The 231818-nt window shown below is 46.2% G+C and overlaps 2 protein-coding genes and 1 long non-coding RNA gene across 12 annotated transcripts; 1 reads left to right on the top strand and 2 right to left on the bottom strand.

Annotated features, from left to right (window-relative positions):
* Positions 1 to 4669: 4669 nt before the first annotated feature.
* LOC126547351 (obg-like ATPase 1) lies at positions 4670 to 7293 on the bottom strand. Its single transcript, XM_050195329.3, has 2 exons — positions 6265 to 7293; positions 4670 to 5158 (listed from the first exon to the last, which is right to left on the bottom strand). Exons 1-2 carry the CDS (start codon positions 7120 to 7122, stop codon positions 4823 to 4825), a joined length of 1194 nt encoding a protein of 397 aa, XP_050051286.1. The 5' UTR covers positions 7123 to 7293; the 3' UTR covers positions 4670 to 4822.
* Positions 7294 to 8443: 1150 nt separating this feature from the next.
* LOC126547350 (serine/threonine-protein phosphatase 4 regulatory subunit 1-like) lies at positions 8444 to 219307 on the top strand. Of its 9 annotated transcripts, none has more exons than XM_055062682.2 (23): positions 8444 to 8525; positions 89154 to 89198; positions 97680 to 97866; positions 124159 to 124265; positions 126135 to 126277; positions 128500 to 128560; positions 129691 to 129776; positions 137363 to 137467; positions 142787 to 142852; positions 143057 to 143212; positions 163237 to 163518; positions 169286 to 169495; positions 175326 to 175748; positions 176052 to 176239; positions 176389 to 176528; positions 177946 to 178055; positions 186472 to 186657; positions 187148 to 187410; positions 193805 to 193925; positions 201784 to 201890; positions 207363 to 207523; positions 211538 to 211650; positions 213058 to 219307. In XM_055062682.2, the coding sequence occupies exons 1-23, from the start codon at positions 8459 to 8461 to the stop codon at positions 213070 to 213072; spliced, it is 3342 nt and encodes a 1113-aa protein (XP_054918657.2). In that variant the 5' UTR covers positions 8444 to 8458; the 3' UTR covers positions 213073 to 219307. The 9 variants fall into 9 exon arrangements, with proteins under 9 accessions (XP_054918657.2, XP_054918661.2, XP_054918659.2 ...); XM_055062686.2 differs by lacking the exon at positions 8444 to 8525 and adding an exon at positions 55103 to 55280; XM_055062687.2 differs by lacking the exon at positions 8444 to 8525 and adding an exon at positions 78703 to 78805.
* LOC126547357 (uncharacterized) lies at positions 58195 to 86822 on the bottom strand. 2 transcript variants are annotated; one of them, XR_008608968.2, is made up of 4 exons: positions 86537 to 86822; positions 63574 to 63763; positions 60795 to 60829; positions 58195 to 59638 (listed from the first exon to the last, which is right to left on the bottom strand). It is a non-coding gene; the product is annotated as an uncharacterized lncRNA (long non-coding RNA). The 2 variants fall into 2 exon arrangements; XR_008608967.2 differs by having other exon boundaries at positions 58195 to 58321; positions 86537 to 86818.
* Positions 219308 to 231818: the final 12511 nt, after the last annotated feature.

The raw sequence follows: 231818 nt of genomic DNA, 5'->3' as shown, positions 1-231818 counted from the left end.
GGCTGATGATGATGATGACTTAGACATCTAAAGTTTAAATTTAATTTATGAGATAAGTATTTCAGGATTATTTTAAAATCGACTGCTCCTTGACCAGTCCCCCAAAGCGGGTAAGTGCCATTGCTTGGGAACAATAAAAAAAGGTATAAAGACATTGGACACAGAGTCAAATTTTCTGGCAATATTTCCTTAGAATGTCTATGAGCACTTAAAGAAGGAAACTCTGCCATTATACCGCTGGAAGAAATGATCCAACTTTTTCTGGCGCACATGAAGCACGAATTTCTTTGCATGAGGTACGAGCTGGCCTCTCAAAGGGAGAAAACCCAGCAGCAGGCAGATCCACTGGTTTATAAGTGGTGGAAAACAAACCCGCATATTTGAAACACTGTAATAGTATTTCATGCTATTTTCTACAACTTTTGTTGAAGCACTCAGCACTGAAAATGGGCATGTTTCCATGCAGCACTTCTGTGAAACAGTCCATGTGGCATTGCTTTTTGCCATGACTGCAGGGGTGCCATCTCCAATTAAAAAGACTAACTGACATTACATCTGAATTGCTTCCACAGCACACGTGCAGTATGAACTTACACACGTTGGCTTACCAGTTGGCTTGACTTAATGCTGCTAGAAGTTAGGCTAAACAGTGCAACGACTTGGGCAGAATGGTATAAGTAAAACCAAGACATTATAAAGAGAACACTCATAAATAGGAGAGTTCACAGGTATTTTGAAGAGGCACTTCAAAACTTGCATAATGCTACTTTCCCATAGACTAACATATGTAACTAATACAGTTCCCACTCAGAATAACTACTATTGCAGGGCAAGTCAATGTTTTCTTTTTTTAGCAGTGTCAAATTCACAGAGTTTGTTGCATTAAAGAAAAGCAGAAATGCATTTCATATGCTTGGCAGACAGCTATTGTGTGCTCGGTATTTCAGTACGCGGGGGGAAATGTCTTCTCACTTGATTCAATTCGTTGTGGTATCAAGGTACTTTGCTTGCAGGTGTAAAGTTTCTATACTTTTAGTCTTTGTTACATTGTTTATGGTTTAAAACAACACAAATATTACAGCATCAACAAGCTGCAAATCTCACCCTTCACAGTGAATAGCTGTTAATGTTACGTTGCATAGCTTCCTGGAATGTGTAGAAATAGCTATGTGCACAATGAGAAAAATCTCGCACTGGCCAGGAACCAAACCTGGATCTGCTAGCTGGAAGACGAGCAATGCTACACTGAAGTTAATCCAACAGCTTGTGAAGCGCCACACAAATTGGTATGGCTAGCTACAGCTGTGAAATACATGTTATTTGCTACAAATTAAAACATACACAAAAGGAAGACACAAAGACGACAACACGGGTGACACCTGTGCCGTCCTCTATGTGTATTCCTTTTGTGTGCGTTTTAATTTGTGGCAAAAAAAAAAAACACATCTTTCAGCAAGCACCAACTAGGCCAACAAACAGTTCTGTTGAAACTGTCATCTGGTGAGACACACTGCTCCACTTCGCCTACCTTGGAGGTGTACAACTGCGTGGTTGTGAGCCATGCTGCGCAATAAACAGCTGGGCAGAAAGGCGTTCAAGGGGCAGGTAGCTATCATTACAATTTTAGTGATGGCTTTTAGAACTTAACCCCTTAACTGCCATGCTGAAAAAAGTTATTAAAAGCAAATTCTTTTAGATCTGCATATTTAGTGCAAATTTGTCATAAAAGATATGATGCAAGGAATGCTTGTTGCATTTTTACTGGTCTTGTTGGAAAAAAAATAGAAACGTCATTGTGTATTATTTATTTGTCAAAATTGCAAGAAACTGCACACACACACATGTGCAAAAATTGTAGCAAGCTCACAATGAGTTAACTCGTCATCGCCACCAGAGGATGCTCATTGTGATAAGTAGCCTCGTCATCTGCAGTTAATGGGTTAAGGGATTGGAAACAAGCAAAGGCACAAAAGAAAAAGCCTGAAAAGAAGCCATTCGTTCAGATGTGCAGTTTGCTGGAAGTTTGTGCAGAACTGCAATTTTTTGTCTAAAATGAATAAGTACAGAAACACATACAAGCAAAAGGTCATGCTGAGCCCCCAGCGTTTCCCTAACACATCAAAAAAAGGAGTATCTCTTGTGGTGCCATGAAGTTCAGCTCCTCAGTGAAATGGTGGGAATTCCATTATGATATTCCACACACACTTCTGTTAGAGAAAAGAAATTGCAACCTCCAAAACTAGGCCAGCTACACGGTGAAATATGGACATACATGTTCTTGTCCATTCCCACCACAATTAAGCAGAGGATTGACACCTCTTAGCTTTTAATATGCTTTTCTGTCACTGCCACATGAGTATGGTATGTTAAAAAAAATTTTGAAAAGTGCCTATTCAAGAACTCAATCAAATAGTGTTGTGTACAATGTGTACAATCTGCTTTCAAAATTTTTCAAATATTTGCACACCCCTATGCAAAGTGAGCTGTGTCTTTTGCAGTAAACCTATCATAAAATTCAACATTTAATTATGTTTTATTTGGTATACTGTTTCTGCAATAACTACACTCGTTTAAGAACAAGATGAGAGGAAACCGAGGGCCCGATTTTTATGAGTCGTATTATAAGAAGCCTACAAAGATGCCAAGGATAACATAGAGGAAATTATTTGTGCTTATTGATTGAATTAAAGGAAGAATAAATTCAAGACAAAGTGGTGGTGCTGGCTAACACTCCCCAGTTTTAGTTCTAGTAGATAGACATAAATACCCCAGAAAGTGCATGGGAAAACGGCGCCGAAGTAGCTCAATTGGTAAGAGCATTGCACGCGCAATGCGAAGATGTGGGTTCACGCCCCACCTGTGGGCAGTTGCATCTTCATCCGCTTTCATTTCCATTAATTTATCATTTCTTTAATTCAATTAACAACTACAAGTAATTTCCCCTATGCTGTCCTTGGTGTCTTTATTTGTTGGCTTCTCATGATACACTCATTTATGCGCTTCTGGGCGATCTGGTATATATAAAAAATCCGAGTGAATTATTTTAAGTGAGGTATAAGCTTTACATAAACCTGAATCAGTAAAACATGAGATGCTGAGAATGCAATACTTGTAAATCAGTCAGTGGGTCAATGCTTTTTAGGTTCTGGTATTGGTTCATCACCAATACTGTCCCAACTATCGTGTACCAAGTTCTTAAAAATGGCATTATTCTACACAAATAAGACAAAGTGCATTTGTTGAGTGTCTTGTTGACAAACTGCGAACAATTATTGAGTTGCTGACATCAAATTAGTTAAATATAAATAGCAAACTTTTTAATTGCTTAAATTGTCAAAGTGTCCATTGGGTGTTGTAGAGAATCGTGAGAAACGTCAAAACAAGGTGTTTCCAGCAAGGTACACATGGCATGTTTACCTTTTCTGGCAGAGACAAATCCTGTGAAACATTAAAAACCACATGTGACTGCACATCTGCGCACACGGGATAGCAGTCCAATCAAACAGTCTCAGTGGGAGGGCAAGCTGTTCATCTCAGGCTCACCACTTGGGGCCATGCATTTCCTTGGCATTATGCAATTGGCGGGAGCTGTTGGTGAGTCGCGGAAAGGATGTGCATGCTGTTATCATTGCAACTCAGCTCAGTAACAGATGAACAGGTTGCTTCCCAACTGAGACGGTTTGATGGTGCAGCTACCCTGTGCACATGGTTGCAGTCACATGATATTTTCTTATTTTGCGGGCTTTCTCTCTTCGCTAGAAAAAGTAAACATGCCATGTGTACTTTGCTAAAAATACCTTCTTTTGACATCGCTTACGGTTCTCTATAGCCCCCTAATTGGCACATTGATGATTGCAACAACAAATTAATAAGTCGGCTAATTAATTTCAATTAACTAATTGGAAGTTGGTGACCCAAAACTTACTGTCAGTTTCTGAACAAAACTCTAAAGAACATACACTTGGTTTTATTTGTGCAGAATAATCAGCCTCTTTAAAACTTAATGCATGGTGGCTGAGATGCCCTGTGGAAATCCTCTAGTTACATAGGCTGCATTCTCAGTCTATCACTTCCAGGGACACTTTCACTTATTGTGTCATATGCAGCAAGCATTCTCATTGGTGTGATGAATATTCTTTCAATTGGCTAATCGAATGAATGCACACTGGAAGTGATGTCCCCGAAACTGATTGACCGAATATGACCTGATGGCATCAACAGTTTCATTTCTTTCCTATTCTATGCTGAAAGTTTCATATAATTCATTGAAACTAAAATTTGCAATATGAACTAGAAGGGTGCATGAGTAGAAACATTGGCCTGCAAATTATTTGTCGGGTCTTTTTGTTTTTTGCAAACTGTAGGCTGTTTGCGTAAATATGGAAAATTAGGTTGATGTAAAGATGAAGTTATTTACAGTAAGATTCTAATCAATACATTGTCAATATGTCTCTTTTCACCAAGGACCTTTTACCAAGCCCTTGTAGCTTTTCAAGAGAGAGCCCTTGCAAAATATGGGCCAGTTATCTTGTACCGAAGTATCAAGAAAAATTTCATAAGGCTCATGCATTTGCAAGTAATGTCTGAAAGGTTCTTTCAACAATGATGCGTAGTACAGGTATTTTGTGTGTAGCAAGTAATTAAACAAAAGGAACACCAAAACACATCGTTTGCCTTTATGAGGTTTTTCACTTTACTTGAGACCTCATTCAAAACTTGCAAAAACATGCAATTTGTGAAACTCCATAAGGCATACATGCTTGGCAGAAACATGAATGAACCTGTGAACAAAGTGTCAATCTCTGACAGTGAGCAGTCAGCGTTACTTTTTCTTGGCTTGCAACCCTGCACCTGCATTAAACTTAAAGAAGATGATATCACCATCTTCCACAACGTAATTGCGGCCTTGTTGTCGGTACTTGCCAGAGGCTTTAACAGCTGCCTCTGAGCCTTCCTCTTTGAAGTCATCAAACTTCATCACCTCAGCCATGATGAAGCCTTTTTCGAAGTCTGTGTGGATTTTCCCAGCAGCCTGCGGTGCTTTAGTGTGCTTCTGGATTGTCCACGCTTTGACTTCATCTTTTCCAGCCGTGAAGAAGTACATCAACTGCAAAGCCTTGTATCCAGTCACAATTATCTTGTCTAGAACTGAAGTCACCTATGTAAAAGAAAAAAAAAAAAAAGTCACACCGTTATTTCACCAGTGCCTAAGGAATGATATAAACATGACACCAGCATCATTCCATGTACCATGCAAAAAGATCGTTTCCAGAACTATCAAAGGCTCAATTTTCTGTATTGATTTTAAAGATAAGAATTGATGCATGCATTTTTGTTTTTCTTTCAAAGAACTGTGTTGAGTAAAATTAAGCATACAAATGCTAACAGTGTAAGAGTAGGTAGAGTATGCTGGAATACTTTCATAATCCATATTAGGAACCTTAATTATTAGACCAATATGAACCTTAATTATTAGACCAATATCACTGCAAACTACATGCTCTAATTGTTCCAAATGAAACAAGTAGTTGCTTTGTATAAAGTGTCAGCACAATCTAGCCAGCAGATCAGCTGGGTGAGCCATTTGCTGACTGAGCAATGCATTCCACTAGAAATGATCAGCTTATAAGTGATCATATTGCTCATATAATGGTATGTTACTTAAAAAGGCCCCTAGAATTTACCATACTGTTGCAACTAATTTCAAATGCAGCGTTGTGCATGACAATGTCAATGCACTTGACACCAGAAGCAGCCTTTGTAATTTTTTTTATTACTGATATTTATTACTGATTGCAGATGAACTGTCAGAGTCTGACTGTATTGCTCGATGCACAAATCAAATAGTGAAAAGGGCTTCCCGCAATAGTGCATACAAAAATAAATCATGTGAGATTAGTGACATATTAGAAATGAACATCTGCTTTCGTGAGACACGAGGATAGGTGCTAGTGCCTATCAAAAAATATGTGCATTGGGAAAGTCCCCAAGGTTTCACGAGCACCCCTTCAATGGCCGGCGTTTTTCAAAGTTTCGAGCAAATATGCAACAGCTTCAAACTAGTTGCTGGAAGCTTTCACAGCACAACTGCTCAAGCTTCCACAGAAATTTCTATTTAAGGGGCACATATTCAAGTTGTCTGCTTGCGAACACAGTACACTCTATCCTGAGATAATCCTAGCTGTATAGTTATGAAAAATTATGGGCGCCTACAAAAGGCACTGACTCCAGTGTGGTATCTCTCTGCACGTGCATGGCGCTTACCTTGTGCTCCTCCTCGTAGGCTTTCTTTTGCTCGGCGTCCATTTCGATCAGCTTGTGCTCGAAAGCGCCGCTAAATGGAATCACAGCGGCGCCTGAATCATTCTTGTCGACCCATTCTTTGATCTTAGGCAGCCACTTGTTCTTTTTGCGTATGAAGTCCTTTTCGGCCAGATTTACCAGGTAGATCATGGGCTTGGCAGTGATGAAGAGGTGCTTGTTGAGCACTTCAATCTCGTTCACATTCCAGTCGCAAAACCGCAGATGCTTCTTTTCATCGCACAGAATTCCCCGGATCTTTACCAGGATGTCATACTCGGGCTTCATTTTCTTATCGGCACCTCGTAGCACAGTGCGTTCCATTTTGTCAATGATGGCGAACAAGTATTCCTCATCTTTCTTCCGAAGTTCCTCATTAATAATGTCAATGTCGCGGACAGGGTTGACGTCGCCTTCAACGTGCGTCACGTCTTCGTCTTCGAAAGTGCGACACAAGTGGAAGAGCGCGTCACAGGCTCGAATATGGGACAGAAATGCGTTTCCGAGACCCTGACCATCGCTGGCACCTTTCACAAGCCCCGCGATGTCAACCACGTTGAGGAATGCCGGTACCTTGCTCACCGGCTTGAAGTACTCGCAGAGGTAATCGAAACGACTATCGGGGACAGCAACCCTACTCTCGTTAGGGTCGATCGTACAGAAGGGAAAGTTTTCGGCGGGCACCTGGTTGGCTGTCAACACGTTGAAGAAGGTGGACTTACCCACGTTGGGCAGACCGACAATGCCCACTTTGAGGTTCGTGCCTACGCGACCGATCAGCACTGGTCGCTCTGTCTCGTCTTCCTTTTTCTTCGGCGGCATGTTCAAATAAAGAGACCGGCGTATTGAGAGGTTCGCCCGACAACGTGCTTGGTTTCAGGTAGCAGGCAGCGATGACGATTAATGACAACGTTTTGGGACTGACTTCTTCGACGCCGCCACGTTTAGCGCATTGCCTCCACTCCAGCCATTCATCCAGTGTTCAGAAGGTTGAGAAGATGCGCGAAGCGAGATACAAGCAGCAGGCATGGTAGCCGGTATCCCTAGTGGCAGAAACGCACAACTGGTGCCTCTTTAATTTACACCTCTGAAACTGTTAAATTTGACTAGTACTTTCTGAAGTATTTGTTCCTTTTGCCAAGCATGATAAAACAAGAAATAATGTCAAGACGGCTACTAGATGGCGTCTGGAGTCCGGGCTGAATCTCGACGCTTCCAAACGTTGGATTGGTACGGTTCGTTAGCGTTATCTATGTAGTCCCGAGTGATTATTATCCATGTGGTCCCGAGTGATTAATCAACGGTTTCGATATTCTGGTTTCTAGTGGATGGCAGGCGATAGCAATGCGTCAATTTTGAATAGATGTCCATTTATCAGTCATACCGCCGTTAGGCCTTTAGCAGACGACGCTTGGCGTAGAAAAAGCGGGATTTCGAAAGCCTGTCGCGAGTGCTAATACTGGACGCTGAATTCGGAAATTAATAGGTAGAGCACGAAGCGTTTGAACAAGCTAGCTCTTTGAAGTCGCATCCTTCCCACACCGACTGCGTGCCTCATGCATCCAAACCACCCATTGTGCGGCACAATCTTCGCATTCCGAAATGATCCCGCCCGTACATGATAACAGGATTTTTATTTTTGTACGCGCCTTGAACGACAGTGTTTACAGCGCTATGTCGAGGTAAGATCGTACTGCTGGGTCCCCTAACTCTTCGGCCTTCCCGAAAAAAAAAAAAAAAACCCAACTGATAGCCATTCATAGTTGCTGGCTAAAGAAGCAGACTTGGGGCGCGTTGAGTGAGCGTCAGAGAATGAGTGGATCTCATGTGCGCAGACAACTTCGCGTAATAGCGTGTAAGCCAACGACCATAGCTTCCCTCATAGGGCCATCGCAGAGTTAAATGTTTGTTCTACTTGACCAGCGCTGTAGCTGAACTCAGTGTGAATGCCGCCTTACATTGCGTGACGCGCCGTAGGCCGGTTGATATCTGGAAGCGTGCTATCGAAGCTAGTAAAACAAGCGCATACAAGTTGAAGGGACCAGAAGACGAGAAAAACACTCGTGCAGAAAACACGCGATTCACGAGGTCTGACGCGTGAGGGAAGAAGAGGGGCCGACATTTTCATCGGTTGTCGGGAATACCACCTCCAGGAGAGATGCATTTTGACAGTAGCACAAGTGCGTCTCCAAGACCCTTCGTAGTCGTCGCATCGCCGGGTGGAGGTGAGTAACCGGCTTTACCGTGTGGCTGTATTCATTTGAGGGTGCGGACGCCTCGCGTCGTCGACTTACCTTGTGCGACTGGTTGCCGCAGCTCTGTACTGCCACGAAACGGTGTCTAGTGGGTCCGCGTGGTAAACAATCCTGTCATTAGGGTTTCAGCTGGAAATGTTAGAACGCTCAATAATTCATTGTGCATGTCACTGGCGACCGAAGCAATCATCATCATCAGCCTATTTTATGTCTACTGCAGGACGAAGGCCACTCCTTGCGATCTCCAATTACCCCTGTCCTGCGCCAACCGATTTCAACCATAGCGCCCACGAAATCCCCTATTTCATCGCCCCACCTAGCCTTCTGCCGCCCTCGACTACGCTTCCCTTCTCTTGGCATCTATTCTGTAACCCTAATGGTCCATTGGTTATCTAACCTACGGATTACATGACCTGCCCAGCTACATTTCTTTCTCTTAATGTCAATTAGAATATCGGCTATACCCGTTGCTCTCTGGTCCAAACCGCTCTCTTTCTGTCTCTTAACGTTATGCCTAGCATTCTTCGTTCCATCGCTCTTTGCGCGGTCCTTAAAGGGCCCCTCACCAGGTCTGGCCACCTTGAGCTGACAAGCGCAGAGCATACAATGCGCGCTAACGATAGTGTTTGCAAAGAATACATCGCTACACGCCGCGGAAAGGTCTGAAATTTCAATCCGAACGCCATTTTCCCTTTTCCTCGCGGCCACCGCGCCATAGAATAAGACCGCGCTCCAAGCAGGACGGTGACGTCGCTCGTGGTGACACGTGACTTCGAGAATTATTCAAGGCAACATATGTTACTTGTGTGATCCGTTGCTTGTATTGACGAATTGAAGGTTAGAGAAATAATAAAACACACAAACAGAATATCTGCGTTTTTTTTTAACTTCGCACCGAAGCAAGAGAGATGGACTTCCGCTTCATCTGCTTGTCCCCACGGTCGTGCAGTCACGTGCGCACAGTGGCGTAGCTAGGTCGTCTGGCTCCCGGGGCCCATAGGTCTTCTGTCACCCCCCCCCCCCCCCCCGCCCCGGGTGTAGTCGAGGAAGGCGAGGATATCGACAATTTCCTGGTGTCTCCAGACGTATATGATGTGCATACCGTACAGGACCTGTGCAGGTCCTGTATGGAAGAACGCAGGGAAGTAATTTCGCTTGAGGAGGCTAGATGGGGCGAGTGGAGAGAGAGTCTCGCTATGCAGTGGAGTTCGCCTCCTGAAATCATGGGTTCACGGCACTGAAATGTTTCTATCTCAGCTATTATAATGAGCCGATTTGAAATATTTTTGCCGCAGAACGCTCCCTAGATGACATGTAACAACTTCCAGCGTATAACCAAAATTTGCTATGGGGCCTGGTGAAGGGCCCTTTAACTTGTTCTCAAGTTTCTTTGTCAGTCTCCAAGTTTCTGCCCCATATGTCAGCACCGGTAAATTGCACTGATTGTACACCTTCCTTTTCAATGATAATGGTAAGCTTCCAGTCAAAAGCTGACAATGTCTGCTGTATGCGATCCAACCCATTTTTATTCTTCTGTAAATTTTCTTCTCATGATCAGGGTTCCCTGTGAGTAATTGACCTAGGTAAACGTACTCGTTCACAGATTCTAGAGGCTGACTGGCGATCCTGAACGCTTGCTCCCTTGCCCGGCCATTCATCATTATCTTCGTCTTCTACATATTAATCTTCAACCCCACTCTTACACTTTGTTAAGGTCCTCAATCATTTGTTGTAACTCGTCTGCGTTGTTGCTGAATAGAACAATGTCATCAGCAAACCGAAGGTTGCGAGATATTCGCCGTCGATCCTTACTCCTAAGCCTTCCCAGTTTAATAGCTTGAATACTTCCAAGCACGCAGTGAATAACATTGGAGAGATTGTGTCTCCCTGTCTGACCCCTTTCTTTATAGGTGTCTTCCTACTTTGCTTGTGGAGAATTAAGGTACCATGATTCGATTCTATAGCGTCTCCACTTTTGTGTATTAGTATAATGTTGGCATTCTTCCAGTTCTCTGGGACTCTTGAAGTCTTTGCAACCTGTTCATTACTGTGTCGAATGGAGGTATCGTGGCTCCTCTGGGTACTGTACAGGTCAGTATAAAATTATTCTGCTGCTTTTACTATATCTTCTAGATTCCTGATGATATTACCCTGCTTATCTTTCAGTGCATACATCTTGGTTTGTCCTATGCCAAGTTTCCTTCTCACTGATTTCAGGCTGCGTCCATTTTTTACGGTTTCCTCAGTCTTTCTCACATTATAATTTCGAATATCGCTTATTTTATCCTTGTTGATCAGTTTTGTCAGTTCCGCAAATACTATCTTATCTCTTGAGTTGGACACTTTCATTCTTTGTTGTTTCTTTATTAGGTCCTTTGTTACTTGGGAGAGCTTGCCTACTGGTTGACTTGGTGCCTTACCTCCCACTTCAATTGGTGCCTCTGAAGCCAGCCTAGTTACGGTTTCATTCATTACCTCCATGTCATCTTCATCTCTCTGTTCTAAGGCTGCATATTTGTTTGCAAGTAGCAGCCTGAATTGGTATGCTTTCACCTTTACTGCGTCTAGTTGGCCTGTTTCTTCCTGACCAACTTTACCCTTTCTCTCTTCAAGTTGAGGTGAATCCTAGACCTCACTAACCTATGATCACTGCACTTTACCCTACCTAACACTTCTACATCCTGCACTATGCTGGGATCGGAAGAAAGTATGAAATCAATTTAATTTCTTGTTTTACCATTAGGGCTTTTCCGAGTCCACTTTCTGTTGCTACGCTTCTTGAAAAAGGTGTTCGTTATTCTTAGTTTATTCCTTTCTGCGAATTCTACCAGCATCTCTCCTATAGCGCTCCTAGAATCGACACCGTAGTTGCCAATTGCTTTTTTTCCACTTTTGCATTGAAATCGCCCATTACTGCAGTATACTGAGTTTGCACTTTTCTCATCGCTAATTCAAGATCTTCATAAAATTAATCTACTTCGTCATCATCATGACTGGATGTTGGAGCGTAGGCTTGTACTACCTTTAATCTATACCTCTTATTAAGTTTGGTTACGACTACTGCTACCTTTTCATAAATGCTGTAGAATTCGTCAATGTTGCCCGCTATGTCCTTATAGATCAGGAATCCTACTTCGTATTGCTTCTTATCTGGCAGACCTCTATAGCAGATGACATATGCTCGTTAGTCATCACTGTATAAGATTCACCAGTTCTGCTAATCTCACTAAGGCCAATGATATCCCAAACAATGCCTAATAGTTCTTCAAAGAGTCCTGCTAAGGTAGCCTCACTCGACAGAGTTCGGGTGTTAAAGGTTGCCAGGGTCAGTTTCCATTGGCGACCTGTCCGAGTTCAGAGATTCTTAGCACCCTCTGCTGCGTTACAGGTCTGACCGCCGCCCTGGTCAGGTGCTCCGCAGCTGCTGGGGACTGAGGGAATGAGTGCTTCAAATTGCTGTTGCATCAACACTCTGCTAGGTGTCCTTGTTGTGGATTTTAGCCTCGCAGCGATCATGCACCTCTCTTATCGCATACCAATCTACAGAGGGAAAATAAGGTGCAAAACGTTGCAGCAATTGACACAGAAGACCATATATGTTTGCCGTGGCTTGCAACCAACAGTAATCAAGTAACAAATAACCAGCCGTGCATGGTGGCCAAATGGCTATGGTGCTGTGCTGGTGAGCATGAGCGCGCGAACTTGATTTCCGGCTGTTAGAGACTCTAGCGGCTGCGATGGCCGCATCCTGACGGGGGCGCAATGCAAGAACGCTCGCGTACCGTACTTTCTTTGGAAGCGCACGTCAAAAAATCTAAGTTGGTCGACGACAATCTGGAGCCACTATAGGGGTGCTTTAACATGCATCCCAAGTGGCTCCAGGTTGGGGGCTAACGTTGCCCCCGTGTTGCCCTTTGGGACGTTGCGCCCAGGTAACCAATGCTATTAACAGGTCGCTGTGTGCAGAAGTCGGTTCCATTCGACACAGCGATTTTCGCGAAGACGCATGGCGAAGTGGTTTTGGCACGTAAAACCCCATAATTTAATTTTAACGCATGGTGAGTGCAAAGTAAGGAAACTATTGTCCCTCATTTGCCGCAGTGCGGTGGCGTGACGTCGGATTGGATAGCTCAGCTGCTGGCGTACGAGCAGGGTGGAAGTCTGCGTGCGGTTTCAGTAACCGGAAGCCGGCCTAGTGGACCGCAGTGGTTGTGGCATATGGTTGTGGTGCCAAAGGGCGCCAGTGGCGGCGGGACAACTGCCCTCCTGTGTGCGTGTCGTCGAAAGCGAGCCACTTTCCTACTTTTATAGGCAGCTGCCCAAAGCTTCTGGAGATAGCCCGCAAGCCCCGGTCAGATGACGCCACTTCGGAAACCAGGCAGTAGCGTCTATCTCTCTCCAGGTATTATTTTTTCTTTTAACTTCAGCAGAGCATCAGAGCGCCCTGACGTTTCGGTGACGATCGGCGATCGGCGTGTCTCGGTGGTTTCGCCGCTTGTCGTTTGCTTCTTTGCTTGAGCCTCTTTGTTTCGGGCACGTGTGATTGACGCTGGCTGTCTCGTCACATCTGTTGTCTCCGCGAGACGGGCGGCCGGGTCACGCCTGTTTGCACATTCGGGTTGTTGTACGTGGGCAAAGAAACAATGCGTCACGCATCATTGCATGCTGGCATGCATGCTCGTTCTCGCCGGGAGTTGGTTGATAAACCGCACGCGGGCGCTGCCCGTGCAGCTGCCGCCCCTCCCCCGCGGCGGCCACTTGAGCGAGCCGCGGGATTCAATCATTGGCAGTGTCTCGTGTGTCCGTTGCGCGATGGACGCACATGCGCTCATCCGGGCGCCGTCGAGAGCCGTCCATGAATGACGGCGGCTTTCTATCTGTGAATGTGGTCGCGCCGACAGCTTGACCGTCTCTACTCACTGACATCAGCTGCTCGACACTACCACTTCATTAGCATAACTCCTACCTGAAAAAAAAAAAAAAGAAACTATATGACTGGTATTTATACCAATTGTCAGCTTCACCCAGTTGTCGCTTCCAGGTCTTTTTTTTTTCTTCCCCCTTTGGTCGTATCTGGGTTCTCTCCATATTTTTCGGACAACCTGAAATAGCTATGCGAATTCCAGAAGCCCTGTGGATCACGTGTACACCTACATTAGGAAAACAAAAGTAAAAAAAATTGACTCGCCATCCCGGCTCGGCGAAAGTGGATGTCCAACGAAGCTATTGAAAACCACCACTACAACTACTGAGGAGGGTTGCAATGCTTTAGAATAATGGTTGCAATGGTAATTTTAACATCACGCCACCGCTGGTCGTACTGTCGTTTCTCCCTTTGCCGCTCCTCGTATTCACGCTGCTCCTCTGGAGTCATAACTATGCGTTGCCTACCCAAAGCGGTGCTGCAACAACAATGAAATCAGTTGCTAGTCTGGTTCTTTTATGTACGAAAGGCTAGTGACGTCACTCTCCAAGTCGCAAGCTGCCGTCGCCGCGACAGCTTGCGCAACAGTAATCTTTACCGTATGCGGGGAGCGCTGCCTGCTTCGCATTATTAAGGAGTGCCTTATCGTCAATTATGTGGTTCGGATGCTTGTTTTGTGCTTGTTCTTTATTGAGAAGCACACATACTTTCTAAATGGTGAAGCTCTAGAAACTGCAGAATCAATTAAATATCTAGGTGTTCATCTTTCTCCGACTTTGTCTTGGCACAATTATGTGAGTTGTATTGTTTCTGCTGCATGCAAATATTTTGGCTTCATTCGTCGTACGCTTCGTCAGGCTAATAGTGATACCAAGCTTCTTTCATATGCCACCGTCCTTCGTTCAAAGCTTGAGTATGCCTCATTTATATGGAACCCGCACCATACGCATCTTATTACCAAATTAGAATCTTTTTAGAACAAGGCAGCGCGATTTATTACAGGTAACTATTCAGAGCATTCAAGCATCACCAAAATAAACATGACCTAGGACCCATCCCATTGCACACTAGAAGAAATATATCTCGGTTAACTTTCTTCCATCAGCTTTTTCATCACCCAAATATCTTCTCTCAGGCACACATCTTACCAGCCAAAAGGAAATTCCCACGAATTGATCACGAATTTAAGGTCGAACAACCATTTGCACGTACTAAACTATTGCAGCTTTCATGTCTGCACTTAGCCATTTCGGAATGGAATCATCTCCCAAGTAATATTGCCGAAATAACTGACCATATTATATTCAAACAAGCACTTAATGAAATATTCGGAAATTAGAAACATTAACATTTCTTCCTGCATTTCTTCAGATGTCAGAGGATGTAAGATTATTGTTTGTATAATGTAAGAATTATTGGCGTATGATGTTGTCGAATGAGAAGTGATGTAAAGGTTGCATGGCATGTACGACTTCATATAAGGATATTCGATTTACATGCACGTTGCCTTATACCTTTGTATATCAATTGTTATTCTCCCTCCCCCCCCCCCCCCCTATGTAATGCCCAAGCTGGGCCTTTAGAGTAAATAAATGAAAAAAAAAGAAAAAAAAAGAACTAATGCTGTTGTGTGTGTTGTATGCGTGATTCCAAAGAATGTATGAACCTCCGCCGCGGGTCGACCCGGTATTTTACTACCTCCGGGATCGGCCCACATATTGCCAACGAGAGGCTAGTAGCTTCGCTGTAAAAATTTCTTCTTCGGAAATGGTTAGCTAATAAAGAGAATGAGATACTATTTCGTTGTGCTTAATATTCAGTGCATGCACTATATGAATATCTGCTGTGGCTCAGCCACCCTTGCCACGGCAAGTGGCCTCCAACAAGAGTGACCTCTCGGAGGTACCTGCCTAAAGGCCACAATCATGCCAAAAAAGAGGAAGTGACAGTGGCATTACTCTTTTCCCTGTACTTTCCATTAACAAAAAGTGGCTGATATGACCGTACGGTGTTGCGCTTTAGTTAGTTTAGTTCCTTTTGATAGTTGTAATTATACATTGTAGCAAATTATTTTCTACTAGCTGTAACTCGTACAAATCGGTGAGGCTGCCCTCGTCTAGAAAATTTTATCGTTTCTAGTGAGCTCAACGAACCTGCTCAAAGGACGCTGGACTAAGCTGCAACGATGGCCTGTACTGCTAGCTGCGGGTTATTATTATTTTTTTAATTACCGTACTTGTTATTCCTTCTTGCCCACACCGTGTACGATCCCGGCCGCGGCGGCCGCATTTCAATGGAGGCGAAATGCATAAACGCCCGTGTACTTAGATTTTGGTGCACGTTAAGGAATCCTAGGTTGTCAAATTCATCCGGAGCCTCCCACTGCGGCATGCATCACAATCAGATCGTGGTTTTGGCACGTAAAGCCCTAGAATATCAATTTTAAAGTGAAACTTCCATCAGTAAGCTTACGTAGGACCCAAGTCCTACGTAAGCTTACTTACACTTACGCATTTCCTGGTCTCGTTGCTCCACCTAATCCTCTGCCGTCCTCAACTGCGCTTCCTTTCCCCAGGTAGAATTCCTGTTACCTAATCTACGTATTCCATGACCTACCCAACTCCACTTCTTCCTCTTCAAAAGCGCCACTTTTGGCAGACACAAGCGAAAGAACACAGGACATGTACTGACTGCCAACTGATTTTATTACACATGAACAACAGCTTATTATACTCCGCCACGTCACTCCTGCAAGGAGTGACGTGGCGGGGTATGAGGCAGGAGTCACTCCGTCACTTCTGCCTTGCTGTAGGTACTAGACCTGCCGTGCTGCGAATGATTGTGCGCGGCTGACGCTTGTGGGGCCCGCGTGCCGTATCTAATTGTTGGTAATCATTGATGGGTGCAATGTTAAAGGCCGAGCAAGGATGGCTGCTAACTTCATGCGCGCTGTCCTCCTTCCTGGGCTGTCTTTCCGCGCCCCCTAGTGTTGCAGATCGTGTAGTCTCAGTTCCGGCGAAACTGCAGCGTTTTTTTTTAAACTGTGAGTCCGAGTATAAGTGCTGCTTCGCATGACTGCTATTGATTCTGATTTCGAGTTAACTCCTATTTCGCCTCATTTCAGTTACTGAGTGGATTAGATATATTAATGACTTCTGCTTGCTAGTGGCTATGTTTAATTCCTTCCCTCATAAATGATGTATATTATTAGAAGAGTTCTTTTTTTTCATGAGTTGTTAGCGTTGCCTAGTGTAAAGAGAAGCAATATTCAGACATATCATTCGCGTGCATTTCGTATGCCGTTCATAAAAGACTTTGCCGAAGGGGTCACTGAACAGCCTGCAGTTTTTTCGTCAAGGTCAAGAAAGCACGCAAAGCAATTTGAAGCTAGGTGAACATGCAGCAACATATTCATCCTCTAGGCATAAGCTACCCATGCCATTAGAAGTAATTATTAGTTGGCTACCTCCTTCTCTTTAAAACATTGAATAAACTTTGTATAGCGTACAAACTTAAATATGCACACATGGTCTAGAGCGCTGCAATACGATAGCGTACGATCAGTCACGTAGTTTTATTTCATATTTCGCCGGCTTTCTTTAAATGCCGAAAATCGGCACGCAACATGTATGTTCGCATAATAATTTGGATCGCTCGTTTCTGAACCTCCTCTACAACGCAACGAAACACCCTTGGTCCTAAAGTGAATACTAAAATTTTGCATGATTGATCTTAGTGAATTAACTTTAAGCGGAATATAAGGAATACTCTAAGGAGCGCCACATGACGGCAAACCATACGCCATTGGTTTCACTCAGCTGCGGCTAACCAAAAATCCTTGTTTCAAGTTACGTGAAACGCCCTGTAATTTCCCCTATGTTGTCCTTGGTGTCAGTGTTTGTTGGCTTCTTGTGATATGGCTAATAAAAATCGGGCCCCTTGGTTCACCCGCTTTCTTCTCGTTTATTACATAACGAGGGTCTCGAATCCGGCAACATTGATGCCTTCAGGTAGCATGTGTGGGTTTATTGACATAGTTGCCTTCACTCAAAAAAGATCACGTGACGCCTGCGGCAGAAAGGATGTTCACATCCGCCGCCAAGGTCTGCGAGTGGTGGCGCTGGCTAACACTGCCAGGGTTCTACTAGGAAACATAGATACCCAAGAAAAGTGGATAGGGAAACGGCGCCGCGGTAGCTCAATTGGTAGAGCATCGCACGCGAAATGTAAAGTTTGTGGGATCGTTCCCCAACTGCGGCAAGGTGTTTTTCCTTCCACTTTCGTTTCCATTAATTTATCGTTCCTTTATTTCAGTTATTAAGCACAAGTAATTTCCCCTATGTTGTCCTTAGTGTCAGTGTTTGTTGGCTTCTTATGATATGACTAATAAAAACCGGGCCCCTCGGTTAACCCCCTTTTCTTCTCGTTTATTACCCTATAGATAGGAGGGTTGGCTATGTTCCGCAATAACGTCATTAAAGGGCAACTCCAGCGATTCTGCGAGGTTCAGGGATCTTCAACAAAATGACTGCGATGTGTTCTCTCTGCGTTGTGATCATCTGTTCCAAACGGTACGACTGAAAGCTATTTATCTTTATTTAAAATGAATTTTATAGATTCTTATTCATGCTCCCGACTCGTGCACGCGAATGTCTGATTTTTTTTTTTTTTTTTACTGACTGCCCTGAGAGGAAACCGAGGGGTCCACTTTCGTTTCCATTTATTTAAAATTTCTTTAATTCACTTAATAACCACAAATAATTTCCCCTATGCTGTCCTTGGTGTCATTGTTAGCTTCTTGTGTTATGATTAAGATATATTATCTTTTTCCTTTTCTATACCCTTTCTAGAGCACGCATGTTCCCTGTGCTGACTGAGGTCAGGTGTGGCCCTGATATTCTATACAAGATTACCTTTGCAACTATTTTATTTAATATGAATTTTAAGCTAATTGTTCTAGCATATAAAGTAATACCTCGACGGCTTCTTTTTTAATAGACTGAGTGTTTAAATGCTGGGAAGAAGGTCTGCACGATTCGGTATATGCGAATTTCGCACAAGTTGGGGATAGACGGGGGAGCGCACTGCTGGCGAGGTAAGACAACAACGGCACCGCGGAGTGGCGCTGCCGCGCCGGCGTGAGAGCGCCGCATGCGGGGCAAAATTTCGACCAGCGGGTGTCTCCGGTCTCTCCTTCACACCGCCTCCGGTTGGCTGCTGCACTGCGCGTGTTTGCGCGTGTGCGGACGTTTCATTCGAAGGACACGCGCACGATGTGCACGCTTCGATCAGCCTTTAAGATCTGTGCGGTTGACGACTATTTTCGTGGCTGCAGTGTGGCGAAAGGGCGGCGTCTGCTTAGCCACGTAGGTGACGCGGAGCAGTTAATCGGAAACGACATCGTATGTGCGACCGGAAAAATCGTCGGCACATACGATGCGTGTTGGCTGAAGTCATTTCTGCAGTTTCCCACAAAATGATTGCTACAAATCCGTCTTGTCTCTGTTGGCGACCACGGACTTCCATAGGCACTGTGCGGAAATATGCAAAATATACGACATACGTACACAATATACGACATACGACATATACGGCATACGTACACAACTTCAACTAGTACGTCCCCTACATATAGAACGGAGGCAGCAGCGGAAATAGCTTGGCAATCTTTTAACAGTCAGTGTTCAAGAGACGTAAGTTGAAAGCATTAGTAATCATTTCTGCTTCAGCAATGCCGGCGCGACCAACACTGGTTAACGCGATCGATCGGTGCAGTGGTGATGCAGGAATGAGCTCCGGTCATGTTCAATGCATCGTGCACATATTCATTTTCTCTGCACGCGTGAACTCGGGCCACTGCTAGCGCATGCAACAGAAGTTGTTTCCATTCTTGGGCAGCGCACACACAAACGAACTCCGAGAAAGAAGACAGAACAAGCGCTGGTCTAACAACTGAAAGTATTTATTAGAAGAAAAGGATTAAATACCCAGTAATCATGAAATTCATGTGAATTACATGTAAAAATCATCATACGCTTACGAGCGATCAATGAACGAGATCGCTTCGTTTGCCAGTTGTTTTCTTACTTTGTTCGGCGCACCGCAATGATCCATGCCTGTCGTCTGCCTTTTTCGTACCATTTTCTTGGGAATCGGTAGGATTTCACTGGTGGTGTCAACCCTTTCGTGTTTACATTGCTGTTATGGCAGTTAACAACACAATAGTAATTTCCAGTCTTCCGAAGAGACGCCATCGCAAACAAGAGGCGTTTCGCGCACAGCGCGAACCACAGAAGCGCTGGCGCGAGGGAAGCGGTGGAAACCATAGAGTTACTATACTAACTCTATGGTGGAAACCCGTCGGAGGCGAAATCGTTCCGCCAGGGGAGAAACGAGCGCTTGCGTCTAGGATGAAACTTGGCGTGCGGACGTCCGCCGATTTTTGTGCAGTCGCTGTGCTCTCTCGGATACGGTGGAGCATGCTCGGACCGTTCGCCATGTGTTGGAAAGACATGCATTTCATTGTAAAAACTAAGGCGCGATCGAATTGCAACGCTTCAGATTACGTTGCTATTATTCCAAGTCTCCGGGTACATTTGAAGTCGCCGTGAGGCATAGCAAGGGACGCAATACTCACGAGTACAGTAACCCGTCGTCTTTTATCAGAACCACTCTAATTCTATCGTCTCCTTCGGCTCTCTACCTGATAATATCTTGCAACGCCCTTCTCACTTTATCGTCGCTTGAGATTTTTATGTCTTCTCTATGTGACATCTGTTGTGGATGCTGTACAGTCCATTATAGAACCCGTGCGTCTGCTAAATTTATAACGTCGTTTAATATATATAAATGATATTGCCCTATTTAATACTGACTGCAAATGCCGAATCTCCTTACTGATTTAATGTTTCTTCCTCTCTTTTCTGCAGCATACTCAGTCTTTCCTGTGTTGGAGTTTGTAATATCACTTGTTTTCAGTGTTTTGGTCAATTTCGATGATGGAGCAATTTAGATGTGCTGTCTACGGTTCGAAGCTAATGCTATGTCGCACATTTATTGTTACAGCTGAATTTCTCGATAAATATGCAGGGAAAATATCTGTGCTCTGTCTGTGCATTTCTCTCTCTCTCTCTTCATCTTTTAACGCACGTGTTCGTCTACGTAAACGTCGCTAAGGTGTGTGTGTGGGGGGGGGGGGGGGGGTGATTCTTGTGAGGAAAGAAAGAGAAAAGTACCTCGCTGTAATTGGGTACCATAAGATTTAAGGCGGTTTTTACGTCGGCATTGTACCGTAATGCTTCGAGCGCCTCGAAGCTATAGCGTGGCTGCTACAGCAAAAGTCAAATCGAGTGGTGTTTCGTCAGATCGACGGTGTACACGTGAGTGAACGAAGCAGCACATAGTTTGGCTGTTGCTTCAGAGCCTTCAAACTTGTGCAAGGTCGGGCGGTGCACCTTGCTGAATGCAAATTTTGCAGGAATTCCTCGACCGGTTACTCGCGGAGTTGTCCGTAACGTTTTCAGAGTTTTTAGAGGATGCAGCCTTGTGAACTTGTGGTCTGGCCGTCTCGGTTTGTTTATTCCTTTGTATGTTGCGCTACACCAGTTTTAGAATGCAATACCAACTCGCCCAACCCTCAACCCTGGTATGTCTGCCGGTCCGCCAACGTATCGAGCCGATTCTCCCTCGGCCCATGTGATGCGTTATCGCACAGCGCTTGAAACTCGTGAACAACGCATAGGTAGCACCAAATTTATTTAGTTCAACTGTCGCCGATCTGTGGCTTTTCTCGGCTTCACTTCTGTTGTTATTGAAATGAACGGCATTCATTTGAGCCGTGTTTGTGTCTGTAGTTTACCCGTGTGACATTGTATTTCAGTCGCATGTCATTCCACGAGGAAACTACACTAAACTGCATAGCATAAAGCCGCGAGTATTTAACATTTGCTGTGTATGCAGCAGCTTAAGCGCTAGCGTGCGCACTATCCAGTATATGTTTGGTTCTGACAATGGGTATGCATGAACTGCGCAGTCGATCTGTTCTGTTCTCTTTAAAGCAATTCTTCACAATTAGTTTTTGTTGACTGTTTCGTCATCACTAAATTGGTATAACAAATTTATACGCGTTTCTTTATGCAACGACGTCTCTAAATAGGATTTAGGTGTATATCTGCCACACAACAATAATCGTCATCTGCTTTGCTTGCGTTTCCTTTCTTGAAAATGCCGCGCCCGCTACTTTCCTGCCTGGAATGCTATGTCATGCTGATAACCCGCATGCCGTTCGTTATACTGGGAAGTACCGGGCTCGCCGCGTTAACGAAAGGAAATGCGGACGAGACAGATGACGATTATTGTTGTGTGGCAAAAGGGTGTAATTTTGTTTAAGAGTGTACCTCGTGTTGCAGATTTTCTTTTATTCCAGCTTTTGTTTCGTTGTTAGCGCCCTAAACAACGCTTTAATTTTGCTATGATCCGCTGACTGCATGCTCGCTGGAAATTGGAGGAGCGTCAAGTCGCGGTGATCCCGCTGTGTTTTTGCACCTGTTCAAACGCGTGTTTCTCTTCTAACAAATGCTCTATAGCGCTTCCTTAACTTGGTGGCTATAGCTCGCCCTGAACCAAATCTCAACATAGGGCGCAGGCGAACCGCTACAGCATTTTTTTTCAAAATGTTCAAAGTCATTGCGACAGACACAAGAGCTGTCCGATCCGGGCCTAGTGGCGGTTCGAGGGTGTGTGAAAGTTGCTCAGATATCTTTCAAAACCACAAGTTTAGGCTGTTTCACATGCTGCGACTGCAACGACGAAAATCGGTGCTGTCGCACGCGTCGCAATGCGATTTTTTGAGGGCTCATTTCACATGATTGCGATTTCAACAATGCGACTGGTGCGACGCCCAGGGTTGCTTACTGCCAGGCTTCGTGGCACACGCTGCATAATTCTTTTATTGTAGTGAATAAAACGTTTACACTATAATATTATTGACTGCTCTTGATTAGAAGCAAATAATATGTACGTTTACTAATTTAAAAACGTTAGTTAAGATTTGTCTTGGGGTGCGCGACGGCGGTTTCTGTAGTTCAGTGCGACATCGCGCACGTAAACAGCTGTTCGCAGGCGGTTCAGCGCTGTGTGTTGTCTTATCTATATTCTATGACCGTTTCGTTCTGCCTGCGCTACAACAATCTACAAGATGACCTATCGACAAGTTCATGTAGCTACCCTCACCGTATATGCAGTATTCGGAATTCGGCTGCCACGAAGTTGTCGTGTGAGCCCAACAAGATCCTCGTGCTACCCGTGCTCGGCGTCAGCTTCTGGAGAAATGATGCGTGTATATTGGCCGTCATTGCGCATATGTGGTGCCTGCTCCTAGCCATATTCTTATGCCAAACGCAACAAGAAGCACCAACCTGAACGAAGCCTCAAACGATCTGTGTGATTACGACGTGGAATGAAAATCGTGTTGTGAAATTCAACCTTAGCGCTAGCCTGGTTCGTCCATCGCCGTGCCCTCTCTAAATATTTCTAAAGGCGCAAAAGCCGACGCATCAAATGTTTCGAGCAGTTACCGTCACTTTTGTAGAAACCTGTACGTTGTAACATAGCATTCTAAAAGACACGCTTCTCGTCCACTTTGTTGTCCCGTGTCTCGCGCTGGTAGTATACTCGGAACTTCTAACAAGAAGACCATATCAATACGCGCTATTCGTAATGCAGGATCGTAGGCCCACGGCAGGCGCATTTGCCGTAGAATTTTTCAGCTTTCTGCTCAGCCTCGCACGCCTCTCACGGTTAGCCTGTTTTGTGGAAATAAATATTATTATTATATTATTAATGTTATTAGATATTATAGTTTCTTCACTGTAATATATAGCAATCATCCAGATTTCTTAAGCTAGTCATGCATTTAACCTGTATTAGATCAACATTGTTACGACATGCTTATGGGAGTCATTTCAAACTAGATTGCTCAGCCAGAGAAAGTACAAATGCAAGCCTCAATGGTTATTCCAATTTGGTATTCCTAAACAGATTATATTGGCAGAATTTTATGCCTGCTTGCATTTCCTGCAATTCAATGTTCAGAGCTGGAAAAACTGATTCCTTTTCTAGCTGTCGAAAGGCTGCTTCAATGTCGATAGCAAGCTATAATTATTCATTTCGAAAGTGTGAAGCAATGACTATATGTCTAAGCTTATCAATGCGTTTTTGTTCCACGCACAAAATGAATGCATGACGTGCTTATGTACTTATTTATTTATATACCTCGCAGGCTGCAAAGTTGGAGTATTATGCAAGGGGGAATAAAAAAGTTGTTACAAAAGGAAGAAGGGCACAACATTAAGAAAAAAACCAGCAAAAGAAGCAGTACCAATACATTGCACCAACTAGCCCAACGTGTTTTACTGGCACAACATTATACCATACTTAACAAACAATAACAGAAAAAGTTACTGCCCATGCACCCTGTAGAGACGGTGAACCAGCAAAGCTGAAATGTGCAGCCCCGGTGTTTATCACCGGGTTAATTCCAATGGTTTATTCAAGTCTTTCTATATTATTGGTTATGTCTGCGTTTCTTAATGAGGTTATGCACATGTTTGGTTTGGGTTTATCACATTCTTTATTTGGAATGCCACACATTGCACTTTGCAATATCACCATCATAGAAAGTGCAATGGAGTGGTTCATTGTGTTAATCCAGCGGGTCCACCAAAGTCTTTCTGAATTATGTTACGCACTTGTGTTTTGTAATGCGTTAATCATAATGTTTATGACTCAGTTATGCACTGTAGTTACGAAGTGACACACTGGGGCTGCACATTTCATTTAATTAAATACAGGGACACATTTTCGAACCTATTGGGAAGTCGGAGAGACTGCTGCACGCGCGCTCTGCTGCTAGAGAGAAACGACGTCACTATCTGTCTAGCCAATGGCCCACCACACCTTTGCTGTGATAATAATGACATCATGATCTTGTCTTAACCCCATCCCCCTCTGTGTCCCTTCCCTGCAATAATATGTAGATATAATGTATGTTTGAAATGCATAAGCATTTCTATGTCTACCCAACAAGAAATGTCTCCATCCATCATGCAAGACGAATGCAATGGCTCATACCCCTACACTAGGGTTTTCGGGATCGGACCATGAGTGTTTCGCCTAGGCATATACAGCTTCACTGTAAAAAGAATGAACGCCTTTCTGCTAGAGACCAAGACAATCATGAGGTGTATTAACAAATGAAAGTTTATTGAACATGCCGAGTAAATGCTGTTCGACAAGCAATAAATCGAATTTACACAAAAAGCAGAAGCAAGATCTGATGTGTGTCCATACAGATCCCAACAGGAAACGCATCCATCTCTGAAAGTGTAACAGCGGCCATGCTGAGACAAGATTCTCCCAGTGTATTTGCATCTACAGCATCCATAATTTCTCTAGGCAGCCGATCTCCACAGAATGCTAGCTTCTTCCTCTACAATGCACTCTCCACATCTGAGCTTGCATTGTAGAGGAAGAAGCTAGCATTCTGTGCAGATCGGCTGCCTAGAGAAATTACGGAAGCTGTAAATCTAAAAATGCTGGGTTAATCTTGTCAGCACGGCCTCTGTTAGAAATGGATGCATTTCCTGTTAGGAAACGCACATGAATTTTTGCTTCTCCTTCTTGTGTATGTTCAGTCTATTGCTTGTTAGCGAGCATTTACTCGGTGTGTACATTAAACTTTTGGTTGTTAGATCATCTCGGTTTTCTTGTTTGTCCTATGTGTTCTCTGGTGCCATTTGCAGCCAGGCTATTCATTTTTTTTTTTTTAGACTGCAACAAGTCACTTTAATGGCCCTCATGATACCTTATAAAATCTTTTATTTGGCCAATGTAGCCAGAATGTACAGTGTGAAGCAGTAAGAACAGGGTATGCTAACTTCTAATTAAAAGGTTTATTGTGAAAATGCAGTGATCTATAAAGGTTACCACAAAGTAGTACAGCAATAAAACCTGATAGACTAGTGCTTGATGAAACCAAACATAAAAGTGGGAAAAGGAGAAAATACATATAGATATACAAGTCCAGGGGAAAAAAACATTGTGATCACCAAGTGTGCATGGGGCTACCCTCCAGGAAACTCATTTTTTTCCCAATGGCATGGAACTGGAAGAATGTGCTTGCATATGCAAGCTGTCAGTCTGTCTATTGGAATAACAACAGTGTTTCTTGAAAGGTGCCGGCATGCAGGATTGGCAATTGTAATGATTTTTTCCTGCACTTGGAATATTTCTCTATTTTCTTTCTGTAGCATATTTATTTATGTTTGGCTGTATCAAGCACCAATTTTTATCTATCCTTCAAAGATGTCTTTCTTTTTCTGGGGAAAACTCGGGGAAGGCAGGAGATGGAAATTCAAGAGGATGAGCAACATGAGAACAAGGTGAAAGTAGGAGCCAACATTTCCACACGTGGACCTTGAAGAAGACAAGTCCACTTGTCGAAACGTTATATGGGGTTTAAGTTTATGTAGTGTCATACTACTGTTACACTGCTATTGCCAGATCAGTGTACTATATGTGCCTTATGTTTGCTTGCATCTTCATGATTAGCAACCTCCTCTGTGTGTTTGGCAGTTGCATACAGTCTCCTGGCCTAATTGTTTGCCCCCATATTCCACGGTATGGGCCTGTTATGTTTCAAGTTCAGGTACTTCCGAGGTTGTGTCTCTGAAGGGAGGGGTAGTCGTCTTTGCATCTCATATGCTAGCTGGCATAGTATCTTGGGACGAGGTTCTGAGCTCTTGAGACAAAGAATTTGTGCTGCAGGCTGCAACTCTACTCTGTCTAGGTGCTTGTTCGTTAGCTCTTTCTCATAGAGGTCTTCAAGCATGGTACAGTTGGAAAGACCTGTTATTACTACCCGATGCCTGTATTCGATGAGTTGTCTTTTTTGTGTGCTGCTAGTAATGCATACCGTACCACACCTTGGACACAAGCACAGCATCTGCGATTTTCTATAGTATCCACTCGTCCACCCCCATTATTTCGAGATTATTCTTTTCACCAGGTGAGGAAGTTGCGCCCAGGCATTGCATAATTGTTTCACCCACGTGCTGGCTCTGCCGTCATGGGCTTACACTAGCTGAGGATTTGTGGATGTTGACTTGCGGGCATATTTGTCCAGCTATGTGGATCACAATGTGCAATCTGGGGTAGTTCTTGATTCTAGTCTTTCTTTTTTTTCCAACGTCGATATGAGCTGACTTATCAGAAAGCGAGAGGCCAGACTGGCCAAGAAAGTCTGCAGTGTTGTTGAGGGCTTGTTGCATCATTCTTGATTTCTGTATAAGATAGCTTTCCCACAGACTGTAATACACCATAGGCTGTAGTGTTTCTTGTAGTATGCCTGTGTTGTTGGTGTGTGTGGGCCTAATGTACCTCCAACTCTCATCTGGAATTTTCTGTCTTTCAGAAAGTTACCGTTTAAGTGTTCTACCAGAAATGTTTTTGCTCATCGTTCCTCTTATTAGAGCAGCATGAGCTACTGCTGTTAAAAGCCTCTTCACTCTCTTCATTCTTTCATAAGCGGTATTACACAATGTCCTGCAATAAAGTTTCTGCTGCTTATGGCCCACTCATATCTGCCAGAAGGGACAACTCTTGAAAAAGGTTTTTTTTTGTGCTATGTGTGCGACGTAGTATGAGCATTCATGCCTTGACATTTATACATCTGTAGAACCAGCTTCCTGACAGAGTACTTTCTATACCTGATCATGCTTATTTGTGCAGTGCTGTTGAACAATACATATGGATGCAATGAATATTTACACACTCGAATTATCACGAAAGATGGTTGTTTTACAATTCTGCCCTTTGCTTTCTATTGGTGTTAGATTTTGCGTAAGCATGCCCCCCTATGCAATAGCATTTTGAAGTGTAAGGGTTCAATAAAAGGTGAACTAAACCTAAGTGCAAGAGCTTTTTTTCTCACCTACGACTCCCATCGAAATGCGACTTCCATGGCTGGCAAATCAACCCCTCGCCTTGTGTTAGCAGCAGATTGCTATAGCCACAGTGGCAGGTGAACAAATTGAAGAACAATATTTCTGTCTATAATTTTTTTTCTTCCCTATATGTAAGTAAAGTTTGGAATAAGTTTGTCACTGCAAAAAAAGCCCAGTTTGTGGTCTTTTATTGAATAAACAACATATTGTGTATAGTTGAAATGCAGAAATTTGTTCTAAAATCCTCGGGTGATGTATGTTCTTGCAAGTAGCATGGTATTTCATTACTTCTAAAGATAGTAATCGCAGCGGATATCGTTATATGGGTTTACACACTAATATATGTGATCACAAACTTATTAGAAACTTACTAGAAACATGTAAGGCATGAATGTTTCTGCACACTTGATCAGCTGTGAACATGCAAGAACTGCTTGTACTGGCTGACTTCACTGCACAGTTTTGATTTACTTTTCTTCAGCGCGTCGTTTTATAGTGGTTTATCCCCACAGGAACAGGCCGTTTGCCTGCTTTTCGCATTGTTGCACGAGTTCTACATAATTGTGCAGGAGGGTACGTCGTCACTTTGCCACTATAGCAAGCAATTTAATTAATCTACTAGCTGTACAGTTAATTACCTTGCAGAGCAAGTGTTCATACAGATGCAGTAAGGATACAAAGTCCGCAACATAGTCTATGTTTATTGGTTTCTGTGCAAGAAAAAAAAATTCTCCAGAGAAGAGGTGCAACTTAACGTGCATGTAATATTTTATTCAAGCCACGGATTTAATGCTATCGTAGCAAATTCATTACGATAGCCTACACTTTTGCTCTGTCAAATTTAATAAGAGGCAAGATAAGCTTTCAAGATGCATCGGGAAATTCATGCTTGAAAACCGACAAGAAAATGCAACTGAACGGTACTGCGTTCAGCGCAACGTTGAAACTTCGGGTACTTTGCTGTCTTGTCATTTGCCCTTGCCGAGGTTGAAATAATTCAAGCTGCTCCGTAAGCGCGATTTTACAAAAGAACATTGTGACGACCTCGTCGTCTGCTGGGGATCGAACACCTCCTAGCACTGACAACTCTCAAAGGCGTACGAAGCAAACGTGAAAATGCACTTCATTTGCTGTGTAGCGTGTCAACAAACGCATAGCAATCGGAGAATGCAATCTGCGGTACAAGTTTTTTTATTCTCCCTTCGCGTACGTACCGAATTCGACGATCCACGTCTCCGCGCATTGCACTTGTCGTACGAGACGCCATTTTCCAAAACAAACCGGCGAAATAGCTCCGTTGACAGCTCTCCGCGCAATTTCGACGGAAAATCGCAGCGATCGGTGCGACGGTGCGACTGTGCGACCAACCGGTTGGTCGCAGCCGAAAATCGGGGGGTCGGCACTGCGACTGCGATTTTCATCGCAAACGACGGAAATCGCACTTCCGGTGCGACGAAAATCGCATCATGTGAAACAGGCTTTTCACAAATACACGATGTATGTGGGACTGGCGACTGCTCCAGTCTCGTTTGCAGTGGCTTTACAACTTCTGACAAAGGTTGCACTTGCAGAGTGTCCCAGCTAACGTTAGCCAAGCTGGTACAATCTATGATTATGATATTTACGGTAGTCTGTCACCAGCCCTCTTCCGCTATTAGGATAATCTTGGCGTACTAATTACCCGGCTAATTAGAGAAGTTTAAATATGAGAGTTTTTAATTTAATCTTGATTTAGGTTCGCCACAGAAGGACAATTCGTGCATTCCAGCTTTGGGACACTGTTGGGACAAAGTGTACACTAATGCCTCATGTTTATTTTAATTATGTCGTGGCTGGCACGTAAAAACCCCATAATTTAATTTATTTAGTACTGGATTCGGAAGCACATGAACGAACTGTAGTGAATAACAAGTACAAAGAGGAATAACCTTCTGACTTCAATGGGAAAAAAAAAAAAAAAGAAGTACTCACCATCCCGGCCCTGCGAAAGTGGATGTCCAGCGAAGCTCTTGAAAACCACCACTACAATTGCTGAGGAAGGTATGCAATGCTTTATGGGTTTAGAGTAATCGTAGTAATGCTATTTTAGAGTAATGGGAGTATTGGCAATTTTGATGCGTACTGCAGCACCGCCCATAGCGGTGCTGGAACAACATTGAAATCAGTTGCTAGGCTGGCTATTTTACGAGGCTGGCTATTTTCTCGTATATACGAAAGGTTAGGGCCGTCACTCCCCACATCGCAAGCTGCCGTCGCCGCGGCAGGTTGCCCAACAATCTTTACCGGGAAACGTATACGCGGGGAGCTCTACGTGCTTTGCATTGTTATCAGGAGCGCCTTATCAATTATGTGGTGCAGATGCTTGTTTTGAGCTTGTTCTTTATTGAAACGTGCGCTGGTCTCTATGTTCTATGCGTGATTCCAAAGAATGTATGCACTGTTCGCTTCACTTTGCTGAGTGCTTATGTAGCCTCTACCTTACCGAGGGTATGAGCCATTCCATTTGTTTTTGTTTTTTTTTTTTTTTTGCTTGCTTATGGGGGTATGAACCATTGATGGGTCACTGCTTGTAGCCTCTGCCTTACGGGGGGTATGATCCACCGCTCTGCCCTGCACTGCCACCGGGATCGGCCCAACCATTGTTTTCTGTCAATGTTACGCCACGAAAAAATCCCGGGATGCGAAATCCCGGAACTTCGCTGTAAAAAAAAAAAAAATGTAGTGCCGCTTCTAAATGGTCCAGGAAGAGGCTTCGACGTTCACTGTGATGTATTGCCGACGGAAAACTTTCCTTAATCCGGACCACTGACATAGGACTGAATGGTTAAACGTGTGGTATTGTTGCGATTGTATCCTTTTATATTTCATCAACAAGGTTTTGTAACCTTTGTAATGGTGTTCAAATAGTGATATTTTCCAGTCGAATACGAATATTCGAGAAAAATAGCCACCGAATATCAAATATTTTCTCATTTCCAAAGCACCATAAGTACGAAGCTTGCGCGGAGTCCGTTTGGTAAAAAGGGGGAAAAAAGTAAATCAGGTCTATATGATAAAAGGGATTTAAATTATCGTGGGTGCCACGGCGACGACTGTAATGAAACAAGGGAACAGGATGTGGGCACACACAGTGTTGCTTTCGCTGAAGGAGAGAAGTGTCATGCTGTATATATTCAGCACCGCACATTGTTTTGACGGGATGCAGACATGATGAGGTCGGCCAGGTAATAAATCGGAACAAACTTGTATGTTGATTCATAGGAAAATTCTGCTCTGATGGGGCAGTCCGCCTTTTTTATGTGTCCTATATTTTCGGAAAAGTAGGAAAAAACAAAAGTACCAATGTGTGGGCGTAGGGCGAGTAGGTTCTCTTTCATCTTTAGTTCAGCAATATTGCAGAGAACATGCAAACTGAACTTTAGAGCTTTCCGTGCATCCTATAGCCTTGTCATTGGCGTTGGCATATTTGCGTATGTGGCAGCAGTTCGCATTCAGAATTCCCGTGAAGACATCCGGAATAGCACATACAAGCTTTTCCGCAGCGAGCAATGCCAGACTTGTCTAGCTATAGACAGACGCTATCTTACACACAGCACAGTTCTCTGAGGAGGAGCTTGCCTGCACAGTTTTGAACAAGTAGCGCATTGGTTGGTTCAATCGCTGGGCCGTGTTAATTTTTTTCAGCTCGATTGCGTTCGACTCGCCAGAAATAGCCCTGACGCTCCAATATTCGGAACACAAGGAACAAAAAAAAAAAAAGCGTTTTGGAGGAATAGCCTGAATCGCTTGACTGCGCATGTCTGCCATCTTTGCCAAGTCCAAAGCAGAGGGTTCTCCCTGTTTCCCGACACAGTCGCATGTGACTCCATTCGCCAATCCACAGCGTTTCTGTTCAGTTATTTTTCTCTTAACTGCGTCCACTCGATTTACGCTTGCGTTTTCTTTTTCCTCGGCCCCTTATCGCTTTTCCTGCGCACCTTCAGTTAGAAGCGTGGCCGCCCGAGTTTCGACAGCTCGCATGTGGCCTGACTGCGAGAATACGCGTCCAAGTGGCCGCTTTCTGTAATGAACCAATCTCCATTAAATGGAAACAATGTTACCCGCACCTGCCTGTCTCTGCTTCGGCTCAATTCTCGTCGTTCTGCGTTCGGTGTGCACCTGAATATCGAGTACAGACGCTTCACGAACGGCCGATCGTTAATTGACCGCTGCCTGTCGCCTTCCGAGTGAAAATCTCGAAGAAAAACTTGGCAACTCGTGGCCGAGAATCAATCTGCAGCGATTGCAGCGATTTCGATCAGCAGATGTCGAAACGCGAACAGCTGAGCGACGTAGCCTTCGGTGAGTATACGGGGTGATCATTTTTATGTTTTACGAAATTAAAAAAAAAAGGCCACTTCCAGATAACACAATTCTAGTCCTTCAGCTCAATTATACAGAGAGACGGACATTACGTAATTGCACGAGAAATCAAAACGCATGTTTAACGAATTAACAACAAATCACTCATTGAATTCGTAATTAATTAATTTACGGCACATATGACAATTTACAAATTGTAGCCGGTGAGTTTGCAAGGCGTATCCACTTGGAATGAACTTTCATAATGACGCCAGTTTGGAGATATATATAGTTCCGTTCATAGCCACCAGCACTTACGCCTGATACGAAAATTCAATTGTCTCTGCTATATATATATATATATATATATATATACACATATGTGTGTGATAGTTTTTGTTTTTAATACCTTGTGTTTTTGCGACTAAGTGCCTCATATCAAAAAAAAAAAAAAATTGGGGATTCGAGACATAGCGGATTAAAAAACATACATTTAACCTTTTGTTGCATGGTGTCCACTACATTGGTCAAATTTTGGCTACTTTTGTAGCAAGTTTATTGCTTTCGACGAGCTTGTGTGCGTAGTGTCAACTTCAGGGAACAGAAGTTTTCTATAGGTGCCCTAGAAGGCGCCACCAACCACCGTTTTCCCCCAACTCGGCTTCCAAGATGGTGTCCTGTTTTTTCCGACAGGAAAGTCACATTCGTCCCCACGCTTTTATTTGTAGCTATCGTGTCATTGCGGTTTGGAACATATAATTACATTTAAGGGATAGAAAAGGCCTTCGGAGGCAAATGCTGCAAATATTGTGGCTGAGTGAAGTTCTTTCTTAGGAAGACATTTTCTAAAATCAAAAGTGAACATTTGGCACATATCTGCCTGGCTGGGGACAACTGAATTAAAAAGAAGGAATAGTCCAACCTCCTTCGCTTTAATTTTCTAAAATGTCCACTGCAGTGGACACCACGCGTGAGAGGAACAACAACACGTGCCCATTTTCTGCGCAGTGTAGTCCTCGCTCCTCCCACTTTTAATTGGATTGATTTTTTTTAATATTTGCCTCATATTTTTATGTAACAACACTTTGTTCATTTTGCTGTCGAGTGAGCTAATAGGAAGAAACAATTGAATGTTTTAGCAGCCGCTCCTGCTGCAACAAAACAAAGACCACCTGTCAAAGCAAGTTTAGTTTCCGGCGACGGGGGTTATGACAAATTCAGGCATTTTTCCCGCCCAAAATATTGTACAGAACAAATATGTAAAATGTCGGTTACCAAGTGCAAAAGTGACATAATTGCGCGAATTGAGAGCTATCAGGGGCGTAGCCAGAACGTGGGAGGGGCACACCGGGCACGTGCCCCCTCCCCCCTTCCGAATTTCTTGCGTATACCAGGATAGGTGGCATAAAGTGGCGTGTCCACAACACTCGCCTGCCCAGCCACCCCATCCCTGGTCAGGTGCATGCACCCTCCTCACAATATAAACTCCTGGCTACGCCACTGTGCACATTACCGGCGAAAGTGGCCGTTTCTTTCGCATTCCATAACGCATGGTAACGTGCGTCGCATTGAAACATTTGTATTCAAGCCTCACGTTTGTTAATGTGGTGCCAGAAACTTCGCCTGTTGGAGCAAACTTGATGCGCACGTTGTCCACTGTAGTGGACATTCTGTATCTTGTGAAATAAAAATTTGTAAGCAGAAAAAAAACAATTTTCCAGGCTTTTCTTCTAAATGCACATTGATAGAAAACTACGAGTAACGTACCACGCTTTGTATGTGTAATTTTTCTTCATGCAACAAAGGGTTAAAAAGGACGCTGCAAAGTAAATCCGTCGCGATGGCCCCAATGCTATATGACGTTCTGCTGCTAAGCACGAGGTCGCGCATTCGGTTCCCGATGCGCAGCCGGGGCACGAAGGGACGAGGACATGTTTCCGTCGTGTTACCGGCTCTGGTTCGCCATCGACAGTGCAGTATATCAACATGCCCAAATCGCCACCTTGGTAAACCATATTCGATTCCCGGCCGCGACGGACGCATTTCGGTGTGGGCTAAACGCAAGAACGCTCGTGTATACTTACACGCACGTTAGGTGGCTGAAATTAATCCGGAACCCTCCACTATGGGGTCTCTCGTAGGCCCCAGTGTATACTTGGGACGCTAAACTGCACGAATTAATCAAGCAATGAATTAAAACGTTCCCGAGCCCCCACCAAAATGCTGCCACCGCGGCCGGGATCTGGTCCCGCGACCTCGTGCTTAGCAGCGCAACACCATAGCCGCTGGGCCACCGCAGCGGGTACGGTGTACCGATAATTAAGTGCACTAAAAAGCCAGCGGCAGCCAGTTTGTGCAGAACTATTTGCTATCAGCATGTTACTTTGGGAGGTTATCCGGGTGTGTTTTAATAAACAAATAAACCCACAGCTTTTTAAAAAATACAATTAGGGATATCGAAATATTGAAATTTGCGAACATAATCGAATGCAAAACTTGGGAAATAATTGGCTTCGAGTATCGCTTACCTAATAAATTTTGTGTCGAGAAACCAAGGACCGAATGAAGGAAGAAAAAAGAAAGCAACTGCTGATTAGGATTGCTTGGTTCACACGTGGAGGTGCTAGCCAAGTGAGTAGCTCACTTGCGTGTAGGTCGTGAAATGGGAGACACTTAAAAATGATTGCGGTTTCTGTGGCCCAGTAAAAATGAATACAATGGAACTCAGTATAACTGCGTACAGCCCGATGTAGCCATAAAATTCCGTTGAACTCGCCTCGGTGTAGCTTCGCGGCTATAGATATGTCGTCGCGCATGCTGAGCTCGAAGTCGCGCTTTCGATCCTGGCCGCGGCGGCCGCATTTCGTTGGGTGTGCATGCAATGCCGCGAAACGCTCATGTAATTAGGTTTAGGTGCATGTTAAAGAACCTCGGGTGGTCAAAATTAATCCCAAGTCCCCCTCTTCGGCGTACCTCATAATCATATCGTGGTTATGGCAATTCCTCCACTTTGCGGGATTCCGCAGAACTGATTTGCCCGATGGCCAAGTGCTTCTAGTTGAGTTAACAGCAAACTGTATAGGCTTTTGGATTTTCCACGCTGCAGCTGTCACTTGTATCGATGCTTTCTTCGTGCAGGCTCTCGGGACTACACCCGACATTAGTCCAGAACGAATGTTCGAATGTATCGGACATGAAATTCTCGAATTGAAGAAAACAGCAGGCGTTGTTCGATTCGAAACCTCTGATGTGTGCACAGCCGTACGCGTGAATGCAGTCTGTAAAACCGTTTCTCGCTACCGCGTGCCCTCTCCAGAACTATACAAGAGACGCAGGGGCGTAGCCAGGGGGGGGGGGGGGGGGGGCTTATGGGGCTTCAGCCCCCCCCGAAATTTTTTCGTGCTGTCCATTCACCGCCGACCAAAGCAAGCCCCGGTGCCGGAAATCATTCTGGAGTTTGTCTAGAACGTCTTTTTCACGCTAAAAAAGCCATTTCACCGCGAAAATTGCCAACTCGGGCTGGATTTCGCGGCAACGCCCATGCACCGGGAGTCGCATAACGCTAGCAGCCCCTTCCGAGCACAAAATTTCAAGGACTTTTTGATGGCGAACGGGCTGGCGCGGCATCTCGCGGAGGCCGCGAAATCTACACTCTATCATGGAATCTACGGAGCGCGTGGATGTTAATTCCGAAACTTTATGGGTATAAAGTTCTCATAAACTTTTGATGTGAAAGGTGCATTGATATTTCAAAACATATGCTTTAGATTTTCAATTGCGGAACATTCTAAGTTTAATGTTCCCATAAATATTTGACGCCAAAGGTGCATTAACTTTTCCAAAGTAACGCATCGGGCCATACAACGAGACAAGCCAAATCAACACACTATCCGACAAGTTGTACAAAGCCCGCAGCGAGGCCCGATGGGACGAAGCGTTGTGGTGGTTCATTCCTGCCGTCATGTCACATAAAAAAATATCCACATATTTTTCACCTGCGCCAAAGCATCCAGTGAAGACACTAAAGCCAGCCAAGGTAACTACGTTCTTATTTATTTTTTCTACTTTGACTTTTAATCGCCAGGACACATTGATCCCCTTCAATTTTTTTGTTCTCGCTCCCCTGCCCGCGGGCTGCGAGAGCCAGCCAGAGCGCATGCGTTTTTCTCGTGTTGCCCCGACCACCGCGCGGCGCACTTCGGTGCACGTTCGGTTTTCTCTGGCCGAGTGCATTTTCGTCTGGCAGTTTTAGACGCTTTCTGGCTAGCAGACGAGAAAAAGAAACAATGGTCGCTCGCCGCCATCACTGTGGGGACGACGGATTGCACCGCGTTCGCTTGAGCGCAACCTCTCCAGAATGTCTTGCCTCGCCGGTGTAGGATACCGAGCAGTATGCGCATGGTTCTTGGTGGACCAAGCGTCTCGTGTTTTCTTCGATATTCCTTTAATAGCCACATTAGTTGCCCAAAGTAGGCATTCGATTGCGACCAACATACTTTCCTTTGCGTTTTTTTTTTTTCATTATGGTGCCCCCGCCCCACAAAAGGAAAAAAAAAAAAAAAGAAACGTTGAGGCGCAGCGAATTGTCGCGTGGTGAACGTTCTATTTTGTTACTTATTTTGCGAAAAGTAATGGGCCATGGGACGCTTCAGCTGCGGATACTCTTATTATATTATTGCAATAGCAATTATATGGAGACTCTAGGCGCATTCCAGCCGTCGCCGTCGCCCTCATGTTCCGCATAAATTCTAAGGGCGATAACATCGTGACCGTGCACCGCATGCTGTATGTGCGAGTGAAAGCATGTGGGGGGTGAGGGGGAATGGGTGAGCCGACGATGGTGGCTCAGTCTTGCGTGCGCAAGGGAGAAAAGTGAGGAGCAAGCGCGCCGCCTTCCGTCGCGCCCGATACATCGGGGGCAGTGGATGGAATGGGGGCGGGATCTAGGATTCTGTGAATCTGTGATTGCGTAACATGTTTATTTGCCTTGTTTGACCCATTATATAGCGTGACTCTTTCTTAGATACGTAGATTTATTGGAGACTTATACGTATGTTTTGTGTATACGTGCAGTGAACTATGTTTCCAGTGGCACTTTTTTGCCCGTTATCAAGATGTGTCTTCGCATTTGTATATTCCATTGTATCTTCGCATTTCTAATGTACGAGGGCAATCAAATGAAAGTGAGTCTACCCACCCCGCGCAATTATGGTTCTGTTCATTATCTGCAAGGCTTGCGCGTAGCACACATGCATCTGTGATTTACAAAAGTGACACGCAGGTTTGAGGATAAATGTTATTTAACGCTCTCATACACTGGGATGAACATGGTTGCGTGACGTAATGGACGCTCCAGAAGTGGAGCAGCGTAGTGCCGTGAGGTTTTTGACAGCTGAAGGTGTTTCCGAAAAAGAAATTAAGTCACCGTATGGCTGCCGTGTACGTCGAACATTGCATTTCATTGGCCACTGTGAAGCGTTAGAACAAACGGTTCAAAGAAGGACGTGAAAGTTGCAAAGACGATCCCAGACCGGGCCAAAGCCATCGTGCAATCACACCTAACAAAATTGCAAAGGTTGATGAGCTGATGACACAAGAACGGAGGATAAGCATCGATGAACTGCCAGAGCGTATGAACATCGCTCACGGTTCGGTTCACCGTCACCGTTCACGCCGTAATTCATGAACATCTCGGCTATCGGCTCTTGTATGCGCAATGCATGCCCAAGATTTTGGACCACCGCCAGAATACGGAGATGTTCGGCGCTGCCTTCACTCATCTGATCCGGTATGACAATAAGGGTGACGATTTCTTGTCTGCAATTGTGATCGGAGACGAACCATCATGCCACTACTACGAGCCTGAATCACGACAGCAAATCTTATAATGGAAACATTTGAATTCACCACCTCCAAAGAAAGCAAAGGCCGTCATTTCCGCCGGACAGGTATTGTTGACTTTTATTTTTCGATTGTCAGGGGCCATTACTGATAGAATTTGCTAAATCTTGAGAGACTATCAATTGTTTCCGATATTGCTAAACGCCGGATCGGCTGCGTGTCGCAATCAAGAACAAACTACGTGACAAATTGACGAATGGGGTCATCTTGTTCCACGACAATGCCCGTCCCTACGTCGCTGATGTGGTTAATACAAAACTGGCAAAGTTCAATCGGGCAACGCTGCAACATCCGCCAGACAGCTCAGAGCTGTCGCCTTGCGACTTTCCCATTTTTGGGCAACCGAAAAAAACAGCTCAAGGGAACCAGATTCGTCTCGGACGATGAGGTGAATATCAGTTGCAGACGTTTTGAAGCAGCAACCCAAGCAACTCTAGGAGACGGGAATTACGCGACTCGTTTGTCAATGGGACAAATGTCTGAATGCAAATGAAGGCTACTTTTAAACAAAGTACCCCCATTTTTCATATATTTGCACTGGCTCACTTTCATTTGACTCACCCTCGTATATTCTGCAATACTCCTGCTTTTTATACGTGCTCTCTGTTGCGACTATAATTTCGGTGCAATTACTCACGATACGCGACCGGTGACAGCTGCTCCTGTGTAATACATTGGAACAAATGGCAGCGTCATCGAGATTTTTCACTGGCCGTTGCATATGTACAAGAATGTAAACAAGGATCTTGAATGACAAAGTTTCATGAACATATTTGTCCTCAACTTGTTCATTTCATGGCCTTTACATTTTTCATATCAGCGGCATGGAATGCTTTGGTGGTTTCGAACTGATGTAGTTCTAAAGTTCGTGTGATATTTTCTTTACTTATTAAATAGACGAAAAACATGGAAGCATTGACACCAGTTATGTTGGGCACAATTTTAGGCACATACGAGTATAATATTTTATGAAAAGAATACATATTTTACTTGTATTGACAGTGCGTAGCGTTCAAGAATTCGTTTGCAGCATCTTTGGCAATGATAATGCAGTTATTATTCATGTATTTGATCCATAGGCAAATTGTTTAAGAGGAAGCTTTAGCTCGGGCCGAACTCCGACGTGGCCTATTCAGATACATGTAAAACGTAGAAACGCTTTTCTGAGATAACTCCTGAATCGCTTTTAATGAAATTTGTCGCATTTCAGAGAGCAAGTTAAATTCTAGTGTTTGTTGGAAGCGGAATTTCGATTTAGGGCCTGAACATTGTTTAAAATATTTTGAAAAATTCGAAACTTCGAAAAAAATAGAAACACCAAGTTTACAAATTATTAGCTCTGCATCAAGAACAGATATCCCGCTTCTGTAAACAGCATCCATTGCACCATTCAAAGCGGACAAATTCGATATGTCTATTTGTATCTTACGTGAATTGGTTATGTTATGTACAAGGGTTCTGCAAAAGCCGTATTTCCATAAGACTTCATTTTTTTAGACTCATGTGTAACATATCAACTTTGCCCGCTGTAGATGTCCTGTTATGTGCAAATCACAGAATTGTGATATCAATTTTCATTGCTGATATACAGAGTTGTAAACTGCATTGTTTCGTTTCCTGAAAATTTTCGATTTTGCCACTTTTCAATAAAATATTGACTACCTAAATCGAAAATTCGAAACAAACAGTCACTAGAATTTAAGTTTTTCTTTTAAATGCAACAAACCTCATCAAATTTGGTGCAGTGGTTGCCGAGAAAAACCAATTCTCCTTCTACATGTATTTAGATGTATTTAGATAAGAGCATCCGACCTAATGTTACCTCTTAGGAGGAGGCCGAGCTGCAACGTTAGCCCCCCCCCCCCGAACGAAATTTCTGGCTACGCCACTGAAGAGACGCACCAAGCCTTGAGGATACGTGGACGGATGCGCCGCGACTTCCCGCGCAGCCATGTGCGATCGAAGTGGCGGCCCTCGCGGAGCAGCACCGCGCGAGCCGTCGGAAGCGCCTTCCGAGCGCGCACGAGGCATGTGCTCAGAGCGCTTCGACGAGCCCCCTTTGTTTGGCTTCCGCGTTCCTTCGCATCTCGCATTCTTTTCTACCCGTTTCGGCTCCGTTGCTTCTTTTTGTTCGTCGGCGGCAATGTCTTCGAACGAGGCCGTGTCGCAATTGTGCGCGAAAGGGATGGCCTGCTGCTGCTGTCCAGCGGCGCCGTGACGCGCCTTTTTATGTCTGTGATTCTGACCAGCTTACTACGTATATACGGGGTGTTTCAGCGACGAATGTCTCCAATCATGGGGAGGGGGAGACATAATGACTGGCCAAGATTCACGGCAGTGGCGAACATCAGAAATTGTGCGATAATCGCCAGTATGGTTCTTTAATTACAGTTTACTAATGAAACGTTAATGAGTGACTTTAGCAAAGGCGTAGTTGCGACATTAAGAGCCGTCACCGCTGAAGGCACATTGATACACTTAGTGGGATTCCCTAGACGAGCATGATCGTCGCTCTTCGAAACAATCCGTCCTCAAAAAATCAGCGACGAAATATATATCTTCGGTGTTGCGCATACTTTTTCTCCCGCAGTGCTCGAAGGTTGCTTTGTTAGAAAACGGCGCGTGGAACGGCAGTGTATTTCAGCGCAAGTTTCGGGATGGATATCTTGAACTTGGTGCTTTATAGACTCGCAATTCCTGCTAGGTAGACATGCTTTGTGCACTGGCCCGCTTCAAATCCGCAATTTCAACCGCGCGCTAACATTATTTATTAAATAGCTTATTAGTCAAATTGTTAGTGAAAGAGCATAGTGGGAATCGTCGCATAGTTTCTGAATGTCCGCTTCTCCTGGGGACTTTGGCCATCAAGTATAATAATTTTGTCTCTAATCTGTACCTCTAATAATTGGAGGCACGTCACTGAAACACCCGTAGTATTGTTGTGTAACCGCAACAAACGGCGCGCACGCCTCCGTTTCTGTTCGATAGCGCGTAAGCATAGGCGTATGCAAACCGTCGCAAGAACATTTTGCACCATGGCTTGCACTACGGTGTTTCTTCTTTTTGTTTTGTTTTCTTTTTTTTAGCCGTTCGCATATTCAACAGCACCGAAGGCGTCGCTTAGACGTGGGCGCCTCGAACCATATGTTAGACGTCGCTTAGGCGCCGGCACATTTTAGTAGGAAGTTGGCGAGAGTTTATTAACGCTTTCTGGTCCGAATTTTGTACTTGGCGTCACGAATGTATATTTCGTACCTCTCAACAAAAAAAAAAAAAAAAGAAAGAAAGAAAATAAGGAAAAACAAAAGTCCCGGTGTAGTTCTTTTTTATGTAATAGCCAACTCCCGTTAATTAGACCGTTGCGGGACCGCAAGATTTGGTCGAATTATCCGAAAGGTCGAATTAACGAACGCCAGCAAACTGAACGAATTCATTCGTCGTTCGGTGTTAGCATCGCAAGCATGCTTTTCTTCACGCCGTACGTATTTCTCGCCCATCTATTTCCTGCTGAGGAGGCCTTTCTAAATATCCTAAAGAATCTATTTCTTGATCTCGATAGAAAACTATGTGTATAATTGCCACGTGACGTCATGCTGATCAGAAAAGCGGCTGCCGAATATGGTGGCGTATCACGATACGAAACAAGCGGCAACGGATGGCTTCACGGGCGTAAGGAGCGTCGCGGTCACGAAAAGACAGATGTAAAACAGCTTCACGCGGTAAAGATAGCTGTCTGCTGACGTTCTTGTATTTTCAAGCTATTAGTAACCGCTGCGCCCATCAGGAGGCGCCGATGGGCGTCGAATTAACCGAAGAGGCATGCTTTTGCGTTCGAACTAATCGAGTTTTCTTCCCCCGGCAATGTATGGTTTCTCGTCGGGACTCGCCTGCACCACATATATCTGCGACCGCATTCGTTCCTCCTGCCCCTCCGTGCACCGTTTCTGACGCCACTGTGATTCAACTTTTGGCAATGAGCGTACTTTTCATTACGCACTTCAAAAAAGGAACATTAGTCTCTTTTCAGCACGGAAGTATATGTATAGTCATATCATAAGAAGCCAACGAGCACTGATACCAAGGACAACACAGGGGAAATTACTTGTGCTTAATAAATGAAATAAAGAACGATAAATTAATGGAAATGAAAGTGGATGAAAAATTAACTTGCCGCAGGTGGGAAACGATCCCACAACCTCGCACGTGGTTGTGGGATCGTTTCCCGCCTGCGGCAAGTTAATTTTTCATCCACTTTCATTTCCATTAATTTATCGTTCTTTATTTCATTTATTAAGCACAAGTAATTTCCCCTGTACCCGCCGTGGTTGCTCAGTGCTGGGCTGCTGAGCACGAGGTCGCGGGATCGAATCCAAGCCACGGCGGCCGCATTTCGATGGGGGCGAAATGCGAAAACACCCGTGTGCTTAGATTTAGGTGCACGTTAAGGAACCCCAGGTGGTCAAAATTTCCGGAGTCCTCCACTACGGCGTGCCTCATAATCAGAAAGTGATTTTGGCACGTAAAACCTCATAATTTAATTATTTTTCCCCTGTGTTGTCCTCGGTATCAGTGCTTGTTGGCTTCTTATGATATGACTAATAAAAAATGAAACCCTCGGTTAACCCCCTTTCTTCTCGTTTATATATATATATATATATATATATATATATATATATATAGTGCCAGTCCCATGATATATCAGCAGGAGCGATGCATGCGCCGGTCGGGCGCACGAGGTGGCGGTATAAATATATCCAGCGAAATGCAAAAAAAAAAAAAAAGGAAGAGGACGAACTGTGTAGCAAAATTACAGCGTACTGCAAACAACCCCACATGGCCAAAGTTAATTTAGAGCCCTCTATTTCGGCGTTCCCCAGTTGCATGTTCCAGACTGCAGAAATTGTTTCGGGACGTTAAACCCCATGTATGAAGTGTAAACTCCATGTAAGCGATTTTGGTCATCTACTCTGCTTAACAAACGGCGCGATTAGTTAACGGCGGTGTCGAATTTTCCACTGCAATTTGCCCGTGAGATCAGACCCTACTGCCGACAGTTGGGCCACGATCTCTTCTATACGTCCATGTCTGAAATGACGCGATTTCTTGGACCGAGCGGCCGTATATTATACATCGCAGCCAGAACACCGCGCCTTGCACAACTTATCACGGAGTCTTCTCAATTGAAAGCACTTTGGCGACTTCGATAATACGTACAACCAACAACACATAGGTCGTGGCGGTACAACCCACGGGAACAGTGACAGCGTCTTATTGCGTCTCGAGATCCAGCGCTGCAGCAGCGATGAAAATGCCAAACAAACCGAGCAGCGCCTACCAAGAAGACTTGCTCCACCGCAGCACGCGTACATGGCCAGCTGGCGTCCCATTGGATAGTGGCTCGAGGTGCTTCCGGGCGGTCCGTGCTACGAGCGAGAAATTCTAGATGTCCAGAACCGAGCGGGGGGACCGAGCGACGCAAAAGAGTGAGCTGAGTCGCGCGACGGCCCGTTTCGCCGCTCGAAGCCGTCGCTCGTCACTGTAGCGCACAATATCGCTTACTATGGGTTTGGGCTTTAGTTGAGATCTTTAACCCCATGCTTCTTTCTTCTTCTCTTTTCTTTCCTTTCTTTCTTTCTTCTTTAGTTTGTGGGGAGGGGGTTGCGCGACTCACTTATCACCCTGGAATCGTATATTTCCTGTTCAAGTAAAACTCTTGCTTGGGCTAGTTGGTTGATGCTTGAATGAGTAAAGGCAAGTCGCAAAAGACCAGGACTGAAGAAGGACACAAGCGACAGGACCGGCGGCAGTCCTGTCTTTTGTGTCCTTCTTCAGTCCTTCTTCTCTTTTCTTTCCTTTTTTTCTTTCTTTTTTAGTTTGGGGGAGGGGGTTGCGCGACTCACTTAATCACCCTGGAATCGTATATTTCCTGTTCAAGTAAAACTCTTACTTGGGCTAGTTGGTTGATGCTTGAATGAGTAAAGGCAAGTCGCAAAAGACCAGGACTGAAGAAGGACACAAGCGACAGGACCGGCGGCAGTCCTGTCTTTTGTGTCCTTCTTCAGTCCTTCTTCTCTTTTCTTTCCTTTTTTCTTTCTTTTTTAGTTTGGGGGAGGGGGTTGCGCGACTCACTTAATCACCCTGGAATCGTATATTTCCTGTTCAAGTAAAACTCTTGCTTGGGCTAGTTGGTTGATGCTTGAATGAGTAAAGGCAAGGCGCAAAAGACCAGGACTGAAGAAGGACACAAGCGACAGGACCGGCGGCAGTCCTGTCTTTTGTGTCCTTCTTCAGTCCTTCTTCTCTTTTCTTTCCTTTTTTTCTTTCTTTTTTAGTTTGGGGGAGGGGGTTGCGCGACTCACTTAATCACCCTGGAATCGTATATTTCCTGTTCAAGTAAAACTCTTGCTTGGGCTAGTTGGTTGCTGCTTGAATGAGTAAAGGCAAGGCGCAAAAGACCAGGACTGAAGAAGGACACAAGCGACAGGACCGGCGGCGGTCCTGTCGTTTGTGTCCTTCTTCAGTCCTGGTCTTTTGCGCCTTGCCATTCCTCATTTCCTGTTCGCTTGCTTACTTTCGACTTGAACACTTATATAGGGTACATATCCGCCTGTAATGAGTAGTTATTATCCATGTTACCTAGAGCCACTGAACGCTCGCTTTAATAGCAGGCACGCTTTTCGTGATGCAGCATGTGTACACAAAATATAGTTCCACTTCAGATGATGCAACATCTGATTGATTCTGTTTGGCAACTTCAGGGGGCGCCGGCTTCCTGTCGCATGTTGTACGTAAACAGATCTAAGTGTTCCCTCTAATTAAGTTTCGGTTTATTTTCATCCTTATAACATTATTTTTTTTTTCTTTTAATATGAGGCCACGCTCCCGCACTGATGGTGGAATATAAGACGTCACGTGGATTACTCGTCGCAAATGTGCTGCTTGTAGAGAGGTCTCCTTCGTGCTCATGCTCAGAGCGTCCAGGGAGTCGCCGTTGGCTCTAGCAGTCAAGGGACAGCCATGATTGACACAATATAAAGCTAAAAGGTGATGCTATGCATTACACGATGCCGCTTGCGCCCCGTCGGCTTCTTTTCCACCAGGTCAAGTGCGTGCACCGCTTTACGCTGGGTATCTCCTACGTACGGTATACGGAAGCCCACGCCTATGCTCCTCGTACAAGATGATTCGCAAAAGCACTCTTCGCGACTTCGAAAAAAAATGACGCCCCGTCGAAAGCGTTAAGAAGACACGTTGCGATTGAGCGCGCGCGAGACGGCAGAGTCGAGTGATGGAAACGCTTAGTGAGAACTTTCCGACGAGGCGACGACACAGCCCCGAAGTGCACGATGTTAAGGGGCAAAAACGAAAACGAAAAGCGCTTTCTGAATTCCCCCGTTGTCAATGAATAATTTAGGTTCTTGTGCAGCGGGACCTGTGCTTTGGGGCGCCTGCGCGCATTTTGGCCGGCGTCCGATGCCGTGAATGGCCTGGTCGCGCGCAAGCGGTCCTGGCTGCTTGACGCAGCACGTGTAATGCTCTGCCTTCGGGAGGCTATGCCAGGAAGGAGCGGTATAGAACGCGACGACGTGGTGCAACCACTACCTGCGTTTCTTTTTTTCATATTTCTTTTTAAACGCGCACCGATAAAAGCTTATCCTGACGAACGCTGCAAAGGCGCATTGTGGCGCTCTTTTGTTTCTGGGCTCTTCGCGGTTCCTGTCGCTTAAAATAGGCGGAGCTCTGCCCGGAGCGCCCTGACATGGCGCTTGTTTTGCCTTTCGTGCCGTTGTGCGGGCGCTGGCTGCTCTTATTAAAGAAAAAAAAAATAGAGGCCGGGGGGGGGGGGGGGGTCTGGCCGCCAGCCATTGCAATATGGGCTCGCAGACGGTCACGTGTGCGCCCCACGCGCGCGCCCAATGTCCAGGCCCGGCGGCGCGGTGACGCCATGCGGCCTCCAAGTGACGCCGCCGTTCTGGCGGCTGTCCAGGAAGAGGTGCGCGTGGTGCGGCTGTAGCCGGCGCTTCGCTGCTGCTGCTGCTGCTGCTGGTAGCGGTGGTGGTGGTGCCAGGGCGGGACCCTTCTTCGCTCTTGTTTCGCCGCTAGTTGACAGTCGGGCGGGGCTTCTGCCCCTTTGTCTTAGCCGCTGCGCTCACCTGGTTGGCTGCTCAGTTTTTTTTTCTTTGCCTCCCGGTATCCGAACGAGAACTGTTGCCGCCGTGCTGGGAGGACGGCTTGCCCGCATGGCGTCCGCGCGCCCATCCTGTGACGCTTCGGCAGGCCAACTCCTCCTCTGTCCGGGAAAGTCACGAATGTTAGCGCTTCGCTGTTTCGAAAACCATCGCGAGCGCCCGTGGCGCCCGACGCCCACAACGATGACGAAGCTCGTCACGCCGCGCGGAGCCATGGCTGTGACGTGCCGCGGCTTCAGCAGAGACGCCTTCCCTGGTGCCATTCACCGCGTGTTTCTTGCGCTCCCCCGAAATTGCTGTATCTCGCGCATACCGTCGACGCCGCCACTAGTATACCACCACGTATCGTGAAAGCAGCTGGCAGTGCTAAAAACAGACGGCGTGCAACTTTAAACGGCACTTCTCCGGTAATTGTGACCTTCCACTACTGTGAAAGTTATTTTGTGCCGGCGTTTGTGCACGACGCATTATTGTGTGAAGAATACGCCCAATACGTGTTTTCACCGCTGAAATAATAGGTGGTTACGTTAGCTGACTCGATTAGAACTATGCGTGGAAATAATAATAATAATAATAATAATAATAATAATAATAATAATAATAATAATAATAATAATAATAATAATGATGAAAGAAGACGTCTGGGTCTCAGATTCGCGATAAACTCACGCAGGTGTGCTTTGTGATTAACCGCCGGTGTGTATATCGCCATCTTGTGTCAATGTTGTCTAGTATGAGCGGCCCGCGCGGTATCGTCACGATGCGTTCTTTTTTGAAAGATATGTTTACCTGCGCGGCCGTGATTGCGCTGAAGGAATATCACAACCCGGCAATGGAATATCACTCCCCTCATCTGTAGTGATATGCTTCCTTTAAAAATTTTCTTGCAGATCTCTATTGTTTAAAGATTGCTGATAATGTCGGTCTTCTCGACCTGTTTATTTCCTCTTGGCACAGATATTCTTTCTTCGCCAATTTTGCGTTGCCTTCCCTGATTCATTTTGTTTTCTTTCAATCGCATTGTGCCCACTCCAGGACAGCTTATCCCACGGTATGACCAACCACTAAGTCCACAAGCCAGTGTCCCCGACCAAGTGATAATCTCTTGTCGTAATCAGCTGAAGACTACAGAGGTCGCATATATGGCAGCACCTCGAACTTCTGCTTCTTCACCAGTTTGCCGACCGTCCCTGGCTTGCGCGGGTTTAGGTACTGCGATGTTGAAAGAGGACGCATTTCGTTCATCTCTCACCGCTTATTTATTACAGTGCGAAGCCTTGGTGTGAACGCCGCAACGTAGGTCGTTGGGAGTGTGTTAATCTGTCTCACGAAAGTGGAGGCATTGCCCTGTCTCTTGTAAATATGAGGTCTCGTTCCCTTCCCTTTACACAAGAGCGAACTCGACAACAACGATGGCTTTTTGGTATGATATTCAGCATTGACGCGGCGTGTCCCTTGTAGTCAGGGTTCGTACACCTCCTTGAGTTCCTTCAGGACCCTTGAGTGCGGAAAAAAAGTTTCGCGGGCCCTTAGAACTCCTTGAAAATAAACGTGCTCCTTAATTTCCTTGAAAACTGGAGTCGGGGGCGACTTCTAAACACTCGAAGTAACAAACTCCACATCGGAGGTATACCGAGTCTAACGGGAAAGGATCCTATATATTCTTTTTTTGCGAGTTTCGCATAGCAGCTTGCAGTCTAGCATGTCTACAGCCAGTGGCGGCATACTTGTTTAAATCGCCATTGCCATCGTGGTGCTAGACGAAGCCAGATCAAGCGACCAAGAGGTACCACCATTTTTGTTGTTTAGCTAGTTGGTTTACACTACAGCCATCATGGCGCCAATTGGCGTCATGGCGCCTGGGCTCTACAAATGTCTGGATGAAAGTAAGTTTCAGGCTGGCTTCAACGTGACGAGTATCTTTGAGTGAAGCCAGACGCCACTAAAACCGAGCAAAGTGTGTGACGTGACACAAGGCGATTGACATCGTTACATTGGGAAAGTCGACTTTGAAAAGCCACATGAAGACCTTGAAGCGTGTGTCCAATTATGTGGCTGCTTAGATATAAAGAATTGAAGCTAAAGAGGAGATTTTAATATTTTTTTCGTTTATCTGTATGACTGAAGTTTCTTTCATCCTCCTTGAATTTCGGCCTTCAACAACCTGGAAATTTAATTGTCCTTGAATTTTGTGTCCAATGTACGAGCCCTGCTTAGAGTTTGTGCGGAAATAATGACGTCCTTCGAACGTATCCGGCATGCTGCGGCTTAAGCAAGACTGCCTTATTAATGAACCTGCCTGTGACAGTAAATTACGGTATATTTAGGGACTGTGTCAAGTGAAAAGTGGGGATTTCATTATGCCCCTCGCTGTTGGGCTAATGCTAATCAACTTTCAAGGAGCCGCGGCCATACGTGCACTATGGCTGTAGTGCGTATCTGGTTGAAAAGTATCATCATCATCATCATCATCATCAGCCTGGTTACGCCCACTGCAGGGCAAAGGCCTCTCCCATACTTCTCCAACAACCCCGGTCATGTACTAATTGCGGCCATGCCGTCCCTGCAAACTTCTTAATCTCATCCGCCCACCTAACTTTCTGCCGCCCCCTGCTACGCTTCCCTTCCCTTGGGATCCAGTCCGTAACCCTTAATGACCATCGGTTATCTTCCCTCCTCATTACATGTCCTGCCCATGCCCATTTCTTTTTCTTGATTTCAACTAAGATGTCATTAACTCGCGTTTGTTCCCTCACCCAATCTGCTCTTTTCTTATCCCTTAACGTTACACCTATCATTCTTCTTTCCATAGCTCGTTGCGTCGTCCTCAATTTGAGTAGAACCCTTTTCGTAAGCCTCCAGGTTTCTGCCCCGTAGGTGAGTACTGGTAAGACACAGCTATTATACACTTTCCTCTTGAGGGATAATGGCAACCTGCTGTTCATGATCTGAGAATGCCTGCCAAACGCACCCCAGCCCATTCTTATTCTTCTGATTATTTCCGTCTCATGATCCGGATCCGCCGTGACTACCTGCCCTAAGTAGATGTATTCCCTTACGACTTCCAGTGCCTCGCTGCCTATTGTAAATTGCTGTTCTCTTCCGAGACTGTTAAACATTACTTTAGTTTTCTGCAGATTAATTTTTAGACCCACTCTTCTGCTTTGCCTCTCCAGGTCAGTGAGCATGCATTGCAATTGGTCCCCTGAGTTACTAAGCAAGGCAATATCATCAGCGAATCGCAGGTTACTAAGGTATTCTCCATTAATTTTTATCCCCAATTCTTCCCAATCCAGGTCTCTGAATACCTCCTGTAAACACGCTGTGAATAGCATTGGAGAGATCGTATCTCCCTGCCTGACGCCTTTCTTTATTGGGATTTTGTTGCTTTCTTTATGGAGGACTACGGTGGCTGTGGAGCCGCTATAGATATTTTTCAGTATTTCTACATACGGCTCGTCTACACCCTGATTCCTTAATGCCTCCATGACTGCTGAGGTTTCGACAGAATCAAACGCTTTCTTATAATCAATGAAAGCTATATATAAGGGTTGGTTATATTCCGCACATTTCTCTATCACCTGATTGATAGTGTGAATATGATCTATTGTTGAGTAGCCTTTACGGAATCCTGCCTGGTCCTTTGCTTGACAGAAGTCTAAGGTGTTCCTGATTCTATTTGCGATTACCTTAGTAAATATTTTGTAGGCAACGGACAGTAAGCTGATCGGTCTATAATTTTTCAAGTCTTTGGCGTCCCCTTTCTTATGGATTAGGATTATGTTAGCGTTCTTCCAAGATTCCGGTACGCTCGACGTCATGAGGCATTGCGTATACAGGGTGGCCAGTTTCTCTAGAACAATCTGCCCACCATCCTTCAACAAATCTGCTGTTACCTGATCCTCCCCAGCTGCCTTCCCCCTTTGCATTTCTCCCAAGGCTTTCTTTACTTCTTCCGGCGTTACCTTTGGGACTTCGAATTCCTCTAGACTATTTTCTCTTCCATTATCGTCGTGGGTGCCACTGGTACTGTATAAAGTATGGCCCTTATGAAACGTATACCAGCAGGAGCACATGCCGCTACTGCTTTCAGCCTTTTTGACATTGTGTTGTCGCTCCAGGGTCAAATTCTTTTACTTGCAGCATCTAGTAAAACTAAGTACAAACTCAGCGGGTCGGCGTGGCATCACAATCAGACCGCGTGCCGTGGCGAGCAAGGACAAGCGCGTGTTGCGGAGAGAGTGGTGACGTCACGTTAAGCTGTGCACGCCAAAGGAACTTTGCGGTCTGTGAGCTTCGTTACTTTTCTGCAAGTGTCATGGCATCGCGTATAGATAGCTTTAAAATGGGGAGTGTCACGGGGTATTTGAGAAAACTTTTTAATGAATGTCATTAATCTTGCTCAATATATATCAGCATTGATTGGATTATTTATTTCTACGTTATTTCAAAGGTCCCTCACACACACACACACACACACACACACACACACACACACACACACACACACACACACACACACACACACACACACACACACACACACACATATATATATATATATATATATATATATATATATATATATATATATATGGTGCCCCAGCTAACTTTAGCCAGAGTTTAAAATATGCGAATGCCATGTAGCTGGACAGAACCAAGGTAATGTTGTTTGCCGTCGCTTGGATATATTCATTTTTTTTCCTTCCGCCTAATTAGATAATAAGTCGTAATTAATAAAAGTATCAAATGTTATAATTAGATGAAAAGTTTCACTGATAAAATTGTAGAGCGGCGACATGAAAAACTCCCGACACAGCTTTCTGCTGCTCAATACGTGCTACATAAAAGTGTTTTTCCGAGCGTGAAAGAAGCCCGCAAATGCACGCAAAATTGCCGCTCGACTGGCCGCTCGAGGCACTTTGCGTGTAATAAATCCCATGAGCTAGACAGAAGCCTGGACCAGACACGCGATTACGAATTGCGACTAACTAATATACAGTGGCCACAAATCGCGGTACGTAACACGATACTTAAAAATGAAATCACGGCAGCAAGGTATAGCAAGAGCGGCATTCTCTCGCTCTCTCTCTGTGCGTGTATTTTCTGCCTAAGTATCTGGCGACTTCCTACCGCAAGGCGCCATCGCATCCATCGATCGCAGTTGAGGCGATTGAAGTAGAGCCTTCCAAGTTTTTTGTCTCCATTAGATTTTCTGGTCCAAGCGAAGCACCTGAGTCTTTTTTCACTGCGAAGCGCGCAAGTAACATTACGGCGGTCGGTTATGCAATCGTGCCACGCATGGTGGTGGATCAAGAGATAGGAGGGGCTGGCGGCCCGGCGTAACCCACCCATTACACATAACCGCTACCCTCTCACCCGCCTTTCCGCGTCTCTACCAGCCTACACTCAGCTCGTTCCATCCGTCTGCGACCACGGTTGCGCGAAGAGTTACGAGGTACTCGGTAGTACTGCTAGCGATATCGGTCTCATAACGGTAGAGGAACAGCAGAAAAAAAAATGCAAGAAAGAAAAGAAAACTAGGGGGGGGGGGCGGGGGAGGTATATCTTGTTAAACTGTGAGTTTTGTGTAGCCGCAGTGAAGCCGATGCTCGCTCTATTTTCAATAAAACACGAACAGTATACACTTAGCTGTTCTGATTTCTACATAAGATAAAGTCCTCAGAGAGACTGGGCTCGTATTACTGAGCTTCCCGGTGCGTTTCGGAGGAGTGTTTCCAATTGTACTTAGAGTGAGCACTAATACAAAATATTTTCCGCGCCTTCATTTCCTTTACTGTTATTTTTTGGGTTGATTAAATTGCTGCCGAATCTGTGACCGCAGTATGGTCCATGAATTCCTCGCGGGAAATCTTTATCTAGGAGCAAAGTGTGTGACCGGGCTTGTCGGGTATACTTGGTCGGCAGTTGGGTTATAGGAGTCGCGGTCCTCGTGAGTCGCCCAGGGAGCATATATATGCAAGCGCTGTTTTACAAAACTTGCACGAAGGCTCCCTGTCGTTTTGGGCTTAATGAAATTCTGGAGTTTCGCTTCCCGGACGAACTCCATGAGGCTGCCCTCGTTCCGGCGGCCGCGTTTGGAGTAAAGCGACACACTGAAGGAGTGTGGTCTTTGTTTCATGGGCAGGCGGGAGCGAATAGCTTGACGTTCTGAAGAAGCGCAGAGTGAATGAGGAAAGAATTGCCGATGTGGTGGCGCGACAGGCGCGTGCCCAGTTTTGTTGGCGAAGCAGTCGCAGTGTGGCCTGCAGCCATGGCTTCACTGGGCTGACGGATGCGTGCGTCAGCGTTTTGTGGTAGCCACGTGACCAACACCTCCGATTTCCGTGATGTAACGAGGAAGCCTGCCTAGCACGTACACCACGAAGCCGGGGCCCACCCTCGACTTGGTGCCCCTTTTCGAGTGGTCGCACTAAAACATGATATATTTAGTGATTTGCCACGCGTTCGATGAATTGAGGCCCCGTGTTATGACTACAGACTCGGCAGTTATATAATAAAAGAAGAAGGCGCTAAATTTTTGCCAGCATCTCGTAAAACTATTGCACTCACAGGCAGGTATGCTTTTTGTCCAACGAAATTAGTCTACACGGTGTTTTGAATTCACCATCAGATTGTGAATACGGCACACCTCCTTCATTCGTTTGTTTGGAGATCAAGTTTATTGCAGTGACTTTTTCACCTGTACGAAAGCGGTGGTGTAAAAACTGTTCCGTATTTCCGCGAAACTTTTGCCCCTCCTTTGCTACTCATTTGCATAACGGACTCTGGTTTCCAATGCTGGCACGTCTTTTGACATATGACTTGGTCTAGCTGTGTTGCAGATCAAGTCCGCACATAGGCAGAAAAGATCGAGCGCTCAGTGACGAGTTTAGTGAAAAGCACAATTGAGCACCAACCGCAGTATCCCCCTTCCCCACACCCCTTTGATGCTTTTCTGGATCCGCCCTCGGCCACACGTGACACACTTTTCATTATACAGACTTGTAAGTCACGCTCATGTGTTTGGACTGAATATAAAACGCAGGAAAATTAACTGACATCATCGCCGCTGCATCACTGCATAGCCAGAGCCGCGATGAAACCTAATCGTTTCAAGAAAACAAAATAAATGCAGTAACGCATTTAACGAAGGATTCACCACGCGGTGGTTTCTGAATGTGGAAGCGTGTGATACTCCTTAACGGTCTCGCTAGCGAATGCTCTAGCGCTGCGTACCGTGGCACCCACAATTTGATATAAGTAGCATACTTGCCGCGCTTTCGTTGAAGCGCTTTCCCCTCGAGAACAACTTCTCACGCAGCACCTTATCAGTCTGCGTGCATGATACGAAATCAGCGGCGAGACGATTGGTATTTAAGCACGAAGCATAAAAGCATATAACTTTGGATTTTCCCAAGGGAACCAAAGTGACTGCAAATCACTCAGCTCATGCAGTGCTGTCGTTGTCAGCTACTAAAGTTATGCGGCGAAATGAGCGAAAAAGTATGCCCATTTTTCGAGTGCATCTTGCCGGCAAAATATCGCCTCTCTTTTTTCAATACAGTATCTCGACTATTTGCGCATTCGTCCACTGTAAACACCTACTCAACCATTGATATCCTTCCCGCCCACTCGCGACAGTGTAAATGACACTTGGAAACCTTTTCTTTCTTCTCGTTGGTGATAATTTGCTTCCACGAGTTACGACTTCCTTTGTTGCCTATAGAGAGTTTTCAGTGAGCAAAACGCATTATCTTTAACATGCAGTCATGTGTTTAGCTGTTCTGCGTGCAGAATCTATCAACCTTTCGGTGTACACCTTTCACACGTGCTCTTTATCGTCCCGTGGCGTGCCGTGTTCCGCGAGCGCAGTATTTCGGAGACCGCGCTGTCCGGCGGCACTATTTCCCGCCTTTTTTGACGGCCCCTGCTCGTCGTCGGTGCTGCCCCCGCGCCCGACTCGAGAATGCGCGCTCTCTGGTCGGACCGCGCGGGGCGCCGTTCCCTCCTCTTAACAGTATTTCGGCTGTAAACACCCAACAGATAGAAAAGAAGGTGAACGCTCTTCTCTCCGCCCTTGGGCACTCGGGGGCCCTCACGGCTTTCCCCGCTCTTTCTCGGAACGAGCCCTCCCGCCATGTTTGCGCCGCGCGGCTTCTGCTGTTGTGTGCTCTCGCCGACTATCGCTCCTTCCTGTATTATTTCTTTCTTTTTCACTTCCTTTTACTCTGGCACGCTACTTCTTTTCCTTTCTCGCTTGTTGGACACCCCGTCAGATATTTTCAATTCAGAAAAATTCCTCTTTTTCGTTCGTGCGCGCCGCTTGTTCGTTATCGAATGCCTCGCTGGTGGGATATATTTCTCATTAGAGCCCCGCCATACGCGATAATGTTGACTCCGTGTTCGTTGTCGTACTGCGAATTTTAGCTGTTCGCACGGCAATGCCGCGCATTATTTTTTTCCGGTCAGCGAGCTCTACGCCGCTGGCAGAAGCCCTCAGACGTGTGAGGGTGCGCACTACCCGCTTGGCGACACGAATCGAGCAACGCGTGTTCCGTATTTGTGGACCACGACTCCCTTGTCTAGTCTCGCGCGCTGCTCGGCCACCCCCTCGCTGTGCGGCTAGACCCGTCCGAAGTTCGCAGAACTGTTGAAGGCGCGTACCATGGCACGCACACATGCCGGGCGCGGCAGCCCGGAAGAGAGAAAGAAGGACGGGGCCTCGTACTGTATCTCCTCCGCCACTGCAGGCAGTCCCTGTTTCTGTGCTCCTTTCGCCAAAAGTGTCCCCGTCCTTTCCCGCTCGCAGGAAGCCATATTTCTTTTTTGCTCAGTTAATGCCCCAGTCCGTGCGCTCCTGGCGTTCCTGGAAGCGAAGGGAAGAGGGGCTCTGGAGGGGAGGGCGCGCGTGTGGCATTTTGGGAAGGGAGGGACGCGCGCGCCTGTTTCGATTTCGCGCGGTCCCCGCGCACGCTGCCGGGGGTCCTCTGCAGCCGGTGCCTGTGTGTCCCCACGAGCCTGCTGAGCGGCTTCGCCACGCTGCGTTTGTTTTCTTTTCCCCTGCACCACCGCGTAGAGCTTGCAGGCAAGTGCGGCCAGCCGAGAGGCGGGGGGGGGGGGGGGGTGGGGGGGTGGAGAGACTGCGGGGATGCGTGCCCTTGACCGACGCCGGGCTGGAGCCGCCGACCAGGTGGGGACCACGAACACTCCGTGCTTGCACCCCGTTTTGCCAGAGTGGCCTCGAACATCTCGGCGGTGCATGACCGGCGCGCGCGTTGGTGGATGTCATGTGCCGCCGTGCTCTTTGAACGTCGTGGGTTGCCGCAAGCAGCATGGCATCAACGCGCTCTGCGTTGCTCCTCAGGTGGGGATTGTGCTTGAATGTTGTGCATTATGTCCTGGCGACGCATTCCCTCCTAACCGCTCGCGGCGTCAACGCTTCATTGCCTGCCGCTGGCGATCAGTCTGCATAGCAGCGGCTTCCTGCTTCTATACATAGCGGCATGGTTTTACGGCTCCTTGATTAGTGTTCCTTTTTTATTTTACATCGTGCTCAATGTCGTAAACTTCAACTGCCTAGTTGAGAGTTTCAGAATAGGCCTTCTGTTCCCTTATATTGCCGCTTAGGCCGTATAAGAAATAACGCGCACGCTTCTGTTAAAGGGACAAAAAAAAAAAAAAAATGAGAGGGAGAAAGATTATCGTTTGTTGCGCTGATAAGCATATATATAATGCATTGTCGGCTGACGCGAGTAGCCAAGACGTGGATTATGGCGGATTGATTTCTTGTTTGCTTTTGCAGTCGTTAAGTGTTGATGTTGTGTGCTCTATGTACGACGCACCATGTTTCATGGCCAACCGCGCGCTATATTTGCTTGCCAGATGACAAGTTATGCCACTAAAACTAACATTGGATCATGATAGTATTTTATTTAACTTTGTGAAACCCGCCGCCATTCAACCGAAGTGTTTACAAACGGCGCGGAAAACTTTTGCGGCACACGTCGCAGTGTTTGTGAGGCTGTATACATTTTATTTATTGGGCAATATCCTTTAAACTTTACGTCGTGCCGCCCTTCTTTTACATTTCGTGCCGCCGCCAGAAGAGAGTATTGTTGGCGTACGGAGCAACTTTCGTCTCAACGCGAACGAGTGCACAAGACGGTTATGAAAAGTTCTCAGGGCGCGTTAGATGCAATGACTGCGTTTAATCTGGGTAAATCTCTGACATTCTGTTTCAACATAACATATGCCATCTGGTGATACCTCTTATATGTGTCGTTTTGCGCGGGGTATTGAGCTAGTTTTTTGTTGTTTCTTCCTCGTACAGGAGCCTACTATGTGCACGTCGTAAAGGTCCCGAATGCGTAGTAATGCCTTTGTCGAACACAACCCAGTCTGCTACTGTGCTCAAAATAAATATGTTCGCCGTTATGTTCTTTATATTTTCCATGGAATACACATGCTATGCAAAAATGGCTCTCATACTGATTTCGCGAATACCGAGAGCGTAGTGCGCGCCGATGGATGCGCCACTGGTGGCGGCCTCGCGCAGAACACTCGGGGAGGGAGCCAGCCGCGCGCCGTAGTTTGCTGCGTCGCTGATCGTGATTCTCTGTCTTATTCACGTTCTCAGAGCAAAATAAGCAACACCCTTCGCATGTGTGGGGTGGCCAAAGCTTCAAGGAATGTCGAAGAAGAATTGTTGCGCGGTGGGGGGCTCAAATACCGGCGATACAGTTGTAATCATTCCCCGCAAAGCCTCACCAGCGGGAGCAACGGTAGCAATGGATCGCCGCCGTTCGGCGGGAAATTTCTTGTTCTCATCCTTTCCTTTGTCGTGCCGGTGTTTTTTCCACTCGATCATATTTAGACGGGTAAGCGACGAAGTTCGTCTGCAGTGTACCATGCGGTTTAAAGGCATTTCGCTAAAGTTCTGAATACCGTTTGCTGCTTCTACTGTTTTCAGCTTCTTTACCTCGTTGCGCTAGCTAGGCAGCATGACTGCACGAGCGCATTGTCTTGTATGTTAAAAGCTACTGGAGCTTTCAAGAACTGAAATTGTTGGTTTTATGCGGCCCGGTAAATCCTCGCACCGACGGAGGCGAAATGTTAAAAAAAAGAGAAAAGAAAAACGCTCGTGTGTTTTGATTTGTGTGCACGTCAAAGAAACCCAGGTGGTCAAAATTAATCCGGAGTCTCCCATTACGGCGTGCCTCGTAATCGGAGCGTGGTTTTAGCAAACTCCAGAATTCTATTTTTTTAATCGTTTTCCACGAAATATGCAAAAGCGAAAACGTCATTCGTTGCTCTTTTTGCTGATGCTGTTCTGCTGGTGACGTTATGTTTAACACGCAAACGCTTAAGCCTTTGTGGCGTGCACGCACTAAACGATTGTTGTGGTTCTGGACATGGCGGAGCTTTTCGACGGCGTCGTGTATGCGGCGTCTGAACGTACACGCTGACGGCACTCCATTGGACCGCGTGAAGTCGCGCGCCAAATTGTGCGGCGCGAACGATTCCAGCTCATATGGTTTGCATAGAGGAACTTTTTACTTGTGTTGCTCGTTCATGCAGGATATCGCTTTTCGAGCGTTTTCATTTGTTCCATTGTATCCAATCTGCTGCTGTTAATCTCTTTTTTTTTTCTTTTTCGTAGAACCAACGTGAAATAAATCTTGCAATGTTTTAGGCGGTCGTCCTTATAAGCGACATCTCATTTTGTGCTGTGTGTTTAAGAATAGATTAGAATAGGTTCTGCTTAGGTGTTGCCTTTATGAGTAGGCCATACTAAACGTTGCCATAATTACTTGACATTATTGATACAGCCTACCATATTCCCATCATGTTGGTCTCAAAGTATTACATTAACGATGGTCGCCGGGCTCTATGCGGTAGACATTTAGCTCATTTAGTTTCTAAAAAAATGTAAAGGAAACTGAGTCTTACAATTAAACTTCTTGCAGGTTAGATATGGCGCTGTAGGTCACTATGTTCAGACTGTATTCATAGCTGATATGAACGGCGAGTTAACCCCTGGTAAAAAGGTGAAAAAACTTGTAGCTTAGACAGCATGTTCTTTTCCATATATGCACACTTCCATTTCTCTCCTCTTAGTGGCAGCGACCACGTGTTTCAATGCTGTTGACAATATATGTGGCTTCCTCTAAACCTTTTCGATTTGTTTTGCCCACAGAAAGCATGTTCACTGGCTTGGATGATGCCTTCGCGTTGGGAATATGATTGGAGCATTAAATAAGAAAAAAAGAAAGGTCAGCTTGAATTCATTGTTCTTTTTATTGACTCAAGTGCAGAAAATCACAACCTGGTGTCATTCTGGGAATTCATTCAAAGTGGACACGCCTTGCAAACTCACCGGTTACATTTCGTGAACTGCAATGTGTGCTGTAAAGTAATTAAGAAGTTAATTAGTGAACGTTCGTTAATTGTTTGAATATGTGTTTCCATTTCTCGTGCTAGTAATGTCCGCCTCTTCGAATAATCCAGCTCAAGGACACGAATTTATGCTATCTGCCACAGACGATTTTTTACAAATTTCATAAGACTTAAAGATGGTCAGCCTGCATACAAAAAGGCCCAAGCAGACTCTGACTTCCTTGCGTGCTCAGTACCAACGGGCGTTATTTGATGGCGCGCTCAAGCCGCTTGCGTCCAGTTTCTGAAACTCGCTTTAGGTGCTCAACTTTCTACTGCGAACTGATGCAGCACGTAGTTCCAACAGAATAATTTGAATTTCAATATAGAATACCGGGCCATGAAGAATTCCGCCGACGGTATCCGACAATTTTCACCAATCTCGAGCAAACAACTGGTATTTTTTTAATTATTATTTTACGTGCAGTATGGTCTCAGTATTCGGGTGCTATTTTGGCGTTCCACACATTCATACCTTCCATACTGGTTAACAAAATTTCAACACTGAAGTGAAATATGTCGGCGACGATGTGACCCCTTATTATTGCGTTACCGCAGTAGCATATTCACGTCATAATTTGTGTGTCTGTAGATTTATTCTAATCATACATACATACTTACATACATACATACAGACATACGTACGTAGTTACATAGCTGACCTAGGTTGTTATGCGATTATGTTTCAATAGGATATTGTTGTTTTTGCACATTTCTGATCCCACTAAGCAGTAGTTTGAATAATGTGCGAAAGTACGAGGGACGCTCTGAAAGTAAGTTTCGTCTTTTGTTTTCACACGGAAACTTTATTGCCCCCCCCCCCCCCAAAAAAAAAAAAGAAGATACACCATGGCGTCATGAACTATACACGTTGCACTATTTTTCCACATAGACGCCACCGACATTGAGACATTTGTCGTAGCGTGCAGTCAATTTGAAGAAACCACTCTGGTAAAGCTCGGTGTCCTGCAATGCAAGGCCTGAGATTTGACCTCTTCACAATACGCGATCTGTAGGCGTTCGTGGATGGCGGACACGCTAGTCCCACGTGCCCATTCATACCGGACAACAGCACGCACTTGCATGGGAGGCCTCGTTGTCAGCACACGTATGTCTGTCATCGTGATTTGTACTCGAATAACCTCGAGCACGCCGGTCTGCTGCTACTCTCTCTACTTCGGAGCTGTGCGCATGCGTCATTCCTCCTCTGCTGACGTTCCTTGCGTCGTTGAACCAGCAACGAGCGTGGATTCTTATGGCCATTGTCTGTTTGACCTAGTGTACAATCTCCTCGTTCATAAAAAAAAAAAAAGAAAGACGAAATACTTTCGGAACGTCTCTCGTAGTTTAGTACGAAAAGTATGATTTCTTCTTTTGACACATAAAATGCACCATTCACCTCGACTCACCGTGAAATTATAGGATGCGCAGCTACAAGAAACTGCTCGAAATATGCAGTTTTCTTTTTTAAATGAAAAAAAAAAAAATAGACTGCCGTAAGGTCCAATTTTATTTCTTGATCTAGGTAACTCGAAGAGGCGGACATTATTTTCGCCAGAAATCGAAATGTATGTATAATTGACTAATAACAATCTTTTTTAACCGATTACTTCCTTTAGGGCACATGTTGCAATTTGCTAATTGGAGACGGCGAGTTCGCAAGGTACATGCAATTAGAAGGAATTCTGAGGCAAAATGGCAAGCGTGTATATACACGCACACGCAGGGCCAGCACTGGTCTTATGTGTGTACGTGTATCTTTGTCCTCGTCTTTTCGCGCTCTTCAAACGTTCCTTGATATCTGATCGGCATCAAATCGTCAATCGCAACAAGAAGTGATTACTTCAATTGATTAACTTTTATCATACCAGCTGCATATCTACTGTGATTTCTCACGCAGTTACTGTCCGCCTCCTCGAGGAAACTACTTCGGGCATTAAAACTGCGTTATCTGCCACAAGCGATGTTTACAATTTTGTTGAGATTAAAGAAAGACCTGGTAACCAGGGTGCTCCTCTTTTAATCGTGTTTTGAACAGATTGTTTCAAAATTGCATGAGGCATAAACTGCATCTGGAGCTGTTCGGGTGGATTACCTGAAGAGGGGAGCATTACGTGGACGACATATCGTGACGTAGATTTAGCTTACTCACTTATAAACTTTCCAACTATGTGCATTTTAGGGCACATGTTACAATTACGAAACTAAAGCGGGGTAGTAGTGGATGCATGTCTGCCTTAAACTAGCAACACTTTCGACATATCCATCTTCAAAACTTCTTGAAAAAACGTGTTCCAGTTAAGATCACCCGAACGGCTAGAAAGACGCCTTTGGGAAAAATTAACGGAAACGTCCATGTATTATAATGTAGCACGTCCTGAGCACGGTATATCTGGAAACGGGTGCTAGTATTAAGATTGCTGCTATGTAAACGTCAGCTCACCAGTTCTCCGCTTCAGTTCCGCAGTTACATGTGCCCTAAAATAAATAAAAGCAAATCAATTAGTGAATCTTTTAATGTTCTATAGCTGGACATTGCGACTTGTCGTGTAGGTAATTTTCGACTCTACTACGTGGCAGTTTGGGCGAGTTGTTATGTCATGACTTTTTTAGGCTTGTAGCGCAGCTCAGAACGAGCAAAAAAGGAAAGTGGAATGGGTATGAAAAGGAACGGAGAACATGGTGAGCGCCTCACCCTGTTTGTTCTCCGTTCCTGTTCATTACCCCTTCCACCTTCCTTTTTTTTTTGCTCGTTCTGAGCTGCGCTACCAGCCTAAAAAAAAAAAAAAAAAACTCCGACTCTACTAGAAGTACACCCGAAAAGGCGGAACAATTTTGTCTGTCACAGGCTACTAAAATTCAATTGTAAATTAAAAAAAAAAATAAATAAATAAGAAAAATAATAAAAGCAGGTGGTATATGTAACAAGCAGCCACAGCTAAATCTGAACAGGAGCATGCACTCGCTAAAACCTTATCCGATGGCATTGAGCACCCAACAGTTGTGCGAGCTGCATTTAAACGAGTGCCTGCGTGATATTTTCGACTTGATTTTGGGTTAAATGGCGCTCGAGACGCTCTAAACCATAGAAAATGTCACTGAAAAGCGTGAGAGCGCGCTAAATGACTTGCTAAATAAATATCTGTTACTGCGAACGCGTTTCGGTACCAAGGTGGCCAACGCGACTGGCCTCCGTTTCTGCGATCGCCGCCACACGCGAGCGCAGCGCAAGCAAACGCGCGCGGCACGACGTCGCGACAACGTCGCCAAGTCCGGCATTTCGAAACGCACTCGCTGAGCGCCGTCCTTTTACTTCTGTGTGTCAGTAGTGCTTTAATTCATGCAAACTTCAAGTGATCGATTCGGTATGAAGCTCCCTCTCGCGCATTCATTGTAGCAAATTTGAATTGATTTCCCTTTTGTGCGACGTAAACACTACAGACGTGGTGCAGGTATGCGATGACTCTACAGTGTTCTTTACTTTCTAAATTAATAAAATGTAGTGGCATTGTTATTCACAATACGCTTGCAAAATGTACCCCTAGTATATTCCAATATCTTTTGGAGTAAATCAAATATCGACGTATGCATCACTCACTGACATTCACAGCAGACCACGCACATACACACCCGAGATGTGTCCTGCATGAATCGTGATCGATTGATGTTACTTACCGAAATAACTGCTATCTAGCATATATGTACAGGACAGCTTTCCATTGGATGTTTCGTGCAAGTTTGGCTACTTGCTATTGAATGTCCACACATTTCACGAATAGCCCGACTAAATAAATGTGCATACGTGCCGGGTGGCCGGCAGGATGTCCTGGCCCACCATCTATGGTGGATGCTCCTAACAAAAGCATCCAGTCGACATCGTAATTCTGCTGGTGTGGCGGGGGGGCGGCGAGCACGTCCAAGGACACTGCGCGGTGATATACCTTGTGCTCACGACGATGAACGGAGGCAGGGGAAACAGTTTAAAATTGCGGGTCAGGTGTTAAGGAGTGTCATCGTGCGGAGGGAATACAGCCGTGCCGGCTCAGTGAATAACATCAGGACGCCACGGTGTTGCAGTTTCTGCTCGTTCACTTCACAATGCACACGGCATTTTGTGCTCCGCGCGCCGACAGCTAAGGAACCTTTCGTTCCACACATGAACAAGCAAAGCGCGCATGCAAAGACTATTCGTGTTCCGACGGAAGTCTCACGGTGTCGCAGGCATGCAAACGGGATGGTTGGGCCTCTTGCTATGTGTCAGAGCAGGTAGTTAATGTAAGGATTTTCTTATATTCATTTCGTGTCGTCCATCGTTTACGGCCCTCGTGATACTGTAAGTAACGAGCCGTTCGACACTGACGAAGGGCGAAAAGAATTGGAATAGAATCGTTACATTATCCCGGCCCTGGACTCGCGAAATAAAAACAAAGGTGTAACTCATCCTATTGCGAACTCCGTATTTGTAAACTCGCGCGCAAATTATCGGCACGGCCAAGCACTAGAAAGCGGGCAAAGTTGGTTCATGGAGAGCCTCCGGCTTAGGGTCGCTGTCTTTGCCCGCCGTCGATCTCCGGTGTCTCGCTTTGTACAGGCTTCTTACTTTGACCTCGTACAGAAGCCTGTGCGACGGGGCTCGTTAATCCGAACGCGGGAATGCCATATCACGTTTTGTTGCCGTAGTACTGGCCCCGAACTTTGTAACCGCCGAGCTCTTCATTGCTGACGGCGGTCAAGGCCTGTGGGTCGTGTGCAGTGTAGCAGCTCCGCGGCCTGAGCGGGTCGCTCTCTCGAGGGCACCCCCCCTGCAGCAGCCATCTTTGCGCCGCCGTCTCTTCTTGGGGGCTGCGCTGGCGGCGGGGGTGGCCGTCGCCCCGCGGATGCCATCTGTCTATGGCACCCCTCCGGGGGCGACCCCCGCGGCGACCCCCGGCTTCTCCTCCGTCACCCTCACCCTCCAACTCCCGCAAACTGCGCGGCAGCAGAGCCCGGCCGCTTCCGCGCCTCTTTGGATTGCCAATCGGCTCATCGGCGAGGGCCAGGCGGGACGCGGTGGCCGCTTCCGGCTTCGCTTGACGCGTCCACATCCGGCCACGCCGCTCCTCCCGCGCCGCGCGCTTTTGCAGCCCTTCCCCCGTAGAGTCCCGCCACACGTCTCTCGTGCGACGCAGCCGCTGGTAGCCACCCCCCCCCCCCCTCCCCACAACCACACTCCCACTGCTCACCCTGCGTAAAGTAACGAGTTGCGACACCCTTTCCAGGTTTTCGTATATTCGCAGTGCAGGCACCGCCATGTCGCTCACCGCCGCTTTCGCATAGTTTATTTCGCACAAGTACTCGGGGCATCGGCGCTGGCACAGTTCTTCGTAGGGGCACCCGACGCCATGGTTCCGTCGGAGGACAGCCACGATACAACTGGAAAGCAAATGAAAACACATTACAATAACAATTTGGGGGTTATGTCTTGATTCACGCAAACGATTTCTTTGGAAGACATGTGCTAGTTCGCTTGCTGTGGTTGGTGATCAGCAAAGCTCGAAGTTTGTGAACACATCTTTCGCAGGCAGTGAAGTGTTTTGACGCGACGCTTACATAAAAGCTCAAATTCCGAGAACTGGTACTTGAAAATTCCTCAGCCGACGCACAGTTGGGCGCTATTAGGGTGCAGGCAACGAGTGTACCACTGCACCTTCAGCGCTTGAAAGCAACTGTGTCGAACATTGCAAAAGTATCTGCCTGTCTAACGAGCGATATGCAGACAAGAGCAGAGCACATAATTCCTGGTAGGATACTGTCAGAACCGATGGATTACACAACAAAGATTAGGATGCCCTAAGAACGTTCTACCATTATTGCCTCAAATTGATGATTCATGGCAGAAGCGTGAGTGAATCACATAGCGAGGGAGTCGGTGGTATAACCAGCATTTTATTTCTGGGGATGGGAGATTAGGGAGATGGGAGGAGTGTTCTAGCACGTTATCTACATGCAATACAAACTAAATGTAGACCCTGCCACCTCTCCCCATACATCCGCAGAAAAAAAAAAAAAAAATCTTAGGGCCGTTTCACTTCGACAGCGATGGACAAAGCTTCATGAGTGACTGGATCGACAGGTATGCACAGGCGCTCCGAGAGGAAGGACATACGAGAGCTGTTGTCGGTGCCGCCGCTACACCAGGCTAGTGTTTCGCCTTGCCGCTCACTCGTCGCGCCACCACGATCGCTTTCCCGGTGCGTCTCGCTCGCAAGCGGATGACGGCGGTGGCTATGCGACTCGGTATTTCAGGCCGCACAAAGCCCGCCTGTCGCGCAACGACCGACGCGGCCGCTTCCCATGATGGTCGAGCACGGTGTTGGTGCCGTTTCGCCCGCCACGGTTGGAGACCTGGCGCTCATAATTTGTACGCAAGCGATTCGCGTTATATCGCTGTTATGTTTGATTGATGTGGAGTGTGAAACAGTGTTGGCGTGTTTCCCTTTGCTTATGAGAGAAAGAGGGAAAATAGTCACTGGCGCGGCCGTGAGACTGGTTCATGCAGGGCCAGCTGCAGCGTCCTGGAGCACGCGCCGTAGTCGTTGCGCTCAGCCGTTCTTGCATTCCAGCACAATGATGCGATCGCGGCGGTACACTGAGCTACATTCATATGCCATGTTTCTGGAATATTTGTTTTTTATTTCCTCCTATTCACCACGCTTCATTGGCACAGCGCAACTTGATGAAATGTTGATGATGATGAATAGCCACGTGTTGTGTATATATATATATATATATATATATATATATATATATATATATATATATATAAGAGAGAGAGAGAGAGAGAGAGAGCGTCTAACAGCACATCTGCAGCATTCGATAGCTTCGTAACGTCTAATCCACTACATCACTGTCACTTCTGTACATGCATGTGCCGCGACTCACTCGGTATGCCAAAAGCATGTAGGCGGAGGCTGGTCGATATGAGTACGCTCATGCTCCGGCCACAACTGTTCATGTTTTTTTGGTCTGCACGCAATTATAAAAATAACTTTTTTTTCTGTAAGTATACGCTTTTGTTAAAACAAGCAATTCCCAGTAGTGGTTCAGAAAGTTTGATGCTGGAAATTCTCCCTTTCTCTCTCTCTGGTGTGTGTGTTCTTTTTCAGAAAGATAGCTAGAACATAGGCAAAATAAGAACAAGAGCTTGGTGGCGCTATCCATTGAATGATATTCGCCTCCGACTACTAGCCAGCAGCCCTGTAGCTGTTCTATTGTTCGGTACACCACATTTGAAGTCTCAAGTTCTCGGAGACAATCGTTACGTTCATTGACTGTCCTGGTGTATCGCTAATTTGGTCTTCACTGCATGTCCTGACTTTCCCTGTACAATATTTGTGCAGGCCGACTGCAGTTCACCGCCTGTATAGGCGCTCAGCTGTATGTTACATTAGGCGGTGCTATACCGTTTCTCTGTGCAACGCGCCCACACACATTTTTCTCTCATTCTCTCTGATCTCGTGTTCTCGCGCTGACACGGACTTGCACCCTTTGAAAGCCGCCGCTGCCAAGTGAGACGCAACAGGAGCCATATACACTAGATGGCAGAGTGACGTAGAACGTGCTTTTACCGTGAGCTGGCCTTCAGCAAATCCGCGCAGCGCTCGTATGGCCTGCTTAGACCAGTCACGGGTCGTATGTCGCAGCATGGAAATCCCGAGTCGCACCTGATAACTGCTATAACGTCGTAGCTCCTGCCCCACGGCTTTGCACTTCGCAAGCTGAACTATTCTGGCTGCGTGTGTTACCCTCGAGCGCTCGCCCTTGTTACCGCCAGTGTTGGCGTTGGGAATCCGATGGATGGTTGGATTTCGTGAGTATCCCCTTTGGAAAAGCGTGGTGGCTATAGTTTTATTTATTTTTTTTTGTCTTCCCGCTTCACTTATTCTCTGCCTCTCTCTTTTATTATGTTCGTACTAACAAATCATGGAATCTTGTAAAGTATCTTGTTACCGTAAATAGTATATGTTCCTTTCATTCTGCGTGTTCCCTGCATTTACGCCTCCAATGCTCCAGCCGTATTTTACGGTCTTTTATTCCCTATCATCGCAGATTCATCAACCGTTCTCCTCTATTATCCTTAAAGCGCATGGTCGCGAGCAAGGTAACTACGTCTTCATTCACCTATGAATGGATACTGCGATATCCTATCAAAATATGCTGAATTGTTTCTGCGTTATTTCCACACACACGCTACACACACTCGTCGCCGACAAATTTCCTGGAGTATGCTTTATCTTTTTTTTCATTCTTTGCTGTGCCACTGTGCACGCCGTTAGCGTAATACGTGCTTCCTAGTTCCCATGCCTCCGTAGCGTTTGCATTATTTTCTCCATTGCCGTTCAACGTTTTTATTTTCTTCTTTTTTCCCTTTCTGTACAAGTAACTAAATACCCTAGCAGTCAATCTATTTTCGTTGATATTCATCAGTCGGCTTTTGAAGCACATTTTTCTGAGCCTCCCGGACGACCACCCCACGTCTCCCTATAGCATGTGCTATTAGGGGCCACTATTCGCAATAGCCTATAGTAACTCAGAAATTTTTTCCCCATTACTAAATAATTCAGTTTAATTACCCAACTTTTTAATTATTGGCTGAGGACCCCAAGTATGATAGGCAGATTTTGTAGAGCGCCTTCAGAAACCACCGATCGACTTGTTTTCTTTACGATACGTCTCACGTAGTCCTTCTTTCTGGGTTGCAAAGAAAGCCCGCGATATACGAAAAAAACCACGTGACTGAGCATTTGCACAGTGGTATTGTGCTGCTCTCAAGCGTGCGTTCGGTGAACAAGGTCGGCTACATCGTGACTGGCGACGAGGAAGCGGCAGGGCGTTCTTTATCTCACCGGCAGCGCTCGGCCATCAGCATGCATTCTCGCCGCCATTCGACGGGAGCCGACCTTGTTCACCGAACGAACGCTTGAGAGCAGCACGATACCACTGCGCAAGCGCCCCATCACGTGGCTTTTTTTTTTTTTTTTTTTCATATTTCGCGGGCGTTCTTTGCAACCCGGAAAAAAGGACTCTACGTGAGACGTATCGTAAAGGAAACAACTCGATCGGTGGTTTCTGAAGGTGCTCTACAAATCTGCGTATCATACTGGGGGTCCCCAGCCAATAATGAAAAAGTTGGGTAATTAAACTTAAATAATTAGTTATGGGGAGAACCAAAAAAGTCTGAGTTACTATAGGCTATTGCGAATAGTCTGCGCTCGGTTCAATTTTGCTTCCGACGCGCCTTTCATTTTTAAATTCTTGGCTCAACTTGTGTGGGACACCCTGTATATCATACGGCGTCTTATTATTGCTCGTTATGTTTCACATAGTCCTATTTCTTAACTTTTCTTTCAATAAGGCTCCACAATGTTTTCTTCTTTGTTTACCGCTTCTACGCATTAACATCGTACAAAATGTCATAGGATAGCATTCTTTGGTACAACGTATCATACTTTCGAACGAATTGCATTCATATCAATGTTTCAAAGTTTGAAGCTCAGCTTGCTGCAGAAAAATCCGTATCCAGCATCTGACCTTCTCAGTGTTTCTTCGTACCTTCGCTCGTGCGTCTCGCTTTTGATTGGCAGCATCATACGCGCGCTGCTTCAAATAATCGGGCGGCCGCATGACAGCGAACAGCTGCACATGTTACATGGAGGTAACGAATTAAGGGACGCTTTTCAGCCGTCTTTTGTTTTTTTGCCCCGCATCCTGTGCGTATCTGGACACGTGGTATACCTGCGCATAGGAAAGCTGCGCTGGCACCTTCGCTGCGCTCTCGTTATAGATCGCCGCCTTGCGATGTGTTTCAGAATTAGGCACTACGGCGCTCGAACAGTTCCCGATTCCTAGCAATATGTAATGTATGTATATCTTGTTGCGAAGTTTACTAAAGGTTAACCGCTCTGAATTACATCTGCACAGATCCAAGTGAGTGGCTTCAGTTTCGCACAGGAAAGTAAGTGCTCCCTTTTTGTTACGGGAGTTTGGTAAAGTTTTATTTCGCTACCCATCAGTGTATCTTGAGGAGGTGTCCAGTAGCTGTGGGCATCTTGTGCTAACGCCAACTTCGGGATATCCGTCCCCAAAGTGTGCGATACACTATAGTGTTACACGTAACGCTTGTTACTTTCTCCAAAAGCCTTCGTCACGCGCTAGGCGACGGCGCACTGTCAGACGGCGGCACATCTTACGGACGGATGTGGTGGAGCTGACGATAAACGCCACGGATTGACACTCAGTAAATGTACACTCCTTCAGCACCGAACTACAACACCTAATTCCTAACTTGCAGCATCTTTAAACATACAGACCTGAAAGTTACGAATGAAAAGCTTTTGTAAATTATGTCTTTATCAGCCCCGACGCCGGCCCTTCGTCATGAATAATGAAATTTAAAAATATGGCCATCTTACATATGGTCTGCACTGGTCTACCGCAAATTCGTTCATCTATAGGCTAAAACAGCTGCCATGTTCTGTCTCGTGAAACTCATTCCTGCTATTCCACGCCGCGTTAGCAGGGTGCGCGCGCTGCCGGCTGCGCACCCTCACGTACAGAGGTGGTTCGAGCGGCGCTCGATCCGCCTATACGCCATCGCAGTATCGGCCGGTCTTCAGTGGTACATAAGGGAAAAAAATAGAATAGAGCGAAATGAATGCTTACATTACGTATACGGTATAACGACTGTGGTAAATAAAACGAGAAGTCCCCAATAAATTGCTGTATAGTGTTCTTGTGTATCCTTTAAAATTATGGGGTATTACGTGCCAAAACCACTTTCTGATTATGAGGCACGCCGTAGTGGAGGACTCCGAAAATTTCGACCACCTGGGGATCTTTAACGTGCTCCTAAATCTAAGTACACGGGTGTTTTCGCATTTCGCCTCCATCCAAATGCGGCCATGGCCGGGATTCGATCCCGCGACCTCGTGCTCAGCGGCCCACACCATAGCCACTGAGCAACCACGGGGGGTTGTTCTTGCGTATGCTAACCCTGTAGGGGTCACTACTGTTAGATCGCTGCAGCCGAAAAAGCCAGCTGGTGAAAATATGTTAAACTCGTAGTTGTACGCACAGAATATTGGCTTTACCGTTCCAGTGTTTCGTCATTAAAACCCGAGCATTGGATGCTCCGTCTCCCGCGCTTACTTTCTCGTAGACGAGTTTCTTGCCCGTTACTTATGCTCGACGTTGATTTCCTTCCCCCACCCACCACACATTTGTTTTCTTAAAAACGGTATACCCGAATCTGTGAGAAATTAGCACATCGCAATAAGTGTGCTAATTTCCCCACAGCATCGCGTGCAGATTAATATAGAACAGAGAAATGTTTAAATCGTAATGAGAAGTGAAATGGTCTGTGTTACGTACACCATCTACTGCACCCTCCAGCTTTGATTTTTAACCGAGGCTTGAGTCAGTCGCTCAGGCATCGCCGCTGCCCGCGCTCCACTTAAAGCGCGCCATCGCTCTGCCTTAAACAAAATGGTCTGTACGTGCTCCTTCTAGCGTGGTTTGCTTAGACACGGAAAACCATTTCAGTCTACTGGACTTATTTCCCCGAATCGGGGGGTTTGCGTAATGCGCTTATTGTGAATGTCTAATCGCTTGGCGACGGTCAAGTGGATACCTGGCGTGTATAGTCTGGTCCCTTGCTTTCACTTCAAGTACTCCAGTCATCCATAATTCACCTTAGTTCCCTGTGGCCGCCAGAAAGGTCGAACGTGGTGCACGGGAAGGATGTGGCGCACGCGCGAAAGAGAAAACTCGCCGGCGATGCTTGCTTGGCTCGGAGGCCCAGGGCTGCGTCTCTTGGGGGAACGCGAGTGCATTTTCGTCCGCTGCGGTTTGAGAGCCTCCGGCAGGGCACGAATTCTGCACGGTCGCGGCTTTGCACTGCGCGCGCCATGGAACCTCGTTGCCGCGTGTGACACTGCGGACTCGATTCCGTATATCGCGCGCGCAGTAATCAGGTCTTGCAAACACGGTATCCGCGCACAAAGTTATGGCTTTATGCGCCAAGCGGTAACGCTCGTGCACTTAGCAGAACAAGCTGGAATTGAATAATCATACGGTTGCACTGCTGGGACCCCTGAAATCGTCAGCACGATGACGGACGAACCATGTGTTTACTAGAAATAGCGGCGCTTTGGCCCGGTCGGAGTAAAGGGTGTTGGGGAAGACAAGGGGGTCGAGTCAGAGGAATGCTGCTTGGTAATGCTTCCAAGGCCAACTGAGCTTGGTGTTATGGTTAGAGGGCAATTGAGGATATACGCATGGCATAAGACTGGTAAGGAATATATGGACCTAACCGGTCACCCGAGTTTATTTAACTGCCTACAAATACCTAATCGCTTTGAGGGCATCGAGGGGCTACCCGACGAATATAATCTCGCTTGGGACGTCGTTCATGTTTCAGTTTGGTCTGCTAGCTGTGCTTCTGCTGAACGCGAGGTTGCGGGTCGAAGCTATTCTAGAGTCCTGCACCGTGACCTTTTTCACAGCCGTTTTCTTTGGTGGATAGAGTAAGAGAAAAAAAGGTTGCGAACTATACAGGTGTCGCTGATGTTGATTATGAGAGTGAAGAGCGCGAAAGAACAGGGAACGTGTTCTCGACGTCCCTAGTTCTTTTAGCGGTGCTTAGTTTCAATTATTAACAGAAGCGGACAGGATGACCTTACTATTTCCTTATTTCATAGAAGAAAAGCTGACGGTTACGAAACGCATTGCAATATGTCAATTTCATTCGATTGTCTGACTGTTAGCTCCAGAGAAAAACTACCGCGGTTCTTTATGACGATGCAAAATGTAATGTACCCTATCGTGAACGATAGAGAACGTATCCGTCAGGCGACTTATCGCGCACGTGGAAGCGAGGCTCCCGCCTTTCTACATGTCTCGGGAACTAGATAGTCTGAGCGAGCTCAGCGCAAGCTGCTATGCGCATATGTAATGACAGCTTGGCCTGAAATATGCACTTCATTGCAAGCGACGCTACTGACGCAAGCCAGACTTCGAGAAGTGAACAAGCGCGTGCCCATGTTTTGTTTCTTTAAATTTTTTTCTGGCTTGCGCCCGTGTCTGAGGAAAACAACACATCAACTACTTGCATGACAAGTTCTTATATATAGATCAGCATCGCTTTTCAGGTTATTGGTGCTTAGACTGCTCCATTGATGCTGTGCTGGCGTCCCAAGAACTGCGGCGATTTGATTGCTGCGGTACCGCGTAAGGACAGTCGAGTGGCGGGTGATGATCATCCGATACAAACGTATAAGTTCAAAGGAGTAGCGTGTGGTGTACCTTGTACAGAGTGCTCTTTCCATGCGCTCAAGTAGAGCCGCTGCTCCGCATGATAAGGGCGGCCTGAACGGGGCAGGTTGGATTTGGCGCATACATACGTGCTTCAAATGGTCAGTCAGTGCGCTTGTCAGAATCACACGAAAAGGGTCCCAAAGGAGAGCGACACACGAGAGTGCGCTACATTCTTGTGTCGTCCTTTTCGTGTAGGCATTGTTTGTGGTGTGTGCGAGAGAGAAATTATGACGCGCTCTACACTGCGTGGCTTCAACGCCCAAGTCAAACGGCTGTCGATCCTTGCCGCGCCGCCACACCGGCCGCGTTGAGTCTTTGCGCAACACCGAGTTCGGAATGGGCAAGCTGCTCCCGGTCGCTGACGTCGCAGCTGTTGTGGCGTAGATGCACCGCGCTTTCACCGAATCGCTCTACTTCCTCCGATTCAAAGTTTTCGCTTTCTTCCCTCAACCAACAATGCGGAACTGCGCCTCTGCGAGGAGGTCACCCATTGTGCAGCATAGTCATCGGCACGGCGACCTTGGATGTGTGCGGAGGATCTTTTGCCTCGGAGACACTGGCAGCGAATTGTTCACGAGAGGGTTGTAGTCGTTAAGTGCAATGATTGGTTGTTCATTCCGCTTAAAAATGAAGGACAGGAAAGTGAGGAAATTACATGCTGACCGCACTGCTACTGTCGAGCTACATCTGCGGACACATGAACGGCGGTCAGCAGTGGGGGGTAAGGGGAAAAAAAGAGAGGGTAGAATAGGAGTTCCTAAAACTTTGTGCCAATCGTCGCCACATTACGCCTACCGTCAAGACGCACTTTTTTGCTTTAACCTTGTCTGCTGTGAACGAGGCCTTGTTTAGAAAATACAAAAAAAAAAAAAAACACATCGGTGGCGGTTGCTATAAGCGTGTTTAGAGATTTTCACTAGAGGGCCAAACTTTCTGTGACTATATATAGACGAATATTTGCGATTTCCAAAATAGACCTCTTCCGTGCAGCGGCGGAACCAGGTCTGGTTAGAAATCAAGGCTTATTTCAGCTGTTGCCACCATGGGCTACTGCAGGTCTCTTTTCGCGTTTTACCGCCCTCCCCCCCCCCCCCCCCCCTCCTTGGTCTAGTCATTGTTTCATATTTTACTACACACGCGAACTTGTTCGCCCATGTTGTGGCTTCCCGCCAACCTTATTGATGCATTTTGTGTTTCCCGCTGCATCTTCAAGTGTCTTTATAATGCAGATTACATGATAAGTTATTAAAGCTGAGGAAATTCCAACCAAAATTTCTTGGAACCCGACGTTTCGGATCCGGCACAGATCCTTTCTTCATGTGTGAGTCGTTCATGGCGCATCGACAGTAAAGCCCCTTTACTCGACAGACGTGCTGCGACCTCACGCAGAATTTGGAAATAGTAGAGAGTTTTAGGTTAAGGGACGCAAGTGGCTTGCGTACGTAAGAACTAGGGGCCATGGAACTGCGCATGCGCAGACTCCTACGTCTGGGTCTTCGCAGTACCGTCGCCCCTAGTTCTTGCGTCCCCTAACCTAAAACTCCAGTATATACACTGGCGAGAGTTCCCGAAGGGCGGTTGATGCTTCCGGTCGTTTTGCGGATGTGCTACGGCTCGAAAAAGAGCGCCTTTAGTAATGCTTTGCGTGTGCTCTCTCCATGGTGCACGGTGTTCACACAGGAAAGATATGTGGAGGCGCGGATGTGAAAGCCCGTGCTTGTCCAAACCGTGGTATACCTCAGTCCAGTACTCGCTATTCGGACAAGCTCGGATTTGGTGACACCGCCTTGAATATCGCCCAGCCACACGTTCCGACTACATGTAGGCGCCAGTCTTGTTTTCACAACACGAGTAGATTTGACGTGTGGTTTGGCATAAGGGCGTGCGCCATGCCGCTCCCAGCCTGCAATTCAGCAGCACAGTATGGTAGCTAGAAAAAGTGTGTGTGTACATTTATATATATATATATATATATATATATATATATATATATATATATATATATATATATATATATATATATATATATATATATATATATATAACTGCAGCTATTTTCATGTTCGCTTGTAGGATCCTAAAGGCGGCTGTAATTCGACCGTACGTGCTGACGGGACGGCAAAACGCCCCAAAGTTGCAGCACCCACTTGCATATTCTCCTCTGGGCTGTGGGCGCGTGCACCAGAGTTCGGCACGGCTGTTCTGCACACACACGCGCGCAACGCTCTGGATGGCTCGTTTTCTTTCTTTCTTTTGTTTTGAGTCCTAGACGAGTCACTGTCTGCCTTTGCGCCAGTCCTAAAACAGCGCTGGCAGGTCTATTTCAGCTGAAGTCTGAGTCACGTCGTCAAGTCTGCCGTCCTTGACGACTTGTGCCTCCAGTCAGACTCGAAACTGTTCACTTGTTCCACGCTGTGCTGTAGCACTCGACCGTCTCGCAGAAGCGCTCTTGGACTGACTTCAACATCACTCATGGCCCACTCATCGCAATGACAGTCGAAATATGCGTCCTCGCGCACGTCAAAAAAGTGTATACGGCGGCGGTATGTCGCTACTGCCTTCAGTGCTTTTATAGACTATAAGCGACTTCCCGAAGTGCAATGCGAAGTGGTTAATTGTGACGTATTTCATTATAAAATATTGATGTTATAGAAACTATGGTAATTAAATGCGCGTATTTCCAAGCGTTCACATGCTTCCCAATTGAGGCACATATCAAAGAGTCGCAGTCTACAGACAAAAACAGACACAAGGCGCGGGGGCTTGGGAGGTGGGGTCAGGCCCTCCGCCGCCCCACTGGCATCAGGCCTTGTCCTTTTGTTGTTGCTGAGAGGAATTTATCTTTCAAATTTGCTTTACGGTTCCAAACTATTGTCAGACTTCTAACCGTTCTTTAAAGCGACACTAAAGCAAAACAATATATCAGTTTAGACTGATAAAGCATTGTTTCAGAGCTTTGCAGGCGGTCATTTCAAAATAATAGTCTGAATATTAGATGAGGAAATGAAGGTTGAAGTATCAGTATTTGAATTTCGCGCCGAAACCCCGACACTGGTACGTCAGGGATTCCAAAGTATGTTTTCGTATTTGGGCCGCCTTGGCTCAGTAAAGGTTCCCCAAACTTGCGATGTTTAACATTTGGTTCCTTTAGAATACAACGCAGTGAGTCTGTACCGCTAAATAAATAAATAGGCCCTAAAAGACGCTCTCAATATCCATGACGTCACAACGACCTGGTGCGGGAACATCAATGAGGCGTCGCCACCTGTATTTCGCTTTTGCGCTTTTTCTTGCTTACTAAACGTCTTATCGTGGTAAGATTGGTGTTTTGGTGTTGTAGAAGGGTAATTTAATGACGCAGAAGAAATCATTCTTGTTTTTAGTGTTCCTTTAACACTACTTCGTGACATCCGCCTGCAGGTTGTGCCATGGCACAGTGCACACGTCGACTATGCCATCTCTCTCTCTCTCTATATATATATATATACATATATATGTATATCCCTCTTTATGTGTGCGTAGTGTCGCCTTCCTTAGATTCCACAACTGACACATCTTATGCATTCCCCCTCTTTTGCAGCCGTGCGCGAGATTTCGCAACAGTTCGCGGCTCTGACCCTGTTGCGCGAATACCAGCTGTTTCCCGTGGCGTGTCTGTGCGTTTTGATCCCGTACATGCCTCGTTTGTACAGAAACACACGAGGCGCTCAGGCTCTGAAGCTGGTCGACGGGCAAGCTGGCACACAGTGGTGACTCCCCACACGCCTCCTCGACACGCCACAGCTTTGGCCGGATAGCTCAGAAATCCACAAAAGGAATGCCAACGCAAAGCAAGATCAATACGCCCTATTGACTCTTTTCGTGTGCGTTTACCGCAACCAAGTAATGTAGTCAGGGCCCTGATGACGTAACAACGAGTGAACGTCTATGTTTTCTTCCTTGTGCGATTTTAAAAGTTCACCTCCATTTTTAACACCATATGTAAGACCAAGTCGCGTCCACCTAATCAGTATTTTTTTCTGTGTCCATTTATCGAAACATTGTAGTCGCATGCTCTTAGAAGTACTTTTTCATTCTGTATGTGCTGGATGGTCAAACCTATTTATTGCTCATTCATTCGTGGTCACATTCCCGTATGGTGTTTTGGCCTACACTGCTTCTCTAAAAAGTTGTTATACCGTATTTTGGATGCATGAAGCGTTGAGGCACGGAACATCTTCAGTTACACAGCAGTTGTCAGCGTAATACATATGGCGAACCAGATATTAAAAAGAGAACAAGAAACTGAGCGTTAATCTCTAGGAATATATTCACCTACAAGAAACAACAACAATAAAAGAAGAAAAAAACTGAATACTTTATTGTGGGCACAACGGGTACAGTTCAGATTTACAACTGGCAGTGTGAACAAGGCTGTGTTTCACTTATCACATCCCTTAAACGTTTGGCGCTGGCTGGAAGCTAATCATTTCGTCAGAGTGGCATAATTCGGGCTCTCATTGATCATGCAGTTTATAAACTCTCCAACCAAAAGATATTGAATTTCTGAAAATAAATCCCGACGTCTCGGTGCCAACTTGGCTCCTTCCCTCAAGGTATGACGGATGGTGGTAGCTCTGTAGATCTTGTTTATATAGGGAAGGTAATGGTTCACGTAGGCTGGTAAATTAGTCTTCGAAATGGAAATTCTCTTCAGGGTATTGTTATACTTCGGGTGTACGTGCGTGAATCTTTTCCAGCTAGCCAAACTCACTGTTACGATCCAAAGTGCGGCACTCGTATCGCGCTTCCAACGATAATGCGACCGCGAGACGATTACGCTCTCGCGTTATCGTTTGCACTGCGCACGCGCAGAGTGACACTTATAGAAATTTTGTGTTCGCACATGCCGCGGTTTTGTCGAGCTGGCCGCCCGATCTTTTTCTACAGCGACCATGTGATCACGACCAGCCAAAGGCTACACTGCATCGCCAATGAAACTATATATATGTATGTATGTGTGTGTGTATGAAGAACTCCGGGAGGTTAACCGAGGGGCCCGGTTTTTATTAGTCATATCATGAGAAACCAACAAACAGAGACACTAAGGAAAACGTAGGGGAAATTACTTGTACTAATTAAATTAAAGAAATGATAAATTAATAACAATGAAAGCAGGTGAAAAGACAACTTGCCGCAGGTGGGGAACGATCCCACGTCTTTGCATTACGCGTGCGATGCTCTAACGTAGCTCCATTGGTCAGAGCATCGCACGCGTAATGCGGAGACGTGGGATGGTTCCCCACCTGCGGCAAGTTGTTTTTTCACCTGCTTTCATTGCTATTAATTTAGCATTTCTTCAATTCAATTAGTAAGTACAAGTAATTTCCCCTGTGTTTTCCTTGGTATCTCTGTTGGCTTCTCATGATGTGATTTATATACATACATACATCTATTTCCCCCAAACGTCTACGAAAAATTGCCCCGTCGGCTCGACCACACCGGGTGTGCAATCTGTGGATGCATCGCGACCACACATCTCTCCGATGATATATATATATATATATATATATATATATATATATATATATATATATATATATATATATATATATATATATATATATATATATATATATATATGTTGTAGCGATGAAGAGGCATGGGCTCTCAGCACGCCGCTCGTGCTGAGAGTCCGCGCACCACTGTATCGCGTGTCAACTCGTGACGCCGAATATTTCCTGACGCAAACCGGGAAATCCCATGAGCGCGAACGAGGAAGCGACAAAAACGTATGTAGCGAGGACCAACTCAATCGAAAACGCTTTGCCTCAGGGTTCCTTTATATATATATATATATATATATATATATATCTATGCGTGTGTGTGAAAAAAATTAAAAACCCTGCATGTATAACAACAGGGTCACTGAGCTATTGTCAATAAATACATATTTTTTCTTTCTCGGCAAGCACGTGAATCAACAGCAATATCACTCCGGTTTACAAGGCGCCAGCCGTGCAAGTCATTGCGTCAATCGAAGCATTTCGCTCTTAGGGAAAATTAAACGCAGTTAAAGAGCTTCGCGAAAGCGAGGTTTAGCTTGTCCGGTAAGCGGGTAAACGCAGGCGTACGCCCCTTTTGGTGTAAACGTGAGCGGCCTGCATGGTGCAGTCATCTGGTGGCGCAAAGCTCAAACGGACAAAAACAGCTAACGTTGCAGTAACCAAGCGTATTTTACTTTGCTGCTGGTGTAAATTTTTGCCAGCAACACGATTACGCCAGTGCTTGCCCACGGGTAAAATACTTGTTGCAATTAAGACCTTGTTGCTGGTTACATTCGACTAAAATTAGCGGCAGCATTTACGAGCGGTTGCAGGTCAGTACATGTCCGTGCAGACTGGGCATAATACACAGGGACTTCTTGCTGCGCGCCTGGTCGCAAAAGTTTTCCGACAACATGGCCTGCGCATTGTGCTGCGAACGCAAACGCATGTGCGACTACCAAAATATACTCCTAAATTCCAGGCTGAGCGAACTTGCCTCTTTTGCAACGTCCACGCTCTGAGAAACTTTTTGCGGTCGGATATTACATCTATTCACGTATCCATTCGCCACGAAGCTGGAACATGACGCTGTTAGCGCATGTATCCTATCTACGGCAACACCCTGATCTTTGCAGGAGGCAACCGAGTGCCATATTTACGCGCCTAGTGAGTTGCTGAACCATTTGACCACCGCATACAAGCAAAAATGCAGGAAAGAGCTTCGCTTACATGGATTGGCGCTGGCAGCCACCGTGCTCGAGTCGTCTTGTCTTCATGTCGCGTGACCGTCATCTGTGCGAGCTACACGTGTCATTTAGAAGAGGCGCCCGGAACGGCCCGCCCTTTCCCTCCGAGGCCAATCGCGCGTGACCTTGGAAAGGCCCCTCTCTTGCCTGCCCGACTCTCTCCCCTTTCCTCCGTTTCCCGTGAGGGGATATATAATCTTCGGGTGAACGCTCCCGAGACCCTTTCACGACCCTGCTATTTGGACTGGCCGGTGAACATGTTGCTGCCCAGGTCACGAAATTTTGCCTCTTTATTTCGAACGACGTTCGGCTACTCCCGCAAAAGAGAGGTGAGCTTTTCCTTTTAACCGAGATATATTTACAGTGTAATTTTCTCGCCTTAGCTGGACTCTTCATATCGTGCGTATACCGCAGAGTCGCGTGGCGCGCTTGGTCATTCATCCTTTGCTTAGCGTGCATGGTGCGAGGAGCACGCTGTTATACTTCATTTGATGTCACGAATGGTACTGTTGCCTCGCGTCACATTGAACTGCAAGTGCTCTGTTGACAAGGTACTCAGAGAAATAGTAGTTCAGCACTTGGCCGTCGCTTGCGGTTCGGTCTTCTTTCTGCGCGAACTGGCGCACGTGGCGCTGAACGAGGAGCACACTCACCCTTTGCTGTAGGTGAATGAATGAATGAAAGCCCGGCAGCGCTTCGCAGGCAGAACCGAGAGCACGTGTTTGGTGCGCCCGAAATTCTTGACTGCACGTTGTCAATTCTTTAAAGTACGTATATTTGTCCTATAGGCTCTTCTCGCCTGTCATATGCGCGTGCTTGCGCACGCGTAACTGTTTTTTACTTCGTTCGAATCTTCTTTTTTTAATATAGTCCGCATACGTAGAGATGTTGCACACAGTGTAATGGCTGTGTGTTGGCTAGTCGCGCACGATACCGGCCTGAAAAGTGCTTAATGTTGGCTAAGCATGGCCTACGAACAAAGGTCGGTTGGTACTGCTGTATTTGTCAACTAATACAATATGGTCTTCGAAAAGAATTCGCGAGCACTAAGTTTTCCGACAAGGACAGTGTTCCAGGAAGAAACATCACGCACCGAGCGAATTGGTGGCGTGACCAATTACTAGCTGGCGATTCACGATAATTAGGCCGTATGCTTTACCTGCTCGTTCTCGACTAAAGCCTAATTAAATCCACTGCTAGGGAAAAGGCCTATCCAAGAAGAATCCGATTATCCCTGGCCTCTATTAAACGAGCATGCCTTGTGCCCCCCCCCCGAATTTCTTAATCACTCGACTTAATTCTCTTTCGACTACGTTACCCTTCCCTTGGTATCCGTTCTGTCTGTCCAATCGACCACCAGAAGCCTGTTAAGCGCACTATATATCCGCCGCACGCCTTTCTTTTACATATCAACCAAAGTACCTCTCATTTGATTCAGGGTATAATCCATACTGCTGTCTCTATTTGTTAATATTATTACCGTATTCCTTATCGTCGCTAATTCCGCCGCCTTTGCTTTCTTTCAAGTTTGTTCGCATCCGGCTTTAGGCTCCGTAGGTTAGTATGGACATAATTGTAGCGATACGTGGCTGTCATTCTGCAGGATTTCAGGACATCAACAAACTGATGCCCCAGGAAATGCGAAATAATCCTCAACGCATTCATATGCTCCCGATGATTACATTCATGGTCTGCGCTCCAACTCCCAACTGGGCTAAATAAACAGGCTCGTTCACAGCTTCTAGACACTGACTGTATACCCTAAAGGCGTTCTTTGTTCGGCAGAATGTTTTTTTTTTTTTTTTCTACGCCGTATTTCCGAAGTCTACCTCAAACCATGCCGGTTAAAGTAACAGGGCAATGTCACGTGCAAATGGCAGGTTTCTCGCGTATTCTGAATGTTTTGCCTAATTTTGTCAGCTCTTCTATGCGAATGAATGACTACACTAAGACGCACAGGTAAGTGCGTGTGCCACCCATTTACCGCTTTTTTTGCCTTTTATCCTCGTAAATGGGTTGTGTAACTATCTGCTCACTCTGGTTTCGACGCGCCTGCACGGCATCCATGGGCCGAGTAGCGCGCACCCTCTCCCCCGTTCACCGGACGGAGGGAGCATGGCTCTTGGGGCACGCAGCTGCATGATGACTGCGCAGCCCAGAGGAGCCATCATCACGGCTGAGCGGTTCTCTCCTCCCTGCATGGACGGCACCGTATGTGCTTCAGCGGCTCGTGTATCCGAACGCAGCTCTGGCGCATGTTTACCGACCTCGCGGGTTGATAGCGGCGCTCGTGGAGCACTTGTTTTTTTGGCTGCGCGGTGCATTCACAGGGGAGCGTCCCTTCTTCCCACGGGGACCAGACACATCGCCTGCGGTTGCGATATCGCCGGGCTCTCCTCCGTTTTTTCCAAGCGGTATCTGCTCGAGGCGGTCGCCAAATTCTAGACCGATAAAATATGTGAGTAAACATGAGACCCCTTGTACACTGCCTTCAATCCCTGGTACATCGCCTTCAGCCAGTGGGCTTCGGCGTTGCGCTTGAGGTCGCGGGTTCGCTTTCGGCCGCATTTAGATGGGGGCGAAATGCAAAAATGCTTGCTCGTGTACTTAGATTTAAGTGCGCCTTAACGATCGCCAGGTGGCCAAAATAATTCCTGAGTCGCCGACTACGACATACCTCATACTCAGACTGTGCTTTTGCCACGCGAAAACCCGGAATTTAGTCCTCTTAAAGATTGATTCGAATCCGACTGCGTAAAATATTGGAAGTGGCTAATCTGCTGACGGTCGGGCCGGACAGTTATACCGCCTAGATTGTAGCTTGTGTGACGCGGCCCAGTGAGATCATTTAGCTTGTGAAAATAAAAACACTGACGAATGGAGGCCTCGAGAGAGCACCTGAGATTATAATAGAGCGCCGAATCTCCAGGGCATCCAAGGGGCGGCAGCAGGGTGGATCAAAGTTTGAACCAGGGCTGTCAGTGGGTTCGGGTCGCCGAGGCCGGAGCGTGCCGGGGAGTGTTCGCATGCAAAAGCGGCTGCTCTCCGCGATGCAGCCGATCTGATCCAACCCCGGCACGCGGAGGCCTCGGTGAGACCGCAACCCACAAACGGGTTCCAGCTTTTGTGCCCCGTTAATAAAATTAAATTCTGCGTTTCTCACGAGCCGAAAGCACGATCTGACTATGAGGCACGCCGTAGTGCTGGACTTCGGATTAATTTCGACCACCTGGGGTTCTTTAAGGTGCACCCAATGCACGGTACACAGTCGTTTTTGCATTTCACCCCCATCTATATGCGGCGGCCGGAGTTCGATCTCGAGCCTATAGCAGCGCTACGCCACAGCCGCTAAGCCACCACGGCGGGTAATTTGCGTCCTGGAGGCGCCGCCAAAGTATACGAAATAATGTCACATTGTTTACACTTAGCTGTCAGAATCCGCGCGCGGAAGCCTAGGAGATTTTTGCGAAGATGTAAGATGGTTCCAGCCGGTGAAAAAACTCGAGCGCGAGTAGAAGGAAGGAGACGGAACAAAACTGGACTTGCAACTAAGTTTTTTTAACTTGACAACAATCCCGCGCGTTGCTGCTGCGCAGCGAGAACATAAAAATATAAAAACTGAAAAATGAGCGTTTTTCACCTGCTTGAACCATATTGACCTTACGTGCACCAATTCGCCCAGCAAACCAGCCTACTTCTGCGAAGTGCCTGCGCAATTTCTTTCGAATGATTCTGCCGGCAGAATAACCACACCCTAAAGTATTTATCACAGAAGTCAGAGGCACGCAGAAATGTAATTTAACCATATTCATTCCGTCAGTTGTCGAGAAAAGTCAGTGAATTGATCCAGACTGTTGTGTCGTCACAGAGGGCGAAATGCACTCGTGATGAGCACGCATTTAGAAGACCGCGCCAGCTGACATGAAGATCTTGGATGAAACGTCAGCATGATAACCCACCACACAAGCTTTGTTGATCTCTGCGTTGAGACGGACAAAAAAGGGCTTTATCATAACAAACGTGAAGAGATGGCCATACTTTGTCCACGTATTGCGTGGCCATGCTGCTTTTCGCAACTAACCGCGGTATAGTTAAATGAAAAAGTGTGTTTTTCACGTCCGTAACGTGAGCTGCCATTGGGTCTCGAGAGGATATATCTGGCTTTCGCTCTTGCACAATATGCCTATCCACCGCTCTCGACCGAACCGTCCTGGTGATAGGCGTAGCGCCCCTGGGGGACTCCACTGACTATGCACGGAAAGGAATTGAATCGGCATACATTATTCTGGTGAGACGTCTGACCCGCCAATGGCCACGACCAGACGACACGCTGCTTTACTTTCAGACACATTTTGGGCACCAGTCGTGTTTCGACACCTCCTAAATAATACTGGAAGCCTGCGTGCTTTGAGCCGTCATGTCACGCGGGAAAGGATGTATACATTTGAATCGGGGACGTCGCTTAGCGTGGCCCTGTTTTTATCAAGGTATACAGCTTTCAGTGGGAGCGCGTCGGCGTTCCTCATGATCTCGTATTCCGATGTGCAGACCTCGGGTGCTGGCGTTGCTGTTCTGACGGTTCGAATGGGTGCGCAATGAGGTGCAGTCCGAAGGCGATCACGTGGCTTCTTTCTCAAGCAGCGACCGGCATGAACCATATTACCGACGCATTTTTGGCCCCTCACATTTTGCTCCGGGTGGTTGTCATTGAATGCGGCGACCACGTGCATGCGCCATTACGCCGCCGTTCTTACAGCGCTAGTGCACGAGCGGGGAGCAAGTATATTGAAAAGCAACGTCGTATCCAATTCGCTACAGATCGTTCGCAGCTATAGCCTGCCCGGTAAGTTTGCGACGGCGTCAGACGAATGGTCGCGAACGCCGGACCGTAGAGTTTCGTACAATAATTACTAGAGAGAACTCTCGCGCTAGTGTCTACGGGACCTGTAATGGGGCGGTTCAGCCAGCATGGGAATTGTGGGAAGCACATGGATTTGCCTAAAACGTCGTCCTTCTGGCTTCACACACCTTCGTAAACTCGTCATTTTCAACAAAGTAATGCGTAATAATTAAACATTCGAACTGTCCGACGGCAGGGTTCGAACACAGAGCCTCTAGCACAGAGGCCGGATATTGAAACAATTACGCCACAGACACATGCATCGACACGCGACATAAAATGCCCTTGTGAACTTATCGTGGACAAGCCAGTGCCTTGAAACGGTTGGTGCGTTTCGATGTGGCCACCTCGACAAAGCTGAACCGTTGCAATTAGTAGCAGTTGTGCGTGTTCGCAGCGTCTTCTGCAGTTCGAAGAGTATGAATTGCTCTGAAATTTACGACAATGAAGGCATATAAAGGGTAATAAACAAAGCCATAACAACGAAGATAAGACAAATCCACGCACTTCCCATCATTTACATGATGGCTTAACGATTTCAGCGCCCATAGATAGAGTTTGCTACAAAAATTACTATAGGGAACTCTGGCGCTAGTGGCTACGGGAGCTGCAATGAGAACGGTTGTCCCAGCATGGGAATTACGGCAAGTACATGGATTTGCCTAAACTTCGTCCATTGTAAACTAAACGCGTCATTTTCAAGAATCTACTGCGTAATAAAGAATTAAATAAACATAATTAAGATTGTCCGATGGCAAGATTTGAACCCAGGAACTCTAGCACAGAAGCCTGATACTGAAACCATTAAGCCACGGACGCATGTATCGGCAAGCGAATGAAAGGCCCTTATGAATTTATCGCAGGCGTGCCAGTGCCTTGAGATGCTTGGCGCGTTTCGATTTGGCCACCTGGACGAGCTCAATCTTTGCAATTAATATCAGTTGTGCGTGTTCGCGGCGTCTTCTGCATTTCGAAGAATATAGCCTACTCTGCAATTTACGACAATAAGGTTTATATAGAGTAATGTAGAAAGCCACAAGAACGTCTGAATCCACAAGCACGAAGATCAGACAAATCAATGTACTTCCCATCATTCCCATGGTGGTACAACGACTGCAGCGCCAGAGTTCCCTCTAGCATAGTTTCATACAAGAATTACTAGAGGGAACTCGGGCGCTAGTGTCTATGGGAGTTTCCTAAGGAGCGCTGTGCCGTCATGGGAATGTGTGCCTGTAAGGCTTGTGTTGGCTGGTGTTGTAAGAGGCTTCGTCTAAAACGTAGGTATGGCTACACAAATAACGCACTCTTAAAGTAACATCTTCATAAAATGTTTCCATTCACGCATATGATATCTTTACTGGTCTTTATTTCTGGTCTTTACTCACCTTCAATGCATAACCGAGCGAAGAAAAGCAAGAACAGACGACAAACTGTTCCAAACCGAGCGTGAATCTTGTCGTCTGTCCTCCAACTTTAGCGGCCCGCTGATACTTTTTACGTATCATGTAATTGTACATGCAATAACAAGTTCTTATAGTTAAACAAAACATGTGTTTGTGCAATAATAAAGCTAAAACAGCTTTTTACGTGCTGTTTTAATAGAAAATGAATCATTGTGACAGACGGGACGGTGCTTGCCAGGCGCGTCTTCAAGGTGTCCTGGCTCTCCGACAACGATGCCAATTAGAAGTCACAATATACCGACATTCCCATGCATACCACAGCACAGCAGCGCCAGATTTCCCTCGGCAATATGGTGAGAAACTCTATGGGAGCTGCGTCGAGCCAGCAAGGAAATTATGGGAAGTACATGGATTTGCCTAAACTTCGTACTTTTGGCTTCAAACGACTTCGTGACTTTGTAAACTCGTCATTTTCAACAATACTGCGTAATAAATATTTGAATAAACATTATTAAAATTCACCAATGTCAGGATTCTAACACAGGACCTCTAGCACAGAAGCCTAATATTGCAACCATTACGCCACGGACGCATGCATCGACAAGCGATTCGAAACGCCCTTATGAATTTATCGCGCGCATGGCAGTGCCTTGAGACGCTTGGCGCGTTTCGATTTTGCCACCTCGACAAGCTCAATCGCCGCAATTAGTAGCGATTGTGCGTGTTTGCAGCGTCTTCTGCACTTCGAAGAGTATATATTGCTCTAAAATTTCTGGTCTTTTTTTGAGTTTAGCGAGAGCTGTTAACCGCTCTCGGTTCTAACATAAAGCGTAATAAACGAATCTACAAGAACGTCTGCATCCACAAGCACAAAGAGCAGACAAATCCATGTACTTCCCATCATTCCCATGGTGTGTCACAACCATAGAGTTTCCTACAAAATTTTTGTAGGAAACTCTATGGTCACAACCTCCTTGGTGGGTCAACGACCGCAGTGCCAGAGTTCCCTCTAGTATTGTAGGAAACTCTATGCGCCTGACGGTGCTGACATGGACAGAGGAAAAAAATAGCGCTAGAAAGGCGTGACACAGTACTTGTGTAAAGATGCCCTAGCAGATTACCTTTCGCACCGTAGGTTCCTCCGAGAAAGTTTTGAATCTTATTTCTTCGTACATCTGTTCATTAAGCTCACTTGTCACTTCCCCGTCCTTGCGTAATGCTCTGACAAACATTTGAAATACATACGCACATACATACATAAACACTTTCTTTTGCTTAGCTTAATCTAATGTTTTCGGATATTTTCACTGCATTGTATTGAAAAACGCCATCCTTCAAGCTTTGCGAAGTTAAAATGGAACGAAAAAAAAAAGAAGTGATCAGGGCACCCACTCACGTGTAGTTATTCGAAAGTATGATGTCTTTCGCTACGTTGCCAGCTACTCTGTACCCCAATACTCAACGTCTGGAAATGAATTACATTGGTGAGCAGATAGGTTAGCAGAAACTCACGAGTACACTTTTGTGTGCGTGCGCGCATTTCACTCCCATCCGATAACACTTTCGTTGACAGGATTGTTATTTATTTTTATTTTTTTTTGGTAGCATTGCGAGACGTGCCAATAATGTGGAGAGCTGTCTCATTGATGACACTGTGACGAGGCCAGTTTCCAGCCTCCGAGCATCGTTAAGTACGTCAAAGGAAGTCTGAAAATACTAGCGAGGAGGAGGAAAGCATAAGTAAGCCGGCGTCTTACCATTGCGAAAATGTGGCACACGCTGCGGTGAGGTTATGTTTACCCCCGGTCTCGGACGTCGACGAAAGATCTGCACCTTTTTTGCTACTCGCCGGGCGAAAGTTTTCTGGAAATTTTGGGGGTCTCCGCCCCAGCGGCGCGCGTCTTGCCCGCACGCGCGCGCGCGCGCGCGCGGAGGAGGCAGAAGAGGAGGGCGAGAGCACTGTACAAAGCAGCCCCCCGTCACACCGCCGTGCTCCCAGCCCCGATGGCCGGCGAACGCACAGATTGGTGATGGCTAGTGACGTCACATTTCCCTCCTCCAATGAAAGAACCGGAAGGAACTTTGTCAGCGAGAGCGTGCGCTGATGCGCGCGGAGGCTGCAGAGGAGTGCTAAGGCGCGAGGTCGCGCTGAGGCCAATGAGGGTCGTCGCTCGGAATTTCTCCTCGCCAGTCTTTCCCGAGCTCTGTTGCCCACCCTCGCGTCCTCGTGGAGAGCTCGCAAGAACATGGCGGGTGAGCATGGTGTTGTGTACGGCGCCGCCGCGATTGTCCCTTGCAATGGCGCGGCACGGCGACTACGGCTGCTCTAAACGCGAGCCGTTTTACAGGAATGCCGGACGACGGTGATGGCCTCGTGCCGGATCAGAGTGAGTACGTAGACGATTTGGATCGTAGCTTCCGATCCGTCATTAGCGTCCTCGCCTCGATCAAGTGCGGTATTTATGGGCGACTGACTGCCCTGCCTGGCTAAGCCTACTGCTAAGCGCAGTTAGGCCTAGCGGCCTGTCCCTTCAAAGGGCCGCCCGCGGTGGGCGCTATGGCGCTCCAGCGACTTTTCGTTGCTGGTTCGTGTCCCAAGTCTTGGCCCCACTTACCGTGCTGCAGTTCCTCCGCATGTATATGCCTTGTCGCAGTGTACTTTTCTTGTTTGCGCGTGCTCCCCTGTCGCACTGCCTGCAATTCGGTGTTGACAACCCCGGAGGTCAATAAACACTACTCGCTCTCCGCTCTTTGGCCGTAGGCGTGTTTACGACATTTTTGTTAGCATTTCTCAAAATTTGACGTTGCTACTTGCTGAAATGAGCGTGCACATTCTCGTTTGGGTGTGCAGTTTTCTTGGCGCCGATGACGCCTTTGGCAGCGTGACGCGGTTGACTGGTAATGTCGCGTGGGGCCGCATTTTTGGCAATCGCATTTGCTTGTTTTTGCGTTTAGCCGCCCTAACATGCTGGGATATTCCTTGTCGTAGGCTTCAACATCCGCTTTTAAGTTTCATTTTCCGGAAGCCATCCTGTGCTTTGTTCAAATTTTGTCCTTGTGGGCGGCTACGGTGACTTCAGATTTTAAATTGCACTATGTAATAGCCGACTGCCCGTCAGTTGCCGGGCAGTCGGCCGTGTGATAGCCGCGACATAAACTTGATTGCCCTTCTTTCTCATGAGCAAGTGAAAAAAAGAAACGTAGTTCTTGGTGCAGGATAAGCTTCCTCTGGCCCTTCATTACCGTCGCACGTTCTGATACTTTTGTATGTTTTTACGTTCCTTGTAGCTTCTATGTGCCCTTTACTTCTGGAGCGCACGCTATGCTGAAACAAATGTTCGCGTTTTAACAGTTGCTGCTGGTCTGTTCGTTTGACGTAGGCACAAACTGAGTTCGAGTGAGTGTGGCACGCACGGAGCGTGCGACGTGCTTGTCTTGATTGACGCGAGCGCCTTTCCATTGTCCCGGTAACGCCAACGGCGAGGACGCCGCTCGGGCTCGCCCATTGGGGTGGAGAGAGCAACCAGCCGAGAACGCTCACGCTGCTTGGGCGTTCACTGCAGCAGGCGTTTCCCTAGGCGCGCACTTCGCCGGCCTTTTGAGTGTAGCGAGAGCTCTCAACCGCTCTCGGTTCTAACCCTAACGCAGCTTGGCTCCCCTGTTAGTGGCTGGTAGCGCCCAGTCCAATCATGGGAGCGTGTGCATGGCGTCGAAATTGCGTGTGCCATGCTGCAAGATTCCTTCCCGACAGAGCACATTCGCATAATTCGTTTGCAGTGCCTGCGCGTTGCGGCTCGTGTCTTTATTACTTGCCACTTCCGCTCCAAGTGTGTTGCGTAATTGGGTTAGCGCCTAGCATCCTACGGTCTTCGTTGCGGTCAAACGCGTGGACAGTCCACGGCTAGCAGTTTTGCCCAGCTCCTTATCAGATCACGACGACGGCAGGTGTGTTGCGTGATTTTGCGACGCCATGCCGGGGAGGAGGTTTTACACGTGGGGCTGACGTCCAGGCCAGGCTACTGGGTTGCTGCAGTTGCTCTGTAGCTGTGGCAGCAGTCGCTTTCTCCGTCTAACCCGTGCGGTCGGGGCAATGCGACTGCTTGTCGGCTGGCAACTGTGGAGAGGTAACAGCTCTAGTGAGGTGCCTAAATATATTCCAGAAAATAAAGTACTCTACATGTGTTTAAGATTGTGGTACCAGTGAAGTAGGTGCATTACATATGAACAGGTGCTCAAAGTGTGCCTGAACCAACTATAATTTCTCCCAGTTTAGCTTTGACAGCTTTGTATTGACGAAACATTTAGGCTTGGCTGTACTGGGATAACCCCACATGTGCATATTTTGAAGTATTTTTACTTTTTTTTTTGTTCCAGGGCCCCCATTGGGTGAAGCAGACTCCCTGAATACAGAGAACGAAGGTGGGCATGGTTTGACATTAATTGGGCTCAAGCAGCCTTCAGTCCCGATTCTTGTGTGCTGTGATTATCTACCTCGTTCATTACATTAAGTGGCAGCATATATGAAGTCAAATGATTATGAACACTCTTGCTCTTTCCACAAGCTAGTGGAATGAGAAAGACCTTTTTTTTTTTTGCCAAGCCTGATGTAAACAGATCTTAGTAGATTTATTTTCCAGCGAATTTAAGTATGACAGAATTAGTAAAGTGGATAAAGCAGCATCACAGTCTGCGCCCATGTACTCTGCTGTGCCCTTCATGTAATGAATGGATAAAACAAACTGTCATCACTTTTTGTGCCCAGAAAATTCTTGATATTGGTAATGACTGGTACAAGACGAATTAAAACTTGTCATTGTAGTTTGTGATCGGGCTTATTCTCTCTGCTATACTTTGTTGCACAGGGTTTGTACATTTCCTTGAGAACCCTTGAATTTTGAAATTCAAGGGCCCTTAAGTCTCCTTCAACATAAATGTGTTTTTTGAAGAAACGGATTGGGGGCAAATTTTGAACATTCAAAGTAACAATCTGTATAAGGGCAATGCCATAGACATTGTCTGTAGGGAAACAATATTAGGTATTTTATTTTGAGTGTGTCGCTAAAAGACTGCAATGTGGCATTGCCACAGCCGCCAATCACAGGCCTGTTTAATTGCCATTGTGGAGCTAGAGACAAAGCATGATAACGCAACCAAGCCGTGCCAGTATTTTGTTTTGGTGGCAGGTTCATCCCAGAGCCATTGTGGCTTTCTAGAGCCCCAGGCTCTAGAAAAGCCTGGAGGAAAGTAATTTTCAGCCATTTGGCTTACATTAAATGAATATATTTGGCTGAATTTGGGTACTATACTAACGCATCGTGCCAAAAGGGGATTGACATCTTTATAGCGGGAATGGAAACTTTTAAGAACACCTCGAATTTTGGTAGTCGGCAGCTTTGAAATGTAATGTGCTTTGACAATGTGCCGGCGCATCATAACTGCATTCTCTACTGATGTTTTAGATGTGCAGGCAGAGTACTAAATACTTCTTTAGCATTGGTACATTTCAGTCATTGCCCATTCAGTTTTGGTAAATGAAATTGCTGAAATGTTTGATTGTTCATTTTGCAGTGAATAATCAGTCAATGCGTGGCCAGTCAAGTTGCACTGGCCAGGCAAGTGTGAGAGCGTCAATGAAAGTATGATGCCTCTTAGAGTGAAGGCTGCAAAACAATATTGATGTTGCTCACTGTGGTGAGCATATGAACAGCAGAAGTGCAGCTTTAAACTAGTAATGCAGATTAATAACTAATATGGGAGCTCTTAAAAAAAGAACAAGCTTCATTTGGTTGTCAGATTTGCAATTTGAGAAGTTTCCTGCAAAATGATCTGATATTTTTGCTATGTCTGAAGTAGGCAGATTGGAAACGGAGTTTTTGAGGAATTTCATGAGACTATCTAAGTGCAAGCTTTTCATTCCCTCATTTTCTTGCTCCTTTCTTGAACCAGTTAATTTTCATAAGTCTGTTTTGGCAGTGGTTGGCCATAATTTTGTGAGACTGGTTACTTGCAGTTCAGTTTTCATTTGTTAACCTCACTATGCCTGCTGGTTAATCTTTGGGTCAGGAATTCATTGTACATGGCTAATGCATTTTAGTGTTCTCTATGTGGCTGCAATAGACTTACTCTGGTATTGTGCAAGCAGTCATAATGATCAGAGCTCTCATCTTGTATCCCTGGAAGTGCCGTAACAGCTGAAGGACATAATGTGTCATGCCAATTAAGACAATTACGGGATGCACACCTAGCAGTCTCTTGAAAATTACTGTATAAATGTAACAATCCGTAAAGGTGCAAGAGCATGACCTTGCCAATAGTGTTACTGTATTGCAGGATCCTTGTGCAATTTTTTTTTTTTTTTGAAAGTAGGTAGTGCGGTTCGATAAGTAGTGTGAATCTTGCATGAGCTTGCCTTATGCTGTTAGGCGACAAGTTTGCAATATGCTGCAGTTTTCATAGATTTTTATAAGCAGTGGCGGAGGCACTGCACCGAACCATTTGAGTTGGGCCAGTTTGTTCCAAATAATGACTTTCAAAACAGGTAGCTGGTTTTATAGATGCACACGTGTCTTCAGAGGCAACCACATAGCTGTAGTGATTTGGTGGCTAGCATTAAGCCTACAAATTCAATCAAAATTAATCCTCACCTGCTTCTTTAGAAACAGCACTAGAAAAATGTTCGCTTGACCAATGCTTTGACTTGGCTGCCAGGCAATGAACACAAGTTATTCAGTTATATTATGATTAGGTTTCTGCAATTTTAGTTTAATTTGGACCAAAATTAGAAAGTTTGTATTGCAGTTTATTCTGCAAGAAATGCAGCTTATCACTTTGCAAAGAAATTCAAGATTTTTCATGCAATTTGTAACATTCTTGTTTTAGTTTTGCTCATACTTCGTTGTTTTTCATTTACTCAATATTTACAGCTCTAGCCAGCAGTATTTCTCACAAATTCTGTTTATTGTAATGTATACATGCAAGTTGCAATCTGTGGATGCCTGTTGGACTCATTCTGGTTTGTGGTACAAAATATCGAGAACACCCTTGTTTAAATGTTGCACGTGAAAAGCCAGAATAACCAGTGCTGTGCATGAAGACAGGCCAGTCTCCAGAAATCTGGAGGCACGATTTATTAGACAGCATATGGTTGACATTCTGAGCTTTCTTGCCAGCAAGGTGTATTGCCATCTCCCAGTGCTAAATGCCAAAAACTGCTCATACGTGTCAAACGTTGCTGTCAAAACTTTGTCTTCATGTTTAGCTTCAAAATCCGAGCGCAGCACCAGAATGTGTCACTGCTGTATTGCAATTCGTGAGGAATGGTTCATGGCATGGCTCCACTTTTTTGCAACACAGCAAAGTGCTCTCGGAAGTTGTAATGACTTCACAGTGCATTTTTATCTGCAATGTCAAGCGTGCAGTCGATGTCCGTGCAAAGGTTGTTGTAGATCTGCATTTCATTGCCGTAGCAGTGCCCACATGTGCCCAGTAAAGAGAGGGTGAACATTATGCAAAAAGTATATTTTTAGGATTTTTAGTGAACCTGAGCTTGATGTGCACTCAAAGTAACTCAAGGCAACCGATGCTCACACAGGCAAGTGCCACTGTCCAGTTGCCACACGTTCATATATGGGACGTAAAGCCTGACAAACGTGAGGAGAAAGCTTTCGAGGATGTTTTGGAACCGGCTCACCCTTGGCCGCTGCAGCATTTTGCTTGCACCAGGAGTTTGAGCCTGATGGACAAAGAGTGTGATTAGCCACATCATCGTTTGATGTAATGTGATATGTGGCCATCACTGCATTTTGAGTGGCATCTACTTCTCCTTTGTGGGTCTTCAGAGCCCATCCATAGTATGAGGTTAACTCATATGACTCTCATGTCCAGGGCCTCTGTGTTTTGCCACCAAGTTGCGCAAAGTCTTACCCATGCGCTTTTAGACGTGATTCACGCAGTCCTCTTTTTCAATTGGGATATACCTGTACACTTCATCACCTTGTAAAGCGAGATAACTGCGGCTGTCCACATTGCAAAGCACCATTGTATACCGCAGATTGTGCCGCTCCAATGATCTCCTGAAAAGGATGAGGGCAACTTCCACCTCCATCTCCCCAGCTTTCTTATTAGTGTTCTTCTGACACTTGTGGCCATTCTTCCAGGCTCCATAGGCCCCGACTCGCACCCAGCACAGAAATTGCTGAATACAACAAAGTCGAGCACAAGACTCCAATATGGGACGTATGACCGCGGGTCATCCATGACCCGTTATACGTTTTCGTGTGAAGAGCCCGACGGCTGATGCCCATCAATGAGAAAACGTCATTGACCGCAGTCTGTCGGTTCCCCGTTGCCTGCATTGCACGCATCGCCAAACTTCCACAGCAAAGGGTTTCATTCGTTCAGCACTGTGAACGTGCGGCGAGCTCCACACCGACGCAATCTCTCCACAGTTTGCGCACATAAAACACAGCTTCACAGCGAGTCCGTATTCCCGCTCGTCTCGGATGATTTCTAAGGCACCATTGCAGATGTTGCAGTTCGCAAACGTTAATAAAGTGTTCACAGCACTCAAATCCACAATCGTAAACGTAGTCCCATCAAGGGGGCGAAGTGCATCGTCGGTACTGTCACCCACCAACTTGCGTTTCCTCTCCGTTGCTGGAGTGGAAGACAACTCCGATAGTTTGGCTTCGGCTTCCTCCTCCTCCTCTAGCTAGCTTGGAGGGTTGCTGGTAGATCGTATCTTGCCGTACGCGAGCGCCAATTGCGCCAATTATTTACTATTTTGCGCAACGTTTTGACATGCACACTTCGAAGGTCACTTTATTAGTTATTTCATGTCCGAAGCAAATTTTAGCCGACTTTTTGTGCTGCTTTCAACGGCAAATAAATAAAAATGGGGCTATGGGAACGGCGAGAAACTTTCTGGCAGGGCCCGCCCCGACGGCAGCGCAAAACTCGTGACAGCGTTTTCAGTTTACATTCCTTGCTCGATGTTGCGAGGTGCTAAGTTTTTCGGTTGACTGCGCATACGCTTACTTTAAGATTGATTTTAAATGTTCTAAGCTATATTCGCCGTTGATATTTTGCAGACGATGTGCGTGTGCCCACACAAATCGATCTCTCACATTAACTCGACTTGGAATTTTTGTGTCGGTACTCTTTTAAAACTTGCTATGCAGGTCCAATTGGAAGTGTTTCAATACATTCAACAAATGGACAAAATTTCACTAATGCACTTTGTTACATATTGCAATTTACGAATTGTAGCCGGTGAGTTTCCAAATCCACTTGAAGTGAATCTCCTGGATAAGACCAGTTTCGAGGTTTCCCAAAGTATGGGATGAAATACGTGGGTCTTCCAGTTACATTTGGGCTTCAATGCACAAAAGAGCATTTTGTTAAAGTTGGACGTTGCATCTTTACGGGGAATTTGAAGGCGAATATTTCCAAACTGGCGTGATTCTGGAAATTCATTCCAAGTGGATACGATATGCCTTGCAAACTTAAAGCTACAGTTGGTAAATTGGAATGTGTACCAAAATTTTTTTTACCAAGCCACTTCATAAGTTTCAGCAAAAATTGGAAATTCTTGCTCATCTGCTGCAAAGTGTACTAGACAGCTTCCACCCACATGTAGGGGTCATAGAAAAATAAGTTGTTTGCATATCATTTTCTTGCCAACATTGGCCAATATAGTGAACCATGCATATGTGTTAGGAGCCAGAAGTGATGTGGTATTATGGCGGGAATGCTTACATTTTGTGCACTAATAAAATGAGTGTAGAAGAGTTACAAAATTTCATTCATACTGACAACACGGCTTATCCTTGTTACAATTGTTAGGTTCACCATAATTTCTTGCATGTTCGGCTTTTGTATGTTCGGCTGTGCGCTGGGATCAGATCGTGGCAGTGATATTAAACAGAAAATTTAATTTAAAGGGCATGAAAGTGTCGATGGAGGGACTACAGCTGGATCAAGCCCTAGTATACAGGCCTCTCAAGAAGCTGGATATGTAGCTACAGATGCGCCACTGCACCTAACATTTGCAGTGTGGACAGGTTTCACCGCCATTGTCCATGAAATTTGCAATTCTTGGAAGTTAACCCGAATGTTTTGAATCTAGTCTATTGCACAATTTGTTCCATAAAATTTTCTTGTAACATAGTCTTTTGTGCTTACTGACCGCATGCTGAAAGGTACATTTGGATGGGTTCTGAATATGCGACCATTCACTTCAGTGTGGCGGTGTAATTGTTAGAGCGAGGCTTTCTTTAAATACTCCTTTGGGACTTTCCTGACTGTTTAGCTGAATAGCTCATGCTTGGGAAAACATTGAATTACGTGTTTGATAGTGAAGATTGCACAGCAGCCCAAGCACATGCACTTGCCCATTTTTTAAACGCTAAACACACAGGAATGAGGTGGGCAAATTTATAGCATTTCATTAAATGCTTCACGAAAACTTGGCTTCACACAGATTCAAAGGTGGGCATTGGTTCTGCATAATCTTTTTTAACAGTGCTGTCAAGGTAGCTGATATTTAGCAAGTCTGAGCTTTGGCTGCTTTCCATGTTTTGTAGTGGGAGGTAAAGGAATTGGAACCACTATTTTGCTTAACTCCAGTGCAGTTTTGTTGTGTGTAGGTATAACTGTTTTACTGTACCAGCAGTTCTCAAGTTGTTACATTCATGTTTGTTTGAAGGTCACATGAGCATTATAATAGCATGTTAGTGTTAAAAAATAATAGTGGTATTTTGTGCCTGCATTGTTCTGGAATTTCATAGCTTTGTGGACATTTTCAGTAATTCCACTCCCTATCAGTGATTTGGCAGTCTTTATTGTGAAAACGTGTCATCCCAAACAATCCACTTTGCATCCTTCAGGTTTGTGGTGCTTTTCAGCAGTTCATCCTTCTGCAGTGTCTAGGTGATGCACATTTTTAGCAAGGTATCTCCGTTGTGAAGATTATCTGTTTGTTTGCTACAGAGCTGTTAGTGCTTTCTGATGCCAAATGACATGTATCCTGTACTAAAGAATAAAAATAACATAGGCCTGGCTATTCGACATTCGTACATGGCTTGCAAGGTCTACACAGGCACACACCAGTTATTTTTTAACATAGTTCAGTTATGTATTTGCCTAGCACGTCTTGAATATAGTCTTGTACTCCATAGTATGATTCAGTGGGCACAACTGATGGGTGTTGTGTGGCCCTTATTGTGCACTTCAGCTGTCGTGCTTCTTCAATCGTGCTATGATGCAGTCATGTACAAACCTTGCTTTGTGAAACTGGTTGATGTTGGTGCCACATTTGCATAATGTGGTGATACTGGCATAATTCATTGGCTTGGTCTTGATTTTTTGCCAAATGGAGCATTATCGAGTTGGTAGATGGAGTGCCATTTACCCAGACAAATGCTGAGTGGTCTTGTAAAATGAAGTCTGGTATTGACATGGTAGACACTTAACACTTTCAGTCCCTGAACCATGTTCAGTGCAGTGCTTCTTTGGAGCAGTTAGTATAATAGCATATTATAAGGGTGCTCTGTACAAGCTTTGCATGCAGTATCTGTTGTGGTAAGTCTCCTCAACTAGGCTGCACTTTGTGTTACTTCTAGTGTAGCACTATTGCTGTCTTTTCAACAGTGCAGTGTGTGCCGTGTGCACTAGCTTCGATTTGTTGCTGCAGAGACCAGGTAAACATGAGTTTACACAATTGCTCCAATTGGTTCAGGAGTGCAGTTGCAGTGTAAGCTCTGTCACTGGTGCCACTGCCGTGCTTACTGATTCGTGACATGAAAATGGCAATATGTTGAACTTTTTTAATTACAATGGCCCGTCTAGTTTATTGGAGGAGCCCAGCATGTGTCAGTGCCTTGAAGGTTGTCTGGGCAGGTTTGCAAAGGGCAACATTTATTTGGGCAGTGTTCCTGAATATACTGCCTTTCCTGATGAGCAAGTTGCTTTGGCCAATACTTCATTGCCATCATACTGCTGCCATATAGATTCGCGACAACAAAATCGCTGCCCAAGCACTCTGTACAGATGAACCAGTGAAGCTGAAACATACGGCCCTGGTGTTTGTCACTGGGTTAATCCCGATGGTTCCTTAAATGACGGCTTGGTAGGCTTGCAATGCCCATTGCAAAGTGCGAAACACCAATTCTTTTTTATTTGTGATTGCAAGCTGCTTGTCTATTGCATTTACACTTCATATGCTCTAGTATGCTGCGATAAGCACTATAGCATGCTGCAGTGAAATAGGCTGAGCTTGTGACTGCCCTTGATCAACATTGAAATATTATGATATGGGGTACAGCGAGCAAAAGCAGTGCCTCTACATATTCATGCTTTACAGGGCTCTGTGCACAATTCTTTCTTTGCTTTGTGATAGTTCACAGTACTTTTGTGCTAGTGAAATGGGTGGTTGCAAGTCTCACATTATGGCGTGCCTCATTATTGAATAATGATTTTGGCACATAAAATCCGACTTATTAGTAAAATTTATCTGAATGGAACTGTAGTGCAAGGCACTCTTCCATGTGTTCATTTTCTGGCATCTTTGCAATCATCCTAATAGAAAAATCATCCACCTGACAATTTTCCTTTTCCCAAATCTTCTTGCACCTTGCGGACTTCTGCATATCTAATTTTCCACTTCCTAATTAATATTGATTATGATAGAGCGCCACTGTCTACCTGTAGCTGGTGAAAGTTTCAAATAATGCAGTTAGACTAGACTGTTCACATCACTGGACAGTGCTCATTTGTTTGTCCTGCCTTGGGAAAGGCATGCTCGGGAATTTCCAGTGTAAATGATTTTCATGCTCAAGCTTTAATATCTCCAAGCTACAAATTATGGCCTGTTGAAATGTTCTGCACATTGATAATTTTCAGAGCTCAGCCGCTGGAGTCACTTCTCCCTTGCCATGTTGGCAGCAGAGCAAGAAGCGGCTTCTGCCGAACAACGTGGAGAGGACTGTGAAGACGACGATGACTCTTCTGCCCGGCGTCTCGAGCTTGAAGAGCCAGACCCAGTTACAAAGCTTGAGCGCTACGCTTACAGTGATATCGTCTTCAATCGGTGAGTGCTTCTAGCTGTAAAGGCACTAATTGTATGAGTAACCAAAATCTTTAAGCAGCCCTCGTGCCAATTTTTATGCTAATGTTGGGAAGTGGTGTACTAAATCGTTCCCGAGGGAAAACAAGATTGGCTGTTTACTTTTCATAGCAGTTCATGTTGGGCCGTGGCACTTGCGCCATAAAACCCCATTTATCATCGTCGCTTCATGTTGGAATTTAAAAGCCACCACCACTTCATAGATGCTTGTTTTCAGGTGTAGTTAGGTGTTCTCTTGTCTCCAAGTTTGATAAGTCACTCAAGCACAACTTTTTAAATTCTAGAACAGGGAAGCACTGCAATGAAAACTATTAAACTTGGGGGGAATAATTCTCTTGGCTGAACTGTTTTTGCTAAATTTGTTTATAATTTAAATGCACTGCATTGAATTCATTCCCATTTCCTGGATTTCTGGCATAGGTGCAGGAAATACAGAATTTTCCAGTAGTATTATGGATTCCAGTATGTGTATATGAAGGTACTGGGTGTAAAGCAACAAATATTTAGTACTTCGCCTGCTAGAGAGCAGTTGCTTGAGAACAGTTAAGCTGTACACTAATGTTGCAAGAAAATTAAACTTTCGGCTGTGTCACCAGTGTGTATGCTTTTGTATTCAGTGGTTGTACAATAGAATCTTGGTGATCAGAAATTTCTTAAATAATATTCCTGCTTATATGTAACATCTAAATTGGTTGGTATTGTATTTGCTAATGCAGAAATCGAAACTGACATTTTCACATCTTTCTGTAAATGGAAGCACGAAGGTATTGCAACATCTGATCAAGTTGACTGCGGCAAATTTCATGCATGGATTTACTATACGTTCATCTATCTGCTGCAGTGGCAATATAACGATGGTCGAAGTATTGACTGACCAGGTAGCATGCAGCATATGTTTATGCAGCAACACGAATGACGAGCTTTTGAATGCACTTAGCATTCTTAGGTTGCTTCACACTTTCACTGATCTTGAATGAGCTTCTTTGATACTAACTTGGGTGATTGGATGTGTGTCAGTAGGTGTGTGCCACTGTTCAGTGAATCTCTTTGCCGCCAACTTGGGTAAGTAGGCATGTGCCACTGGGTATGTGCTGCTCTACAATGACAAAAAAGATTGTTAAATTTATTCAATGCTCGTCGAAATCGGAACCTGCGCCACGCGCGGGTTTTATGGTGGCCCCTGCTAAAAGGAGCAGCATGTGCAGTGAGAAGTGCGAGAGGATCCCAGCTGCGTATATGTTTCAGCATTGGCATTGCAGTATGTCCCTACCGTGACCTACTGAACTCCAGACTTGCACAGATGTCCCTTGCACGCTATGTCCCGCTATGGACAGAATGTATAGACAGAGTGGGCGCTAGTTCTAACCTGTTCGCTGTCGTCTGCATCCGTGATCTGTTGCAATGCTTATGCTGCCATTTCAGCAAGCACGAAGCATTTGTATTGGTGGTGACTATATATATGCAAATGTTTTGCATTTGTATAGTGAGGTAAAAGGAGGAGGAGCGATGAAAGATGAATGAGTACAGATGGCAGCTGCAAAGCTAGACACCAATACTTTCTCTTTCCTAGCCTCCGTAGGTGGCTGAAAAAGTTGTTATAAGAGGTTCCTAGGATAAACTAGCTTTTTTGAGCTGATTACAGATAGCCTAATGTCAGATCGCATTAGGATTTACTGCTCTGTGCTGTAAGGAAAGTCAGAGGATTGGGTAAGTTTGCACAAGTATTCTTGCGCCCGATGTGTGCAAAAAATTGATAGTCTGTTTCCAGGGAAGGTGAGCATTTTATACTGTTTGATGTCTAGGTGAGTTGACACCTTGCAGAAGCGACCCCAGTGATTTAAAACGTCTGGCACTGCAGTCATTGTCAGATCTTTCCAAACTGCAAAACTAGCTTTTCTGTGTGGTAAGGTGGCAGCATAACGGTGGTGCTAAAGATAAGTACACAGTGAAACTCGCAGGCACCTTCTAAAGGTTAAAATGAATGGTGGTCATTCTGTCGAACGTTACGGTGGTTTGTAAAGTTCACTTCTGCGCTTTTTAGTTTTTTTAGTTTGTTACTGCATGAGAAAGGCAATACGAGTGGCTATTTAACGCCATTATGGAGAGCAGCGGACTACATGCACACACTTTTCATGTTCGGGCAGTCAACTTTTGGAGCCAAGTGACCGATCAAAGCCTTGCGACATCACTGTGACTGTGTTTGCAAAAATTGCATGCAACCAGTTCGATACGGCACAACAGCCGCCACTCTAATTAAAATATCACCACAGTCAACCTTAGGTTAGAAGACAGAACAGGTCGTCCATAGGTTAGAAGACTGAACAGGTCGTAAAACCAGTGGCCAACGGTTGAACGAGAGTGGGCGCAAGTGGCTCTTGTAGAAGCCGGATATCTGTGGTCTGGAGTTCCAGTAGGTCTTGGTCTCTACTTTGCTTGAGTGCTGATTGTATGAATGTAGATATCCGGCCAGATTTTTTCTTTTGTGACACTTGGAGGGTAGGTAGAAAGGGACTTATTTTCTGGTAAATATGTTATTTTGAATTTTTGGTTATTCGGACATTAAGGCGATCCCATCTAATTACGAATTTTTGGTCGGCGACTTACTAGTTCCAGAATTGTGAATGCTGGGCCAGATCACCTTGTAATTTCCTGCTTTCGAAAAAAAAAAAACTAGCTGCTTTGTTCACTTATTGATGCTTAGCATTTGTGACAAAAAGCATTAAAAAGGGTTTATGACATAGTGCTGCGCCCGTTCACGTTTTTTCAGTGAACGAAACTCCCTTGAGTAGCAAAGTAGTTCTCTGGTCCTTTGAAGTTCATATTAATGAGATTCTGCAGCACGCAATAGCAGTCATGCTCATTAATTGTAATGTATGCTCACGCGATGGCTCAGATTTTAATTTTATGGCTGTATTTAAATCAGCACCGAATCAAGTGGTGCGCTGATCATATGTTACTAACTGTCTGCATCCATTATCGTCAAATGCCGGTGTCATTCAAGTCCGTGCAGGCATGAATCTGCGGCAACCAACTGCAGCGATCGTTCGCGTGTAGGCATCCTCGTGGTTTTCTTGTTATCGCAGCCTGAGGTAGACGTTTTCTTCGGGCTCATTATCGCGACGTAGGTCTGAGGGCTGCTATCGGCGCCTTCGTGCGCGGCTTCCGTGATAAGTGGCATGGCGTAGCAGCGCAGTGTATCCGGTCGCCCGCCTTTCTTGAGCGCTTTCCTTCCGTACCCCTAACGACTGACTGCCTCGGACCAACTTCCCCCGATTTGATCGTTGCGGTGGGGATCCTATTGCGGTACTTCAAAAATTGCTTTTCAAGGTCAGGCGGTGGCGGCATTGCTCATTCAAGATAGATTTTTTTAATCTTTTGAATGAGCAGTGCCTCCATCGTGACGTGTTCTGCATCAACCTCTTGCGACCACCACGTGGAGGGTGATCCGGCTTGTTTTCCATCACCATCGTCGCTTCTCCAAAGCGGGGCATCGGGACCTGGGTGCTGTTTCTTCACACTTACGAACTGCTGTAACTAAGCATTGGCACAGTGGAATGTTGAGTGCACTTCTCGTAAAATGACATCAATAGTCAGCAATACGCGCCTTTTTTCTGCTAGACTATGTATCCGTTTATGGTACCTTTTTTTTGTGTGGAACCACTATTCAAGGCTGTTTATGTCGAAAGAAATTACCAGGACAATTCTTTTTCGGGGGCCAATAAAATAATGGCTTGCTGGTGCTCTTCGTGATAAAGCTGCAGATGGCGCGTCGGTCGATTGCGCTTGGGGGGGAGGGGTTGACTGCTACTGTTGAATGGAGCGTAAGTCGATTTTCAGTGTCTTCAGCTGTTAACTTTGTAGTGAGAAAGTAAGCATGCGGTTGTGTGTGTAATGCAGAAGTGTAGAACCGCACGCATTTAGCACTTGCGCCATGTTAGCGAGCGCCTCAAGGACTTGGAAAGCCTCGACAGCGGCAGGAATTCGATAGCGAAATCTAGGCGATAGGCGAGCAGTGAGCGCGGCACATGAGACATGGTTGAGGCATGTCGCGCTCAGCCGTGGCCCTTCAGATAGGCCAATGCAGCGGCTGTCGGTTCGAGGCCCAAACCTCTGTTGGGTTGGGCGAGGCTGGAGTAGAGCGCTTATCGGGTCGCTGATTTGTGCGTCACGCTGCGTGCGGCGGCCACTGAATGGGCTGTGGAGAGGGGCTGCGTTTTACTTTCCCCGGTGGCGCGCGCGCGCGGCTCGGATGGGGGCGCCGGCGGATGGTGCCTCCTCTCCTCCGCGTGGATTGGTCGGAGGGAGTGGGTCCGCTTTCTGGCGCCGCCGGCGCTCCATCCTCCGGGCGCGTCTCCATTGCCGCGCTGCCATGACTAACCGGGACGCGGCCTTCGTGTACGCGCTTCCGCTCCCCGACCGGGCGCGGCTGGGTTCGACCACCCGGGCGGCGGCGCGATGGCGTCGCCAGCGGGCGGCGACGACACCGAGGCGGCCATGTACAGCGTCCTCGTGGCTCTCGCCTTCTGGCTGCTCCTGCTGTTGTGGCTGCTGTCGCAGGGCGACGCCTGGGCTGCTTTCGGCAGCGAGGGGCCGTGCGTGGGATAGCCACGATGAGCGCACCGACACCCACGTTGGCCGCGTGGCACCCGGCTCGGTCTTTGGATACCGACTCCAGCTCTGGCCACGATCGTGCATAGCGCGTGACGCCCCCGCTAGGGGCACCACGGGCTATGGCTCCTAGCTGCACGCCTTCGGCGGGCTCTCATGGGGTGAGTTATCTTTCGCGCCGCCGTTCAGGGCGGCCTTCTTAGAATCTTGTCTGCCGCAGAGAGCGCCCTCTGGTCTGAGTGCGTGTGGCGCCTTCCTGCCGCACTCCGCACTGAGGGTGATGCTCTGCGCTGTAACACGCGAGTTCTCTTTATCCGCTCAGTTCGTCATTTAGCGCGTGTGACTGCCCTGCACTATGCGGTCTTCGAGCCTAGTCGGAATGGTGGAGCTGATCAATTTCTAAAATGCAGTTTGCGCCACGTTCTTCAGAGCGCGGGTGTTTCAAATACGCGTCATAGTTGCGAAGCGTGTGGCGAACATGGCGCGCGCGCGAGGGGGAGTACTGTTATCTTAGAGCAGAGCGTGCAGGCGGCCGCGTGGGAGTCGCGTGAATAAATGAAGGCGCGCGGAGACGGCCGCTGTGGTCGGCCGCTAACTGGACTGCTTCCTGCCTCCGGCTGCGTGCGTGTTCTCGGGGAGGAGGGTATTGATTAAATTCCACCCGCTACGTTTCTTTCTCCTTACCGAGAGTACTCTGCCCGCCGAGCGACATCTGGAGGTGAACAAACTCTAGCTATGCGTCGTTCCGTCCCCACGGGCGGTCGCGTAGGTGAGGCCGCGTGGGCTACTTCCTTGCCTCCCTCTCCGCACCAGCCATCTGGTACCCTCATGTTTCCTAGTGAATTCATAGCGGCCGCCTCCGGTTCCAAGGTCTCCGCCTCGCGTGTCGAGACTCGAAAACTGCGTCGGGTGCGCTCGTAGCCAAGGCATTGGCATCGCTATATCGTTTCCCTCCACACTGAATTTTGTTCAGGTGCTCGGTAGTACCTTGGCCATCTGCTCTGGTAGTGCATATGCGCTGCTCAAGGGTTAGCGCCAATCTCATCGTTTTACTGGGCGTGGAAAATGCGGATTAGGGTAGTCTACTTCGGTTTGTTGCAGTTATACGCTCCGAAATATGCAGTCCTCAGATTTGGTCATAGTCGAGCCCAGCTTGACACGCACATGCCGTGGTCACTGACAACACGTGGTGCCTGTGTGGCTTGTGGGTTACGTCTCACTAACCCTTGCTTGAGCTAACGGTATCGAAGCTAACCTCCAGCATTGACAAATACTTCGAAAAAAGCGATCGGATGGTGTTGGCTGTGTGCAGCCAGCTATAGTACTTAAATGTATTTTCCTGTTTCTCAATGTATGGATTTGTTGCGCGTATTTCACAAGTATTTAGGGAGATCACCCGTATTTTGAATCGAAGACCAGCTTGCCAAAGTTTCCAATAAGACGCCCTAATGAAGGATGGCTCCAGCCAGTATAAAATGTTCAGCTGTGGCCATGACAGCCGAGCATGTCACAAAGGTCTTCCGCCGTCCGCCTAGCAGAATTGCCATGTTCTCTTAAAGGCAGTCGTGTGTTGCCGCGTATTAACATTGTGCACGCAGGTCTTGGTGCGTGGTGCATGGATGTCGGCTGCACGTCTAGGGAAGAGCGCCCTGGTGAGAGCCTCGAGATGGTGTTGATTGATCGCTATGTTTACTCTCCGCGCTGTCGAAGAGGCGAGGGGGAGCAGGAAGGGTGACTGGGCGAGGGCCGGTGTCATCGACCGCCAGAATGGGCGCATGGCCGCGGACCCCGTGACGCATGCGCTGTTGGGAGCGTCACGTGATGTGCGGGGATGCCCGGCCTGACCTTGCGGGCCCGGTTCTCTGCATCGCGAGGCTCACTATCTTTCCCGCCTTTCTATCGGTTTGCCGCGCGGCGCCCCTCCCCGATTTTTTGGCGCCAAAACTCCATGGTAAAGACCCGCGGGAATCCGCTGTGGCGAGCGTGCCTCAGTGCTCGTGTTCCGACACTGCGTTGTCAAATGGAACTTGGCAGCGAGTTCAGCGTAGGCAAGGAGCGAACTTTGCGACGTATCACGAGAGGAGGCTCGTTTGAGCCTTGCGATGGGTCTTCAGATCAAGTCGGGCGTCGATGCACGTGGGCTAGCATAAGATGGCGGCGTTTCGCGGAACGGTCTGCCCCGCGCGTGGTCAGCAGCCGGACTGGGCGAGGAGTGGCAGCCTTACTGGCTCACTTACCCGCGGCACATTCCTGGCGTTCTCAATGACCCGGGACCGGATTTTGCGTTCCTCGGGCGCCGCGCTCTTGCGGGATGACCTCCGTCGGCGCGCTTTGTGAGGGGCTTCTTCGCCGCGCCGTCTCTTCTCTCACGCACCGCCTGGGGTCGCCGCGCGCCTGCCACATCATGCATATTTCGAGCTTTTTCCCGCCGGATTTCTTTGGCTGCAGTGTTCTGCTTTTCCTCCCGTATCGATGCCCGTTTCGCAGCTTGAGATCTAGAAAGTTGGAAGAAACCAACGCCGAGTATTTTTTCACGTTCAGGACATTTAACTCGTTTTGTCCTGAATTCTGTGTTTCCTCCAGCAAAACAAGACTACTCGAACATACGATATGCATTACTGGCTATATGCATGCATACTGTGCGCCGGTTCGCCTATTATCCCGCAAGGGGCCCAAAGGTTCTGTCGTGCTGGATTGGTATCACCGTTGTAAGGTCGTGGGCAAGGTTAAATGCAGTGCCCTGGCGGCACCTTGGAGTGGCCAGTTAAGCGCACACTTAGCATGTGACAGCCCTCCTCAGTCCGCCTTGCAACTTCCGTCTTGCCTTTAGCTTCCCTCAGGCTAATCTCGACAAAGAATCTGCTTTGATGCCAAAGGTGCTACGTGTAATCACTGGATGGTTTGAGTTCAATATTTTGCCTGTCGCGTCGGCGTGCTGTCTATAGTAGTGTCAGACATGCGTGTTAAATAAAGCTCGTTTTTAGGTTTTCGCAGATCCAAGTTCCTCTTAAAATGTTCCATTCCTCTGTCGCTTCGTTATACCGGTTGACGCATTCAGCTGCGGGGCATAATCTGGCTCTGGTCGTTTCCCATCGATGCTTGGCGACTCCGCTCGCCAGCGGAGGCAGCAAGTGGCGGGACGGCTGCTTTGGTCGTTGGTGTTGTCTGTCTTTCGTCAAGCCATGCGGCGCTACGACATCTCCGTTTTCGTATGTGGCGCCGCCGCCATCCCCACATGACGAACGTTTCCGGTGGCCACCCCTCTCTTCTGGTTGCTGCTTGAGCTCGACCAGCCCCAGCAGAGATGGATGCCGCCCCTCGACTGGAATGCCGCCTGTTTGTTTTCTTTTCCTTCAGAGCAGCCCCGTGGCTGAATTGGCTGCTGTAGAAAGGAGGGGGTCTTCCCCTGCCGCGCTTCAAGTCCCCTCCTAGCCTGCTCCTGTCCTCGCGTACGCTGCTTGCTTGTATCTAGACCAGAGGGCGCTGTCGGCTGGCTGGCTCGCCCCTCCGAGATCGCCGCGTGGCCAGCCGCACCCACTTTAGTTGCCTACGCGGTGCCAAGATGTGAGCAGCTTCACGCGTCCTTTGTCGCCGTACTCTGAGCGACTGTCTAGGACAGCAGCCCTTGGTTTTGAAGACCGTGAGAGGGTTTACATTAGGACATTGCAGCTTGTTCCTTATATTGCTGTCCATGGAATGCCGGAACAATGGCTATCAGGACTGTGTGACGCACTTGAAACGCGTGTTTTGCCTGATTATTCGTGTTTAAGGAGAGAAGTGACTATATTTTTGCTCCTGTTGCCTTTATGCCAGCAGCTAAGCAGCAAGTAGTCGGCCATTGTAATTCCGTGCACTGAAGTCAAAAGGTGGTGCCGCCAGTGCTGCTGCCTACATAAGGGTAATAACAGGTGCGGACAATTAGCAACTTTTTGTCTGCTCACAGGAGACAACTGCGGCTTTAGCACTCCTATAGTTCCTGCCTTTGTGAAATAGTATTCCGGGATCATTATTGTTTAGGGGCGTGCGAATATTTTTGAAACTTCAGAACGAATCCGAATCGAATAGTCACTATTCGCAAATTCGAATGTTTTCGAATATACCTGTCGAAGTGCCTTTGGTGTTGTGGTGCTAAGCCCGAGGGCGCGGGGTAAAATCACGACTGCGGCGGCTGCATTTCGGGTGTTCAAATGCAAGGACACCTGTGTACCGTGCATTGAGTGCCCGTTGAAAGTACCCTGAAACGATTTTGTACAAACGTACTGAGTCATTAGGGTATGACCTTCTGATCATTGACGCATCTAAGTGCTTCACGTAAAGCGTGTTATTATAAGGTTTTAAAAGTGTACATCGCTAGCGATCGCAGCAAGCCCCTCGGTTGAGTTTTCAGCCGCCCCTGACCAGGTGACGCGAGGTGACCATATGACGCCAGTAGGTCGAGCTATCTGATTGGCTGACCAGGGCGCGTCATCGATTTTTGGAACTTTATGGTCAACAAATGTTCATAATACTAGAAATGTCAATTTGTTTCTAAAAAAAAGAAAGTAACTGAAAAAGAAAGCGCAAGGACAATTTATCACTTCACTCAGGACTTCAGGCGCACTAAGTGTCGTCTGCTTGTGTTACAACGTGCGCCGTGTTGACGAGAGCCCCGCGGTCAGTGTTGGTCTCGATCTTTCTTTTCGCGAGCAGCATGGTTCGCCCCCCTGTTACGTTGAGGGCTGCAAACGTAGCGACTGGCAATATGTACAGCTGCGACATTGTGTCCCTCCACAAGGCAGCAGACGAGTGGATGCAGCGCGTCGGGCTATCGGTATCCGATCGGCGCCAGGATTTACGCGTTTTCGGCCGTCATTTTACGCCGGAGGATTACTACCACAATAGTGCTTAGCGTGTCCGGTATTCGGGTAAGCGCAAGCTCACTAGGCCTGCTCGTTTCACGGGATGAGCGGAGGCAGGAGCGTAATCGTGAACAGGTTCTTTTTCGAAATGTTTAAAATGTTTTACACTTGGTGAGAGCAGTATTGGCTTTGTTTGGCTAGTTACGCTCTGCGCCACCAGGTGGCTGGACTGCGCAGACCGATCAGGCCGCTCAAAGTACGTCTACGCTAAAGCTCCATCACAGCAATAGTAGTATGGAGGGGCTTTAGTTTACGCCTCCACCCATCTGTCAAAACGCCCAGCTCGTCTGGGGTTACTGGAATTCTGGACATGCCCGCCGCTGCGACAGAGTGCTCGCAACGCACGCTGCTTCGATCGCTCTCGCTTGGGTTCGACAGGCAGGCGGAGAGGTTGTAGAGGCTTCGCGCGCTGGTTGCAAGACAACCGGAAGTAGACAACACGACGTCCCATCATGACGCGCAGAGCCAGTGAAGGCGGAGCTGAGCCCCGGTCACTCGGCGAACGAGTTGAGAAAATGCAATTCTATGGAGGAGGGTAAATTGTAATCGTCCGTAGCATCTCTTAATGAGATTGGGGCGCGAATTATTTGCTGTAGGTGTACCCTACGCGTCTACAAAATTTGTCCGAACCGTTTCAGGGATCCTTGTCAAAATTAATCCGCACTCCCCACTAACGCCTGCCTCACAACCATGTCGTGGTTCTGGCGTGTGATGCCGAGTGGTGCCGTCTGAATTGACCATGCCAACTACAGAAAGCGCTTTCTTTCATCGCTGCAGTCTCACGCACATAACCGTTTTATACCCTTGTTACACGGGCACCCGCAAACTCCTTTTAACTCCGTCGTCTTTATCCCGAGGGAGATGCACTCTGTGTCACACGGTCGCCCTTCCGCTGAGTTAGTTTAATTGAGCTTTTGGTCAAGGGAGATCAGCGGCTGAAGGGAGTACTCTCGTGCCCATACTTCTTGCTGCAAAACTGAGAACTTAATTATTGTTTGTAATAAAATTAATGTTGCGTGTGTTGAGAATGTTTCTATTGAATTAAATGAAAGTTCAAGCACAATTCAGCAACTGTTCTGCTTGCTGCTGCACAGTGCTCTCAAAACTAGGCCGCTTGGCGCAATAGTTTTCTCTTTGAGGGCATGTACACGAACCTACAGAATCGTGTCTAGTCTGCTTGTCTGGCTGGAATATGCCTGTGGAGTTAATGTAAACGCTACCTGCTCGGACTGAACAAGCGCCAAGTTGGGCTGTCAATCTTTTGACCCAGCTCACGACCCGTTTGCAGCGAGCATTTGCCCGCTCCGAGACTAGCGCGGGAACGCTGGGACGTCAAGATATATGCGCGGGCAGCGGAAATAGTATCAGGCCAAGGCAATAGTGCAACCGTATCGTAGCGATAGGAACCATGGAATAGAGCTGTTTCAGATGGCAGCGGGAACCTCAAGCCAAGTTCGAACGCTTTGATGTCTCGGCTCGACGCTGTGTGCCGTCGTTGTCCATACCCGTCAGAAGCGAGTTCATGTAAACGCGGTCACGTCGGGCTCGGTCAGCTCGATTCCCAACTCGACCCGCTCGCGTCGGGATCATGTAAACGTAGCCTTTGGCGTGCTAGTCATGCAGTGGTCCCTCATGACTGACACCGGCACAGTCGACAAATAAAAGGAAAGCCCACGAGGTCATCGTACACGAAATGTTGCGTTTTGAGTATAGTTCGCAGCAGTTCGTGTAGCAGAACGCAGAGCCTACTCGCTACGCTATGGTGGCTAGCCATGTCGCAGAGGAAAACACACAGCTCAGGGTGGCTAGCGCCGCTGTCAGCACTGCTATGCTTAGCGAGCGTATTTCGATTCTTAATGAGGTGTCTTTCGCATCAAATGTGTTAAATAATATTCTAATGGAAGGATCGTTGATTATAATAGCAACGAGCGTAATTAGAAGTGACATTGCTGTACTTGTACAAAAACCAAACCGCTGAATGCGCCTCTGGCGGCTACTTTAAAGACTCGTTATTGGCCGTGTGACAACTTCCTTGAGATCGAACTTCCTTAGGAAGTCTCGCGCTCCCTTAACCTCAAGGAATTCGTGGGTGCCCGTGTGACACGGGTTTTAGTGTGTTACACCGGTGCTAACGGGCTCGCAAGACGGCCTCTTAAAACTTCATTCTGATAATGCATTATCACGCACGCTGAGAAGAATCCTGCTTAATTGTTTATAATGCTCGATTTGAGGATTTGGTAAAGCTTGCTTCATAATGCTTAGTGTAATGAACTTTCTAATGTAGTGGATACTGGTATGCCACCTGTCTTTTATTGATGAAACATACTTATTTCAAAGCATTCGATATTTGATTCGCTTTTGACAGTATTAGAAAAATACTCCGTTACACCTGAAGAATCCCCACTTTCGCGGCTCGAACATTTGACAATTTCGAATAGTAAATTCTGGAATCGAAGTGCAGAGAAACTTCGATTCATATTCAAAATTGCGCTCACCCCTAGTTTTGGGAGTTATTTTTAAACATGACGTGATTGCTTCACTTGATATCTCGCATGAGGCATTGAGATCCTTCTGTATGTTCGTTGACTGAACGGCTGTCGGTGGCGTTCCGAGTACGGCGGCACTTAAGGACGATAAGCTTTGCTTGGATTTTGCCGCTGATCTGCCTTGCTGAGGCGTCTTGTGTAGCGCAGTTGCATGTCTGCTTACAGATTTGACGTAGTGCGGTGGTAGCAAGTTCTATGCGGAGTGTTACACTAGGCGCTATTTTGGCACCATGTGCTGTTTCGAGGTTTCCCGCTTTGACGGCCTCTCGGGACGCGTCAGGCGGCATTCTTGGACGCATGCAGGCGGAGCGTGATTCGTGCTCACGCACGTGCTCTGCTTGGCAGCTTGTAAAAGTGCTAGCGGAGCGTAGCATTTGTTGCAGTATAAATATTCGCAGAATCACTAGCGGGTTTGGTTGCAAATCACATTTGTGCCTATGAGCCATGTCGTTTCACCCTGGGAGGGCCGGTCCCCAACGACGACCGTTTATTACTGGTTCTCGCTTTTAACCTTTTTACTTAGTTTGCACATTCCATAAAGTATTGCTAGAGAGAACTGAGCGCATAACGTTCATTTATAAGGCGTGTAGTTCTCGCGAAAACGCGAATGACATTGCTGACGGCGTTCGCAACTGAGCGAGATAGTTTCACTGCTGTAAATCTCTTCTCCCTTGTTTCCCGTTCGACGTTCAGGTAGGCTGTGCATCTCCGGAATAAACGGGTCAGCATAACTCGTACAGACCCGCGAGCGAATGCGACTGGCAGCCGTCGGGAACGGTGATGTACTAATGCTGGCACCGCGCTGTGTCGCCGCTTCCCGCTTACTTTGTGCGCACCGTACCAAGAGTGATGGATTTCAAATCAATATCGAGTGACCTGAACTATAGAAGTAGTTGGCTTCGTCTGAACTGCAGCTATCTTAATCTGCACGAGCTAAGACAAATACACAGCCAAGCGTACGCAGGCAAATGTGCGTGGTGTGACATCAGTTCAAACGTCATTTGCACGGCTTGGGAGGGTCTAAATTAGTGTATTTCAACATAAGAAGCTTGTCTCAACCGATTTCGAGCGCTAAGGTGCTGCGGCTATCGCCTTGTCCGTTCGCTCAGCGGCCGATGGAACGATAGTCGGCAGGCTGAATTTGTGTGCGCCGTCGGCACGAAATCCCGTCAGGGCCGTCAAACTAAGTCTCGCGGTCGTAGGTTGCGTCGTTGTCGGCCTAGCATGAATAAATAGTCGCACAGTCAGTGTTGGCCCAATGCTACTGCGCCATAAACGAGTATGTGAAGTCAGGCATGCGCTGCTGCCACCAGCAAAAGAGGGCCGATGGTGTAGGCGTTCGTCAGCAACGTAAGGTTTAGTGCTGTTCACGGTGTAAACCGAAGGCCATGCCGCAAACAGTTTTAAACGTGGAGCTGCAGCCGTACGTTGAGCACGTTTTCGGCACCGCACTGTCCTGTTGGAATGCAGTATACGGCGTTTGCAGCAGTTTGCGTCTGTGCGCATCACGAATCGCTCAAACCCTTCCATGTCCCCGATATCGAGCAGCGCGCGCGGTCCTTTCCAAAACCTTCCGCTACTATTCGACTAGAGCAGGGCGCCTGCGTTGTGCAAGGCGTACTGTATGCTCTCTTCGGGATGCCGGCATAGAGAGATTCAACAAGAGCGGACACTCCCATAGAGCCCAGCGGCCGAATTGACTGTAGCGCACCAAGCGGATGGGATTAACTCCTTCCGGATTCGGGCGCGCGCGTTATGAACGCGCTACTGCCTCCCCCCCCCCCCCCCCCGTCCTTTTTTTTATTCTGTTGCTCAATCGCACGTGGTATTTGTGCGGAATCGTTTATTTAATTAAAATGATTGCGACCGATCATTACAAGCCTCCATCGAATCTGTGCCACGCGCAATTTCAGACGCGAGACGCCTTGCGAAATGAGGAAATATTTATTTCTCTATAAATGCTCGTTCCGGCCTTTTTGTGCGTTCATCCAATGTTGTGGCACCAGGTAAGTAGCAGTAGTTCCCGTACGAAGCTCCACCGGACGGCATCAGCTGAAAAAATTGCAGGCATGTCATTTTAGGATTTAATCCTTATAGAATACTGCGTGTAGAGGGGCACGCAGTATTCGAAAGTGGTGAATGGCCGACATTACAAACAAAAGCAGTTCGATTATACATACATGGCGTCGAAAATACCCTACTCATTCCAAACGGTACTATAAATTTTGAAGAAAACATATGATTTCCAAGCATTCCCCCCAATCCCGGGCAATATTTCCTGCACTGCGCGTTTAGCGACTGCGCGTTTCCAAAGCAGCTTGGCATCAGTCGACGCGATAGTACGCTACGTATACACAGGTGGCCACAACACGGGCTCTCAGCCAGACCATGCTAGACGCTCACAGAATGCCTTCTACTCGCACTCAAGAGAAATACGCGGGTGCAACGCCTGTTTTCAGTAGTTCAAAACACAGAATTTTCGAGTTCTCGGTTTTTGAGCTCCTCGGCGTTTACACCCTTAGGGGGCTTATCTTGTCCCCAAACAATAATCTTCATCTGCCTTGCTTGCGTTTCCTCTCTTGAAAACTCGGCGCTCGCTACATTCCTGTCGAGAATGCTTTCTCAAGCTGATAACGCGCAAGCCGTTCGTGACTAGGAAGTGCCGGTATCGCAGCATTAAAGAAAGGAAATGCGGGCAAGACAGATTATTGTTGCGTGGCAAGATACAACCCAAATGGGGTAATTTTGGTTGAGTGTTGGCAGTTGCTCGTCGCGTCTTCGACAAGCGTGAGTACCGAAATGTTGCGGGGCCATAGAAGGCGTCACAAACTTGTCTCACTAAGATTCAGTACACGCCAAACTGTCACCGGCCGGCTTGATTTTTTTTTTGCTAACTGCGTCGCAACCCCAGGCGCGGCGAGCGTGCCTCAAAAGTATCCCAAAATATAACGAAATTAGTTACAATAGGTTCCGGTTAGAAAAAGCGCCAAAACTTTTCCCAGTAAGATTCAGTACACGCGAAACTGCATCACATGGCCGGGGTGCTTTTCACTAACTTCGTCGCAAAGCCGGGTGCGGCGAGCGTGCCCCAAAACTACCGAAATACGTTATAATGTTTGGGCTCATAGAAAGCGTCGCAAACATGACCCAATACAGGCCATTAACTCGCCAGGACGGCCAAGATGTTTTTCGCTGCGTCACAAGTTTCGGTTCCGTGCTGTAAAAGCTAAAATGACTTGAAGTTCGTCGCAGACTGTCAAACAAAATTTCTCACCTTGCCGTAGTCCAATAGTGCAGAGGTGCCGTGTCGAAGTACAGAAGGAACGCAATACGCAACAAACGCTACATCCAAAAGAGACGGATCGCTGAACAGGGAACTTCACATGCCCCAGCGACCTCGCTGGCTTCGGTGGCCTGTCTGGCGCATGACCCATGCACCTGACGCGCCGTTAGCTTGTTGCTAGGTGACGCAAATATGTCGCAAAGTAAAAGTTCATTTATACGCAAACCTTTTGTTTTAGCGGGAAAGAATAAAAAAAATAAACGTCTGCAAGTTCATTTCACATTCTTTTTTTTTTCCAGATGCTTGCGTCAACTAACGGATGGGCTTAACAGTAGCCGTGACGTGTTTCCTCTTGCCAGTTTTCACCGAGTGTCCCCTCTTGTTGAATTTTTCTTTATGACGCCGGTTGGAAAACGCGAGGAATCGTAGGCAGGGTGTGCTTCCAGCCGGTGATTCGTCTCATTCCCGACGGTTAAACGCGAGGTGTACCGGCTCTTGACTGACGCGGCAAATATTTGACCGTAGTTCGCCACACTGCTGCTTCTGATTAGTATCTTGAATATGTTCACGGTAGCGCGCTTAAGACAGGACAAAAGAAGACACAGGGACGCACACAGCGCTAACTTCCAACAGTTGTAGGAAGTTAGCGCTGTGTGTGTCACTGTGCGTCTTCTCTGTTGGCCTGTCTTTTAATCGCGCTACCGTAAACATTCAAGATGCGTTACCAACAAGCCCACATTGCAACCCTCTGCTTAGTAGCCTTTATTCTTAGTAAAAGGTGGCGCATGATTTTCGATGTGTACTCATTTGCTGGAAGTTTACTGCTATACCTGTGAAGATGCCAAACCGCGGCGATTACCACGAAAAGATATCAGTGACAAGTTAGCTTTAAAGGCAACTCCGGCGATATTTTTATCGTGTCAAAATGTAATATTTAGGTTCCCGAGACGACCCCCCCCCCCTCCCCGGCACTTGTCTGATAGTAGAATGGTTCCGCAAATTCGGAAATTATTTGAGATAAGCAAGAAGTGCAAAAACTAAACCTAAACCTGGTCAAGCTGCCTGCCGAGCGAACCCCTTCGTGTGCAGTCATGGGTGTCCCCAGCGGGGAAGGCGCGCAAGGCATGCCGGTCTCGCCCGCAGGGCCAACGAAACCAGCGAAGAGCAGGCGCTCAGCTGATTCGTGACCGCGCTGGACCTTCGGGTGATAACGTCAGCGGCACCAGCTCTTTGGATCTGTCAAATATTGAGTTATGATACGAATCGCCGTTCGCATTCGACCCGCCACCGCGAGAGCCAGCGCCCTTGCGCTACATATCGCTGCAATAAGAAGACCAAGGGTAGCCCTAAACACGGATTTTATCCGTGCTGCTTGCTATTTTAGGTGTTTTAATTTAACCCTTCTCAGGGAAGCGCTTCGCATGCTCACTGTAAGATGCGAAGCACGACTTTCCGCATTTGTATCCCGCCAGAACGCCGCTGACAGTCCGAAACATCGACCGGTGCATTTGTTTACATCGGCAGGTAGAGTGACCTGTCGATACTTCTCCGTGTCGTCGCTTCTCGCTTTTTGGGTGTGCGCTGTACGAACTGAGGAATGGTTTATTTCATATTCGCATGGTCAAAACTACAGAAGCTGTCTTCATCCTGATGGTTTAATTAGCTTCAGGTCAGTCGCTCAGGTCTGCCAGCAGTAGACGCATGAACTACGCGACTAACATATAGGCTTAACCTCGGCGAACGCAATCGGAAGTGTACTCCGGGTGTTCAAAAGAATGAGCGCCCGTTCTGTCCATGTGTGTCTTCCTTGTGTTGGCATTCCTTAGCGCTTGTTATAATGTCCAAGTTCCGTTATCACAAACTAGCCCAAGCTTCTGCGTTGAGTACTAAAGAAAGCGAGCACAAGAGCACGAAGAGCCCACAATGGAGCCCACAACGCGTGTTCGCGGCTTGCGTCCCATAACTTAACTCTCTATTATGCTGCTGCTTCTAGGCGGCCGTGTTGTCAGAGCGGTTTTCCTGCAACATACTTTAGACATTGTGAGTACTTAATGGCAGTAAATTACGAACGGTAGCACTGCCTTTCTCATATAAAAAGAAACATGATAATATAGGTTGCCGTACGCGTAAATCTGCGTTGAAACTTACGGACGCATTGGTGGTGTTGCATCAATCTCATGGATTGATGCAACGTCCCTTGTGCAAAATGTGGGAGGCAGCGTTGTGCCACGCCTCGCTGTTATCGCTGTCATTGGCCGCCTATTTGTTCGCCACCTCGCAATTTACTGTCGTGATTGGCAGTCGCTCACCTATTGCGATTGCTTTTAGTTTTAGTGTCGCGAAATATAGCCGAATACGGTCACCCAGCTGTATTGACAATCCTGTTTCTAGTCGCCAACTTCTGCAAAATACGCATCTAGTGTATTTGATGACATGTGTAACGTTCTCGTGCGTTTGTTAATCTGTTGGCTTCCTTCGCATATGCGAGCTGTAAGCGGCCCATTGACGAGCGCGTTTTCTGGAGATGTGTTGTAGAGCGTTTATGCGAGAAAGATGCGCAGTGGCGTTTTGCCGGTCCGCTGACATAGCGCTGAAGCGCTCTTGCCTTCGTGGTAAAGGGAAGGCAGGAGGGGGAGGGTGTATAAACTGCCGACGCGCCCCCTTCTGCGCCCTTGGCGCCCCGCGCTCCCCCTCGTGATCTGCTCGTGGCTGGCGGCAGAGGACGGTCGAAGGTCATCGACCTTCTCTTGCCCCCGTGCGCTTTCTCTCTCGCTGCATTGTCCGGTCTTCTGGCTATATCCTGCTTTCTTCCTTTTGCGAGGCCTCCTCTCCCGGCGGTTCATTCTGGGGAAAGTGTCACGTGACCGGCACTCGCATAGTGTAGTAGGCGGAGGCAGCGAGGCGGCGGCGGGAGGCGCTTGTTTTTCTGGCTTGCGGTGGCGCTTTCACCACAGGGCCAAGTTTGCTCTCCATAAGGCTAGCCTTTACAATTTTACTGCGCTACCAAGTTACTGCATTGGGCGTCTCAAATATTTTTGTACTGGTTGAGACTCGTTGTCCCTTTCAAAGCTAAATATGATTCGACCGAGCAGTGAAAACTGGATATTGCTGCTGGTCACTGGCTTCATTTGGGTCCTACCCAGGTCACCAAGGCTGGCCATCTTGTACAGCAAATGGGTGGGGGGACTGTGGCTTTGTAAGCTTGACATTTCGCCGTAGCACATTTAGTGATGGTCAACTTCATTCATCGCTGCCAAGCCCAAGCCTCCCTCGTATTGAACTTACAAAACAAAATCCAGTTTGTCTCGTAGTGCTAACTTCTGCTACATTTTTGTTTTGTTTTGTGGATCTTGAGGGATACAGCTGCTCTTTAGGAAATTTCATTTGCTAGTGACATTGAAGGTAGTGACATCCTAATTGCACATAAGACTTCAGAGTTTAAATGAAGGCAGCAAAATGTGCGCGGAAGTATATGGAAATGATTTTAATGTTCTAGTTGTTAGCTTCCAAGAAACAGTGAATTGTACTTGCACAGTGCTTTTAAAGTACCCCTAGATGGCAGGAAAATCCAGGATGAAGTATCAGCATGCCAACTCAGTAGCCAACTGAGTATCAGTATCAGCATGCCAACTCAACCATGTTTGGGCAATGAAAAGCGGCTTTTACCATAACCATGGAGACAAGGTTACCTTCTCCATGTACGTGGAAATGCTTCCTCGATCATCTAACCAAGGTATTTTAAGCAAAAATTGTGGCTACTTAATTTCGTTACATACCATACATAGAATAGACTTCAAATGTGAATAAGGCCTCGAGCTGTCTTCAGGTCTTGGGAGGATAAATGCTTTGCTCACAATTTCACTCATGTGGTGATACATAATAAACGTGTTCATGCAAAAGATCTCTATTTCACTGACCGGTGGTTACTCTCGCACAGTAGTTGTGACCTGTCGTACCGTATTTACTCGCATAATGATCGCACTTGCGTCATGATCGCACCCCTGAATTGTCGTCAAAATTCGATTTTTTCTTCCCCATGTAATAATCGCACCCTGAACTTGTCGCAGCGATATCGCGTGTGCCAAATCTAGCTAATAATGATCGCGCTTACCATCTGTCGAATGCTACACGAACGATTCTTGAAGGCATACCAAGCAGTCTGCATGTACCCAACATTCTTAAGCAGATGCCCCATTTCATTCCTTTCATCACTTTTCCGCACTTGCATGAAAAAAAAGCTACAACCAAACTTGCCTCGGCTTTATTATTTGTAGGCTTCATAATGGTTTTGGTCAACAACAACATAAGGGCGCCTTTCGATTCTTCCCGTCTGCATTCATGGGCACACAACAAATCGCGAGCGGCAATGATAGTGGCCATGTTCACACTGACACATTAGAGTGTGCCTTATTTATACGCCGACGCTTGAAACATGGCTAAGATATTAGCCCACCCTCAGCGGAAGCGTGCCGTATTAGGATAGCAGTGAAGAGAAATGCCGCAGTTTCCACAGCATGCCCACCATGTGTTTCTATGTCACTTGCAGCTAAGCACGCCCATCTGTTTCTGTCCCCTCAAAGTGAACATGGCTATGTTATTGTTGCAAACTTGCCGATATTAATGATATTATTATTACTGATACGGAAGAAACTGTTTCAATGCGCGTAATGTAATCGCAAGAAGAAAAATAGTGTTCGGCTTGCTCCGCCGGCCGCCATTTTTGTTTTGGTGTCCCGCACTGACAGCAGCAGCTGCCTGCTTGTCACCCCTCAACAAATGCGGGATGAAAAAATTAAATCTTCCTTTTCGTGGGAAATTTAACCAGCGTAATGGTCGCGCCCCTGAATTTGCGTCAGTTTTTGAGAAAAGTGCGATCATTATGCAAGTAAAAACAGTATTTCGCAATCACACTTGCTCTTGACTACCTTCCTCCACAGGAATCTTGAGAAGGGGGCTAAACGAGGGGCCTGATTTTTATTGGTCATATCATAAGAAGCCAACAAACACTGACACTAAGGACAGACAACACAGGTGAAATTACTTGTGCTTAAAAAATGAAATAAAGAAGCGATAAATTAATGGAAATGAAAGTGGATGAAAAACACCCTTGCCGCAGGTGGGGAACGATCCGACAACCTTCGCATTTCGCGTGCGTTGCTCTACCAATTGAGCTACCGCAGCGCCGTTTCCTAATCCACTTTCTTGGGTATTTGTTTCCTAGTAGAACCCTGGCAGTGTTAGCCAGTGCCACCATTCACAGACCTTGGCGGCAGATGTGGAACATCCTTTCTGCCGCAGGCGTCATGAGAACATGATCTTTTTGGGTGAAGGCAACCGCTCAATAAACCCACGCATGCTACCCGAAGGCATCAATGTTGCCGGATTCGAGACCCTCATTATGTAATAAACAAGACAAAAGAGGGTTAACCGAGGGGCCTGGTTAGGAATCTCCACTTTTCATTGCTAAAATAGTTTTAAGATGGGTTGTCGCAATGTAATAATTTCACCTGTTCAATGCACTTTTTATGGCATATTTGATTGGTCATTTGAGAGCTTCTATGGCAGCACTATGAGGGTTGTGCAAAACGGCAAATAAGCTTTACTGTGAGCATAAGTGAGCTCCAGCAGCAATGAATAAGCAAGAATTGCCACCTACTGTACCCTCTTATTCTCGTGTTACAACTTCAAAAACTTGTAAGTTCAGCATTTTGAAGGTGGTCCCAAATCACCAGTTTAATATGTCAATAAAGATTTGGACCATTTAATTACAAAACCTCACAGTTTTAGTGCAACTTCTGTACAAACTACTTGTGTGCAAACTGCATCACACTTTCAAGATCCATATGATGTGCAATGGTGGAACAGCTGCGCTAGTTGTGCCAAACTGCTTCGAGAGGAAATCTTTGCGCCATATAATCACATCCTATTTGAAAACATGATGTGAAAATTCTTGCCTGCTTCTGTTTGCCTCTGTTTACTTTACTATTGCTATTTTATTGCGAAAGCAATACTGCTCGCACTTTCGGCCCATCGGTGGTCGTGGCGCCTCCTTACACAGCTGTGCGTCACGTGACCATGTGACGTCACGCCAGACCGAGAGACGGGGCCCCAGCTCGCGGCATAGATGCTGGAGGCGAAGCCTTGTGCGCCACTGCTGCGGCGCTACCAAGAGAGGGCACTTGCTGGTGGGACGTCACGCCAGACCGAGAGACGGGGCCCCAGCTCGGGGCATCGATGGTGGAGGCGAAGCCTTGCGCGCTGCTGCTGCGGCGCTACCGAGAGAGTGCGCTCGCTGGTGTGACGTCACCCTAGGAGGATAAATGGGGCTACAGCTCGGCTCCTCGCAGTGGTCGGCGCGCTGCCTTGCGCTATGTCGGATGATGTATAGCCATAAGTTTAACAAAGGGCGACCATGTCCACACCATCAGCCGAACCAAGGCGCAGCCAAGGGTATTGCTTTCGCAATCTTCCAGGCTAAACCAAGCTAAGCCTTCAGCCAATGTTTTTTATACTTGTTAATGCTTATTTAAAGGGTTTTTGTACTTTTTCTTCTGTATATATCCTGCTGATCACTGATTGTGACAATGTTTGACAGTGACCTACGTTGTTGTGTTCGATGTCCCCCCCCCTCAGCGGTCTTTAATAAAGGACGAATAAATGATGATGATGATCCTGTGCCAAAACAGCATTTTAGTGGACAACTGTGCCGAGCCTGTGCCAAAGCATGTATAAGAGTGAAACACTTTTTCTGTTGGCACTTCACAGCTAGCAAAACTGAAGTCAAAACCAACAGTACCCTGTCATCATAGAAGGAAGCAGAAGCCTTTCCATAAAGTGTCTCACTATGTAGCGCGAAACTCTATGCGCCCATTGGAGTCTGTTTCGTCATTCGCGAATTTTTCTGATGGACATACAATGTAGTGCCGCTGTACAGTCTTGCTGGTACTTTATTTTGGCGTTCATAGAACCAGCCCACGTGGTACTGCAGAGTTTGCCAAAGGAGGGTGTCACGTTTTAGGATTAACAGTCAGCAGTTTAGGTGTTTGTTTATGGGTGATAGTGGGGCTTTGCAAAAGAGCCACTGCGATCAGAATCGCATGTGGTGTGTAGTTAATAGTATTAGTGAGTGAGGTTGAATGTGGTACATCGCGAGGGCCGGCACCCCGGTGGGTGTTGCAATGTTCATTGGCGCAAAGCTTTTGCCCTAGAGCTTGGCTTGCTGCGCTATTCCGGTGAAATGGTGTCGCTGACATAAACGCAAAACCCTATTTGCTTCTGGCACATGCATAGTGGCGCTGACCATTGATATTTTCCTCGGCTGCAAAGCCCTTATGGCCCCTATTCGAGAACTCCCTAATATGCATGGCATGACATTAGTATATTGCATGCTGTCATGTTTAGTGCAGGCATGCATGCTCTGTCGGTCTTGCAGTGAGCCTTTCCGCACAAGCCATGACTGTTGCACTGTGTTGCATCCTGGGTTAATAAACGTGCGTTTGTTCACAATCTGTCTGTGGTGCCTTCTCTGCGCCGTATCGACGAACCTGCCGTAACACTCTTCGCGTTGCGTTGTGGAGGAGTGTTGATCCTTTCCTGATCACGCTTGCAGAGTAAGCCTTGTGTGAACCAGTCTCCACAGCATAAACCATGTCAGATAAATTTGCATGCTATATGGTAAGCACACTTCTGTTGGGTCCTGTGCCAAAAATACTTGCTGCTGCACCAAATACTTTTTTCCTGCGCCAGGACCTGTGCTGAAAGGTGAAATGGTTGTTCCAACACTGGATATGCTTACAGAACCATACCGGGTGTTTCAGCAAACACTCACAATTTTTTAAACGTTGCCTGTGGCAGGTAGCACAATTCCAATTATGAACTGGTCTACTCGAAAAGGCGAACATTACTTGCACAAAAAATTGAAATGCATAATCAACTTAACAAGAAGTCTGTAATTAAGTTTTGAACTAATTACCTTATGGCCCGGCCCATATTGCAGTTCAAATTCTAGCTGCGGGTTTGCAAAGCAGATCCACTTGGAACAAATTCTCAGGATGACACCAGTTCCAATATAATAATTCCTGAACTTTGTACTGGAATGCCAATGCATTTTTCCACAATGTTAGGAAGAGTTGCGCGTATGAAAGGACACACAGGAAAACAAGGTAGACAGAAAGAGTGCCCAGTGAGCAGTTCTCCAGTTACTTCACAAAATGTCGTTTTATGCATTCAAGCCCAAAATTTCACTTTTTTGTGCAAGTAGTGTCTGTCCGCTGCTTCGAGTAGACCACCTCTTGAACAAGAATTCTGGTATCTGCCATAGGCAGCTGTTTAAGCATTTTTGAAAGTGTTCCCTGGAACACCGTGTATTTACCAATGGGTGACCTGCTTCTGTATTTGGTTGAGGTTGTCGCCTGTTTTGCTCTGCGGTAGCTGATGTACGGTACTATTGCTGTACTGCCATATTTAATTTGTGGGTCCTTTTTATATGCTCCTGGAGAGCCTTTCCGGTCTTCACTTCAGTAATGATCAAACAGCAGAGGTAATATATTCTTGCGATAGCCTTTATTTTAAATATATTATTGGCATCGAATGAATCCCAAATCGCAGTGTGTGTAGCTGAAGTTAGTTTGTGCCGTCAGCTAGTCATTGTTTGAGAGAGCTGCGCATATGCAATTTGGCTGCTGGAAGCAGGATGCCAGGGATATATCTGTTCTCCCCCCCCTTTTTTTTTCATGCTCATTCTCTCCTGCTGAAACGCCACATTATGCTGTAATTTTACTAGTCAATATGTTAGTCCAAGTATGTTTGAAATTGTTTATATATTAAGATACTTCTATTTCATCATGCATCCATCAAGAAGTCAGCCTGACTTCCTAACACTTATGTACCAGCGTCGCACGATGGGCATTAGTGCTTTCTCTTCAGTTAATTTTTCTAACATCAGCTAGGTTCTGGTGTTGCATCTCTGGCCTTTCCGTTTGCTTTACTCTCACTCACAGCTCCATTTTTCTCCCTCTGTATTGCACCTCGTGCCTCTAGGTTTATAAGGTTCCATCGTTCCTAGCATGCTTGCATATTCAGCTGGAAGATGTTGTCATTCCTGTATGGGGTTAAGGAAATGTACAACGTAGCAACAGTAATATCGAGTAGGACTTGTAATAGTACTAGTGTTGATGACAAACCAATACTTTGCCTATGCACCAGCCAGTTCTGTATGTGTGGTTTCATGATGTCAAGATGGAGGCTGAAGTTTTGCCTTTCAACAGCGAAATTTTTGATTGCGTTGCCTTAGAAGCACACATGCTCCTGGTGGAGTGTTCTTCCAGCGGTTGTTTTGCCAGTGCTAGAAAGTTCCCATACATCCTTTACCTTTCTCATAGCCCTTGGCTAATTTATACCGATAAGTCAGGAAAATTATAACTATCGGATCTCGTGTTCGTTTTTGTGGGAATGTGTATGTGCACTTATTGCTTGTATATAATATGGGAATTGTGGTGGCTCTGTGTTGTGTGAAAGGTTTTAAACAAGCAGTTCTATTGCAGACAAGGTATTTAATAAACAGCGAATAAAACAGATTATGTTCTCTGTATTCTTTGTTATAACAGCTTTCTTTTGCTGTTTTGTAGCAATGCAGCATAAGCTTCCTGACTGATAAACTGTTTGTTGCCATTTACAAATAATTTACTTAGACTTAATGGTTTAGCATAGAATACTGATGTAGCAATGTGATGTATATTACCATAAGTGAAGATGTGGCTTTGTCTTGGGAACTGCATTTGTCTTGCAATCGTCATAGGAAGGCACAAAGTGATGTAGTACATAGAAGGAACCTAAACTGAATGCTTAGGTTGTTAGTTCATGCATTTATAAACATAAATTCAGCTCTTATTTTATATTGTCTTTGTGTTAGGGTTTTGTTCCACATTCATCTAAGAGGTGTGAAAGATATTTCAGTATCTGGCTTGAATCCCCATAAGCATTATCTCTCCAGGCACTTGGCTTAAGCACTAAGCAGCTTGAGGTGGGATACAGGATATGAAAGTGCATGCATTTTCCGGTTGGCTTTGATGCCGGCCATAGCCATTTGGAAATTGCCGCATCATTGAACGTGTCAAAATTTTGTTTTTGGAGTAACAAGATAACTGCTGGCTATAAATAACGAACTCTTAATTTGCGAGAAATTGCGAGTTGTCAAGTGCCATCCAGACAGTTTCTTCAGCATGTGGTGGCCATTGCTAGTCAAAAGCCTGGAGAGCGATTGATGACCACTGCCACACAGATTTTATGTGGCAAATTCTGGCTTTCTGTGCATGAGAATATTGGCAATCAACATTAGCACTAGGTACGTTAGCACTAGGTCTGAATTTTCGCGGTGATGTCGTTCTCAATGCGGCATTCCAGTTTCCAATATTTCAACCTGCTGCATTGGGGTGTGTGTGTGCGTGTGTGTGTTTGTGTGGACCTCACTGAGAAAGATACTAATAGCCACACTGAAAACTTGCCAAAGGGTGCTATTGTGGAAGCACTGGCCAACATAGACAAGCATTATCTGATCCAAGCATACAGCTGTTTTAGAAGCTGAATTCAATCAAGGCCAAAGGTGATTCTATTAAACAGTATTAAAGAGAGATAGAAGTAATAGCGAGAAATTTGAAACAAATTTATTTAGTCTACAATATTTTTTCTATTTGAAATGGTCATTGTTTTCAAATTATTATGTACCTTATACTCGAGGTGCTATTTATTCTGAGGTTCCATCAAAAGCGTCATGGTCAGTTCTTGCAGAACTGATATGCCATGATGCAAGAAAATAGTTTTACTTGTATTATTGGTGAAAAAGTTTCAGCAGGGTGTATGCCATTGTGAGTATGAAGTCTTGCGTCCAGCTTAAGAGTTATCATTGCTATTGTTCCCTATGCAGACAGCTTGTGGCCCGGAATATTGTGGACACCTTGCGTGTTTCCCTTGATTCTCAAGATGCTGTCAGTGCAGTTCTGTCAGCCCTTTCCTCCATCTCTATGGACTGTGGTAAGCCAAATTTTGAAGCATTGATTGAGTCTAGGTTTTCCTCAAGCTTGTCTACTCTTTAACACATCATGCATGATGAAATAATTTTTGTTTAGCTATGTTAATGACTGCAAAATATACTTTCATCTGATGTAATCGGGAGGTGAGTTGCTCGTACTGTTGCTGGCTGATTTTTTCAGACTCTGGGTTTTTCTGATCTGCGTGATTATTTGGAATTCTCCGTGACATTGTCACTTGCTCTATAAAGCTGATGTATAACAGTGACTGAAATTTTGGATGCTGCACCTAGTCTGAATCAATTTTTCGGACTGTTCCACGCATGCGTGCCCGCAGTGTCACAAGCAATGCGACCAAGAACAAAGTTCCGGTTATTCAGGCTATAGTCACTTTGCCGAGGCGATTCTTTGGCTTTCTAAGCTCACTACGGTTCCTTTGAAATGTTTCATGGGTGATTATGGTGTGATCAGGTGCTGGCTTGATCAGGTGCTGGCTTGATCAGGTGCTGGCTTGATCAGGTTATTCACCTAGTAAAGAAAGATGAGCAGCGTGCTGCTTTACAATCTAAAGGAGCATAATGTTGCTAATAACTTAAGTTGTAAATAATTGGCATTGTAGAGTTCTCAAACTTGAGTTCTGAAATATACATTTAAGACACCATTATTTCCTCTGCAGCTGTGCAGTCGCGGATTATGAACTACACAAAAATCACTAATGCTAGTTAATAAAATATCAAAGTAACTGCCAATTCATATTCTAAGTGTTTCAGACTGATGCCGTGCTTTGTCTTCTTCTGGTGCTGTATAAAATATAAGTAGCAGGTAGCAATGCTTCATGGCAGCTCTGGAGCAGTAAGCATGAACACACAGAGAAGTAGCAAATCTGCTTAGCTGCAGCCTATTTGGCAAGGAAACATGCATGCACAGTTTTGGCAGGACTAAATTGGTTCCTGCTCATTGGAGGCACTGAACAATGAACTTGCTTGGTAAGCCAGGAAGATAAGAAAAAAAGAAATGCACACACCCCTGTGATGTCAGTTATTGAGTGTTTGCTGGCACTGTTTAATTGTTCATGATTAAGCAAGGGTCACATTTGCAGTTTAAAGGTACCGTACTCAAGGTAAAAGGTTTGATAACCTTTATGCAAAAATGGCCCAAATGCACAGGAACAATTTGAAATGTGAACCATCACTGTTTGAAATGGAGAAAAAGTGATCCTTGTCCTTCGTTCTGTCCTCTATAACCAACATTTCCTGACCAAATAAGTAGAGATGGTCTCTTTCACTTTTTGTAGTGTCCCTTTAAGCACAGGTGTGGCTTCGAAGGAAAACCAGTAAAGCCTAAAGTTTTTTACATTTCATTTTCAACAAGGCTGATGGTACCATTGGATGGAGGTTGCGCGATGGTGTTGTCTTGCTATGCTGTGTTGGTTTGGGTCCTGCCACTTCACATTTGGTTCTAACCAATGCGATGGGGCTGGCAGGTAATAATCTTTTCATAATTCTCTCATGTCTCGACCAAACTTGAGGAATAAGCAGGCAGAAACAACTGGGTCAAATTTCAACAGCTGAGTACTCAAATTTTTCACTAAGTTGCAGTAGTGGCAGCAAATGTAATAACATACAGTACGACTGTTAGAATATGTGCACTGGTTTAAAGACATTCTTACCAGTTGCTATTGAAATGTGTGTTTAAATAAAACTGCTGTCTAGTTTTGAGTATCTGGTTGTGCAGGTGTTGAGTTCAGTAATGATCACTGGTTCTGCAAATGTGTTTATATATTTCCTTGCTTTGTATTCATGTGCGTAATGTTAAGTTCAAGGGGTACTGGTTAGTTGCTGTATTAGTGAGGAACTTCGATTTCATGTTTCAGAACCAAGTGTACGGACAGAACTGGTGGAACAGCTTCCCAACATTGCCAGTTTTTGTGCCAGTGAAGGTGGACTGCTGGAAAATGTTGTTAAAGAGCATGTGGTTTCAATCTTGGTGCAGTACCTTACAGATGTTGCCAACCAGGTAATTATGAGCTCTCCTTTGTGTAGTACTTGCTGCGATTCCAAAATGGGCTGTCAGTAATTGGACCTAAATAAAGGAAAGCATGAAGTAACATTAATTCAGCACAGTGGCAATTGACAAGCCATCTATGTACCTCGTGAAAATGAGGGGTTGGTCGCGTGGTATCACTATGCATGGGTTGGTGCAGTAGCTGAAGCTGCCTCTTGATAGTTGTGTGTACAGCTTTAGATGGTGGGATGGGAAGGGAGAGTAGGGTGCTGCGTGTTCATAAAGAAGTGGCAGCCAATCTTCTATAGTAGGTGTAGGTGTCAGCCACAAGTTCAGAGGACAACAGGGGACTAAGATTAATCTGTGTGGAACGTGGAGGAGCATAGTGAAAGAGGAAAGAATGGTTTATACAATGTGCGTTGAGCTTTCGGCAATAGTCATTGTGTGGCTTGCAATTACTGGACTAGGCTGACCAGCGTGTGCGACAATGGTTTGTGGTCACTCCCTGAAGATTTTTCTGATGTAGAGAGAACTCGTAAACAAGCCCAACAATTTGCACGCATTTTAAAATGTGCAATATAAAGGATTGAATTGGTGATCCTTTGGTTCTTCAAGGAATACTGGCACAACACTAGTTACGAAGGTCGACAGTTCTGATTTAAAAAAAAAAAATTGTCAGTACCTCATTTTTGAGCTATGTGTTTGTTTCGTGTGTTTCAATTCAATGAGCAGCCAGGACTATATTTAAAATCGTTGCTACCAGACTACTGTCAAATTCCAATGTCAGTCTGAGTGTGTGACTGGCTACAGTGCAGAGCGACGCCTCCAAATTTGCAATTAGAACACAAGCCCTGCCTACCTCCTTAGCAAGGAGGCGCTCATGTACACTGCAACTGGATGTACAGCTACCCAGCGTCCCTTGCGTGCCTGTTTGTCTGCATCTCCCACCGCCAGGCGGCGGCTTCTCCATAATGGATTGTGCAGCACGCACAAACAGCAGTACAAGTGCCAACGAACAATGTATGATGCATTTCCTGAAAGGCAGGGTACTAGGAGATGTACAAATAGAGTATGCAGTAAATAAAAAAATACATATTGCTTACTTATGCGTTTTGGCTTTGCACATTCAGTTGTCAGCATCTGTGAGGAAAAGGGCACTCTCGAAGATAGCATGTCAAGGGACAGTTAAAAACTATGAAGTACGAAAAGCCTAGTGAAATGCACAAATGGCCGGGAAAGACTGATATGCCCACAGGTGAACAGAAGATTAATCTAATGGGACACATATGGTGATAGCACTGTTAGTCACAATGTTAAGTGACTGGATTCTTGAGAGCTGCAGGACACAGTCGGAACTTGATCGTCGGTATGAAGTGAAACCATCCTCTCTAGCAGAAAGCGCTGCTGGCATGGTGTGGACACAGCTCTGCAGTATAGGCATGTGGAGAGTGCAGACTCGTTAGTCAAAGCTGTTCTTTCCAGTTGCTTATCGCCCGGTTCAGCCACTGTAATTACACTGTGGTTGTTTACTTGCTGTCAACTTTTCGTGGCTATGAAGCTAAAGCTACAGGGGTGGAGCTTCTTTGAATTACTATTCATATGCCATGTAATCTGCGTGAGCTTGGCAGCAGTTCCGGTTTCTCTGACCTCGCACAGCTCCTTTGAATGGTTCACGTCAAGTTAATCATCTCTGCCTTCACTAAAGTAATGTTTATACGCATCCAATATGTACCGAACCCGGCACCACTGCCTACTGGGGCAGTTGCTCTACTAATTAAGCTACTAACCAGTAGTCTACTTGTCATAAGTTGTCATTAATCTCCTGTTGCGATCTGCTAGCCGGTTAGGCTTGTTTGGTGGAGTTACTGCTTTGGTTACTAGTTGTGCAGCTTCCTGCAATTTTGGGTAGGCAGCAATTTTTTTCCTTTCAGAAAGTTCAGCGAACTTGGTGGATTTCCGCCTTATTTGCTTAGAACTGAAAGAACAGTTACAAGATTGTTTTCTTAATGGAAGCAGCCAATATTTCATGAAATTGTTTCAGTGTTCATGATATCGCAGTGACACGGTGCTGCAGTTTGGTCAAGGAATTCGAAAATGGAAACAGCCTTCATTCTTTGCTAGTTGGACTTTCCTTTTCACCAGTCTAAATTGATTTAGTATTGCTTTTTAGTGTCCCTCTCTAATTTTTTTTTAGGTTTTCCAGTTGACTTTATGTTGGCTTGTTCCTGTTCCAGGTCAGAAAAAGGACACAAGTGTCCCTGTTGTTCATTTTAGAACGAGGATTGATAGATCGCAGTAAGTGTTGCCATACCCAGCATTACTTTGATTCTCTGCAAATGCTGCCAGCAGCACTCGCACCTTGTATTTTTGGTTCGTAAGAGGGTTTGACTGCCATTCCCCAAACCATTGGCTTGTATGACTTGCCGAGTCAAAAGCTCCACTGGCGAGGAAACGTGCAAGGATAAAAAAATTCTCCCAAACTGAGTTTCCTCTATTTGGCCACTTTATTTTCTAATACTGCACAACAGTGGCCATTTGTATTTTTTGCATGAGTTCAGGTAATGCAAGTTGTAGCATTAGTTCACCTATGGTGCAACAGAACCAAGTGTGGAAGTGCAGTTTACAGTTGAAGCCAGTAACTTTATGCATTTAGCATTGTTTTTGGAGCATGTGCAATGAATATAGTTCGAATTGCCAGCCTGAGATCGGAACCTTGCATATTAGTCTAAACATAAAGTCATTCTTTTCCAGATTTTGCTCTTAATAGCGTGGCTAGATTGGGACCATGGGACCCAACTGGGTAGTGCTTTAGTAGGGACACAGTGGTTACTGCAGGTGTCTTGCTGGCTGGCTGGCATATGCAACATGTGAGAAGGCTGTGCATTTGGAAGTTCACACTGGTGTGCTGCTTTCAGAATCTCTTCAGAACAAAAGCCCAATTTTCAAGCTAACATGGGCTGACCTGCTGTTACATTGGAATAAAAGGAATTGGTATTTGCGTTAGTAATCAACTCTGCAGCACCTTAAACTACATATCCCCATTACGTTATGCTACACTAGTTGTCAAAAGTGTGGAACGTAGCCAGGGTACAGCATTTTCATACCTGCATGTTGTCTAGTACAAGCTTAAAGCATACTTCTTAACCGTCTTACTATAGTCAGTGATAAAAATAAGGCTGCTTCTTTGCAAAGGCATTGCACTGTCCAAGCAGAAGCTTTGTTTGAGCTAGTTAAATAGCAAGTCGTACTTAAGGAAGTCAAGTGCAACATGCAGTGAACAAAGAATACATGACGGGACAGGCACCATCATGACGAGGGGGTGGCATTTTTGTTGTACCTGTACTGCATCTTTTTTCTGCATTGATTTCCTGATGCATTGCACTGTATATTTTACTGACCTGAGGTTTCACTGCTCATCTTCTCAGAGCAGCTAGAAGAACAGATATGCAGTCTGGTTGTGCATCTCACCGAAAGTGAAAACATGGATGACTATCGCATGGAAGCAGTGACAGTAAGCATTTTATATTCACTTTTTGAAAACAATTTGCAGTGCATTGCACAATTGTTGTCGGCATGTCTAATGCTTCTGGTGAAGCCGACCAGCCAAACCACATATCTACAAAAATACTTCAATGGAGTTTATTGATGCAGGTTAGTTTGTCAGCAGGTTATTACTAATAGCTTGTAGAATAATGTAGGTGAAAATATGCTGAAGGGCTTTGTGCGTTGCTAATATAAATGCATGTTATTTGCCAATAACTTGCGATGTAACTAATAAAGCCAGTGATCTAGGTTTCCTTGTTTACTGTATTTTTTGCTCGTGTACTTAATGCAGGGGCCCTGAAACACTTCACAATGTTTGTGTTCTTTATTATGCAGGAGAGAACACCCTCGCAAATCTCCATTTGACTAAGCCAAACCTACCCTTGATTGTACTTGTCATTTTTCTTCTTGTCATTCCTAATGCACTTAAAGTTGCAGCAGTTTGTCTACGCTCGTTACAACGGACCAGCATACAAGATGCTTTAGGATATAACTGACCATATTTCTGCCTTAGTTTGTTCTACCTATTTTATTAATGCAACAAAGTTCGCTTTTAACAGACCGCGCTACTACGGACTATCTGCTACAGCAGACAAAATTGGCGGTAATTTGTTTTTTCAAAATCGCGCATATAAAACGTACTTTTGCCATGTTGAGACGGGCTGACAACGGACAAAAGCCGACAATTGCCGCTCCTTATAGCGCGCATGAAGGACGAAGGCGGAGTGGAAGAAACGCGCAGTGTTCTTTCGCATGCGTGAGGTGAGAGAGGGGGTTCAACTTGGGCGGATGCTGCTTATGGTGCGGCCGCTGTATCTTCGTATGTGCTGTGCTTTTGATGTTTAGTTTGTGTAGAAGCGAGAGACAGCATGAAGGTCAGTTTGCTCGCTGTTGCTGCTGCACAGGCTTAATTTACTATCGAGATTGAAGCTTTGCCTACTGCGAAACTGCGACTTCCTTTGTTTGTTTGTTTTTTACTTTGGACGTTCGTCACTCACTCTTTGGAATAATAGTTAGACATGGCGATCAATTTCTGAAGTGAGGAGTTTCGGATATTACGAACTTCGGATAAAACGGACTTTTTTTGGCTTATCAGGGTCCATTGTAACGAGTCGACTGTAACTTGGGGTGTGCTTGCTTAGATCGCTTCCTCTGCCATGGGTTGGCTGTCTAGCGTTCTTTGCATGCACATTGGTAAGAAATGGACAATTACTATTTCTAAATAGCCACAGATAATCGCTAGCTGCGTTTAAACAAGATTGCAGAATCTTGATACATCCATTTGCCACATCTGAAAAATGTTGTAGGGCCTTGTAATATTTATTGCCTTAGTCTTTATGAAATATGTTTGCATTGCACTTGCAAATCATTCCATGTGTTCTCCCAGTAGCACTGTTTCTGCAGTCTTCTTTCACTTCACGTTCGTTGCCAAGTTAGTATGCACTTAGTAGTAATATCTGTGACTCAAAGATCGCGAATATTAATTTGAATTTCTGCATTGGAATCTCGTTAATTCGAACCCACTTAATTCGAACTATTGGTTTATTTGAATTGACACTGGGGTCCTTTCAAAATTGTGTATATTTCGATGTGTGATAATGCCTGGTTAGTTGAATGTGGAAGCGTTGCCGACGAATAACTCGAAGGTAACACTCATCAGTAGTGCAGAAACTTGTCCGATGGTGCTTCCTTCCCAGCAATGCGGCCGCGCCTCTCCTACTATTACCATTGCCAGTATACTGGGTTTTGGGACAAATAACTTGCATCAGGAATGTTACAAATGTGAAAGTAAAGTTGGGGTGTGGGTTATATGCGAATTTTGACTTGAGGTGCGGCTTCACGGCAGCGAGAATTTTGCTTAGAAGTATGGCTTCATGGCAGCGTGCACTGCGCTGCTGCAGTCACATTCCTGGAACATGTCACTGACGTGTTACCCCAGTGAACAGGCGCTGCCTAACGTTCCATGAGCTTCACTGAATTAGCTGCCTTTAATTCAAACTCCATTTAATTATAACATTCTCAGGGCCCTCCGAATTCGAATTATTCAGGTTCGATTGTACTTAAGGAACGTTGAAGAATAGTAAGTGAACATGGATGGGTAAACTATGCTGACACAGAAAACTCCATTTACCGTGTGTGGAGACTTAGTACAGTAAAACCTTGTTAATTTGACATTTGTTAAAAAAAATGGGATAATTCGGAGTCGACCTCTGGTCCCGGCAGGTGCATACATTATTTATTACAATAAAGCTCGTTAATTCGGACAACTCAATTCGGTCACCTTGCGGAGCTTGGCGAGATTGGAGCGGTGGAAATGTGCAACGCAAGATGGCAGGAATGCCATTAGCATCCAACTGAAATGAAGTGGTAGTCCACGTTTTAAGTTTTACTTTACTGTTACTGAAGTTTTACTGAATAAGCCTAAAGGGACTCGCAAAAGCAGATGATAGTGCATTACCACCTCTTGACGTCAACAATTTTTTTATAGCATCTGGTAGGTACTTCAAAATTACACTGCATTCTTAAGGAGCTAGCAACTCACTCTAGTGAGTTGCACATAGTGGAAACATGCAAAAATACTTGCAAAGTCATGACCTGATGCTTTCGTGAAGGGCACTGCGGTCAGGGTGCCAGGTTTAAAAAAGGAGAAACTTGGGGTTTTATTTTCATTGGTTTTCCAAGAAAATTGGGGAGACTATGTAGCAGTCTTACCTTGAGTTAACAAAACCTAATTTTGAAATTTTCTATTTAAGGGGGTGCTTCCGACTTTGCAACACCTCAAAACATTTCAATGACATGTTTTGGAAAGATATGGGAATGCTGGATGATGGGTTTAGGTGACGGACACCGCTGATGTAAAGTTAGCCACTTTCATGAAGGAACACAATACATGCTTAATGGGTTTATGGTCTACGATAAGTGCATATGGTGCTGTTCTTTTGCGGCCCATTAAAAAGCAATTTCTAGCACCATTGCATCCTCAAACAGCATGTGGCTTAACACTTTATTGCACCTTATAATTAGTATTACATTATTTCATGTTATTAGCAATTGCATATTAATACTGAAGCTTAAAAAAGTATTTTCTGTGGGGAATTTGTTTCCATATTTTCCTACAACTCCTACATTCTACTAAGCAACAGTGATCAGAGCTCATAATACATTTTCTAAACACAATTTTGGCTCTCATGATCATTGTTCAGAATTTATGCTTTTTGTTAAGGGTTCGGTATGTCAGTTGCATGCATTGTGGTGCTGTTTTGATATTTGCGACATTGCGTTTTAATACTTTTGACAATGGATGGCAGCTTCTTGTTTTATGTGGTATACAAGTTCGATGCCTTATTCCCGGCATTTGCATTATGTACTGAGCTGATTAGTAGTTCCTTAGAATAGAGTTCACTTCTGTATTCAGAGGAAATAGCTGAAGTACCCTCTTTGAACAGCAAGTTTTAGCCTTAGTGCTTCAACTGTACTTGTATGTGACGTCCAGAATTTTTTCTGGTTTCTCTTTTTACGTTTGGACTGATATGTTTTACCTATGGTTGTGCATGCATGAGTACTGTTAACATATCCGTTAATGACCTGCCACTGTTACCTGCAGTTTGTACAGCGTGGAAGATGCAAGTTTTTCAGTTTTCTGTACTGGAACTATTGAAATGTGAGCTTGTTCTAGCTTTCCTCACCAGCTTTACTTTAAGTAAGCAGCGAGAACCAGCATTGTAGTGCTTAGCCCCCGTGCCTTTGGGGGTTGCAGTGTTGATTCCCTGAAAGACATGGGTAGTGAGATGAGTTCGATAGCATTGCCATCTCACTACCTTGTCTTTGTTGGAAATAGCACATGCAGTGTCAGCGGTACCGTCGGCGATTGCACCACAAAGTGCCAGAAGACGCCAATGCTTTTCTGTGCAGCCGTCAAAGGGGCTGTGAAATGTCTCTAATGTCTAAGCATATCACAGCCACCTTTGATGAGCTGTGCATGAATTTGTTTTCATCGAGACTTCAGGAAACCGGCCACACAAATTTTTTAAGCCATGTAAATTATGTAAGAGGGTGTTTTCACAGTGGGACATCAAATCTACAACAGTGCTGCTTGCTTTGGCATACTGCAAGTCTGGCAAGGTTGCCAATGCTTAGCAGGACTGTTGTGCATGCATGCTGCTCCTTATTTCATAGTTTGTGGACAAATTTTATTTCTTCTGTGTATCTTATTGCAATTTCGTGCGCGATATGACAGTGACATGGGATGCATTGGCTGTTGCATTATTCATTGTCCGGATATGCCTCGAGTGACTAACAAAGGAAACTGTAGCTGGCCGAATGTGTGCTTCCTGTATATCATTGCATCTTTGTTTCCTGTGGTAGAGCATATCTCCTTGGCAGGTGCAGTTCGGATCATTTCATTTGGTTATTGCTATTCCCAAGATACACTGCAGTAGGTTAGTGGCTCTAGTGTTGTGTTACTACGCTCAATGTCACTGGTTTGATCTTGGCCTGATCTTTAGGTGAAATGCAAAAGCTTGTTAGATTTAGATCCACGTTAAAGAACCACAGCTGATCAAAATGAACCCAGTCCCCCCACCTCCCCCACTACAGCATGCCTCAAGGTCATATCGTGGCGTTGGCACGTAAAAGTGCTGCGCCAGCATTTGAAGGCCATATAAACTGTTCCTGGTTTCATGGATTGGATGCATCCTTGAAGTGTCAGAACAGTTCAGTGCCCCAGGACATGCTAAAAACTCCCTGTGAGTGTGTTAGGGTTGAGGGGTTTTGACTGTGGTGAACATCCGTTCGGGGCCCCCCAAATCTGCTTGGATTCAGCAACAGGTGCTAAGGTGACTGGTACAACTGACTATAGCTAGCAAATGGGGAGTTCATGAGAGCCATTTGCTGAAGCAAGTGCACCACCATATTTTTTGGCCACCTGCACGTCTCGTTGCTTTTGTTTGAATGCGGTTTCACCAGCTAGTGGCTAACTAGGGCGATAAGTCATTGTCACGTAGTTACTTCAAATAGTTTCCACTTCATAGTAGCATCTAAATGGCTATTCGCATTTAGCTGTTTGAGGTAGCTTAGCTTGTCAATTATGTGCGAGTTCCTGTAGGGCATGCAAAAGTGAATTGTTGGTGGTGGCATTCTTGGGAGATTACACAGGTATAGTAACTTGGGTGGTAGTATGTAAGGAAGCTGCTGCACAAAGCAGCAGAAGCAACAAACGCTGGCAGCAAATACAGATGTCTCAATCCAGTTGCCAGGAGGAGTATACTATGCTTTTTGTAGCACATAGCTGATTGGAGTCGTAAGTAGAGTTCTTTGCAGCACCTCAATATTATTGCCAATGTCAATAGTGTTTGGCATAGTCTGCATTCACTTTGTTAAGGGGTTAGCACATGCTGTAGAGTGCACCTTCCTGACCTCGCATATGCACTCTATTGCAAGTGGAATATGATTGTGCAGCCTTTGTGAATGGCTAGCTAGAGCAGCAGATAATGCATGGTGCAACTCCTGTGGCACACGATACTGACAATTTCTGGATAGTTGGGGCTGAAGGATCTGTTACTGTGTTGCTGAATTCCTATGGTAGATTTGGAACGCTTCCGGTAGTACTTTTTCTGCTCCTTGCCGAGCAAGTCTATTTCATTGGCAGATTTAGAGTGCCTTTTGTATCTTTCATTGGCGGATTGGAAGCAGCTCCGCCACTAGATCCACTCGACGGAGCAGCGTTCTCTACTGCACAAAAATTGGCAGTTGACCGGAAGTCACTTGAAGTCGGGCCACCCACAGCCAACGTACTGCTATGCACGCGTTTCAGTGAATGCGAATCGCGGTCTCTCGGAAGAAATGAGTGATGGTTCGTGCCCTCAACTTGCACTTTTACTGCTTTGCGGAAAGCGATTGTTCATCTAGCTCAAGTGTCAAATCGACCAGCTGGGACTCGAGCGACAAAAAGCTTTGAGAGCTAGTGTATTGAAGCACGCTTTTGACATGTTACGGCCACCATCCAAGAGACTGAAAGTGACGCGTTTAATTCGACGTCGTTCGCCAGTATGTGGATTAAGAGGTAACAATGGCTCCTTTTCAGAAGTTTGCATTTTAACAGCCTTTGCAGTTAATGAAATGCAGGTCTGAAGGCACCTAAGGCTGTTTCGATGTGTTGTCGTCGAACTGATCGCGGGCTTCGCTGAGTCTCCGATGTTTCAGACACACAATCATGGCAGACAAAAGCAGTCTTGCAAGCGGTGCGACTTCTATTGGAGCTCGGGAGGCTAAAAAGAAATGCAAAACTTCTAAACATAATGTACGTGCGATTTCAGACCAACACCGAAAAACGCGAGGAGTGCTGCTTTTAGAAGTGTGCTTGTGCCCCCTGCAAATTGCTCTGGCTGGAGTGCCTGGGTTTCAATTGCAGATTTTGTTCTGTTGCTCTCCGCTGTAGCGGAGTGCTCCAGTGCAGTTCGTCGACCACTCCGGATCATCATTGGGATTCATTGCGAAACGAGGGGCTAGGAGGGCTCGGGGTCCACTTTGGCTATATTCTGCCACCTTCATATCAAAGGCAGTCAATTTGTGTGGTCTTAATTTTTATGAGCACACTGTTTTGCTTGGCTAGAAGTTGTGATGGTATAATTTGTGCAAGTTAGGTTATTGTAACCCAAAAATTTATTGTGCTTGCAAGCACAGTACACAGCTGCTTTATTTGCAGCTGCGCAGCATTGCATACACCAGTACAATGGGTGAAGCCAAGCTTGTAGTGACAGCTTTGTTCTTTTTGGTCAGGCTTGCTATTGTACTTGTGAAATACTCCATTGGATGTAGTGTAGTTATCACAGCATATGTTCTGTAAGGGTTCTTTTTCCTAAAGTGGCAGTTTGTGACACAATGTTACAGGTCCATCGTCTTGCTGTACATTAATCTTATGTTCAGTAGTTTAGTCCCTTAGTCATTTTTTTTTTCTATGCCGCTTCAAGTTATGTCTTCAGGCATTTTTAAATTTTACTATATCCATAGTACTAAAGTGACTTCCTGCCATGTATGAGGTTATATTGCATTTCGTGTGGTCATTCTTTCATAACATCTTCTTTTGGATTTTGTTGCGTTCTGTGTTGTGTTTTACAGAATCCCACTACAGTCATCCATGAATGCTGCTATGGCCTGGGCATCAAACTGGCTGTGGTTTGTCATTTGTTTGAATCATATCACAGCCACCTTTGATGACCCTGGCCTAGTACAATTCTTCTGGAAGCCCATCTGAGACTACATAGTCTGCATGGCCTTTGGACTATTGCTTGCTGCACTTGTTCGTCAAAGTGGTTGTGATGTGTTGCTGCTGTTTCATATCACAGCCAGCTTTGATGAGCAGTTGGCATGCTTGGTTCTACTAGTGCTCATCAAGCTGCTCAAGGAGAGTTCCTTCATAAGCTTTAGCTGTAGCTGTTAGTAGCCTCAATATTTTTAAAAGTATGCTTTGGTTATACTACAAAATGTACTTTCTTTTTTTGGCGGTCAGAGGGAAAATTGTGTGCCTGTTTGACATCATTTGTTTCTAACTTCCAGTTGATGACAAAAATGGCACCCTATATTGGAAAAGAAACAACTGCTGCATTGTTTCTCCCACGTTTTGTCAGTCTATGTCAAGACTCTTCCTTCCACATACGAAAGGCAAGTGCTGTGCTATGAATATTGATTGTTGTCCTATGAATAGAGCAATTTTACGTTTAAGAAATCTTTTTTCTGGAGGAGAGGGGCACTTTTGAGTGATAAAAAAAAAGTGTAACCCTTTTGATACGTTCCTCGCTGTTGCGTTTTCCTGGCTGCTACATTATTTTCGCAGTTCTGACCTAAATTTCATTGACTTATGTATTCCCAGTTGATTTGTTGCTGTTCTGTTAGGTTCCCGTATCTTGCACTGCGTTTGAATGTAGCAGTCACATAAGTTTAGCATTACAGAGGGAGGGGAATTTGTTGTTGCATGTTGCAAGAAGCGACCTAAGTTGCACAAGAATCTGGAGAAAATGTGCACACATTAGCGAATCATCTGAAAAATTGTGCATCGATAAAAACGGACTGGGAACCACGCACACTGGACCAAATCTGAGCGTAGGGGTACATCTATTTTGGAGTTTTTAAGGGTCTTATTTGCATTGCATAATTGCCGTTTCACTTAGGATTCGTGGCAATAGAGCTGTGTTACGTGATATAAGAGAGAACACTCGGCACTACTTGCGGTGCTCAAATTTATTGCACGTCCTTTGCAGTTAGTATTCACAAAGAGTTTAATCACTGTCACCTGGCTAGTGACAGTTCTTGCAACGGACAGGCATGTCCACTTAACTGATCGTGGGCACACATCCACACATGCAGTGACTGAATTCCCGGCACACACGACACTGACTTCCACTCTATTGACTTCTGCTGACGATGCTCCTCGACGGCTGCAGCAGGTGCACGAAGCAGGGCCACTTTCTTGATGTTATCGCTAGGTTGGGGGATCATCTCATGGGCTGACTGAATGGACATGGTGCTTTAGTCTAAAGGTTGTGCTGGGAATCTCGGTGCTTAGAGTTCGCCCACGCCCGGTAGCAGAAAATATCCACCTCGCGGACGTGTACTTGGAGTGGCACAACTCGTACATTTGCTACCTATATTACACATGGCTCGCTGCACCATTGCTTTTGTATGTTACGAGACAGTAGATGAGTGCTTTTTAATCACACTTCGTGCACTCTACCTAGGGTGTAGCAGGTGTGTGCTGTGTCGTGATGCATGTCGTCGCTTATGACAGCTTTGTTGTCATAAGTTACATACAGCAACATAAGCGAAGCAACACAAGCGTAAGCAATTACACACAGCTTTAAAGGGGCCCTGAACCACTTTTTATCGAAGTGGAGAAAGACATTTGAAGTGAAGATAGGAGGCTATTTCAGAACCACTTTGCCGCAAAAAGTTTAGCAGAAGTGGAGTTATCGGCAATCAAACACCGCCTCAGCTATGCTCCCCTTCCTCCTCATATGCTTTGTACTGCGAAGGCTACGGCGGAGACGTCATTGTGGCGTGCAGTTAAAATCTCTGATTTGGTGCCTATGCCGCACTAAACGTAAGCCAAACGCGGCTGTCCTCGGAGAGCCGCAGTGCGCTTAGCCACTGGACTCGTGGCGGCACTTCGTGGCGGCACTTCGCGGCGGCCGCGTTGTAGCCGATCGCAGGGACCAATAGCAGCCGTATATTGGAGTGTGCTTTATGACGAAATAAACCACACAGAAAAGAGTGAGGAGCATGGGGTTTTTGAAACGAGAGCGTTTGAGAAAAAGGTGACTTCATGCTCCGCTTGAGAGCTCCACGGACCGCGTAAAACAGCAGAACTTCGCTGAGATGTTCACAGCAGCGTATGCTACCCGTGGGCTATGTTATTTCACCAAGCCCGAGGGGTGGTTCAGGGCCCCTTTAAGCAACGCACAGCAAAGCATTGTGTTGCTTGCCATTGAGACACAAATGAAAATGCAGATTGGTTTCTTCTGCCAATGGTATGATTGTTTCATTTCAGAGGACAGTCCAGTTTTCCACAAAATCGAAACGTAGAGCAATGCTTCCGCACTGCTCGCACTTCTTTGCCTCATGAATAGCCGAGCGCTTGAGTGCAGCATATATATTCGTGAGGAATCCATTAGGTCACCTATTTGCTAAGCTCTTTCACATAAAGGGTTGGAGATGTCTTCTTGATCAAGTGGCTGCTTTCCTAAACAGCAAGTGTGACCTCGTCCTTGTTGACCATTCCCAGACTGGCCAAAGTGAGGTTGGCACTCCATGAGCAGTGCTCGCATTCACTTAACATATAATCTATGGTTGGGGTGCCTTCCAATGCCTTCCACTGCAATGCCTTCCAGTGAGATTTCCATGCCTCTTACGTTCTCAAGTGTGGAGATACAAAGGTTGGCATTGGTGCAATAAATGCAAACTCAAACCTCTTGTGGTGCAAGCAGCACCCATTTTGGACGCAGGCTGTAAAACTTTGACAGTGCGATGGTGTTTTCGAGGTTAGATGCTTTGAACATCTGGAGTGTCTCGCGGATAGAACAGGTCGTAAAAGGCTTTGAGACGTAATCTCTCTGGCCGTTTTTGATGACTGACACTTCCTTTTTGGGCTCTGCTGAGGGCATTCAAGTTTGTCCTTGGTGAAGTAGTCTAGTCCAGCTTGTACATCTGATGGGCTTTAACCTTGGCGTTGTGTACAGATAAAAATCTCGCTGTATTCCATGCTTCTCGTGCCGATTTCGGGCCTTTCTCGGCATGCACATTGTGACAGCTGGAATTGCCTCTTGAACGCATTTGTTTTGAGCTTCTGATGGCACGATGGTTAAGAGACGGAGGCGCTCTTGATAGCAACCCTGAAGCCTCGTATGCTTGCTTCAATATATTTAACGAGCCAGTGCATGCACAACATTTTGTCACATGATTCAGGTGTAGTGACATCTCCGTATGCAGCATATCTTCGTCACCAGGACGCCTTCAATCTCGGCCCATCTTCTTTCTGTTAGATCGTTTGAAGCAACAATATTCCATTCACAAATGCAGCATTGGTGAAACGGAAGAAAGGTGGATGTACCTGTTGTTGTCAATCGCTTCTTGAAGGGATGTCTTGTCTGTTTCATTGCAGGTATTACTAGATGTAGACGGGATTTCCTTGGGGCGTGTAAAGCAGTGCAGGCAGACACTGTCGGTCTTTCGAATATCCTCGACCTCTGGCAGAAGCTTCTGTAGGGAGGCAACATCCAAAACTTTTAGGCAAGGAAATCTTGTGTGTGTAAATTATCTGCACCGAATGCTCGGACCGAGCTATGATCCACATGCATTGCGTGTAGTGAACAGCTAGACAGTCAAAACGTTTATAGTGAACAGCATTGTACTTACTGTCACTTTTGCTGTGCCGCTGTCGTGGCTGAGCCTCTAGAATGTCTCGCAGTTTCATATTTTATGAACAAGGCAGTCTAAAACTATTCACTGTGAAAACGTGTGAGCCATGGTCATTATCGAAGGACAATGTTCGTCTAGTGCCACTTGTGACCTCTGCTGTTCTCAGTGTGGGAAAGCGCTTTACCAAGGTGCTGACAAAACGTAAATTAGGCAGCTTTGGCAGCCTTTGGCTTAGTCATGCCGCACTGCACTTTTTTTGACAGATGAAACTCAGAGTGAAGGTCCAGGTAAGATAAGATGTTATCTGTGAGCGATGCAGGAAAACATGCGATTACGGGAAATGAAATAAATGGCTCGCACTTATGGTGTCTAGCAATAATGCTGACATGCAAATAATGGAGGCGCAAATGCAATGCCCACAGAGGTTGTAGGCTGCCAACTTGGTACGCATTAGCATTAGCACGCATTAGCATGGTACGCGTGCGATGCTCTACATGTGATGCGAAGACGTGGGATCATTCCCCACCTGCGGCAAGTTTTTAATTCCCTTTTATTACCATTAATTTATCATTTCTTGGCAAGTACAAATGATTTCTCCTATGTTGTTTTTGGTGTCTTTGTTTGTTGGCTTATTATATGATTAATAAAAATCGGGCCCCTCGGCTAACCCCCTTCCTTCTCATTAAGGTATATTTTGGGTTAGGTTTGTAAAACCAGAGTGGCATGTAGGAGAGAAGCTGTGTGAGGTGCCACTAAGACACGAAACAGCTTCAAGATTTTAGTTCTGAAATATTTGGTGTTAAAATTCTTAGTACTGAAATAAGTTGGCGATTTCGTTTATGTGAAGAATATGATGAGGTTTGTGCGAAATATTTCACTGTACTGTAGCAGATTTTTCGGACTGCAAAAATTTGTATGATAGATATTCCGGATTTCATCAATGCACAGTCAGGGTTCCCATAGAACTAATGAATTTTCGCGACTGATTTTTCGGACTCATTGAGGCCCCAAAGTTCGATTTTCTGCACTGAATCGCTCATTCCGAGCCACACGACCCAATCTTGGAGGCCACCATGTTGGATTTTCTGCTTGCCTGGCCAGGTTTGCTGTCTTCCAGTGGCCCACTCTATGGCCTCCAAGATTGGGAGGCGCATGCTATCAATAGAGCGCATGCCATAGAGCTTCACACAATAATTACTAGAGGGAACTCTGGCTCTGCGATCATTCAGCCACCATGGGAATGATGGGAAGTACATGGATTTGTCCGATCTTCGTGCTTGTTGACTCAGGCGTTCTTGTGGCTTTGTTTATAATGCTTTATCCATCTTCAGTGTCCTAAATTTCAAAGCAATCTATACTTCTCTAAGTGCAGAACACTCTGTGAACACACACGCAGAATTGGTAATAATTGGAACGGCTCAACCTGTCAACATGGCCAAATCGAAATCTGCCAAGTGTCTCGACATACTGGCTTGCCAGCAAGAAATTCATAAGGGTGTTCTATGCTGCTTGTCGAAGCGTGTGTCCGTGGCATAGTCTGGCTTCTGTGCTAGAGGTTCTTTTTTTGGATCCTCCTGTCGGACAATTCTTATGTTTGTTTATTTATGCATTACTTTGTTGAAAATGAGTTTACAAAGTCTCTAAACCGTTTGAAGCCAGAAGGATTAAGTTTAGGCAAATTGTGTACTTCCCATAATTCCCATGCTGGCTGAACCGCCTCGATTGCAGCTCCTGCAGACACTAACTAGTGCCAGAAATCTCCACCAAGGGAAATCGCCAATGCAGCGACGCTCTTGTCGACTGTATATGGAGGCGTCACTCTTGCGCAAATCCCAGCAAATTTGATCGCCTTCAGGCGTAGTACGAGGCATGGCATTATTACAAAATTTTTAAAGCTATTCTAAGCCTAATTTCTTTCTTGGGTGAACAAGTTTTTCAAATTGTTTGGTTTTTAACACTATTTTTGCTTACTGTGAGGTCTGGAACATAAGTCTGCTTCTGTAACTAGGAAAATGATGGCTGATCACATAAATTTTCTTTGATGCTTAAATTATGTTCTTTGCCTTTCAGGTGTGTGCTGCGAACTTCGGAGACTTTTGCAGCATTGTGGGGCAGGAGTGTACAGAAGACAACCTTGTGAGTGGTGTTTTTCTTTTGTAACATCTGATTGGTCTAGTTAGTGTTACAGTAAATTTGTTACATACTTGTTCCACATATTTTTGACGTGTATTTGAATCACCTATTTGGGCATTTTGTGAGATAGGTGTGCAGCGCATCAATTGCATTTTGTAGCGTTGTGTGTAGATTTGACCTTTTCCCTTTGCCTGCACATGTGGGCAGAATGTGTTTCAGATGTTATGTGAAGACTGCGTCTGGGGGGTGCGCAAGGCCTGTGCTGAGGTTTTTATGCCAGTCTCTTGTGTCTGCTCCCTGGCTACACGTCGTAATAGCCTGGCACCACTTTTTCTTAGCCTGCTGGACGACCAGTCACGATGGGTCAGTAATTATTTTTCACGTTCAGGTGTTGTTTTTAAAAACTGACAACTGATGCTTGGTTATGAAATGTAGATTCCAGAATTTGCAGTTTGTTCTTCCATTTCGTTTGGTGCTACAATGCTCTGCTGATGAGCAAGTAGTGTTAGGCTCGATTTCTAGCTATGATGTCAGTGTTCTGGAGAAGTTTCAATGCAAAAAGTGCTTGTCTGCTTAGATTTAGGTGCTTGTTTAAGATTGCTGACTGTGAAAATGTGGGATGTATAGTGGTATCACTTATGGTGTGCAGATTAATTGCAGGATTGCTGTCATGTCTGGCACTATATTTTTAAAGCTCTGCTCAAACCTGCATAAAGACCAATAGTATAACCAAACATCCAAAGGCATTGTTCATTGTGGTCCTAAAACGTTTGAAAACTCTTGAATGTAAAACTGCCAATATCAAAGCATTTAACCTGATGGGAGTGTCACCTCTGAAAAAACCCAGTAATGGAAAGTTTAAAGGCCTTAAGTTTCACTGAGGGTTTAAATATCCTTGAATTCTGCTTTCAGCTAACCTTAATGGATTTTGTTTTCGTATCTGGCAGCAAGGGTTCTGCAAATCAATAGTCAAGCCATCCTAATTCAATTATGCTCTTAGTGATTTGAAGCTGCCTTTCTTGTGGTGGCCGGTCATGGCTTGTGTGAATAAGCCTTCACCAGTATTTTTGTTCTATGTGCAATAAAAAGTTTGCTGTTAGGCATCATGTTGCTTTATTCTTGAAATGCTTTGTCAGGGCCTTGCAAGTCTGTAGTATGTGGAAATTTCTCCTTAAACGCCATGAACTCTGCCGTTGTACTCAGAAATTTGGTGTATGGTGTTCAAATGTGCCTTTTATTCGGTGTTCATTAGTTTGTGAAAGCAAGCTTTCTTCTAGTACAAGAAAAGCAAGTGATAAGCCCTAGTGACTGCTGAAAATACATTGTTATTGCAATACTATAGGTACATTTTAAAGTAGGAAGTTTTATTCCGACTTTGTACTAGTCATTAGGATGTTACTATATGTGAATATATATGATTGTAAAAAATTAATTCAAGCAATCGGTTTTTAGAAGATCAATAATGTTATTGCAAATAGTATGCCACTGATTATAATTAAGCCTTTATAACTGCTCCAAATGAGAGTGGCTTTATTTAGCCTGTATTGATTGAGGCTTACCATTATAGCTATGAAGCTGTTCTCTTGATCAGATGCTGATGCAGCCAACACAAACAAGAATAGGTCCATTTCAATATTAGAATCGGTTTACAGTTAGATGTTCAACGTACTTTGCACAAACGTTGAAAAGTATTCTGGTTGTTTTAAGATATGCAGAGGGGTGTAGTGCTGTGTGCATTAGCTGTGGGCACCCTTGTACAGTCGGACTTCAATATATCGAACAGTGCGGTGATAGCGAAATAGTTCAACAAGTCAGAATTCTATATATAAAATCACGTAAAGAATGTGTAAAATACTTGTACATATCAATCAATGAACCAATTGTGGCACAGTAAATACTCACTTGAAGCTTCACACAAAGTATGTATTTGTTTGGCTGAAAGTACTGCAGCAGTGTAGCCTGTTTTTTATTGGAAGCTACGTGCTTAACCATGGTGTCCTCAACAGTCTAAACAATCCACAAGCGATAGGCCGGTGCCTTCTGTTGTGCCGCAGTAGTGGCCTAGAAGGGCCAATGCAGCTACAGCCTCAGTTGAAGTCGGGAGCGCGGCAACATTGGATCTTGTGCGTCCTCTTTTTCCTCACTGCCTTTCGTATCTCCGTTACATTTCGCTGTAAGCAGGCGAAGCCCATAGGGCGAATCAGGATGGACAAGCAAGGTAGAAAGGTTTCAGGTGAGCAATATGAGTCAGCTGCATTCTGCTTGATGGCCAACCATTGCACAGGAGGCGAGTTACTACGAAAGTTCGCTCAGGCATGCCACCATTACAAATGTGCCTGAATATTGTGAAGAGAGCTTTTGACACAATCCGAGCTTGCGTTTCGATATCCAAAGAAGAACCAAGTCACCTTTTTCGAACAATAGTTGTTTGTGACTGTCATTGTATCGCTTTTTCAAGTGACTTTGCGAGGCCAGAGTACGAAGACGAGCTAGTTGATGGCCTTCTTCAGCGAGACAGAAGGTCTTCGACACACAATCGTCATTGTGCAGAATAATACGTAAGGTGTCCAGAAGGCTTTGCTGTAACCTTGCATACAGGACATGAAATGGGCTATAGTTAGTGGTTTCGTGTTTTGCCGTGTTGTATGTGCAAGTGATAAGGGGAGCACATCGTCTGTTATTGTGACGTACATGGTCAGTGTTGGGCATATCGCCATTGGTCTGTGGATGATATGGCGTGGAATGACAGAACTGTGAAGTGCACGAACGAAGTAACTCTTCAACGGGTCATCAGCAGTGAACTGGCGACCACGGTGTATAACACACGTTGGGTCATGATAAAGTACCACGGAATGCAGCAGGAAGACCGCCACGTGAGCAGCAGCAGTGGAATAGGGTATGGGTGCAGTTTCTGCGTATCGTGCAAGATTGTCCACGCGGCAGTTATTCAACGGTTCCTATTCGATAACGGAAACAGACCCAAAAGGTCAATGCCGACTTGCTTGAATGGCGTACTGGGCGTTGTCAGTGGCTGAAGGGGACCTGGGACAGCGAAGGTTGGTCACTTGTGACGTTGGCATGTTTCACAACTAGCAACGTAGCGCTTAGTTTTGTACATGTTGGGTCAGTAAAAGTGCTCCTGTGTGCAGTGTAGCATTCGTTCGAAGGAATAGCTGGATGTCGCATCATCATGCATAGCGTGCAGAACATCGGACCAGAGACTCTCTGGGAGAACTAGCAGAAAACGTGTTCCATGCCTGGAGTAATTAGTTTTGTAGAGCACCTTATCATGAACAGTAAAGCGACTGCTGCCTTGAGAAATACGGGCAGCGACAAAGCGGATCGAGGGTAAGATGATTGCATTGTTTAGGGTGTCTACCAACCGAGAAAACCAGGGAATTCTGAGGGATTTTGAATAGTCTGGAAATACTCAGGGAAAATTGAGGCAATTTTTCCTTCTATCGGGGAAAATTGGCTGTCATTTTATTGGAAGGGAGTAAAAGTTGCCCTTATGCTGGCTCGAGTAAAAGAGGAATCGTAACGAATTGTTTTTGACGCCGTGTCGTCGACTGGAGGAGTTGCCAGTGTATAGTCAACGACCCATTTTCTGGATGCCCAATTTTTGGGGCATGTCCGATAATGCGGATGGCTTTGCAGCACCGTGTACCCCATAGTCAGTGTATCTGAACGTCTGAAGTTTCAGATGCAAGAACCCTTCACCGTCCGATTTTCCGGGCTTTTTGCCGCAACCACAGGTTCGAAACGACCACACACACATCGTCTATTAACTCTTTCGGGACCGCCCAAAAGAAGGCAATTCTGATGCATGCTTGAAAATATTTTTTTATTCAATGAAATTTTTGCACTACCTTGTTGAAACATGCATCAAAATGAAGCTAAGTGATTGGACATTTATTGTAGAAAAATTGAAATGACTAAATAGTATACATAACAGAAATACAAATATCAAAATGCAAATTTTTTCTTCAAGTAAACGAAAAAAAGTTCGAAATTTTTGCATATCAAAGTAAAAAGAGCACTAAAAAAATTCCAGAATATACAAAATGTGCTACGATACCTCTATGCAAAAAAACTGCAGGCTTATGTACATTTTTTTGTGTGCGATTTCTCGCACCACTGTTCACCATTCACTTCTGTGCACCCTCTCTGTGCCAGTCAAGGAAGCAGTTCCGCGAAGCATTGAAGCACAAATGTGCGTTGCAGTCACTGCAGAAAACAGTAGTCTTGACCTCATTTTTTGTTTGTTGATAGCAAAGTTTACAATTTTTGCATCTCTCCACTTTTTATGGCTTGTGAAGTGGAGGCTTTGCAGGTGGTGGTGGAGAAGCACGAGTTTGCTTGGCTCCTTCAAGATGAAGCTGTTGCACCAGTTCCTCTCTGAAAGCTAAATGGTCAAAGGAAGCATTTCTGGCCAGCTCAGCGACTTCTGGATGTAATTTGCGATATTCTTGGAATAGTATGAAACTATTCACGCATGCTATGTCGATGCAGTGGAAGAAGTCTTCCACCAGCGGACACTGCGCATCAGTACATTGTAGTAGCCAATCATCTGGTCTGATTTGTCCACTCCAAGCATTCCAGAATTGTAATCGTGAATTAGCAAAGTCTTCGGGATAGAAATTTGGGTCCAGGTACTTCCACTTCTTTGTCTTCTTTTTGCGGTGACTGTCTCGTTCGCTGTGTGAATCGTGCTCATCATGTTTAGTACGCGTCGGTCTTTCCATTGAAGATAGAGAATTTCTTGGTCGCGCAACCATCTACCGTATAGTGCGGAATATAGGTCGAGGTTTTTCCAAAAAATATTACTAAAAGGTCACCCCTCAACTTGTATACCGGCCCTTGGCACAACATAAATAGTAGTCTGGCAACATGTAGGAGTGCAGACCTTTCGGCATCCGCATCGTTATCGCCCCCGTTGTGTCCGACGCCGAAAGAGGCTTTCCCGCGGGATGTTGTCGTTCGCGTGAATGAAAAGGGCTATATGGACGAGGCCCTCATGCTCAATTGGATTAAGACCGTCTATAATCAGCGACCCGGCATACATCTGCGGTGTCCGAGCATGCTCGTCTTGGATGCCTTTCGCGGGCACTTGACAGCAGGTGTGAAGCAGGCACTCCGCAACGGGAGGATGGAACTCGCCGTCATTCCGGGAGGCATGACCTCAACACTTAAGCCGCTGGACGTCGTGCTCAACAAGCCCTTTAAGGGGGGACGCGGGGATCAGATCGCGAAAATCGCAAAAAAGATCGATTTTTGGCAACGACGCGTTTCGGTATCTGCAATGCCTAATCTACATTGTATCAATATGGTTTGACTGAAAACGCACTAAAAGTGCCCGAAAAAAATTAATTTATCAGTGCGTAGGGCGAGAAAACAGCTTTAAATCGCGTAAAATCACCGCAGTTCGCGGAGCCCTAACTCGTCTTTCCCGCCACCGAACGCCGCCATCTTGGTATCGTTCGAACGCTCGAAGTTTCGCCATTCCGTTTCCGAATTTTTCGGTCATCGCCATCTTGTAACAAACGCACAAACACAAAAGAAGCGCGGGTCTGCTAAAGGCGGTCACACGGGCCCTGCGATGAAAGCGGGCCTCCGATTGGTTGCCGTACTGAAAGGCGTCTCGCCATTGGTTGCTGCTGCAGCAGCGGGCAAGCTGGCAACCACAGCGGACGGCAGTTGTCTGCTTTGAAAACCACGCCGGCGTCATTCTTCGCTTGACACTCGCAGAATTCGGATTTATGAAAGCTCCCAGGTCAGTGATGGATCGTCGCTCGTTCGAAAAGAACTTTTAAATGAAGCATGCCTTCGGAAAACGGAAGCGCAAGCCTCCTACGGCGAGAAAAAGACGGCGGCCAGCGGGGGAAGCGGAGAACCCGACTGAACACGCGGATAACGTGCCGCGTTATCTTGCACCGTGCTATTCCAGCAGCGAAGCCGACAATCGCCCTGTGACATCGATAATGATAACTAAGCCACCGGAAGACGTGCCAATGGAGGCTCTCGCACCTGTGCGTACGGCCGCGCGACTCGGCAACCGAGATCGCGTTGTTGGAGGCGACGCGGGTCGAAGGTCTCCATCGCCGGCAGAGACGGTGTGCGTTTCCGATGCATCGTGCGACAGGGACACGCAGCCTGCGAGTGAGCCCCGACCGTCGACGAGCTGCATACTGTATGGTGACTCAAGGCTCACCAGACGAATCGTCGCACGATTCAGACGCACCTCGAGCCGCGTTTTGTGTCAGCGGTGACTGCAGAAGCGCAGGCATGCAGCGTTCGCGACTCCCTTCGCGCAGTGTCAGCGACTGAGCGGAAGCAGCAATGCCAAGAACAAATTTAGGCCCCTTGTGACTGCGAGATCATTATTATGCCTGTTTCCGCGATGAACTCTTTGATCGCTAAAGCTCTGTGCCCAAGATGCCAACAGCGTTCTGTGGGTGTACACTACGATACCAGGCTCGGCCTGGCAGTGAAAATGGTGGTCATGCACTACTCCAAACGGCGCAAGAAAAAGGATAAAGAACGCCTGAAGAAGGCATCCAAAGCCCACCAAATAAAGAGGCAAAGGTGTAAGAAGATGCCTGACAGCAATGATTCAAAATATTACAGCCCTGATGCTTTTTAATAAATTTGCAGTGCTTTTAAAACTTTGCAAACTTTGCAGCCAGTTTTCTCAATTGCATTTTTTTTGTCAATCACCTCGCTTGTGGAAAGCGTAGCACAACAATGGCTAGACCGATTTTGGTCCAGTTTGTTTTGCTGTGATCCACAAGCTGTTCTGTACTTAAAGACAGTCTTGAAATGTGTATTTATCTTTCCATTATTTAATTATTTCGCAATTACTACATGGCTCCATGCAGTGAAGCACAGTCATGTGCATGTTATGTTGAGCAAAAAATTATTAGCGCAATAAAAAAAAAAAATCGAACACTGTCTTGATGTAGATTAGACATCTGGGCAAACATGCAAAGCATTTCCAGCTCCCTATCATGTTTCGTTACTGTGCCAGGCTTTCCACAAGCAAGGAACTTATAAATTCTTATAAAACAAAAACTAATTAAGATATCCTAATGAAATTTTAGAATTGTCTCTTTATTGCAATGTGCAGTGTGTGTGCCAAATTTCAGCCCTTTCTGTCAAGAAACAAAAAAGTTAATTCTGATCCCCTCCTCCCCCCTTAAAGACCGTGTCTGTGAACAATATAATCAGTAAATGGCCGGCGACAACCCGACGACCCCAACCGGCCGGCTGCGCAGGCCGCCTCTCGCCACTGTGGCCACATGGTGTCGCAGGCTTGGCGCTCGCTGCCAGATGATATGGTGGTGTGGGCATTCAAGAAGTGTTGCATTAGCAACTCCTTGGACGGCACCGAGGATGACATGTTGTGGGACGCAGCCAGCGAAAAGCAGTCGTCTTCGGACGAGGGTTCAGACAGCTCATACGAATGAGCAGGTGACGAGTCTGGCGGCACCACTAAATAAAACAGTTTTGTGCCTTATAATTTTTATGTTGACTTCTTTGCCTCAATATAAGGGGGGTCGACCTATATTCCGCCTCGACCTATATTCCACATTATACGGTAATTTCACCTCGTTGAGCTTTCTTTTCCCAGCGCGTCTTTCAATTCAGCAGGGAATCCCCAGCGGTCTTTTCGCGTAGTCCCGCAAACCAATGTTTTCTGATCGAGGAGGTGACTGAACAGGTGTGTGGAGGTGTAAAAATTATCATAAAAATTTTGTAGCCCTGATCAAAGTGTTCTCCACACAGCTGGCAAACATCGAAAGCCAACCCGTGGGGCCCTGGCTGCTCGCGCTTGCCTGTGTTGTATACAGCAAACTGCACTGTATACCCGGTGACCGGGTCTGCAAGAACCCACAGCTTATAGCCCCACTTAGTCACTTTATCCTGGATGTACTGCCGAATCCCTGATCTCGCTTTTGACTTCACCATGCACTCATCCACAGAGAGGTCTTGATGAGGCTGAAATAGCTTTGCCGACACTTTGTTCATGTGCTGCAGAAGCCACCACACGAAGCGAAGCTTTCCTTTTGACAGCTGGGTTACATCGTCCAAGTCGGCGACATGTAACATGATGCCGCGGCATAATTCGTGGTGGCAGCAGACCACTATAGATGCTTCCCACATTCCAGTACAGCTTGATTAGTGGTGCTTTCAAGATGCCCATGTAGATTATGAGGCCAACGAACTTTCTCATTTCACTTGCGACGTCTTCCCAAGACCCATCGAGACGGGCAGGAGTGGGCTTCTCCAAGATCTTCGTGTAAGCATATTTATTGGTGTTTTCGCAAACAGTTTGGATAACTTCGGCCGAAAAAAAAAGGAAAACGAAGTCCAGGGCGGTCGGGAATCTTTGTGGTGCTTTGGAGTGCCACACCCACATCTTCGGTCAGATGCACACCACGTTCCCGCTTGGGAGAAAACTGAATACGCTTCTGCCGCAGGGGCAGGACATCGTTACGTAGGTTGTGGAAACCCTACCAAACACAGAAAAATAATGAGAACATATACTATAATGATAACATATAATAATAACATATAGCGTAAATACTCAAGAGTGAGCGGAAAGCGAAACTAAATACTCTCCTTCGGACACTAGTTGACGGTCCAGGTGATCGCAACGCTGGATCACTCTCTGAACTGAAATCGGAGCTTGAGAATTCGCCTTCGGACTCATTGTATCATTGTATCGGAAAAATCCGCAGTCGAAGCAGCTGAATCGCCCGACAGATGCTTTTTTCTTCGAGCGGCCTGACTCGACGTCGACACCATGCTTCTCAATCTCGACTGCCGCCGCGCCCCAGATTAAAATCTCCTACATCGCCGCCTGCCGCGAGAGAGGCAAATTGCACAAAAACGAAAACTAGAGATGTGAAACGACCCCACTAGATGGCGACATGTGTTCCACCGTGAAAATCTCGCGTTTGAGAGCACGCGCAATTTGACCGTGCATTTTTGCACGATATCCGAACCGTGGTCTCGAAAGAGTTAAATATCAGCGGCGAATGTCGCTTAGAACATATTTAAAATGAATTTTAAAGTACGTGCGTGCAGCCAACCGCAAAACAGAGCACCTCGTGACATTGACATCAAGCGGGATTGTAAATAGCCAAGGAAACGCTACGTCATGTGGCTACGTCACAAATTTTTGTTGGCTGCCCTACGGCTTGCGTCTGCTCTTCTCTGTTGCTTGTTCTAGCTGTTGTATGTGTAGTGGGACGCTCTCCGTGTCGCTGCAACTGCAGTTTTTGTCGTGTTCATTGGGACATTTCTCACACTATCAGCTCGACTGCGCTGCCACAACGTTCAACGCTGATTCATTGTCTTACCATTGATCGTGGCTGATGCGAGGGTTTTGTTGAGGTTTGTCCTCACCATCGCCGGCCGCAATATCTGAGTCGCTAAGGGATTGGCCACGTCTAAAGCGCGAGACACATGGTGAGATTTTCCGCGCGATCTGTTGTACGGCGCGTCGTGCGCGACTTGCCGCATGCAACGATTCGGCGATTCGGCACACAGGCTACGAATGAGCGAGGGGCGGGTAGCTCCGCCCAGAACCGGCGCCCCTTGCGTGGAAGTTCGGAATGCTGCTTAACTTCGAACAGAAAGTGAAAGCAACTGTATTTGCACAGCTATCTTGTTTGAAACAAACGATGACAATATAAACACGTCTATGCGAGCACTGTAGACGTGTTTCCGCAAGGCCGCGTTAGCAGTATCGGATCCGTTGACAGCCGCCGATGGCCAGGAGCCGGCAGGTCTAGCTCGCTGGGCCATCGAATCCAACAGCGGTTGCGCTTGTGACACGATCGCTTGCAGCTCGTATAACGAAGCATCTATGTTAGTCGGCACAATGTGTACACAGTTATGTCGCGCTTAAATTGCAGCACATTTGATTTCATTGGCGCCGACCGAAGTGAACGAGCATGCCAGGCGAGCTTGCGATCGCTGGGAGACGATGTAGGCCTAGCTCGCCGGTCTATCTGGGGCCGAGGGTCCTCGCGATGCGTCCGCAGCTTGTAATAAAGCGCCTAAATTCGTAAGCATAATCAATGCCTGAACATTTGTTTCTCTTAAGTGAAAACACTGTTAGTTTTCCCGATGCCGTTTGTAGCGATGAGTAAACACGCCAGCCAGGCGAGCCGCTTGGTATACAGACGTTTGCTGGCGCGTCTGCGCTTACCGCGTTCGAGTAGAAATCATGGCAACGATTTAGTATTTCGCACAACGTTTTATAACTTGCACTCTTTCGAGGTCACTTTATTCTATAAGTTATTTCGTGTCGAAAATAAATTGTAGCCGATTTATGTGCCGCCGTCAGCGGCAAAAGAGGCCCGCGTTTCGACCTGGGAGAGAAAAACGGACATAATCAGAGCGGTGAGGCGCCCTCTCGCCGGCCCCGCCTCGTCGGGTCTACCATGTGGCCATAACGTTCGCGTTACCGGCGCTGTCATTGGCTGCGGTCGTCCGACCGATGCGGCGGTCGCACGACAATATTCAGCAAGTCGGTCGCGCACGCTGGCTGCGCGTCAAAGCATACGTCATAGCTTTTTGTGAACACGTGACCACTTTGTTTACATTCCCGTTTCTCCAGTCTTGTTGCTCTCTGGAACCGAAACTTCGACTGGTCGCTACAAAAAAGACTGGAAATAATTACCTGTCGCGCTCTGAAGTGAATGAGGTTTCGTGCCGTGATTACTGGGTCATTAACTACTTATTACAGCAGAAAAAACTACGTGGATTTTTTTGTGTCAGTACTCCTTTAATCAAAGCCAACACAGCCGTTTTAATTATCTCGCTGCCTCGAACTGGCGCCCTCGCACGCAGATCCGCTGGCAGCTCTAGACACCACTGCGGTGACGCGAGGCCTAGCTGCTTCGACGTTCGTTATTAAGGTGAAGAATTCGCCGCTGTCAGCAACGGCACCGACTCCGCCTCTGTCTTCGAAGTTTAGAAAGCACGACGCATTGCATAATGCCGGCTCCTGAAAGGTAGCTTTGCCACAGCACAGCAGTGTTACAGACTGGAGCATACATGAAGTAATTCAGTGAAGCCTAAGTGCGGGAAGGGGCAATCATCATGGGACACAGTACATATTCCCTAATTAAACACGCGTGCACCTACTCTCCTGTTGCAGTATGAGCACTGATATGCCTAATAATTGTACTGGTGGGCCTTCAGAGGTTTTTCGGACGTGGCTGTGGGGATTTGAGCTCTCGAGGGCACAAAAGACGTGCATTCATCTTTATCGGACATTCTCGTGGCCCCTAGGGAGTCCGAAACATCGGACGTTCACTGTGTAATTGACCGAGAGGATGCTTCAAATGGTTCGTGGGGCGAACGCTCGGCACAACGAGGGCGTGAACAGAAAGGATCGTCGCATTGAGGAATCATGTGGTAAGGAACTGTGCTGGCTCTTCTGTGAAGGAGCTTGAGCTCAAAAAGCAAAGTGTTGGCTGACGCTGAGATGCAGGCGACGCGACCCTCATTCACAACACTGAGGCATTTTGCACAGACTGAGAGTATGTCAGCATTGAGCAATGAACGGTAAAGGAAGCATGCTGCCTACTTCTCTGAAGGAGCTTGCGCTCAAAAAAGTGTTGGCTGACGCCGAGATGCAGGTATCCCTCATCCAAACCAAAGTACTCTTTAAGTGAAACTCGACACTGAGGCGTTCTGCGCAGGCTGAGTATGTCAGGCAGGACAGTTGAGGTTGACTTACCAGCTGTTGCGAGAGAATCTCACTTGTGGCAAAGTGCAGTCCTAATACCAAGGAGCTTGCTATCAGTTGATAGAAATAGCTCATAGCTCATTTTTAAAAAATATTTGCTTCTGTATACATCTTTTTATTCGTATTTGACATTGTTCGACTCTATTTTCAATGGGCTTTACCATTTTTTATCGAAGATATCTTATTCGCTGTATATTTTATTAACCCCTCCCTTCAGTTTTCTATATTTAATAAAATAAACACTACTCCTTACTATTCAAACTGGATTAAGTCATTTAAAAAAAAAATTTTAAGATGCTTACTAGAGAGGGACAGCATCGGACGTCCTGTCTTGACAAACAATTTTGTGTCACTCGGGGGAAACCTGGAAAACTTGGGGAATTCGAAAATGTCAACCTGGTAGACACCCCGATGGTTCCTACGGAAAGTCTGCTGCGTCGGGGAATGTACAAGTAACAGCAGTGAGACAGTCTAGTCGCTGCATCGCAGTTGGTAGTCGAGAGAGGAATCAAGAGGCAGTCTGCGTCAGCGTGACGACGACCGCTCTTGTACGACACCACAAAGTTGTATTCCTAAAGGCACAGTGCTCAACGGGCAAAATGTCCAGAAGGATAAGCCCAGGGTATCTACCAACCGGGAAAAGCGTGAATTCTTAAGGATTTTGAATAATCTGAAAATACTCTGGAAAAACTCCAGTAATTCGTGCTTCCATCAGGGAAAATTAGCTCACTTTATTGAAAGGGAACAAGTCTCCCTAATGCCGGCTCGAGTAAAAAAGAGGAATTGTAACGAATTGTCTTTGACGCCGTGCCGTCTGCTGGAGGAGTTGCCAGTGTACAGTCAGCGGCTGGTCTTCCGGGCTCCCGATTTTTTGGGACGTGCCCAATAATGCGGACTGCTTCGTGGCACGAACACGTTCTCCTAGAGTTGAATGTATAAGAATGTCTGAAATTTCGGATACAAGAACCCTTAGCAGTCAGATTTTCCTAACTTTTCGCCGCGACTGCAGGTCCGGAATGGCATTAAAGCCACCACTGCCACCATTTTGATTATCTTGCCACCTGATTACCGTAGCCACTACTGTGGCAGCGCGTGGCCTAGCTGCTTTGACGTTCGCTGTTAAGCTTCTCACCATTCGGTGCTATTGTTTTCATTGAAAGAATTTGCCACTGTCAGCAATGGGACCAACTGCGCCTTTGTAAGCCTCGTAATTGGCTTCTAAGCTCGGGAAGCACGGCACTTTGTATAATGCCAGTTCCCAAAAGTCGGCTTCACCTCAGTACAGCAATGTTGCATACTCAAGCTTAAGCGTGGGAATGGACAATTGTCACTGGACACAGTACGTATTTCCTAATTATACACATGTGCACCCGCCATCTCCCGTCGCAGTACGAGCACCGGGTGTGCCTGGGAGGATTTGAGCCCTTGAGGGCAATAAGATGCATTCATATTTTTTCGGACGTTTTCGCGGCCCCTAGGGAGTCCAAAAAATCGGACGACTGTACAACTGACCTAGAGGATGTTTCAAATGGTCCATGGGGCAAATGCGTGGCAAAACGAGGATGAGAACAGAAAGGACTGTTGCATTGAGGAATGATCTGGAAAGGAACTGTGCCGTGTCTTCTTTGAAGGAGCTTCAGCTCAAAAAGCGAAGTGTTGGCTGATGCTGAGATGTAGGTGACCTTCATCGAAATCGAAATAAACTCTTTAGAGCAGTGAAACGTAACACTGAGGCATTGTGCGCAGGCGGAGAGTATGTCAGGGCAGTTGAGGTTGACTTTGCAGCTACTGAGAGGATCTAACTTGTGATAAAGTTCGTGCCTAATACCAATGAGCTTGCTATCAGTTGATAGAAAGTTATTTATAGAAAGATATTTTATTCACAGTGCATTTTACAAGCCCCTCCCTTCAGTTTTCTGTTTTGAATAATATATTCGCTACTCCTTACTATTCAAACTGGATCAGTCTTTATTTTTTAACTTGCTTACGAGAAAGTGATAGCATTCGCCGGCATGGTGTCAGCCTGTCTTGACATACTTTTGTGTCACCCGAGGAATTGTGTTCAGATTTACTCAGACGGCTGGCAAATCTGAACACCATGTAGTACTGTGTCCATAAATCTCAAAGGTGGCAAGAACATTGCAAAGGCCAAAAGGCATAACATTACATTTGAATAGGCCATCTGGAGTCACAAAAGCAGGCTTGTTGCCAAAGTCCACAGGTATGTACCAATATTCCGATTGCAGGTCAAGTGTTGAGAAATAAGCAGTGTGTAAGCAATCAATGACGTTGATTAGCAGTAGTGGCTAGACACCCTTTTTTGTCACTGCATTTAGATGTCTGTAGTACAGGCAGAATCTCCATGAGCCATTTTATTTTCGGACTAAAATTACTGGGGCTGCCCATAGGCTACACGACTGCTGAGCCGGTATCTATTCTGTGGCGAGTACCGGTTGATGGTAAATGAATTGGTGCATCCTTATGTGTGAAGTCAAAGTCGAATGCAGCAACATGCCTGGGAAGGACCTGTACCAATGCTTGCCGTTCCGATGTACAGAAAGCCTTGCTAATCATACTGAGCATTAGCTCTTCAGAATAGTGATTATCGCAAGGAGAGCAAGCTGTAGTGAGGTCCGCAGCTTGTGCTGCTATTGAGCTGCATGAGGTTTCATCGAAGAGATAGATTTTCATACATCGAGGAAGGACAACTGGCATAGCGGGACAGTTCAGCGCCCACGTTGTGGCAACTCCTTTCGTCATGCACATGACAGAGCAGGGCACAGGTTTATCTTTTTCAGCATAGTTTGTGCTGAGAAGGTCAACACAAACGAGTCTCTTATCAAGAACACTTGAGTGTGTCCCTGTCTTTGCCATGCAGGCTTTGTTTGGGAAGTGCTGATAAAAGTACCTTGTTTAACGATATTGCGTCACTACCACAGTCCACGAAAGGGCTGCATTGTTCAGGAAAATAGATACCAAGAATTGCATCATACAAACAAGAACAAGGAATTCCGACAAACACTTTCCCAGCCAACAAAACACTAGCAGCGCACACTAATACGCTGTCCGGTGACCTTGCCTCCATGCGGCCGCGGATGCTAGTTTCCTGGCGATGGTGAGGAAGAACGGTGCCGAGGGGACATAAAGTGACGGGGACGGTTAGTTGGTGGTGTCAAACTCTGCTCAGATGCTGGTAAATTGCTGCATCTGGTCTCGTGCGAGAAATGGAAATATGAAGTACGGGTTTCGGGTAGCGAGAACATTGGTGGTGTCCTTCATGACTGATGGCCTTGGCCACAATACAGAACTATATGTCCTGTGGAACCTCAGTTGTAGCACATGGGAGGCTCTCTGTTAACAGCATATTCCTCGAAACGAATGCTAGGCCGCTGTGGGTGGCGGGGAAGTTCATTGTCATGCGGGTAATGTCTCTGCTGTTCACTGAACTATGTTGTATCGGTCGTAAGTCGCGTCGTGGCTGTAGGGTTGGTGCTGTCCTTGTCACGGCCTGACATCATAAGTCATAGGGTCTTTTAGGTAAAAATGGTGTTCTTGTTGTGGCCTGGTGTCATAAGTAGGGCTTCTCTGGTAGACGTGGCTGTGGTCGAGGCGAGAGTTCATAATCCTCAATGCCCCTTGCCGCAGGATACGAGGACAAGGATGCAGTGTTTGGCTTGAGGTCTAGTGGAACGCGGGGGTTGTGAGTACTTGGTGCTTGCACGTGCAGGCTGAGATCTTCCCGGACTATTTGTCGGATTGTTGATGCAAGATAGGGGACTCGTTGCTATCGATGCTTGCAACTGGCATCACATTGGCTAGCCTGCCAAACTTTGGCATGATGTGCCTTGTCTTATGTTGAATTCCAATGGCGGAGTCGGAGCACTCGACTCTGGCGCAGAGCAACGCCTCCAGATCCGCGAATGGAACACAACCTGCGCCGCCGGAGCAAGGCGGAAGCGGAAGTTCTATCACCGAGTTACCCAGGATACCTTGCGTGTTGTCATTTCCTTCCGCTGTTTGCTCCCAGCACCGCCGCACCGGTCACTTGTCTCTTCAGCACCGTTCACCTGTTGTTTTTTTTAAAGTGCGGAATGGATATCTCGCCAAGCGTGCAGCAGCTTTAGCTTCCTCGCGAGTCGTGACCGGTGGCGCCTCCTAGCAGACAAACGTGGTAAAGGAAATACGTCACGCAGAGTTCCGGTCCACTCCGCCGATTTTGGCGGAGCAGCTTTTTCTGCTCCACGGAGTGACTCCCGCTCTGAATCCCCTCCGACTCTCTCATTGGAACACCTTACTCCCGCCCTCACTCTGCCATTGGAACAAACTTGCTCCGAAACGAGCAGAAAAACTTGCGCCGACTCCGCCATTGGAATTCAACATTAAGTTCGAAAATGCGACAGTGCCGAATACGGTCGGCGACGGAAGCCAGGGTGGCAAGTTTCGCGTGGCACTTGTGCATGTTGCAGTAGCGCCTGTTCTGCCTTTTTGTTTATGTCGTGGAGTTGCCAAATTGCTCTTCGATTCAGGAAACAAGTCCTGACCCAAGTTATCAACGTTTACTTCTGATTGTCGAACCACACTAAGGCAGTATTCGTTGCAAAGATTGTTGGGGGCGCCCACCCATTGATAATGAATCAGCTATTCTTCTATGTCTTCGTCCGATTTTCTGGCGAAGGGACATGCGTCTCTCAATTATTGAACGGAACTGGTCAGCGCAGCAGTTGGAAGGGACCATTGTTCATCTGCGTCGTAAGACATGTTCAACTGCATTAGACTAGGGGGAAGTCCAGCAAGGCGATGGCTTCGTCGAAGAACTTGTGGTTCAACCTCCATCTTCGGGTGTCGAATACCCAGCATGTTCCACCACAACTGTTACGAAGGGTTGTGACGAAATGATTTTATTCACAGGAGATAGACGATGATGGTAGCATAGTACGGCCTCCGAAGCTCTACGTTCTCTTCGTCCTTTCTTCTTCCTCTCCGCCTTTCGTATCTCCATTACAATATCATACCTGCCAACTCTTCTGAATTTTCCCTAAAATCTACAAATTTCGAGCAGTCTTACGATTTTATGAATCTTGCTTGAAATTTTGCGGAAAACATTTTATTTGTGAAAAAAAAAAACGGTTAAAATGGAGTACAACTACACCGTGGTACCTTGCGCGGCCACGAGAGGGCAATACCTATATGTAGTATCGTCAGCAGTTGCAAGGTTGTAGTGACATATCCAAAGCTCGATAGTGCCAATAGCGCCTCTAGTGCCTCCGCAAACCTACTGCCATGCTGTTGCCTTCGTTCGCTTGCAGGTTTGGACTTCAGTCAGCTTCAGTCACTGCAGTGTTCGCCTCGCCTCGGCTTTCGTGTGACTGGCTGCTGAGTCGGACGCAGTGTGACTCCGGCCTGTAGTGGCTTCGCAGTGCAGTGGCGGGCTCGAAGGCCCAACAGTACTTCCAGATGTTTTTGAAATCGTACACGGCAGAATTTCCGAGCTTCGTGCCGTCGAAGAAAGGGGAGAAGCTTGGATTTTGCACCACGTGTGCCTGTGATGTGAACATCTCGCATGGCGAAAAGTCTGACATCAGTCTACATCACTTCGAAAAAACATCAGGGATACATGCGAGCCGCGGATAGCCAGCCAAGCCTAGCAAGTTTTATATGCAGCAAGAACGAGCTCGGTGTGATTCATGCAGAATGCCTCTTCACGGCTCTTTTAGTTGAACACAACATCCAGCTGAGTGTCGGCGATCATGTCGGACCGCTTTTCCGGAAGATGTTCCCCAAGTGCGAAGAAGCGAAATGCTACGCCTGTGGACGAACAAGGACGTCGTGAATTGTTCGGCAAATGGCTGCCAACGTGCTCCTTTCCAAAGGCTCCGTTGCTGGGTTCCCTAAAACACCCAAGTATTTTCGATCGCTGTGGATGGCAGTAACAATAGGGATACGCAGCTTTAGCCTGTTGTTACGACATGCAGTGAAACCTCGTTAAACCTTAGTCGGCCGGAGCTCAGAAAAAGTACATACTAAACGGTAGAACTGTTTAACCGAAATAGCATGAGATCGCCCACTTACCTGTCGAAAACGAAACTAAGAGAGAGTGCGATGAAAGGGGAAAAAACGTGCAGTATTTATTCACTTCGCGCGACATAAGTGTTATTGTCGTTTGATGCCGCGGCGGCCTAGCACGACGACAGTGGCCTCAAACTTGCTGAAGCTGCGTGCCAGCTTCTCAGCCCCCCCCCTCGGCAAACACTCGCATGGCAGATTCCTCGTTGGTGTTGCGTATTCTCCGTGCACGCGAGCAGTAGTGCTGCATAAGTCCCGGGGCGCCTTTTTCATTGCCGGGTGCCGGAGTTAGGAAAACTTTTGGTTTGGAATAGTTGTGTTATCGCGCCCCTGTTCTCGTTGCGACGATTGCATTCATGAGGCTGACGTAGCGTGCAGCTTATGCCACTGTCGGGCCTGGGTCGCCTGTGCTGTCGTTTTCAGTGTCGTCCTCATCACTGTCGCTAGTCGACACTTCGGGAACAACCTGGCGAAAAGTCGAACCTCGTAGCCGACATCTCTTCGCGGTCGCAGCAGCACTGCCGAGCAACTTCGCATTCCAAATGCCACACACTGTAGTCAACAGCAAATCCATGTTGCGGGCCAGCGCCGACTTCGTGTCACGTTCGATAGCACGGACGATGTCTAATTTTTCTTCTATGCTGAGCACCTGGCGTCTTTTTTGTTCGAGCTTCGGCATGATGCGGGTCCTTGCTTGCACGACGTCGAAATGATGTTGATGTTGATGCGGCTTCACGTGCAAACGCACAGGGTGCTTGGAGGCCGTTGTACCAATCTCTGAGGCTTGTTGTTCTGCTGGGCCGCCCGATGGAGATGACGCACCGCCGTGTTTGCGCTTCGAAAAGTGGAAACGCTACGTTTTAACCGATGCGCACGCAATAAGCAGGTACGGTTTATGTGGATGGATACAAAATACATTATGTTCAATGGCCGCTGAGTCTGGGAATTGACTTTACTACTTTTAAACCGAAACTACTGTTTAAGCGGGTACGGTTTAACGAGGTTTTACTGTGTTTCGTTAAAGAAACAAGTAGTTGTAAGCCACCTTCTTTGCCTCTGGACAATCCAAATTGTGCCCCAGTGGAGTTTTCACTCTTTACTCTCCAAGAGATGGATTTCACTTGTGGTTGTGAAAGCATGAGTAAGCTTGTCGCAAAAGGTAAATCCCTGCCGTGCCCCCCCCCCCCCCCCCCCCCCCCCCCGCGATAATTAGGAATTTCTGCAGGTAGGCAGGTATGCAATATCTTTCCATCTGCAATACGAACTGAAGCCTGCCATGCTTCAGTGTCCATCCCTATGGCTAATAGTGCCGCCTGCAGTGGGATGACACCATCATGAACAGCACTGGCAGCATGTAGCGAATGCTTAATCTGTGTCTTGCTTTCAAACTTGATATTATGCAACCTCCGGTACTGAAACACGCAGAAAGACTGAGCACATGATGCCACGCTATCTCAACAAGCTCATTCTGCACACGCAGCCGATTACCTCTAAAACAGGGCGCGGGGCTGCGTTTGCACTGAGCCCCTCTGACAGCCATGCTTAGCCACGGCTGTGCTGGAAAGAGCTGCATGCTGCCAACCCCTACACCCCCCCCCCCAGCCCCACTGTCACATGCACTTCATCGCGATACCACAAGTGAAGATTTCACTTATGAAGCCACCATCCTTCTCATCTCACCCTTGTATGCTTTCATTTGCACCCAAAGCACACAGTGGGCATGGTGCAATAGGGTCTTATCACACTTGGACTTTATGGAACGTGATGCTGCTCCATCATGTTAGTCAGGTATGTATAAATGTAATGTTTTTTTCTCAATTGTTTGGACACTCCAGGCACATTTCTGCTGTCTGCGTCGCTGTTGCCATGAGGCTCCGTATAAAGTCCAAGGGTGATAAAATTGTAGCTGCGTGCTGTACGCTGTAAGTGCAAGTGAAAGCGTGCGAGGGTGAGCTGGCGATTGTGGCTCAATCTTGTGCACACAGTGGAGGAAAGTGGGAAGGAAGCATGCAGTCTTCCATTGTGCGCTAGGCTCCAATGTTTTTACAGGAAGTTTCCGCGAATATAGTGAGATTTGTTCATGGTTGCTTGTGCACGTGGGACATCATGCTTGTTAATTTAGTTAGGATGCCTATGTTTGCAAGTTTATATGGCCGATAAAACTGCCATCCTTACTTCTTATAGCTGTCCACTAATTTGCTGTCACTATCGATGCTTTGCCTTTTGGGAGAAACTGACTTTTTCTGTCTTTAGATGGCCTCTTTGTATATGGCACACCAGGTGCAGAATGTTACTTTTTGTACGAGTCGCTTCTGGAGTGGACAGGAGTGCACTGAAAACACAAAAAAAATACCCTGGAGTGGCAGGGGCTGTGTTAGGGTGGATTTGCGAGTTATGGGAGTGGCAGTCAGAAGGTTGAAGGTATCAAAATATTGTAAGATTGATATTTCACGCTTACATCCATAGCCTTTAAGTGCCTACGTATTTTTGTTTTCAGTTGAACTGTAAAATAGTTGTTTGAAGTCCACATGTATTAAAATTTTGAGTTTCATTGCAGGTTCGGATAGCTGCCTTCCAAGCTCTGGGACCATTCATCTCGACATTTGCTGACCCACTGCGCACAGGACTCTACTGCAGTGAGGATGGGGTGGTTAGTGTGCGAACACCAGAATGTCGGTCAGATGATTTTATTGCGGGAGAGGCACCCAGCCCAGCAGACGCCCCTGCATTGCCCTTGCCTTTGGAGAAGCCTGGTCTTCGGGAAAGCATCCATACCAGTGATTTGCCTCCTGCCAGCACTGTTGTGGTTCCAGCTACAGATCTAGTGCGCTGTGGCGAGGTGAGCACCTGAATACTTTTATCTATTTGCACATGACAATGTGTAGCTGATTCTGATGTGCGCCCTGGTACATTTCTTTTCTGTTTACACATGACTGCCAATGTATTGCAAACAAGCCTTGTGATAATAGTTGCATCTGTATACAAGTCGGAGAGGGGGTTTGTTGAGATGTTTTTGAGATGTTGTATGGTTTCATCTAGCTGTAAAGGCATGCTCAATTGCTGCACTGTTGCTGGAGTGCTGATGCACTACATTTCTGCCAACTGCATATGGAACATGCTGTGAAACCTAGAGTGCAATTTTACTGATAATGCTAGTCACTGGCAACACATGTCTGTGCACTAGGTGCGGACACACAGTTTTGAACAGAAAGATGTAGTCTAATGCCTCTACAACAAAATGACCTGTGTAACAAAGGATTCTTGTATTTTTTATGTATTCTGAACGCCTCTACAACGAACGCCACTACACCAAACTTGCCTGTAGTAAAATGAAGTACACATCCTCGATGGCTGAATTACTTTACAGTGAACACCACGTAGGGGTGCAGCCACAACCCTCTACAGATACCACTGAGCACCGCTTTGCGCTAACACTAACAGCATGCAGCTTGCAGATTTATATAGGGAGCCACATGTGTGTGTGCGTTGCACACCTTGAGGTACTTTCCAAAGATAAGCAAGATAAGTCTGTGGAGTTACTAAAAAAGTGCAGTGTTGCAAAAATGTGGCTGTATCTGGTGGCGTTTAGACCATGCATTTGCATAACGCAGCAGTGTTACCGAAAGGTCACTTTCTCTAGTTGACCACCTCCATTGCTTCTCCACAGCGTACAGTGTTAAACACTTTTAAAAATGATGGCAAGCATTGTTCTCTGTCAAAAATGCAAGCCAAAATTTACTGCCATTAACGCAAAGGGTTCACCCCATCAGTATCATTGGAATTGCAGCTCTTTGCATTTCGTCACTGAAAAGTGAGAAGTGGCATGTGCCCTTAGCAAGGTAGGAGGGATGAGCAGGTCTAGGCTGTCTCCTGGGCACCTCAAGATATCTGCTTTTGCGTTTTTACACAAACGAGTCCGCTGCCCTTTGGCATTGAGTATATGGATCTAGAATTCAATAATTTGAGTCTAGATTGTGCAACACTTTAACTAAAGCTATAATTGGAATAAATCAGTTTTGTTGCAACATGCCTTTACTGCATGCCTGCATATATTTTCTTGCAGTAAACGACACAACAGTGTTCATCATTGAATTCATCTTTAGTTTGTCTTTGTTTAAAGTCAAGCTAAATTGGTAGATTGGTATTCAGAATGCCATAAGGCATCAGTGTTATAGAGAACAGAGCTTTGGTAAGCAAGAAATTGAGGTAAGCGAAGGGCACGGTTTGTACACGATTGAGCGAGAAGCGAAAAGCGAATCCCGCCTGCGCTCCTGTTCTACAATCTCCCTCTCTTCCTCGGCGAGCGCTGAAATGCACCTCCGAAGCAGCAGTGGGTGCGCCAACAACATTGACAATTCTGAAAATCGCAAGCGCCACAATCATGAAGGCTAGAACCAGTGGCCATGTCAATCAGTGGAAATGGTGGACCTTGTGGGCCAGGGGGAAATTTCCCACATGTAGCAGCCACTGACATTACCGATCTCTGGGGGCACGTCGCTACTAGCAATAAAATAGATGGTGCTTTGATGGAGGAGTTTCTGAGTAGATAGTGCTGCCTTTTTCTGCAAAGAATCTCCGACAGGGCGATCGTTGTCGCGACAGACTGCGGCATTGTGCGACGGAGGTGACGACGGGATTGACAGTGGCCCGTCTTTGACACAAACAGCAGTGTTCACGTAAAGTGCACTGTCTTCGTTTGAGCGGCTCATTAATTTCATGTACGCTAAATTATAGCCGCCACTGGATGCTATGCACGCCGCGGTTGTGAACCTGAAACTTTAGTGAAAGCAAGTGCAGATACAGTGAAACCTCGTTAAACCGTAGTCGGCCGGAGCTCGGAAAAAGTACGTACTAAGCGGTAGTACTGTTTAACCGAAATAGCATGACATCGCCCACTTACCTGTAGAAAACGGAACTCGGAGAGAGTGCGATGAAAGGGGAAAAAACATGCAGTATTTATTCACTTCGCGCGACATAAGTGTTATTTTCGTTTGATGCCGCGGCGGCCTAGCACGACGACAGCAGCCTCAAACTTACTCAAGCTGCGTGCCAGCTTCTCAGCCAGCCCCCCTCCTCTCGGCAAACACTCGCACGGCAGATTCCTCGTTGGCGTTACGTATTCTCCGTGCACGCGCGCACTAGTGCTGCATAAGTTCCGGGGCGCCTTTTTCATTGCCGGGTGCCGGAGTTCGGAAAACTTTTTGTTTGGAATAGTTACGTTATCGCGCCCCTGTTCTCGTTGCGACGATTGCATTCACGAGGCTGACGTAACGCGCAGCTTCTGCCACTGTCGGGCCTGAATCGCCCGTGCTGTCGCTTTCCGTGTCGTCCTCATCACTGTCGCTAGTCGACACTTCGGCAACAACAGAGGCAACGATGGCGAAAAGTCGAACCTCGTAGCCGACATCTGTTCGCGGTCGCAGCAGCGCTGCCGAGCAACTTCGCATTCCACATGCCACACACTGTAGTCAACAGCAGATCCATGTCGCGGGCCAGCGCCGACTTCTTCGTGTCACGTTCGATAGCACGGACGATGTCTAATTTTTCTTCTATGCTGAGCACCCGGCGTCTTTTTTATCCAAGCTTCGGCATGACGCGAGTCCTCGCTCGCACGACGCCATAACGCTCTCTCGCTCTCTGGCACGGCGTCGAAATGATGTTGATGTTGATGCGGCTTCACGTGCAAGCGCACAGGGCGCTTGGAGGCCGTTGTACCGATCTCTGAGGCTTGTTGTTCTGCCGGACCGCCCGGTGGAGACGACGCACCGCCGTGTTTGCGCGACGAAAAGTGGAAACGCTACGTTTTAACCGATGCGTATGCAATAAGCTGGTACGGTTTATGCGGATACTAAATACATTATGTTCAATGGCCGCTGAGTCGGGGAATTGACTTTACTACTTTTAAACCGAAACTACTGTTTAAGGGGAGACGCGGGTCGAAAAACGGCGATTTTCATCAGAAAAGTCAGTTTTATGTTTTTGACTGTTTCAGCAAGATTGATCCCTCCTCTTTCACATATAATGAAATCAGAGCCGTAAATGATTGGGAAATTATAAATAAGCGCGGTGAAAACACCCGAGGTGGCGAGAAAAGGTGCAAATCTGGCCCATTTTTCAGCGCGCGATGCGTCAAATCGCGGCGTCGCAAGCTATTGGGCTTGTGCAAGGCAGTAGGCCTACGCTTTTTCTCTGAGGTCGGCTTTGCCGCGTCACAATCTCGCCGGGAAGTAATAATAAAAACATTTCACCGCCAAAATCGAGCGCTTTCGCTGGATTTCTAAATCACGTGGTGCGATTCCGGCCACGCCATTGGCTGCTAGCACACGACGCGGCCGCAGGTTGTCTGCTCTTTCTGCGACGCGCCGCTCTCTCGACCTGTTCCCAGGCTTTGAGGCATTTTTCTGCTCCTTGTTTCGATGGATCCCGTGAAGAAACGCGATTTTCAATCTCGAAAGCATCGGTCGAAGCACAAGTTCAAGGGGACTCGCCGCAAAGTAAAGCGGCGTGCAATGGAGGCGTCCGCGGCAGCTAAGCCTAACCTTGGTGACGGCGATGCTTTCGACGGTTCAGAGCCGGCCGGCCGCTCAAGTTTCGTTGACAGCGCGGACGAATTCGTCAGCGCATCGGAGAAAAAGTAGATAATCTTCGACAATCAAGATAGGAGCGGCGAGGAGACGGCAAGCACCTTTATCTGCGAGATCGGCGTCGGGAACGTGAGCGCCGCGGCATGTCCGGCGTGCGGACGGCGCGACCTTTTTATCCGTGAGTTGGCCAAAAAACGGAAACGACTCGCGTCGTTTTTGTGGTTATGTTGCAACAATGCAGCGTGTACCACGTCCGTTATCTCGTCAACGTATTCGCCGCGGCGTGCATCTCCGGTAGACGACGCTAACGGTGGAGCGCACCCTTCGGCCAGCCCAAGAGTTTCGCCGTGAATATCAAGGCAGTGGTTGCGGCGCGCGCATATAGAGCTGTACACAATCAACTCGTCCGATTTTGTGCAGTTCTTGGTTTACCAAAACCGATGCACCATAAATCGTTCACCGCCATAACAAAGAAAGTGCACCTCGCTGCTACAAAAGCAGTGGCTGAACTTGGAGTTGGCTCGGAAAGTAACAGCGCAGGAAGTGGGTCAGCATGGTGCTCACGAAGACTTTATGAGAGAACAACATATGGCGCTGGTGAATTCTAAAGTAGTGCACTGGATCTAGATACCCTGGCCTGCATTATGTGCAATTTTTATATAGATTTCAGTGCTACAACACAAATAAAGAACTTTTATAACTTTCAATCGTGTTTTTCTCAGCTTCATATTTTTGGCCAAACATGGCTTTTGTGCATGACATTTAATGTACTTATTGTGGTCCAATCAAGACCAAATTTGGTGTGCATCATCTTTAAGATGTGTAGAATGCACTGATCTAGATTTTAGTGCAACCAGTTTATTTTTAAGAATGGAAATGTTCAATACCCTTGGGTACCAGTCACTGAAAACGAAGCATCAGATATGAAATTCTCTCAAAATGTTGCCTGTCAAGGGAATTGCATTATCTTGGTTATTAGCACTCAGTGGAGTGTTAGGGACAAGAAAAGCCATTTTGCACTGCTATATCATGCCAACTGCTAGATCCAGTAGCTGCACAAACATGCACTGTTTTTCACTTATGCATGGCACTTAGGACATGAAAGCATCAAGCTATCCTAAAACTAAGAACAGATTTGGAATGATGTCAAGCTATATAAGTGGTACAATTTTCATTTGTCTAGCATTAATATTTTTAAAAAAAGGTTTCTGAGGAGCGTCTCCCCTTAAGCGGGTACGGTTTAACGAGGTTTTACTGTACCTATTTCAGCGTGGCCAACGCTGGACACGCTGTCTAGAGGTATAAATAGACGTTCGATTTTTCACACACAATTTTCTTGAATGTCAATTTTTTATCATGTGGCAAATTTGGTTTCGGAGCTAGAAGGGCATGTTCGGCAGCTTTTTTTTTTCTTTTTTAACGGCAGTCCAGATATAACGATGATCGGTTATAATGATCAGATTTTTCATTCTTGATGTTTTTCGACTGCACTGTATTCAATGTGAGATGAGACGAAGCGAAGGCTGATTTCACCATTTATGTATTTCTGTCATCGAGGATAGCAAGTGTGAAGCTGTGCTGCCACATTTTATGCAAAAAACAGTAGTGCCAGCTGTAGGGTGTGGTTTTACTCTCCGACGGCAGTAAAGGGCGGTGATAGCTTACGGAATGTCGCACTTGCTTATTCGTGGCAGGTGATTTGAATTGCGCTAAAGTAATTCGGACCCTTGAGAAGTGATTACTTCTTAAAAAGTGTTTTCATGGCACAAAACGTGCTGAGGGATTTCTGGAATAGTATTTTAACAGCTCACGTTGATATATTTGCCTTTAGTGTCCCTTTAAGAGCGATGCTGTGCAGTGCTAGCTATGTTAACAACTGTGAAGCCTATAGATCTGCATTTCAATTCCTTTTGATCAACAGTTCTTACAAGCTGCATTTGCAGGTATCTTGGCTGAAGCCATTGAAGTAGCAATTGTAACTTATTGTGGTGTGATGGCCCTAACAGTGTGCTGTGGTGTCAGGTGGCTGCAGTGGATGAAGATGAAGTGGCTTCTGCGCTGCTAGAGAAAGGAGAGCAGCAGACAGTGTGTGGAGATGACAAGGGGGAGCCCTGCCGTGCCAACTCCCGTATGGCCACTGCAGAGGGTACTCGTGGCCCTAAGAGCAGCCCTCCCATTGTGGTTGTGCCTGATAAGCCACAAGACATTGCTGCAGGCTGCAGTGCAGAAGCAGTAGGTTGTCTCTGCATGCATGTATGCATGCATGCATGCTTGCTAGCGCTGTTAATTTGTGAGCAGGGAGTGGTGCTTGCTTTGTGCGCATGCTTGTTTCTGCTACCTGAATGATGTGAAAGTTATGAGAACCAGGCAGGGCGTGAGAGGCTTAAAGGCGTACTGACGTGGCATGTTTACTATTTTCTTGCTTTAAGGGGAGACAGGGCTTTCGAAATCAACTTACTTATTTCCTCATGGATTTTGATAAAAATTGGCAGAGGTAGTGGTAATGTTTCTGTGATGTTATCATAGAATATCTCTGCAACTTTTCTATATACAAGCCTTTATCTTGGGCTTTCAGAATGAATAGTTGGGGGCGTGACAGTCTTTGAATTTTTATTTACCACATGATTTTCTTATTTCATTATTTAATCAGAAAAGGTTGCACTGGAAAAGCAAGAATGTCGCACCCTGAACTACTCCAAAGAACATAGTAACAAAAACGGAATTGAAATACACCTAGCTAATTGTGAAGAAATCAGTGGGACAAGCCTGAGCAGGAGGCAGGAAAATGTTTTGAGAAAACTGCTTTCAAAGTTTTACCTTAGATTTTACTTTATCAAAAGACACCAGGGCTGTAGTCGATGGTGTCCCATGCGATGCAGGGCTTCTGGAGTGTATTTCCTTTAGTCTGAAGTGCTTTGCTAGCCTTTCTTTCCCAAGATATCCTTCTTTGCTGCTCTGTGAAGAGCATGTTGGCCAGGTTGCAGGCCAAATGTTGCACAATTTTCCACAAGAGTACAGCGAGTCCCAGATTGCATTTGCATATTGCCTTGTTGACCGCCGTCTTTAGTAGAGCAGGAAGCTTACCGCTTGGCTCACTCACATGTCTGTCACATTCACTGGCATGTTTTCCTGCTTTTGTAGCAATGACCTGATGACTAAATGAAGGCGTTCAGCAGCATTTAGATTCTTTTTTTGCTATACATTGGCTGAGAAGCTGCACATTAGAAAGGTACTGGTACATGGGCAACAAAGTAGCTGAAACATGTATGCTTTGCAAGTCAGTGCTTATGTGGAGGCTTACCCTTGCTGTTACAGCCTAATGTTTCTAACAGTAAAGCCTCCTTAATTCTGATTTCACAGCCAAAAAAAAACTTTCAGAATTTACCGAATGTCATTGTCAATGGCATCAAGAAAACAAACAAATGTTTACTATATCAACACCCTTTTCATCACTGAATGAATGAGCCAATCCTGTCTTTATGTTGCACAAAAGCAGCGTGGAAGCTGTAGTTCTTATCATCTTGTTGATCCATAGCAGTAAATTTAAAGCACGGCCGCGCTGAGAGTCTTTATGTGAGGCAGGCTTTTTACTACTGTGCGCACATCCCGATTATTTCTTCGCCAGTGAGCTGGTCGCCATCCATCGCGATGTAGCTAGTGCTCTTCGTCCTCAAAAGCTTGTGCGAACGAAACCGCGGCCGCTGTCGAAACGATCATGGATGGCGACCTTCTAGTTCTGAAGGCGCGCAGCCGACGCATGCACAGTCAAAATGAATCTGAAAGTGTCGTTAACTGCAACTGCGGAAGAAACCACCGTTGCTATCGACATGATCATGGATGGCAGCTACACAGTATTGCGACTCGGAGTCGAAGACGAGTGACGAACCCTTGGAGCAGACAAAGAGGAGATGAAAAGCTTTATACAATGTGTACATATAGCAGGTAATGGCGTACAAGTAGTTGTACCAAAGAGCGCACTAGACCGATGGGGTGGCTGGTGGAGTCTCCAACAATAGGCCGGTTCTGCCTTAAATACCTTTAGCAGGAATGAGGCCAGTATGGTTCTGATGTTGTGGTGCTGTCACTTTTAGCCGAATTTGTAATACAGTCGAACCTGGCTATATCGAACTTGCAAAAAAAACCCTGTCAGTTCGATATAGGGCATATTTCGATATAACCCTGCTAAAGAATTGGACATTGTAATGAGTGGGCAAAACGGAGAAGGGACCAGCAGGTGAGAAGCATGGGAAGTGCGAGAGAAAAGAAGAAATTAAGAAAAAGGAGACGGCGGGCGGAGATGAGCTGGCATTGCTGATGTGGTTGAGAAGCATGACAGCCTCGACTGCGTCGCCGTGGCTGTGTTCCGGATCCCCGGTCCAACCCCATGCTGCGGAAACTGGTTGTTGTCCCGTGCAACAAAGGTGGTCGCCTGGCCACGTCAGCAGCACAACGGCCGACTGGCCCAGACCGCGTCCAGTGCCACGCGGGTGGGTCTCTGTGGAAGACCACAACCTCATTGCTCTCATTGGAGGTGGACGCCCACACTGCGTCGGAACCACGCAGGCCAACGTCCTTTGCCACACTGGGCCGAAGTCTGACACGGCTGGCGACGGTCAGAATGTTTGTTTGCTCGTGATGTCGCGTTGGTTAGTCGAGCGGTGGAACAATATGTACTGTATTTACTTGCACAATGATCGCACTCACGTAATGATCGCACCCCTGAATTTTTGTCGTCAAAATTCGATTTTGTTTCTTTCCCATGTAATGATCGCACCCTGAACTTGTCGCAGCGATATGTCGTGTGCCAAATCTAGCTAATGATCGCGCTTACCATCTGTCGAATGCTACGCGAACGATTCTTGAAGACGTGCCAAGCGGTCTGCATTTACCTAACATTCTTAAGCAGATGCCCCATTTCATTCCTTTCATCACTTTCCCCACTTCCATGGAGGAAAAAAAAAAAAAAGCTACAGCCAAACTTACCTCGGCTTTATTATTTGTAGGCTTCATAATGGTTTTAGTCAACATCAACAGAAAGGGCGCCTTTCGATTCTTCTCGTCTGCGCTCGTGGGCACGCAACAAATGGCGAGCGGCAACGATAGTGGCCACATTTACACTGGTAACAGTGCGGCGGGATGGCAGTTTGGCCTCAGTGAGGGAAGCATTCGCGGATGGCGTCGACAGAAGGAAGCCCTTTTCGTGTGCAGTGGAATGCGAAGAAGCTTTTGCGGCCCGAAGATTGGGACACTCCCAGAAATCGAACTTGCCCTGACGGAGTTCGTATGCCAACAGCTGTGATCTAGCTGTGAGCATGGAGCTTATGCAGGCAAAAGCTAAGGAGCTTGCAAGAGAAAAAGGGCTACTGAGCTCCGCCTTCAAAGCAAGCAAGCACTGGATTTATCGCTACATGTGCCGTGCTGGTTTTTGCTTACGCCGCCGAACTTTGATTTCACAAAAGCTGCCCGAATCGAAGAGCTGCTTGTGGCTTTCTAGTGCCACGTTATTTCACTGCGCAAGTCCAAGAACTTCAAGCTAGGGCAAATCGGCAATGCTGACCAAACGCCGGTTTATCTGGACATGTCATCTCTCATGTATGAAAAGGGCTCTAAACAAGTTTGTCCACTCCACTGGCAACGAGATGCCATGAGAAAGGCAGGATGAACGAGAATCTTGTGCTCGACTGGATAAAGTCAGTTTGGCAAAGGCGGCCTGGCGCACTGTTGTCGTTCCCGTCCATCCTCGTGCTGGACGAATTTCATTGCCATTTGGCCAACTCAATGAAGAGGCTGTTGCGTGAATCTGGCACTGAATTCGTCATTATCCCGGTTAGGATGACGTCTCAGCTGCAGCCTTTAGGTGTTTGCATAAACAAGCCGTTCAAGGACGTGGTCAAGCGGCGTTACGTAGATTGGAGGCGTAGGATTATGCAGGTGAGTCTGCAGTGACGCCGACTGGGCAGCTGAAGCGGGCTTCGCCAGCCGCACTATACAAGTGGATTGGGAACACATTGGCCAGCATACCAGAGGACTGTGCGTCGCGCATTCAAGAAGTGCGGCATCAAGAAGGTGCTCGATGGCACAGAGGATGAGTACCTCTGGGAAGTATGTCCGACAAAGAACTATCCGAAGAGAGCACAGCTGAGGAAGACGGTGATTGAAGTGCGGAGTGCAATTTAAATGTTTTCGAGTTTTCCTAACTCATATTATCGCAGACAACTTTTTTTTCCATTTCGCATCCCAAAAATTTCACCTCGTACTATATGCGGGTTCGTATTATACGTGGGTTTTTACGGTATATGATACTGCAGGGGAGAGAAAAGGCTGGTTAACAAAATTGTTGAATACTCTCGGAATCTGAGCTTGAGATCGTAGGTTCAAAACTCGTCACTGCCAATGTTTTGCTTTAGATTCATGAGTCGCAGGAATGGTGCTGCCTTGTTCACTTTCACTAGTAAAACTGGCAATGTAAATAGACAGAAGTCTCAATTACAAATTCTGAGAAACATCGCATAGAACTGAGAAGCACCGTATATTAATCTTGACGCTGCACCATAGGGCAACGAAAAGAACGTCCATCCAAATTGCACTAAACACACCAACACATCCAACAATGGCGTGGCAGAGGCTACAGAAGCACAGGCAGAGGCTCGCAAAGGCGGCACCGCACAGAGGCTCGCGATGACTGGGGCCCACGGGCGGCAATGCAAGCGCAGCCGTGTAGTATGCTTTCCCACAAAAGAATGCTTTTTGCGCATGTGACCAGATTTAGTGAATAGGGGCGCAAGCAGTGCGTTCAGACACAACTCTGCTCCCCTAGGGGAACATATGCAGTAAGTCTACGATGTGGCAGAGGCAAGCACCATCTGGAAGTGTTGCAAGAAACTGGGTGCGCTGCTTTATGGCCTTTGAGATTTGCATGCACCAGCGCGTGCAATTCTTGGGAGGCCATGGCCGCTCTATGAATGGTAGAAATGCTGGAAATGGGGCATGTGTTTTGAGTTTAACAGAGTTATGTTTTCTCATATACCCAAATTACAATCAGACGCCATCATGTCTGTAGGTTGTTTGTAAGTTGTACTTAGATTTTTCTCACATATTTTACCTTCAGAAATTCAGTTAGTTCAGTAACTTTCTTGCGCTACATAAAGGGCCTACATGGTTGGGTATGCATGGTTCAAAATTGTTTTTGTAGAAATGATGCCGACGCCGACTTTTCTGCATCATGGGGCCGCATTATCGCGTTAATAATTGTAAGTGCCGGTACCCATGATCCCGTAGATTACGTACCAACATGGCAGTGCCCATAGAGTGCAGACTGCCCGCTGTGATCTGAATTTGCGCTATTTACTTGCTCTTTGCATCGACACCAAGAAATAAATGGTGAAATCAGCCCTTGCATAGTCTCGTCTCGTGCTGTGGGCCAAGCATTAAGCATGTTTATTAGGCATCTGAATATTGAGATCAGGTGTAGTTTGGTGCGGCTAGGACTTAGAGGCATTGTTGAGTCATGAAAGAGCCTTGATTTCCAGTAAGCAGATGTCTGCCACTGCATCAGCACTGGTGATGCGTTAACAATGCGGAATGTTATAAATGCCCAATTGTTCACTGTATCATTAATTTACTACTCCACTCTAGTATGCTATGTGATGATGGCGGCAAGCAAATGCCAGACTCTCAGCAGATGATGTAGCGCTGGTCAACATATATAAGGGCGTTTGCCCTTACTAATGGATAAGGAGGTGGTAAAGAACTGTTGAGAAAGCATATAGATGAAGGAAAGTCTGTCACATTCAGGTTGGTTGGTTAAAATACCGAAACTTTTTTGTGTCATCAGTTGTGGAACATATATCGACAGGATGGCAAGCAGACACTGAGCGCAGGCTGAAGCGCGAATGAACACATTTTCAGGGGCATACGGCCTTCCTTTTGGCCAAGTAGTCATGCAGCTTCCAAAGTGCTGTAAACGACTTGTGAGATGAAGTATAGTGTACATAGTTTATCACCTAGCAGTCTAGCACTGTTTCTGCACTGTAGCTGACTGCAAGAATTACTGTTTTTGCAGGTGGCAGACTCCATCTCAGCTGCACAAGGATCGTCTGAAGGAAATGAGCCTCAAAAAGATGTTGCACAAAGATTGTTTGAAGGAAACGAGCTTCAAAAAGATGTTGCACAAGGATTGTTTGAAGGAAGCGAGCCCCAAAACGATGTTGCACAAGGATTGCTTGAAGGAAACGAGCCTCTGAAAGATGTTGCACAAGGATTGTTTGAAGGAAACGAGCCTCAAAAAGATGTTGCACAAGGATTGTTTGAAGGAAACGAGCCCCAAAAAGATGTATCAGGGGAGAAAAAAGAGCCCACTCAGAACTTTGGGATTAAGGAGCCTCTGTCAGTTGAAGGAGACAGGCATAGGCTAGTTCTTCATCTGGATTCTGGAGCAGAGAGCAACTTCAACACATTCCAGTTCTGGCGGGTGCCTATTCCAGAGGTGGGTTATCTGCTTGAATTTAACCCTTTTGTGTGTTCAGAGTTTTAAATCATTGCAGCAAAGGCTTCACTAATAATGCTCTAGTGAGCTTTCTTCCGCAAGGAGATAACGTTAATATCAGTTGCCAATTGTGCTAAATGACTTTTTCATCCATGAAGAAAACGGCATAATTTCACCTCTGCTTCCTCAGCATGCAAATTTAATCATAATATTAATTTTGGTTAAGAAAATTTTATGTTTGGATTAGTGAAAATTCTGGAATCTGCAGTTTGTGACTGGGGCTTTTGTCATTTTGCTACCTAGGTGGAAGTGGACATTGAGTTTTTAGGAGATCGGGCTACAGCTGTCCATGTCAGGGCGAAGTCTCAGGACCAAGACAACCGTTGTTTCTCTTCTGACCTGAGTGTTGAAGTGCTAGGTGGGGACTTCCAGCAGAGTGCTACCATGGCTGTCTCATCTGCAGGCCAAGACGGCACAGTTCCTAATGAAAGGTAAAATGTAAATTTTGAGGGTTTACTAGGCTGACCTTGCTACTCGCATATATCCACCAGTCATTTCCTTAGGAGCACATTATAGGTTTGCCACCTCATTGGTTCAGTTGATTTGTAACCTTCACCCTATTTTGTTGTGCAATTTTCAGGCTCTCTGGTGATTCAACTCTAAAAATTAGGACGGCTTCTTTATCTTCACTAACATCTGCCGATCAAGAATGTAACCTCTTGCTTTCTTCTTCAGTCACGGAAGCTTCTGTGGCTTTCAATGAAGCTGGTGAAGTGGCAGGTGAGCTCTGTGAAATTGAAGTTGTTGCTGCTATTCCCAGAATTTGTGCATAACATATTTACTCGAATCTAGGCCGTCCTCAATTCTAAGCAGACCCCCAAATGTCGGAAGTGTGGAAAAAATACAACAATAAAAAAAACACCGTATTTATTTGAATCTAGGCCGGTCCCAATTCTAAGCCTACCCCCGAATCTCCGAAGCCAAACAAAAAAAAATAATAAACTTACCTCGACATGAAGGCCGAACAAAAAAGAAGTTGACAGCATTCACAAAATAACAGTATTTATTTAATACGGACATGCCGAGCTCACTCTACGTCGTGAGCACTGTTAGCCTCGTCCCTATAGCCCAGACCACACATATGCTTGCAGACGCACCCATGCATACGCAGACAGTGCAGCACGGCTTGAACACACTAAAACGCAGCGTGATCTCGGTGAACAGCTACTCCCTATTATCGTGCATTTATTTTTTTATCGGTCTCATATCCTCGTTGTGGCACATGCAAAAAGCGTCCCCTGTTGCTCCCTGCAACGACAGACGTTTTTCTCGTGGATGCTGAAGCCTTGCCAGGCTTGAACGTTTGACGGTGCCTCTGCGGCTAGCACAACTTCCCGTTTGAAAGCGGCATTATAGTTGCATCGCCTGTTTGGTGCCATTACGATAACACCATGGTATGGACCACACCGCACGGTGATATGACACAGGTCAAAGTAGCGATGTCGCTCATGTACTTCAGTTGGCTACTGGTGTGGCTAATAGCAGCTGCGATACTGACTTTTCTAGATGGCGCTAGCTATGCACCATATTTATCATTTTCAGTTGCTAACTGGCACACTTTTTTAAAATCCTCAAATCTAAGCCGACCCCAGAGCTTGGTATATGATTATTTGAGAAAAGAAAAAAAATAAACTAACGGCCTAGGTTTGAATAAATACAGTAGTACCCAGCTCATGTACATGTGTGCACCTTGCAAAATAAATTCTACTAAATTCCTGTTTCCGATTTAGAGCATAATGAATGTCCCTTCAATAAAACTTCCGGCACAAGTTTGGGCATGACAATTAAGGCATATTTTAAATGTTCAGCAACTTTGCTCTTGTCTAAGAAGCCACCATTGTGTGCTTAGTGGCACATGCTATGCCGTGCATTGCAGTCCCTTCATAAAATGAGCATGGTGCGTCTTCATGGGGGTAGAGTAGACTCCGGAGTGTCAAACTAAACAGCACTGTTAATGGCGCATGATTAATTTCCAGCAGAACACAATGTGCAAATTTCGTTGCTATCAGTAGATATAAGAAAATAGCTGGAGTTTTGCTTTAATGGAGGGTAGGCTGTATGCACACATGCACATTGTTTTGTGGCTTTTGTGTATTTCTGTGCATAGGTGGCATTGTTTCCTTTTTTTTCCTGGCAGGTGTTCACAAAATAAGGATGAGCAAGTTAAAAGAGATAGCAGGCAGTGAAAACACTCTCCTTTCTAAATCTCTCAACAGTGGTTCCGATAGCTGGTCAGCACAGGATCAAGTAAGAAATTATTTTGCTATATGTATTTTGTTGAGCTTACGAAATCAGAAATAAATGCTATTTCTTTAGAAATGCCACGTGATCATTGCACTTTGGCAATCGGGATAAGAAACTTAGAATTGTTTACAGCTTTGAAATGCAGTCAAACCTCAATATAACGAAGTTGGCAAAATGTACATGTTTTACTCCATTATGTTGAAATTTGCATTTTATCAGTGGTGGTCCAACTGCGCCATTTGTGCCATTTTGCTACAATTTGACTGGCATGCTCCTAGCTGCATCCACTCAAGTGCCACTTGGGCCAACTGCACAAAAGTGCGGCGTTTTCGCGCTTTCATGGCAATGCAATGTTTTCAATAGGGTTATGAAACTACAGTCAACGACTGATTTTCCAGAAACCCGATTTTTTAGGCATGTACGATAATTCAGATGGCTTCGCGGCACCACCACGTACGCCAGAGAGTCGGTGTATAAGAACATTCGAAAAGGCGGACGCAAAAACCCTTTGCCGTCCGATTTTCTGGACTTTTTGCCATGACCGCAGGTTTGAAACGGCATTGATCGAAGCCACCACCGCTGCCATTTTGATTATTTTGCCACCTCAAAACAGGCACTCTTGCATCGGGAGATACCTGCTGCGTCCGTGACAGTTTCTATTTATAGCTTTAGTATCGCTGTGGCAGTGACATTTCGTTATACTGAAATCTTGTATAAACACACTTCAGCAGATTGAGCTTCGAAATAGATGGTGTTCTATGGACAAGAAGTTATAGAAAGCTACGTACTTCGTTATATTGAGAATATTGTTATATGGAATGTTTGTCATCTGATTACCCTTAAATGCTGTACCGTATTCTCATTTGTGTAATCCATACAAAAAAAGGGGGGGGGGGGAAATGTCGGGGATGCAGTGCTGCTGGGCGAAATGGCTCTGAATGGGTTGTAAATCTGCGAATGGAGACTATTTTTCCAAAATTGTGAGCTTTGTTGTATGCAGTTATTTCCCCGGGTTTTATGCATCTTTTTTTCTCTCTGGGCTGTTGTAATTGGGGGGGGGGGGGTGCGGATGATTATATGCAGTGGTGGATTATAGTATGTGAAAAATGGCATTTGGTGCTCTTCCCACTCATCTCGTAAAGGGGCCCTAAAACAGTTTTTGAACAAAGGAAACGTTGTCATTCTGTAGTAGAAGCTGCTGGAAAAATTTGAGCCAAATGTTACCGCGTTGCATGCATCAGGGAATTTACAATTTACTCAAACACAGCAAAAAGTTGCTTAATCCAATTTCCCCACTGTCTTCATGCAGCATCATTGAAAGCAGTTGGCTGATTTTGTGATTGCTAGAGAATTCTCTGTAATGCATAATTGCTAATCTTAAACTAAATAGAGGAACATAGAGTATAACCTCTCTGATATGATCCTGTTCTGCACAATCTCTATTGAAAACAAAGAATGACCCAATACAGTTGCGCTTCTTTTAAACAGTTCATAGGCTCTTGAAAAATGCAATGTTTTGGCACCAAGGTTCGTTACATTGCCAAACTGTCACTAAATCTCATGTAAACAAGGAAAAGGTGCAAGGTGCCTGTAATGAGAACCGTAGCCACTAGTCCTCCCTGCAATACTCTGCCCACCCGTCTCATGCCAAAATGCAGCCGTGCACTCGGTTTCTTATTTCACTGAGCAAGTCTCCTTCCACGCTGCATTCACAGTTATCGCCACCAATCCTCTTGCGATAAGCATCTTCACCTACCTGTTTCACGGTGTGTGGGGCATAATGCCGTTAAAAGAATACTGCACGCTTTTAATAAGTGGTAACCCAAACGTGCCACCGTTCCCTGCATCGCATTTCACTCTGGTGGCATCAGACGCATTGTAGTTCATGGGATGCTGTATTGGCAATGACAACGCCTGTCTCTGGCCACTCGGTCCCCACCAGCTTGGCGCATATCGGCATCTCGTCTCGTGCTGTAATGATTCACACAATGATCTCAAAGACAGGAAAATATTCATCTTTGCACTGCGCATAGCTGCATCTGTTGCGTGTCTCCGAGATGGCACCCCGCAGGGGCGTCTGCGCAAGCAGGCGTTTGGTGTGTTGCGACACCACGGACCCGAGCACACGAGGGTTGGACCCTCCCGCGTGTAGCCGTGCGCGGCTTAGCCGTGTCTGGGGAAAAGGGGATCCTGGGGGTTGAGCCGAAGCTGGGTGCTTGGACCTTTAAGGCCCCCCGGCGGAGGCAACACACCTCTTCGGCCTCGGCTTCACATAGACGGCACCTCCAGGCTGACCCACCTGGAGGACATCGGCAGTCGCCTTTTCCTGTCTCTCCCTCCTCGAATCTTCGTCTTTATCTCTCACTTTTTGACCTTTCCTGTCTCCTTCTCTCTTCTTTTTACTTCCTTTCTCCTGGCGGCAAGGGTTAACCCTGTGTGGCTATCCAACCTTGGGTACACCATATTCGGTTATAGTGACGGCGTACGACTGGCGTCGTGCAGACTTGTACGCAAGCTCTGCCGCGTCCCCTCGTTGGGCTCCGTGGTGGGCGGTCGGCGCTGTTGCCGAATGCATACATTTTTCATGGAAACTTCTTTCCCCTCCCTTACTGATCGCCCTCAGAAACGAGGGCGCACCGAAGATGTCTTCAAGTTTTTTGGACGCCAAACCCAGAACTTTCCCCGCTTCCATGTTATTCATTCCGAAAAGCCAAACAAAGCAGTGCGAAACATCTCACCATTCCTTGTTTCAAAGTCCCTAACTGATATTTTTGGTCCAGGCTACAAAGTGTCGAGGATGGCAAGCGGCGACCTCCTCTTGGAGCTCCGCGATGCAAAACAGTATGAGAAACTACCGCAACTAGTGTCATTTGGAGTGACCCCCATAACAGTAACCCCGCACCGCACAATGAACACCACCCGTGGTGTTGTGTCAGATGATGATTTGCTTGAGCTGACTGAAGCGGAACTACTGGAGGGCTTCAGCGAACAAAATGTGATCAATGTCAGAAGAATTAAGATGAGGCGGGATGGTAAAGAGATTCAGACAAAGCACCTAATAATTACATTTGGATCAAGTATCTTGCCCGAATCAATCGAGGCCGGGTACATCAAGCTCCGTGTCAGGCCGTACGTGCCAAACCCACTCCGATGTTTCAAATGCCAGCGCTTCGGCCACAGCTCGCAGAGCTGCCGAGGCCGCCAAACATGTGCAAAATGCAGTGCCCACGAACACACATCTGAAGCTTGTGAGAATGCTCTCCACTGTGTAAACTGTGATGGGGAGCACGCCGCGTACTCGCGGGCGTGCCCATCCTGGAAAAAAGAAAAGGAAATTGTAACAGTTAAAGTAAAGGAAAATATAAGTTTCAAGGAGGCACGCAGGCGGGTATCGTACCTGCCCAAGAAAACCTTTGCCGATGTGGCGCGTCAGGGGGCAACGTCACAACGGCCTCCGGCGGCTGTCCGACCCACAGGCAGTGAGTCGGCAGTTACGCCATCTGCCCCCGCGGCGGTTGCAGCTAGCGCTGCTCCGTCGACCCAGAATGAGGGACCACCGACCCCGAAGGTGGCCGCCGCCGAGGCTGTCCCAACATCCCCGGCCCCTTCCAGCGCTGGCAACAGCCGGCGCAGCCAGATCCCTCAGGGAGCCCCATCGACCTCCGGGCTGGTGGGCGCAGGGGTCTTGCCCTCCAAGGCGGGACTCTCTCGGGAAACATCTCGCTCGCAAGAGCACGTGTCCGGCGCCTCACAAGAGGCAATGGACACTACACCCATCCTCAAGGCGCACCAAGCGCCTAAGGAGCGTCGAGGTTCCCTCGAACGCTTCAAAAAGAGTAAAACCCCGGTTACAGGGCCTCGAAAGAGCTCTGAAACCTAAGCTCTGAAATCTCTGTAATTAATACTTCTGTTTCCGTATACACAGCACTTATTTACTACCAATATGGATACACCAATAATTCAATGGAACGTCAGAGGACTTCTCAGGAACCTTGATGACGTGCAAGAGCTTATCCAAAAACACAATCCAAAAGTGCTGTGTCTACAGGAAACACACTTAAAACCACAACACACAAACTTTCTCCGACCGTATGTCACGTTCCGCAAAGATCGCGATGATGCTGTCGTATCATCAGGCGGTGTTGCCATTTTGGTTCATAAAAATATTTCCTGTCAGCGTTTACAGCTACAAACGCCCCTTGAGGCAGTGGCGGTTCGAGCTGTTCTTTTAAATAAACTCGTCACCATATGTTCCATTTATATACCCCCACACTACAAACTAAGCAAACATGAATTTCAGTCCTTCATAAACGAGTTGCCAGAACCTTACGTTGTACTTGGGGATTTCAATGCGCACAGCTCCCTGTGGGGCGACTCTCGTATAGATGCGCGAGGTCGTCTTGTTGAACAGTTCCTTTTTTCTTGTGGTGCGTGCCTTCTGAATAAGAAGGAACCCACATATTACTCTCTAGCAAACAGAACCTTTTCTTCAATCGATCTCAGCATAGTCTCTCCTTCTATTCTGCCCGAACTCGAATGGGAAGTTACAAAGAACCCTTACGGAAGCGATCACTTCCCCATACTACTACGAACACCTCAAGAAAACGAATATCCACCACAGACACCTCGGTGGAAGATTGAGACAGCTGATTGGGACAAATTTCGAACTCTTACTGGTATCTCATGGCATGACATCTCCTCGTTAGAAATTGATGCAGCTGTGGAGTATTTTACAGCCTTTATAATAGATGCCGCATCTAAATGCATATCACAAGCAAATGGCCTCTCGTGCAAACGGCGCGTCCCGTGGTGGACCGACGATTGTAGGATCGCACGTAAAAAACAGAACAAAGCGTGGGGTTTGCTACGCGCTTCTCCCACTGCAGAAAATCTTATCAACTTTAAAAAAGTAAAATCCGAAGGCAGGCGAACCCGCCGACAGGCCAGAAGAGAAAGCTGGCAGAAGTTTTTATCGGGCATCAACTCGTACACAGATGAGGCCAAAGTCTGGAGCAGGGTTATTAGGATAATAGGGCGACAAGCACAATCACTCCCTCTGGTAAACACACGAGGCGATACCCTGCAAGCTCAGGCAGACTCACTTGGGGAGCACTTTGAGGGCGTCTCGAGCTCAACCCATTATTCTCAGTCCTTTCTCAAATATAAACAGATAGAAGAATGTAAGCCAATAATTAGAAACTCCAGGCAGAATGAACCCTATAACCGGCCTTTCAGTATTGCCGAGTTGAGAGCTGCGTTGAACACATGCAAAAGCACTGCACCGGGACCTGACAGAGTCATGTATGATATGATCAGAAACTTACATGCTGACACACAAGTTACACTCCTCACACTTTACAACACTATTTTAGCTACGGGATACCTCCCATCTACATGGAAAGAGGCGATTGTCGTTCCTGTCCTGAAGCAAGGAAAAGACCCCTCCTTGACAGCAAGTTATCGTCCAATAGCTCTTACGAATTGTTTGTGTAAGCTCTTCGAAAAAATGATTAATCACAGACTCATACACTTCCTTGAATTCAACAATATACTCGATCCCTATCAGTGTGGCTTCAGGCAAGGGCGGTCAACAACAGATCATCTTGTGCGCATTGAAGGATATATTCGCGATGCCTTTGTACACAAACAGTACTTCCTCTCCATATTCCTTGATATGGAGAAGGCATATGATACAACATGGCGTTACGGGATCCTGCGAGATTTGTCGGGAATGGGCATCTGTGGAAATATGTTGAAAATAATTGAAAGCTATTTGTCCAATCGTACCTTCCGTGTAAAAGTTGACAATGCACTGTCACGTCCCTTTACCCAGGAAACTGGTGTACCCCAGGGAGGCGTGCTCAGCTGCACTCTCTTTATCGTTAAGATGAACACCCTACGTGCTTCACTACCACCTGCCATTTTTTATTCCGTATACGTAGACGATATACAAATAGGCTTCAAATCCTGCAACCTCACAGTATGCGAAAGACAGGTACAGCAAGGCTTGAACAAGGTTTCTAAGTGGGCAGACCAAAACGGATTCAAAGTCAACCCCCACAAAAGTTCTTGTGTTCTCTTCACAAGAAAGAGAGGCCTGGTCCCAGATCCTTGTGTAGAACTGGGCGGACAACAAATTCCTGTAAACAAAGATCACAAATTTCTTGGTGTTATACTTGACTCCAGGCTTACTTTCATTCCGCACATAAAACATCTGAAAGAAAAATGTCTTAGAACAATGAACTTACTTAAAATCCTATCCCACACAACGTGGGGTAGCGACAGACAGTGTTTGTTGAATATTTACAAGAGCCTTGTTCGATCACGGTTAGATTATGGTGCCGTAGCATATCACTCTGCCGCACCGAGCGCACTTAAGATGTTAGACCCCGTTCACCATCTGGGTATCCGTTTGGCCACTGGCGCATTTAGGACAAGCCCTGTTGAAAGCCTATATGTAGAGTCAGATGAGTGGCCACTCCATCTTCAAAGAACAAACATCAGCTTAACATATTTTCTCAAGGTTCGCTCTAATAAGGAACATCCGTGTTTCACAACCGCTAACGACTTGACGTGTGAAACACTTTTTCATAACAGACCCTCTATGAGACTTCCTTTCTCACTGCGTGCAAGAGAACTTTGCACGGAAATGGATGTCCCAGTTCTCGAGCAACGCTTAATGCCTCCAGCTAAGCTAGTACCACCCTGGGAGTGGCAGCTGATAGAGTGTGACACATCCTTTATAGAGGTTACTAAACATGCGCCAGAGCCACATATCAAAATGCATTTCTTGGACCTCCAGCACAAGTACTCGTGCGCAGAGTTTTACACAGACGCTTCTAAGTCGCATGCCGGGGTGTCCTACGCAGCCATTGGTCCATCCTTCTCGGAATCCGGTGTACTGCACCCTGAAACAAGTATATTTACGGCTGAGGCGCATGCACTATTGTTGGCTGTGAAACATATCAGAAAATCAAATATTCAAAAGACAATTTTATTTACAGACTCCCTAAGTGTCGTAAAAGCCTTGAAGTCACACTGTAAACACAGAAACCCCGTAATAACTGAGCTCTATTCCATTCTCTGTAGAGCGTATATGTCTAACCAGCATGTCATTATATGCTGGGTGCCCGGACATAGGGGCATTGAGGGTAACGTTCTAGCGGACCAGATGGCCACATCCATTTCATTGCATGCAGTTAGTCCTACTGCTTCGGTCCCTGTCACAGATCTGAAACCTTTCTTAAGAAGAAAACTGCGAAACCACTGGCAACGTATGTGGGACGCAGAAGTAAATAACAAACTGCACGTGATAAAACCACAGTTAGGTTCTTGGCCCCCCGTAACAAAATCACGGCGAACAGATGTCCTATTCTGTCGCCTGAGAATAGGACACACATTTGGCACGCATAACTTTCTACTCACTGAAAATGATCCTCCAACCTGCGGTAGATGCGGGGAGAGGCTGACCGTCCTCCACGTCCTCCTGGAGTGTCGGGCAGCCGAATCTGAAAGAAGAAAACATTTTTCCCTAGCATACCGGCAGCACATCCCCCTACATCCCGTAATGCTACTCGGTCCAGAACCTTTATTTGACACCAACACAGTCCTAAGTTTTCTGAAAGATGTTGTCTTGCATGTTTTTAGCCCCACGTGTTCGTAGCGGGTCCTCTCTTCAGAGGATGCCGCTGTGATAGCTCTTTCGTATAGCACGCGCCTCTAGGCCCTTGTGTTTCAAGGGCTCCGGTGAGGCAGCAGTGCTCCAGGTAATTTTACTATCTCATATATCTTTTATTCTGCATCATTCTTTTACGATGGATTTTAATGTTCAAAGTATTCGTCATGAGTCATCGCCATAATTTTATAGCACGTAGATTTTACGCACTTTACAGCGACAATTTTTAGGCCAGTTTACAGCCAAGTCACATCTCCATAATACATCGTCAACATCACCACTTGTCATGGCGCTCTTTGGCCACACCTGGCCCTTGCGCCAACAAACACCACATATCATCATCATCATCATCCGAGATGGCAGTGGTGTGCTGCGTAGTGTAGTCTACCGAGGCAGCCAAAAGGTGCTGCGATGAGCCCTTTCACTGCCACAACCCACCTTTTGGCCGGGGCTTTGCTGTCCTTGCTTCTCTACTGTGTAGCTTCAAGTGCGCTAGTGGAAACAAAAGGAGAGAGAAAGGCGTGTATCGGTGCAGTAACTCCACTCATGTGCGGCATGAGATTTATGACACGCCGTCATTTAATCATGAGGCCATTTTATGCGAAGTTATAAAAGTGTTTCATGGCCTCTTTAAGGTGTAGTGCACTTTACAGCAAACCATTTTTCAGTAAAAGTGTAAATTAAAATATCCTAACGCGTATGAGGTGGTTATTTATAGATTGTTTTCCGTGTCTTGCATTCTAGGACATAGTGCCTGTGCTCTTGCTAGAGCGGTACCAGACCATGACCGACCCTGCCTTGGCACAAAATTTGGACTCTGAAATAGGGCGTCACTGTGCCCATAGCCTACCTGCCGTGGCACTTACTCTTGGTCGCCATTATTGGCCTTGTTTACGAATGACCTACCGCTGTTTAGTGTCTGATGTACAGGTTTGTGCAAGTTCTCACCTGCATGCTCAAAGGTTGTTTTATTAAACTGAATCTAACGTGTTTCTGCATTTTGTGGTTTGAAGGGTAGTGTTGTTACTTACATAATTATTGCTTGTAAAGTGCTCACAAATGTAAACATTAATGGGAGACATATAAACACGTGTAAGAGCAAACGCACACCACAGTTGTGCACAGATTCTGTATAGTTGTTCTGGATGCTTCTTTATATTGTATCCTTTGGTAGTTTATGCTTTCTTTTATATATTGATGTATGCCTTCCATAGTCATTTCCTACATTTATTGCGAGACAGTGCATAAGTACATTGGAGGATGGGGCAGAGGGTGTACGAAGGGTTTCTAGGCACAGTGTGAAGGCTTGCAGGTTTGTGTTAGGCCAGAAAGTTGGGGAAACTCTGCTGTATGGTGTGATAAACTTGTATGTTGTTGCCCAGAACCAATTGCTCATCTTGAATCTTTCTTTTTGGCACAGTGGAAGGTGCGACACATTGTGGCATCCTGCTTGCATGAGCTAGCCACTATCCTGGGCCCTCAAATTGCTTCGCGGGACCTGGTGCCAAGCTTTGAGGGCTTTGTACGGGATGTGGATGAGGTGCGAGTGGGCCTCTTGGAGCGGCTTGCACCGTTTTTACGGGGTTTGAGCAGAGGAGACCAGCGTCGCTCATTGCCTTTGTTAGCTGACTTCCTCTGCATGGATAACCATCGCAACTGGCGCTTTCGCTTCACTCTTGCACGGTGTGTTGGTTTTGAGTTCTATTTGTACTCTGAAGTTCATAATAGTTCTTATTGCCTTGCTTCACCAAATGGTAAAACCAAGGCTGTTTTGCATGTAGTATAAGCCATTTTGCCACTGCGCCTGGAGTTCACAAGTCCGTTTGAAGTATGTAGTTTTAATTTTGTGAATATGAGCAGTTGTTTGCCATGGTAAAGTGTGTGACAGACCATTTTGTTGCAACTAATACAGCCGATCCCGGATATATAACCCAGATATATTGAATTGTTGTCTATATTCAACAGTTGCTACATCCTCTTGGGTATCCCATGCAAAAGTACATAGCTATATTGAACCTGTTTACATCTAATTATTCTATATATCGAACAATTTCTGACTGCAGCATAGTTACGAGTATATATAGCAAAAATTATGCTTACATCGAACAAAAATAGCAGCGACTCCCGATATATCAAACATCAAGTGGCGAAAAAGTGCCCCCAGAAGTTGGCTTTCCTTCGCCGTAGCAAGGAAACCCGGCGGCGCGGCTCCATCCAGCCGCTCTCCCATGTGCTTTCCTTACCATGACAGTGCTGCCTCGGGCGAGCCGTCGACACCCCCCTGCAAAAATTATCCTGGCCTGCCCGCAGCGCTTGCTCAGACAGCCAATTGGAGGCTCTTGTGTCCTCGTAGCGAGAGGTGGTGCAAGTGCGACTTGTCTTGCTGCTGTTCTGGTTCATCGTGTTTGCGCCTTGTCGACCTTCTCCCGCGGTGTTGCCGTGATGAAGTGGCAGAATTTGCCTTTCGTCGTGAAGCTCGAAATCAAGTCAGGTCGAACACGGTGAGAAGTCATATGTCCCGGCAGTGTGCAAGATTCAGAGGAGCACTCTCAGCACGATCTTGGAAGAATAAGGGGGAGATTAGGGCTAAAGCGGACACTCTCGACCCGGTGCCGTGGCACCCAATGCATATGCACGGCCGTGTACAAGTGGTTCATTGGAAATTGCTTCAGACATGCTGGTTTCTGCATGCTCGGTGATGACTGCAAATTCTGATAAATGCGACGAAGCCGTTGCCAATGGTGCTGAACTTTGGAGAGAGCTGTCAATTTCAGGAAGCTGTTGACGAATCAATGGTCGACGAATTTGTGAGTGCAGATGATGCTGTCGCGACCACGAGAGGGCCCGGAAATAGACTACATTGCCGACATCGTGCCGAGCACAAGTGAAAGTGGGCGCAATGAGGAAAACGACTGTCCTTTGCCTACACCCTCCAAGGCGATTGGTGCGCTTGCACTAGTCTGGTTCTTCTGCACGGAAGGTTGCGGCCTCAGCTGCTCAGTCCTTGGACAATGTGGAGAAGTGCGTGCGTTGCAGGCAGCGAAATTGCCTTAAGCACAAGAAAATACAGGACTATTTCATGGGAAACTGAGCTAGTTTCTGTCTCTGGGCAAAAAAAATAACAATACCTCTTCGCTTGTACCTCTGCAAAAGAAGCGACAACGCAGTACAGATAAAAAAAATTATCTCTTGAAATGAGGAAAACCGACTGCCGATGCCGCCGGACTACTTGGGCGCTCAGCCATTGAATAAAGAACCAGCGGACGCTGCACACAGCTTTTGTCTAGCCCCCACCGTGCTCCCAGCGCCGCCGCGTGGCAGCTGCGGCAACATAGCAAGCTCTCCCATAGCGTTACGGCAGAGTTTCGTGACCAAAAAAGCTTTGAAGGACTCTGGTACCGGTTAACACGTTTCCATACGTTTCCATAACACGTTTCCATACACGTTTCCATGGTACCGGTTAACACGTTTCAGAGCGGTGCGTTGTTGTTCCCATCGGGCAACGCGGCAGCACAATGAGCCTCGGAGATCAGAACGGTGGCCTCCAAGTGCCCTGTGTGTTTGCGCGTGAAGCCGCGTCAACATGATGATTTTGGCACCATGCCAGAGAGCGTTGTCGCGTCGTGCAAGCTAGGACCCACGTCATGCCAAAGTTCGGATGAGAAATACCGGGTGTTTCCCATAGAAGAAAATTGGACGATCATTTGTGCCATCGAACTGGCACAAAGAAGTCTGTATCGGCAGCCGACAGGGATCTGCCATTGACAACGGTGTGTGGCATTTGTAATTCGAAGAAGTTGCTTGACAGTGCTGCCGATACCGCGAAAATATGTCTGCTATGAGGTTCGACTATTTGCCATGGTTGCCTCTGTCGCCAAAGTGTCTCCTAACGACAGTAATGAGGATGACATGGAAAGCAACAGCACGGCCGATTCAGGCGTCACAGTGGCAGAAGCTGCGCATTACGTCAGCCTCGTGAATGCAATCGTTGTGACGAGAACTGCACCCCGCAACTTCTGCAGTGCTATGCACCTGTGCATAGAATATGCAATGCCAACGAAGAATCTGCAATGCGAGTGCTTGCCGCTGGCTCGCAGCTGGCTCGCAGCTTCAGTAAGTTTGAGGTCGCTATCAACGCTGCTAGGCCGCCGAGTGAATAAACAGTGCATGTTCTTGCCCCTTCATCGCACTCTTTGAGTTACATTTTTGACAGGTAAGTGGGTGATCTGATGCCATTTCGGTTAAGGTGTACTACCGTTTAGTACATACTTCAGATCTCCAGCCAACTGCTGTTTAAGGGGGGAGGCTACCCTGGAGACCGAACTTCCTTATTTTTTAAGATATCCAGATGTAACTTTCAGGGTACGTTCACACCACCGAACTATGGGGAACTGCGGAGTTTAATGAAGATATGTTTATTAGTTCCAGAGTTATTGAAGTCTAACTAGATGATTCATGTATATGCCTGAGGAAGAGCCTGGAGAAATGCCAGGACATCGTAGGAAGCTGAAATTCACTGTGATAATCCCTTGATAGATATCCCAGGGGGCTAAAGAGCCCTTTTCTTTAATTTCCCCTCCAAAAAATTTTAAGAACTTTGAATTTGATGTAGCCAGTAATGACCACATTCATCAAAAATTAATTGCTTATTATAAATTAACTGCACCAGCTTTCAAAAAAAGAAGCCTGTTACCCCCTGGCAAAGTCATTCAGGAACAGAATAAAAAAAAAAAAAAAAAAAACTGCATACAAATCTGAAGAGCGGTTCTTGAGATATCTCCTTCCCCAGCACCACTACTAGCGAAAAAATCCATTCCGAGAAAACGGGCCTTAAAGTTGAACCCATGTGCTTTTTTTATTAGAAAGCTCCTGCGGAGCTTCTAATTAGCTTTTGCGGCTCCAGGCACACTCAGTGTGTCGGATTTCCGACTGGCGACAGCCGAAAGCACAGTTCCGCCGCTGAAAAGCGTCTACGCAGTCGGCACTCGCTGCGGGAGATAGGAAGTTCGATGCTCGTAGAAGACTCGTATCGCGCTCCCATGCACCGAACATCTGCACTGTCTTGGGCTTTGCCGGCATCGCGTGCAGCGAAGAACTAGCGAAAAAAAAAAAAGCTGAGCAAATAATCTAAAAGATAGCGCAAGGCGATGAGCAGCGCGCAAACTCATGTTGAGGCGGATGGAGCAAGGGGCAACAGCGACGCGAGCGCGGCATCAAAGGGAGCAACCGCTGCTGCCCGCGCAGCAGCCAATGGCAGGCGCGCTTTAGCCCGCGGGATTTGAGCAGCCGCCGCCGCCTGCGCAGCAGCCAATGGCAGGCGCGCTTTAGCCCGCGAGATTTGAACGCGCTGCTCCGGCCAATCAGCGCTCCGCATCACATCGCGGGGAAACGCCAATGGCGCCTCAACCGCGCCGACGTTGCCATTTTGCAAGGCGGCAAAATAGAGACAAAGAATCCACGGTCAAAACGACACCAAGATGGCGCGGGCAGGCCGCATGGGCCGGGAATGGCGCGTGAAGTTTGACTTCATTTCCTCATTTGCGCGTGTTTTTTGGGCCGCGGTGGCCTCAAAGGTAGCGTTATTTTTGGTACTTTACGGTTGAATTAGGTGCTGATAATTACGGAACAGGTAGTTTATGAGACATACAACCCAAATATATGGTTTTTCAAAAATCTACTTTTTCGCGATTTTTCGGTCTTTAAGGGCCGCGTCCCCCCTTAATGAGGTTTCAGTGTACAGTAAAACCTCGCCAATTCGTATTTCACGGGACCGGAAAAAATGTCAAAATTAACCGAATGTCGAATTATTGAGAATATCAGGAAAACAATAAATGCGAACTCGCTTTTATTTACTGACTGAATGAGGAAATACTGTTTCTATTTTGCACAAAAGTAGTGCGGCAGCTGCAGTTCTCTTCATTGACTCTCGAAGCGGCAAAGGTCTTGCGGCTTTCTTCTCAGCACGGCCGTGGCACACGCCTTCACCTGAGACACGCTTTTCACCACTGTGCGCAGATAACGATAATTTTTTTCGCCAGTGAGCTGGTCGCCAACAGATCGTTTGTCCATCGCGATGTACCTGGTGCTCTTCATCCTCGGCAGCTTTGCACAGAGTAAAAAGGATACTGCTAGCTGCAACCGCTGCGGATGAAACCGCGGCCACTATCGACGTGATCATTGACGGTGACCTCACTGTTCTGAAGGCACTCTGCAGACTCGCGCACCGAATCAAAACGAAAACTACTGTTCACTGCAACAACTGCGGACGAAGTCGTGGTTGCGAACATGGATGTGAACATGGTGCACCAAGTCAAAGTGAAACTACTGTTAGCCGTAACCACTACACATGAAACCGCAGCCGCTGTCAACGCGATCAGTGGTGGTGACTACGCAGTTCTGAAGCGTGCTGCCATTGCGCGTACCGATAGAAAACTGTTTGCCGCAACCGCTGTGGTTGAAACTGTGGTGCCTACCGAATCGATCGTGGATGGCGACTACGCATTTATGAAGGCATGTGGTGTTACACATGGCTGTAAACGTAAGAACACAGGTGTCGCAAATAAGCAGGAAGCGTTCTGGTGTTGCTGTCATCCGTGCAAGATTTCCGCTGATGATTATGGCGGCTATGGTGATGCGGACTCCACTTCTCCGAAATGCACGGATGTTTCAGATAGGCATATATGTCAAATTCAATCTCCTTCTGGTTTGATATATCCAGAATCAACTGTACATCATTGACTGACTTTTGACTAACTGTTGACTAACTTTTCACAAGTGCAGCAAACTGAATATTTCACGAATCGAACAGTAGCAAATTTCAGTGATGTGTTTTTTGTAATGCCAGTGACTTCTGCATGGTCTCTTACTGCTGTTCATTATATGCTTTAAATTTTGCTGTGGTAGCCTAAAATACGCTTAAGAGCTTTCTTCATTTTCTTTTCCGTTTTCCTAATATTGCATTTGGGAAATGTGGTAGTGTACCAGTCATATTTGAGGCTAATGGCATTCAGTGTAGCCACTTGAAATGCCCATGTCCAAACACCAAGAGGACGATGAAGTGGTTGAGATAAAGTGCAGTTTTAAATGGTAAAATTCCTTTCAAAACAGTGCTACGATACAATCCTGGAGTTACTGTATCACAAAGAACTTGAATGCACACTAGCAGAGGTCTTAAAATAATTTTTTTGGACACATAATGGCTGCGACTTGTATCCACATATGTAGGTACAAATGAAATATTTTGTGTGGAAACTCAAACGGAATGCAATGTGTAGACTTTTTTTGTGCAAGTAAAGGCCAGTATGTGCAAAAGAATATATCTTGGCACTGGAAACATGGCTGTGTTGATCGCTTACTATATACACGCAATGCTTGCCAGGGTTAATTGTGCATGTGTCAGCGATGCCGAAAACTGTTATAACAGCTGCTATTGCCAAGTCATCCAGGCGTGCAAGCGGAAACCCTGTGCTTGCCTGACTAGTGGGACAGCATGCTTGTAAATTTGCAAAATCTTCTGAAAAAAATTTTTTAAGAAGTTTTAGACAGTCAACAAAATGTCTGGTAGAATGCGGGAAGCATGCTAAGCAACAACTGAGCCAAATGCAAGTAAAGGTTCCTGCCCATTGCTCTGTGCTTAAATTTGCAGAAATCTCTGTGCTGGAAAATTGTGCAAGGAAAACGGTGTGCCATTGTGTTCAACAGTGTTAAATTTGCAAATTTGTGCTTGGGTGTCAATTTTTGTGATAGCCTGATGCCAACGGTAGCCAGGAATGGAGAATGTTAACCATTTCGTGCCTTTGTGCCTGCAAACTGCTAAAAAATTTCCCTGTTCACAAATGCATGTAGCTGTGAAGCAACTTCAAAAATCGGTATTATGCGAGTTGGAATTAACTGGATTTCATTGTATCTCTTTGTATTCTCTTTACTCTTTCATGCTCCTCTGAATGGCACTAATGAATCTTTGAGCATATTTTATCAGCCTGGTTTGCACAACCTCAAGCATTTGCAAAAGTTTATGTGCAATTATTGTCTGTTCTGTGGCAACGGTCAGTTCTTATTGTTCTTATTTCTTGTGCAGGCAGTTGAAGGAGATAGCTGCACTGTACTGTCCATTGGATATTCATCAGTACCTAGTCCCCATTGTGAACGACCTGCTGGTGGACAAAGTGGCTGAAGTGCGTCACATGAGTATTGAAGCTGTAAGTTTGCTTCATATTTTCTTGCAACTCGAAATGTAAAACCAAAGATAAGCCTAAACTTGGAATTTAATGAGTAGTTTAAATTCTCTACTTGTATTTCTGAGTCGCTAAGAGTTTAGTTAAACTCTCGTATAATGATATTGCCTCTGGCATATCCAGAAGGGGGTTCTTTACCCCTTTTTGGGAGCCAACCCTCTGGCAAGGACAGATGGCACTTCATGGCAAGTACAGAGGTAACACACTGTTGATGTAATTGTTTTTTCCGGAATGATTTTGTTCTTAGTGGATTTGACTGTGTCCTTGCTTTAATAAGCAGTGAAGCTTTCTGCGCCTTCCAATTTTCTACCGTCGCTCAATGGTGCCAGATATTTCAGATGCCCGATTTTTCGGACATGCCCGATAATTCAAGTTCCTTCACAGCACCACCACGTACCCCGTCGAGGCAATGTATACGAATGTCTGAAGTTTCAGACGCTTGAAACCGTTCATCCAATTTTCCAGACTATCTTGCCATGACTGCAGGTCCAAAACAGCAATAATCGAAGCCACCCACCATCGTTATGTTTCTCTTGCTGCCTTGAACCAGCACTGTCACATGCCCATCTACTGGCAGCCATGGCCACCACTGCCACATTGCTAGGCCTAGCTGCTTCCACATTCACTATCAAGCTTCCTGCTGTTCAGTGCGGTGTTCTCCATTGAACAAATTCGCTGCTGTCGGCAATGGCACCGGCTCTGTTTATGTCATCCTTGCCGATGGCTTTGAAGCTGGAAAGCATAGGAAGGGGTCAAGCGTTGCAGAATGCCGGTTCTTTAATGACGAGACCCACGAGGACATTTGATGGTCCCAGTATAGGAAATGTTGCATGGCGGCATTTTCATGCAACATGGGCAGGCAAGTACAGCCGAGAAGCTGTTGTTGCGGGCACCCGCTGCTCTTAACCGTGCACGCCCTGTCCCTTTTATTTACATGGGGTATAGTGGTCGGAAAATGTCATACGACTACAATTTGGCTGTACACTGGACATTGGGGCCTAGAGGTGTGTTCCGGGAGAATATTAACCAGTAAAAAAGCACCATAACTGTGTTGGATCAATTTTTGCATCTTGAATTGTGAACGTTGGTCGGGGAAATTGTATGAGAAGAGATTGTGTGAGCAAGGTTCTACTGTGTTCTTTAATTATGTTTGTGCACCTGCTGTCTCTTGCAACAGTATGAACACTGATAAGCCTGACAAGTGTACTGGCAAGCTTTCAGGGCGATTTTGGACGGGCCTGTGGTGATATCAGCCCGGTAGGGAAGCAGTAAAGGCAGGCATTTGTATTTTCGAACTGTCCAATTTTTCAGACGTTTTCACTGGCCCTTTGTACCGCTCGCAAGAGCGTTGATGGAGCACGCCCAGGAAAAGGAAATTCTTATTTACCATGAGTTCAAGACATGCTCATTGAACATGTGGCTAATAATCTATTGCACACTTTGGCCAACAATATGTGCGACTGCAGCCGACTGAAAAGGGAATTGCTGGCAGGTGCTTCATGAAGGTTATGCTGTTTGAACTCCAAATCGGATTTGTCTGAATGCCCCTCTGCAGCTGCAGGTTTCGTCTGTGGTCTGTGTGCCTCCACTTGTTGATCAGAGTTTGTTGGTGTCTGTTTCCGTGGCTAGCTCCCACAGCTTGGTATACTTGGCACCCGCACCGAGCGGGAGCATGAATATTTTTGCGACTACTGTGAAATCTCGACGTAGCGAAATTTATGGGGCTGCCAAAATTCATTCATTATTTTGAAATGTTGCATTGAAAACACTTGAATCGTAACTAAAGTGAATAAAAAAATGCCTACATCTGAAAGCAGTACATCCATAAATGCGTTTTTACCGATGATGAGGACTCCACATAAATGACTGTAGCCACTCCTATCCTGTGAAGTCATCTTTGCCTGGTGCATCCGCAGGTTGTATAGGCCCTCGGGTCTGTTCAGTGGACGAATATGTACCCAACTGTACATATGCGCAACACACCAGCAGTCATTGACACCGCAAGATTACGTGCCACAGTTCCATGCATCTTCTTTCTGCAGTAAGGTGAATGCGATGCTGCAGGGTGATTGTATTTGCATATCTCAGATCTGCACATCATTGCTGGACATTACAGAAATCTCAAAGCATCCACAAATTGTATTGCTTTCCTAGTGTTATTTGCAGACTTATCGATCTCGGGTTTAGGTGACATTTTAAGCAAACCCGCCCTTTCGATGGCGTATTTTCTTGTAAATCTTTCAAGATTGTTGTGATTGTGAATGATGTAATGTTGCGATTGCGTGGTTTGCATTGCTGTACCAACAGTACCGATAACTGTTTCTATTTCGGTGGGTCGCTATTACTGTGAGTGATGGGGCTGGAGCAGATTTGTAAACACAGCCGTCCAGGAATATCTGCTGCGGATAGTGACGCACCTCATTTTCGAAAGTTTTTAACAACTTTTTAAGCCAAGTGTGTGCATTATTTCTGGATACAAATTAGTTATCAGTCGTTATTTTGAAATGTTTGTAGTTTTGAAGTTCATAGTACTCGCCTATTTTTGCACTAAAACAGTAGACTTTTGCAAAGGCAGGGGATTGTCCAGATTCAACTGGACAAAAAAAAAAAAAAAAAGAAAGTCGGTAATTCGAGGTTCATGGCAACTAGTTCTCTGTATCTAATGTTGCTTTCTTTGTGCTGACTAACACTATTGCCATTATATTGTTATTGCATCATTATACACAAACTGGTACCCCTTGTCAATGTTTGGGCTTATGCTTCGCTGTAGACGCGCTCTCAATACATATGAAAGATAGAATTTGGCCAGGACATAAGGAATCCTTTGTTACAGGTAATGTCGTTGTAGATGGCTGTATAAAATATGCAAATTTGAAGCTTATCTTAAGAACTACGCAATTCATGCAGTTTGTTGAGATGGTAAAAAGCAGGAATACAGATTTTTCTCCAAACCTGTGTTAAAAGCAGAAGTTGCATGTGCTGCGGATCTATCTTTAATATACTGATTGCAAGGTTAATCTCTAAAAGCCTGTCTCGCCCGGCCACTGCACTTCACGCATGCCAGGTTACTTTTTTATTAAGCGCATTTTTATTTAGGACAAGGTAAAAATGGATGCAGCGCGGAAAGCAAACCAGCCTGTACGAGTACGTGCCGTGCCGCCATTGGTACACTTATGCTTCGTACTACAAATTGCGCGGGAGCATGCCTGACTGTGGGTCCATTACAAATATGCTGTTTTAACGGCCGATTGTCCTGCATCGGCAACAGGGTGACCAGGCAGATGCTGTTTGATTCAGTGTGGCTTTTAGCTTTGCAAACCATCCCAGTCCGCTTGTTTGCAGAATGCCAGAAACTTGCCACGGCTCTGTTGCTGCTCACTTAGCATTTATGAATTTTTTAATGATCAATGTCCGCGTGGGCACTTGCAGTCATTGCTGCACAAATACATTTTCTGGCTTGAATGTGAATTATTATACAAGCGCTACTGAAAATTCATATACAGTCGAACCTTGGTAAATTGAACAGTGCGGTGATCTTGAAGTAGTTCAATATAGCCAGAATTCGATATATAAAATCAAGTAAAAAAGCGTCAAAAACTTCCGCAAATCAATCTATGAACCAAGGGCGCGATCGGAGATTGTTGTTCGGAGCGTGCGTTTGGTTACGCCGTCTTAGTCAGCTGTGAACGTGCAGTCGATTGCGCTGCTCACAATTAGCCTAGGCAGCGCGGACTTTGTCCGTCACGTGAAGTCGGGGCGGCCTAGTCCAAATGCGCACGGTGCAACCGAACGTGCACTTGAAAAACGATCCCCGATCGCGTCCCAATCGTGGTGCAGGTAATACGCACTTGAAGCTTTACACAATGCATTTTATATGGCTGAAAGTACTGTAGCAGTGTAGCCTGCTTCTTATTGGCAGCCGCTTGCTTAAACACGGAAGTCCTTGGCATAGTCTAAACGATGCACAAGCGATAGGCCGACGCCTTCTATTGCGCCGCCGTAGTAGCGTAGAAGGGCTAAAGCAGCTAGAGCCTCTGTTGAAGTCGAGAGCGGGCCAACATTAGCGCTTGCGGGACCAACCTCGGCAGCGCCTTTGTTTGGCTGCTACTACTGCCGTGATCTCCACGTCCGCCAATCGAAGCATTTTGAAACACTGTCAATAACTAGGTATTAAGTGGCGTCTGCCAACACGTCTGAGTGAGCCCAGTGAGGGTGCGCTGTAGCGAGTCTTTGTGGACGCAAACCGCCAGTCCTCGCGAGGTGCGGCAGGCGCAGGGTGCGGCAGGCGCAGGGTGCGGCAGGCGCAGGGTGCGGCACCGAGGAGGAGTCAGTGCGACAAATGCAATGCCAGCGTTGTGCAATGCGTTGTTGACGTTGTCAAACTAGCCAAGCCACCACATGCGTACCCACTATGTTAAATGGCGCCGTCTGGGCGATCGTAGCAGTCGGGAACGCTCATTGCGCAACTGCCATCTTCGATGGTGTTGCGGGAAAGCTCACCACCTGTCAATGGAGCATACGTGGTCTGGGGTGACGGAGTTCGAGATATCCATTTTACTTCCCCGTTCGAAATAAACAAATTTACATGCATTCAATTTTTCAGGTGATATAGAAAGTGGTCGATACACGCAATAATTCAATATGTCAGTGTTTGATATACAGTCAAACCTCGATATATCGAACACGGATATATCGAATTATTGCGTATATCGAACAATTTCTATATCACATGGAAAATCGCATGCATTTTTAATTCTTTATTTCGAACGGGGCCGGATGTAAAATGGATATATCGAACTCCGCCGCCCCAGACCAAGTGCGCTCTGTTGACAGGAGGCGAGCTTTCCCGCAACACTCTCGAAGATAGCGGCGGCGCGATCGGCGTTCCAGACTGCTGCGTACGACAGCTGCCCACATCGGTTGCGCCGAGGGCGCCATTTGAACGTAGCGGCGTACACACGCGGCGGCTTGGAGCCAGCACGGCCGCCTCGATCACGCGCGCACGGCGAGGCTTGCCCCCGCCGTGCACGCGTGATCGAGGCGGCCGTGGAGCCAGTTGGAGCGCTTTGTCCGTGCTGAGCCACACATCATGTGCATTGCGGACTTCGTTGGCGGTGACGACAGCACCGAAACAGTGGCGGAGTTAACAGACGTGGAGATCGCGGCAGAAGTGACTGCTGAGCGGCTAAACGAAGACGCTGCCGAGGCTGATCCAGCAAGCGCTGATGTTGCCCCGCTCCCGACTGCAACTGAGGCTGTAGCTGCTTTGGCTGTTGTACCCCGCTACTGCGGCGCAATAGAAGGCACTGGACTGTCTCTTGTGGACCGTTTGGACTATGTTGAGGACGCCGTGGTCAAGCACGCGGTTGCTAATATGAAGCAGGCTACGCTGCTTCAGTACTTTCAGCGAACTAAATAAATACTTTGTTTGAAGCTTCATGTGAGTATCTATTGCGCCACGATTGGTTCATTGATTGATTTGCACTAGTTTCTGACGCGTTTTCTGCACGATTTTATACAACGAATTCTGGCTATATCGAACTATTTTGCGATCACCGCGCTGTTCGATATATCGAGGTTCGACTGTATCGAGGTTTGACTTTATAAATTCGTGTTTGTTAAGGGGGGACGCGGGGATCAAATCACGAAAATCGCAAAAAAGATCGATTTTTGGCAACGACGCGTTTCGGTATCTGCAATGCCTATTCTACATTGTATCAAAATGGTTTGACTGAAAACGCGCTAAAGGTGCCCGAAAAAAATAATTTATCAGTGCGTAGGCCGAGAAAACAGCTTTAAATCGCGTAAAATCACCGCAGTTCGCGGAGCCCTAACTCATCTTTCCCGCCACCGAACGCCGCCATCTTGGTATCGTTCGAACGCTTGAAGTTTCGCCATTCCGTTTCTGAATTCTTCGGTCGTCGCCATCTTGTAACAAACGCACAAACACAAAAGAAGCGCGGGTCTGCTAGAAGCGGTCACAAGGGCCCTGCGATGAAAGCGGGCCTCCGATTGGTTGCCGTACTGAAGGGCATCTCGCCATTGGTTGCTGCTGCAGCAGCGGGCAAGCTGGCAACCACAGCGGACGGCAGTTGTCTGCTTTGAAAACCACGCCGGCGTCGTTCTTCGCTTGACACTCGCAGAATTCGGATTTATGAAAGCTCCCAGGTCAGTGATGGATCGTCGCTCGTTCGAAAAGAACTTTTAAATGAAGCATGCCTTCGGAAAACGGAAGCGCAAGCCTCCTACGGCGAGAAAAAGACGGCGGCCAGCGGGAAAAGCGGAGAACCCGACTGAACACGCGGATAACGTGCCGCGTTATCTTGCACCGTGCTATTCCAGCAGCGAAGCCGACAATCGCCCTGTGACATCGATACTGATAATAAGCCACCGGAAGACGTGCCAACGGAGGCTCTCGCACCTGTGCGTACCGCCGCGCGAGTCGGCAACCGAGATCGCGTTGTTGGAGGCGACGCGGGTCGAAGGTCTCCATCGCCGGCAGAGACGGTGTGCGTTTCCGATGCATCGTGCGACAGGGACACGCAGCCTGCGAGTGAGCCCCAATCGTCGACGAGCTACATACTGTATGGTGACTCGAGGCTCACAAGACGAATCGTCGCATGATTCAGACGCACCTCGAGCCGCGTTTTGTGTCAGCGGTGACTGCAGAAGCGCAGGCATGCAGCGTTCGCGCAGTGTCCGCGACTGAGCGGAAGCAGCAATGCCAAGAACAAATTTAGGCCCCTTGTGACTGCGAGATCATTATTATGCCTGTTTCCGCGATGAACTCTTCGATCGCCAAAGCTCTGTGCCCAAGATGCCAACAGCGTTCTGTGGGTGTACACTGCGATACCAGGCTCGGCCTGGCAGTGAAATGGTGGTCATGCACTACTCCAAACGGCACAAGAAAAGGATAAAGAACGCCTGAAGAAGGCATCCAAAGCCCACCAAATAAAGAGGCAAAGGTGTAAGAAGTCTGACAGCAATGATTCAAAATATTACAGCCCTGGTGCCTTTTAATAAATTTGCAGTGCTTTTAAAACTTTGCAGCCAGTTTTCTCAATTCCATTTTTTTTGTCAATCACCTCGCTTGTGGAAAGCGTAGCACAACAATGGCTAGACCGATTTTGGTCCAGTTTGTTTTGCTGTGATCCACAAGCTGTTCTGTACTTAAAGACAGTCTTGAAATGTGTATTTATCTTTCCATTATTTAATTATTTCGCAATTACTACATGGCTCCATGCAGTGAAGCACAGTCATGTGCATGTTATGTTGAGCAAAAAATTATTAGCGCAATAAAAAAAAAAAATCGAACACTGTCTTGATGTAGATTAGACATCTGGGCAAACATGCAAAGCATTTCCAGCTCCCTATCATGTTTCGTTACTGTGCCAGGCTTTCCACAAGCAAGGAACTTATAAATTCTTATAAAACAAAAACTAATTAAGATATCCTAATGAAATTTTAGAATTGTCTCTTTATTGCAATGTGCAGTGTATGTGCCAAATTTCAGCCCTTTCTGTCAAGAAACAAAAAAGTTAATTCTGATCCCCTCCTCCCCCCTTAAATGCCTAGGCTAAGGTAACACCTTAGCCAAACCAAGGTTCAGTTGGTCAGCACTTGCAAAGTGCATGCTGGTTGGTGCGTGTTTTTAAACATTGCAGCATCATTTCTCCGTTGTGAACTTCTTCTGCGATGATAACATGGCAAGACGAATAAAGGCTTTGTGACAGGTGGTTTGTGCAAGTAATGTGGTAACAGTTAGCATTTTGCTTATTTTGTAGTACTCGGCCCACTCATGTGAACTTGCCATTTGTTTTAGGTGGTGATGTTTTTACAGCGGTTGGAGCCCCACTACCTCATGTGCAAGCAGCTTCTGCAGGAAATGTGTGTCAAAGTGCACGATCGCAAATGGTCTCAACGCCAATTGTGAGTTTCATACTTTGCCTGTTTTTGTCAATGACAAAATAAAGCAGCCTTAATGACCTCACATTGTCAGCACCCTCAAAACTTTAATGAAACAATCGTTGATTTGAAAATCCGGTGCGATTCTTTAAGGCTCATTCACGCCAGGGCAGCACGACACAGATTTCTGCCTGTCGACTTTCGACGACAGCATTTTTTCATGTGTTGGTGCCTCTGTCACACACTACCGACGCCAACAATCTGCCGATGGTTGGCAGAAAGCTCGGCATCGGTACAGTGTGACAGAGGCACCGACACGAAGGAAACAACTGTTGCCAAGAGTTGACAGACCGAAATCTGTGTGGTGTTGGCTTAGTTGTGTGAATGAGCTTTCAATGGCTTTGGTGTTGCGCTGCTAAGTGCACGAGGTTACGAGATCAAATCCCGGCCACTGGCAGCCGCATTTCGATGGGGACAAAATGCACAAACACCTATGTACTCAGATTTAGGTGCACGTTACAAGAACCCCAGGTGGTCAAAATTAATCTGGAGTCCCACACTATGGCAAGCCTCATAATCTGATTGTAGTTTTCGCACGGAAGCACCCCCTCTCTCCTTCCCCCTCCCCTCCAGACCTTGAACACTATAGACGTGGGAGTGAGTGTCAATAATTCGAGTACTAATTCCTCATTGCCAAAGCCTTAGCACATGCACTTCAACAGCTTCTATGAGGACTTGTAGGGTGGAAGCAGGTAGCAGAACGCTTTACTTGGCTATTTGCTTATCTGGAAAGTATTGTTACTTTCTACACTGGGGCATTGTTTTTGCTTGTGGGGATGTTCAGATAAGCTGGCTGGCTGGAAGTCAAGCAGTGCCCGATTGACTTCCACATCTGATAAAGATGACTGGGATTTAACTCTTTCGCTGCCGTGGGCAAAATATGGTCATGTTTTGTAGATTACACTAGATTTTTTTTTAGGAAATTATTGTGCGAAACAGTTTATGCAATAAAAGCTAAGCGGAATAAATGTGCTTTTCTGGCATACAACTTTTAATAATGAAATTTGTTGTAAAAGAACAGTAAATTGCCAAAAACAAGATTGTATAATAAACAATGTTTGTAGAGATTGTACCAAAAAGGAAAAAAAGAATGCTAAAAAGTTTTTCAAATATACAAAACATTTCGCTATCTATTGGCCACTATTTGCAATAAAATCAGTTTTTCCTTCAAACTACTTGCACTATAAAAATTTAACTGGAAGCCCTTCAGTTGGTTGTGCCATGCAGCAAAGCAGTGATTAAACATACATGCACAATGTGCATGTATCGTCACATCTGCCTTTTCACTGTAGGGCATAGCATACTAATGCAAGGGCAGACTAGCCCTGCACGAAGCATGCATGATGTGGCAGGTCTCATTGCTTTGGCACATCTACATTGAACTGCATAATGTACTCCTACTTAAGTAGATTTTTGTTGGTTCAACTTTGACGAGGCTGATGAAATTGGCCAAGTTATTTGGCCGGTTGAAATAAACAAGATGCAGTACAGTCGCCAACCGATCAACCAGACACCTATAATCTGGACATGCTCGGTAATTCAGACAGCTTCGCAGCAACACCGATGGCCCCATAGACTTAATGTGTAAAGACAAGCAATATTTCGGACGGCCGCCAACTTTACAGTCAATTATCCGGACTCTGTCCGTGGCTGTAGCGTGCGCCAACTCTGTGGCTATTATCTCTGGCAACCTCGACGGCACATCAAATATGACCTCGGAGATTGCACGCTAGACGGTAATCTGAGGCCTTGCCTTGGTCGCTGTTCTATGCCTCTGAGGTTTAACTGCATCTGCCAACCTTGGAGGCTTTGCCTGAATTGTGAGGTCGCGTCAACATTGGGGTCGTCGTACTTTTCTGGCACCCTTGCGCATGGCCCGCTGTCGCCATTCTGTTTGCAGAGTTTGCCTTGCATACAGCATTCTGCAATGCTGTGCTTGTTTGTTTAGTTTGTTTTCCAGACAGCACTGTGCTGGCTCCAAGAAGTCTTTCTCGTGAAATTTATTAGGCCCCATCAAATGGCACCAACGGTGCCCTCGCAGTCAGATTCCAAATGAGCCTAGAGTCACAGTCCGAATGAGCCCGGCTCCGCAACTGAAGAGACTGAACTGCCGCCTACCACGAGCGCAAATGCGGACATCATTGATGACCTGCTAGGCTGTGGTGTGCTGCTGCCGTTAGATTTGAAGACTTTGCAGACGTCAACAGCACTGTTTCATTGTGTGCTGAACTGAACTATGAAGAAATAATTCAGCTAATTCTCCCACTGTCAAACAGTGACTCTGATGATGTGCCGTGTGCTTCGGAGCCTTCCACATGCAGATCTGACTTGAAGTCCTTGCATCGGCGTACAGTGAAACTCAAAACAGACAGAAATACAGGCAGAATTGGTTGCACATACAATATTTACACGATTCCAACTCCCTCAATTGTAATGCGCACCTGTTTTCTGTGACCTAAAGAAAACTCCTTTACAGTACCGCATACCTCATGCTTTCATACAGAAATACAACCTTCTGTCATATGCGGCACAACTTGTTGCCGCGAGCTTATGTAAAATAATGTCATCATGCTACGAGATCCTTTTCTGTTGCCATCCATGGTTGCCATCTTCCGTTGGCAGTGATCCTGGCTAGACTGGCTCGTGATGGTAGGCGGTTGTGAACACTGTTTTGGTTTCATATCTGGGGTGTGGTTGGAAATCATTGTTCGTAGCGCGTGAGTGGCCTACCGACATCGTCAGCCGCAGGGTGCAGCCAAGTTTCTGGTGTTCTTAAAATGATTACACACTCCTGTCAATGGTTTGGAGCTGAGCATGTCGTCTGCTAGGAGCAGGAGGCGATGAGAGGTGTGCAGTTCGAGTGGTCATTCGCTCGTTACGAGACTGGCTTCGCATAGCAAGTCTGGTGGATTGGATTTGATCCAAACGGCAACTGCGGCTACAGAATGACACAATCGGATGCAACCCATAGTCCGATTCGAGAAAATGGTGCTTGCAATGGGAGCTTCAGTTGTTGAGTGTGCTGCTGTTCCTGTTGCTTCCTTTTTCGCTGTGCGCAACGCCCGCTAACGACCATGCAGAAAAACTAACACTAATGAGTTGTAGAAGTAATTGTAATACAGTCGAACCTCTATATATCGAACAGCGCTGGGATCGCGAAATAATTTTATATATAATTAAGGTAAAAAAATGTGTCAAGAAGCTTCTGCAAATCAATGAACCAAGAGCGTGATCGGGGACCATTTTTAGGAGCGTGTGTTCGGTTGCACCGCGTGCAGTTGGCCTAGGCTGCGCCAACTTCATCAGCTGGGAGTGCGCGGTTGATTGCGCTGCACACAATCGGCATAGGCCGCGCCAACTTCATCTGCCGCACTAAGTCGGTGCAGTCTAGGCTAGTCGTGTGTGGCGCAACCGAATGCGCGCTCTGAACAAGGAACCCCGATTGCGCCTTAATCACGGCGAAAAAAATGCTCACTTGAAGCCTCACAGAAAGTATTTATTTGGCTGAAAGTACTGCAGCATTGTAGCCTGCTTTTTATTGGCAGCCCTGTGCTTAAACACAGTCCTCAACATAGTCTAAACGATCCGCAAGCGATAGGCCGGTGCCCTCTATTGTACCGCAGTAGCGGCATAGTAGGCCCAAAGCAGCTACAGCCTCTGTTGAAGTTGGGAGCGGGGCAACATCAGTGCTTGCGGGATCAACCTCGGCAGCGTCTTCGTTTGGCCGCTACTTCTGCTGCGATCTCAACATCTGTCAGTCGAAACATTTTGAAACACTGTCAATAACCAAGTGGTGCCTGGAAATTAATGCGTCTATGAGTGAACCTAGTGAGCACGCACTGTCGCACGTCTTTCCGGATGCAAACCACCAGTTCTCGCAAGGCGCGGCAGGTGGAGCGTGGCATGGAGGAGGAGTCAGTGCGGCAAATGCAATGCATCGTTGACAAACTCATTCGAACTAGCCACGGCCGCCACGCGTATACGCCGCTACATTCAAATGGCGCCCTCAGTGTGATCAATGTGTGCAGCTATAGTGCGCAGCAGTCGGGAACGCCCATTGCGCCACCGCTGTCTTTGAGGGTGTTGCGGGAAAGCTCACCCTGTGGTGAGCTTTCCCGTCTGCAAAGTCTTCAAATCTAACGGCAGCAGCACACCACAGCCTAGCAGGTCATCAATGATGTCCGCATTTGCGCTCGTGGTAGGCGGCAGTTCAGTCTCTTCAGTTGCGGAGCCGGGCTCATTCGGACTGTGACTCTAGGCTCATTTGGAATCTGACTGCGAGGGCACCGTTGGTGCCATTTGATGGGGCCTAATAAATTTCACGAGTCTGTGGTGATGGAGTTCGATATATCCATTTTACGTCCGGCCCGTTCTAAAAAAAAAATTAAGCATGCAAGTGATTTTCTAGGTGATATAGAAAGCTTTTGCTATACACAATAATTCGATATACCCGTGTTCGATATATCGGGGTTTGATTGTAGTATTACTAGGCGGGAAATATTGAACGCTAACCAGTTGTTGAAAAGGGAAGACATTTCGGCGTCGCTACAGGAGCCTACAAACGTCTTTTTTAACGATTGGTCGGCGCTCAATATTTCCGCCATGAATTTTGTCCACCAGACGGGTTTCCGTCAAACCCTGGATTTCATACGTGCGGCTATTTAAGAACGTGTTTAAGCTTCAGAAGAAATTTTTTTTTTCATATCAATATTTTAATCATTAGAAGGCAAGAAACATTTTGTTTTGTAGTATATTGCTTCCAAGCAGATGAACAAGGCACATCAACTTCCGAGGAGTTCTCATCTGCCCCTCCCGTTCTCACAAATTTTGCAGGCCGTCCACTTTGTGACGTTGCAGTGACTGAACGGGTTCTGTTCTGATCGAAAATCTGCAATTGATTATACCGCGCGGACTATTTGCAGGAACATGTTATAGGAAAGAAAAATACACATTAGGATCGTGTAGGCACTAATAATTCATTGGACTCTGAAGACAAACACTGCCGTTATTGCAGTCGCCACTGGGGTCACAGTTATAGTTAGGCGCTTGTGTCCCAAGTTCGAATTATCTGGCGAAGGCCCATCTTGGGATTAAAATGACGAAAGTTAGGATCCATAGAAATGCATGGGTGCAGTCCGGGAACTTCATTCCTGGCCCAGTTAACTTATCAGTTGAATTAACGGAAATCTTCCGTATTGACATGGTTGGTGAATTGTTCATGAAGTGCTCCTTTTTGACATAGCTTCAGCCAACTCTCTAGAACACCATTAGTAGTGATAGTGATGGCCATGCAGCAATATATGCAGGGTAAGGTCACTAATACCCTTGGTGGAGTTCCTGTGAAAAGCTCACTTTATGCCACCAGCTTCAGGTTGAGACTGGGGTGCGTTCTTAATGAAAATGTGTTTACTGCATTTGTGGCTCGTTATCTTCTAGATTTTGCGAATTGGCTGAGCAGATTGTGAACGAAGAGTGCCTAAGTGAGGATGAGTTCATTGGAACTGTACTGCCAAAGCTGCTGTACCTGCGCAATGACACTGTGCCCAATGTGCGCATGGCCCTTGCACGTTGTCTGGTCAGGAGCATTTGGCCGAAGGGTAAGTATCTTTAAAACAGTGTTCCCTCTTGTGATGTTCAATGCATTGGCTTTGTTGGAGTCGGTGCATTGTTTATGGTTCTATTTCACGCTTCAAGCTTCTTTGACTGTCAGGTGACACAGGCCGCACAAGGTGCAAATGGGCTGATCGAATGAGTTTGAAACTTCATCCTCATAAAAGTTCGTCAATGTGTTTGCTGTTTAAGGGGGACGTGGCAATGAAAACTTTCATTTATCAGAATAAATTGGTGAAATTGGCATGCAGGTGTGATTTGTTATGCTGATACCATAACTGAAATTAGTTTCGTGCTATCTATTATAGTTTTCGAGTTAAAATTGACAGCCTCCAATAGTTATCCCCAAATTACACACGTTCGCCAAGATTTTCACATCCGGATATTCACGAAGGCCCATGCTGTGCAATAAAGCTATTGGTTTAATTTTTAAATGCCGAAATGAACATAAATATGTTTTTTTTACTTTCCTATGCATATTGTCTTACTGACAACTTTTGCAAAAGAACCATTATACATTTTTTTATAAGGTGCAGTTAAATATGAACAAATTTATTGCACTCATCAATGTTTCAGGATCTAAGGGCAAAAGACAGAATGATTTTTGTCTTTATTAGTTGTGAAATGGCACTAAAATGACTAAAAGCAACTGCACAAAAAAATGAAAAAAGTTTCATTTGTTGTAAACATTTAGATCTTTACTTTGAGCACCTAAAACCTGCCTGGGATGTAGTTCTTTGCCTGTGAGGACCCGTTTTCTTTACATTTTGATGTAGTTTTTTTGTCTTCTTGCAGCAGTTTCGCGCACCTTAGTTGCCTTTTTGATAATCGTGCATTCATCCGTCGTGCAGAGGCAGATGACACCTCATTCAAAATGTCCGCTCTTGTCTCTCGTTGTGCAATCTCTTTATTAGTGAGAGTTGGAGCTGAAATCCGCAGTTGAAGGTTTGACGTGAAAAACTTCTGCTCCGCCGATGTCTCGCTGCTGTCACGACCACACGCGGTTGCACCATCGCTCGCGGACACACCGTCGCCATCGCTTGTGGATGCGTAGATGTTCTGTGGTCGCGTCAGCACCACACACGGGTGCGCTTTCCCAGTCACCCACGTGCGCCAGTTGTGCCTTGTCAACAAGCTCGCCGGCATCCGCTTCTACGAGTAGTTTTCTCCCTCTTTTCCACACCTTTTGTGGCCTTCCGTACATGTGGGCCGTTTAGAACTTGATTCCTTTGGGGCTCATCACAGAAAATGTGCGTAAGCTGCCACAATAGTCGATCACGTTGATCGGAATGCGCAGCTCGCAGCTGCACTAATGCGTGCGAGAGAGCTTTGTCAGCAATTCAAATCTACAACCAGTTATTAGGGGCGCTCCTTGTGCTCCATGTGACTGCTGCGCCCAATTGCAATGCCAAATTTGGCTTTTTTTCGCTTGTGTTTGCTGCTTTATTTTTCTGTAGAGAAATGCATTGCTCAGTTATCTTTAGCTCCGATCTCTCCACTATACGGTGATACCAAGATGGCAGCGCTGTGTCAACTGATAGCTGGGCGATCCATGGTGGGGACCTTCCGAAGCCCGATGTTTTTTCCAATTTTTGATGATAGCACTCTAGGAAAGTGCTGTTTCATACCTTCCAACCCTCCCGATTCGCCCAGGAGACTCCCGATTTTTGACTAAACTTTCCGATTGTACGATCACTGTCTAATATCTCCCGAAAAATGGTCTCTGTTCATGCAGTAATGGTTTTTGCAAAACTGGCACTGCAAAATCTAAAGCCACATCGCAATCGCCAGCATCGCCAATAACAGCCGCACTAGCACCATCGGTATCATCGACTAAGCAGCCGACCACAGTGCCCTAGTAAGCAGACCAAAGCCAATGTAGCTCTTGCATTTCATGCATGCCTTCCTCTATGGTGCATCTTGTTGCTGGTGCTTGTGTGTATGATTAGTGTTGGCTAGGCCGTGTTTATGCGGTGCACCGTGTAAAGTTAGTCCTCGTGTGCTTGATGCCATGGCACTAACAAAGCCCAAGAAAAGGTATTTGCAGACGTTTTTGCAATCTTATACATCTGAATTTCAGTGCTTTTTGATGTCAAGAAAAGGAGAACCTTATGCATTTTGTACAATGTGTTGGTGCGACATCGGCACACGGTGGCAAAGGCAACTTGAAACTGCACGTTTTCACGGCACACTGTTGAGCAGCAAGACAACATAGTGAACTTTCTCCAGAACAACTGCGACGACAGCGTCATACGTGTGGAGTGCCTGTTTACGGGATTCCTCGTGGAACACAACCTACCCCTTAGCGTCAGCTACCATATTGGGCCTCTTCTACGGAAAATGTTTCCGAAATGCAACGAGGCGAATTGTTATGGATGTCGACGCAACTCGGGAGAATGCGGAAGTGGCCAACCTGAAATTTACTTCACAGGCATCGCCCTCAGCTGCTGCCCCGAGATTCCAATGAATCTGCTAAAGATGCTTTAGATGCTCTCGAAGCTGAGTTTGCCACACTACAGGCGTACAGTCTTCAAGAGCACATTCTGAATGAAGAAAGGTAGGACGTGCAGTGGTCTATGGTTGGAAAAATGAAAAACACTGATGGAAAACATGTTTTACAGAGTTGCTAAGGTGATGCTCGATTTACTCGTGATACCGCATAGCAAGGCAGAGTGTGAGAGGATTTTAGCACGGTGCGAAAAACTAGGGCTGAATTCTGCTCGTCAATGTGCAACACAACTCTCCAACGCCTTCATAATGCGAACAGCGCGAACAAGACGACGGAGTGAAATGACACTGGACAGCGTTCGTCCTGTGTCATTTCACTCCGTCGTCTTGTTCGCGCAGTTCCCATTATGAATGTATACCAACTCGCCAAACTTTCCACTTCAATACCTGCTGCTAGTGAAGGGCCGTCAGTCTGGACCATGTTTTGAGCACAGCTACCCGGACAAATTTTTGAAGTGAGCAAAGCCTGCTGCTGCAGGGTCCCTGCAAAAGGACTCATCGAACACTGCCTGAACGTTTGACACCCCCCCGTCCCACCGTCCCACCGGAAGTTGACAGTGAATGCACCCCCCCCCCCCCCCTCCCCCCGGCGCGAAGAAAAATTCTCCAGATTTTTTATCTTGCCATGTTGGCATGTATGGCCGTTTTCTCGATTTCTACCGCGTATTTTGTTACGTTTCACCACGAGGTAAATAAACATCCGTGGTTCGCAAAATAAAAATAAGAATTGAAAATTTTGACAATACGACCACTTCAATTGCCACGTCCCCCCTTAACTTAGTGGCCATATTGCACTTGAATTCCTGAGGTATATTGCCTCTTCTTTGAAAGTGAGTGACAGTCATGGCATGGACGACAGCGTTTTAAAGTTACTTGATTAGCAGACTTGTAGCATCGGATAATTGAGGTGCTTTATGACAGTGAAAATGTTAATGTATGATTAACCAGCAGATCAGTTGGGAGGCTGTAAAATTCTGATGTGCTGATTCACACATTCTGGGATTCCACACCATGCCTCAGAATGGCTGTCATGTATTTCGGCTGTTGTGGGACATCCTTTGTCGAACTACAACTGGTCATTGCTAGCATGGCTTCACAGTATCATGTATGTTTCTGTTTACATTGGTACAACAATGTGAAGGCTTTGGAAGCAATGTCTAAAGAATGCAGGCTATGTGGATGGCAGTATTGTGTTGGGGACATGTGGGTGCATGGAGACATGGAGAAAAGGGTATCTGGGAAAATAGCACAGCGCACCCAATAACTGCTTGGTTCTTGGACTAGCTATGCAGTAAAGGACCACTAAGGGGTGCCGTAGTTCAGTGATGTGAAGCACCACGAGAACAGCAAAGGCACTGGTAAACTGAATGTTTGAGGCTGTCTGCTCTCTCGCTTTCTGCCCAGCAGTCTTGTTTGTTCACGATGGCTGGTGGTGGTGGTGGCTGATGGATTCATTATGCACAGTGGCATAAACTTTCTTTTTTCTTTTCTAGCCTATTTTTGGGACACTGGAAATTTCTACAGGGAGGAGCTGAAGGCAACCCTGGCCAGTCTTCAAGAGGATTTAGATAGGGATGTGCGCTTTTGTGCCCAGCCATATCCAAAAGTGAGACTCTTGGTTATATTTTATGCTAATGACACTTTTAGGTGCCTAGCATCTTATGTAACATGAAAAGTCAGCTTTTTGCTCAGTGTACTTAGATTTAGGTGCACGTTAAAGAACCCCAGGTGGTCGAAATTTCCGGAGTCCCCCACTACGGCGTGCCTCATAATCGGAAAGTGGTTTTGGCACGTAAAACCTCACAATTTAATTTTTTTTTTTTTTGCTCGGTGCTCGCAAGGCTCTCAGTGACCACTTTATCCACTTTCAGGAGTGTTTCAAAGAAGAAAATCGTAATGCTTATTATTTAAACAGACATAAACGCAGACACAATAGTCAAGAAAAACAAATTCATGAAATGAAATAAATTGTTAAAAAAAGTGATGTGACATGCTACAAACTGAATGTCAATTGCTAATGGCCTTAAGTCAGTAGTCTGGTGAAGCTTAAATCCTTTCTGATGTTTTTAACATCATAATATGGAACATATATCGATAACTGTTAAGGCCTTACCTGATGTGCCTTAGCTGTTTAAAGACAATGCTCATTAAAGAGACACCAAAGGCAAATACTACGTCGACATAGACTGCATTACCATTCTGGAAACCTCGCAACACTTGTTTCGTGCCAAGAAAAGACTTAGTTTACGAGAAAATTGCATATGAAGGGTCCGAATACCTTTTTTCGATATTCAAATCTCCCGCCATTTAACCAGGGGAGCGGTGGCATTGCATGCGCCATCTCCACCCTTTGCTAATGTCTGCGAGTAAAATGGCGCCAGACAGACGGCGGTACCGAGCCAAGACAGAGCGGTGGATTCGCCGCTGCAGCTTCTTTTTGGTCAAGTGGTGTAGACTGTTCGGGCAACCCGCGACATCACGTGAAAGTTGAATTCTCTGCTACTTCGAGTTTGTGCGAGTTTCGCAAGCCAGCAAAACCAGCGCAACGCTACACGATAACGAAACTACTGAAAAACGGGAAGGCGTGGGTGGCGCAGAGCCGAGCGAAAACGGAACCGCACTTCATTTTTCTAAAATTGAAATAGAAGTGGACAAGTAACATTTTATGTTGTCTTATAATGCAATACACGGATGGGTTTTTTTTTTCGAGTGGTGGAGTACTAGTGACAGAATTTAACGGAGAAGTGCTTTCCTCATTGGGCAAGTACTTAAATGTCCCGGTATAGTCTCTAATCATGTCTGGCATTTGCTTCAATTTCTTGATTATTAGGGCTCTGTTTGCGATAATGTTGATGCCTTAAAGATTCTCGAGCGCTAATCTATCACTTAAGCTTGACTTAATATTTGCCTTTAGTGTCCCTTTAAGGCTGTTACATTTAATCAAAACTCACCCATTGAACTTCCCCTGTAAGTCATGTTTAATCATTTCATTTAACCTTTTTTTTTTTTACAGGACTCTGTGGACTGAATTGATTTAGGCATCGTTTTCTTTCGTACCTCCTCTCCGGAAATGTCACTAGCGGACCCTTGCAGTGAAGACAATGGAGCTGTGATAACACTCTTGGGGGGGAGGGACCTTGTTCTGTTTTAGGTGTTATTTTATTGTTGCTTGTGGAGCTGTAACACTGGTGAGGCAAGTATTCAGTGCCAATTTTGACATTTTCGAACAAGTGGCAAGAGACGTTTATGGAGCATGCATTCTTGGCTTTGAGTGCGCAAACTTTCTAATGGAATGCCGAGCAAAAGCCTTTTGTGCAATTCTGTACAGTTATTTTAACCTTTTAGATCTGCTTGAAGTTTGCCTCTGTGCTTTTCCGGAAATAATTCAGGCCATTTGTGACCTAATGTAGCATGCTGGGAGCCAACTAGTCCTCAAGGATAAAGCAAATGTTTGGGTTCCTAAAGCTGCTCTGGTTGTAGTCAGTGGTGCCCATTGACAACTGATCATATTTAATGGCAATACGATTTGCAACAGGCATGGCCAGTTTTGTGCACTTTTGCACAAGGCTGTGCTAATTACTGCCCCAATCAAGTACAGTGTTGCCAACAATAGATGCCTGTTTGGGATTGCTTTCCCTTCAACTTTTCTATGAGCTGTTGCAGCACATTATCTGTGATATATATATATTATATATATGAAGAAAAGGGTTGGAGGGGTTGGTGAGATGTCATTCACAGGATGCTTCGAACTTTTGTGCTGAAGTTTTGCATTGCAGACCATGTGATAACTGGAGCAGTTGGAATATATCTATTTTTGTATAAAATGTTCACCTCTTAGTTTACCATAAATAAAAATGTTTCCATGAAAATTCATTGACTGTTATGCAGTAGCATACCTTTTGTAACTGAGGAACAGTGTCTCAAGCTTTTGTGGATACTTTGAATGTCTGCGAACCAGACTATCCAACCGTATTATGGTACTTGAACCCGCTATAAATATTGAAATACAAATGCTTGCTTTTGTTCCATTTTCATATATTTTTTTTCTTTTGCTGCTTTGTGCACATAAAGCTTTTCCGGGTGCTCTGAACATGCTGCTGCTTACTTGCTAGCCACACAGCTGTATGTTGGGTTGAAGTTGACAGATTGCTCTTTGCTAGGTCGTGCTAGCTGTCAAAGGTCCGTCTTGTGGTTCATGCCTTATTTAATCCCATATTTTTGTATGCTCCTGAAATTTTAATTCATAATCTGGTTTTTAAAGGGGCCCTGCAATGAAGTTTCAGTATGCAGATAATTTTATTTGCTTGCGTAGCATTGGTCGTTGCAATTCATTGGCTCCCATGACACCAGATCAGGGCATTGGATATTTTATTTCCCCCAGAAGTGCAAATGCTGTCCCGACATCAGGACCCTGCACTTTTTAACAGCGTGTGTACATGTTATGCTGCGTTACAAAAACAAAACCATGGTGTATAAGGCCTGCAGCTTTTGGTTGAGAAAATGAAGGGGCACAAAGGAAAATATTAATCAGTTAGGTCGATAGATTATTCGTCTAGAAGTCGTGCCAACATATGACTTCGTTGCATACAGTTGACTTTAGTTAAGCGGACCCTGCTAATCCGCCAAAATATGTCCATTTTATCCGAAGTCCGTAATATCTGAGACTCCTCACTTCTGAAACTTTCGTCGCGATGTCTAACAACGTTATTGCAAAGAGTTCGTGACAAATGTCCGAAGTAAAAAACAAAATAAGTCGCAGTTTCGCCCAAAAGGCGAAGCATCGATTACGATACGTAGCAGATTAAGCAAGATAGATGCGGCAGCAGCGGCGAACGAATCGACCTTCGTGTTGTTTCTTGCTTGGACGCAAACTAAACGTCAAAAGCAGAGCCCATACGAAGCTACCAGCACTGGATGCACTTTGTCCACATCGCAGATCGCTTGCAAGATACGGCGCCCGCATGGGCATGCACTATGTCCACATCGCAGATCGCTTTCAAGATGCGGCACCCGTGCCGTTAACAGCAGCCACCGGAGTAGAACCACCCCTTTCCCTCACCTGCTCCCCATGCCGCGCTCGCGAAAGGCAGTGCCCTTCCAACCCGCCTTCCTCCTCCCTCTCGCGCACGATATTCAGCTGGGATCGCCAGCTGACCCTCGCAAGTCAGTTGCCAGCCTGTGTCGACACGACAAAGGCCATTTCATGCGCCCATTCTTTACAAACTTTTCACAAATTTCGTCTGCTGTAGCGCGGTACGTTAAAAGCGAACTTTGTTGCCTTAATAAAATAGGCAGACCAAACTAAGGTTGAAATATGGTCCATTATAGCCGAAAGTTAGTTGTACGTGGGTCCGTTGAAACGAGTGTAGACTGTAGGTCCATCAAAGGTCTTACTGCTGCACCCCAATTTGAATTGCCCGCACCAATAGGGATGAGTTTGCATAATCCCCATACGACTTCACCGCTCTGTGCATTGGCCATTGCTCAAGTGGAGCCACTTCAAATTTCCATTTTCTTCTTTTTCTCGTCTACAAAAGCTTTGTTCTTCTTATGAGGGACGAATTTGTTATTACAGAAGCCTAATATTTCAATTTAGCTGTATTTGAATATTTTCCTTTATTGTAAGCATCAAATATTGCTGTGAAGTGACACACTGTTTGCCACATTAAGGGGGATGCGGCTTTCGTACTGCAAGAAATGACAAAAAAAATTTTGAGAAGCGCATATTCAGTTTCTATTGTTCTTTTTTTTTAAGATTCTGAAATATGAACGCTGAAAACCACGTAGAAGTGCTAAAAAATTCAGTGGGAATATAAAAAAAATTTTCGAGCCACGATATCTCCGCAACAGTGCAACCAAGCGCCGACATTCTGCCCTTGTTGGAAAGCACATTTCTCAGTCTTTAAATTTGTCGTTTCCGCTATCTCCTCCATTCAGAAGCAAGCACACAAAAAGTAAATGATTCAAGGCCGTTCCGAGGCCTCCGATTGGCCATGCGTATCACGTGGCCATCGGAGCTTCGCCATTGGTCTTGTTCGCGGTGCGTGTATTCTGCTACACCGCACCTCTTGGTGTGCGATGTTCATCTGCGTGTGCGAGCCAATATCCGATATTGCCCCGTGATTCGTGCGTCTGAAGATGAGCGTAGTTTCAACAGCGGACTCCACAAGTGATGCACGCCTCTTGGCATCTCGGCTCACCAGTACTTGTGGAACCTAGTTTCGGAAGCTGATTTGTATTGCGATACGTGCCTCTGGACATGTGGACTCGTCGATGTGTGCGGAGCGTAGTTTTGGAAGATTTGTGACGCTACTCTGGACATATCGGCTCGATGCACTGGTCAGTGCTTGTGGGGCGTAGTTTCGTAAATTCACTGGTGACCATAGGTTGGCGACCGCTGAAATACCAGACGGCTTATGCTTGCAGCACTCGTAAGTGAAAATCGCCAATGGTGAAAAACGCTCCTTCGAGGTTGCTTGGCAGTGCTGTGCAGCATAGCACAGAAGTCACGCGCAGCCAAGGACTCCACAGGCAGGCAAAATGCGTACAATTGCCTTTTAGGAGCCGCTGCCGAGCAGTTCACATGCGGATGGAAGGCCTACTTTTGTTGACGTTGTTGGGGAGTTGCTCTCGGCACTTTCTACGCAAGCGAAACATCTTGTGCGAGCAGCAGTGGCACCCTGGAGCTTGTCGTGCTGCGTTACATGTCGCCGAATACATCCAGCGATCGCGTCTCGGATGTGTTCGATTCTCGTATCGGCATTTCGCACAGTGTTGAGACCCTGTCCAGAAGTGTGGGCGGCACCATTCAGGTGCACCTGGAGCCACATTTTGTATCGGCATAAGCATCCTGAGAGGTCGCTGCAAAAGTGCAAGCAAAGCTAAGTTCGATGCCTGCGATTGCGCAGAAAAGAGAAGACAGGCGAAAGCGAGGTATGAAACCAAGCGGAGGAGTTTCTGGTCGTTCAAATCGCAGCCTTTAACGCGTTTCCTGGCAAATCTAAGTGCCAGCAGTGCTGCCAAGTAGGACTTCCAGTTCAGCTGGGAACATGACATGGGTTAGCAGCGCAAATGATACTAATGTGGGCGTTTTGTGGTGCTGTCGCAAAGGAGTCCATGAAAGGCGAGGCACCAAGTTTTCGATTTAAATATAAGCTGTGCAGGCTGTTAGAAGTATTGGCAAAGGGGCAACAGCTATGACTGAGTTCTAATCAATGATGAATGTCTCCCATAGAGGTTTGCATCATAAAACGTTTCGGAAACATCTGAAGGCTGAGTGCAGACCTGGCAGTGAGACAGGTGCGGCCCATATTTTTTGATGCCGTAGTGTCGGTGCACAGTGTTTACAGGGAGATGGACCCTGCCTTTAATAACATAACTGTTTTATGATAGGACTTGGTTTACACGTGGCCATGTATCCCTGGTAGGTGTCGGCACTATAATAGAATGTGATCAGGACAGTAGAACCTTTGTAGCTTTGTAGGACAGTAGAACCAAAACAAAGCCTTCATCGGTCACATGGTCGCTGCTGCCAAAAGATAAAATGCATCATTGGTTGCGACGCAGACTGCTGTCCATGAGGCAGTATGCAAATACAATGCTGGGGCCTGCTGTGCTATCGCTGAGTATTGTGCAACACTTAGACTGCAACTGGGAGAACATGCGCTTTACAGAGCAACGGAAAAGGATGTCGTGAAAAAATTCGAGCGAGGCACATCAAACTAAAGGCAGGGCACTTGAGAAACTATGCACTGAAAAGGACACAAAGGACTAGAACTCTGGTGGCTTTTGGTAATGTAAAATCTAAGCTACAATTTTGAGAGCCTTTTTTCTCAAAACTGTTTTTCTTGCTTCCTGCTTTGCTTGTTCCACTGATTTCTTCGGGACTGTTAGGTCTATTTCAGTTTTTCTCCCATATTTTTAGTACTGTCCAGGGCATCACTCTTGCTTTTGCAGTTTGACTTTACTACAATATAATGATTCGACTACTTGCCCACAGCCTAAATGCCTTTGGTACTGCTCATAAAAAACAAAAAAAAAAGATTGCGTTGCAAATAATAAATGTAAGCATGTCGCGGCCTCAACCATTGATCTTAGAATGCACAGTGCTTTGAACAAGCTTTCCATCAAATTTTTTAAGTGAAACAGTATTGGAACAAGGCCAGACGGAGAAAAATATTGTACCTAAAAATGTTCTAAAGACACCTTTATGAAATTTCTACAGTGCTATCGCAGAAACTTTTCTAACAAATCTGCCAATGCATCAAAATCCACAAAAAGTTATTGAATGCCATGTCCCCCCTTAAGCTCGAATGGTGCTTTTGCCTACACCTCCCCCTCCCCCGTTTTGTACTTTGAACTCTAGGCAATACAACCAGTATTTTTGCTGATGCATTTTTTTAAAATGCCGTTGCCCTCCACCCCTTCTCCCAAAAATGTTTGCCGACTTGTGCTTTGCTGACTTTAGTGCGATGTGTAAGCTATTCGCTGTTGCCAAAATCTTAACAAACCAGGAGCCTCTGTCAGGCCTTGATGCCTTTTGCTCTTGTCACCGTTTCTGTAAAGATAAAGAAGAAAAATAACTGGCTGCTAAGGACAGTAAAGGACAGTTCGCACCAGACTTTCCATTCAGAGGCCTTGTTTACCCTTAAATTTCATAGGAAAATTTGTGTTTGCTATGAAAAGAGGCCACCGAAGTTTTCAGCTTAACACGACGGTGAATAGTCTTTGCCCCTATTTTTTATTAGCCAAAATAAGGTACATACAGATAATTGCAAATTTACGCACGATTCTACTTACCTTGCACTATTCTTCCATGTAGTTCCCATGCCGGTTCACGCATTTGTCCCATCGCAGCACTAAATTTGAGATGCCCGTATAGTAAAATTCGTCTGGCAGACTGTGGAACCAGTCGTACTGTTGTCTTGGCTTCATCGTTGCATGTGGATCTCAACACACACTTCACACTTCTCAAAGCGCCATACGTGGGCTGCATTTCCCTGTGGCTTTCGGTTCTCTTCCTCCATAGAAAACGAATCTCATTTCATTGCTCATACGCCGTGGACAAGCGAAGCACAACTGACAGCAATGCCGTGCCGTGGAGCTGCCGGCAAACAAGCCGGTCAAAGAAAGGTCCACTGCTCGGAATGGATATGCCGACATTGCATTAGTCTTAATTTGACTTGCTCATTTGCCGTCGTATAGTAAGATGGATTCTAAAAGTGGATGTCTGCATTGTGCAAATAAACTTTTTCTGCACTGTGCGTTGTAGTTTTGGAATGCTATAATTGGTGCTATTAGTTGCAGGGCCCTTTTATTACCTTTTCCTAAACAGCCTTTGCTTTGAGCAGCTGCAGTAGTTGTGTGCAGTTAATGAACAGTTTTGGTTCAGCAGTGCCAAGCTTTTAAAACGCTGATCTCTGCATGGGGTAATATTTGTAGCCATTTTCCAGTATTTCGTGTGCTTGACTGGTCTGTCACTAAGCAATTGCACTGGTTTTTGTTTTCATTTATTTAAGTGTGTTTTAGGTATCATTTGTAAGCATCCCATCTGTGAAGTTGGAGGACTTCTCAGAAATCTGCTTTAAATGGTCCATATAAAATCTTGCCCTTGTCTGGGAACCCTTTCGAAACGGCGCACCCATAATGTTGGTGTCTCGGATCCACTGATATGGCTTCTCTGAAGCACTGCTGGAAGTGGATAGGAGTTTTAGTGTGGTGCTAAGAAATCCGAAATGTTGCGTTGTCGGGGTTCCTTTATTGCAGGCATGACATTCCTGTCAAGTCTGAAGTCTAGTAGCAGAACAGTTTTAAAATTTGTGTTCGCTTCTCTGCAATGGCAGAATGGTGACAATTTAGTTTTGGAAGACCATTTTCAACATGAGCAGTAAACGCACTGGTAAGGTACGGACACACTGGCGTCAAAACGCGCGCGGCACGCCGCCGCCGGCGGCGCGCCGCGTGCCGCAAAACCTGCCGCGGAACCGGTTTGGTCTGCCGCGCAGAGGATGGGTCAAGGAGCCATTTTCGGCGGCTTGCCGCGTGCCGCGAACCAATGAGACGTCCGGGCTTTCTCCTAAGCGCCACCTCTTGGCTACTGCCGAAGTTAACTTCCAGCGGCGGCGGCGGAACCACGATCGACGACCGAGCGCTCCGAGCCAACCGCGACAAACAGCGCTAGTGCTTCGTCTGCGCGCCTTTTGCGCGCGCCGCCGTCGCAACAGCAGAGAACACACAATGACCAAAACACTCATCGTCGTCAGAACATCGTCGTCTGCATCTGCCATTGCAGGAATCAACGCGATCAGCGCGGTTTCTGCTAACCGAGCAAGGAAAAAGCGCGCGACAACCGCGATATCGCGCCTATGCTCGCGCAGTTCGAGACAAGGCGAGATCAGCGCTGTCACGTGACTCCGCGGCGGCCGCCGCGCGCACGACCGATGTGGCCTCTCTGCCGCGCGGCGTTCTTGCCACCGGCGGCGTGCCGCGCGTCTTGCCGCCAGTGTGGCCGTACCTGTAAGCAGCACGAGACGGCAATGCAACCGTGGTCTTGTTAGCCTGTGTGGACCTCCCAGGCATCAATATAGGGCTGACGCGAATGCTTCTCAATAGTTTCAGCAGAGCGTTTGCTTGCACTCAGCTCCGCACACATTTCACGCGCACCGGTGGCTGCGAAGAATGCGTTGATTTCGCTTATGTAGCAAGCGCGTCTTCCAGAGACTGCACTGACGTGCTCTCAGCTTGGCTGTACACCGATTACAAAAGGAACTACACGCACCCTGACGATCCGCTAAATCTGGTTACTAGGTAAACGTAGTCGGCGTTACACGTTCCGCTGACGCTATGCGTGCATGCGCGTCACTGTTCCCGGTAGCGTTCTACTCGGCTGCTTTGCAAATTAGTGTTTTAGTTGAGCGTAGCGGAACGGGCGGTTGGATGGATGTTATGAGCGTCCGCTTTGGAACTGGGCGGTGGTTTGCGCCACGGAGCTCTTGCTGTTATACTGATTAATAATACCTAGGTTAGAAAAGAAAGATAAAACCAATACGAACTTCCACAACCAAATTTTCTGACCACCTTTTTTCGGACCTTTCGTAGTTGCAGCGCCCCCCTGGCCAAATTCAGGGCAATGAAAGAAACACCCATTGATCAGTTTTATGAAGTAAAGCGTATATATATGAATTATTTGTCCGTGAAGTATGTGTGCGTGCGCTTGTAATGCGTTACCGGCCCATTTGGGGAACGCCACGCGATATCCATAGAGCTTGCTTTCTGCATCCAATCCTAGAAGCCAACGCTAGCCAACGTGCTGCGCAGTCCGCTCCGCTGAGGCAGCTTCGGAGGGCGCATTGCTGAGGAGCGGACCGTAAACGCTCTGCTATAGCTCTTCTCTCGTATTTCGAAGTAGAACTACGCAATCGATGCATGTACATGTTATTTTATCCTCACGCGGCTTCCATACAAGACATTCCCTCGGATGATGTCGCTTGCGTAGCGCGTAGTCCCTCAGTTTTAAGGACGTTATTTAACTCGAACGCTCCATGTGGTGATGGACCGGTCTGTTTTCCTGCAATGAAGACTAAGTTCACTGTTCTGAGCTTGTGTTGGCTCTTGCCGTAACGTAGGTGGGAGGTCAGCCGGCTGCTCGGCCGAAGGCAATGCGCTAACTGGAAGAGGCGGGAGGGCGCATTCACACCCGCCAAGCGGGAAAGCGGGGAGCGGCAGAAAGCAAGCGGATTTTCAACGCGGCGTGGCGGCGCGCGCGCGGAGCCTGGCCTAGCTGCCCGCGCCGCCGTTCGCGGAGCCTCGCGCTTTCACGAACGCCCCGAGTGCACCGTCATCGCAAGGTAGATTCGCCCGCGCGGTGCGGGTGATGACGGTGCAAACTGCACCACGCGCACCGCTATTCGCGCTGACAGCACTTGTGGCTTCGGCGATCTGTGCGACAAGACTCGCCGTAAACTGCAATATTTTAGCTTCGTTCATATTTTTTATATCCTCCCTTTCAAATGTAAGAACCAGGACAGAAGCGAAATCATCTCACTAGAGGGGGATCGCGCAGCGCGGCCAAATCGGATGTGCGCGCCTGTCAATGGTGATGACTGGACGGCGCGCACTATATCTTAACTTGTGCTTGGGCCACGCGCTCCGATTTTCGAAACTTTCATTTGACGCCGATAGTACATGGTCATCTGTCCTGATGATTTAACGTGATGAACTGAGGCATAATCGCAAAATTCCTTAGCTTGTCTCACAGCCGGTTTGTACTGATTTGCGATCTTGAGAGCTCGTGAGCGTCAGTAAGGAGCCTTCAGAAAGTAACCGCTCATGTAAATGATGATTCGTCGTTTTCGACACAAGCTGTTCACGTAGCACCTCATCGGTAAGGCTTCCAAAATTAGTCGGCAATGAGGGTTTGTAAAGCAGCGATGTATTCTTTCACTGTCTCACCTGCATGTTGAACTCGGTCACCGAAGCGCTGTCGAGCCACGATGACGGTGACTGAACGCTTGAAATGGTCAGAAAGCAAGGAGATTGCAGTCATACGCACCCTTCGTCGACAAGGTGTCACCTGCACTCGAAGGGCCGGCAGCAGAGCCCGACGACAAGTCCGCAGACTTCAGTGTAGAGAAAATCTGCTGCCCGTCCTGACATGACAGGGGAGCAATCTCTCTGCGGCGTTCGGCTGGAAGCTCCGGAAGCCATCATATGCGTCTCCAAGGCCTGCTTCCACTGGTCCTATGGGACAGCCGGATAACCAGGTGAAGGCAGGAAAGGCGGTGTGGCGCGGTTGTAATCCCGGAACACTCATTGTGGGGATGTAGCAGGGGAAATCACCAGGAAACTTCCCCTTGCATGGGTTGATTCGCCGTCGCCAATATATTATATTTAGAAGATAGAACGATGCAGTCGATGCATCTTCCTTTTTTTTATTGTTCACACGGGACTTCCTTCCATATATGACAGTCTCACGTACTCGTAAAGTGCAATGTATTTTAACATAAGTATATGGGAAAAGATTGCTTACAAGTGCTGGGTATTAGCGGCGAGAGTTTGGCGTGGCGCCCTCTCGCGAGTGACGTCACGGCCAGGACGTCGCTCGCTCCGGCTCGCTCAGCTGCCGCGCGCGCTCGTACCATTCGTGTATGCTTGCGGTGTGGATGACTGGAGCCGTACTTATTGAAGGGTATGTCTGCTTCTTTCTGTTGCCATGCCTGAACCACAGTTCCTCCTTCGAAACCGCGTGAGTCGAGAAAATTTACGGCTTGGATATGGCAAGCTATGTAGCGTTGAAGGGGTCTACTGGTTTTACAATGCATATATGTGCCGTGTCTGTCCGTAAGTATTGCGTAAAAAGAATGTCTGCAAATTCAACTCGCGAAGTTGTGTATGATGCTTCGCTAAACACTTAACATTCCCTTGGTATTTAGTTATGAGATACATTGCATTTTACATGGAAAAAAAATCTTGGTAACTGGCGTCAACATGTTATCCGTGTCAGAAAGACACTGTCCAGCGAAGCTGTCATCGTGATTCTTATTACTATGGTGAGTTGTTCTAGTCAAGTATGGCCATTTATTAATGCTTAAAAGAAAGAATTAGGTGCGCATTTCTTATGAAAACGTTTGCTCCTACTTTCATGCCTCTCTGAAACAGGCCCCTAAAAAACGAATTGCTCATTGCTGCTAACTCGACGGCACGTCATGTAGAGTATTTACGTAGTTAATTCACAAATACCATAGTAGCAATCACCTGAGAGAAAAGTTTCATGGCTAAGATCGAGAGCCAATCAATTGCAAGTGATGAAATGTTTCACGATGGCCCTCAGTAGCCTTTATCGACAATATGGCACACCCCTCATGCAACCGTAGCACCTGACTGTCGGTATGGCGAGGCACCCATTCTTCGCGAAACCCATCAGTTCACTGCCACTTCGAATTGAAACCAGAAAGCATTTTTTACAGCGCCAATTGGAATGCCTAAAGTATTCTCGAGGTACTACAGCGCAGCTTAGATTGCCTAGAGAAGGAAAATTCAAGCACCTTCTGCCTCGCCATGGCTCGATCCAGCGTTGTTTAATTATAGAAACGGAGAACTATTCGTTTCGTCGGTACATAAAAGAGAACATCCCAAACCTTCATAAAGAAAACACCACAAGCGTTACATATTTCACTTGATTTTTGACCCTCCACCGGGTAATTATGATATCTTCAATATGTCCCACACTACGAATGATTGACTTTTTTCTGGCTGCAACCATACGGTCCAAAAGGCTTATTTCACAAAAAAATTTGGGCCGAGCAGCCTGTGCCAGTTCGCCAAACAGATTCGTCATGTATATTCCTCAAGCAACAAGCACCAGTAAATTTCTCAAGTGAGTTCAACGTGTAGCACAGAAAAGGGAATATATATTGACACATTCCTTTTCGTATTCTGCAAATAGCTGTAAGCCTTCATTAGCTTTACTTCAAATTACCGCCACTTGAACACGTGAAGAACCGTTTAATTTTGAGAAGCAGATAAAGAAGCAAGTGGTGCTCGTAGAATCTAAACTGCAGTGTTAAGTCCTCGTGTTACTGCCGAGCGTTTCTGTGAAGAAATGCAAACATTCGATATTATACTATGAATCCCTCGTCGTGAGCAAACCTGTTTTAGCGGATTCAAATCAAGGTAACTTTTGTAGATGTCATATACAGCCAGCGTTTGTGACATACTTGTTGCACCGCGGCAGGTATGGTATCATAACTGGGTTCTTATATGCTATGTTTTTGTGGTTGTCGATCCGCGCATGCAAAACCCGCAATGGGCTGATCGGCGCTCCTTCAGCTGGCACTGTAGCGTTGCCTTTGAGAAATCATGGACACGGCAAGAAACCGTATCTTTGGCCGCGGACTCTCAAATTCAACAAAATGATTATTTTTCTTCAGTAAACACGGTCACCAGCTTACGTTGGCAATACGCAACTGCATTCAAGTCGCTCCTATCCCCAGAAATATGCACCCAGACCGTGACACCTACGCCAGGCTAGAGCCCCAGCACTTTAAGAAGGTTACGGTACACTGCCGGGTACCCTGTGATCGACGTTGACTTCCATGAAGTGCTGTCGGTCTCAGCTACGCAAGCTTCACAGAAGTACAGGAAACGGCCGATACACTGGCGATCATATCTCGTCCCGCACATCAGTACATTACTATCATCACAGAGTCTCTAGCTGCCTGCCGCAACTTTGCGTTAAGACGGATCTCCGCTGCAGCCCACCCTATCATTGACGCTTCCGCATCTTTTCCCCCCGAGGTAGAAATTGTATGGACCTATGGGGGTCACAAAAGTTTTCGTGGAAACCAGCAAGCTCACGCTGTCGCCCGAGCGTGTGCCACACGGGCTCCGCAACATGACCGTGACTTACAGGTGGACCCTGTACCTCTTTAGTACAACACCATCCTCCAACACTCGCCTCTCCTGCCGCAGCTATCTCACTCCGCACAAATCCCTCCCTCGCAATGACGCTGTCGCCTGGCCGTCAACTTCAGACTAACACCCTCCTACACCTTAGCGGATACAAAATGCAACACATCAAAGCAGAAACAGCTAATTAAAAAAGAACATCAGATGTCATAACCGCGCCAATAAATACAGTGACATAGAACTGTCACCAAAAATTCAGGAGGGAAGAAAATATTCACATATTTACCTCAGCATATTCACATATTGGCATTATTAACATTAGTACTAATGGGAAAGTATGGGACGAGAGCAAAATGCCACACATGACACTAAGCAGAATGTAATATATTTTAATGCGTGGTAATTGCGTCCTGTTGACAAGACCTTGGACGAGGGCTAATGTGAGGGGTGGACCTGATACTTCTATTGTTTCAATGAAATGTGGCGTAAATCCTGATGAGCCAGTAATAAGCAGAGAACTCGGATTTTCGTCAGAGAAATTAGCCCTTTATCTCGGCTTCCAATTTTTAATTATAGAGGAAGTTTACTTACAAAGGCAGTTATGCTGCCCAAAATTGTCATGTACCGTGGGCTAATTGCCTCAAAATTGGGAACTGTTCCGAGCCCAGAAATTTTTAGAAATTAGATTTTCTTTATACTTCGCCTTCAAGATGTCATTTGACTGCAGTTTGGTCTAATTGAAAGGAAGCTCGCCGTGTAAACATCGCAGCTAAATATATCTTGGAACGCTAACTTAATCCTTTCTGGCATCAAGGTCAGAAAAAATTTGGAGGACGCCTAAGCTTTGCCTTTAAGAATGGAACGTGATAGCATTCAAAGATCACTGACTTCTTCTCACGCTTCCCGGCAACTGGAACGCATGTAACCGTAATGTTTACCGGGAAACGCTGGTCGCGAACGCTATGCACGAAGGCGGCTTTCTGGTAGAAACGCCAAGGATCGACCTTGGAAACGCGGCCTCTTGCGTGGGCCGCGATGCGGTGGAGGCAAGCGCCATCTGGAGGTATTGCAAGTAAGGTTCCTGAATAAAACTTAAATGTAGCGACATTCCTCCTCGCCCGGCCTCTTCTTCTCTTGCAGGCCTTCTCGCTGCTCGCTCTTTCTCTCGTAGCTTGCCCTCGCAGTTTGGCCGTTCGCTCGGAAGCCGCCCATAGAGTTACACGAGTTGTGACATTTAAAATTGTTGGGTGTTGGGCCCCATAGCGAATTTTGGTTATACGCTGGAAGTTGTTACGTGTCCTCTAGGGAGCGTTCTGCCGCAAAAATTTTTCAAATCGGTTCATTAATAGCCGAGATTGAAATATTTCAGTGCCACGAACCCATGATTTCAGCAGGCGACCTCCACTGCATAGCGAGACTCTCTCTCCACTCGCCCCGTCTAGCCTCCGCAAGCGAAATTCCTTCCCCGCGTTCTCCCATACCAGGCCCCGCCTTCACTTTTTTCTCCTCGCTTTTTTTTTTTTTTTTTTTTTTTACTTCTGTGCTACGCGTTTCCGCTGACCGCGCCGCGCACGATTTTGCGCGCTGTGCACAAGAAAACATGACTAGCGGTATAATTCAGTGCTACACGAATACTGGGGCAGAGCAAGCGGATCGCAGAGCGTGATCACGCGCTGGAACACGGTAGAAAATGGCAGTTTCGGTACCTGCGCACGTGACCGCACGACCGTGGGAACAAGCAGACGAAGCGGAAGTACATCTCTTGCTTCGGTGCGAAGTAAAACAAAAAAACACGCAGACGTTCCGTTTGTGTTTTATTATCTCTAAACTTCAATTCGTGAATTCAAGCAATAGATCGCACAGATAACAGATGTCGGCTTGAATAATTCTCGAAGTCACGTGTCACCACGAGCGACGTCACAATGCGGACAATATTACGTAGGCGCAGGAGCCCGACTTCGTCACCGTCCCTCTCCGGGTGGATTCGCCGCGAGTAAAGAGGGAAACGGCGTTCGGATTGAAATTTCAGGCCTTTCCACGGCGCGTAGCGATGTAATTCTTCGCAAACACGATCGTTGGCGCTCATTGTAAGCTCAAAATGGCCAGACCTGTGAGGGGCCCTTTAAATTGTGCGCTGTGCTAGCAGCGATGATGGAACGCTATGAAACTAACGCGTAACTGCGCCCTTGTTTTGTGGCTTCGGGTTGGCTGCCTGCTTCCAGTTAGAAGAATGCTTTTGAGGTCAGTTTGGTCGACAAATTCCGTTTAGTGTCGAGTACTATCACAAAAATCAGAATTCTTTGTCTCGCCAGTAATGTATACGTAATGTACATGATGTGTATATACATGCTAGAGCTTTGAGTGTTATGTCGTCCACTGCCATGCATTACTTGTAGGAAAGAACACTGTCGCGGGTTGCACGGATCAACCCGCTTCGCAAGTTATTTCGATTACAATGATCAGATTCTTTATTTGGCTTTCTAAAGACACTTGCCCGGCGTGAATGGGCTGCGATAAAGGTTTCACCGGTACACGCCAAAGGCGATGCGCTTGCGTGTGTGCAGAACTATGTAGTTGCCGATTCAACAATTCGGATGCGTTTGCGCTGCTAGAAGTGCGTACGTGTGTACTTGCATGTACCCATAATTTAATCGTCTTAGTACCATGATGACCGAACGCAAGGTGCGTGACATATTCGCCTGAGTAACGCGAGCGTCATGTAGAAACGTGCGCGTTCAACGCGGAGCATCTCAGCTATTCTCATCGTTTCGTCATTACGCTGGCCTCTCTTTATGCAGTGAAACTGGTCCTACGCTTTTATGACAAACTGGTGCCGTTGGCTCTCAAGCGCGAACATCACAGTGGAACCTGTACTTCATTTGTGAACAAAGTGTATGCAAGGACGAAAGCTACACATAGAAATAGTTTCCATCAATGAGCACTTTCCACATTTGTGCAGTCCCAGTTAAGCCAATATGAGCCAACAAACTCGTGCTCTTTATCCTGCCGAGACGGCGAAGCGGTGAGAGCCTACTCACAATAGTCAAAATCATTTGCGCTGGTAGTGAAAAGCTTGTCCTCGCAAAATATATTTGCAGTGCCGAACAAAAGTGGGGACTAACAAAATCACGCACTCTCACTACTACACAATAACACGTGTTACATTTCTAGAACGCTATATGACGGAACACAGCCTACGCACTCCATAGCTTCATACACCTGTTCACGGTAGCGCGATCAGGAAAACAAATCTGAACGAGCACCGAGAATAGCACCTGTGTATAAGCTTACCCATGCCTGAGCTGAGTTCTTAAACAAAAACTGAGTTCTCAAATGACGCGGTTAGCCAGAAACTTAGCCAAAACATTCGAAATTCCTTGCGAAAGCCTCGCCGCGGAAACTCGATGGCCAACTGTCATGGTGGTGAGTGCGCAGAGACGCAGAAAAGAAGAAGAAAAAAAAAAAACAGAAAAGGGCGCGAAAAATACCACGTGACGGCGCTCAATCAATTGGGAGACGCAGGCCTTCTTTCCTGCCTTCTCACGTGCTCCTCGCAGCAGCGGCGGCAAGATGAAAGCATGTTGCTGCCTTTAAGTTTTATTCAGGGACTTTAATTTCGACGAACCGGGCGCGCCGCTCTGTGGCCTCCAATATACTCGCGCGCCGGCGCGCGCAAATGACGGTCGCCGTGGCCGGTCTGTGAAAGGTAGAAACGCTGTCAAAGGAGTTTCTTATGAGTTTTCGCGTAACATAATTATTTTTTTTCTCGTGTAGTCAAATTACAATGCGACACTATCATGTCTGTAGGTTGTGTGTAAGTCGTACTTTGCGATTTTTTTACGTATTTCAGCTTGAGAAATTCAATTAGTTCAGTCACTTCCTTGAGGACCTGGGTATGGGCATTTTGAAAATCTTTTTTGCCGAAATGACGTCTTACACGGGACGCCGACGCGGGACGGCGGATATTCTGCGACACGGGGCCCTTCACGCTATCGGGTTAAAACGCTCACAATATTGTCTGTGCAGACTGCCGAGAATTCTTGTCGGAAACGCAGAAGGAAATGCCGTATGACGATATATAATCCTCAAACTACGGTGGAATTTCAATTTTGCACCTGCTTCTCTAAAAGCTCCAGTTTTGCCCCGAAGCCTTGCATGTCCATGTGTAGGTCATGAATGAGGTCTCCGTTCCCTTGCAGCTTCACGTTGAGCTTATTCATGTGGTACGATAAGTAGACGCAAAGGCCAATATACAGAACCACTCGAAACTGTACGATACCGGGTCGGGGTGATCTTTCTGTGCAAGGAATTGTTTATTTCATTCCCAAGATTAAAGAACTGAAACAAAACTTTTCCACTGATCCGCCATCAAATTGTTGTGAAGTGCACCCGTGAGCAAAAGTATACAGACCATAGGGTCGCCGAAGAAAATTTTTTTTTGTAATTAACACGCATAAACGGAAACTGACTAGTGCGCTAGAAAATTCGTAATGCCAAATTTGGACTGCAGTCTAATTTGGGGTGCATATCTGCCACACAACACTCTAAGAACAGTTTACACCCTTTGGCTTGCCCCTTCTGCCACACAACGATAATCGTCATCTGCCTTGATGCGTTTCCTTTCTTGAAAACGCCGCGCCCGCTACTTTCCTGTCGGGAATGCTATCATGCTGATAACGCGCATGCCGTTCGTTACTGGAAAGTACCGGGCTCGCAGCGTTAAAGAAAGGAAACGCATCAAGGCAGATGACGATTACACTCTAAGAACAGTTTACACCCTTTGGAGTGCCCCTTCTGCCACACAACAATAATCGTCATCTGCCTTGATGCTTTTCCTTTCTTTAACGCTGCGAGCCTGGTACTTTCCAGTAACGAACGGTATGCGCGTTATCAGCATGATAGCATTTCCTGTCGGCAAGCTATTATGCTGATAACGCGCGTGCCGTTCGTTACTGGAAAGTACCGGGCTCGCAGCGTTAAAGAAAGAAAACGCATCAAGGCAGATGACGATTATCGTTGTGTGGCAGAAGGGGCACTCCAAAGGGTGTAAACTGTTCTTAGAGTGAACGATAATCGTCATCTGCCTTGCTTGCGTTTCCTTTCTTGAAAACGCCGCGCCCGCTACTTTCCTGTCGGCAATGCTATGTCATGCTGATAACGCGCATGGCGTTCGTTACTGGGAAGTACCGGGCTCGCAGCGTTAAAGAAAGGAAATGCGGACAAGACAGATGACGTTTATTGTTGTGTGGCAGGATACAACCCAAAGGGTGTAATTTTTTTAGAGTGTACACTCCAAAAAAAGTTTACATCCTTTGGGGTGTATATCTGCCACACAACGATAATCGTCATCTGCCTTGCTTGCGTTTCCTTTCTTGAAAACGCCGAGCCCGCTACTTTCCTGTCGGCAATGCTATGGCATATTGATAACGCGCATGCCGTTCGTTACTGGGAAATATCGGGTTCGCAGCGTTAAAGAAAGGAAATGCGGACAAGACAGATTACGTTTATTGTTGTGTGGCAAGATACGACTCAACGGGTGTAAACTTTTCTTAGAGTTCACTCTAAAACACAGATCAGGAAGGCGAAGAGAGAACTGGCCTTAATTCATATCCAAAACACTTAGCACAAGATAGCTACATGATCATTACATGATGCCAAATTGCGAAACAAACAAAAGGGAAAGCCATCTACAACCCTTATCACGTTCCTAAATTGGCTTAATTTCTTCTAGCGCACTTCTAAATTGTGCTTCTGTAAAGCTATGCTCCATCAGAGCAGGTGGCCGTATTTAAGTGACATACCTTTACATAATACGACGCAGCGTGATTAGAATAAATCACTAAATCCGACCAATAATAATAAAAAACTTCCGACAGATCGTGCGAACTGTCCAAAGCAAGTCGCAATTAAAAGTACGCTCAGGCTTTTTATCTTCAGCCTACATCTCCGTCTAAGTAAATAAAACGAAAACACTGACGCTTTCCTTTCTCGAGCATTCAGCTGTCACGTTTTCATGAAAGTTGTGGGTGTCTCACCCGTGTTCTTGGGACAAAGGAACGACAACACAGTGGTGTAAGCAATCACAAGGGCATTTATTGCACCTTGCATACACTAATGCCTACTAGCTGAATTGCTATGCACGAACATGCCGATGGATAAGCGACAAATCGAGGAAGTCCGACTCACCGCGACCGGATAGCGAACGAATATGTTCGCCCCACGCTGCACGCCAACGCCTGGTCGTTCACATGTACGGTTACGCGAACGGCGGCGCGTTCGAACGATCGTGTTCATCCATTCCGGTGTAGGCTTCGCGAGACGGTCCCAGAGAAGCATGGATCGGCACATGCGCGGAACGTCCGCGTCGCT

The sequence above is a fragment of the Dermacentor andersoni genome, chromosome 1, assembly GCF_023375885.2.
Source record: "Dermacentor andersoni chromosome 1, qqDerAnde1_hic_scaffold, whole genome shotgun sequence".
NCBI lineage: Eukaryota > Metazoa > Arthropoda > Arachnida > Ixodida > Ixodidae > Dermacentor > Dermacentor andersoni.
This window is presented reverse-complemented; position numbering and strand designations above follow the sequence as displayed.

What these genes read in the sequence shown, in the direction of transcription:
- LOC126547350 (XM_055062686.2), top strand. Translation starts at nt 55,199, where the DNA reads ATGTCATGTGCCGCCGTGCTCTTTGAACGTCGTGGGTTGCCGCAAGCA. An exon ending in ATCGCATGGAAGCAGTGACA is followed by an intron (nt 129,777 to 137,362) that starts GTAAGCATTTTA and finishes TCTAACTTCCAG; the next exon opens with TTGATGACAAAAATGGCACC. An exon ending in TGGACGACCAGTCACGATGG is followed by an intron (nt 143,213 to 163,236) that starts GTCAGTAATTAT and finishes GTTTCATTGCAG; the next exon opens with GTTCGGATAGCTGCCTTCCA.
- LOC126547351 (XM_050195329.3), bottom strand. Translation starts at nt 7,122, where the DNA reads ATGCCGCCGAAGAAAAAGGAAGACGAGACAGAGCGACCAGTGCTGATC. An exon ending in CCTACGAGGAGGAGCACAAG is followed by an intron (nt 5,159 to 6,264) that starts GTAAGCGCCATG and finishes TCTTTTACATAG; the next exon opens with GTGACTTCAGTTCTAGACAA.